Source organism: Equus caballus, chromosome 5 (genome assembly GCF_041296265.1).
Source record: "Equus caballus isolate H_3958 breed thoroughbred chromosome 5, TB-T2T, whole genome shotgun sequence".
Taxonomy (NCBI): Eukaryota; Metazoa; Chordata; class Mammalia; order Perissodactyla; family Equidae; genus Equus; species Equus caballus.
This window is the reverse complement of record NC_091688.1, coordinates 23,406,602-23,694,959: the sequence shown is the minus strand read 5'-3', so window position 1 is coordinate 23,694,959 and position 288,358 is coordinate 23,406,602. Positions and strand designations below refer to the sequence as shown.

Here is a 288,358-nt window from a genome sequence, read left to right as displayed (position 1 = left end):
GGATTGGTGGCAGATGTTAGCTCAGGGCTAATCTTCCTCAAAAAAAAGCAAAAACTTGAAGTTTCAACAGGGCAAGAATAAGTCAATTATGTAATGGTATAATTAAGTAAATAAATTATGCACTCGCATGGCGTTCTTTGTCCCACAAAGGCTTGGCCCCTGACTACCTGCCTGATTTTATCTGGAACCACTTTCCCCACTTGCTCGTTATCCTCTAATCAAACTGGTCTCCCCTCTGTGCCTCCCACACGCCAGGCTTGCCACTTTCCCAGGGCTCTTGCCCTCATGTTCTTTCTGCCCAGAACACTCCTGCACATGGCTGCTCCTAAACTCCTTCAGGACTTAGATCTCATATCTTCCCTCAGAGAGGACTTCCCTAAACACCATCTTCAGTAGCTACCCTTGTCACTCTCCAACATATTGCCGTCTTGTACAGCTCTTATTACTCTGTGTTTTGCTCATTTATTTCTTGTCTTTGGCCTGTCTTCCCTCCCCTTAGAGTAAAAGCACCCAGGGAGTGGCGATCTTACCTGTTTTGTCCACTGCTTTATCCAGAGCCTGGAGCATAGGAGTTACTCAGTTGATGGCTGTTCAATAAGTGAATTAATGGACTCCCAGTTTAAAATGATGTTTACCAAAATCATGAAATAAAATGAAAAAATGACAAAAATCTGCTAAGTGAAGACATCATGATGTAAAATGTCATATATTATATATTTAAATATGCATTAAGAGAACTTCTGTTTCTGGCCATGATGGAGTTAACAAAGACTCCAAGGATTTACTCTCTTACCTTAAACAACTAAAAATCTGGACAAACTATGAGGCAATGGTTTCAGACCTTAGACAATAGTCAGTACAGGCTTGTGGTTCCTGAAAGAAAGGGGGAAAAAAAAAAATAAGGTCAGTCCTATGATTGCTTGAGCTGACTATCTGGAGATGGTTTCTAGGCTGCAGCATTGGGAAGGGGAACTCAAACAGAGCCTGGTGGCCTCACTGGATTGAGAGATAGGAGTTCAGAGAAGCCAAGATGGCTGGAGTTTGAGAGGCAGCATATTAGAGAGGAGGGACCCGCCCAGAGAGCGAGCTCCAAAGATGTGCAGATTGAGCCTTTGGCTGAGTACTGATCTGTGCATGTGAGAGAAAGCTACATAAATCTGGGCAGGGACCAGGGGAGACACACAACACTGGAAAGCAAGAGCCCTCAAAATTCCTGGAGCTCATGGAATTCTGTTCCCATTAGCCAGAGTGGAAAGACTTCATAACACACAGAGCATCAGGTAGAGTCCTCAGAAGGGCATTGTCAGAGTAGTGGGGCTAAATTAGCCCAGAGACTCACTGTTGCTCAGGAACCACCCTAACAAAGCTTAAAGCAAGCCTCACAGGAATCAAACTGCTGTCGGCAACTTAACTGCCTGCCAGAACAAGTAGAGCACCATTTAAAGAACTACAGCAAAATCCAGTGCCCAAGAAGGTAAAATTCACAATATCCTGCAACCAAGCAAAACTTGCCAAGCACGCATCAAGATGGGAAGATACGATCCACAACCAAGAGAAAAATCAATCCATAGAAACAGACCCAGGAATGACAGAGATGATGGATTTAGCAGACAAGAACTTTAAAACACCTATTAGAAAAGTGCCTCACATGCTTAGGGAGACAGAGGAAAACCTTAACACAATGAAGGAAGAAATGGAAGATACGAAAGATCCAAATGAAAGTTCTAGAGGTGAAAAATGCAATATTTGAAATGAAAAATGCTTTGAATGGGATTAAGAGCAAATGAGATAATGCAGAAGAAAGGACCAGTGAATTGAAGACATTGCAGTAGAAACTGTCCAAAGAAAAAAGACTTAAAAAAAAAAAAAGATCTTCAGTTACCTGTGAGACAATATCAAGGGGTGGAACACACCTGTAATTTGAGTCCCAGGAGAGAGAGAAAAAAATTTTGAAAAAATAATGGCTGAAAATTTCCCAAAATTGATGAAAACTATAAACTCACAGATACAAGAAGCTCAATAAAATCCAAACAGAACAAACATAAAGTCCCATCAAGGGACATCATAATCAAATTGCTAAAAACTAGTGACAAAGATGAAAATGGTCAGAGGAAAACGACAATGTACAGAGGAACAAAGACAAGAATGATAGCATTTTTCTTCCCAGAATCTTTGCAAGTTAGAGAGAGTGGAGCAATATCTTTACTGTACTGAAAATGAAAACCGTCAACCTAGAATTCTATACTCTATGAAAATATCTTTCAGAAACAAAAGCAGAATAAATATTGTTTTCCAGACAAAGAAGAGCCAAAAGAATGTGTTGCCAGTAGACCTGCACTAGAAGAAATGTTAAAGGAAATTCTTCAGGCAGAAGGTGATGAAAATTTGGATCTACATAAAAGAACAAAGATATGATAAATAGCAGAAATGGTAAATCGCAGGGTAAAAATAAAAGAAAATTTTCTTGCTTTTAAATCTCTTTAAAATATAATTGGGGGCTGGCCAATTAAGTTAAGCAGTTAAGTGTGCATGTTCCGCTTTGGCGGCCCGGGGTTCACCGGTTCTGATCCTGGGTGCGGACATGGCACCAGTTGGCAATCCATGCTGTGGTAGGTGTCCCACATATAAAGTAGAGGAAGATGGGCATGGATGTTAGCTCAGGGCCAGTCTTCCTCAGCAAAAAGAGGAGGATTGGCAGCAGATGTTAGCTCAGGGCTAATCTTTCTCAAAAAAAAAAAATATATATATATATAAAATTGATTAATGCAAATATATAATTGCTTAATGCAAAAATAATTACAGTGTATCTTGGGGTTTATAGAATATGTTGAAGTAAACTGTATATAGCACAAAAGATAGGAGGGAAGAAATGGAAGTGTAAGTTTCACTATACATGAAGTGATATAAAATTATAAAGTTATTTGAAGGTAAACTGTGATAAGTTAAAGATGTGTGTTGTAAACCATAGAGAGCAACTACCAAAACAAAAAAATTTTTAAGAGATACAGCTGGTAAGCTAATAGTAGAGATAAAATGAAATCATAAAAAAATGCTCAGTAAATCCAAAAGAAGACAAAGAGGAGAAAAGAAAGAAAGCACAGATGGGATACATAGAAAACAAATAGCTTAAACTGTCCAACCAGTACAGGTGAATAATACGTCTCCCAATTTCCTGATTTGGGTGAAGGAAAGCCACCTGCTTCAGCTAGGCTCACACTGCAGGCTCTCATGTGAAAAGGGAGTTACAGTGTGAATCATGGCTACACCAGACACTCCCCCAGGATAAACTTCCTGAACACTATCCTAAAGGACACCGCTATGGAAAACGCCCTTGGACCTTTACCCAGAAAAGTCTGTCAATCAACCAGCCCATCAGGCAAATAACAGCAATGAGCACCACTTGTGTATAGAGAAGAGCCAGTGTGCCGGGATGGAACAAGAGGGTCCCAAGACCACAGCTGTGCAGAAATAGCTCCCCTGCCAAGGTCTCCTCAAGTGTCAGTCTTCTACCCTCACAGGCACTACAGAGGTGGGGTCACCTGAGCCCACCATGAAAATGCACGTTGAATGGAAGGAAGGCCCCACTTCCATTTGCATGTTAGCATGGATGAGTTAATTAGATTAGCTGGACAATACCTTGGAACCACTAACCCTGGGAGAAAGAACTATTGAGCAGTAAGTTTTCCATGTTGAGGTGAAGCCAGCACCAGCAGGCAAGAAGGTTGTAGCAGGAACAGGGAATTATACTCTGAAGACCAATGTTCCTATTTCAGTCTTGCCCTTCAGACTAGTCCTGATGAGTCTTGTATGGTAGTAGCGTGGTGGTTCCTAATCTTTTTGAGCTGGAGGCACACCTTTGACTATTAGAATTTGGAGTGGCAGGTTTGAAAAAAATTATTGTAATAGTAATAATTCAAAATGACACCAAAGTCAGCAGTGATTTCCCCTGCAGTCATTGCTAGGATATAACACACCCTCATAGCATCTACAACAATCATAGAGAGAGCACCAGTTTTCTCTCCTTTTACATCATTGTGTCACTGTTTAGGAAGAGCCTGTTTATTGCCTCCCCAACATCTCTTGCATAATCCTGAGACAAACATCTCTTGTGTTCCAGTCAACACAGAAGATTTTTTTGGTTTTCAGGTTTTGGTGGGTTTGTGTGTGTGTGTGTGTCTGTGTAGGGCATGGGGAAATTTCCAGCTCCGTGTTGTACCATTCCTCTTTCTAAAGAAAGTTTGCATTCTCTCTCTGTTCCCTGTGGTGTGATCTGCTTGACTCAGCATTCTGACATATGCTGAATCCTCAGTTGTAGCAAAAAATTAACTTCATGCATTAACTTTATTTGGCAGTGCCCCGTGAAAGTATCAACAGGAGCAGAGAGTAAATAGGAAATAAGGTTCTAGCCCCAGGAAATTCAACTCGATTCAATGGAGGCCAGCTAAACACCTGCCACATCCAAGGCCCTGAGCCTGACAGGGTCACACAGGGTGGGCCTCTGTCACCAGCAGCAGCTCTTCAGCCTTTAGCATATCACTGGGCTGGGGCAGGACCAGTTAAAAGTGAGGAAACCACCCATGTACGTCAGAGATATGTTTTCTCTTTTTTCCCTTTGGAATGATGTTCTTGGGAGTTCTTTGCCAGGAAGTTGGTCACTTCCTGCCCCAACGATGAGGTTTCCGAAAGGCATAAATATCTTCTCTTGCCACATGGAAGTGGTGGAAACTGCCTCCACACGCCAGAAGGCAGGCTTTGAGGAGGGTGCTTTCCAGCATCAGGAAAGGGGATCGTGTCAAGGAGCTTGGGGACAGGAGGCAGCAGCTGCAGGAGAAGCAGCATGGGCTCGCCAAGTGGGCTTGAGGGCTGAGGGCAAAGGGCAAAAGAACCTGGAAAAGCAGCAAGTCTGCTGGAGAAACTGCCAGAAGAAATGTGCTGAGAGTGTGGAGAAGCACATGGGAGAAAAGAGTGAAGTAAATGATGAGGAAGAATAAGAAAATGTGTTTGAGTCTGCAGAAAGAACAGAAATCCCTAAGAGAAATGTCCATAACTGGTCAGTGAGAGACGCAAAGTTAGCCACATGCAGGAAGGGGTCACAGGGTACAAGAAGGGGAAGAAAATGCCAACTGGTAGGGCTGAAAACTGTAACACTTACCTGATCATGCTAGACTGAAGAACCCCCCAAAGTGTGGGCATTGATGCCACATTCAAGTTTGTATTACACAGACATTATTTTTGTGTGACTTGAATGTGTACTAAGTTCTATTGGTAATTTATTCATGGGAGTGATTAAATTATTCTCAAATATATCTTTTTTGGCTAAAAGTATTAGTCTGCCCAGGCAAGAGGGACCTCTGCCTTGGACCCATGCTTTAGAGCTTTACTATTCAAAGTATGATCCTCGTACAAGCAGCATTGGCATCACCTGGGAGCTTGTTAGAAATGCAAAATCTCAGGCCCCACCCCCAGACCCACCAAATAAGATCCCAGGTGATTCACATGCATATTAAAGGCTGAGAAATGTGTTTCCTCCAGCTGCATCTCTCCTCACTGGATGAAGAATCCTCAGGGCCAAGGAGATTTGGCCACCCAGAGCCCACCTCCCCTTCTAGACCATGCTCCAGGTATTTGGGACACCAGAATCCTCTGCACAAATGGCTCTCCCTGATTCTTCCTCCAGGGCCGGTGTGACATTTCCTGAGGTACATCCTCCCAAGGCCAACCTCACTGCCAGTGTGAGATCTCTGGACCTGAAAGGTGGCCTCAGGGCAGCTGTTTGCAGATGTGGACACAGGTTGGACCACAGGCTGGAATACCCACAGTCTTGCACATGAGGCCCCTCAGAGAGAGCCAAGAGCAGGAAGCGAAGCACAGACGGATGAAGGGGGGAATGGGAGTCATCCTTTCCTGCACCACCCCATTCCAGCACAGAACTCCAAGGAGTTTAAGAATTCTGCATTTGGGGCCAGCCCAGTGGCACAGTGGTTACGTTCACCCATTCCACTTCGGTGGCCTGGGGTTTGCCAGTTTGGATCCCAGGTGTGGACCTGTGCACTGCTTGTCAAGCCATGCTGTGGTAGGCGTCCCACATATAAAGTAGAGGAAGATGGGGATGGATATTAGCTCATGGCCAGTCTTCCTCAGCAAAAAGAGGAGGATTGGCAGCAGTTAGCTCAGGGCTAATCTTCCTCAAAAAAAATAAAGAAAGAATTTTGCATTTGAAATTGTCCTTTCCAGGTCATTATGAAGGTATATTTGTCAAGGTAGGAGAATAAAACATATTTTATTTAACAATTTATTCTCTCAAGGCATAACTTTTAAATTTAGATGTATGTACATGGGACTCCATGTGTGCTTTTGCATGTACCCCACAAATGTTTTTGTTTTACCCAAAATGCACACATCTGCAGAGAGCCAAATGACCATCCTGATATCAACTGGTTCCCAGGCAGGGCAAGACTGTACCTGAATGGATCTGTCTATGGCCCACCTACCCAGTTGGTAATAAAAGGGAAGAAATATGCCTCATAACTTGAAAAGGGGTGTTGTAAAAAAGAAAATACAGATTCTAGAAGGTAGAGGAAAAATAGATCAAGAACCAACTACTATGCAACTTGAAAAATGCTATACCAGAGGTATAAGTAGAATATCCTGTTAGCCCAGAGGAGACAGACATTGCTGCAGCCAGGGAAGTTTCCATTGTGAAAGCTGAACTTCCAGGATGAAGGGTTTTTAGCAGGGGCCATTTTGGTGGAAACAAGGTAGAGCTCAGTCTGATTGGAGGACCGAATGTCTAAAGAAAGTTCTGAGAGCCAAGTCTGCAGAGTTGGGAGAGAGAAGGCTGTGGAGGGTCTTTATTTAGAAGATCAATATTTCTCAAACTGCCCTGCAGCCATCTACATGCCATGAGAGGTTACAGGATGTTATCAATATTTGTCTTCCAAAATTTATTTAAATGTATATATATAAAGATATTATGTGGAACAACCTTGAATCAACACATGAAAAAAAATTAATTTAGACACAGACTTTGTACCCTTTCAAAAATATCATAGACTTAAAAGTTAAACACAGGGGCCAGCCCCATGGTGAAGTGGCTATGTTCGCACACTCCACTTCAGCAACCAGGGGTTCACTGGTTCGGATCCTGGATGCAGACCTATACACCTCCTCATCAGGCCATGCTGTGGAGGCATCCCACATGGAGTGGGTGGAATGACTTACAACTGGAATATACAACTATGTAATGGGGCTTTGGGGAGAAAAAAACGGGGGGAGAAGATTGGCAACAGATGTTAGCTCAGGGCCAATCTTCCTCACACGCACACAAAAAAGTTAAACACAAAACTAACAAACTCCTAGAAGATAACATAAGAGAAAACATAGATGACCTTGGTATGGCAATTACTTTTTAGATACAACACCAAAGGTATGATTTAGGAAAGAAAGAACTGATGAGCTGGAGTTCACCAAAATTAAAAACTTCCATTCTGTGAATAAAATGTCAAGAGAATAAGACAAGCCACAGACTGGGAGAAAATATTTGCAAAAGATACATCTTATGAAGAACTTTTATCCAAAATATGCAATAAACGCTTAAAACTCAACAATAAGAAAAATGTCAAGATAGTGGCATAGGTGGACTCTGAACTCACCTCCTCTCACAGACACAACAAAGTTACAACTACTCTGAGAACAATTACCCCTGAGAGAGAACTGAAAACTGGATAAAAAGAACCTCCACAACAAGAGACAGTCCTGACTAAGATGGAAGACGCAGAAATTCCTTTTTGGAGAGAAAAAAGGCCACTTTCGCAAGCCATGGCACTTCACAGCTGGGCAGGAGAAATCCTAAGGTACACAGCCTACCCTGGAGGAGTGGAGGACCTGAGAAGAGGAGCATTACCACTATAAGCATCCTTTGGACTCAGCACAACCAAGACGAATATCATAATATCTGTCTTTGCTGGCTACTAACAACAACAAGAAATATCCCCAGAAAAGCGATAGGACATGAGGGGGAAAAAGCCAGCCCTTAAAGGGCCCATGCACAAATTCACCTGTTTCAGAAAGCAACCTAAAATCACCAGAAAGAAAGGTGCACAGTCCTTTGATGAAAAGGTACTCACCTAATAGGCTCTGAGTGCATCTCGGAGAAGTGAGACCTCTCCAGGGACTGAGACATTGGCAGCAGCCATTATTGTGACCTAGTACAGGTGTGCTGACACAAACACTGGCAGAAGCCTTTGGAGTTCTTCCCCTGGCTAGTTAGCCCCGAGTCTGCCCCACCCAATAGAGCACAGATTTAATCCAGCTCAGCCAGGCAGGCAGCCTGCCCTTGGGGCTGGCCCCACCCAAGAGTAAGTTCTCAAGAAACTTGTGGGCCTGCATAGGCTGTGAGCCTGGATCCTCTGCAGCCAGGCAAGTAGGCCCACCTCTGTGGGGCAGGGCATGCATGAGGAGCAAGTGGAGTGTGTGGGGTGTTGGTGGAGTGTGTAGGGCCTCTGCAGTGGGGCATCTGGGTCTGCTTCAGGGGGTTGGGGTGCATGCACAGGGCAGGACTGTGTTGACACTGTGTGTGGCCCTCTGGGCAATGGGGCTTGTCAGCTGCAGAAGACCTGTGCTTCTCAAACAGCCACATAGGGGATTGGCCCCACCTTCCAAAGCCTGAAACATTTGGGTGCTCTCATACCTGGGACCAACCCTGCTCAGCTGCAATCCTGAGAGAGCTGACAACAGCCTTGCAGCCTGGAGGCCTACAGAAATTGTAAGCCCCTGAGCCTAGCAACCAGCCACACTGGTGGCCTACTCACTTAGCAGAAAACCTGCAACAGGATTATTCTATTAGACCTTGAAGCAAACTGTGCTGGGGCTACCCACACCCAGTAAAGTGACTGAAGTGTCCACAGCAGCCACACACAGCTGAGCATTACAACCAGCCAGCCAGGAGGACAACCTAGCCTCCCTAGGCATCTGAAGCAAGAGCAATCCTGCCACAACAGAAGGACATATGTAGCCCACAGGGATCACTCCTGGAACATTTGGAACTGATGATGAGAGGGAAGCACATTGCTAGGCCTCATAAGGCATCTCTTACTTAAGGCCACCTCTCCAAGATCAGGAGACATAGCTGACCCACCTAATACACAGATATAAGCACAGAGAAAGAGGCAAAATGAGGCAGCAAAGGAGTATGTTCCAAGTAAGGGAACAAGACAAAACCCCAGAAAAAGAACTAAACGAAACAAAAATAAACAATCTACCTGACAAAGTGTTCAAACAAAAAGTCATAAGGATGCTCAATGATCTTGGGAGAAGAATGGATGAACTTAGTGAGAATGGCAACAAAGAATTTGAAAATATAAAAAAGAACCAATCAGAAATGAAGAATACAATATTGGAAATGAAAAATTCGCTAGAGGGATTCAATAGCAGAGTAGGTGATACAGAAGAATGGATCAGCAAGCTGGACGAAAGACTAGAGGAGATCACCCAAGTTGAACCAATAAAAGAAAAAAGAATTAAAAAGAATGAGAACAGTTTAAGGGACCTCTGCAACAACATCAAGTGCACTAACATTTGTATTATAAGTGTCCCAGAAGGAGAAGAGATAGACAAAGGAGCAGAGAACCTATTTGAGGAAATAACAGCTGAAAACTTTCCTAACCTAAAGAAGGAAACAGACATCTAGGTATAGGAAGCACAGAGAGCACCAAACATGATGAACCCAAAGAGGCCCACACAAAGACGCATTATAATTAAAATGTCAAGAATTAAAGATAAAGAGAGAATCCTAAAAGCCACAAGAGAAAGGCAACAAGTGACATACAAAGGAAACCCCATAAGGCTATCAGCTGACTTCTCAGCAGAAACCTTACTGGCTAGAAGGGAGTGGCATGATATATTTAAAGTGCTTAAAGGAAAAAACCTACAGCCAAGAATACTCTACTGGTGAGGTTATCATTCAGAATGGAAGGAGAGAGAAAAAGTTTCCCAGACAAGCAAAAATTAAAGGAGTTTATCACCAAGAAACCAGTTTTACAAAAAATGCTAAAGGGACTTATTTAAGTGGGAAAGAGTAGCCCACAAATAGGAATAAGAAAATTACAAAAAAAAAAAAAAGGCAATAAAATCACTTGTAAAGGCAAAAATACAATAAAGTAGCAGATCAACCACCTATGAAGATAATACGAAGGTTAAAAGACATAAGTACTAAAGTTACCTATTTCCATGAGAAGAGGATAACAGATAAAAAGAGGTTAGATATGATATCAAAAACATAAAAAGTGGGAAGAGGGGAGTAAAAGAGTAGAGCTTTTAGAAAGAGGTCAAACTAAAGAGACTATCAACTTAATATAGATTGCTATATACATAGGTTATTATATATGAACCTCCTGTTAATCACAAACCAGAAACCCATTATAAATACACAAATAATTAAGAGAAAGGAACCTGACATAATACTAAAGAAAGCCATCAGATCACAAGGGAAGAGAGCAAGAGAAGAAGAAAGGAACAGAGAAGAGGTATTAAAACACCCAGGAAAAAAGTAACAAAATGGCAATAAGTACAAACTTATCAATAGCTACTTTAAATGTCAAAGGACTAAATGCTCCAATCAAAAGGCATAGGATGGGTAACTGGATTAAAAAACAAGACCCATATATGTACTGCATACAAGAGGCACACTTCAGACCTAAAGGCACTAACAAAATGAAAGTAAAGGGGTAGAAAAAGATACTCCAGGCAAATGGCAATGAAAATAAAGCTGAGGTAGCAATACTTATATCAGACAAAATAGACTTTAAAACAATAACTGTAACAAGAGACTAAGAAGGCCATTACATAAGGATAAAGGGAACAATCCAACAAGAGGATATAACACTTGTAAATATCTATGCACCCAACATAGGAGCACCTAAATATATACAGCAACTATTAGCAGACATAAGAGGAGAAATTGACAGTAACACAATAATAGGAGGGGACTTTAACACTCTGCTTACATCAATGGATAGATCACCCAAATAGAAGATCAATAAGGAAACTTTGGCTTTGAACGACACAATAGACCACATGGACTTAGTAGATATATACAGAACATTTGATCCAAAAACTGCAGAATACAAATTCTTTTCAAATGCACATGGAACATTCTCCAGTACTGATCACATATTAGGGCCACAAAACAAGTCTCAATAAATTTAAGAAGATTGAAATAATACCAAGCATCTTTTCTCACCACAAAGGTATGAAACTAGAAATCAACTACAGGAAGAAAATCTGAAAAGCCACAAATATGTGGAGATTAAACAGGCAAGAAAAAAAAAAATAAAAGGGATCCAAATTTGAAAGGAAGAAGTGAAACTGTCACTATTTGCAGATGACATGATTTATATATAGAAAACTCTAAAGAATCCACCAAAAAACTTTTAGAAATAGTAAATGAATACTGTAAAGTTGCAGGATACAAAATCAACATACAAAAATCAGTTTCATTTCTATACAGTAACAACGAAATAGCAGAAAAAGAAATTAAGAATATGATCCCATTTACAATTGCAACAAAAATAATAAAATACCTAGGGGGGCTGGCCTGGTGGTGTAGTGGTCAAGTTTGTGCACTCTGCTTTGGCAGCCCAGGGTTTGAAGGTTCAGATCCCGGGCATGGAACCTACACACCACTCATCAAACCATGTTGTGGTGGCATCTCACATAAAATAGAGGAAGATTGGCACACATGTTATGTCAGTGACAATCTTCCTCAAGCAAAAAGGGGAAGATTGGCAACAAATGTTAGTTCAGGGCCAATCTTCCTCACAAAAAAAATTAAATTAAATTAAATTTTTAAAAAATACCTAGGAATAAACTTATCCAAAGAGGTGAAAGATCTGTACACTGAAAACTATAAAATACTGTTGAAAGAAATTGACGAAGACACAAAGAAATGGAAAGATATTCCGTGCTCTTGGTTTGGAAGAATTAACATAGTTAAAATGCCCACACTTCCTAAAGCAATTTACAGATTCAGTGCAATCCCTATCAAAGTTCCAACAACACTTTTCACAGAAATAGAACAAAGAATCCTAAAATTATATGGAGCAACAAAAAACCTCGAATAACCAAAGGAACGCTAAAAAGAACAAAGCTGGAGGTATCACACTCCCTGATTTCAAAATATGCTACAAATCTATGGTAATCAAAACTGCATTGTACTGGCACAAAAACAGACACACAGATCAATGTAACAGAATCGAGAGCCCAGAAATAAACCCACACATCTGTGGACAGCTAATTTTTGACAAGGGAGCCAAGAACATACAACGGAGAAAGGAAAGTCTCTTCAATAAATGGTGTTGGAAAAAGTGGACAGCCACATGCAAAAGAATGAAAGTAGACCATTATCTTACACCGTAGTACACAAAAATTAACTCAAAATGAATTAAAGACTTGAGTGTAAGACCTGAAACCATGAAACTTCTAGAAAACATAAGCAGTATGCTCTTCAACATCAGTCTTAACAGCATATTTTCAAGTACCACGCCTGACTAGGCATGCGAAACAATAGAAAAAATAAACAAAAGGGACTACATCAAACTAAAAAGATTCTGCACAGCAAAGGAAACTATCAACAAAATGAAAAGAAAACCTAACAATTGGGAGTAGATATTTGCAAACCATGTATCTCATAAGGGGTTAATATCCGAACTATGTAAAGAACTCATACATTTCAACAATAAAAAACTAACAACTCAATTAAAAAATGGGCAAAAGATCTGAACAGATATTTCTCCAAAGAAGATATACAGATGGCCAACAGGCACGTGAAAGGATGTTCAATATCATTAACTATCAGGGAAATGCAAATCAAAACTACAATGAGAAATCACCTCACTCCCATCAGAACGGCTATAATTAACAAGACAGGAAACAACACGCGTTGGAGAAGATGTGGAGAGCAGGGAACTCTTATACACTGCTGGTGGGAGCGCAAACTGGTGCGGCCACTAAGGAAAACAGTATGGCGATTCCTCAAAAAATTAAGAATAGAACTACCATACAATCCAACTATTCTTTTTTCTAAGATTCTATTTTTTTCCTTTTTCTCCCCAAAGCCCCCTGATACGTAGTTGTATATTCTTAGTTGTGGGTCCTTCTAGTTGTGGCATATGGGATGCCACCTCAGCGTGGCTTGATGAGCAGTGCCATGTCTGCACCCAGGATTTGAACTGGCGAAACCCTGGGCTGCCACAGCAGAGCGCGTGAACTTAACCACTCAGCCATGGGGCTGGCCCCTCAATCCAGCTATTCCACTGCTGGGTATTTATCCAAAGAACATAAAAACACGAATGTGTGATGATACATGTACCCCTATGTTCATTGCAGCTTATTCACAATAGCCAAGACTTGGAAGCAAATTAGGTGCCCATCAAGGGACAAGTGGATAAAGCTGATGTGGTATATAGACACAATGGAATACTATTCAGCCATAAGAAACAATGAAATCTGGCCATTCGTGATAATAAGGAGGGAACTTTGGGGTATTATGCTAAGTGAAATAAGTCAGAGGGAGAAAGTCAAATACCGTATGATCTCACTCATGAGTAGAAGACAAAAACAGCAACAAACAAACACATAGAGACAGAGATTGGATTGGTGGTTGTCAAAGGGGAAGGGGGAAGGAGGAGGACGAAAGGGGCGATTAGGCACATGTGTGTGGTAGTGGATGGTAATTAGTCTTTGGGTGGTAAACATGATGTAATCTACACAGGAATCAAAATATAATGATGTACACCTGAAATGTATATAATGCTATAAACCAATGTTACCGCAATTGGGAAAAAAAAAAAAACTCAACAATAAGAAAAGAAAAAACCTGATTAAAAATGGACAAAACACCTGAACAGATATCTCACCAAAGAAGTTATACAGATGGCAAGTAAGCATATGAAAAGATGTTCAACGTCATATGTCATTACGGAATTGAAAATTAAAATAACAATAAGTTAGCACTACACACCTGTTAAAATGGCCAAAATCCAGAACAGTGACAAGAACAACAAATGCTGGCCAGGATGTGGAGCAACAGGAACTCTCATTCCTTGCTGGGTGGGAATGCATAATAATGCAGCCACCTCAGAAGACAGTCTGGCAATTTCTTATAAGACTAAACATACACTTACCATACTACCCAGCCATTTTGCTCCTTGGTATTTATCCAAATGAATTGAAAACTTTGTCCACATAACAAACTGCACACAGATGTTTATAGCAGCTTTATGCATAATTGCCAAAACTTGGAAGCAACCAAGATGTTTTTCAGTAGGTAAATGGACAAACTGTGGTACATCCAGACAATGGAATACTATTCAGTGTTAAAAAGAAATGAGTTATCAAGCCATGGAGGAGACATGGAGGAATCTTAAGTGCATGTGACCAGGTGAAAGAAGCCAATCTGCAAAGGTCACATACTGTATTATACCAACCAAATGACATCCTGGAAAAGGCAGAACTGTAGAGATAATAAAAATATCAGTGTTTCCCAGGGATGTGGTGGTAGGGAGAGATGAATAGGCAGAACAAAGAGAATTTTTTAGGGCAGTGAAACTATTCTGTAGGTACTACAGTGGTGGATACATGTCATTACATGTTTGTCAAAACCCGTAGAAAGCACAACACCAGGAGTGAACCCTAATGTAAACTATAGATTATGATGTTTCATTGTAGGTTCATCAGTTGTAACAAATATACCACTCTGGTGCAGGATGTTGATGACGGGGTGGGTTGGAGAGAGGCAGGGGGTAAATGGGAAATCTCTGTACTTTCTGCTCAATTTTGCTGTGAACCTAAGAATGCTCTAAGAAGTAAAGTTTGGGGATGAAGAACAAAGATATTGTCAATAAATAAGTAAATGGAGGAGAAGAGACAAGTCTCCCATTCAGAATAATTTCAAATAATTTATGTTGATACTTTACCCTAAAGGAGGAGGACCATAACTCCCCACTCCTTAAGTGTGGCCTGCATGTAGTGACTTCCTTCCAAAGAGAACATTGTAGAAAGGGGGAGAAGAGAAACTTGACAAACGTGACCTCAGCCGGGTGATCAAGGTCAACATCGACAGTGATAAGTCATATTGATAGTATGTGCCCGTGATATGATGTAATGAAAATGACAGTTTACCTCTGTGGTCTTCCTCTTAAAAACCAATAATCCCAGTTTAATGATGAGAAAAACATCAGACAAATCCCAAAGGAGAAACCGTCTACAAAATACCTGACGAGGATGTCTCAAAACTGTCAGGTCATCAAAAACCTGGAAAGTCTAGGAAACTGTCATAGCCAAGAGGAACCTAAGCAGACATGACAACTAAATGTAATGTGGCATCCTGGATGAGATCCTGGAACACAAAAAGGACATTAGGTAAGTTAACAATAATGTGTCTATATTGGTTCATTAATTGTAACAAATGTACCATACTATCTTTGCAATTTTTCTATAAATGTAAAAGTATTCTGAAAAACAAAATTTATTTTTGAAAATGATATTGAACACACTAACACACTTACATGGTTTCTACCCTGTAAGTGTCCACTTGCCTTTAGAAATCGTGGGGGCCTATGCTCAGTGGGATCCTAAGGGAGGCAGCAACACTTCCCAATCTACAATCATCTCTCATTAGGCATCCTGTGATTTCAGCATTCATTGCTATGCTATTCCATGTTTCTTGTGGCCTAAACATTTACACACCCATTCCTTAAAATTCCATGCTGGGCAGAAGGAGCTGTGTGGTGTAGTGGTTGTCTTAGTCTGCTCGGGCTGCCATGACAAAATATCATAGACTGAGCAACTTAAACGACAGTTTACTTCTCACAGTTCTGGAGGCTGGCAGTAGATTTCATTCTGAGACCTCTTTTCTTGGTGTAGGCAGCCTCCACCTCATTGTGTGCATGCAGCGAGAGAGAGTTCTCTTGTGTCTCTTCTCACAAGGGCACTAACCCCATCATGGGAGTCCCACCCTCAAGACCTCATCTAACCTAGTTACCTCCCAAAGGCCCCACCTCCAAATACCATCCATCACATTGAAATTAGAACTTCAACATGTACATTTTGAGGGAACACTGCCATTTAGTCCACAACAGTGATTAAGGCCCTGGAGTCAAACGACCTCAATTCACATCCTGACATTATCCCTTACTAGCTCTGTGACCTTGAACAATTTACTCTGTGACTGTCTGTGCCTCTGTTTCCTCATTTGCAGAATGGGAGCTATTAGCAATACCTACCGTGCAGGTTGCTCTGAGTCAACGTATATAAAGTGCTCAGAACAGTTTCGGCATGTAAGTATCAGTGAACACGAGCCATTATCATTATTATGAAGTCGTTCTTGAGCTCCTACTGGCATTTTTCTCAATCTATGATGTATAGGAAGTATTCTGAAGTCAGCTATGTTTGAGAAATGCTGCAACAAACTATGGGGAAGCTTTTGAGGAGGGTTTTAAGCAGGGAGGTCTGCCTCCAGCGTTCTACTTTCTCTGCAGATGCCCGTCAAAGACACCGGCCAAAGTCGCCATTTCCTCCCTTTGTTCCTCACCTCCTTTGTCCAGCTGGAATTCTATGTTCTTGGCACGTTCTGACTTAACTTAGGGGAAAAAGGATGAGGTTACATATTCCACTATATAATATCAGAGTTCTTGGCTTCACGTCATATTCTTTTCCAAAACCAGTGAATTATATAAACAAAAACAGACATCTGATAAATATAGCAATCAGCTATGCAATTCAATTGCATTTGAATTCCAAGTAAAATTTTGATTTCTTAGCAAAAGCCTCCCTTTATTCCATGGTTAACTTTAATGGTCATTTTCTTCCTTACCTAACTTGTGGTATGTCATAGGTATTGACGGCACTTGCCTTTCAATTGGGTTAAAACGGTTTAGCCCATCTCCCGCCATAAATTTGTGCTCTCACATTTTCCATTTTCAACTTGCTACTCTCATTTTAGTGCTTGGTATCACACACAGACAGCATTTTTTAAAATTTTCAATTGTGATAAAATACACGTGACGTAACATTTATCATCTGAACCATTTTCAGTGTACAGTACGGACTGTATTTTTATTGTTAATGCTTGCTTTATGGACCTACCCACATTTAACTTGTGAACTTGTAAACACAATGTATACTTATCTATTTAAAAAAAAAAACAATGAGTCCTCAGATGCCTGGTAACAACATCCAGAAAGAGGCTATGGAAGGTTTTTCATTGTTTCCTTTTTTTTTTTCCTATAGTCCAGCTCTGTTCAACAAGAAAAGGTTTGGTTTTCTAAGAAAACTGTAACAATCTGGATAATGGTAATTGCCATCATAAACCTCCCTGGACAGCTCATAACACTTTCTGATTCCCTGCTACCTTATCTTTTGAATAAAAGATAAATATCTCTTAGGTTCTCTTGTCCTTCTGGTGAGAAAAGAAGCAAGACAAATGTAGTTCCTGTTTGGCCAGAAAGCAATCAGGTAGGGAGTCAGCAAAAGACAGTCTCCCAGGGCACGCTGGGAAGGCTCCACCCAGGCCAGGGCTGATAGAGAGTCTGCTCCCCTGGGCTCCTCTGGAAAGTTCTGTGCTCAGTTCAGCTAGACACTGTCACTGACACAGCTCTGCCTGTGAAGCGTCTACACCCTGGTCAGGAAGGTGAGATGCACATATATAAATATATTAAAAAGCAACTCGAGGCCATATTTAAGTGGCAAATGAATGAAACAGATAGTAAAGGCGGAAACTCTGTGGGTTGGAGGATCAGAGAAAGCTTCTTGGGAGAAGTGGAATTCCTGATTGCACCTCGAAAGATGGATGGATTGTCAGAGAAACAGAGAATTAAGGGCCTGCTGCCAGGGAAAGCATATAAGCAGAGCAGGAAATGAACAGGGCATGTTAAGAAAACCTTTATCTCCTCAAATCATTTTACTATTAATTTTCATCTTCGCCTGAACTTGAGTTGGTTGGATTGGCTTTCGTCATTTGCAAAGGCTGTTTTTTGCTTCCACCTCTCCTCAAATTTCTAAGGCAACCTCCAGCATTTACTTTTTATGTTTCTGTGGATGAGAAACACATGTCTTTTTCCCTTCTTTTTAAAAGATTTTATTTTTACTTTTTTCTCCTCAAAGTCCCCCGGTACATAATTGTGTATTTTTAGTTGTAGGTCCTTCTAGTTGTGGCATGTGGGACGCCTCAGCGTAGCTTGATGAGCGGTGCCATGTCTGTGCCCAGGATCCAAACTGGCAAAACCCTGGGTCACCGAAGCAGAGCGCATGAACTTAACCACTCGGCCACGAGGCCAGCCCCATCTTTTTCGCTTCTTGAACATTGGTTTCCTGAGGGTAGAGGTCATGGCCATGATGAGCGATGTGTCTGGGAAAAATACAGGGAGGTGCTCCCTTCCTGAATCTGGCCATGTACCCAAGGGTAGACTTCTCCGCTGGCAAGAAATGCCTAGGAATAGTGTTGAGGGGTGATCGTATCTTCAGATACATCTGGGGTGCCTGTGACTAGCTAACTTTGGGGAGGATCTCCCCCATCACTGACCTTGAGCTTCTCCAGACAAAGATCACATTTGGAGTTTCCCTGACTGTGTTTATTCAATAGCATCAGGGACCAGTCTGGCCTCAGGGTCAGAACTGGCTCAAGTTTCGACCCTGAAGGCATTGATCAACTTTGTGATCTCTCCTGGTTTGGGATCTCAGTCTGGTTACTCAACTTATTCCAATCACATGGTTCAACCAAGAAGAAAGGACTTCTGGGCAGAATGCCATTAGGAAGATTGTCCCTCAGGAAGCAACACACCCTTTTATTTACGGTCTTTTCCTTTTCCCCCATCAAATCAGATTTTGCTTTCTCACACTACTGAGGTGAACGAGACAAAGCTTCGTGTTTAATATGCAGAAGCAGTAGCTCACATCCAAATTGCTCTTCTCCCTGCAAAAAGACTTCTTTCAAGCCTTAAAATCCTTTAGCTATTTACTTTCATTGCGTGGGTTACACTTACCTATTTTTTGTTGCAAGTTTTATATGGCATAATCACAAGGAAAGGGAAGCAGTTCTATACTACAATTTCTTTTTCTAGCCAGTCAGCTCACTGAATTTTTGTTAAAGAAAAAGAAGACAATTCTACCTGATTTCATGTAAAGGAATTGCAAATAAATGTAAGATTTAAATAAGAAATAATTGTATTTTATCTTATTTTTTTTTATCTTATTTTCCAAGACAGATGATAAAATTGCTGACACGTACAAGTATAAAAGCACTATATGCCCTCAATTTGGGTTGGTTTCCTTGTCTGTAAAATGAAAGGTTTGCCCTGAATAATTTTTGTTTCCTTCTAGTTTAATATTTATGATTCTACAGGAGGATATGGTGCTGTTTTTGTTGGAAATTCAAGATGGTAACATCATTTAAAAAAAAATGGGAGAGACAAAAATTTGGCCCACGGGCCAGCCCAGCAGATAGTGGTTAAGTTCACACACTCCTCTTCCATGGCTTATGGTTCCCTGGTTCGGATGTGGGGCCAGGACCTATATGCCACTCATCAAGCCGTGCTGTGGAGGCATCCCACGCACAAAATAGAGGAAGATTGGCACAGATATTAGCTCAGTGACAATCTTCCTCAAGCAAAAAGAGGAAGATTGGTAACAGGTGTTGTTAGCTCAGGGCCAATCTTCCTCACCAAGAAGAAAAAAAATGTGGCCTGGAGTAGATTGGCAATCACCACTTAGCCTTGCCTGCCTGGGATGGGTTCTAACAGTGGTCAGTATTAGCAGGAACAGAAAGAGGAATTAGCAGTCCCTCCATGGAGTCATTCCACCCAGAGTTTAAAATTTGCAGCCAAAGGTTTTTGGGTTTTTTTGTTTTTGTTTTTGTTTTTGTTTTTGGAAGATTAGCCCTGAGCTAACTACTGCCAGTCCTCCTCTTTTTGCTGAGGAAGACTGGCCCTGAGCTAACATCCATGCCCATCTTCCTCTACTTTATACGTGGGATGCCTACCACAGCATGGCTTTTACCAAGCGGCGCCATGTCTCCACCCGAGATCCGAACCAGTGAACCCCGGGCTGCCGAGAAGCAGAACATGTGAACTTAACTGCTGCACCACTGGGCTGGCCCCGGTTTTTGGGTTTTTAAAAATTATTTTATTGAGGTCATATTGGCTTATAACATTGTGTAAATTTCAGGTGTACGTTATTATATATCAGTTTCTGTATAGACTGCATTGCATTTACCACCAGTAGTCTAGTTTTTATCCGTCACCGTTCATGAGTGCCCCTTTACCCCTTTTGCCCACATCCCCAGGCCCTTCCCCTCTGGTAACCACTAATCTGTTCTCCTTATCTGTGTGTTTATCTTCCACATATGAGCCAAATCAAAGGTTTCGAGGCAGGTGATGAAAGTGTGTGAAGTGTGAGTCTAAGCCGAGCAGTAGGAAGCCCTGTCAAGAGGAGAGTGCCTGACCCCTACCTAAAAGTATGTAAATAAAATAAACTGTAAAACACTGAGTTAGCCAAAACACACAGACAAATCTGTGGCTCTATTCAGCCCACAGGCTGTTAGTTTCTCACTCTTAAATTCTAATCCAGCCAATCCATTTTTTTTTTTTTAAGTAAAAATCTGAGGTCCAGAGAGCAGCAGTACTTGCCCAAGGCCACACAGCTATTTAGTGGGGTAGCAAGGACTAGAAGAAGCCAAGTTTCCTGATTTCCAAGTCAGTGTTCTTCCATCTGATTATCCCCCAGCTTGGATCTGCTCCAGCCAAGCAAGTCTACCGATTGTCCAAACACAGATTGAGTTGTGATCTTGCCGCCCTTACCTGAAAAATTGGTTATAACAATGCGTACTTCATAAAGGTAAAAGGAGATCTATATTAAAGTCACCTTTAAAAAGTGTTGGTATGTTATTAAGACATTAGTAAGTCATGAACACTCTAGAAAAGCCCCAAAGAACAGCCATATAGGAAGTTTTATCTTGTCTAGTAGCCACGTTAACAAAAGTAAAACCAATATATCAAAAATATTATTTCAACTTGTAACAAGTATAAAAAATTATTGAGATATTGACATTCCTTTTTTCATACAAATCTTCAAAATCTGGTGTGTATTTTACACTTACAGCACATCTGAATTTGGACAGTCACATTTCAAGTGCTAAATAGCCAATATGGCTACCGTATTGGACAGTGAAGTTCTGGAAGCTTCCTTGTTGTTCCATTCTCACCCTGCTCACAGCCAACCAAGGAAGAGTGCAAGTCCCCAGGGGTTTGTCTCTTTCAAGCCTCCTATTGCTGGTTAATTAAATCCCTAAGCAACGGCTGAGTCACTTGCACCCAAGGAAGACAATTTAAGAAATCTGTCTCAAATCCAAGAACACATCCAAGGAGGGGAGGCAAGTCCTTTGGGTAGACACCTTGAAGGATAAAGAGTTTGCACTGAATCAGGTGCTCCTGTGTCAGGGGGAGAAAACAAGTCATTGACAAGGAGAGAAGAAAGCAGAGAAGAGAAATGGGACCCATTAGTGTCACTGTTCCCTTCCAGACCACTCTAAAGGAGAGTCTACAGTGCTTTACTCACTTTGTCCTCACCATCTGTCCATGAGGTGGGTACTATATTATTCCCATTCTATAGTGGAGGAAACTGAGGCGTAGAGAGGTCATGTAGCTTGCCTGAGGTCATGTAGCTAGTAATCAGCAGGGCTAGTGGTCAACACCCAGCTCTGATAGACTTCAATACTTAGTTCTTAATCGTTGGGCTATACCTAGGATGTTCTCAGACCATCTCCAAATGTCAAGGAGGGCCACATGGCTATTTGAATAAAATATGCACGAGTGTTTGGTGTTTACATATAATTTATTACCGGCTGCATGACTGAATGGTCTATTTTCAGGCAAATTTAAATCTAAAATAGTATCACTGCTTCCCAGTGACAAATAAAAATGGCAAGCAATAGGATATATTGGAGTATATGAGGAAACCATTTGGTATAAACCTAATTCGGCCTGACTTTGTGTTTTCCAAAAGGGCCTGACTGTGGCTATTGAGCACGTATTGTATACCTGCTTAGACATTTCCTATGGCCAGAACAAAGGCCCTTGAGATAAAGGTGCAACTTCCCTTCTCCTCCCACATTGGCATTTCCTTAGGGAAAAGCATCTTTCCTTAGGCTAGGAACTGATTGCTGCACTCACCTTTGACCACCCAGCTCACCTGTGACCAGTCAGCTGGAGACAACAGACTGCTACCCTGCTGTGTTCACTGAGACAGAAGACCTACCTGCTATTTCCATCAATCACTGTGCCAACAGAGCAGACTCGCGACTTTTGTAAAAGGGACATTTCAATCCTATGTGAAACATCCTCTCTGGGGGTATATAACCACTCTGTGCACCCCACTTCTTTGGTGCCCTTTCTTCCTTCAGGAAGAAAGGCCCCAGGCCATGGTCCTCAGATTTCAGCTCAGAATAAACTCACCCAAATTTTCATTTATAGATTGGTTATGGATTATTTTCATCGACACCAGTAACGTGCTAGTTTCTTAATCTTTCTCTTTGCTGTTCCTTTTCACCCACCCACTATTTCTGGTGGACTCCTAAGAACAAAACTGTATGAGGGGTGACACAGAGCAAAGAAGTAAGAGGTGAATGCCAGGCATCAGTAGGGCCAGCTCTCAGCGTGGAAGTTGGCAGACCTATAGCATCTGAGGTAAGGTGGGAGAGGAGGGAAATAGCAGAAGTTTTGTTTATTAATGTTTCCTCTTCCAATATCTATTGTTAGAATGGACACTGATACTTGAAATCACACAGTGTCCATGATCCATATGCGGCTTCAGCTGTGATTATATTTGGTCATCTCTCAATATTCACAGAGATGGTGGCCAGAACCGGTGCAAGTGGGGGCAGCCCAAAGAAGGGAACCATTCACAGCCTCAGCCTGGGGGTGTCCTGAAGCCAAAAGAGAATGACTTTGGGTGTTATTTACAGCTTCAACCTCTGCTGCTGCTTTAGCAACAGAAACACCCAGGACACCCCCAGGCTGAGTGCGGTCTGTGAATGGCTCCCTTCTTCGGGCTTCCTTCACAGCACTCTTTTCACTTCTCGATCAGCTCCTGTTTGAAACCCCTAGCACAGGGCTGAGCACAGAGTAGGTGCCTAATACCTTTGAACCACAACACTTGGAGCCCACTAGTGAAAGCACTTTACAAAAAACAATAGCCGACATTCATATACTTCTTTACAGAGTATTGTCATAAACCTTATTTCTTTAATTGTCACAACTTCTTTGATTGTGAGGCAGGAAAGGAAAATCTTACATTTTTCCTGGAAATAAATTCACAAACTGAGGTTCAGAGGGTTTAAGTAAATGGCCCAAGGTTCATGCAGTCACTAAGTGGAAGGTCTGCCTCTTGAATTCAGGTTTCACGTTCCAGATCCCAAGTGTTTCCCATCGCCTGCGGGAGGAGCTGGAAAGCTGTTGGGACCTCTCCTCCCAGCCCCCGTCGTTTGCCCTCTGCCCAGTCAAGCCAGAGATGGACAGAGCCACCTTTTAGAGAAGGCATAACAAAGCTTCCCTTCTCTAAGCCGTCTCACTTCCAGAGCAATAACAAGCCGCTCCGCTCGTTTAGCACGCATGACTGAGGACCATCTTGGTGCCAGGTACTCTGCTGATTGCTGGAGATGTAAAGAGGAATAAGACAGGCAAGGAACTCACATTCCTGTAGAGGTTCCTGGATGTTTCTGCTGCACACCTGAGAGAGAGGTGGGGTGCATGTGCTCTTGGAAACAGGGCAGGAGGCAGCAATGGCCAGAATAAAAGCAAAATGTCAATAAGATCCCCAAAGCAAGAAAAGTCATAATGTGAACAACAAAGAGGCAATTGCAAAGAATGCTGGATTTGACTTCTAAGATCTCTGCCCCCATTCCCAGTATCTCCTGTTAAAATGTCTTGTGGCTAGGGGGTCAGCCCCGTGGCATAGTGGTTAGGTTCACCCGCTCTGCTTAGGGATCCAGGGTTTGCAGGCTTGGATTCCAGGTGCAGACCTACTCCACTCATCAGCCATGATCTGTTGGTATCCCACATACAAAAATAGAGGAAGATTGACACAGATGTTAGCTCAGGGCAAATCTTCCTCAAAAAAAATTAAAAAGTCTTGTGGCTAGAAAATCTTGGTAAAGACTAGCCATACCCTGAGCTAGCTGACCCCAAGAGCAGCAGGGAAGATTTCCCTTTGGGGGCTTCCTGGACAGATCGGGGAGCACTGCTGGGGTGTTGGGATGGGACATATGGGAAATAGGGGAGAATTGCTGTGTCTGTCATCTCCACTGATTAGGTCTCGGAACCTCTTCTGGTCTGGCTGTGTGTTATTGCTTTTGCATCACACCATGTATGAATCTGTGCATTTAACGCTGAGAATTAGATCATTCTATCACAAGACTGTAACTCAGAGAATGAATGGAGGGAGACATCAAGGGACTCTTCCCCTGGTTGGGTAGAAGGGAACATCACCACCAATAACCACAGAGCTCCCCTCCCTGTTCAGTAGGGTTCAGCCCAGGTGGGATGTTTTTGTTCCACTGGCAGGGGAATACCCTTTAGTCTAATATGAAGGCTTCTAACTTCTGCAAATGGACAGGAGTTTACTTTTTAATGAGGACGAAGCCAATAGACCTCTCCCCATTCCCTGTCTCTGCCCTACTCAGCTTCCCTCCTCTGACACCTCTGAGCTGGTCCCAATCCTCAGTAACCCACCCACCAGGAACTCTGACCAGTGACCTGGCAGCTGCTTCTCCTGCAGAAAATTCAGTCCCATTTAATGCCTAAAGGCCAGCTGCATGGCTAGGACAGCTCACTTGCTGCCAGGGTTGCTCCCAGAAGCTCCGTTTCCCATCTTCTCAGAGGGCCTTGGTGTTGAATGAAGTGAGGGCTCCATCCTGAAGAGGCAAGTGATGCTCACACTGGCTGACGACCAGGCACTGCTGGGCCTAAGTCAATCCTCACCACAAGCTTAAAGGAAGCCATAGTGATTTCTACTACACAAATGGGGAAACTGAGGCTCAGAGAGATGAAGTGCCTCCCCCAAAGTCACACAGCCATCAAGTGACTGGGCCCAAGGTCCATCACAGTCCTGTCTGACTCCAAAACCTGTGCCTTTCCCACTATATTGCTTGGCCTCGGTATTTTTGGCACCACATGGATAACAACTTAATATTCTGGTGCACTAGTGCCAGCTGAGGCAGGGGACAATTGTGGCTTGTTTGTAACCCCTCCTCCTCTTGGGAAAATAAATCTGCTTAGCCCCCAGGGTTTCCCTTTCAGCGCAAGGCCTGCGCCCTTGTATTTTAATAAACTCCCGGTGGTTGCAATGTGAAATTCTGGTCAAGGACTGCTTAATGAACTAGGCGTTCTCTAAGTCCATGCTATGTGCACCACTAGATTATCGAGTGCTAACTTTCCAGGAACTTTGTGTTCCTCATCTCCTTTAACTCCCCTGAAAACCCTATCAGGTAAAGAAGTTTCAATAAACCGTAGAAGGTGCCCCTGCTGGAAAATGGTAGACCAGGGCATCGAACACAGGACATGTAGCATCAGAGGTTACAGGCTTGGCTACCACTCCACATGGCTCCCCCACTTGCTCTGCTACATTTTAATGGGGTCTTCTGGAGAAAATGCCTTCCTTCCAGTGAAAGGAATTGACTAGCGTGAATAACTCACTAACCACAGGGCTGAGGCTCATAGGATATTTTGAGACAAACAAAATTTTCAACATTTCCTTTCTCTCCTACCTCTAATCAGATTCTATACGTAGGCCAATTCCTCTGCTGACAGCTAGCCCCGTTGATTCCTGGCATTCACCTCCAACTTCTTTGCTCTGTGTCACCCCCTCATACAGTATTACTTTCAGGAGTCCACCAGAAACAGTGGGTAGAAAGGAATAGCAAAGAGAAAGTTTAAGAAACTAGCACTTTTTGGGGAAGTAGTGATACTGTTTTGGATTGAAATTTGCTTGAAAATAGACCACTCGGTGATGCAGAGAGTAATAAGCAGGTCTGGCTGAGACTTGCTTTTACCAATGGGCCAGCACTATTTCAAGTGATTTGCAAATATCAACTCATTTGACCTTGACAAGAACCCCACTGTAGGTTGTATTACTATCCTCATCTTCCACGAGGACCCTGAGGCACAGAAGATTTGAGTAACTTGCTTCAAGTCTCTCACATTTGAGTGGTGGAGCCATGGTTTAAATCCAGGCATTCTTGCACCGAAGAAAATGGGGCAAGCTGCTAACCTTGGGAGCAGCCTCTAGGATAGCAGTGCGCTGTGCCCAGAAGGAAGGGCAGCATGCTCCGATGACCTCTTATTGATCACCACTGCTTCTCCAACTTGCTCTCCATGATTACCAGGTCATTAGTGACTTTCCAAGGCTTGAGGAAGAAGGAGACTTTCCACTTTTTACGCTATTTTGTTATACATCTTGTTATAAGGACAACTTTTTTTGAAAAAGGTAAAAATCGTGACTCCCCTACAGATATAAAATGAACACATTCCAAAGATTGTTTAAACTCATTATTAATGAGAGAACTAGGCAGATGTTACAGCTGGGTCAAAGGAACCCAAAGGACAACACATTTATAGATAGGAACATTGAAAAGAATTTGCGTATGGATGCAAAACTGATTTTTCTAGGGTGAAGGGAGGGGACTTCTCCCTCCGCTGGACAGAATTCACTTGCACATCTATTTGTTATGAGCCATCAAGTCGTCTCTGTCTCCTGGCCACCCTATGAATGAGCGATGTCCACAATGTCCTATCCTCTAGAGCCCTACTTAGCTTCTGTCTAAAAGCAAGAATTATTTTGCACTGCTCTCAGTTCCCTACTATTTACAGAGTTGCAAAATAGATCAAAGGCCATGAAAAGCTAGAATCAGATCATCCTAAAGGATATGCTCTAAATAATGCATAGTTTTCTGTGGGAGACTAATTTTTTTGTGTTGTTTATTTCTAATTTCCTCACATTCTGCATTGCTGGAATCGTTACAACATCCATATATCATTGTATTATTTGAGTAATTAATATATGCTAACTGTATGTTTTAAAAAAGAGTACAAATTCAACACCCCCTTCAGCCTCCCCCTTTTTGCTGCCCCCATGACTTCTTTCTTCTCCTCATTCCGCTGATACTAGGTGGATTTAATTTATATCCTGGTTTAGTAATTCCAGTATCTGAAGTTTGTAATCTTATTCTTCTGTTTTTTGTTTCTGTTGACTCTTAGTCATGGCATTTTGTTTCCTTGTGTGTTTTGTGGTTTGTTTTTAAAAACTGTGGGTGTGTATTTATTGGATCTGCACCTGTTGGAATTCTCTGAGGCCCGGCTGAGGGTGGCGTGTCCTCCAGAGAGGACTTGCATTTGCTTCTTCTAGGCACTCAGAATCTCTATCTACCCAGGATCAATTTAAATGAAATTGTCAATCTGAGGTGTTTCAGAATATGCAAATAGAGGGCCAGACCTGGTGGCCTAGCGGTCAAGTTGGGTGTGCTCTGCTTCCGCAGCCCAGAAGAATATGCAAATAGAGTGAATTTAGAGGCCAAACTTGAGTTGAGGGCTGGCTGATGGTGACACATATCTCAAGACTTTTTTTTCTATCAGATTGAGAGCAAAAGCCAAGACAAGGAATTCCTTGTTACATCGCTTTGTAGGTACCCCACTCCCACCGCTTCATGCTGGGGTCTCTGATCTGATCCTTCAGCTCATGTGGTCCTTGTGGTTACTAGAAATGGACAGATTTCCCCTCTGGGTACCTCTGGCTTTTGTACTCACTTACCTCTCTAGATTTGCTATTACTTTGATTTCTTTGGCCTTTTAGTTTTTCCCTTTCTGTGTGTGTATATGAGTGTGAGGGTATGTGTGTAGGCATGCCAGCTCAGCAATACCTTTTAAAAGTTTTAAAAAATTTTTTGTGTATTTTTAGATATTTTAGGCATTTGGTAGTGACAAGTTTTTAAAGACTATCTAGTCTACCTTATTGTGCAAAGTGGAAGTTATCTGTTATTTCTAAAGTAGTAGCATAGGATAATAAAAGAAGCCTGGGATTTGGGCTAATGCACTAAATGGCTGCTATGTATCAGGCAATGTATTAGACGCTGGTGAACAAAATTCTGCCCTTGCCCTTAGCGCAATGCTTGATCCCCTAGCCTTGCGGAAGTCAGAATTGCATTGAATTTGGGCCAAGCTGCTTATCAGCTGTATTAACTTGAATGCATTGCTTAACCTATAGAAAGGAGATGAATACCTGATGGACAGTGGTGGAGGCTAAGTGGACTAACCCATGGATATCAGTTGGGATGATTTCTGATGCAAATAACAGAACCCCCAATTTAATATGGTTTAACAAATGAGAAAATTATCACACACTAGGAAGTCCAGAGTTATCCCAGGCTCCAGGGGAGAACATCAGGACCCTCGGCTCTGCCGTCCTCCATGTGTTGACATTCATCCTTAGGCTGCGAACAAGATGACTGCAGCAATTTCAGGAATCTCCTCGAGACACAATACCCAGAGACAACAGTCATCACTTTCTGCCTTTCTTTCCCAGAACCTTCCCCCTCTCCCTAAAAAAGACTTCCCTTCATGCTTTATTGGCCAGAATGGTATCACATGACTTTTCTTAAGCCAGTCATTGTCAAGGGAAATGGAAAGATCATGACTGGCTTAGCCTAATTAATACTTACCTTGGGAATTGGGGATAGGGTACTTTCCTCTGAGCCTCAAAAGGAAAGAGTAGATGGACAAAGTTAGGGTTCTGTTAGCAAGGAAAAAAGGAAGAAATGAAAGTCGAATAGGCCGCCAACAGGTTCCACTAAAGTCTGCAAATGCCTAGGACAATGACCATCTCGCAGGTATATGTCCAAGAAATGCTAGTCACTAGTTCGCTCAACTACACACAAATCTAATCTATACAAACTAGTTTGGGGGCAACATCTTAATGTAGCTCTTCACTTAGAAATCAAGTCATGTGACAGGTGCTGATGAAAATTTTTTCCAAAGCTTGAGAGTGACAGTCTCCAGAAACGGACGCTGGCTCTTCCCACCCTGCTCCATGCCGCACAGCACAGCACATTGCCCAGAGGGTGTTCTTGGGTTGACTGGTTGCTCCCTCTGTCCTCCTCTGTGTTGGTGGACCAGTCCAATCTTCACTCCATAATTGGCAAAGCAAGTCTCCACTGGGACACAGCCCCCTGCCACACATACACCCCATGCTTGAGAGCGATGACTCCCAGCCCTGTTTTTCACTTCAAATGAAATATAACAAATACGAAAGTAAAACAAAAGAGAGACAAAAAGCAGACTTCGAGAGACAGAATAAGGAAAACATACATACTTTCACAAAAGCAAGAGAGAATAAAAGGAGGCAAACAGGGAAACATCTATCTGTATCCACTTGAGCTGGGGAATTCGGATTTTTTTTAAATTACTTTCTAGATTTAAAGATTTATTACTTATCCTTCTCTTCTTAATAGCTCTCTTGTCAGTACTTTCTTTATTCATCTGGAGGCAGGGGAATGAACAAAGGATCTTTCCTCCTCAAGAAACACCCCCTCCTTCCTTGTCTCCACACCCCTGTCCTAGGAATCCATGACTCCAGGAAACATTTTCAGATAAAACAATTCCAGTTACTGGAAAATATTAAGGCTTTCCTCTGTGGGTTCACAACGGCCTGGCCTCTGACTCACAAATAAAAGAGATTTTCAAAGAGATAGTAACACCTTTATGTAATCTCAAGTCACTTCATCTTTCCCACATTCAAACTCCTCAGTCATACAACAGTGAAGGTTGGAATGGACTAGTGGTTTTCAAACTGTGTATGTATGTATGTATGTGCGCATGCATGTGTGTGTGTATGTATGTGTGTGTATGTATGTATGTGTGTAAGTGTGTATTATTTACTTAAACAATAGAACATCTTTTTGAATGATGACATCTTATGTGGAACCCTGACATAAAAAAACAGGTAAAAGCACACGTGCTTTGGTTGAAGGGAGGGAGGGCATAGTAAGGGTGGAGTAAAAGAAGGAGGAGGGTCTTTAAGGGCTCCACCCTTGGCCCCAGCAGCCCCTTGAAGTCTACTGAAGTACTGGGCCTTTTGACAACCACCGGCCTAGCTGTACTGTATGGTCCCTTCTGGTCTAAAATGCTAAGGTTATGCTCTTTCCGTCTCAAAAAGCAAGTCTGATTATTCCCTTCTAAATTCATGTAGTAGGATAACACACCTTCCATAGATATGAAGTAAGAGAAAATATATTCCTTTCCTAACACCATTTGTCTTTTTTTATAATTTTGAAAAAGAAAATTTTAATACAGGGAATAATATAACTAACATTGACCATCCATAATGCCAGCCCTGGTGGTCTAGTGGCTAAGATTCAGGGCTCTCACCACCGTGGCCCAGGTTCGTTTCCTGGTCAGGGAATCACACCACACCCATCTGTTGGTTGTTGTACTGTGGTGTCTGCCTGTTGCTGTGATGCTGAAAGTTATGCCACCAGTGTTTCAGATACCAGCAGTGTCACCCATGGTGGACAAATTCCAGCAGAGCTTCCAGACTAAGACAGACTAGGAAGAAGGACCTGGTCACCCACTTCCAAAGTAATTGGCTGTGCAAACCCTACGAATAGCAGCAGAGCATTGTCTGATATAGTGTGAGAAGGTGAGAGGATGGCACAAAAAGACAGGGCAGGGTTATGCCCTGCTGTACAGAGACTCTCTAAGAGTTGGAATCAACTCAACGGCACTAACAACAAAACCATCCGTAATCAGAAAATTACAATTTGACATATTTGTCTCAGGTAAGTTTTTTAAAGCAAAGAAATAAAACCTGGGAGATGAAGTTCTCTTAGTTCATCTCCCTAATCCTATTTTCTTCCTTCTCTCCCCCAATAAACACTATCATGACTGAATAATGGCCCCCCAAAGATGTCCATGTCCTAATCTTGGAAACCTGTGGATATGTTACCTTACACAGCAAAAGGGCATTTGAAGATGAAATTAAATTAAAGACTTTGAGAGGGAGAGATTATCCTGGATTATCCAGGTGGGCCCAATGTAATCACAGGTGTCTTTATTAGAGGGAGGGTCAGCATCAGAGAAGGAGATGTGATGATGGAAGCAAAGGTTAGTGTGATGCAGCCAAGAGCCAAGGAATGTGGGCAGCCTCTAGAAGCTGGGAAAGGCAACAATTCTCTCCTCGAGCCTCCAGGAGGCAATGGCCTGCTGATCCATTATAGACTCCTGAACTCAAGAACTGTAAGATAATAAATGTGTGTTCTTTCAAGTTACGAAGTTTGTGCCAATTTGTTACAGCAGCAGTAGGAAACTAACACAGTGAGTTAGGCGAGTTTCCATCTGGTCCCTGTGTTTATACTTGGACTAGATGGATAAATAGGTAGAAATAGAGAAAATAGTTTTGTTTTATGTATTTTCTATACTCACATGATGTTTTTGAGAATCTATCCATTTGATACATAAATATCTAGTTCATCCAGTTTAACTGCTATATAGTATTTTGTCACATGAATATACCACAGTTTATTTTTGTAGTTCTCTAAAATGGGGATTAGGATATTTAACATTTTTCATAGCAATAAACACCCTCGTACATATTGCCTTGCATACATATCTCCTTGTACATATCTGCAAAAGTTCTGCTGGAATACATAGCTAGAATTTGCAGATTCTGGCTTTACCCCAGCCTCCAGATTACAGAATTGGGTTCAAAATCCTTAGGATATGTACCCAGACCATTGACAGGGGCTCCCTCTGGGGAAGGGAATAAGATTCAGGGAAAAGGTGGGGAGGAAAACTTTTACATTAATTCTTTGATGTTTGAATTTTTTTTTTATGAGATTGGCACCTGAGCTAACATCTGTTGCCAACCTTTTTTTTTTTTCCCCCTTCTTCTTTCCCTGAAGAACCTCCCTCCACCCCCGTACATAGTTGTATATTTTAGTTGTAGGTCCTTTTGGCTCTGCTATGTGGGACACCACCTCCGCGTGGCTTGAGGAGCAGTGCCATGTCCACACCCAGGATCCCAACCAGCAAAACCCTGGGCCTCTGAAGCAGAGCATGCAAACTTAACCACTCGGCCACAGGGCCGGCCCCTGATATTTGAATTTTCACGGGCATTATTACTGCAGCACAAAGAGTTTATCTGTATATTTAGGACTTAAAATGAAGGTTGAAAACAGAGGTCCTCAGACTGAATACAGCTGGTAGATATGTTTTGTTTGGCCCACACAGAGTTTAAAAAATATTGAAATATTCATTTATATTAAATAATTAGGAGATTTTTACATAAAAATCCAAAGTTCCAACTTCTCTTGAAAAACTGGAAGAGTTGGAAACATTGGACCTGCATTTTCACGTGGCAGCAATTGGCAGGAGCAAAGCTGGGTTGCTCCTTAAGTGGAACAAGTTTTCTCTTGTTTTGCCATGGTCCGCACTTCACTCTATTGCCTTACCTCCTTCCCATATCACTCATTTATCTCCTAGCCTTCTGTAGGCATTTGAGTTTGCCAGCCCAGCTAAAAAGTTTCCAGATAAAAAAACAGAACTTCTAGTTAAATTTGAACTTCGGATAAACAACAAACAGTTTTTTAGTATAAGTATGTCCCAAATATTGTTGAGCATCCTGCATTTTTATTTGCTAAATCTATCAACTCTAACCCCAGGCCCCCAGCTCTCAATAGCCTGGCCTCCCCCGATTCCAACTTTATCTCTTATTGATCTCCCCTTAAGGCCCTATGATCTGGTCAAACCAGACTGCTCCCCAGTTTCCTGAACACTTTGTTTGCATTCTTCTCCTGTCTTGGAGATCCTAGCGCTGTTCCTCTCTAGCCATCTAAGATTAAACCAGCACCCTTTAAGACCACATGGAAGTTCCAGGTGCTGCAGAAATTTTCTCAGCCTTGGGAATCACTTCTTCCTCCCGATTCCCATAGCACTATTGGTAGAACACACTTCGCATTCGTCATTTTGAACTGCAATGTTACAGCTGTCCCCCCTTATCCACAGGGATATGTTCCAAGACCTCCAGGGGCTGCCTGAAATCACGGATAGTACTGAACCCTACATATGCTGTGTTTTTCCCCAAAGATACATATTTGAAGTACAACAGCAAAACTAGCACGAATTTCTTTTTCCTTCTTCACAATTTCAGGGATAGAAGATTCGATCTTCTAGATCTTAGCGACCTCAGCATATGATTTTTTGTCTTTCCTTATTAAGTCAACAACTTTCACCTTTTTACTTAAAGGAAATCCTTTATGGCTTCTCTTTGGCATATCGGAATTGCCAGCATCACTACTCTTGCACTTTGGGGCCATGTTTAAATAAGGGTGACTTGAACACAAGCACCGCGATACTGCTACATCAGCCTGATACCCGAGATGGCTGCTAAGTGACTAATGAGAGGGTAGTGTATACAGTGTGAATAAGATGGACAAATGGATGATTCATGTCCGGGGCAGGATAGAGCAGAACAGCACGAGATTTCATTACGCTACTCAGAACGGTGCACAGTTTAAAACTTATGAATTATTTCTGGAATTTTACATTTAATATTTTCAGACCTCAGTTAACCAGGGGTAACTGAAACCTCGGAAAGCAAAACTGTGGATAAGGGGGGACTACTGTACTTATCTTTTTACAGGTAAGACATGTTCCCAACTAGATTATATCCTTTGAGTTTTTACTTTTATTGTACCTCTACCACCTAACAAATGCCTTGAACATATGAAGCAGTTGATAAGAGTGCGTAGGAGGAGATGTAGGGATGATGTATCAGTTAGCTTTTCATAACAAACTACCCCAAAACTTAGTGACTTAAAATAACATTTATTATAGTTCATGATTCTGTGGGTTGGTTGGGTAGTTCTTCTGATCTGGGCTGGTTTAGTTGGGGCTAGCTGATCTGGGATGGCCTCACTTGCATATGTGGGGCCTCGAATGGAATGCTGGAACAAGTGGTATGGCTGGAGCCTTTTTCCATATGGTGCCGCTCATCCTTAAGGAGGCAGGACCAGGCGTGTTCACATGGTGGCGAAGGGTTCCCACCAGCGAGAGCTTCTGCTTCTGTCAAATTTTCTATTGTCCCATTCTCCAAAAAGAGTATTACAGCCAAGCCCAGATTCAACAGAGAGAAATAGACTCTGCTGCTCTTTGGGCAGAGGGACAAAATCACATTGCAAAGGGGCACGCATGCAGGAAGACAAGGACAGCTTGGAAACTATTACTGCAACAATTACCTTGGATGATAATAAGAACCCAGCTTCCAGTGTGCTTAAAAACTCATCTCAGTTAAAGAAGTATGCTTATTTCTATGTTCATTGCAGCATTATTCACAATAGCCAAGACCTGGAAGCAACCCAAGTGCACATCAATGGATGAATGGATAAAGAGGTTGTGGTGTATATGTACAACGGAAAACTACTCAGCCAAAAAAAAAACAAAACAAAATCATGCCATTTGCAAGAACGTAGATGGACTTTGAGGATATTATGCTAAGTGAAATAAGTCAGATGGAGAAAGACAAATGCAGTATGATTTTACTCATATGTGGAAGATAAACACATAGATACAGAGAATAGATTGGTGGTTACCAGAGGAGAAGGGGGTGGGGGTGTGAGTGAAAGGGGTAAAGGGATTTATACGTATGGTGAAGGATAAAAACTGGACTATTGGTGGTGAACACAATGGAGTCTATACAGAAGCTGAAATAGAATAACGTACACCTGAAATTTACACAATGTTATAAGCCAATATGACCTCAACAAAATAATTAAAAAAAGAAGTGTGCTTACTTTCAGTATTGGTCTTTGCATATCAGTAACACTGGACTCTTCTAGTATGCCAAACCCCCTCCCCCAGGGGCCTTTCCCATGAGTTTGCTCTGCCTGGAATGCTCCTCCCCACTTCCTTGCCAGGCTAATTATTACACTTCCTGCAAGTCCCTTCCTAAAGCGACTTCCTTCAAGGAGCCTGTCCTCACTCTTCAGACTAAGCCAAGTCTCCTGTTCTGCACACTCGGAGCACCGCGGGTGCTGCTTTCACAGCGCTCTCCACCATTGTTACTAATTACTTCGTGGTGTAGTTGTTTGTTTAATGTTGTCTCTCCCTCTCAACAGAAAGAGCTGCAGGGCAGCAACTGGGTCTATCTTGTTTAATGCTGAATCCCCAGCATCTAGCACCACACCTAGCATGTAGTAGGTGCTCAGTGTTAGAGGAATAAATGAATGAGCAGATGAATGAATGGCCTACAATGTGCTCAGCATGGAATAGGCCCGTTCAGAGTACTCTGAACTCTGTCAGAGTAGCAGGTATGGGAAACTGCACCCTGTTGGGGAGATAAGAATGGGTTGCGCAAAATTATTCAAGAACAACTCAGGACCAAATAAGAGTGAAATATCAGATGCTGAACTATAATTGCTGTGGGAGATCAGGAAGAAGAGATCAGAATAGGCCAGGTGGTTACAGAAGGCTTCACACAGGAGGTAGCCCTTGAACTAGATCCAGAGAAGAAACAAGGATTTGGACGTGATGGCATTAGAGAAGGAGGCTAATAATTCAAGGTTGTGCGTTTGATCCTCTGTGGCTCCTATTATACTGGTATCCTCATAAACTGTGATCACAAGAGGGAACAGGCAGGAGAGTAAGTGGAGAGGGTTTAGGGAAGCCATGCCCACCATCACTGTGACAGCTCGAGAAGATTATGTTTCCGAGGAGACTGCAAAGTCAAGTGTCGTCCACACTCATAAACAACAGCTCGTTCAGAGACCAGACTCCTCCGTGCCATTAAAAGAGAACTGTAAACATCGGCTTCTGCTCTTCTGGAAACATTGTGGTCTGGATGCTCTCTCTCTTGCTCTTCCTCTCTTCCACTTTTAACTATTTATTATGAAAACTTCCAAACATACACAAAGAAAAGAGTACAGGAAACCCCATCACCAGCTTCAACAAGCATCAATACTGTACCATATTTATTTCGTCTTTCTTCCTCTCCAACCTATCTTTTTCTTTTCTAAAGCATTTTAAAGTAAATCCCAGATGCCATGTCATAACACTCCTAAATACTTCAGTATGCATCTCTAAAAGAAAGAAGGGCATTTTCTTACTTAACCACAATACCTGTTTCCTACCCAACAAAATAAAACATAATTCCTCAACATCATTTAATACTCAGTCCATATTCAACGTTTCCTGATTATCGAAAACATATCTTTTTACAGTCGGTTTATTTGAATCAGGATCTAAACAAGGTCCACACATTAATTTTAGTTGACATGTCTCTTAAATCTCTTTAATCTAGACTACTGTTAGCTTAATTAAACAAGGAAGCCACTGGACTGATGTGGCTCTAATGCCATGGTGGCCTATGTAGCAAACCAAAATCTAAGCCTATAAAGGCCTCGAGGTTATGAAATCAAACTGCTAAGGACAACCAATCACAAACAGCCAACTAGGCTTTAAGCTAGAACCAACCAAGTAATTCCTTTTCTCTGCTTCTGCAATTTCTCTGTCAGTCTCTCCCGGGCTCCCACGGAGGAGCTCTTCTAATCACTTCCAGTTTGGCGCTGCCCAATTCAAACTGATTTTTGCTCAAAAGAACTCTTAAAATTTTTAATGTGTCTCAGTTTATCTTTTAAGACTACGAATATTTTCATTTAATTGGAGCTTCTTTGCTGACAACCTACCTCAGCCTCACCACCTTTATCTCACCCCAAGATGGGCAGGGAGCTGAGAGATTTGGAGATCTCAATGCGGGGAGAGAATGGGAGGGATGGAGTGAGTATCAGAGTCCTCAGATCCTGTGGGGAAAAAAATTCCTAATCAGCTTCAGGGGAAACATTCAAATAAGAGACTCTTAAGAATTAAAGTTGACCTGCACACTCTCCTAACACCTAAGAATGACAAGAATTTACTGAGATTGTAAGAGTCTGATTCTTGTGGGCAAGAGAGGGAGGGTGAGAGAAAAGAAACGAGAGTGAATCTGATGGACAACATACAGACACAGGCAGGACCAGCTACATAATTCCCAGGGCCCAATGCAAGAGGAAAATCCCAGAGTCCTTGTTCAAAAATCATTGGGGGGGGCCGGCCCTGTGGTGCAGCCATTGAGTTGCAGCGTTTGGCTTCGGCAGCCCAAGGTTTGCTGGTTCAGATCTCGGGTGCGGACATGGCACCGCTTGGCATGCCATGCTGTGGTAGGCGTCCCACATATAAAGTAGAGGAAGATGGGCACAGGTGTTGGCTCAGGGCCAGTCTTCCTCAGCAAAAAGAGGATGGCAACAGACGAGTATTTAACCAAATGCAGGGCCCTTCTGGGCACAGGGACCTGTGTGACTGCACAGTCACATGCCCACCCATGAAGCTGGCCTGTGTACAGGTGGGAGAGTCCAGGAGGCCCCAGGAGGTTGTTCTACAAGCCAATGCTTTACCAACCTCTGTCCCACTTGCATTTCAGAGTCAAGCAAAGGCAATGGGAATCGTTTCCATATCTGGTAGCCACTACCAACATCTCAGACTTGTCAGCATGCTCAGGAGTGGCTTCTGGAACGTCACAAAGATCAGTGCTACATAGCTCTCAAATCATGGATAGTGACAGGTCTGGATCGTCTAACCTTTATGCTAGTCTATTTGAGCACAGGCTCTACAGCCAGAATGCCTGGCTTCACGTCCAGGCTCTATCACTTACTGATTACTGTGTAACCTTGGTCAAGTTATTTGACCTGTCCGTGCTTCAGTTTCCTCATCTATAAAATGGAGCTAATAAAAGTATCTACCTCATAGAGTTGTTTGAGGATTAAATTAGTATTTGTTGGCACAAGGCAAGCACTATACGTGTTTGTTAAAACAAAACAAATCCAGATGCTAGAGGTGGAAGAGCCCAGACAGATCTCCGGTAACAGTGGTACCTGCAGGACAGAGACTGACTCTGCTCTTCTAGTGGAAGCAGGCTGTGCCTGGCATCCTCATCCCGCTCCCCAACAACTTATGCAATGGTCATTCACTAAGTAGCACCCAAAACACGCCAGGCACTTATTGAGTGGAGAGTGAGCCAGGCATGGTCCTTGTCCTTATGGTGCTGATCATCTGACATAGGGAGGGCTCCCCCTGCAGTCAGTTGGTCCTAGGTCTGGGACCAGGCCTAACTCCAGGTAGAAGGAAGAGGAGTTGCCCTTGGCCTGCTGCCCATCAGCAAGGGAGTTCTGCAGCTAGTAAGCATGATTTGACTTCAGTATCCTGATTCCCTGTATCAATCTGCTTTGTAACACTCTATTTTGAGCAAGCCCCTGCCTGGTAATTCAACATTCCCCCTCTCAGATCCAACGTTTTGTTTCCTGCCCCAGAAACTAGACAACGCCAACGTGAGTTCTAGTCGCTGCTGTTGAAAGCCTAAGATGCTGTCAGCTGCCTGGCTGATCCCCTTGAAGAGGATCTTGGATTAGGTTGAGCCCACCCTTGGTTAACCATAATTATGTCACAATGGTCTTCCTAAGCTGGCCTGGACCCATTTGTGTCCATCCCTCTAGTAATTAGTCCTAGACCTTGCCCTCCTGTCCTTAACTCCTGGGCACTCCCTTACTCTGAAGAGCTGTATGGATTTGGATTTCCATCTCACCAACACTCAAGCCCGGGATCTAAAGGATATGGGCAGGGGAGGCTGTGGGAACCTTTACCGACGTTACTCTGACATTGAAACCAGACTCCTTCCTCTCAACTAACAAATTCTTGGCCCTGTGCCAAGGTCTTTGAGGCATAGTTTGTGGCAAGATGGCCAAGGGAAAATAAGGCAGGGTCATAGAAATGGAGGCAGAGTGATGGAGAGAGACACCAGCTGCTTCCATGTTGGCCCGCTCCAACTCTGAGGCCATTTTAATGCCGTGCTACCCAGCAGCCCAGAGACACTGTCTGGTACACCACCATGCTGGCCAAAGGCCTCCAGGCAACTGGACTCTTCAGATAGCTGGTGATAAAAAGAGGAGGCAAGTAGAAGCCAAGCGAACATTTCTCTACACATCCTTCTCCTTCCCCAAATCTACATTTTAGAACTTCTGAAATGGGGGTGAGACTGAAAAAGTTTCCCCAAGGTCACTTTGATAGAAGCAATGTATGTGAATTTCTCCCCTTAGGGCCACAGAGCCATGGTAAGTTAGAAAGCTGCAGGTCCTGTTGATAAAGTATTATCAGAACAGCAGGGAACTAGACCCCACAAGGGTTAGCCCAAGAAAACTGGAGAGGACTTCAGTGCATAAATATGGGGTTGCCTCTGAATCCTTTGTCCCTAGGAAGAGAGAAGAGAGCCCAATCTGGAAGGGGCCAAGCAGGAGGACTGGCAATGAGGAAGGTGGCCAAGACTCAGGGCCAGCACCTTTTATCCTATTAGCCCATTGCTTCCCTGCAACTTACAAATATATAGCGTTCATCTTACAGAAACGTTAGGTTTCTGAGTGGTGGACAAATGGAGTGCGTCTTTAGGCTACATTTTCTCTATAAACTAAGACATTTCAAAACAATTGATGTTGATGTTTTAAAGGTTCAGTCGACTAATTAATTAATCAACAATATCTCCTACACAAGAAACTAAAGGCTGATGGGGGAAGGGTGTGATTTCCCTAAAGCATATTACAGTTCAGTAGGATAAATTTTTAAAATCCTAGAAAATACAAAAGAACATTCAGGAAGAGAGAATTAACAGGTTATAGACAATATGGGATACAAAGTTCTGGGGTGGCAGAAACCTTTCCCATCAAGTGTCTGGGAAGACTTGGAAAAGGTAGAATTTGAGCCTGGTCTTCTGGTTGGGGAGGATCTAGATTCCTTCCGTATTCTGAAGCATCCACTGGGTGCATGGCACTGTGCTAAGGACTGGGAACGCAGAGATGAGCACTGAGTGGGCTCTGTCCTCAAGGCAGAGCTCACAGTCTGTGTGGGCAGCAGATGTGTGAACAGAGCAGAGCCCTGGAAAAAGATGTGCTAGTTGTGTGGCTGGAGAAGTAAGCTGGGGGCATGGTGTATGTATGTGTGTCTCTGTGTGTGTCTGTGTGTGTCTGTGTGTGTGTCTGGTGTTGGGAAGAGAGAGAGAAAGTATTTCTGGATGGGATCCATTGAGGCTGTAACATTTGAGCTGTCTTGAAGCCTCCGTTTACTCTTGGACTCAGAGGGATAACATTCTAGTTGGGGAACAGCAAGTGAAAAGGCATGGACAGATGCCACACATTAAAGACAGGGGAGAATTTAGAGAAGTCTGTGTGACCGGAGCAAAGGATGCATGTGGGATGTGGTAGCGGATGAGTCTGGGAAAAGGGGACAGAGACAGATCATGAAGGACTTGTATGCCAAATAAATAGTGTGTATTTTATCATGTAGGGGATCAGGAGCCAGCCACAACTTTCAAGCTGGAGAGGGTGGCATCATGCTTACCTTTAAAAAGATCACTAGAGCTCAGTGAATCCAGAGGAGGGGCCTGTTCTGGAGATGGGTTGGGGGTCAGGGAGGCTTTTAAACAAGGAAATAGCAGCAGCTCATGGGATGCTCACAGCTGTGTGGTGTGCAAGAGTGACGAGAAGCAGAAGTACTATTTGGGTCTAGGGAGACCTTTAGGGAAAAATGCCCTGTAAAAGCTGTTTATTTTAACAACTCTTTTCTCATTGCTCCATTTCTTCCCCCAGGAGCACCTTTCATTTTGGGATTGTTAAAAGAGCTGTCATTTCTGTAGCGTTCTGAAGTTTGGGTAGCGACCTCCTTTTTCTCCTGGTTGAAGTGGATTCTGCTTTGTAGGAATCATCAGAGTTGACTTCAACTTTTTGTCTTCCGAGGGCTGCTTCAGAGTTTGTTGCCCCTGGGCTGGCCGAGGGAAGGTCTGTGACTGCCACAGTGCTCTGAATTTTCTAGAAATATGCACTGAGATCAGCTGGCATAATTGTGTTTGTTTAAAAAAAACACACAACTTCCTAGGGGTTGTCCCCAAATTCTGCACAAGGGGACCCTTGGCCCCACTGCGTAAATGGTTAATCTTGAGTTGCTCAGAACACCTCACAAGATGGAGGTTTTATGAGATAGCTCTGTCCTCACAGGAAATGCTGGACTATAAGAAAACGGCACTGAAGGAAGTGACTTTTGTTCTAATGCCAAATCCCTGGGAGACTGGTGTTCAGAATGTTTACATCCTTCTGACTTTTTACCTGATTTCTCCAGCTCCTGCGTTTCATACACCAAGAGCAAAATGGAACCTGAGCCTGGTTTATTACATGGTGGGTCTGCCAGGCTGGCTGTGGAACCACGGCTTTGCCATGTGCACGGGCTGTTTCGTCAGAAGACTGCAGCAGAGGGCAAGTAAGGTCGAGGTCATGGTTGAAATTCTTATAGAGGCCAGTTGGCTGGGCACACCCTGCCCTCCGCTCTCTCTGGCCTAGGTCATAAGGGGGTAAGAGGGTGGTGATGACTCAACATAGCCCAGCCCCACTCTCTTAAATCTCATTGCATGTCTTAAATGGTCAGTAATGTGAACTTCAGACATAGTGAGACCTTGGTTAAGAAACACTTCGAGAAGAAAACACCACCATATGTTCCAGCTGTGATTTTTTTCCAGCCTCATTAGTGATGTGGAGCAGCGTTGTCTGTAGCAACTTTTCTACTAAACAGAAAACGTTTGGTTTGCTGCTCCGGACAGAAATACCCATCTTCCAGCTTCAGTTTGCCCCCAGACAGTTGTAGGTCCATAGGGTGAGACCACGTTTCTCTTCCCCTCTTTCTCTGCCCTTTCCCCCTCACTGATGGCCTCTTCTCCCCTGGCAGCCCCTGGAGACTTTTCCTCCCCGACCAAGGCAGGAAAGGCTCTTATGTTTGTGTGGACTAACAGGTTGACAGATGGCCCTTCACAGCAAAGATTTCTGTCACCATTACTTCAACCAGACTTTGCAATTCAGGATGTTTCTTGGGAGGATGTAGGTAGAGGATAGCGGTTCAGAGTGGGATATCTAGAACCAGATGGAAACCAGGTTGGGATCTGGCGCTGACAGTTGCCAGTTATGTGATGTGGGATGAGTCCTTCAGTTTCCCCCCTCTGTAAAGGAAAGCCCATAAGGCAGTGTTTCTGTGAGGACCAAAGGAGAAAATGTGTTTACTCTCAAAATTTCCTAGCCCATGTTCAGGTTAGCTGTGACTGCTTGTTGGCTAATTAACGCACAAATTATTCTCCTAAAGTCCGTAGTATAACACCTAGCACGTGGAGAGAATTTTTTCAATTTATTTCATTGTGAAAAGTTTCAAATGTGTAGAAAAGGTGAAAGAATAGTACAAGTGACACTCAACTCCCTCTCCTAGATTCTACAATTGGTTACATTTTGCTGTATATACATTTTTTTCTGAACCATTTCAAAGTAAGAGATAGCCATGACCCCTAAATACTTTAACACACATCTCTTGAAAAATATGGACATTTTCCTACATATTCACAATCATCTTTATTAAACTGAAGAAAACTAATGATACTCACCTAAATCACCTAATTCCCAGTCCATATAACATTTTCTAAAATGCTCCCCAGTAAGTCTTCCTATAGATTTTTCTCAAATAAGATGCAATCAAAATTCTTACATGGAATTTAGTTGCCATGTCTCTTTGTTCTCTTTTAATCTAGATCTGTAGGTGTGGAGAAATTTTGAGAACTACATCATTACTGAAAGTAACTACATGAACTGTTGGCTGCCAGGGAGAGTGGCTACGGCTTCCACGGAGGCCCAGTGGCTCTGGCAGTTACTAACACGGGCCCTGTGGTATGATTGCCTTGTTCAGTTTGTTGAACATGTTGGTTACGAACTTTACTACTTAATAACTTGAGGTTAGGGATTCTTTATCTTCTCAGTCCCACTGCCTACACAGTACCTGACACACAGATGGTCAATAACAGTGGATGAAAGGGAAGGAAGCAGGGAGGGAAGGAGGAATAAAGAGAAGGAGAGTGGGAAGAAGGCAGGCCTGGGCAGGCGCCTGCTTCCATACCTGTAGGTGCCTGCGGTAGGACATTCTGTTCTCCTGGGAAGCACCCACCCTCCTTTGATTTGGGGAGGATGACTCCCTGCTATAACCTGTGACTTCTTCCTTCTTACACTCCCTTTGCTCATTTCCTGCCTTCCTCACCTGAGCACTAGTTGGGTTCCCCTCAGACCCTCTGCTAACTTTAATTTCTTCCTCTCTTCCCAGACAGAAGATTAACATTTGACAGTATTAAAAAAAGTAGCCTATGGTAGATTATCTTTTCCTACAACCACACTCATTTTTCCAATACCTTAGAAGGCAACTCCCACGTGATTTCCACCTGTAGTAATGAAATTCCTGACCACAAAGTGAATCCTGGGGAATGTATACTCCCTGTTAAGAAAGACGTTACAGTATCCATAGGGGGCATGCTCTGCTGAAGGGAGAGGATATATATGGATTAGCCAAAGCCAAGAAGAGATGTTCTCCAAACACAACCAACAAAGTTTGGCTCAGGTTCAGGGTCGAACTATTACTTCTGTTCGGTACAGAGAGAACAATGACTGAATTGGCTGGAGTAGACCAAAGTTTGTAGAGTGAATTTTCTCCATACCTCATATCTAATCCATCTCTAAAATTTTGAGTTAAACAAAGGCAGAGAAGACAGGGAATGAATGCAAGAAACTCCAGATTATCTGCATGGCAGACTGGCTAATTTTCATTCCAGGCTGACCTCATTGATATGCTTCTCTGTCACCTCTCTTTGCTGAGCAGTTGGCTTCTGTTCAAAGTACACAGGCCATTTAATTATTAATCTGAGCAAAACATTATTAGGAAAGAAACTGTTGAGTGTGTGTGTACATATACACACATGGATACTTTCTTGATTATCTAGCTGTTTTGTTTTGCTGGTTACCTTTCTGGGCCCCTGTTCCTTTCCATTTATGGTGATACCTATAAGGAGATTATGACCAACAGTGAATTCCTAAGAGCTTTTTGGTCCTTCTCCCCTTCTCCTTGGATGTGTGTGGAAATGTTTGTCAGCTGTGGAGGGCTCATGTACACAAGAAGAAGTGACTGACATTGACCTTTGACTGGACTGTGTATCTGTGACCAGGAAAAAGTTCAGTGTTTGTGTTTGATGATGGTTTTATGCCCGGCTGTCAGTAGAGAGAACTTTATAGGACTTGCTGATGGCCCAGGGTTCCAGGAACCTTCGTGATTTTTTACCCAATGATTTTAATGAGTCTATATAAACTCATTCTGTTTTTATATTAATAACAGGGAGGGAGGAGTAGGAAGATTAAATATAGAGGAGGACGGGTTTTAGCTTCACTGCTCAGGGCCGTTGGGAATTCTTCTAAAGAATTAGATCCAGCCTATTCTCATTATTTCCTTCTTCTGGTGCCTATCATTCTTTCTTATTCTTCCTTCCTTTCTTCCTTTCTTCTTCTTTTCCTTCTTTCTTCCTTCCTTCTTTCTTTGTCAACATTTATTAAATGCTTACTGTGTATTAGATACAGTGTTAAGTGCTGGGGATACAGAGATGAATAACACATAGCCCCAGCCCTCCTGGAACTTGTTTTAGTGGAGGAGACAGACTGAGACACAGATCATTCCAATATAATGGGTAATGATAGAGGTAAGCTCAGTGGGGGGGCCCTTAACCCAACTTGGCTTAAGAGAGAAGTCAGGAAGCTTTCTGGAAGAGATAACTGGGTGAATGATTAGGAGTGGGGCTGGGGGAGAAGCAGGGCTCAAGGCGTTTACCCAGTAGGCCAAGTTCATTCATGTGGTTTAAGAGCATTGGACAAAGGAATTAGGATGAAGGACTTTGGGGATGTGAGTTTTCCATGAATGGATGACAACAGATTTTGGTGTCACCAGGTACGGTTAGGACCACATGGGCAGGGTGGAAATAATGCCTCCTTCTACTCTGGGAAAGTACAGGTGACTCATCCATAAAGTACTGAGTATGTTCCAAGGTGCCTGCTCAGATGGCTGACTGCAGGGAATCCTGGCAGAAATGAAAGCTGAAATGAAGGAAAGATCACCCATGAAGGCCAGTGCGTGATATGTGCTCAGGGGTGAAAAGTCATGTAAGGGGAAGCAGGCAGGGTAAAACGGTATGGGTGAAGATCGATGCTCACCAGAGTAGGGCAATGAGGGTTGGAGAGGTAGAGGAGGACTCCTGGCTCCTAACAAGGCCTAACTTGTGCTGCAAGTTCTGCCAGGAACTCAGGATTTGGGAGGAGTTCTTCTGGCCAGTACTCAGGTGAGTGCCCACACGTTGGCTGTTCCATGAGACACAGGAAGCAGGAGAGCTTTTGTAATCTCAGGAGGATGAGAGGGAGTCTATTGAGGGAAACTTAATTCCTGCTTCTTGGAGGTCTCAGCCTCAGAGTAGAAAGAGCACATGTGAGTCAGAAAGGCATAAGTATCATGTCCAACAATATCAACTGCAGCAACAGTAATAGCCACTGTGTATCCACTGTCTACACTGGCAGGGCATTTCTAAACCTCATATGACTACGTAATAACATACGATCATAAAAGGTATTATAATTCCCTCCATTTTATAGAGGGGGAAATCAAAGTTTGGAGAGGTCACAGGTAGGAAACCATAGAATCACCTTTGAACCCAGATCATTCTAACTCTGGAGGGCCTGATCTCAACTGCCGTCTCTGTGAGTATTCAGTGTAGCTCATCTTTGACCTGACCGCTGGACCACAGCCCATCAGAAATGGTGGGATGGAGAGATCCTAGAGACTGAAGAATTGCATTCCTGCAGCACTACTAGTTGTTATGAAGATGCATAATTTAAAATTTTCCATTTCTCTAATTAGCATAGTCTTAGTGTACTTTAAAAATATTACCCGAGAACAGATGATTTGAAGTGAAAAAAAATACAGCTTAGAAAACGGGCTCTCTAAAGTCTATAACCTTGGTGGTTGTTATAGATTGAATGTCTGTGTCCCTCCAAAATTTGTATGTTGAAGTCTTAATCCCTAAAGTGATGGTATTTGGAGGTGGAGCCTTTGGGAGGTGATTACCTTCAGATGAGGTCACGATGGTGGGGCCCCCATGATGGGATTAGTGACCTTATAAGAAAAAGAAAGAGATACCAGATCTCTCTCTCTCTCTCTCCATGTACACCCTGAGGAAAGGCCGTGTGAGGACACAGTGAGAAGATGGCTATCTGTAAGCCAGGAAGGGAGACCTCACCAAGAATTGAATATGCCTGCACCTTGATCTTGGATTTTGCAGCCTCCAGAACTGCAAGAAAATAAGTGTCTGATGTTTAAGCCACCCAGTCTGTGGTATTTTGTTATAGCAGCCCAAATGGACCAAATCAGCAGTTAATATCAGCAGTTGGGTGGACATGCTCCCTGTGTGTGTGTCCATGAACTGTATCTCCTTGGTCAGAGGGCTGTTGACCATATCGTGAGACCTCTCACTCTCCACCTGAGATATGAGTGTTCTTCTCATTGATATTTATGAATAATTTATGGAATAACGACTTTTACAAAATCTTCTAGGGAAAATATATGAATCGCCTTATGATTCTTCAACAGAGGAGATGTTGAGCTCTGCCTGCCGTCTGTGGCCCGCAGATGAATACACAGGGAGTTATGTAGGTGGTTCTCACAACTGAGAGGAGAGCTAGGATCTGCACTAACCACTGGTCTGTCGGCCTCGCTCCCAGCTCTGGGCATGCTTGGTGGGCCTGAGGGAGGCACACCTCAAGTGTATTGCAGTTGCAATCCCTCTGAACACACACCAGACCCCCGAGCTGTGTGGTCTCCCAGGAATTTGCCATGGGGAGTCTGGTGTGTGTTCAGAGGGACTGCAGCCGCGGTACCCTTGAGGTTGTGGAGAAACGTGTCCTATAAAAACAGATGAGTGGAGAGCTGTGGCACGGGAGGGGAACGCCAGCGTCTCTCAGACTTGCTTAGCAACCAGGTTACCCTCTGCAGAGGGGCCACACTGCTTCTCAACTGGGGGTGGTACATCAATCCTCAAGTAGGAGGAGCATGCAAAGGTCGTTTACTCCAGCACTTCTCAGTCTGTTAGGTACACAGGTTTCACCCGGGAATTTTGTTCAAGGGGAGATTCTTATTCAGTAGGTCGAGGGTGGGGCTTCAGAGTCTGCAGTTTTAACAAACTCCCAGGGGAGGCCAATGCTGCTGATCTGGGGACTATACTTTGAACAGCAAGGATTCACTCTATCCCTCTGTGTCAAGGCAGGTTGAATTTCAGTGACCATCTCAGTCAAATAGGAATTCATTCTGCTGCAGAGAAGGAAATTCTCCTGTTTAGCAACTTTCTTACTTAGCGAGACCAAATCCCTTTAGCCATGTCCATTGAGGCCACTTTGTCAAGTTCCACTCTCGGTGGAGGTGGATATCCAAAGTGGCCCTCTCTCATATCCTAATCCTTGGTTATTTAAAGCCCACCAAGTCCACTCTATTTTCAAAGGCCCTGCTTCTCTCTCTCAGTTCTTACACCTGCATTATCCAGTTTGGTTACGAGGCATGAAACTATTGGGACACTTTTGGTGGAAGAATTGGTGTTTGGAACATTCATGTGGCTGCTCATTGGACTGGAACATCCCCCAAAACCCCAGTACTATCCACTCTCAGTTCTCTGTAATAAAGGGGATGGCAGAAGTTATGAAAATCAAAATCTGAGAATAGAATGAAAATCTCAATTCACCTTTTAGCATCAACACTCCACTCATCAGAACTTGACCACAGGGCTGTTCACAGGTAACAAGTGACCTAGTTTGGGTGTTCTCTTGTTTCCCTGGCTCTATGTTTCTCCCAGTTGAGAGACTTGGAAGTAAGGATTCAGCCATCTACCGTGGCCAGGAAAACGAGCCTGGATAACCCACAACGTGAAAGAGTCTCAGTAGGTTGTATTTTAAGTACCCAATAATCAGTGATGGTGCCAAGCCACTTCCACCTCTGTTTTAATCCCCCTGAACTCTGCTTTATTTCTGCCCCAGAAAGGTCTGCCATTGCTTTTTTGTGCCTTTGTGAGACTTTCAATCAGTGTGTTTCCTCTCGCAGGGGTACTAGTATTTGTAACCCTTTCTCTCTGAGTAAGGAGTGAGAAGATGTGGGCTTTGTTAGAGAGGCTAACAGTCTCCTGGTGACAGGCTATGTTATGCACCTGCCTGGAATGGCATGGGAGACTGCCGCAGACACTGCCTAAAATAAAGAAGTTATGACCACTTATAGGTTCACACTGATATCCTGGGGGAAGGACAGACTCTTCCAATAAAAGTGAGGCTTCCAGGACAGCCTCTACAATTTGTTTCTAGAGCACAAGAGTATCCAAAACTCTACTGTTACCCTGACCCCACCCTCTGCAGAACATCCTTCGTCATTTCAAGAAGGTAAAATGAGACAACCAGAGCAGGGGACGAAATGGCAATTTCTCCTGGTTTATTCTGACAAGCCACTGTGTAGGGTGCTCTCTATAGGGAATATGACTCACCAGCCTTGGTCATGACTCTGCGTCCAAGATTCACAAGTGTTCCAAAATTAGCAACCAGCCTTGTACACCCACAGAGTAGTAAGACACTTCCCACTGAAAACACTCAATCAGTGGGTAAATAGATGGAGAAAAGGAAGGTTAAAAGAGCTGGAGATTATTATAGCTCTTTTAGTTAGCCTGGAAAATTTTTCTGGAGAATATAGTCCTCTTTACTTCACCATTTATTAGCTCTTCATTCATCCATTCAATAATTTTTTATTGAACATCTTCCCTGTGCTTAGTGCTGTTCTAGGTCTGAGGGAGGCAGCAGTAGCCAGGCAGTCTTTCCTCTTATGAGGTTCACAATTCAGTGGGGGAACCTTGGGCAAGTGACTTAATCTCTTATACTTTCCTCATCTGTAAAATAGGGTAATAATTTACCTGATTCACTGGATTCATTGGATAAGGTGTATATGTAACTCATCAAACTGCCTGACACTTGGCAGTCATTTATTTAGTTAACCGTTAGTTTCTGTTAAGAAACAGCTGGTGTGGGACTAAGATTATCGGTATCCTGGTGTGCCTGTTGGTTCTATAGCCACTCTCCCCTCTGGGAGTTTAGGGCCTCAGCAATGCCATAGCTGGGGATAGAACCAGAGATGCTGAGCTCAGGGTAAGCCTCCACCCTACTGGACAAACCTCATCCTCACTCATTTGATCTAAAAGGAGCTGGGTAATCAATTAGTACTTGATGACGATGATGATGATGATGATGATGATGATAAAGAATCTGTGTAAAGTATAACTCGGTTTTATAGTCATTCGTTTTATGAACTCAATTTTATAGTCATCATTCGTTTCCTCTTTATTGTGGGGAACCACCCAATCAGACAGCTGCACAATGAAAATAAAGTCTGGGAATGCCAAGGTGTGTCACTGGTGCTAGTCCCACAACTAGGAAAAAGAAAGTCAGATTGCAAAACCAGCGTTGCCTGCCTTTACCTGGTAGCCCCTGCTGCCTCCCAGGCCCGCAGTTTCTCTGGGTCTCCTCCTTGGTGAGATTTCTGGACACCTGCAGGCACTAATAGTTTCCAGTTTGAGTGCTCACATAAACTCCTTACGGGTATCTGTTAACACAGTCTCATGGTATTATCATTATGTGTATGTGCGTTTCGTAATAGAGCTATTTATTTCTATATTCCTAGTGACCCTTCCAAGAGCTCCTTCTGGTTTGGAAAAGGTGGGATAGACCATCTGGCCTTCCCTAGTGAGGACCTGGATTGCTGGTGGTGGTGGTATGGGGTTGGCAGGCAAAGCCATCTTGAAGGAGGCAGCTTCAGCATCAGCCTCCATTGTGTGATTCCAGGCAAATAGCTCAGTCCCATTAACAAGGGGCAAATCCTCTTCCTGAGTCAGGGAGAAAGGTTTAAACATACAACGAGAGAAAACTGTTGCTTTAAGTAGCCTTGACAAGGGGCATTAGATCCTCTCCAAGGTTCTGTCCAGCTCAATGATTCTAGAATCTTCATTATCTTGAGCTGAAGATGGTTGGAAGCTGGGCTGAAAAACCTCAGCAGAGAGGAGAAAAGAGGGGAAAATGAGATGGTTTAGAAAATAAGCATGGGAGGTGAGAAAAGATTTGAGATTTTTCCATTTGGAGATTTTGCTGCATTTAGAGCCATTTTTCAGCTCTGCTGGGTTCACCTTTCTAAAAGGCATGCCTCTCTGAGATTTAAATCAACTCACCAATCTGGCTAATGGGTGTGGTTTGAAATAGCAAGGAGCAGATAATCAGAGGTCTGGCTCCTCTGTTGTGCCTGATGCTACCTCCAGCAGACCCGCTTTGCACATCCCCGTCTTTGTGGTCTTGCAGTGGCCTCCTTTACAAGCCCACTAAACATTCTTCTGTCCTTTACCTGATCTTCTCTCTGTGTCAAGGTAACATCGAGCCACAGAGGCCTGGCATGAAATCTATCACTTGTTAGTTATGTGACTTGAACATATTTAACCTCTCTGAGCTTCAGTTTTCTTATCCATTAAATGGGACCACATTAACCTATAAGCTATTATAGATTTACTGTGAGAATTAAATGTGCACATGCATACATGATCATACTTAAACATTAACTGAAAAACTTTTGAGTTGGGATTAGGTGTGTGTCCAGGTGTGCCATTTTGTAGCTACGGGACCTTAAGCAAGTTACTTAACTTCTCTGTGCCTCAATTTCCTTATCTGTAAAATGGAAATAAATATTATCCTCAGCATTGATTTTGGGTAATGATTAAATGAGTTTATATGCGTAAAATGCTTGGAATAGTAATTGGCAGGTGGCATGTGCTCTGTATTAGCTGTTAATATTATTGTTATTATTATTATGTAACACACCCAGCATAATGCCTGGCACAGAGTTATGCTAATAAGATATTAAATCTCTGCTCCCTGACAACTTTAGTACTAAACTCGCTGCTGGTCCTCTGGAAGTCCTTCCTCTCTAGTTGTCCTGCTTAGCTAAATCTGTCTCCAGCTAATATGAAGCTGGGACCTCAGGAGCTGCTCAGCAATTGGCAGTTAAGGCCCCTCTTTGGCGGCCCAGGTAGGTCAGCAGGTAGGTCCAGAGGAGATCACAGGGACGAGAAGGAACAGCAACTTCCATTGCCTTCATTCCACTGTTTGTCCAGGGCTCTAGCCTCAGGGACAGCCCAGAGAGGGAGACCAGAGTATGTGATTTGGGGACCTCTCAGGAGGCAGGCAAATGTCCATCTTCCTGGAGGGAGGAGTCCCCAAAACACACTGTGCCCCTCCATTTTGTCAGCTCTGGCACGTGTCAAAGGAGGCTGCGGGTCCGTTTCAGGAGGACGTTTTTCTAAGCCTGCAAACTGAAGTACGAGCCAACAACTTTCCGTCCCAAGAATTCGGCTCCGCACGCAGCCCTGGGCTTCCACCTGCCGGGGAGGGCTGCTCCGTACTTTGCCTTCCAGGGAGAACCGCTTCAGGAAGGCTGTGGCAGGGGATGGGGCTGGGGGGGCTGGGCTGCTGGCCCTGCTGACCACTACCCTGGTCCAAACTGGCGTGATGGGGCTGCAGGGAAAATACTCTCTCACCTCAGCAGAACCAGTCATGTTTTGGGCACTTACCCTGCACCAGGCACTGCGGAGGCACAATGGAACCTGAGGCGTAGCCCATGCCCTCAAGGAGGTCACAAATCTGGTGGAAGAAGCAGAAGTTACTTAAGGAGTAAACTAATAATAGGAGAATATCTGAAGTCATCCGTTTGTCCTTGCAGGTATCAGTGACCTGTAAGATTCTTTAAATTCCTGAGGTTCTAGGGAGAGCAAACCCTATTAGCAGAGGCATAATAATAATATCTACTGGACACTAGGCACTCTTCTAAAGGCCTTTATATATGTTATTTCGTTTAGTTTTCGCAGCAACCTTTTGTAGTGGTCCTTATTTTCACATGGGGAAACTCAGGAACAGAAAGGCTAAGGGACCAGCCTAAGATCACATAGGTAAGAAGCTACAGAGCCAGGATCCAAACCCAGCCTCTCCGGCTCAAGAGACTACACCTTTACCCTTAGGGTTAAACTACCTGGAGCCAGGGAGGGTGAGCCCTGGGAATCACACAGGAAGGGATTCCTTCCTCTCTCGGGTTGTAGAAAACCCCCTGGTCACTTCAGTGCATGGGGTTTAAGCCAAGGATCCTTCGCTGTGCCTGCCCCTCATATGGAGGCTGCTCATACGTCTTGCCTTCAACACCCTGAGGCAGAATCTGCTCTGCTTGTTCAGTCACCAGCCAGGAAAGGAATCCCTCTCAGGGCAGAGGTCTCCGGCTAGGCCCCTCATAGGCTTTTAGCCAGTGTCCAGATGGCTGCCTTTGGGGAAGAGAGGATGCCAATCCAATCAGTTGTGACCAGGGTGATGGGAGGCCACATAGTGCAGAGGAGTCAAATGGTTCCCTGTAACCTGAAAGAGCTTGACTAAACACAAGGAAGGGATGTGGCTGCTCTGCATCCCTTACCATACTGACTTGCTACTGGTTGCTCACTCAGAAGTCTTAAAATACGTATGTATGGAGGTATGTTTCCACAAAGTATATTTACAAGCTTGTTTATACTCATGAAAAAGAAAACTATCCAGCTATCCAGGCGTAGAGGATTGGTTAAACAAACTAAGGTGCACACAAGCAACAGATTACTATATAGCTATTAAAATCAATGCTATACAAGTATATTAACACAGAAGGATGTTTTCAGTATGTTGCTAAAAGTCAAGATCAACTTAAAAAACAAAATGGATATTCTGATCCTATTTTCATAAGAAAAAACAGGTATATGTATATATAGAAAAACTTTCGTTTATATACACAAAATATTATTAGAGGCTACCTTCCATAGGAAGGGTTACAGATTATTTAAGTTCTTTCCTTTTTATTTGTATTTATACTTTCTATAGTAAATATGTGTTTCTTATGTAATAAACTTGCTATTTTAAAAATCTAATAATGTGTCAGAAATAACACTAATTTTGTGAAAAGAATCATTTCACCTTAAACATAAGAAAACAAAATGTCCGAATTTCTCGTTCTCACTCCTCTTTGTCCCTCCTGCTTTCGGTGCAAAGCAAATGGTATTCATTGTGGAGAATGACTGTAGGCCAGTAACTTGCCTTTGAGTAATGGCATAGGAGAGCCGGAAGGGCTTTTAGGGATCGTCTAGCCCAATTCCTTATTTAGTAGGTGAGAAAACTGGACCCAGAGGCTCAGCTAGTCGTTTAAGTGCTTAGTAGCCAAACCTCGGCTGGAATCCAGGTCCTTGGCCTCCCAGTCTGGGGCATTTCTACACCATCATGCCAGGTCATTACACTTGCCCTGTTGACGCACAGAGGGGATTGGAATCCTATAGTGTGGAGGTGACAACTCAGCATAGGAAAGGCTAGTGTGATGACAATGATCAGTCACTATTCTTTAGCTGTGTCAAGAGGCAGACCTAGGAAGTTGAGTTTAACTTACTGCAGATCCAATAGTGACAGTTAGGACGTTGCGATGGGTGATGGGAAGATAATTCTTGCACTTTCTTCTGGAAAGCTTATAGGTGATTCCACATGAAGGCAGAGGCAAAGCCACAAGTCTGTTCCCCAGATTTCTTCCTCTTCTTCAGTAGTTGGGTCATAAATGCTATTTGGGACATTTTCATTCTTCTTTCCAACACTTATCTTTCTGGAAAGTAGTGTAGTGACATATTCAAAGTCAGCATCTGGGGCTGGCCCCGTGGCTGAGTGGTTAAGTTCGCACGCTCCGCTGCAGGCAGCCCAGTGTTTCGTTGGTTCGAATCCTGGGCGCCGACACGGCACTGCTCATCAAACCACGCTGAGGCAGCGCCCTACATGCCACAACTAGAAGGACCCACAATGAAGAATATACAACTATGTACTGGGGTGCTTTGGGGAGAAAAAGGAAAAAAATTAAATCTTTAAAAAAAAAAAACAAAGTCAGCATCCTATACCTTGCTCTTAACCCTTTGTGAAACCAATTTTGAGAAGCTGTACTGATTATAGTGCTTTATCAACTTCCCTAGAGAATTCTTGGCATTAGCACGATCATATTAGTCAAGACTTTTGACTGCACACATCAGAAAACCCACTTGAACTAGTTTCGGCAAAAGAAGGACTGTATTAGCTCATAGGATTCAAGGAAATGTTGAGTATCCAAATTAAGCAAAGGTTAGGGATACATGGAGCCAGGCCTCAGGAACCCTGAGAACCAAGGAGTTCAACGCCAGGCCTTCACCTCTGCCTCTTGTTGTGGTTGCTTCATTCTCTTTCTCTGTGACAGGCTGACTCCACTTTCCATGACCGTATTTCTGTCTGACAGTCTCTGTCACTATAGATGATCTTTCCTGATATCTCTCACTTGTCCCAAGTTAAGAAATTCCATAGGAGGGCCAGTGGGGGTAAGCTATGACCACGGTGCTGGGTCATATAAGAACTTGACAATTTCAACACAAACACATTGTTTGTCTAAAAGGAAAAGTAGGTCTCAGAAAACGAGGAGGTATCTGCCGAGAGAAGGATATCCTCTACCCCCTCCTTGGAGATAATGAGTCTGAGGAGAAGAGATTGAACAATTAGATGGTGAGTGAGAACCCTTAAGACGTCAAAATAAAAATCCTGAGAGTGCGATGTGCCAGGCCACGGACATCCTTATTTACAATGATGGACATGCTGTGAAAAAAAATTCTGTAGCAAATCTGTCCTTGACTGGGCCCCCAGAGAGGCACACCTGGGTATTTCAAGATGTGAGACAAATTTCAAGAATTGTGCTCCCCCTTTCCCAACCTGCTTTTCAGAGATCTAAACCACGGGGGTAAGAATCCTATAATTTTAACTGTATTTATAAATCCCTGATCCTTTATGTAGTGCTTTTTTCTGCTCTGCGCTTACTTTGAGTGTTGCTATTTTCACAGAGGAAATCAGAGGAAAGAGGCTATAATTATAGGTCAAACACCAGCTCCGGAAGCAGCGAAGGCAGCAGAGAGTTTATGGCTCCCTGCCCTCTTCCGGGTTGCACCCTGGACATCTCCTCGCTCTTTCCTCGGGCCGAGGTCAGCTCTTCGTGTCTTTATCCTCGTATCTTTTCTCCCTTTTGTTTGCCAGTCCAGCATATCACGAGATAAAAAGGGAAAGTTAGAACTAAAAGCCAGTGGATTAAAACTGCAAGATGCTTGGGCAGGCCTGTCTCTTGGAGATAATTCAAACGGAAAAGAAAAGGAAAAAAAAAAAAAACCATTTCAGGTCATTGGCTTTTTTAAACAGACCGCCGGCAATATTTACTCCTCCTGAAATAGCACAGTCACATGAAATAAAACCGTGTTCAGTTAAAGCCTGCAAAACAAAAGGACAATTTACAGGCTGGCATGCTCACTGAGGTTCCTCTGTTTGCTGGCCGGATCAGGGCCTCTGCTTCCTGGTTCTCCTGGCCACCTTCTGCCCAAGGCCTGTAGGAGATCTGTGGGGGTCAAGGTCAGACTGCCTCGCAGAACTTTCTGGAGTTTTTTTCCTTCAAATAATTTGGAAAGGGAGCCATGGAGTTGAGAACAGGGCCGTAACAAGGGTGTGGCAAATGTGGCCTCCACCGTAGAACTCGTGCTTGGGAAGTGCAGGTTGTGGATATGACAGGAGCAGCTGCCAATGGCGCCCATCACCCTCCACCATGGTCATCCATTTCCTCTCTCTCCTTTACTCCTTACTTCTTTATCTGTTGCTGACCCACCCACCCTCTCTCATCTACTTTCCTCCATTTTTCCACTCACCCTTTCTTCCATTGCCCTTTTGCCTTCTTTCCTTACCTCTTAATTCTGCTGGGGCCCCTGAAGGACCTTTATTGATTAGTCCTGCTGTAGCCTGGATGGTCTGAACAGACTTTTAGCGCAGGTTTAACGAATGTGCAGTCACAGGCCAGGTCTGCGGTCATGGTGAATTCCCACTGAGACTCGGACCTCACTGAGGACACAAGGGAACTTTCTCAGCCTTAGTCTTTGAAACTTTTCTCCTCCATTGCTCAAGATTTCTTTCAAAAAGGCAAAAGCTATTTAAAAAAATAATTCATTGTATTTGTGAGCATGTTATGTTTCTCAAAGCCCTTTCATGTCTATTCACTTAATCTTCACAGCAACTTTGGGATGCGGGCAAAGCAATTGAAGAAATGGAAAAATAAAGACGTTTAGTAGCGTGCCCAAGCCAGTCAGAGAAATCTGTTCTATGCTGCCTGGGCTTCTATGTGCCTAGAAAAAGAAGAAAGTGAGACCCATCTGAGACACCAGAGAGGTACTCTCCTAGTATCCAGGGTGAGAAGTACATTAGCCTGAGTCCCTGGTTTGTCAAACATTGGACACTTCGTTGACAACTGACTTTGTCACCTGGAACTTCATGAAGTCGATTTCCCTGAGTGTCTAAGTTTCCTTCTTTTACATCAACAATCTAGCCTTCATTTTCTTTTGCATGTGCCAAAGTACATACAGTAGGTGGGAAAGAGCCAGAGATGTGTATAACGTACTCCATTTTTTCAAGTGTTTTATGGTTGTAAAGAAAATTACTTTTAAGTCTCCAGTGAAGTTTGTCAATGAATCAATACCTTAATCAATCTATCAACAAATATCTACTGAGTCTCATCACTGTGCTGTGTGATATGTGCTAGGTTCTGATATGTTTGTGGGAGAAGGAGACCTCGAGAAAGAGAGTGTAACAGAGCCTGTGTGCTTTCACTTCTAACAGCCAGCACCTGTGTCTCTATGTCAACGGGCTGCTCTCAGGTTACCAGGACGTCCTTTGCCTGGGGTTCCTAAGAGCTGAAGGGCCCGGACTGTACACACCCAGGGAGCAGCCCTCAATGAATGACTGACAGGTGCAGGGTACAAACAGCTCACTCCGAGGTCTGACGTGCTCTGCTGCTCCCCTGTGGGACTGAGCTCAAGTTACCCTCTGTGGGGATTCACTTGATAGCACTCCCTTCCCAGCTTCCACATACTCCCCATGCTACTTTCCCACACCCCTACTGTTTTTTCTGGGGCCACATCCTAAAAAATCACTTTCACCCCAATTCTTATCTTAGGATGTGCTTGTTTTGTCTTGGGCTCCCTCCCACCCTGGTCCACAGGGCCAGAGTGAGTGACAGAGATGGGGCCATGGAAGACCAGGCCTGCCTTCCTTCAGGTACCAGAGAGGGACGTAATTAACAGCTGAAGGTGGGGCCTTCCTAAAGGACCAGGGGGAAGGGCAGCACTCTGGCAGCAAGGGAGATGGTGTCCTCAAGTCTGCACAGGATACAGCTCCAGTGCAGGGAGGGGACGACTGATGGGAACTGAATAACATTTGAAACTTTAGGGGTTTCCAGTTTGAATACTAGAAGATGGAACCAAGCAGGAGAACAACATCCTCAAGGCAGAGGCAGAGGTCACAGCTGTGAGGCACTTCTGGGGAGCAGATGTTCAGAAGCAGACTCGTGCCCGAGGACACGGGAACCACCATCTTGGATGCCCAGAAAAGGAATAAAGTCCTGATACACGCTACAACATAGAGGAACCTTGAAAACCTGCTCAATAAAAGCAGTCAGACACAAAAGGCTACATATCTGATTCCATTTATACGAAATGTCCAGAATAGGCAAATCCACAGAGACAGAAAGTAGATTAGTGGTTGACGGGAACTAGGGGAGAGGGGAATGCAGAGTGACTGCTTAATGGGTACGGGGTTTATTTTTCAGTGATGAAAACATCCTAGAGTTAGATAGTGCTGATGGTTGCAAAGCCTTGTGAACATACTAAAAATCACTGAATTGCATGCTTTAAAATGGTAACTTTTGTGGTGTGTAAATTATCTCTCAATTGAGAAAAAGGAAGCAAGAAAGAACTGGGAAACTTTGGGGTGGTTGAAGGAGGGGCCGAGGCCTAGATTCACCAGGGCTGCAAGCTAGTAAAATTTTCCTTTGTGTCCTCTATTTGTTGCACTAATTGTTCCTCATCTGGCTGGTGATGATTGTGATCATTAGCATCACGTAAGTGTTGAAGGAGGTCCGGTCACGTAGCTTGTACGTGGTACAACCTCTGTGCTGTAGGTGATGGCCCTGGTGGGTTACATAATTTTGTGACCTTCTTCAACATTTAGGATCTCCCCTGCCCAAGAGAGAAGTTTGGAGACCTTCATCTAATTGTTTCATTTCCCTAACTACAAGGTAAACATTTTGAGGGGAGAGACCATGTTTTTTTAGGGAATTAGAGATTCTCTCTTCTTTTCCTTCCCTAAGCTGGACACCGTGAGCCTGTGACCGCCTCAGCCTGACTCTAAACTGAATATAGACCCGGGGCCTGGTGCCAGGGCCCACCCTGTGTGAGTCTTCACCCGTGGACAGGGTTCTGTTCCATTTACTGCTAATCTCCCCCAGACTCTTCTCCAAAGGTCAGGGATGGTTCACGGCTCTAGAGATTTTCCTCATTTCTATCCTGATACTTGGCATCATCGCTCCCTTCAACGGGAATCAGGGTTGATTTCTGGAGGTCATGTGACACCTGCTTTTTCTGGGTCACAATACACTCCGACACGGAGCAGGCTGATTATGAGAATATATTTGATATTAAACTCCAGCAAAATTGAGACCTAAGCACCAAAGCCAGGTCAAAAGTCACTACAAGTTTTCTTTCAGTGGAAGAAAAAGAAGCTTCCAATTAAATGTAGAATTCAGCTCCCTCCATCCAGTTCCTCCTGCCTTTCCCAAACTTTCGGGAATAAAAATAAATCCTTTTCTGACAGCAGTTAGTTAGTTCCCTTCTATTCTGGAAACCACGGTCAGGAAGGTAGTTACCTCCCGACAGTCCTCTGTGTGTTGTGCTGTGGGCCGCAGCCCTCTGCTCTTCACCCCCACTCCTCCATCCTGGGAACAGACTAATGCAGCGAGCCTCTCCTCCCAGGGGCTGCGTTCCGTAAGGGGGTCGTCTCCAGACACCCAGCTAGGGTGTTTACTTGAAGGCCTGGATGAATAGGAATGTCATTTCCTTGTTCCAGAGCTGGCAGAGTGCCTGCCCCTCCCTGCTGGCTGAGAGCCAGAGATGGCCTGAGGTGTACGCGTTCCCTCTGCCGGCACGTTCTCAACATCCCGGAGCCTGGGTCACATCTGGACTCAGAGTTTCTGCCTCCTGAGGGAGTGTGTGTATGTGCATGCTTCACATGTGTGTTTGTGGGGTTTGTATATGCATATTATGGCTTGGAGTGTTGTGTGTTTGTATGGGTGTGTGTATTTGGGGAGTTGAAGTAGCTAAGTATATATAAAAATCAATATTTATTGTAAAACAGTCTAACAATGAAGAAAAATATAAGTAAAAAATCAGTCACTGTCACCTTAGTGGACATTCTTCCATGTATCTCTCTCTCTTTCCACACACACACGTGTAGACGTAATTTTCCATAAGTGGTATCAAACAATGTACTGGAAGGTTGTTTTCTAAATTAATAATAATAATGGACAGTTAGCGAGTGCTTGCTATGTGGTAGGCACCACACTAGTCCCTTGACATGGGCTAATCTCATTTAATCCTCATGGCTGTTCTATGAGGTGGGTTCTATTGACATCCCCATTTTACAGATGAGGAGACTAAGCCATAGAGAGGGTAGATAAGGTTAGCCTCCAATGAGTGGCCACACAGCTAGCAAGGGGGCAGAACCTAGATTTGGACTCATCTGACTCAGTGACTCTGCCCTTGACCATAGACTCCAGCAAGAGTAAGCAGCCCAAGCCAGCAAGGGTCTTGGAGTTCATTCATTCATTCATTCGTTCATTCATTGAACATTTACTGAGTGCCTAACATGGGCTAGGTCATGAGAGTAAAAATAGGAACAAGACACAGATCTTCTTGATACTTCTTGAGACTCAAAGTCTTTGGAAGGAGACAACTATGTAAATAAATCATTGCAACTCAGAGTAATGAGGCCAGTTACTCAGGGAACAAAAGGGAAGCCGTTAATACCACCTGGAGAAGTTTTAGAGGTGACATTTTAACTCTGTCTCAAAAAAAGAAAAAGAAAAGCTGTTTGCCAGGGAGTTAAAGTGGGGGAGAGAGCAGGGGAAGGCCACCTCAGGCTGAGCAAATAGCACGTGCAAACGTACTGGAAGTCTCAGGTGTGTGATGTGGCTGCAGGTGGAGAGTAAGGGAAGAGAGGCTCGTAGATGATAATACAAACTGTGAAGGGGCTGGATGCTCCACTGAGGAGTTTAGCCTTCATTGTCTAGGCACGGGGGAGCGACTGGGGGTATTTGATCATGGTGGTGTTTTAAAAGGACTAGGCAGCAGCCTGGAGGAAGGTTTGGAGTGGAGGGAGACTGCAAGCAGGGAAAGTAGTTATGCGTAGAGACAGTAAAACAGTAGCTCTCAGCCCTGACGGCCCGGGAGCATCACCTGAGGAGGGGGTCTGGAGCTCAAGACAGGTCTGAGCTGGAGATATTTTGAAGAGCCATGAACATACGGGTAGAAAGTTGAAGCTATAGAAGTAGATTATGTTTTGATTCAATTGGTCTGCGGTGAGGCTATGATAATGGCAGGCTTTAAAAGTTCCCCAGGTGATTCTAATATGCCACCAAGATTGGGACCATGTCAGTACAGGCTAGCAATTAAGAACACAGGCTCTTGGTTTCACACTTACCAGCAAGTAGAGGACCTTGGGCAAGTTGCTTAGTATCTTTAAGCCTTTGGTTTTCTCATCTGTAAAATGGAGATGGTACTAGCTACCTCATTGACTTGTAATTACATCAGGTAAATTATATAAGGGTTTGAGCACCATTCCTGGCACATAGTAAGTATTCAATACATAGTAGCTATTATATTGCAGTGATTCAGGAAAGAGAGATGAGGATTGGAACTAATTTGAAGGCAAGGGAGATTGCAAGAAGAATGTGAATTAGACATTTTAGGGGTGAAAAGATGGGGCTTGATAAACAATTAGACAGACAGCAGGTGAGGAAAAGAGAAGAATTGAAGAGAAGTGCTTGAACCACTCAACAGGTGATGATGCCATCACTGAGTTAGGGAATGCAGGAAGAACAAGGATAGGGCCCAAGGCGCAAGGGGAAGCGATAAGAGAAGTGTTGGGATGGAGAAAATAAGTTGGATAAGACATATTGAGTATGGTACCTGTGAGCCATCAGATGGAGACATCTAGCAGGAAGTTGGAGTTATGGTCTAGAGCTCAAAAGAGAGGTTTGGGCTGGAGATAATTTTTGGGAGCCATGAAAGTGGCTCTTCAACTTTCCGAGGGTGGGAATTTGCAGCTATGGAAGTAGATAATGCTTCTTAGGGAGAGTATATTCAGTGAGAAGAGATGTGGGCCAAGCCTAGAATATGGCAAATGCCCACATTTAAGAGGTGAATATTAGATAAGGGAGTCTGTCCCCCAAGAATGAGGTAGGGGATAGGAAAAATACAGTAACAGGAATTATCATAAGGAAAGCACTAAGAAATAGCTGGCTAGTATCTGCAAGGAAAGAAATAAGCCTGGGATAGAAAAAAGTCTAGCTGAGCGTGTTCAGCAAAATAACAAGATTTTTTATTTAGGATGCTCTTAAAAGACTTTCAAGTTTTCTCATTTTGCCCACTCCTTCCAAAGGGCATCTTTTCCTTCTATATCTGGCCGGCAGACGCTGGAGCAGGAGCAATGACAAAAAGCCTCAGCCACATCCTGCCCTGTGGCAGTCCTGTGTGGGGCTGGGATGAATCACTTTACAGGGCTGACCTGCAATCATACACTTTACACACAGAGGCCCTTGCTTGAAGCTCTCAGGATCCGACCTGGGGAAGGGCCCTGCTGCCTGTCACTCCTCTCAAACTTTCTATGGCTCACAGAACCTAGCTGATCCTTTTCTCTGTGTAAGGAAGCCACTCCTCTACCCTAGAGTCAGGCCCCTCATCTCCCCTGTCTCCACCAGGAGGACATGTCTTCCAAGTAGCTCCTTCCCACCAAAAGGTTTAGACGACCAGGTCACTCACTGAGCCCACAGAGAGGCCTCAGAAGTGGGCAGCCTTGGGAATCAGGACTGCACAAATGGCCTGGGCACCAGGGACTGTGGAAGGCTTTCTGAAGCTCATGTCTGACAGTGGTTTTCAAAGGTTGGTTCCTGGACAAGCAGCATCACCTGGGAGCTTGTTCGAAATGCAAATCCTCAAGGCCCATCCCAGACCTGCTGAATCAGAAACTCTGGGAGTGGAGCCCAGCAATCTGTTTTTAACAAGTCCTCCAGATGATTCTGATGCAGGCTCAAGTTTGAGAAGCACTGTCCTACATAATTAACACACTGGAAACACCAAGGTTAGGAATCCATCTCCTTCTTTCTGTATCTCCCTCTGTAGCACACAAGTCTGCAGGTAGTAGAGCTTACTAAATGCTATTCAGCAAGTATTTATTGAGGATCTGGGATGAGAAAAACTCTTCATAATACTGAAGCCAAACACACATACACACACTTTCTCTCTGGGAGCTTATCTTCCACTGGGAAGTAGCAGTACACGCATATGCAAAAGTTAGGACAAAGACAGGGTAAGACAAGGTACAGGGTTGAAATGAGAGGTCTACAATTGATACCACAAGGAAGCAATCAGCCAAATCCAGAACGTGGGGCATTCTACAGGAGGGTGACCCTGATTTGTTTATTTATTTATTTAGTCAATGGCATGGGGGGAAAGTGGAGGGGGAACTGTTCTAGTTAAAAGGAGTTAAAAGAGGGCTGGCCCGGTGGTGCAGTGGTTAAGTTTGCACGTTCCGCTTCTCGGCGGCCTGGGGTTCACCGGTTCGGATCCCGGGTACGGAGATGGCACCACTTGGCAAGCCATGCTGTGGTAGGCATCCCATGTATAAAGTGGAGGAAGATGGGCATGGATGTTGGCTTGGGGCCAGTCTTTCTCAGCAAAAAGAGGAGGGTTGGCAGCAGTTAGCTCAGGGCTAATCTTCCTCAAAAAAAAAGGCGTTAAAAGAGACCTCACAGATGTAACTAAATACGATGAGTAAGGATGACCTTGTTTGGATCCTGATTAAAACACACCCAGCTCTCCAAATGATTTTTTCAGCTAATTCAGGAAAATTGAATATAGACTGAGAAACAGACAATAGGAAGGAATAATTATCGATTTTATTAGGTGTAATAATGGCATTGCGGATATGTAAGAAAATGTCCTTTTTTTGAGATGCATGATGAAGTATCTGGGTGTAAATTGACATAATGTCTAGAATTTGCTTTAAAATGGTCCATCCTGCCCCTCCCCAATAAAAAAAGCTGAAGGGAGGATAGATGAAATAAATATGGCAAAACTTGATGGCTGTTAGAGCTGGCTGATGGGTTCATGAGGGTTTTTTATGTGTTTGGAAATTTTCATAAGACAAGTTTTTGGCTTTGCTTGTTTGTTTTTCAGTGAGTGGTGTAGACACAGATGATGGGACAGTTCAGAGCAGGGTGCTAGTGGTAAGGACTAGAATGATATGCGGAGGGGATGGAGCTCAGCACTTCCTTCCTCCTTCCCTCCCTCTCTGCCTTCCTGGGAGTTGGCATCTCCCACATACCAAGCAGGGTGCAGTATTGAAAGCAGCCTGGCAGGAGCAGTGGGTGTTTTGGGGAGAGTGGAGAGATTGCCTGGGGAAGTCGGTGGCCAGATTGTGGAGGAATGTGGGGAATGCCAGGCTGGATGCCTGGCTGGACTTCATAGTATAGGCAATGAGGAGGCCTCTGTGCAGAAACGGGAGTGATGAAGTCTGTGCTCTGAGTGGATTAATTTTGACACGCTGGGCAGGATGGAGTGAGTTGGGGAAGCCTGGGAGGGGGCTGTTACCGAGGTCCAGGCATGAGGAAGTGATAAGGGCTTGGACTGTACAGGAGTGCTGGTGACGAGGGGCCAGTGGAGCGACATTTCAGATGAATCAAGAAGCAGCCCGATCTGCTGGTGACTATTTATGAAGCTAGCAGGTGTGAGTCAAAGGTCAACTTGAATGACTGGGTAAATGGTGGTACAGTTTGATAGAAACAAGGAAACTGAGCTGATTTTGGAGATGAGTTTGAGGGGTTGATTTCGAATGTGCAAAATCTGAGGTGAGGACAGAACAATGGAGCTGAGATTCTTTCAAACAATAGATTGTTCCAAGCAGTAGGCCATTTCATGGGAGCGTGAAGAGACTCAGGGTCACATAATTTGACTGGATAAATCATTAAGGCCTGATTAAAGTTTGGAGACTAAAGTCCAAAAAAGACTATGAAAAAGTGAGTAATTGAGCAGAGATAAGAGATGAAACTACAGGGAGGGTGGGGAGGCAAGTGGGTGTTTCCAAGACGCTGAGGAAACCTGACTTTTGAAATTCTGCTTTCCTGTGACTTTTGCTTCCTGTTTGTGATAGGAGAACCTTTCCAGGGTTCCAGGGGCTGCAGCTCTGGTGGGTCATTCAGTCTGCACCCAGCTGCATCTTGGTCCAATAACTGATGGCTGAAGAAGGACATGGGGCGCTAGACTCAGCAGGTGCTCCCTGAGGGCAGGGACCAATTCTGTTCCTCCAGTTCAAGGTAACCAGGACACAGCCTGCTCTTTCTGGAAATGCCGTGGTAGCTGCCGATGACCTCCCAGGTCCGCGCCCCACAGAAGTGGGGGCCTGTTCTGTCATGACTATTTAATTACTGGGCTAACAAACAAGAAAAAAAAGTCACACGGGGCAGGATTTCAAGAGCAGAATTACTTCAGCTGCCTGTGGAAATAACACCAGGTTGTGCAACAAGACTTTTGGGGTGAAAAAGGCACATTAGATCTTGGTCTGACAGTCTGACTGTAAACACACAGCCCATTTTTCCTTTTTGGAGCTGCAGATAGGACAGTGGGGAGACCCCCTTCCCCACGTTAAAAAAATCAACGAGAGAAAGGCCTGATATTTTGTGATACCCCAGAAGCCTTGCGTTGGTTTCGCTTTCTGATTCTTCATTTCCAGAAAACGATACCAAGAAGCCAATAGGACACAGGTGAATTTTTTTTCTCAACTGCCTTCCTTCCTGCTAAAAACCTCTCAAGCTCTGCCCGACCCCTCTTCCTCACCCCACCCTCACCCCACCACAAACCCACTTCCTCCCTGCGTCCTGGCCCGCCCACTAACACCCCTTTTTCCTCTGCCCCTTTTCCTCCTCCTCCCACAGCTGCCAGCTCAGGGGTCATGCCCAGGCAGCCTGGTCCTGGCCGAGATTCTTACCTCACTCAGCAGCCCTGCACAGAGCTGGCACCGCCAAGCTGGGTCACCTTGGGAGAAGGTAGGCAAGAGGGACTGGGGTTGAAGCCTGAGAGACCAAGGCCCTGTCTGTAATCATTTTAAATATGACTTCCTATTATTACTATTCTTAATATTATTAATATATGAAGAAGAGCTACCACTGAGTACCTAACCACATGCCAAGCACAGCACTAAGTGCCTTATGTGCCTTTTCTCATTTGATCCCCCGCAGACACATGAAGTAGCTGCTATCACCATCCCCTTTTTAAACATGAGGAAATACGGCTTAGAGAAGTTAAGCAACCTGCCCAAGACCAGAGAGCAACCAAGTGGCCGTGCTGGGATGCAGACTCAGATCTGCCTCATTCTCAATCCCCTGCTTTTAACCATCATGACAAGCTGCTTGAAAGGCCTGTAGCTTGACTTACTCCCACCTGCTAGAGTGGGAAAGACCATTTCAAACCGAAAGCTATTTTTGGGAGGAGGAAGCTGGCCACCAGGGATCTGGGGTCAGCCTGCCCCAGAAGCCATATAGACGTGTATCTGGTCATCTGCAGGGTAGCCTGCTCTTTCTCAAGTTTGTGGTCACCAGGCTCCAGCTTTGCCATGCTCTGGGTCCACATCCTACTTGGGTGAGTGGTAATAGGGCCAAGGTCACAAATCTGATTCCTTTGTGGACCAGTTTACTTCCATCCATCATGTGGTCACAGATGGTACTCCTAACTTAGGCCAACATTTCTCAAGTGCAGACTGTTGGATGAGAACAAACGTCGTTTAACACAATCACATGCTTTAAAAAAATAAATATGCAGGCGCCGGCCCAGTGGCGCAGCAGTTAAGTACACACGTTCTGCTTTGGCAGCCCAGGGTTCACTGGTTCAGATCCCAGGTGTGGACCTACACACCACTTGTCAAGCCTTGCTGTAGCAGACATCCTACATATAAAGCAGAGGAAGATGGGCATGGATGTTAGCTCAGGGCCAGTCTTCCTCAGCAAATAGAGGAGGATTGGCAGGAGATGTTAGCTCAGGGCTAATCTTCCTCAAAAATAAATAAATAAATAAGTAAGTAAACCATAAAAGCATATACCCTACAGATGGATGGTCAAGAGTTACAACTTTATATAAAGATAGTTTTCTATTTGCAATAGAGACCTAGCATCTCATTGAATCCAAATCCCTGAAAGGCAGAGCTCCAAAATTTACTCCTTCTCTTCCAAAAGATGTACTGGGAAATTGTAGAGGTGTTCTAAACCAGCTGAGATGTCACACTTTGTTTAATTGTTCTGAGCTTGTTTAATCATGACACACCACCTCCTCATCAGACATCCCTGAGACAGAAGAGAAATCTCTTAGTGTTCAGTAACTCAGCACAGATCCAGTACAGGGCTCAATGTACAGTGGAAATGAATAGTAACAGGGAAAGCCATACAAGTTGGCCCCTCGAAGTTATGGCTGTGGACTGTAAGGGTTATGAATTGTCTCAAAAAGGCTCTAGACCAGTGAAGGAGGCAACCTCCACTGTGTCCACAGCACTACAGTGGGCTTGGTGGAGAGCCATGGCCATCTGCAGAGCTTTGACCTGAGTGGAGAAAACAGGGAAGACACCCATGTGGGCAAAAACAGATGTTGAAACATGCACCCCAAAATGTAGCACACATAATGATGAAGGGGACAGAGACACAAAGGGAAAAAAATCAAAAGGGTTTAAACAGGGAATAGATTTCCAAAAGAAGGAGAGCATGGAGCTCAGAGATGAAGAGTTCAAGTCTAGATGGAGAGAATAATGTGAGTGTGTGTGTAGACACAGGGCCCAGGTCAGAGAGTGCCTGTGGAGCTCAAGGCTTATGCCCAGGATAGAAGTGGAGATAAAGCCAGCTGTATTCTATGACACCATGCCAATGCCAGCTGGTTGGGATGGTGCTATCCCCAGTGTGTACCTAGTTAATTAGTTCAGCAACATTTATTGAGCTTCTATCAGTGACCGGCATTGTGCAGGGCACCAGAAATATAATTATGGTTAATACATAGTCTTACCTTCAAAGAGCTTATAGTCCAGTCTAGTCAGGAAGACAATAAAGCAAAGAGGTAATTACAGTCTCCTGTAATGAAGACTATAATAGAGATCTTCTTGGGTACTCAGAGACAGGAGAGGAAGGAGATCAAGCTCAGGGGGGTACCAGGGATCATGGCACCTGAGTTAACTCAAAGAACAAATAGAAAATGGAAGGCGATGAAGGTGGGAAAGGGTATTCTGAGAGAGAGTTCAGCATGGGTAAAGATATTGAAAGGAGAGAGCACATGAGAAATTACAAGTATTTAGATGCAGGCAGTGTTGAGAAATGAATCTGAGGATTCAGGCAGAACCAAATGTCAAACCAAGGATCAATGGCGAGCATCCTTGGGATGAAAGATTTTAAGTAGGGAAATAATAGTATTAGAATTTAATTCTTCAGCAGTTGGTAGTCTTGGATCCAGAGGGAGAAGATAGAATAGCTTTACAGAGAATAACTGTAACACCTCTCCTGAATGCCCACCATTTCTCCCAACACCCTCACTCCCCCCAACATTTCTCTTTCCCTTTTCTCCTTGTACTCTTCAGTGCACACACCAAGAATGTTGGGAGGGCAGCCTGATGCTACTTCCACTAAGGAACATGAGCAGGCCTGGTGCAGGGCTAAAAAGACGTCCACATGAATTTCTAGAATTCATCCCATGGTGTCCTCCAAAGGTACCCAGGAGACAGAAGAGATTTGCAGGGAAGATGCCTTCCAAAGTCGTACAGGTATCTCTTACCTGGCACTCCAAAATTCCAGGAAAAAGGTAGGCTCTAGGAGTCAGCATATGCATGATCTTTTTTATATTAGCCCAGAACAATCTGAGAAGAGGTAAGATGAATAGATAGATAGAAGATAGATAGATAGATGATAGATACATACATAGATAGATGATGGATAAATAGATGATAGATAGATAGGTAGATAGATTAAATAGGTAGACCAGTACTAGTTTTGATATCACAATTATATCCTACTACCAACGCTTATCTTTTCAATAGCTACCCCTCTGTGTTGTGAGAACTTTAACCTATTTACATCTAATTATTTTTCCTCTAAAATGATTAAAATGCCCATTTGATTTCTAAGACACAGTAGGTATTGGGGGCCCAGACTAGCTTTTAAATGGGTTCCTCTCTTTCAAAACAGGAAGCAGCATTGACCAAGTTCATTAAATATCAGCATCAGAGAACACTTACTGAGTGCTTAATTATGTGATCAGATTTTGGCTTGCGGGCTAGGAATAAAGTTAGAAAGAAAGAGACTGGCCGTATCTGGGCGGATGAAAAAAGAGCATGAGCAAGTGATCAAGACAGCTCTATCCCTTTCCATGTATGCTGGCCTCTGTTAGTCCCATGTCTTTGAGCCTGGTGGCCAACGTAACCAGACTTTGAGATGTCCTACTTCCCCAAGTCCAGTGATTAGTGGCACTTTTCCCTGGGGAGGGTCAATCCCTTTCCAGGTGTGATTGTCATTGGTGCATCATGCCTAATGACAACAGTCTAACTTTAGAATAACAGAATTTTGAGGTGAGAAGCCACCTCTGTATTTTGCAAACCCAAATGAGTTGGTACCCAGCCCAAACTCATGCTAAAGTTAAGGATAAGGCCTGAATCATGCTTCTCCTGACTCCCACCATGCTGCCTCCTTTCTCCTTGCCAATTCACCATCACCTCGGAGCCACAAATGTGCAAAACAAACTTGAACCTTGGGCTGAGAGTTAAGCCCATGAGTCATGGTTGAACAACACCTTCTTTCTCTCCACATTAGCTGTGTTTTTCCTCCAGTCTGGCCCAAACAAGAATCAGCCACATGACATTAGTTCATTCAAGGGTTATGGAGTGCCTGTTATGGAGCAGGCACTGTATTTGGATTCTGGAATGACCCAGGTAGTAAGGTGTCTTCTCCTGAGAGAGTGCCCAGGGGCATTAGTGAGTGCAGCAGGCAGGAGAGGAGGCACCTGAGCTCATTCACTTTCAGGTGGTCAGCAAAGACTAATGCAGAGGGAAGGATTTCAAAGCATCTTAAATACCTGGGTGTGGGGAAGGCTCCAGGGCAAGAGGAAGGAAGCTCTGGGAGTAAGCTATCCGAGATGGGCAAGAGAATTGATTGGGATGAGACCTTGTGTCACTTTCTACAAATGGATGTGGCTAGAAATAGCTGTTGGAGGGACTATGGGAAAGAAGAGCTTTGCCTCGAGTTCTAAGACTGTCCGGTAGGGTAGGTGTCCTCTTTGCTCCCTGACCTCGGCTCTGTCCTTAGCTACCACCTCTGCCCTTCTCACTTCCCACATCAGCTCTGTTCTGCCCTTTCACGATTATCTCAAACTTTTGCCTAAACCTTCCTCCCTCCAGTGATGTTCTTAGTTCTTTGTAGAGGATACTTGGATCTCCTGGGTCAAAACTCCTTTTTCCCCCTAATTTTATCAAATGTTCCCCCTTATTGACTAAATATTTTCTGAGCAATTGACATGTGGAATTTGGGGAATTCACAAGTTATAAAACCTTCCCCTAATCACACCAAGGAGACATAGACACCATTACTTTAAACAACAATACAAGGTAGTATATGCTTAAATGCCAATATACCCAACGGGTAGGAAATGTTTCAGGAATTTTAGAGGGGAGAGAGGTCATATGGGGCTGGAGTCCACCCTGAGGGCCTCGTGGAAAAGCGGGCCTTCAGTCTAGATGGTTAAGAGAGTGGAACTAGGAGTTTCCAAGTGTATGGCAAGTTTAGGAAACAAATACTCACAGGAGGAGTTTCATGGGAGAGAATAATAAAAATAATATTTAACAACTAAAGAGCTCCTTGTGGTTTGCAACTTCTTTCACACGCACTGTGAGCTGAGCCAGATTACAGAGATTTCTGAATACCAGCTAAGATCTGGAAGATTCAGCAAGCATGTGGCAGGCACCTACCTTCTGTTAAGCAATTTTGCATATTTTACCTCCTTTAAATCAAGAAGCAACCTTGTGAGGTAGATGCTGTTATCACTATTTTACATATTGACTAAATTAATGGTTAAGGAACTTCTCAAGGTCATATAGTTAATAAGAAGAAGAAGAATAGCTATTACACATGGTAATCACTATGTGCCAGACTATTTAAGTATTCTTATAACAACTCTATGAAGTAAAAACTATTGTTATCCCCATTTTTAGATGGGACAAACTGAAGCAGGGAGATGTTAACAACTTGCGAAAGGTACAAAACTAAGAAGCATCAGAGACTGGACTTGAATTCAGGCTGTTTGATGTCAGAGCTCAGCCTCCGAAGCTACTACTCTATAGCAGAGCTGGCAAGAGAAATATAATGCACACCACAAATGCAATCCACATACGTAATTTTAAAGGTTCTAGTAGCCACATTAAAAAGTAAAAAGAAACAGGTAGAATTGATTTTAATAATACATTTTATTTAACCAAATATCTCCAAAATATCATTTCAACATGTAATCCATATAAAAGTCATTAATTACATGTTTTACATTTTCTATGTAAAATCTTCTAAATCCAGCATATATTTTTAAACTTAGAGCACATTTTGATTCAAATGCTAAATTTGCATCAGGAATAGTTGATCTGTATTTATATTTCATACAATATATAGTTGAAAAAGTAGATTTGCATACCCAAGTTATGCCAAACATACTTAAAAGTTTTCCAATAACTGCGTCAAGTTCCAAAAATCATTCTTTTAATATTTGCATTCATATTGTCAAACTTGGTTCCTTTATTTTAGAAGAAATGATCTGATTTTGAAGAAAATCCTATCAGTTTCAAAATTGTCTAAGCAATTTACTAACTCTTGTGTGAACTCAGTATTATTAACACTGAATTCAAAGAAGTATTGCTTAAATTGAAAAGCAACTATAAATTCATGATTATTAATAAAGTGTTCATATTTTTTAGTTTTTGCAACTAATTTACATAATGCTCTTGATTACAATAAAATCGGTATTTTAATACGTTAGAAAAATTGTTATTATGAAAAATTTCAATTTCAACATAAATTCTTATCCCTTCTAGCTAGATCACAAATAAATGTTCCCTTGGAACTTCAAATTTAACTCATTCATATGCAGTGTGATATCAGTGAGAAAACATAAATCACACTGCTGACTTTTTGTCTTTGATTATTAAATATTTGGTAAGTATTCCTCTCGTTTCAAGAAAATCTTAGAGTTAACAGTCAATCTTTGTAAAGGTCCTCCACTACCCAACCAATGAGCATTGGAAAAGAACAAGATAATTTCCTTCTATTTCTTTCTATAGTTCCACAAGCTGATGATTCATAGCATTTGCACATACTTAAAACAATTTTAACAACCATATCCATGACACTGTTCAGAAAACTGAACACAAGTATCTTTAGTATGTATCATATAAGCAAAAAAAAGCAATAGAAGAAAGATCAGTTTCTTTAAATTTTTCATAAATCTAGACTTTTGACTTAACATAGTTAAGAGAACCCTTCATTGTGATAGTAACTGTTTTTCATATCTAATTAAAGTTTTTCTTTGACAGATGTAAAAGACTCCACAATATCTATGCCAATGAGTTTAGATTTTAGGCTGCAAAATAAGAATTTTTTTTGTAAGTTCAAAAGTCTTTTGAGGCAAAACACATTCAAAGTATTAATTGGGCAGTGTCTCATATCTCATGACTCTTTAAAGCCAAAGAAAGCCCTTGCAATTTTTCAAAATTTGAATCAATTGAACTTTGATACGGTTAGAATGTATTCAATGGGCAATTGTTTAGTGGTTTAATAGAAGAACTTTCATTTTTTTATAAAATATCTTTTCTAGTTTTTTTATTATACTTTTCTAAGAAAATTTTCATAATTGAAATAATTTATTTTATTATCTCTCCATATAAAAATGGTTTTCTTTTTTGTGTAAGAATCCAAATCGTCTTATAACTGTCAAAGTTATGAGCTCAGATACTGCTAAAAATTGCCTTAAAAATGTTAGCTGGACATTTAATTCTAATTTCAGGCAACTAACATTGATTCTCTTTTGACTGTTGAGAGGAAACTTTTTATCAAATTCATTGTGTATTTGCTGAAAATATTGTCCAGTTTATTATCTTTAAAATTATTTTCTACGAAACAAACAGCTTTTTCCTTTTGCTTTGCTGCAGCAAATTGCAGTTGCCCTTCATTTCGAAATTTGCCACATGCCTTCTTCTCATCTCTTTTTTTTTTTTATTGTTTTAGTTAGAGTATTTATGAGCTTCTGCATCTCTACTCCATTCTGCATCAGTAGTATGCCATCATTTTAAATATTAAAAATTTTCCATACTTGTTTTTAAACTAGAAACATAATTTCTCATAATTAAAATTAAAATAAGTATTTCAATTTCATTATCAATTATGATTTACATAGGTATCATCACAACTTCCATTGTCCACATAAAATATTCAAATAAGCATATTATAATGTTACATCAGCATGTAAAAAAATCATTCAAACCACTCAATCCATTGACACCAACTAGATCAGAGATGTATTCATGTGTAGAAACTATGCAAGCACCCAACACATGCAATACAATATAACAATATTTTCCAAAATGTGTTTAATGGAAAAATGATTTACCGTGCTTCAGGTTTTAAATTAAAATTAAATAAAATTTAAAATTCAGTTCCTCAGTCACACTAGCCACATTTTAAATGCTCAATAGCCACATGTGGCCTAGTGGCTACCATATTGAATAAGGCAGCTCTAGACTCAGTAGCAGAATCTGAGCTAGGATTCAAACCCTGATTCTAAGTCCCATATGCCATTCTCACCACCTCCTTGCCTCTCCAGCAAGGAGCTCTGGCTGGAAGGAGACATACTTGTGGCCTCCCAGGTTCATAAACTGGGGTTGTTTCTTTTTTTTTTTTTTTTAAAGATTGGCACCTGAGCTAACAACTACTGACAATCTTCTTTTTTTTCCCTGCTTTTTCTCCCCAAATCCCCCCAGTACATAGATGAATATTTATTAGTTGTGGCTCCTTCTAGTTGTGGCATGTGGGACGCCACCTCAGCATGGCCTGATGAGCGGTGCCATGTCCTCTCCCAGGATCTGAACCGGTGAAACCCTGGGCTGCCCAAGCAGAGCATGTGAACTTAACCACTGGCCATGGGGCCAGTCCCAAGAGAGCCAATAAGTGTTGAACAACCAGGACGCCAGGAATGTAAGAGGCTGAGAGGACAAGCATGGGTCTACTTAGAAGCAAAAGGAGGCAAATGAACCATAAACCACTTGTAATATTCATGGTCCAGAGACTCACAGAGACCTGGGCTCAATAAAAGCAAGATAAAGTAGGGAATAACATGAAGCCCTAAAGACAGCAAGCTTTGAGAAGCTAAGGGCCAAACTCATACCTGTTTAATTGTGGGGAGGCATGGTCTGTTCCTGTGGCAGTCTTCCATAAGGGCTTATGTAAGCCCTTACATAAGGGCTGCTAAGGTTACCAATTTCCCTAAAGATGTCTGGCAGTGGAGTGATGTGGTTCTTTGGGTTAAGGAAGGCCACTCTGGCAGCAGTGAACTCCAGGAGAGACTGGATAGGGAAAAGAATGGAGCTTCGAGTCAAGTTCTGAGATGACTATTGTCTAGGTATAGGGTGAAGGCGACTTTAAAAAAAAAAAAAAAAAAAAAGCTGCAGATGCCACTCCACTCTCTTTTATTCTCATGAGTTTCTCTCCTTATTCTGCAATGTATCTGCACCTTCCAGTGTTTGGTTTCTCCAACCTCTTGTCCTTTGTTTTCTTTCTCTGTTTGTGTCTCCTTGGCTGGTTTCTACTTTCCTACATCACAAATTTTACAGTTCCCTCCAATTTTCCTCTCTTCCCTAGACTAGCACCTTTAGGTACTGGCCCATTCAGAAAATCACTCCATTGTTGAAAAAATTCAGAATGAATTTTCTATCTCAGTTGATTTTTATCTTACTTGTGGTTTGTTGGATTTCTTGGATCTCTGACTTTACAGTTTTCATGAAATTTGGAAAATGTTCTGCCATTATTTCTTCAAATATTACTCTGCTCTCCCCACCCTCCTTTGGGATTTTAATTACACTATTCTAGACCAGTTGATATTTTCCCATGGTCACCAAGGGTCTATTCATTTTTTTTTTTCAGCTTTCTTCTTCTCTGTAGTATGGATAAAATTTCTGTTGCTATATTTTCAAGTTCACTGATCTTTTCTTCTATGTTGTTAAAGTTGCTGTTAAGCACATTCAGTGAATTTTTCATTTCAGATATTTACTTTTCAGCTCTAGAAGTTCCATTAGGTTCTTTTTTACAGTTTACATTTCATTCCTCATTATTTCCATGTTTTCCTTTAAATTCTTGAGCATATTTACAATAGTCCTTTTACAGTTCTTATCACCTAATTGTATAATCTCTGTCATTTCTGGGTCTATTTCTCTTGATTGATTTTTTTCTAACTTATGAACCACATTTTCCTACTTATTTGCACATCTAGTAATTTCTAACTGGATGTTGGGCATCTTGTTGCTACGTGGTTGGGTGTTTGGGCAATGAAGTTATTTGGAGATCAGTTTGCTCTTTTTCAGGGCTTGTTTTTAATCTTTGTTAGGGAAGGTCTAGAGTAGCCTTTAATTCAGGGCTAGTTTAGCCCTACTACATAGGCATCATCCCTCTGGAGTCAATTCTGAATGCCACAAGGGGTCAACAATTTCTCTCCATTCTACCTGATTAGAACTTGAATGTCTCCCATCCCAGCTCAGAAACTTGTATAACTTACAGCAACCTTGGAGTTCCCTTTACTGAGTCTCATGGAGTTGCATCCTATTCAGCTTAGTATTCAGCCTAAGACTCAGGGGACTCAAGATTTCAGGAGCTCTTTCTTGGCATACCTCTCTCTTCCCTGGTATTCTGCCTCAAAAATCCCAGTCACCTCAGCCTCCTCAAACTCTGATCTTTTTGTCCTCATTTCAGCAAGATTTTCATGTCTACTTGGAGCCTCCTTCCTTGTGGTTTGGAAAGTGCCTGCAATCAGAAAGACAGGAAGATTGTAGGGATCACTTCATTGTTTCTCTTCTCCCAGGGATCACAATCCTGCACTGTGTGTTGTACAATGAAAACAATTGTTTCATACATTTTGCCCAATTTTCTTGTTTACTGGTGAGGGAGCAAGTCCAGTTTCAGTTAATTTTCGTCTCCGGAAGTGAAAGTTTCTTCATCACAATTACTTTTTGCACCACTAAAATCGTTCTTGCTCAAGTCAATAAAGATATTTTTCTGGACAAATCAGACTATCTTCTTTCTCTAACATTCTTCCCACTGCCACTGAAGGGCTATTACTTCCCTTCTCCCTAGGAATCTAAGGAATTGCATTTCCCTTGTTTTTGTTTTAACAACCCATCTTCTCCTCTAGCATTTTCTCTGCTGGTGTTACTTCTGTGTCACTTTTCCTGTGGGTGGACATCCTTGAGGGTGGTGCTTGAGGCTCTTTCTCTTCCATTATCCAGCTCCTGTTTGGGGATTTCTACTCTTGTACATGAGGGTCAGCAGTCTGTCTGCTAGCTGGATCAAATGCAAGTTGCAAAAGACTCTCTCCATATCTGGGTTTCCCTTTTTGAGGTGCCCAAACATCAGCCCAATCTCACCATTTCTAAAACACAGAGACTCTACTTTCTTCAGTCCAAAAGTTAAAAATACATAAGTATATAAATATATTATTCCTACATACAAACTGTGTAGAGAATAATATAATAAACACCAACATCCAGCTGAAATTACAGATATAGTTAAAGCCCTTAGTGTACTCCTCTCAATTGTATTCCTCTTTCTACTCTCCTTCTAGGAAGTTACAAGACCTCTGAATTTGGTATTTTTAATTCCCATGAATGATATATATAATGCTATTTATTGTTTAGGAATGTGTATATATAAAGTTTTGTGTGCATGTGTGTGTATGCATATATAACTATATACATACTCTCTATATATCACTAAGCAATAAATAGCATTTTACATGTTTTTGAGCTCCATTCATTCATTCATTCATTCATCCAGAGTTATAGCTTTTCTGAGCTGCTGTGTCTGGACACAGCAGATAAAACAAGGAGACACTCAACAGAATTCTATTTAACGGAGACTAAGAGGTCTCCTAGTAGAGTGGTTATTTTAAGGGATAAAGGAACCAGTATAACTGCTTGACCAAATATACAGCCTTGGTCTCTTCGGGGAGGAACAATTCTGGCTGAAGCAAGCGTTTGTCATTGGTTTTATTTCCTGAACTCATGGCAGAATTCTGGGGAGAAAAAAGCATTACAAGGAAAAACTAACTATATAACTACTGCTGATGCTATCACCACCACAACTACCATCACCAGATCTGTCTCACATACCCATTGTGAGTCAGGCACTGTGATCACTGTTTTTTGAACATCTCTCTTATTCCCAAAACAATCTCAAAGTAAGCATACTTGTCTCTGTTTTATAGATGAAGAAACTAAGGCTACATAGACCTTAACCCTACCTTTGTCCTGAACACAGACCCTCATTCCAAGTGTTAGTGAGCATCTTAATTTGACATGTTAAACCCAACATGTCTAGAATTTCCCTCTGCCTGTAGCCTCTCCCTACTTCACTTCTCTGATTTAACAGCTGGGGTGGTTAAACATCTTACATCCAGTTCTGATCACTGTCCTGCTCCAGTCTTCAATAGGGTCTCTCTGCCTAAAGAATTAAGTACAAACTCCTCATCCCGTCATTCAAAGTCCCCTATTTTAGGCTTCCAACCTCTGTTCCAGCTTTATCTCTTACTACTTTTCTATATACCAGCCAAACTAAACTATTTTCTATTCTCCAAATATGCCGTACATTTTCCTATCTCAGCAACCTTGCTCATGCTGTCCCACTACCAGAAGGTTCTTCCCCTTTCTTCTATATATATATATATACCCACTGAAATTCTGTGCATTCTTCAAGGTCAGTTTCTGTCCAGCTTCTCCCTGTCACCTGTTCTCCATTCCCCCATCAGAATATTATTTTTCCTCCTTTAATTATAATTGCCTTTTGTTTGTACATCTCTTATCTTGACTTTTACTGTGATCTTCTGTGTGCTTGACTTTTCTTCCTCCTGAAACTGTAAAGTCCAAGAGAGCAAAGCCTGTGTCCTCCTCTTCTTTGTTTCCCTAGCATCTCCTAGCATTTAGAAGGAAACAGTGCTGTAAATCATTGATGTAGTACTTTCTTTCTTACATTGACTAATACTCAAATAACTCATGTCGAAATATAGACTCCGATATGTGCAAAGGTGGAATTGCATCTTACACAGGGTTATGGTCATCTTCAGTTCCATCCCATAGTCTTACCCTAAGTAAGGGGAGAAATACAGTCCCTATAATACAGTGTGAGGAAGTGGGACCTAGTTACTGAGAGCAGGAAAAGGCCTCAGCCAATCAAGAAGCTGGGAAAGCTGGAAATCTTACATAGGCCTTGCCTGAAACTGGGAGGAGATCCTCAGTTGGTAGACAGATTTTTGCTTCCTCTATAAAGGCATCATGAAGAGATGTTGTCATAGTTTTGTGTGAAAGATGGTTAGGATTAAGGACACAGGTGAGTGTGTGTGTGTGTGTGTGTGTACACACGCACATTTTTGCATATGGTGTGTCCAGAAGGGTCATAAGCCCTGTTTGTGAATAGCAAGGGCTGCCTGTTCCTAATCCCTGGCCCATACAAGACGCTGCCCTGGGCCCTGGTTCTCTCCTGTGCAGTCCTACAGACTATTTGGTGATGGAGACTACCGAGGAACATGACAGGCTGCACATCTTTTGCCCATTTGTTTCTGTCATGAATTTTTTTTCCTGAAAGAGGAAAAAGAGGCTTGTATTGTTTGTATAATTTCCTTCTTTGCTCTAGCCTACTCCAGGTGTCAGCCCAGTCTAGTCTTCATCTTTCCCCAAATTAATATACAACATGTCATCACCTCTTTTTAAAAATAAAGATCCAGCTCTCCAGCCTCAATTACCTTAAAAAACTCTATTAACACAACATGTCTAACCTCAGATTCATCTTTGCTTCCCCCTTCCTTCCTTCCTCTGACACCCCTTTCTTCCCCCTCTCATAAAGAAAACAGGCTCAGCTTTTGGACTTTTTCTTAAAGGCCCCCAGTTCATTTGGTGACCCAATTCAAAACCTTGCCATTATTTGTAATTCTTCCCTTTCACTGCCACCTCCCTTTAATCAAATCTCTCTAGTGTTTCTTTTGTAATCTCTCTCACATCTATTCCCAAGGCTATTTTTAGTTTAAACCAGTGATCATCAAGGAAGAGGGGATGGCGGGGGCGGGGGGGGGGGCGGGGGGGCGGGGAGAATCTAGTATGTTGGATTGTCACTTGGGAATTTTTTCAAAATTCAGTATAGCTTGAAGAAGTTCCACAGGTGATGCTGACACACTGCTTAGCACGACTCAGTCAGGTCCTTATCACCTGGACACCTGGCTTACCTCCAACCGATCTCTTTGGCTTCCACTTCCGCCACCCAGTGTTCTTAAAACACTACTTTCAACATGACATTTTCCACTCAAATGTTCTTCATCCTCTCCACTGACCTCAGGATAAAGTCTAAACTTACTGACATGCCATAATGTGATACCATCTTCTTTCTCTGAAGCTTTCCCAAATATGGGTACTCTAGGGGTTTTTCTCACCCTCTTTCCTTCTCACTCGACACACTCTGCCCAGGAGAACAAGGATATTCTTAGAGCTCCCTCTACTACCAGTATACTAATGACTTTCAAGTCTCTATCTTCAGCCCAGATCTCTTTCCTTCCAGATTGCACTATCCACCTACTTACTGTACATTTCTCAAACTCATTGTCCAACTTATTATGTCCATTATATTCCTCCCCCTCTGTCTCACTAAATGGCATTGCTGTCCACCAGTTACTCATCCAGATATCTGCCAGTCATCCTTTCCTCTTCTCTGTCCCTTACCTCCACCCCCTACCCCCAACAAATCATTATGTCCTTTTCCTTATTTACAACATCTCCTGAGTCTGGTCTCTCCATTCCACCTCAGATGCCTTCTTCAGGCTCTCATTATTCCTCTTCTGGCCCACTGGTCTCCCTATCTCTGCTCTTGCCCTCTGTATATAATCAGTTCATCCTCCACATTGCCAACAATGTGATTTTTCTAGAATGCAAATTTGATCCTGCCACTCTTCTGTTTAAAACCCTTCAGAGCCTCCTTACTGACTTAAGAATAAAATCCCATAACTGCACACAAAGCCCTTCACAACCCGCCCTGCCTTCATCTTCTGCCCACTGCAGAAGGCTCATACCCAATTCCCTTCAGCTTCCTGATGTATCCCCTTCTCTCAGGGCTCTGCGCCTTACACATTCGATTCCCACTTGTAGTGATTTCCCCTTTCTTTCTCTTCTTGACTGACTCCCTATAGTTCTTCAGTTCTCAAACCTACAGTCTCTTCCTCTAGAAAGCCTCTCTTGCTCTCCACTCATAGATTCTGCACTCCTCCTCTGTGCTTACCTCTGTCACAGTATTTATTATATTATCTACGGAGGTTTGTGGGTTTTTTGTTTTTTGTTTTGTTTCCCTTTCCAGACTCTCTGAGGGAAAAACCGGTGTTTTTTTTCTGTTCTATCCCTAAAACTTAGACCAGAAAATAGCCAATAATAAGTGCTGAACATTTGTCGAGTGAGTGAATGAATGTGCCTTTTCCAGCTTTCTCTCCCACTACTCCTCCGGTCAATCAATACACCTTCTAACCTCCCCTCTACGCGCCTGAACTTCCCCGTCTGCACAGCTTCACACCATACCTATCTTCCTGACTGATAGATGGCGACATCAAGTAGTGAGACAGAGAAGGGAAGAGGAGGTGGACATAATAAGTTGGACACTTTGAGTTTGAGGTCGTGCAGTAAGCAGTTGGATAGTGCTCTCCCTCACCTCTTCTTTTTCTTTACTTGTATAATTTTGCCCGCTCTTCCAGGTCCAGCTGAAATCCCATCTCCTCCGCTTCAGTACAAACACTACCCGTGAGCTCCTGGGAATTTATTGTCTGGGTTCTCAGCAAATATTGTCCTGAAAGAGAAGTTATCTTCTCCTGGACCCATGCCTCATCTCTTCCCCTAGAGCTCACGCTCCCTTAGGGTTGAGACCACAACATTTAGCCGTGGGCCATACTCATAATAGACCTAATAAACAGATGCTGTTGCTTGTTTTGTTCATAGGGTGACAAACCGTCCTGGTTTGCCCAGGACTGAGGGCTCTTGGGACACAGGACTTTCAGTACCAGAACCAGGAAAGTCCCTGGCAAACCAGGACGAGTTGGTTACCTTATTGGTTCACCTAAGGCGCTGTGGACTTCTGTGTGTGCAGTTACACGGTGTTTCCTCTGGTGCACATTCCCTGCTTTGTTTCCACAGTTGAACTTTAACCAATGTGAACCTTCCCCACTGATGATGAGCCCCACGCACGCAGGCTTTGTCTCATTCACTACTATATTCCAAGCACCTAACATTAGAAAAGGTTAATGAATATTTTTTGGATGAATGAATAGGAAACATTGAGCACCATTATATCTCTTGATAATCTCATTTTCCTTCTAGGTAACAGGACTTCATAGTTCCACATATGTAAAATTTTTTAAATGCTAGACAAGAACAATCTTATGGTAGTGAAAGTCCAGCCCATTCAATTTAATTTTTTGTGAATGCTTTTGTACAGTGAATAAATAAAGCTTGAATTTCTACTGATTTTTTACAGGAGAATAGAGGACCCCAGAGATGCTAACAAAATATTACTGAAGTTGACAGGAGTCACTGGGACCAAACTCCCAGAGGAGCAGAGAAGAGTGCCACGCAGATAAGAGAGACTTTAAGAGAGGATCTCATTTGATCTCTTTCCGCCAGATTCTTTATAAAAATGGTGCCTAGTACATAGTAGGTGTTAAATTATGGTGGTGATTATATTTATACACACCCACAGACACATATATATTTTTAGAAAGCTATATCCTTTGGTATAGAAGTCAAAGCTTAGGATCTGAGAACATTGAAGACTTTCCAGCTCAATAATTCCTGAAAATTCCACAGTATTACTTGTACTCCTTCTTCAAATCATAGACACCACCTGACATTGAAGATATAAGGTCACTTTACTGGATTTTCAAATTGATTATTTTCTGCAAGTTTGAGCCAAAATAAAAAGCCACAAAGAGGGAATACGTTGCTGGCATGCATCAGCTAGGTATTTTAGACAGGGACTGTCTCAAAACCTATTAGATGCTTCCTCCAGGTATATGAAAGAGGAAGACCTCTTATAGATTTATACAAAATCTGCATACGAGTGGAACATTAAGGAACCATATAGTATTTTTGTAATCACTGCTCCTCATAATATTACACAGAGGGCAGTAATGTGTTGAATTTAATCTCCGCTTTTTCTTTGCCCATCCACCTCAAGGCCAAATTCTGACACAAGATGTGGCATAATATACTCTTCTGTTGTAATGGAATTTTTTTTGGTAGCATATTTTGTGAAATAAGTAAATTCATTGACTGAGATATGGAAATCTTTTTAGTGATGAAGAAATGTGGATAAGATAATTTCTTGAATGGCAAGTATTCTTATTTTTTGGTCTTATCTGTACGAAAACTTTGTTTTGTTTCAAGACTCACTTCAAGCAGTACTTTTTCTGTTAAATTTTCTCTGACTCTCTCTCTTCCCAAGCCAAATTTGATCTTCTTTCCACTGTTTTCACACAACACCGTAAGGAACACTTAGGATATAGTCTTTGATCGTTTGTTTGTGTTGTTCCTCCTCACTAAACTGTAAGGTCCATGCTTTATTTACCTTTTCATTCCTAGTGTACGGCATATTGCCTGGCACAGAGAAGGCACTTGAAAATGCTTGCAGGGTTGAATTAAAGTGTGGAGAGTTTGCCAACATCAGGCTTTTAGTCCTGCTCTGCGAGCACAAGAGTACATGGCATGAGCAGAGCGCCTTCAAACTATATCTTGGTTCCTCAACACAGGTAAAAGACTGTGTTTGTCACAGGTTATCAGACATTTATGATTACAGCCCACTTAGATGGGGCAAAAGACCTCACAGCTATGGAAAAGGGATTCAGTTATAATCACAAAGCTTAGGTAAACAGCACGTTTGGGAGGGATTAATACTCCCTCTGCTGTACCAACAGCCTACATTCAATCCTTTTGCAAGTCCTATGCACTCTTCCTCTAAAATAAATCCCCAATCTAACTAACTATCTCTACTACCATTGACCTAGTCTAAGCTCCTGGTTGACCAACCCAGTAGCCTGTACAATAGCCCAGAACAAACCGACTTATAATGATAAGCGTAACTAAAATCAATCTACAGTTAAAAAGCAAAAATGGCAGCAATTAAAAACCATGACTACCGATCTTGCCCTGTTAACAAAGGACCTTTCCTGAAAATTGCAGGAATTCCCATCATCTCAATGTGCACTTTGCTTGTACAGTGGCCAGAAAGACAACATGGAATTAAGAGTCCTTGAAAAAAGTCTAGAAAAGTGCTGAGTTTAGTTTATGAAAACCAAACTTCAATAAGCTTTGACAACTTGCATAGTAAGTTATTAGTCACAGAAACAAACGTCTCCTGTAAGATATGAAAAAAAAAGGACTTTTCAATTTGGATCAGTTTAAGGCCTATGAGAAGGGTCTTCTTGGTCTACCTGGGGTCAGGTACCAACTTGACCAAACCCGTACTAATCAGCTTCAAGGTTCCTTTAACTTTCTACATTCTGTTGATGCACAGCATGCATATATAAATATGTTAGATGAGTGAATTAATGAACAAAAGAATGAATAAATGAATGAATAGGAATAAACCTGTAAGAACTCTGGAAGGTTCACTGAAGTCTTGAGCATTGCTTTTCAAACTTCTTCAGGTGACAAAATACCTATAAATCATGTAGCTTCTGGTGGAGCTTCTTAAAATGTGAATTTATTAAATCTTAAGGAAGTAAACATATATCTCTGGAAGCGCATATAAGAATCTGATGGAATTGGTTGCCTCTGAGGAAGGGAGTTGGATGTTGGGAGACAGGAGTGGGAGTGAGACTTTTCCTGTTACCCTTTTACTCTTTTTGAATTTTGTTTTTTAAAGATTTTATTTGGGCCGGCCTGGTGGTGCAGGGGTTAAGTTCGCACCTGCTTCAGTGGCCCGGGGTTCACCGGTTCGGATCCCGGGTGTGGACATGGCACTGCTTGGCAAAAGCCATGCTGTGGTACGTGTCCCACATATAAAGTAGAGGAAGATGGGCATGGATGTTAGCTCAGGGCCAGTCTTCCTCAGCAAAAAGAGGAGGATTGGCAGTAGTTAGCTCAGGGCTAATCTTCCTCAAAAAAAAAAAAAAAAGGATTTTTTTTCCTCTTTCTTCCCAAAGCCCCCTGGTACATAGTTGTATATCTTTAGTTGTGGCATATGGGATGCTGCCTCAGCATGGCTTGATGAATGGTGCCATGTCCACGCCCAGGATCCGAACCGGCAAAACCCTGTGCTGCCAATGCAGAGCACGTGAACTCAACCACTGGGCCACGGGGCTGGCCCCTTGAATTTTAAATAATTTGAATGTATTTAAGTAAAAAGGAGTGAAGTATTAAAAATTAACATTTTTTGACAAATCAGATATGATCTTGATTTAGATTCCAGTATAGTAAAGTGGTACTAAGAATCAAACTTTTAATAAACCATAAGGGAGAAATTATATTTTATTTTTATAAATTTGGAAACTACCACTACTATTTGATTCTGCAGATAAAGCAAGTTTGTCTGATGTTCTGTTGGAGCACAGTTTGGGAATCATGGGTCTTAAGGAAAGAGAACATTGACAACCATAACTTTGCTTGGTTATACTTTAGAGAATTTCACAATGATTTGAAAAGAACACTCTCTCTGATGCAGTCTTTGAAACCGTTAAAGGACCATGATTTTGCTATTGTGGATATTGTTGTTTTATGAATCACTTATTTTCCCCAGCAAGCTACACATTGTGAATAAAAAATTGAGATCAGTAAGCATACATGTGTTTATGGATGAGGAATATCAAGTCATGTGAGGACAAACCAATCCAAAGAATTTGCCAGTGATGAAGCCTTGGCCTCTGAATCACTGTTTACCAAGTGTCTTCACACATGGGAAGAGGCAGGAGTTCTAGCGCATGGAATCAGCCACTCTCCCTGCATCAGGGGCACATACAGATTAGTACTGAGATTGCAGTTTCCTCTTAGATGATTCTTTGTAATCAAATCTCTGTTTAGGACCCAGATATGTTATTTACTCAAGACAGTGCATGGAAAATAAATGTTTGATAATTTTCCCTTTCCTAAGTGTTTTCTTTCATGTGTCATATTTAAAACTCATGCCAACCCTGTAAAGAAGGCTGTTCACTTATTTTTTTCTGATGTACAAATGTGAAAACTAAGGCTCTGAGAGGGTGAGTGACATAAGAGGATCACCCTATTGATAAGTAATAAAGTCAGGCCTTTAGATTCTTGGGCTATTGTTCTTTCCATCTCCCCCAAAATGTTTGGTGACTTGAATCTGGAATGCCATCCTTCTCTCTTTTCAGATTTTGACTCAAACTTCTTCCCCAAGAGGCTGTTTCAGAAAGCCCAGACAATTTTGCTGGCTGCCAGCCTCCCAACAACTTGTTTCCAGTATCTATTTTCTATCTATTCTATTCAGTATCTATCTATTATATTCCAGTATGAATTTTGACTTTATGCTAATGCTTTGCTTTCTGCTATTTACTTCCCCTTCTTATCCTCTATAAATTCTCTTTTAATAAATAGTACTACTGCTGACATCTAGACATTTACAATCTATTTTTAATGACATCCAAATGACTAAAGAATAGTTTATAACTGCAAACTTTTGTGTCTATGAGAATGACCTAGAGAGCTTATTAAAAATAGATTTCTCAGTGCTTTTCCATAGGTTCTGATTCTGTGTGTCTGGGGTTAGGTCCAGGAATCTGCATTTTAAATAAGCACCCCAGAGGATTCTGATGCAGGCTATCCAATGACCACATTTTCAGAAACCTTACTCTTGAGAACTAGAATTTAGATTGTTATGTACTGCATATCTATCCTGTGCTCAGTAGGGGATACAGAGATGTACAATAACCGAGCTCTTGCTCTCTTGGTGTTTACAAACTTTCAGGGGAGAAAGAGCATAGTGCCATCTCTGAGGTATGTGATGACAGGTCCTCAGGGTGTCGTTGATAATAAATACTACAGGAATGTGAAGAAGGAAAGCATCACTTCTGGCCAGATATCATGAATGACTTCGTTAAAGACAGGGGTTGACCTGGGGTTTGAGGAAAAGATAGGTTTCAACAAGATGGGGAAAAAACAGATTACTTCAAGACGTTGGAACAGTAAAGACTGAGTCAAGGAAGCGCAACAACTGCTTTTAGGGGATCAGGATGTGGAATGACATGTCTGAACTGAAAAAAGAGTTTGTGTAGGGACATTGTGGGATTTACGCCTGGAAAGATAGCTAGGAATTAGATTGAGGAGAGCCTTGAATTTGGACTCTATTTTGTAGGTATGGGGTGGTTCTTCAAATGTGCAAACAAGATGAAAGTGGAGTTTTTAAAGACTGATCTGGCAGTGAAGCTGAAAGCCCTGAACTATGTTCAGCGGTCAGTTGTGCAGACTGTGAAGAAGGCCAGGTCTGAATGCTTGTGAAGGCAGGTTCAATACGGTCTGGAACGTGACTGGATGAGAAACAGAAAGGTCTCAAAGACACTGCTGAGGTTTGAACCTCTTTGACAGGGCGGATAGTGTGCAATTTCACCATTCAGTGCATCTGAGGAACGAAATGTTTCAACGTAGTAAGTTTGGCTCTAGATACACAATCCAACTTCTTACCCCAAGTTGGAATTTTCTGTACATATACTCAGGTCGCTTTGCTTAAATATACGGCAGCTATTTTTATTATGTCGAAAGGAAAAGGTCTGGAGCTCGAGGGAGAGCAATGGAGATTTGGGTCCACTAGCGCAAAACTGCGCAAAACTGTCAAAGGGAGACAGACTGTTCAGCTCATTTATTTTTTTATTTTTTAGGCTTAGTAATTTTTATACTCCTCCTACTCTGCAAGTGTTTATTTTTACGTAAATGACAACTCAATTTGTGAACTTTGTTTAGTACTTTCCATACTTTGGGTAGTGAGCATTTTATAATAGGTTAGAGAGACAACATTTGGTTCCCTTTGCGTATTCAGCATACACACATCAGCTCACTTATTTTTATTAGGCATCGTTATACGGAAAGCACTGCACAAAGAACTAAGATGACCAGGCCTCGTCCTTAAGAAGTTTAAAATCTAGACAGGATCTGCAAGGAAGGGATCCCAACAAGAGTAAATGGCAAGCTCGCAAATCCACAAACCACTGAATCAGCGAATTTGTACTCATTCTGTTGGAATAGTTGAAGGCCTTCAGCTGAAAACGAGTGAAAATTAGTGGGATACTAGATCGGGCATGAGAAACCTCTTCTTGGAGGGTGTGGATTTGGAGAACGCTTTTAAATTGTTGACGCTAGATTGCCCAAACCGGGGGCGAGAACAATTCTCGGGAACCGCGGTAACTGAACCACTAGAGAGCTACAAATTTATTCTGCAACTACCAATTACGAGGCTCAGGGCCTCCAAGGTCCGCCCAGAAGTCCAGTACCTCGCTCCGATTGGACGAACTCACTTCCTCGCTTTACCCCGGGCTCCTTCGCCCGTCAATCCACTGCTCGTTCCTCCGCCTGACCTTTGCTCCGCCCCTTTCCAGTGACGTAACACCTGGCACTCTTTCCCGCCCCAGTCCTCACTGCCGCTTCAGTGCCTCATTGGCCAGCAGAGAGGGAATGGAAGGGGCATTCTATTTCGCTCTCTAAACTACCCCCGTCCAGTTTTCTGGTCTTCTCATAGGCTGTTCAGAGAGCAATTGTAGCCTGGAGCGGCCGCGCAGCCGTGCAGAGGTGCTCGCTGGTGGAGGGGCTCTTCCTCTCCACCCAAAGAGAATTCATTAGGCTGCTGTGACGCCAGCGGCGGTCCGCTCGCCGTCTTCACTTACGATTGGCTGTGGCCGAAGTCCGTCACACAACCACGCCCCATTCCCCCTGCCTAACCCCCCCCCAGCTTGACAGACCTTCCAGGAGGCCACGCCTCGCTCCGGCCCGCCGCTGAGCCCTGCGATTGGCTGAGGGAGCTGGCATGCTTTCCCACCCCCTACTCCCTGCCGAGCATCGGAGAGGCTGGCGGGACCCCGCGGAAGTTGTCAGTCAATCTCCGCCCTCCCCACCCCCCGCGAGGCCCCTCCCCCGGGCCGCGCGCCCTAGCGCGCGCGCGCCCACGCACACACACTCCCCCTTTGCCTGTACCCATCAGCTTCTCAAGTTGTAGCTGTCGCTCGCCGGGGCTTCTCCGTGGGCGGCGGAAGGGCGCGTGGGGGAGGGGGTCCTGACCGCCCGCCGGTGTGAGAAGCGACGGTGTGAGCGCCCAGGGCCGGGGCGACGGGTTCCCGCCCCGGGAGATGAGGGGCCGGCGCTGACAGGGGAGAGCGGGCACCGCGGCGGTGGCGGCGGCTCGGAGGGGACCCGCGATGGCTGCGCCTCGGAAGGAGGCTCCAGGCAGGGCGGGCTGCACTGGCAGCGCCCACTGAGGTGCTGGCCGGCCGGCCGGCTGGCGACCTGGGCTGAAGAGACGAGAGGCGCGCTCCGCGCCCGCACCCCCGCGCCCTCGCCTCAGTTGTCTAAACTTCGGGCTCCCTTCCACCCGCCCGCCGCGCCCGGAGTCAACAACTTCTTCACCCCCCTCCGCCCCCGCCCTTGCCTCCGTCAGCCCCGGGAGCTCGCCGCGCGGCGGGGACCAGGAACCTGCGGCCCTGAGATGTGGCCGTGAGGCGTCGGCGGGCGGCGAGGAGAAGCTCGGCGGCGCCGGGAGCTCCCGGGAGGGCGGTGTGGCCGGGGGGACAGGGCGGCGGGGCGCGGGCTTTGCGCGCCTCGCCCCCGCCTCCTCCTCCTGCCGCTGCCCGTTCCGCGCAAGCAGCAGCCGGAGCTGCCAAGCGCCAGGGCCGCGGAGATGTCGTCGTCGTCGCCGCCGCCGCCGGCGGGGGCTGCCAGCGCCGCCATCTCGGCCTCGGAGAAAGTGGACGGCTTCACCCGGAAATCGGTGCGCAAGGCGCAGAGGCAGAAGCGCTCGCAGGGCTCGTCGCAGTTCCGCAGCCAGGGCAGCCAGGCGGAGCTGCACCCCTTGCCCCAGCTCAAAGGTAACCTCCGAGGGCGCCGCCGGGAGGGAGCGCGCCGGCAGGGCCCTCGCCTTCTGGGCTTCCTTCTGCCCCGCCGGGGCTCGTCGTGCGAGTCGTGTTCTCCACGCTGCCTTGGCGTCTCCCCCCTCTTTGATTCCAACAGGTCTGGTGTTAAGAGTCCTGCTGCTTCTCTTTCTTCTCCCGGATTCGCCTTAACTCGGCCCGTCTCGGAGGAGGCCAGCACCTCCTCCCCACCTGCGCGCTCGCTTACCTGCCCTTGAGCTTGCAACTCTCCTCCTGCGTCCCGAGCTGGAGTTCTTCCCTCTTCCCGCCGGCTTGCCCTTCCCCATCTTGCTTTAACGAACTGTCTTACCTCCCGACCTTCACTTTCCCGAGACCCTCCTGCTCTTTTCGGACGCTCTTACCTAGTCCTTTACTTTCCGGTTATCAAGCGTCTGCACCCACCCTCTCCTCCACTCCCCTTCCCATTGATTGTTCCCAAGAGTCATCCGACCGGGAATCATTGCGAACAACATTTAAGAGTTACCTGACCTTTAGATTTATTTATAAAGAAAAAGCCTAAAAATCTGACCATTGGAGTGTCTTATTTCCTGGATCGTTAGGTTTAAACGTTATCCTTTAGCTTAAAGAATAGAAAGACTTAAAATACCCTATTGCCTGAGAAGATATCCACGGTAAATGTGCAGAAGTGTAAAGGAGTTGGTGATGTTGCTTTGCAGGGGAATGGGAACTTAGTTCACCAAGCAGTGATGCCAGGGACTTTGTAGGTTTGTACAGTGATTCAGATTGATATCCGTGCCTAATGCCTTGCAGGAGAACTTGGCACTCCTTTTGACTCACTTACTATTTCCCACTAGGTTTAGGGGATTTTTAATACGTTGTTTCCTGGTGTTCTAGTTTGTTCTTTGTTAATTACTACCGTTTGGTTTTGTAATTTTAATGTCAGCGTTTTTTTATGAGAGAGAAATCATCATGAAACAAGATGATAGTGCTCCTAGATTTAAAACAATTTTTCCACAAAAGAAACCTGATAGAAATCTAGATCATCTTCTTTGCAAGGCCAGGAAATGAAAGGTTCATACTAAAATAGATAAGTGTTGAATAGATTTTTCAATCCATTTCAGCCACTTCAAGGCCAATCTGGTTGCAATTTGTCCTCGGGCGTGAATGCAGCCTTAGTTTGGCTAGGAGTCTAAAGAAAACCCCAGATCAAATCACAGTTGACCTACAATAGCTCTGGAACCCCATTCAGACCCTACAGTGCCCTGCCTCTTGGGGTGCTTCTAAATGAAGGACGTCCTACAGCCAGACTCAGACTGGCTTCTGAAAGGTTTAATTAAAATATGTGTATCCTGTGGTATCGCATTTATCTCTGGGTCTTTAACATACAAAAATTGTTACAATTTACATATTGCAGTCAATGGTAAACCGCAATGGTAGACATTGCCAAGACTTCCTTGAGTGAATTCTTGAGGCAGTTAAAGACCTATACCTTGGGTCAGAGGTATAAAAGAATATCATCTTAACTGTTAGGACATTGAATTACTATTCATGGATTTTAAGTTTTAAACTTAAAACATCATAGCTATTTTTATATTATTGATTTTTTCATTAAATTTTCAAATTATTTTTAAAGTTTGAAGTTTTGTTGCTAGTGTTTTTCTTTCATATTTATTTAATTTGCTTTTTAGTAAGGGATTGTGGTTCCTTAGTATTGTCCTTGTTAATATAATATTTACTTTTATTTAATGAACATAATTAAATATTAAATGTGGTTGGTTCAAGCCAGGAGATGCAGCTTTAATACATGTTGTTCTTAAAAGCCTAGGGGAAATATGCAGTCAGTAGTCATTTAAGTTATATGGTGTATAGTTCAACAAGTTGAAGGTGCGATTCAGTGTTTTATTTATAGTATTTGGTCACTAGTAACGAAAAAAATAAAATTGGAACTTTAGATTAATTCTGTGTACTTTGCATGAAAATATAGTATTCTTTCTAAGGAAAGTTATGTATTCAAGATAAATTTATGCAAATTTAATTGAAGAAATAAGACTCTTACATGGATTACTCGCTTACAGGGAAAACTACTTTTACTCCAGATGCCAAAATGCTCGAAAAGTTATTTTGTTTTACAATTCACTTGGTACTTCAGCAGTGTACTTGATACCGTAGGATTGTGTGCTCTTTTTCTGTCAGTAGTAGTTTTTTCCATTTGTGGCCTTAACAAAACCAATGGAAAGCCCTTTAATATGTATATGAAAGAGAATTTTTCTTCCTGCTCTGAAATACAACCTTACTGTGGAGTGATTCACATACCTGTGGGCATCCAAGATCTTTCAAGTGTTTATACCCAACCTGCTTGTGTTACACTTTGTCCACATGGATCTAAACTGGAAAGGTGCCAGCTATTTCCTCAATGCATACTATGGGTAAGGATTAACAAAATAATGCAACTTTTTCATCTATAAGAAGTTTATGTAAAATCACTTAGTAAGTGGGTTGTAGGATTTTAGTGGCAAAATGTTCAGAGTAAATTCTTTGTTTTGTTATAGAAAGTATTTAATAACAAGCCTTGTTAAAAGAATATTTTTAAAATGAGAAACTGTGTGGGTCCTGAAAACTAAACTGCCTTACATTGTATAGCTTGAGAAATTTTTTTTCAAAACTCTTTTAAAATTTCTTACTATGTTAATTCTAGAAGCTCCTCTGAGAACTAGGTACTAGAAAATAAAAGTAGGAGCATCTTCTCAATCATTTTTTCTGTATTTAAATTTGCGTTAGTATAGGACTTAATTTTTCTACCTTAAACTTTTCCTGTGGTAACCAACAGTTAGGAAACCTCACTTCTAAAAAATCTGTTATTCACAATAGGAAGTTTTTTACTCTGTTTAACCTATTTTGTTTAATTCTCTGGAAGGATTGCCTTGGTAAAGTAGTAGATGTCTTACATTTATATAACATTTAACGTTTACAAATTATTTTACACTTTATTGTTTCAGTTATAAAAACAGTATTGCTCATAACAAGTGAAACAGTCCAAAGGTATATAACTCCTAATTCCTGAAGTCTCTTGCTTTTTCACATGTACTAAGATAGTGCTGTTGGGTGACAATCCACAGCTCAGTGTATTTATACAAACGTTATATTTCATTGGGTTATCCCCACAACTCTGTGCAAGACCAGTATTATTTCTGTTTTATTGATGAGAAAGTTCAGGCTTATATGCTTAGTTTCAGGCCTGTGATTATTTATCTTTATGGTGTTGCGACATCAGTACCCAGGTCAGATGATTTCAGTATTTTTGCTTCTAACCTACTTTATGAAAATTGAAGCAGTGCAATAGAAAGAGTTGGGTCATTGAGGTCAATCCTGAGTCAAGGGTAAATTTTTAATCTTTCTGAGTTGTTTTCCTTATCTGTAAAATGGGGATAATACCTTCTATCTCACCAGGATTGTGAGGATTAAGTGAAATAATGTAATTAAAGTGCCTAAAAATAGGAAGTCAAAGAATGTTAGCTCTCATTCTCTTTGATATTTGAAAATACAGATTAAAAATATTTTTTAAATGGGTCACATAAATAGTAAACTTTCCTAGTGTACTTAAAGTATGATTTCATTTATAATCAGTTTTCAGATATGATTTATATGAAGTGAGGTGAAGCTGTAACATTTTTCAGCTTAAGTGTGGTAGTGGAAATAGGGTACAGTCAGACTCTTTAAAATATTAGAAACTGAAGTTTGAAGTTTTTTACCAAGCAAAGAAATCGAATTAATCAGTAGAATTGTATAGATGTGCATTTCTCAAAGGAGACAGCCAGTAGATAGCAAAGAACAGAATGAAACTGGTTTTGAGATTCAAGTCCCCTTCAGATGAGGTAAAGAACTTCCCAAGTAGCTAAGATTCTTTGTTGATATATTCTTAGAAACTGGGTCCCACTGGGATATCAAGGCTAGTAACAGTGTTGCTGATTTGAAGAGGCTTGCTTACTTTTAGGGAAAAAATTTTTTTTGTTTCCTTGAGGTATGTGGTCTTTTAGGGTAACTGGAACAAGAACACTGACATGATCTGGTTTCATAACTATCTTTTTTTGTCGGGGGAAAACACTACTGCTCATTCATGTCTATTGCTGACCTTCACGTGGAGGGAAAACTTTTCTATTTAAGTCTAATTTAATATCTTAAGAATTCCTATTTAGGGGCTGGCCTGGTGGCTCAGCGGTTAAGTTTGCACGTTCTGCTTCTTGGTGGCCCAGGGTTCGCCGGTTCAGATCCCAGGTGCGGACGTGGCACCACTTGGCACACCATGCTGTGGTAGGTGTTCCACATATAAAGTAGAGGAAGATGGGCATGGATGTTAGCTCAGGGCCAGGCTTCCTCAGCAAAAAGAGGAGGACTGTCAGTAGTTAGCTCAGGGCTAATCTTCCCCCCCCCCAAAAAAAAAAAGAAAATTCCTATTTAGAGTCAAGTTTCTTTTCCCCTCAATTTTATTACCTCCTCTGATTCTTGATTGAATTTTGGATTATTTTGTGAAGTGTCTAATTGAATAAAGTGATAATCCAGTAAAATGTATTTAGTAAAATAGTGTGATGTTTGGGATAGAGCTCCATCCTGTGAGTAGTAGACTGGAGTTGTCTTCCTGCATCATTGATGAGTCACAATTGCTTTGGGCTAGCTGTTTAACCCCTTTAAACTTCAGTTTGATCGTTTTTATTTGTAAGAATAACATTTTCCCCTGATAAAAATCACAAAGATGAATTAGTCCTCAATGAGTTATTTTCCCTCTTTGGATGACAAAGACAGGTTTATCAACAAAAATAATATGTTTGAGAAATAGATTTTTGTGCTTTATTTTTTTAAACTTAACTTTTTAAATTGTAAAAAGCTGGGCGTAGAGACTAGCTTTTCTTACTTTTATGTGTTGTAACACTCTGGTTCTCAATCCTGACTGTGCTTGGAGAGCTTCAAAAAATATCACTGTCTGGGTCCCACCCTTAAGAGATTCTAAATTAACTGGTCTAAGGTAGGATCCAGGCATTTGTACTTTTAAAAGCTCCTGGGGTGCTTCTAATGTGCAGCAGGGGTTGGAATCACTAGTTTAGCGTTGTCTATCTATTGATTTAATTCATTAATTGAGACTTTGTCCTTTTGCCTCTGATACTCATGGCTCATTACCCAGCCTATTAACATTTCCTGCCCTCACTTCACCTCCTGCTATTTACTTTTCACTCTCTTAACTTTGCTGCCCCCTATGGCTAATCAGCTGCTTTCCTGAAGGGGATAGTGCTGTTAGATTCTGGAGTTTTAGCTATGATGAGATGATTCTATCTATTGAATTTTGCTGTAGTTATCATAATTAAAACTCAATTATTATTTGATACTAGGTGGTCAGTTTTTATTTTCTTTGTGATTTTTGGAGCTGTGGCTGAGCTGTCAAGTACAAGTGAGAACATACATAAAGGTTTACCTAGTTTTAATCCCATCATTCAGGGTATCGTGATGATTCTAACCACTTTGGAATGTAAAACTGATAAGCTCGGGGCTGGCCCCGTGGCCGAGTGGTTAAGTTCGCGCGCTCCGCTGCAGGTGGCCCAGTGTTTCATCGGTTCGAATCCTGGGCGCGGACATGGCACTGCTCGGTCAGACCACGCTGAGGCAGCGTCCCACATGCCACAACTAGAGGAACCCACAACGAAGAATACACAACTATGTACCGGGGAGCTTTGGGGAGAAAAAGGAAAAAATAAAATCTTTAAAACTGATAAGCTCAAAGCATATAATTTTAGAACTAATATTAATACTGTATATGTTGAATATTAAGTATTAAACAAATGAACTATTTTTTTTTTTTTTTTTGAGGGAGATTAGCCCTGAGCTAACATCTGCCAATCCTCCTCTTTTTGCTGAGGAAGTCTGGCTCTGAGCTAACATCCATGCCCATCTTCCTCTACTGTATGTGTGGGACACCTACCACAGCATGGCTTGCCAAGTGGTGCCATGTCCGCACCCAGGATTCGCCAAAGCGAAACGTGCTAACTTGACCACTGCACCACCAGTTCAGCCCCCAAATGAACTATTCTTGAACTTAACTGTGTTTTTGGTCATTGCTTATATTTATTTAATATCAAGAAGTATTTTTCTCCAGTGTCTTCAGTTCTGTCATCTTAATCTTGACCACAGTTTTTATCAAAGGTAGGGCAGTGACGACCTGGAGCTGCTTATGTTACAAATCCTTGTTTTGTCTTTGGCCTTTCTGCTGACCAGTTTGAATAATACTTATATTTGTTGATTTGTTGTTTCGAGTCAGTGTTCATTTGTTGTGTAGTGGTGTTCTCTCTCCAGAATGAGATGGTAACATTTTTGTGAAAGCAGAAGTCATTTGTGTTTTCAAATCCCATTATGGTACCAAACACTGTATTGTGTGCATAATAAATGTGGTCATGTAGATAGCATCACTGTTTCAATGAGGAAATTACCTATTGGTTGTCTTCTGGACCTCCTCCCTTTATCTCCCCCCACCCCCCCACCTAGTTATTGGTTGTGCTTCTTTCAGTGATGTTGGGTGCTATCTACCAACAGATTGGTTCTCTTCTGTTTTGTTTGTTTTATTATATTTGTGCCTAAATCTGGTTCAGAGTTTTAAAGTAAATAAATTCTGGGTTTTTAATACCGTAATAGTAAATGTAGGTTTAAAACAAAGGCTTCTTTACTCTTCTATTTTGTGTTTTGTAAATGACTGGTATAAGGTGACATGTAACATTATTGATAGATATCTTGCTAGAAGGATGTTGCGTAAGGTTTGTGTGGGCAGGTAATACTGGGTTGACTCCCAGATGTGGACATGTGTATATAAACATTGAATGAACTGAAATAGTTTGCAGTAGTTTCTAAATTTGAGGTACAATCTTTATTTATAAGGATGTCCTTGAAGGAGATGAAAGGAACAGATTTTAAATATAGAATTACTTTTAGTGCATTATTATGTGACAGGGTACCTAAATGCTTTGCTGAAAAAGTTTTACATGAGAGGCTAGGTTTATGCAAAATAAACACTGCTTGTCTGAGCACGATATTGACTAATAAGCAGTTTCAAACCTCCTTTTTGTGTATATCTTTTTGAACTCTTCCCTGAAGGAATTTATTTCTGTGGGCTGTTTGAGTAATAGTGAATTTTAGAGATCCTGCAATTTTGGTCAGATTTCCTAAAGAAACCTATCATGGATGTTTTTTGGAAGGGGGGTTAGTTTGCTGAATATGATGGGCTCACAAGATAAAATTCAGAGAACCTATTTCTAACTTGGATACTGAAGGCAAGGGATTTCTTGGGAACACACTCCTCCTACTGGAATGGTGATGCTAATTGCATCTACTATACCCTTACTGTGATGTTACATCTAGTTGAGCCTTCCATTGCTGAACTGGGACCACACAAGTCATTCTAGTTTAGCTTTCATTGGGAGTCAGTTTCACTCTTGTTCTAAGTAAATAGCCATCTTGTCATTTCATCAGAGAAGCTTTTTTAAGGTAGGGAGGAAAGTAAGAGATTTTTAAGCTCTTAGATACTCTCTTGGATTTTGCTTAGTTACTGAATAAACTGTCTAGACAATAGCTAAAAAGATGTTAAATGTCTGAAACAAGAATTCTTTAATGACTAGACTTAGAATTTGTAGTTCAGGAGTATCAAATCTTAAATACAGCTTAAAAAATTATATATTTTCTCTGTTTAATTGGTTTTGCCTTTATTTCACACTCATTGGTAAAGGATATTCTAGAATTATAGCTCTTATCAGAAGTTGATAATTATTTGAACTCATTGTTAATCTCATGACTAAATTGATAAAGTGAAAAAGATGAGACAGTTTTTGTTGTAAACTCTGAATTCTAATTTAGCAACACTGGGGTTTTTTTTAGCAATTTTTCAGACAGACTTTTCTAAAGATGACTATCTTTTGAAGTCGTAAGTAAAATAACGTATAATGTCTGTAGGAATATGTATCTGCCTTTTTTTTTTAAACTCACACTACCATTCTTCATTAATTGGCTAGAGGAAAAAGATTTTGTTTACCTGCTGTCAAACTGGATACATCCTTTGCTTTCAAAATCTAGTACAGAAATATTTTCCTCTCTTTGATGTCTACAGTGCTTAAAATTTAGGTGTACCATTGTAGAGATTAAAACTTTACTTAGTAAAGTGAATAAAATGATGAATGCCTTTTCTTTTCAAACCAAATGTCTTTAGGAGCATGTAGTTTGGGGGAATATAGACATGTAAGCAAGCAGTTTCAATGAGTGTGATGAGAGTAAGTGCTAAGAGGCTAGTCCCCATGTGAAGGACCCACCCCAGTTTTGGTATGTGAGGAGGGAGATCAGGTAAAGCTTCCTGGAGAAAGTGACAGGTAAACTGAGACCTAAAACACCAGAGGTGTTAGGTCAAGACAGGTGGGGTAAGAGGTCCACATAAAGGACAAAATGTGTGGCCCCAGAGGTGAGTGAGCATAGCATATTTGGGGAACTGCCAGCAGTCTGTGTGGCTGTGATAAAGAATATTGTAATAGAGAACTGGGTAGAGCAGAGACTAGAGCAACAATTAGGGTCTAGGTCATTGTCTTGATGCCCTGTACTGTGTTTATTCCTGACAGTGGTATGAATTGTATTGGGAGATGGGAGAGAGGAACACTAGTTAGGATGCTGGCACAGTAATCCAGACAAGAGATGAAGGTGACCCTCTCTAAGTGGGGATGGGGTGGTATCACAGTCAGGACTTGGTGAGAGGGAGGAATTAATGATGATACATTTCTAACTTGGGCAACAAGAGGTATGATAGCAGTTTACTGAAAGGGAAAGGGAGAGGAAGTTCAGATGTGAGAGAAGATAATGGTTCTTTGGACAGGTTGAAGTCCCTGTGGGAAATCAAAGTGAGGCTGTCTAGTAGGAAGTTAGATATTTGGGTCTAGAGCTAAGTAGAAAGATCTGTGCTAGAGATAACAATTTGGGAGTCTTTAGATTAAAGCTGGCATTTGAAACAATGTAAGTAGAAGCAACTGCCCCACTGGAAGTGTGAAGAATGAGAAGAGGCCAAGGAATACCATCTTTAGATGATTATCAAAGGGAAAGGAGTAACCATGAGGCAAGAGAGGCTGTTTGAGTGGAGGCAAAGGAAGACAGGAGAGAGTAGAGACAGGCAGTCAAGGGAAGATAATCTTTTTAAAAATGGAGGTTGGGGGTAACTGAAAAGAGCTGTTGACAAGTCAAATAAGAAATGAAAAGTTTCCACGGGTTTGGCAGTCTTTAGGTAACATTCGTGACTTGAGAGGAGTTTCAGAGGATTGATAGACTTGAAATTTCGGTAAGGTGAGGAGTGAATGAAAATGTGAAAGCCAAGTCAGTAAGTATGGACATCTCTTTCAGAAAGCTTGACAGTTAAAAAATATGTATCACTTTAGCTGCTGGATGGAGAATGGATTGTAGCATTACTAGGTTTTTAGAAGGATGACCAGTTCGGAGGTTGTTTTAATAGACTAAGTGAGACATGTCTTGGGCTAGGGTAGTAGCAGCAGAGATGGAGCGAAAAAGATGTATTTGAAATATCTTAGATAGGGCTTGTTAATGAATTGTTTGTGCGGAGACGGAGAAGGAAGGGTAGGAGTCCAGGGTGAATCCTAGGTGTTTTAGCTTGGACCACTGAGTCGGTAGGTCTACCACCATTGAGAAGAAATACATGTGAGAAGGAACCAGATAGAGAGGAAAAATCCAGAGTTGCATTTTGGAAATTTTAAGTTTGAGATGTCTTGGAAACTCAGATGTAAATATCAAATAGACTTTTAGATGTGTGAATCACAGGTTGCCCATATGGTAATTTCTATGACTTTTAAATATTAATTACAAGATTTCCAGGTTTGTTTATTAGAAAATGTCCATAGTTTGGGATGCTGGCCACTTGATCTTCTGGTGAAATTGAGATGATCTATTTCCCTATTTAATGGAATGGGTGTGTACACCAGATGGTATATGTATGAGGGAGATCACAAAATATTTTGGGACAAGTGAGTGAATAAGGTCAGAGTTAGTTGGCAGTTTTCTGCATTTAGACTATAAGTTAAGAACTCCAAGACCTGAGATCCATATCTTTGTCCACAGCATTTAGGTAGTCAGTGCTTGGTTTAAATACTTATTAAATGAAATAATGAAGCAAAGCTATTAAATTGATTTAAAGAAAGACACCATTTTATGTCATTCAGTAATTCACAATTTTATGACTTAAAACCGAGTAATGTTTACATACAGCCCCAAACTTAGCATTTTGTTGATAGAGAAACCAAAACAGGTAGGTTATATTTTTGTGCAAGTCATTTATAGCTCAGTATCTTCTCAATTGGTTATTGATTCTTCCTCTATAATATTAAACTGAAGGTGTGTATTACCACTGCTAGAAAATAAGGTGCTAATAAGTGCAAAGTAGAAATATTTGTAATTGAAAGCCTTACCAAGATACTGATTTAGGTCCTGGGCAAGTAGGCCAGTGTTGAACATAGGTTTTTCTAAGAACCTTTAAAGCAGAGGATCTTTATTTCTTAAATTCTTCTGATATAAAAAAGCTTCATTGATCTTCTTTGGGGTCTCCCTTTTAGCACTGGTGCTCTGTTTTTAAGGTAGTTTTTATTGGAGAACATTTGTTTTATGAATGAGTACTGAGAAACATATGAAGTGAACTTCTAATCACTCAATACATTTGTGTCAGAGTTAGGTTTATAATTTGGAGTCATTACTCAAAGTTATAATCTGTAATTAGCATTTTGAGGAATTATGGAATATCAGGAACTGATTAGACTCTGTCTACTCTTTTTTGCCTCTCTGTTGGAAATTCTGGATATATTTCAGTCCCCTACTACACAAGCTATGTACACACATTTTTGAAAACTTTTTTTTTTAACTGTAGCCACATTAGTGTAGCACTGCCTTTCTGATCATTATTTCCCAACTCGAGGGAAGAAAATGGGGCACAATAAGTGAGACTTGGATATAAAATCAACTGGGCAAATTCATCTCTCACTTTAGTGATTTTATTCTCCTGCTAACACCTCCAGAAAAACTGAAATTAGACAATATGTCGTCTTCTTAAGTAGTTTTCTGCATACATTTATGCTTCCAATGAATGAACCAGCCTAACTTTGAATCCAAAGTAGGAATAAAATAGCAAATGTAACAATGAAATGCTTTTAAGGTGCATTTAATTTTCACAGTCATATTTCCTTCATGGGAAATTTCTGTCATTCATGTAGGAAAAGTAAAAGTAACCCAGTTTTTCCCTAGATATCAGAGACCCAGGCGCTGATTTTTGATATTTCCTATATTTTGATATTCTGTTTTTAATTTGGACCACCTGGATGACCTTACATATAACATATTTTAATATTTTGAGAACTGCTTTTTTTTTTTTTTAAGATCTAGAAAAGTAGCTTTTCCTGTGGAATAGGAATGACTATTTTAGGATATAATACTTGCTATGAGTCATGAGTGAGTCTCAGTTTTCATGGTTTTCTAAAATAAACTCATTTAAAGACTATGCAGTGAGAAATGTCATATTCTTAACTACCCTATTTCTTTTATAATGGCCTTATTATTTTTGTAAAAGCTTATAAACTTACTGTTAAAATCAAGACAAAAGAGAATCTTATGAAGACTGAGGAAAGTTCTCTTAAAATTTTGAGCATCTTCCGATATTTTCCCATTAGTGGGACTATGTAACATAGGCTGTTCTCTGTAACCCATTGTTTTTAGTTTAATAGAATATTATAAGTAGCATATTTTCTGAAAGAAGAAAATTAAAATCAATTTAGAATTGTTTCTGAATAAAGTTTTTGTTTCTGGAAATACTGAATCAAATCATCTTAAACCTTGATTATAAAAATTCCTTATATTAAAAGGAGAGGAAATATCTAAGAGTACTAGTATTTAATTTTAGGGAGGTTACACATGTATCTCTTAGAAAATCCAATTAAAAGAATCCATCATCTTCTCAGAAAATATCACATACAATATTTTGTATATAATTTCAGAGTTCTTGGATTCCCCACCACCACCCTGAAACCCATCTGTGGTCTGATGGTGGAGGAAAGTCGGATGTTTGTAGACCTTAGGCCCTGCTCTAGAGACTTGAACAATCTTGTTAAAATAGGTAATTCTTTTTCTTAAGCAAGTGTTTCTTAGAAGTTACAGGTAAGAGTGCTGTTAAATGGAACCTTATAGCAGCTGTCAAAACTGAAAATAGTTATTCCATCTATAAAGATCTGCTTAATACTTCTTGTTCCCCAAAAGTCCCAAATAAGAAACAAAGATGCATCTGAAAAACTGTTTTATTTAGTGAATAGCAGATTTTATATTCAAATTGAATTAAGCAGATGACACAGATATTCCATTTATTCTCCTAGAAGACTTTATTTTTCAGTATTCTGCTTCCTAAAGTCCAAGATTCTGCGTTCCAAGGAATCCATATAACATGTTCCATTAGCTCATCTTCATTCCTTATTGTTCTTTTCTACTTTATCAATAGCGGTTTTTGAATACAAAAGATAACATAGTTAAGTTTTTTGAAATAAAAATTGAACAACGTATTTTGACCCTTCTATAGTGCAATGGTTGTGGATGTATTCACATTTGAATAGTAATTGAGTAAAGCATGGGAATATTTATGCTCCTCAAAGTTTTAGATAGTATTCTAGGGTTTTTCTTAAAATAATATACATTTGTATATTAGAATTCATTATCAAACTGGTAGGGTTCAGGTATTCAAATTTTCTAAAATGTGATGTCTACAGTTTTTCCCACCTTTTCCAATTTTAATGAAGGCATACATCCTTAACTAAGTTATATTTAGTTACAATGCTGTGAATCATTTGCTAATAAATGTTTCTGTTACTTTATAATAGCTTGATCCTCTAAAGTTTCAAATAAAAGCTGATTTTAGACTCTTAGTTATTAATGTTCTAGGGGTATTGCCAAAAAAAGCTACATGTCCTATATTCTGTGCCAGTTTCTTAAATTAGAATCTTGGATTGCATCCTGAGCTTGTCACTGTAGTGGTATTGCTGGGTTGCTATGATACGGTGCTTGTTCTATAATTTGTGGCATGAATCCTATATGAGATCCTACTTTAGATTTCAAATATGTGAGCAGCAGGAATTGGGAATATGATACCTTTTTCCTTTAAGGAAAATTATACCTATAAAACTGTTATTTCTCTTGCAAATTGTGATAACCTGGTACTTCAAACTATTTATTCTTAGGTGTAAAATAGAGGATTAATAATTAACAACTTGAAATAATTTGGTTATCCCTAAGTAGTTTAGTTTATCACGTTGACTTTTATGAAAATGGAGAAAAAGAGGAAGGCTTTATGATAATATATTGAAATGTCAGTGTTCTTCTACTTGGTATTTGAGGTCTTGATGGAAATGAATATAGACTAGAGTTTCTGTTAAGATGGATTTGAGACTGTACCAACAAAACTACATTACAAGAGAAAACTACAGTTATCTTACTCTACTGAACTTATTTTTTTTAATTCAGTGAACTGTTCTTAAAACCAACCCTATATAGCCATTTGATAAAATATTATTATTACCTTTTTCTCATTTTATGTGGTGGTTTTTGGATTTTCATTTACATATTCCACGAACATTTCTATCAATCTGATTTAGTATTATAAATTGATATAGACAGCATAAAAACAAAACAAGGGTATCACAGGCATGTGTTGTGTACACGTTTGTGGTAGAATGAAGTTTATATGATTGTTGATTGGTGGCATTTGACCTTTAAACCACAATTGATCTTTAGAACTTCTACTATCTTTCAATAATGTCATGGGTATTTGATATGAAGTATTTCAGAGACCAGGACTGCATTATTTTTTCAACAGCTTTATTGAGATATAATTCACATATTATACAATTCACCCATTTAAAGTATATAGTTCACTGGCTTTTCATGTATTCAGAGATATGTGCAACCATCACTACAGTCGATTTTTGAACATTTTCATCATCTCAAAAAGAAATGCTGTACTCTTTAACTATTACACTCCCTGCCCCCTCATCTCCTTATCCTATCCTTCCTTTGTCCTAAGCAACCACTAGTCTACTTTCTGTCTCTATAGATTTCCCTATTCTGGACATTTTATATGAGTGGAATCATATATGATCTTTTATAACTGGCTTCTTTTCACTTGGCATAATGTTTTCAAGGTTCTGCTGACTTTACATAAATAGCCAATTATTTCTCCAGCAAAAATGAGTTTATTTAGGATCAGAAAAGTATTGCAATTTGGGGTCTGCAACCATGGCAAGTCATGTGCAAATCCCCAGCAGCAAAGTGAGGAGAAACTGTCATAGAGGGGAAGAGGAAATTGGGAGCACTGTTATAAAGGAAAAGTTCATCGGAGGAGACTGGGAGTTCAAAGTGTAGTGACTTTTCATTGGCTCCGTTGTGGCAGTCTCTCATTGGCTGAGCTTTCCAGTCAGGAAGAGGAAGTCTTTATTCTTTCTGTTGGGCTCTGCTCTGGAGGTAGAGCATGAGAGCTTACCCTTTTGGCCTCCTAACTCCATTTTGATGAGGTTTCTGTTGATTAATTTCCACAGTTTGTCCATGTTGTAGCACGTGTTAGTACTTCAGTTCCTTTTATGGCTGAATAATATTCCATTGTGTGGCCTTGCACCACATTTTATTTGTCTATTCATCAGTTGATGAACATTTGGGTGTCCACCTTTTGGTTACTATGAATGATGTTGCAATAAACATTTGTGTTCAAGTGTTTATATGGACGTATGTTTTCATTTCTCTTGGGTATATGCCTAAGAGTGGAATTGTTGGGTCATATGGTAATTCAGTGTTGAATTGCTTGAGGAACTGCTACACTGTTTTCCACCGTGGCCACATCATTTTACATTCCCACCGCCAGCTGGAGGGTTCTCATCTCTTCACATTCTCACCAATACTTGTTATTCTGACTTTTTGATTAGAGCCATCTTAATGGATGTGAAGTGGTATCTTTTTGTGGTTATGATTTGCTTTTCTAATGACTAATGATATCGAGCATCTTCTAATGTGCTTATTGGCCATTTGGTATATCTTTCTTGGAGAAATGGCTCTTCAGATTCTTTGCTCATTTTTTATCATTGAGTTGTAAGAATTCTTTATACATTCTTGATACAAGTCCCTTTCTCTTTTCACTTTCTTAATGGTGTCCTTTGAATTACAGATGTTTTTAGTTTTGATAAAAAGTCCCAGTTATCTTTTTTTCTCACTGCTCAAACTTTTGGTGTTATATCTAAGAATCCTTTTCCAAATCTAGGTCATGAAGATTTACCCTTATGTTTTCTTCTGAGAATTTTATAGTTTAGCCCTCACATGTAGGTCTTTGACCCATTTTGAGTTAATTTTTGTATGGGATGTGATGTAAGAGTTTAGATTCATTCTTTTGCCTGTGGCTATTCATTTGTCCCAGCACCATTTGCTGAAAAGACTATGCTTTCCCCATTAAATAGTCTTGGTACCCTTAATGGAAATCATGGTTTTATTTCTGGATTCTCAGTCCTATTCAATTGATCTGTGTGTCTGTTCTATTTTTAGTACCACACTGTCTTGATTACTGTTGCTGTGTAGTTTTGAAATGGGGAGATAGGAGTCTTCCTACTTTGTTCTTCTTTTTCAAGATTTTTTTGGCTGTTCTGGGTCACTTGCAGTTGCAAAGGTTAGGTTATTGATTTGATATCTTTGTTCTTTCTTATATAGGCATTTATAGCTATAAATTTCCCTCTAAATACTGCTTTAGCTACATCCCATATGTTTTGGTATGTTGTGTCTTCATTTTCATTTGTCTCAAAGTATTTTCTGATTTTCCTTTTGATTTCTGCTTTGATCCATTACTTAGGAATCTGTTGTTTAATATCACATATTTGTGAGTTTCCTCAATTTTTTTCTGTTATTAATTTATAATTTTATTCCCTTGTGGTCAGAGAACATATTTTGTATTATTTCCATGTTTTTAAATTTTGAAGGGTTTGTTTTATGACCTGGCATATGGTCTGTCCTAGAGAATGTTCCACGTGCACTTGAGAATATATTTTCTCCTGTTGTTGGATGGCATTTTCTATAATAAATATAAATTCTTCTATAGAAGTCTGTTAGGTCTAGTTGGTTTATAATATTCAAGTGTTTTATTTGCTTGTCGATCTTCTGCCTAGTTGTTCTGTCCATTATTGAAAGTGAGAAATGATGTCTCCAACTACTATTGTTGAATTGTTTATTTCTGTCTTCATTTTTGTTAGTTTTTGCTTCATATATTTTGGTACTGTGTTAGTGGGTGCACATATCTTTATAATTGTTACATCTTCCTGATGAAATGACCCTTTTATCATTATAGAATGACCCTCTTTATCTCTAATAAAAAATTTTTTTTTGTTTTAAAATCTGTTTATCTGATATTAGTATAGCCACCCCAGCTCACTTGTTGTTGTTTGCATGATATATCACTTTACATCCTTTTGCTTTCAATCTGTTTGTATCTTTGAATCTAAAGTTTATCTTTTGGAGACAGCATATAGTTAGGTCATTTTTTAAAATCCACTCTGATAATCTCTGCCTTTTTATTGAATTGTTTAGTCCATTCATATTTATCATTGTTGATATAGTTGGATTTATGGCTGCCATTTTACTTTTTTTTCTATGTGTCTCATGTCTTTTTTTTTTTCCACAAGGGAATATTTGCCCTAAGCTAATATCTGTTGCCAATCTTCCTCCTTTTTCCTCCCCCAAAGCCCCAGTACATAGTTGTGTATAGTTGTAAATTCTTCTAGTTCTTGTATGTGAGTTGCCATCACCACATGGCTACTGACAGATGAGCAGTGTGGTCCCGTGCCTGGGAACCGAACCCGGGCTGCCGAAGCAGAGCAATCTGAACTTTAACTGCTAGGCCATCCGAGCTGGCTCTTGGCTCATGTCTTTTTGTTCTGTAGTTTTCTTTTATTGCTTTTTTAGTATTAAGTGAATATTTTCCAGTGCAACATTTAAGTTGTTGAGTGCTTTTTTTCTGCTACATCCTTTTGAGTTTTTTAGTGGTTGCTTTTGGGCTTACCGTATATGTGTTAACTTTTTACAGTCAGCTTCAGATTTATACTAGCTTAGTTCCAATGAGATATAGATGCATTATTTCTGTGTTCCTCTGTTTCCTTTTCCCCCTTTTTGTGGTGTTATTGTTGTACAAATACATTTATTAATGTTACAAACACACCAATACATTCTTATAATTATTGCTTTACTGTCAGTAGTTATTTCTTTAGCTCAGTACAGCTTTGCTCCCACTCACCTCCTTTGTGCTGTTATTGGTAAATATATTACAAATATATTAATTTCTATATGGTAATGTCAACAATACATATATATATTACTTTATATGGTGATTTTTGTTTAAATCAGTTGAGAGAAGAAAGAAAAATATGCCTTTATACTATCTTTTTATCGTTACGTAATTACCTTTACTGGTGCTCTTTGTTTTTTTGTATGGATTTGAGTTACTTTCTGTAGTCACTTGCTTTCAGCCTGAAGGAATTCCTTTAGTGTTTCTTGTAAGGCAGCCTGGTTAGCAATAAATTCTCTCAATTTTTGTTTATCTGGAAATGACTTTATTTTGCCTTTTGAAATTTTGCATTTTTGAAAGATAGTTTTGCTGGATATAGGATTTTTGGTTGACAGTTTTTTTCTTTGAGCAGTTTGGATATGTTATTCTGCTGTTTTCTGGCCTCTATTGTTTCTTCTGAGAAGTCAACTTTTAATCTTATCCCTTGTAAGTGACTAGAAGTTTTTCTCTTGCTGCTTTCAAGATTGTCTCCTTGTTCTTTACTTTCAGCACTTTTACTATGATGCATCTGTTTGTGGATCTCCTTGCATTTTTTCTCGTTAGTATTTGTTGAGCTTCTTGAATGTGTAGGTTAGTGTTATTCAAAAAATTTGGGAAGTTTTCAGTCATTATTTCTGGAAATATTTTTTCTGCTTCATTCTCTCTTCTCCTTTTGGTACTCCCATTGTATGTATTTGGTAAACTTTATGGTGTCCTACAGGTGTCCTAAGCTCTGTTCATTTATCTTCATCTTTTTTTTCTCTCTCTCCTTCAGATTTCATAATCTCTATCGATTTGTCTTCAAAGTTCCCGAATTCTTTCTTCTGCCAGTTCACATCTACTGTTGAGTTCTTCTAGTGAATTTTTCATTTTGTTATCATACTTTTCAATACAGAATTTTCATTTGTTTCTCTCTTTTTTGTTGAAATTCTGTCTTTTTATTGATATCTCCTATTTGATGTGACACTGTCACATCTTTACTTCTTTAGTCATGGTTTTCTTTAGTTTGAATATACTTATAGTGGCTACTTTGAAGTCATTTTCTGTTAAATCCAACATCTGGTTGCTCTCACAGGCAGTTTCTGTTGCCCCTTTTTTTCCCTTAGCGTATGAGTCATATTTTACTCATAATTTTTTGTGTGTGTGTATCTCATAATTTTTTTGTTGTAAACGGGACATTTAGATATTATATTGTAGCAACTCTGGTTACCCCTTGGGGCTTGTTACTGTTATTTGTTTATTTGTTTAATGACTGGATGAAGTTTCCCCCCACCACAGTGTTAGCCTCTGATGTTGCTCCTCAGGGAGGCACAGCTTTGGGTATGCCAGTAGTCACCCTGAGATGATGGTGGTTTTGGCAGAACTCTCTTTGTCTTTTCCTGCCCACACTCCCAACTTTAAATTCCAGTGACTTCCAGCTGATTGCTTAATTGTTTTCAACAATGCCCTGGGGCATAAATTGTCCTACAGACTAATCCCATCAAATTCAAGCTCCTTTGAAGGAATAGTTACTGAGGTCAGTGTGTGATGTTTGTTCTGACACCAGGAGGGCTCCTCCAAGCTGTTTTTTTACCTGGTGTTCTGCAACTAGCTGGCTAGTGCGTATATCCTCATTGAATCTGCTGATTTCCCCATTGTTTCTGAACCACAGCCTGCACTGTTTTTGAAAGCAGTCTTGTTTGAACTTTTCCCTGCTCTGTTGCAAATGAAGTCAGTTCCTTTGGGAGGAGATATAACAGCTGTTTTATGGTTTCTTCCCCCAGGCAACATCTCTGATCCAGGGCTCTGGACCTGGGGGTGGGGACATTGGCATGCTTTTCTCTGAGTAACGCCCCACTTTAGGAGCTGAGCATGCAATGGAGCAGGGGCAGTAGCTTCAGATCTTTTTGGCTTGCCTCTTCCAGTGTGGAACCACTGCCTTACCAGCCAGGACTAAAGTAATTGGGGCCCCAGTATTCTCAGTGGTGCTGCATCAAAGCTAGAACCTCTGTTCCAGGAGTGGAGTTTGGACAGAAAAAGGGAGCCCGTCTTCTTTCTACTGCACTGGCCTGGAAGCTAGCCTCAGTAACAAGTAACTGTGGGCAGGATGAGAAATGCCTACATCTTGTTCCTCACCTGAAGAAAGCTATCTGACCAGGATCTGGAGGAAGAGGGATCCCTGTGTTCTTGGCTGCGTCTCTCTGTCTGGAGTGGAGTTTCTGCCTAGCTGAGCTGGGAGGAAAGAGGGCGGTAGCTGTCTTGGTTCAAATACCACTGACTCTTGTTTTTCTTAGCAAATTTTCATAGGTTTCTTTGGATAGATGTTTCCTCATTTGCTCTTTGCCTTAGGACCATTTCCAGAGGCTTTAAAAAGTTGTTTTAAAAATATTTTTCATCAGTTTTGTTGGGGAGCAGATCTGTGGAGCTTTTTACCCTAGAAATTGATCTTCTTGTGGACTAAAATTTTAGCTTCTTCTGTAGTAATCATTAGTACCTTACTCTTATCTAGGAATTCATAGCTTTTAGATATATAATCATGCTAATAAATTTGAAAACTTAGAAGAATTGGGAAAATCTCTTGAAATAAACAGCTTTCTGAAACTGACACAAGAAGAAACAAAAATTTGAATAAGTCATATCTATTTAATTGAATCCTAATTGAAAACCCTGACAATGACATTACAAGAAATGAAAATTATAGACCAATATGCCTTATGAACATAGACGCAAAAATCTTATACAAAATATTAACAAATTGAATTTAGCAACATATAAATAGATGATACATCATGATCATGTGTGATTTATACCAGAAATCCAAGGCTGCTTTTACATTCAAAAATGATTTGCCACGTAAATAGAATAAAAGAGAATAGTCATATCATCATTTCAACATAAATAGAAAAATAGAAGAATTCTTCTCTCTACAGTTCATTTCTCTTTAGTACTTTTCCATGCAAGTTCTAGCCACCTCAGCAGCCCTGATCTCTCTTCTCTGTTTAGCTCAGTAAGGCTGCTTGCTGTTTTGAGGCTTCTCCCTACGCTACAATCTGAAAAGTGCTAACAGAGAGCTGGTGGAGTTGTGGGGCTCACTGTTTTCCTTCTCTCCAAGATCACAATCTCATATTCCTTGTTTTCCAGCATTTCAAAACAGTTACTTCATGTATTTTGTCCAGTTTTTAGTAGTTTACAGTGGGTGGGCTAGTCTGCTAGAAGCAGAAGTCTTGCCCACATTTTTTGTCATCTTTATCCAGTGGGTATGAAATGATATGTGGCATTTCATACATGAATTTATATATATAGTTTATACATGTTTCCATTTTTCTATTTACTAGTGTGGTGGAATGTGTTTTCATATGTTTTTTGGTCATTTATGTTTCATGTGGCCTTCTATAGATTTATTTGCTTTTTTCTTATTGATTTATAGATGTTCTTTTGTGCATTCTGGATATCAATCAGAGTTGGTTATAAAACTCTAAATGTTTTACAGTTCTATTCACATTTGGTTTTTTAGTTCTCTTGGAATTAAGTTTTCTAAGTGGTGTGAGGGAGAGATCTCATTTCTTTTCATATGAATAGCCAGTGGTCCTAGCATAATATATTGAATTTTAAAAATTCCCTCCTGACTTTTTTTTAAAAAACACCAGCTCTGTTATATATTAACCTTCTGTATAAGTACCATGGTGTGTTTCTACATGCCTTATTTTTCTTCCAATGGTCTTTTTGTCTGTTCCTGTACAAAACCTTGAGTTTTAATTACTATGTATGGTAAGATGACTCTTCTTTTTTTCGTCATCTTAAAAATCATCTTGGCTATTCTTGGCTCTTTATTTTTCCAGATGAATTTTAAGAGCAATTCTTCAAGTTGCAACAAAACACCCTGTGTTGCAATCCGAATTGTATTTTCTGTGTAGATTTACTGGGGAGAACGTTGAGTCTTCTCATCCATAAATATGGTATATATCTGTTATTTATGTCTATCATATATTTAATAGAAAGTTTTATAATTTTCTTTATAAAAGTTTTGCTTGTCTTTTGTTAGACCTCTCAAATTACTTGCCGCTGAAACCCAGTCACCATATTTTGAAGAAGCTCAGGCCACATGGAAAGGTCACATGTGGGGGTTCTGGCACTAGCCACCGGCCCAGCTAATCCTTCAGCCAAAAGCCAGAATCAACTGCCAGACATATGAGTGATTTAGCCTTCACAGGATTCCAGCCTCTAGCTTTCTAGTTTTCTTGCTGAGGCCTTAGACATTATGGAGCAGTGTCCCTGCTGTGTCCTGCCTGAATCTCTGACCCAAAGAAACTCTGATAGATAATAATTAATTGTTGTTTTAAGCCACTAGATTTGGGATAAATTGTTACTAAGCAATAGAAAATTAATACTCCAAACATCATTCTGATTATGATTTGTCTTCTCCTGTAGGTCTGCCCAAGGAACACATATTAGAATGTTCTAATATAACACATATTATACACAGAATAATTTCTCATCCTAAATTAATAAATTGGCATTTGTTACTGTGTCATGAGCTTCTTTATATTTGTATGTGTTTGGAAAATGAAACTATGTATCTGAATGTATAAGGCAGAGGAATAGACTCAGACATTGAAAATTCATCATGAACATAGTGCTTCTTGGGAAACTTAAAGATTTCTTGTTTTAGTGGTAGTCTCCATAAATAGGTTTCATAAACTGACACCAAAGAATACAAATGCTGGTTGTAAAACTTTCCTACAGCATTTTCCTAAAGATTCTAATTTGCTTCAAAAAATTCTTACAAAGTTTGCTACCATCAAATGGATCAATGTAATCAGCCAGACTATATACGCAACTACATAGATATTATTTTTCTCAAATAGTTTATTCTGTGAACCTTGAGAGCTCTTCTGACTCTGGATCTTTTCAGGAAGAATCAATCTTAGGAGTCACATAACCTTACTTTTATGACCTAGATTTGGAAGTCACATAGCATCATTTCTGTAATACTAACTCTGTTCCCTAGAAGCAAGTCATTAAGTCCAGTCCACATTCACAGGAGGAAAAATAAACTCCATCTTTTGATGAGAGGAGCATCAAATAATTGTGGACAAATTTTAAAACTACTGTACTTGAGGGGCTTGCCCCGTGGCCGAGTGGTTAAGATCGTGCACTCCACTTCGGCGGCCCAGGATTTGCTGGTTTGGGTCCTGGGCACAGACCAATACACTGCTCATCAGGCCATTCTGTGGCAGCATTCCACATGGAGGAACTAGAATGACTTACAACTAGGGTATACAACTATGTACTGGGGCTTTGGAAAGGAGAAAAAAACAAAAACAAAACAAAACTACTATACTTGATAAGCATGGAATTAGAACAAGGGAAGTTTTGTGAGTATTTAATGGTATTAGGTTAAAATAATCGTCCCTGGTGGTCTAGTGGTTAAGATTTGGGGCTCTCGCTGTCGTGGCCCAGGTTCATTTCCTGGTCAGGGAACCACACCACCCATCTGTCACTTGTCATACTCCGGCAGCTGCATGTTGCTGAAAGCTATGCTGCTGGTATTTGAAATACCAGCAGGGTCACCCATGGTGGACAGGTTTCAGCAGAGCTTCCAGACTAAGACAGACTAGGATGAAGGACCTGGCCACTCACTTCCAAAAAAATTGGCCATGAAACCCCTATAAATAGCAGTGGAGCATTGTCTGATATACCACTGGAAGGTGAGAGGGTGTTGCAAAAAGACCGGGCAGGGTTCCCCTCTGCTGTACACAGGGTCACTAGGAGTCAGAATCAACTCCACAGTACTAACAACTAAATTAGGCTAAAATATCCTGATCTCACAACAGGCGATATAGTCATGTTCAATGGTCCTGGCAGACTTGAAATCCTTTGGCTAGAGTTTTTTCTCATTGGTTAGTGTTTGGATGGGCACTGTCTTTATCTGCTTCTGAAGAGAGTGAAGAGTAATGATGGGAGAGTGCATTCCAACCAGCATTTATGCAAACGGGCCATTCAGGGAACCTTAAGTGTCAGTATGAATGGAACATGAGGTACAGACGGGAGAGTGATGGGAAATGAAGTGGAAAGGTAGTGCCCCTCCGTTTCTCCTCTTCTCCTTTCACCCTCAACTTTCGTCATCTTTTTGTTACATTTTTAATGTTGGTAACATTTTCTATAGCCATAATTAAGTTTTCTGTAATATGCACATTAATTCTAATAGTTGAAAGTCAGTGAATAAGGTTTATATTGTGTGAGACTGTATAGGCTTCAGAGCCACGTAATATAACATTTCCTTTCTTACATAATGTTTTTAGTATTTCCTGGAGTTTCTAATTGTGTCTCTTTTTCTTTTCTTGTACTCTCATTTTTTTCCTCCAGATCTCCATGCAATGAGATATTCTGTTGATTTCTTCTCTAGAGACCACTCTCATGGGGCCTTTTTCCTCCTACTCTAAATGGCCCAGTTGCTTCTCTAGGCCTTTACTGCTTTCCTAGGTCAATTCCCCTGTTTGTGGATTCCATTCTTTTCTCTTTTTCCCTTATTGCTACTTCATATTCTCAGGTAATTTTCCTAAGAAACATTGTGAGGGTGCTAAGTTTTCCAAGTATTTGCATGTCTGAAAAAGCCCTTATTGAACTCTTATACTTTATTGATAGCTGGCTGGTTACAGAGTTCCAGATTGGCATAAGAATTCTAATGGCATAGCCCCATTATCTTCTGGCATCACTCTTGCTGATAAGAAATCTGATAGATATCTGCCTCTGGTTTTTTTGTGAGTGACCATTTTTTTTTTAATCTGAAAGTTTTTAGTCTTTTCTCCTGGACATCTGAAATTTCACAGTGATATGCTATATTGTCCCTTTCTTTGGGGTCATTTTTTTTTTCTATTTATTTAGTTTTCTTTCATGTTATAGGCTTTGCTTGAATGTCTGGTAATCCTTTATTTTCTGTTAGTATGTATGAGTGAAAAAAAATCACTTCAGAAGTTGGATGGGGTTTATTGACTGTCTGAACTAGTTAAAGACCAGAAAGTATGAATCTTTCTCTGGGACTATTCAGTTTCTTTAGGGAAGAACCTTCCTTTTTTTTTTTTTTGTCTTTTTGCCTAGAGCATGAATGCTTGACTGTCTTTTGGAGTACGCTGGTGGACTGTTCAGCACATACAGATTTATATAATCCCCCTATTTTCAGCTCAAGTCTTAATCCCATCCTTTATTTCACTAGGCATTTCTAATCTGAAGTTCTGTAGGAACCTTATCTGCAATTCCCTCTCTGTTTATTCTCAGATGTGGCTTCCTCTGTTTTGGTTTTGTCACTTAACACTTCTTCATGTACTTTGAGTTTTCCAGAAATTGGTTGAAGTCTCTTGCCTAAGGGCATGTCTCTTTGCTGTTGTGGGTTAATATCTTTTTCTTTTGGTTTACTCTTATTTTTGAGTGAAGGGGAGTAGATTTGCCATTTTTAACTAATTTGCATCGTGAATCTTTAAATGGGTAAGGATTTAGAATATAGCTATTAAAGGAACAGTTGATATTTCAAAGATAGTAGTCTTATACTTGTGCTTGCATTCTAGGTGATTTGAATCCCAGTTTCATTACAGATTTTCTTTGTGATCTTAGGCATGATATGTAGCGTGGGATCTTATAGTACTTTATATATTGTAGAGCAATGGCTTTCAGACTTTTTTGACTGCAAACTGTAGTAAGGAACACATTTTACTTTACAACTCAGTATTCATATACAGTTTTATGAAATACTCACATGCAACTTGCTATATTTTGTATATCTTTTAAAATTCTGGTTGTGACCCACTAAAATGATCTTACTTCTCATCAATGAGTTGCAACCCACACTTTGAAAAACAGTTCTCTAGAGCAATATTTCTTAAAATGTGAGCCAGATACATCTTCAAGTTGGGTACTGAAAACAATATAAGAATTTAGAGATAAGTAGGGAAGACCTGGCAAGGCTTTTGTGAGTTTTAAAAGTTGTGTTAATAATTCTCCAGGGGGCTGGCCCCATGGCCGAGTGGTTAAGTTTGCACTCTCCGCTTTGGTGGCCCAGGGTTTTGCCAGTTCAAATCCTAGGTGAGGACATGGCACTGCTCATCAAGCCATGCTGAGGTGGCGTCCCACATGCCACAACTAGAAGGACCCACAACTAAAAATACACAACTATGTACTGGGGGGCTTTGGGAGAAAAAGGAAAAATAAAAAATCTTTAAAAGTAATAATAATAATAATAATTCTCCAAAGATGAAATGCCTCACTTCCCTAGAGTTGTCTTGATTCTGTCTCTGCTTAAGACCATGCAGGGATTTCTACAGTGGTGAGAGTTTTTTAGTGAGATCAAATATCAGTCATAATAAAATGGAAGACACTTAAGATATACTTAAAAAACTCATCTTCCTGTCAAATTTAAAATAATGATGTATTTTGGAAGGCAAGGCACATCTCTTTTTTGGACAATTCTTTGTGCAATTTTTCTTGTGTCTTTCATAATTTTCATGCAGAACTTTTTATTTTGTGGATTTAGTAATATTTTCTAGAAGAGCACTTTTATTAAATCCTTAGCTCTGATGTTATTGAAGAGATGAAAGTAAATTAGTATTTCAGGTCATTACATAATATTCTGAAGTTGTAATCAAGTTTCCTTGAGACAATATAAAGACTTAAGGCATTTAAAATTGTTGAATATGATACACTATGACAGTAATTAGTGGTCTGAATTGCTCCCAGGTAAATATTTAGGGAGGTCAAAATATACCAATAGGTTTATCTATGGGGCCTAGGTTTTTCTCTTCATTTAAATGGCAATCACTAAGATCTTAAATACTCATCTTTTATTTGCTCCTGATTCATTTACACATTTTAGAAGAAGTTAATATCTGTTTGAATATATAACATGTCATCATTTCAAGACAACCTGGTTTAAACTGCTTTAACAAAAATTTGGGGTCCCTTGTGTGGTAATTAATTTCAAGGTGACTAAACAAATACTGTGTAGTACTTGGAGCATGATGCAAAACAGTTACTCTGTCAGCATCCACCATTCCAGTTGCTGTATGATGTACAGTCGTGTGCTGCATAACGACATTTCGGTCAATGAAAGACTGCGTATACAATGCTGGTCCCATAAGATTAGTACCATATAGGCTAGGTTTGTAGTAGGCTATACCATCTAGGTTTGTGTAAGTGCACTCTATGATGTTCACACAATGATGAAATTGCCAAAGGATGCATTTCTCAGAACATACCCTTGTGGTTAAGTGACGTGCTTGTAATACTATAAGGTGTTCTGAATTTTTCCTGTGAACTTGTGTATTTCCAGAGAGGTTTTTATTTTTAAACCTCTAAGTGAAATTCTAATAGAAAACAGTGGTTATTGTTGCAGGGAGAATCCCAGGGGAAGAAGCTATCACCGTAAGAATCAGAATGAACGTTATTCACATTGAAAATGGCAAATGGATAATCAATATTAGCCCAGTAAAAAAAGCCAAGTAAAAACCATATGTGACATTACTGCCTAAATATAAGACATTGCCAGAATGAAACATCTTTGGTGTATGACAGACTTCGTTTGCAAGCATTCTTGTAATGGGGAAGCTGAAGTATAAGGTGGCCAGTGTATTGTCAGTGCTTTTTACATTTAACTAACAGAATCATTATGCATTCTTTTTCTTACAAATTATTTGTTATTCATAATTATGAAATATAACCTCAATATAGTCTGATCCTTTTTGAGCCTATTGAAGTATATTTTCTACTTTTCCTTTTCTTTTCCTTTTTTTTGAGAAAATTCAGTGTAACTGATGTTTCAGAAAGGTGTCTAAGAGTTGGGACGTATTAAACAGCTACAAGTGCAAAATGCTTCATAATTTTTTCAATGATGAAAACTATGATCATCTTTTCTTACTAAGCTAACCATTATAAAAATTTTTTTGACCTATATAAAACTATTGTGTGTCTTGAACCTAGAAGTAAGCTAACCAATAGTAGATGACAGTAACTTCCTCTCTTCTCTCATTTAATGTTTTACAACCTGGTGTACTCTTCCACTGCTGTTTTACCCTAGTTGCCAAGAACCTCAGCACAAAAAAAGTGCTTAAATATAGCAGTCAGATACCTTGTAATATATATAATGTCCCTGCTTTTAATTAATTCTGATTTTATTTTTAATTGTTTATATTTAATCTTGTAAGCACTCTCAGATTTTTTTTGATTCCAAATTATGTAGAGAATAGGCCATATATATATGGTCAATGGCAATACCTTTTGCATTTGTTTATTCCTGATAGTATTATCGTTATATGTTTTGTATCTTGCCTTCCCACCTCCTTCTAATCTCTTAAAGTCAGGAAATCAAGTCTAACTTTCAGAACTAATCTCGAAGAATTGTTTTGAAAGTTAAATAAATTAGCATATATGAAACACTTAGAATTGTATTTGGTATGAAGGAAGCACTAATGTTAGCAGTATTATATTTTACTATATAGCACAGCAGACTGCTCAGTAGAACATATACTTACAGGAAGGGTTAGGTAGGGAAAGATTTTTCTATTCCCTAATACCTAAAAATAATTGAGGATTGGAAAATTCTGTTTTAACTCAGAGCCAAAGGAGTTGAAATGTTAACTGTTTTCTAGGTATTTCTAGTGTTTGGGAAGATCCAGGTGTGACCTCTCCTACCCAAGCGTTAGGTAATGTTGGGATATAGTTCTGGAGGAGAAAAACTAATTCAAATAAATCTTTAGGCTAACAAATGGGTTACTAAATGGAGAAGCTATGAAAAACATTAACTTCTTTCTGGAGAAGACTCAAGCGTTAGGTGCCCGGAAAAAGAAGCTTCCTTTTTGATATGTAACATGTTCTTGAATCTACTACTTGCCAATCCTAAAAATCGTTTTGTCTCTTCTAATATGTTAGCCATAGGCTATTAGCCTGTGGTGTAAGAGAAAAATGCCTTCCATTTGTATTCAACTTTGAAATATAAGCACTTAACTTCATGATCATTATTTCATTTAATCCATTTAAATCTACCGTTAAGGTAGGTTACTGATAAAAATGGTCATTGTTATGAATTCTTAAGCATAGACATGATGTATTAATTTTCTATTTATGCCACTTTTGCTACCCAGCACCAATTTTGAACTTTTCCTTGTTTTATAGCTTTTTTCAGTGCATAATTTTTATTCTTCAAATTTAGCGTTTTTTATAGCATCAAATACGTAATTGCCCAGTCCTTATATACTCTATGCTAGATGTAAAAGAAATAAAAAAGAAACCCTGCTCAGTGAATGATACTTGTCTTTGAGGAACCTGAAATCTTTTGGTGGGTGATAAAAGCAACATTCGTTAAATGCAAGCCTGAAGGTAATGCATACTCGACTGCATGATTGAGGTTGTGAGTATTACAGGTGTTCAGAGAAGGGAGGGATCACTGTGTCCTGACCTACGTAAGGGAAATTTTCTGGAGAATGTGAGATTGAAGTTCATTCTTAAAGGGGGAGTAGGATTTTGAAACCTAGAGGAGGAAATCTGGTAAGGTGTTCAGGTAGGGAAGAGTTTGAACACAGCCATGGCCTTTGAAGAACAGGAAAAGAGTGATTCCACATTGAGGAAGTGGTAGAGGGAGAAGGAGAGAATAGGACTGTCTATATAAGGGGACCACATATCAAAATGGGATATTATATGAATTTGTATTGCTTTTAAAACTCTCTGAGAACTGAGTTAGCTTCTAAAAGTGTGGCACCTATTTCCCCAAACCATATTATAATATTAGTTATATAGAGAGATATAATGTATATTATAATAAAGATATAAAGCTATATAATAAGGATATATATATCTTTATAAATAGACGAAGGTATTACTGAGCAATGAGAGAACTATGGGGATTTCCTGTATAGTGTGGGTTGAGAAGGATTCTTACAGCTCAAATAATTACCCCATCTCCACTGTATAATACATACCCAGTCTAATAAGTTTAGCATAATTAGGCAGCTTACAAAAAGCAGTGGTGTGCATCTTCTAGTTTTTCAAACTAAATATCTGTATTAAGCAGACATGTATATATTAATTGAAATTAACTAAATACCACTATTAAGTGAGCATCATTTATTAATACAAATTAAATACATATTACCATTTTAACTTGAAAGGAGAAAACCCCTAGACGATTTAAGAGAAAACCCATTCAAGATACAACTAACCTCTCAGAGAACAAGCAGATTCTGCTTAGAATGACTAATGATCATTTTGGGATGAACAAGGATAGTGAATATATGACTGCTAAGGTTATATGCAGTATGTGTGCCAGATGGTACTTCATTCTAACCCCTAATAGAATGAGATTTAATTCTAGGGTAAAGATAACTGTTTAATGTATTACTTAGTATTAAAAATATGGGCAAATTTAATGGTCTTCTTTTTTAAGGATACATAAAAATGTTCTTATTTCAGAACAGATTCATTAAAGGTGATCCTGAATCAAAAACTTTATCTGGGGCCAGCCCAGTGGTGCAGTGGTTAAGTTCACTTGTTCCACTTTGGTGGCCTGGGGTTCGTCGGTTTGGATCCTGGGTGCGGATATGGCACTGCATGGCAAGCCATGCTGTGGCAGGTGTCCCACGTATAAAGTAGAGGAAGATGGGCACAGATGTTAGCTCACGGCAAGTCTTCCTCAAAAAAAAAAAAACTTTATCAAAGTGATCATCAAAAATGTTATGTACTCTGTTAATATTATGTAGTCTCTGATGTCAGTCTTAGGATTGTAGACCTCAGCCTTCATGTAGCACAGAGCCATTACTGATTCTGGAAAAGAGAGTATTATATAACTTCTTTGTAAATGTGGAGCTACTATAGGAGAAGTTTCTACTGGCAGAGCCACAAATGGGCTGCAGCAAATTCAAAATTTTTTTAGAATCTTCATATTTTTGTTTTAAGAGTCATATCATTCTTGGGAGTGGGCGGAGCAAAATGGCGGGGTGAGCTGACCTGAGTCTCCCCTCCAAACTAAACAAAGGATTGGAAAAAACCTGAATTTCAGCTAATAAACCTGCGGTACCAAAAAGACAGAGGGCGGAGACCCTGCAGCAGGCCTCAGAGGAGCTGGAACAGGGTGGGAGAGAACTTCGCTCCCTCCCCTAGAGACTGGGATCACTGCTGCGGGTGTGGGAAGGAGTGGGGGAGGGGCCATGCGACCAGGGGATCATCCAGGAATCCCGCTGCCAGTGCAGTGGGAACCCGCTGATGGGGGAAAGCTTCCGTGCGCGGGGACCCCATAAACCCAGGGCCCTGGGAGACCAGAGAACAGAACTGATCTGAATCCAGATTGGCGTGTGAGAAAAACAGCCCCTCCCCCCGGCAAACCGGCTGGGTGCCACCATCTTGCCCAAAGATGGAGAGCTCAGGATGCGTGGCTCTTGACCCACATATAGTGGCAACGGGCTGTAACTGCAACCGAGTTCTACCATCGTGAAAAAATCGCTCCTCTACCATCCAGCAATTTATAAAAGCTCCAGACTAGAAGGAAAACAGTAAAAACACAGAATTAACTCCTGAGGACTTGGAAATAGGTAAACTAAGTGAAAATGAGTTCAGAGTAGAGTAGCTGTAATAAAAAAACTCAATGAGATAGAGAGAAAGATAGAGAAACAAGCCAATGAGTTCTGGAGTTACTTCACTAAAGAGATTGAAATTATAAAGAAGAATCAAACAGAATTACTAGAGATGAAAAACACAATGGAGCAGATAAAACAGAATACGGATTCCCTGAATGCCCGTGTAGACACCATAGAGGAGCACATTAGCATAATCGAAGATAGACAGGCTGAATGGCTCCAGACAGAGGAAGAAAGAGAACTAAGAATTTAAAAAACTGAGGAAAATCTCTGAGAGATAGCGGATTCAATGAGGAGAATATATGAGAATATATGAAAAGGATCATACATCATGATCAGGTGGGATTCATACCAGGGACACAGGGATGGTTCAACATCCGCAAATCAGTCAACGTGATACACCACATCAACAAACTGAGGAATAAAAACCACATGATCATCTCAATAGATGCAGAGAAAGCATTTGACAAGATCCAACAGCCATTTATGATAAAAACTCTGAACAAAATGGGCATAGAAGGAAACTACCTCAGCATAATAAAGGCCATATATGACAAACCCACAGCCGCCAACATACTCAATGGGCAAAAACTGAGTGCCAGCCCCCTGCAAACAGGAATGAGACAAGGATGCCCTCTATCACCACTCTTATTTAACATAGTACTGGAGGTCCTGGCGAGAGCAGTCAGGCAAGAAAAAGGAATAAACAGAATCCAAACAGGGAGGGAAAAAGTGAAACTCTCGCTGTTTGCAGACGACATGATCTTATATATAGAAAACGCCAAAGAATCCACTGGAAAACTGTTAGAAGTAATCAACAACTACAGCAAAGTTGCAGGGTATAAAATCAATTTACATAAATCAGTAGCATTTCTATATTCTAATAACGAACTAACAGAAAAAGAACTCAAGAACACAATACCATTCACAATCGCAACAAAAAGAATAAAATACCTCAGGGTAAATTTAACTAAGGAAGTGAAGGACCTATATAATGAAAATTACAAGGCCTTTCTGAGAGAACTGGACAACGACATAAGGAGATGGAAAGTTATTCCATGTACATGGATTGGAAGAATAAACATAGTTAAAATGTCCACTCTACCTAAAGCAATCTACAGATTCAATGCTATCCCAATCAGAATCCCAATGACATTCTTTACAGAATTAGAACAAAGAATCCTAAAATTCATATGGGGCAACAAAAGACCCCGAATTGCTAAAGCAGTCCTGAGAAAAAAGAACACAGCTGGAGGCATCACAATCCCTGACTTCAAAACATACTACAAAGCTACAGTAATCAAAACAGCATGGTACTGGTATAAAAACAGGTGCACAGATCAATGGAACAGAATTGAAAGCCCAGAAATAAAACCACACATCTATGGACAGCTTATCTTTGACAAAGGAACTGAGGGCATACAATGGAGAAAAGAAAGTCTTTTCAACAAATGGTGCTGGGAAAACTGGAAAGCCATATGTAAAAGAATGAAAATTGACCATTCTTTTTCACAATTCACCAAAATAAACTCAAAATGGATCAAAGATCTAAAGGTGAGACCTGAAACCATAAGGCTTCTAGAAGAAAACGTAGGCCGTACACTCTTTGACATCAGTATTAAAAGGATCTTTTCAGACACCATGTCTTCTCAGAGAAGGAAAAAATAGAAAGAGTAAACAAATGCAACTTCATCACACTAAAGAGCTTCTTCAAGGCAAATGAAAACAGGATTGAAACAAAAAAACAACCCACTAACTAGGAAAAAATATTTGCAAGTCATAGATCTGACAAAGGCTTAATATCCATAGTATATAAAGAAGTCTCGCAACTCAACAACAAAAAATCAAACAACCCGATCAAAAAATGGGCTGGAGACATGAACAGACATTTCTCCAAAGAAGATATACGGATGGTCAATAGGCACATGAAAAGATGCTCATCATCGCTGATCATCAGGGAAATGCAAATCAAAACTACACTAAGATATCACCTTACACCTATTAGAATGACAAAAATAGCTAAAACTAATAGTAACAAATTTTGGAGAGGTTGTGGAGAAAAAGGAACCCTCATACACTGCTGGTGGGAATGCAAACTGGTGCAGCCACTATGGAAAACAGTATGGAGATTCCTCAAAAAATTAAAAAGAGAACTACCATACAATCCAGCCATTCCACTACTGGGTATCTATCCAAAGAGCTTGAAGTCAGCAATTCCAAAAGTCCTGTGCACCCCAATGTTCATTGCAGCATTATTTACAATAGCCAAGACGTGGAAGCAACCTAAGTGCCCATCAACAGATGAATGGATAAAGAAGATGTGGTATATATATAATGGAATACTACTCAGCTGTAAAACAGAACAAAATCATTCCATTTGCAATAACATGGTTGGACCTTGAGGGGATTATGTTAAGTGAAATGAGCCAGTTAGAGAAGGATAATCTGTGTATGACTCCACTCATATGAGGAATTTAAAAATGTGGACAAAGAGAACAGATTAGTGGCTACCAGCGCACAAAGGGTGAAGTGGCGCACCTACAACACAAATGACAAACATTAATGTACAGCTGAAATTTCACAAGATTGTAACCTATCATTAACTCAATTTAAAAAAAAAAGTCATATCATTCTTCATAATAGATGCACATTTGTTTTATTGTAAAAATTTTGTTTTAGAATATTGAGTAAAATTGACCAATCAAAAGATGTGCTTTGTTTTTTTTCTGACCGTACCTTATCTAAGTCAGTGTTTTAAGGACAGCAGCCTGCATATAGTAGCAAAATAATTTCGTTAGCTTTCTGCCCCAGAGAATTTAAAAAGTATAGGCTTCCTTTTTTTTAGGTTATCATCTTTATGAAGATTTCTGCCTGCATCTTTACATAAAGTTGATACTGGTTTTGAGTGGAAGAATACTTTTGTGTATTAAGAGCTAAATATTAGTATGAAATATGACTTTAAAATATTTAATCTCGGTAGTTCAAGAAACTTAAATACCACAACTAGAAGGACCTACAGCTAGAATATACAACTATGTACTGGGAGAGTTGAGGGAGAAAAAGCAAGGGAAAAAAAAGATTGGCAACAGTTGTTAGCTCAGGTGCCAATCTTTAAAAAAAAAAAAAAAGAAACAAATAATTGAGCTAACTGAAGGTCCTTGTTTATAGATGTGAAAATTCAGAATTGAATTTTTGTTTTTTTGAATATTGGAAACAAAAGGGTTTAATAGTTTGTTAGAATAAAATCAGCATAATGCACCCATATTCTTTTAATAAGTAGAAGATAGAACAATAAACATTTGTTGAATGCCTGTTATGTGCCAGGCTCTGTGCTAGATACAAGAGTGGGTGGGGGGAGAGGGAGAAAGAGAGAGAAGGATAAAGATAACACTTGTTTCCTGCCTTTAGGGCCATCATAGTCTAGGAGTGTTATACATGTAAAATATAATTACCATATAGCACAATAAATACTACAGTATGCACCTAAGATATATTTGGGTAAAAGTGGATTAACCAACCAATTTAGCTTCAGTGCCATAGAGAAAACTTCTGAGCGGGGAATATGCTTATGCTGAAACTTAATACATAGGGAGAATTCCCAAGCTAGGAAATGTGGGAAGAGGGCATTCTAAGCAGAGGAAACAGTGTAAAATCTTCAGGAAGGTGCAGGGAGTGTGGTCTAACCAAAATGAAGGTGCATGCTAGAAAGTGTTGAATGATGACTCTTGACCCTAGGGAGCTGCATTTTGTATACAATCCTGAGGCGTTTGAACTTCATTCTCTAGTTTTTGGAGGATCACTGAAAAGTATTGTGTGTCAGCAGATTGATTCTCATTTTAGCAGTTTTAGTTTTTGAGGTAGTTTAGAGGATACATTAGGAGTTGTAGTGATTATGGGACCGGACAAGAAGAGCGGTTAGAATATCATTGCTGTCATCTAGATGGTGGATGATGGGCGTCATCAAAATGGCAGTGGGAATGACAAGAAAAGGATAGATGCCAGATATGTTTAAGAAACAGAATCAGTAACATTTAATGATTGATTCTGGGTAGTAAGAGAAGAGAAAGAGTCCAGGATAAATCTCAGATTCTAGCTTGAATGATGGGATTAGATGGGTAAATTTCTCACTAGATTTTTGAGAGAAGTTTTATGGATGTGGCTAACTTCTACAAAATTAATAAGCATATAAACATAACTTCTGAGTAGGTTATTTCTAAGTGTGTGTTTATTTTTATTTCTAGATGCCGCTTCAAATGAACAACAAGAGCTTTTCTGTCAGAAGTTGCAGCAGTGTTGTGTACTGTTTGATTTCATGGACTCTGTTTCAGACTTGAAGAGCAAAGAAATTAAAAGAGCAACACTGAATGAACTGGTTGAGTATGTTTCAACTAATCGTGGTGTAATTGTTGAATCAGCGTATTCTGATATAGTAAAAATGGTAAGCCTCTAGACTTATGTTCCTCAGATTTGTATAAATTGAAGTAAGATCTGAGGTATAATTATGAATTAATGAGACTGATTTTTGATAAAAGTACAGTAATAAATGTACTCAAAAGAATGTTTTTTAAAGTAGTCCATTTGAAAGGTTAACCATCCCTTCTGATGATGCTGTCATTGCTTATAATAATTTGGGAATTCAATAGCCACAATGGCTGGTGCAGATCTGGAGTTTAGGAGAAAGATGTAGGCTCGAGATTATATAGGTGAGTATATAATTAATGTCATGGGGCTGGATAGTCACCGAGAGAGACTGTCTAAAGGAGGAAGAGAAGACCAGTGAAAAACTATGGAGCTGTCCATATTTCAGTGGTGGATAAGGGAGTCAGGCCAAAAAAAACTTCTGAATAAGGATTTTAAAGGGCTAAAAGTCTAAAAAAGGACATTTTTATATTTGCAGATTCTGTAGCACTTGAATTTTATTCTAAACTCAGGACCTTTAAGAAGTTATATAAATAAATGTCTGAAATATCTGATGTGAAAAATAAATTACTGCTAACTTTATTTAAGTAAGGTTGTTTAGAATACCGGTTATTAATAATTCAACCTTATTCTCCATCAAACAGTGGAAATTTGTTTAGGAGTTGTGATTTTTGTTATTTGGTGCATATTAACAAAATAGAAAAAATTCAGTTGGAATAATTAAGAGTCACTTAGTGTGTAATTTAAGCTTAAATGTTACCAGGGTATAGAAGGTTAAAGCAGTATAACCTGTAGTTACCTTCATTTCCTTTCCCTTGCCTAATATATGTTCTGAGAGAAGAGCAAAATGTGTAGGAAAGTTAAATTTGTCCCTAATATACTAGTTGCGTTTTCTTTCATCACATTGTATTAGACCTGTTAAAAGAACTTAGGAAATTTTGGTTGTTTTTTTCGAGAAATGAAAATAAAAGGCGTAAAAAGTTTTAAAGATTAGCTATGGAGAGAACATTAATCAAAATGAATTCCAAAATGAAATCAAAAATCAAAATGAAATTCCAAAACTCCCATAGACAATAAAAAGTAAGTTTGAGAATATAAATATTGAATATTAATAGACTTCTTATTTTGTTTTTTGTGTTGTGTTTATTATTAAAAAAGTTTCAAGGGGAAACAGCAGTGTTTTCACTTACTGATTTCAAATGGTTTGTGTTCAGGAATTTTGAAAATCCTGGGAAAATAACCTTATTTTTATCTCCATAAAGTTGTTGATTTAGATATTGAAAGTAGTCCAGTATTTGAGTCAAATTATTCTGTAATTGCTGTATACTAATAAATTCTGGGATTTAATTTCTTTTCCCAAGTAAAAATTACATGTGTTTTGTCTTTTTTCTTTTTTAATTTCTGAGTACATAACTCTTTCTAGATAAGAGTGAAACCAGCTCACCCACTTAGTCCCTTAAAGGTTTTCTGTATATTTGTTATATACAGTTAATTTTATTGATGGCTGCAAGGTTAAGTTTTTCTTTTACTACCAACAATAATAAGTATGATCTCAAAGGCAAGTTATACCCTCTTATGTCATATATTTCCTTTTCAAGTTCTATCTATGACTTTCTGCCACTCTTTTGTGAAATTGATATCCATCAAACTATTTATTGGTTCTGCCCTCATGTATTGGCTTTGAGTTCTAGCAGATCAAATTTTAGGTTATTACTTTCTAAGTCTTATAGTAATTGACTGTGAGCGGTTATTCGGCCTACCCTAGATGCCACTTCATAAGAACAGTTGGAAATTTGCTTGCACCACCAAACACCCCTTGTCTCATTCTCTGTTCCCCAAATAGTTTATCTCAAATGACCAACCCCTCAATAGGATGGCCTTAAATGCTTACTAACCATTTGGTCTGTCAGTTTTTTCATCATTCTTCCAAGAATTGTGAGTTGGGACCACAATCTATCCTTTGCTAGAGAAAAAGAATATATATTTTTTACCTTGGTACTGAGACAGACAGTATGAAAGATGAAATTATAAATACTGTATTTCATTGAATCTAAAATGAAGAATCTCAAAGCACATCTTGATTTCAGAGAGATTAATATTTTTTTAAAAGGCTCAGTGTAGATGAAATATAGTAAATTAAATCATCATGGGGTGTTAGAAACTGTCTATAATAGCAGTGAAGGTATTCTACCCATTCCCTCCTCTTCCTTAGAGTGGTGTGTATGTATAAGAATGGTGATTTTTTACCAAACTCTTTTGGGTTGTAAGGTAAGTAAGTGACTGGGTTGGAATATGGAAGGAGTTGTGGGAAGATGAAAAGAATCAAGTTAGGGTTAGGAAGAGTTAGGAACTTTATGCTTTTCCCCCCAAAATTCCCTCCCCTCCCTCTTTTTTTTTTTTTTTTTTAAAGCAAACTTGGAAAGAACCGCATGTTTTAAGGAACAGGAATCCGGAGGTAATCTATAATCTTCAGTACCTTGGCATCTGAAGAAGTCAGAGTATGAGATAGAGAAAACAGAGAAACAAATGCCTGCCTTCTTCATATCTTGAAGAGGTTTATAGGTTTTGAACCAAGCTTATAGCCACAACATAACTTTTTTCTTAAATAAAATTATCTTTAAAATATTTTGTTTTTCACTGTTGAATTTAATTACACGACAAAGAACATAAATCTAAATTTGTTTTTCCTTACAGATCAGTGCTAACATCTTCCGTACTCTTCCTCCAAGTGATAATCCAGATTTTGATCCAGAAGAGGATGAACCCACACTTGAGGCCTCTTGGCCTCACATACAAGTATGGACCATATTTATGTATTGACGATTTTTATATTTACAATATTCTGCTGAAATCATGGTTCTCGCTTTTAGATCTGAGTGTCTATTTAAAATGTTTGACTTTTAGTATGCTTTATTAATATTATTTTCTTTTCCCAAAATGTTGTTTTTCACTTTTTTTATTGTGATAAAATACACTTAACATTTACCATTTGAAGCGTTTTAAAGTGTAATATTCAGTGGCATTAACATTAACAATGCTATGCAACCATCCCCACTATATCTAGTTCCAGAACTTTTTCATCACCCTAAATGAAACCTCCTTGTCATTAGCAGTCACTTCCCATTCCTCTGTCTCCATAGCCCCTGTAGATAACTGCTGATCTACTTTCTGTCTCTATAGATTTGCCTGTTCTGGATATTTAATATAAATGGAATAATATAATATGTGGCCTTTTGTGTCTGGGTTCTTTAACTTAGCTAGTATTTTCAAGGTTCATCAGTGTTGTAGCAATACTGCATTTTTTTAATGGCTGAATAATATTCCATTGTATGGATATACCACATTTTGTTTATCTGTTAATCAATTGATGAACATTTGGGTAGTTTTCTGCCTTTTGGCTCTTGTGACTAGAGCTGTTATGAATATTCATGTACAAGTTTTTGTTTTAATGTTTCCCATAAGTTTTGATATGTTTTGTTTTTGTTTTCATTCATCTCAAAATATTTTCTAATTTACCTTGTGATTTCTTTTTTGACTCATTAGTTATTTAGGAATGAGTTTAATTTCTGTGTATTTGTGACTTCCACATTTCTTTTGGTTTTTTTTTATTTTTGAGGAAGATTAGCCCTGAGCTAACTACTGCTAGTCCTCCTCTTTTTGCTGAGAAAGCCTGGCCCTGAGCTAACATCCATGCCCATCTTCCTCTGCTTTATATGTGGGACACCTACTACAGCATGGCATGCCAAGCAGTGCCATGTCTGCGCCTGGGATCCGAACCGGTGAACCCCGGGCTGCCAAAGCAAAACGTGCGAACTTAACCACTGCGCCACCGGGCTGGCCCCCCACATTTCTTTCTGTTATTGATTTCTAATTTTATTCCATTGTGATTGGAGAATATACTTGGAATGTTTTCAATCCTTTTAAATTTCTTGAGGCTTGTTTTATGGCCTAGCATCCTGGAGAATGTTTTATGTGTGCTTGACAAGATTGTGTATTCCGTTGTTGGGTGGAGTGTTCTGTAGAAATCTGTTAGGTCTAGTTGGTTTATAATGGTGTTCAGCTGCTTATTTCCTTGTTGATCTTCTGTCTAGTTCCAAACATTATTGAAAGTGAGATATTGAAGTCTTTAACTATTATTGTTGAATTGTCTATTTCTCTCTTCAGTTCTGTCAGTTTTTGCTTCGAATATTTTGGAGCCCTGTTGTTAGCTGCATATGTTTATAATTGTTATATCTTCCTCATGAGTGGCCCTTATTATAACCTTATCGTTGTAAATCTAGTAACACTTTCTGTGTTAAAGTTTATTTTGTCTGTTAGTTACTGTTTGCATGATGTATCTTTTCCATCCTTTTACTTTTAATCTTTCTTTGAATCTAAATTGTCTCTCTTGTAAACAGCATTGGTTGGATCATGGGTTTTTTAATCAGTTTTGACAGTCTCTGCCTTTTGACTGGAGTGTTTAATCCATTTACTTTTAATGTAATTATTGATAAGGCAGGATTTACATCTGCCATTTTGCTGTTTTCTATATATCTTATGTCTTTTTTGTTTCTCTACTTTTCCATTACTACCTTTTGTATTAAATAGGTATTTTCTAGGGTACCATTTTAATTCCCTTGTTTCTTTAACTTTCTTTTTTTGCGTTATTTTCTTAGTAGTTCCCCTGGGGATTACAATTAGCATCTTAAAACAATCTAGTTTAGTTGAATACTAACTTAACTTTAGTAGTATACAAAACTTGGGTCCAATATACCTCCATTCCCTACCCCCTCTTTTGTGGTATTATTGTCATACAAATTAGATCTTTATACATTATACACCCATCAACACAGTTTTGTAATTATTGCTTTATGCAGTTGTCTTGTAAAGCAGTAGAATAAAAGAGTTACAAATAAAAATACATTTATACCTTCTTTTATGTTTACCTAGGTAGTTACCTTTACCCATGCTCTTTATTTCTTCCTGTGGGTTTGAGTTACATAAGTGTCTTTTCATTTCAACCTGAAGGATTCTCTTTAGTATTTCTTCTAGGGTGGGTCTGTTAGTGATGAATTCTCATAGTGTTTATCTGGGAATGTCTTAATTTCCCCTTCATTTTTGAAGGAGAGTTTTGCTGAATGTAGAATTCTTAGCTAGTTGTCTTTTTCCTTCAACATTTTGAAGATGCCATCCTTACTGGTCTTCTGGTATCCATGGTTTTCTGGTGACAAGTCAGTTGTTAATCTTATTTAGTATCTCATGTATACGATAGGTTATTTTTCTCTTGCTGCTTTGAATATTTCTCTTTGTCTTTAACTTTTCTCAATTTGATTATGATGTGTCCAGATGTGGATCTCTTTCACTTTTCCTACTTGGAGTTCATTGAGCTCCAGTTAAGAGATCGTTGTTTAAATTAATATTTTTCATCAGATTTAAGTTGTTTTTAGCCATTATTTCTTCAACTATTTTTTCTGCCTCTTTCTTCTCTCCTTCTAAGACTTCCATTATGTCTGTGTTGATATGATTAATGGTGTCTCACAAGTCTCTGAAGTGCTCTTCTTTTTTTGTGCTTTCTTTTTTCTTTCTGCACCTCAAACTTCATTATCTCTATTGACCTATCTTTATGTTCACTTATTTTTTCTTCTGCCAGCTCAATAGTTTTTCGTTGTTTTTATGGAACAGCAAGTTCACCCAAATCCTCATTCTGCCATTCCAGAAGTCCGTCTCTAGAGCACAGCTTTTTGGTTGAGACTGAGGGAGGGGTTGTCTTCCTGCCCTAAAGGCCATCGTGTCACAACTCACTCTTCAGAATCATTGGAAAATTGGTAATAAAATCTTACCAATTCTTCCATTAAACCTTCCCTAACTAATTCTGTCTAGCTCTAACTGCTTCATTCAAACATCCCCTCAAATATGTGGCTTTAATATATCACCTAGGGTTCACGCAATGGAATCACGCTGGGGGGCCAGCCCCGTGGCTGAGTGGTTAAGTTCACATACTCCACTTTGGCAGCCCAGGGTTTCACCAGTTCAGATCCTGGGCGCGGACATGGCCCCGCTCCTCAGGCCATGCTGAGGTGGCATCCCACATGCCACAGCTAGAAGGACCCACAACTAAAAAATATGCAACTATGTACTGGGGGCATTTGGGGAGAAAAATTGGAAAACAAAAAAAAAGAAGCACATTGGCACTACCTCATTTGATACTGTAGTAACTAGAACTCTTTAGATAGAATTCAGGGTAGATCATCTTAAACCACTTATGCTGTATTATGAAAACTGTCATAAAGGTTCTGTTATAGGAGCTGGCCCCCTGGCCGAGTGGTTAAGTTCACACACTCTGCTTCGGCGACCTAGGGTTTCTCTGGTTCAGATCCTGGGTGTGGATGTGGCACTGCTCGTCAGGCCATGTTGAGATGATGTCCCACATGCCACAACTAGAGGGACCCACAACTAGAATATACAACTATGTACTGGGGGGATTTGGGGAGAAAAAGCAGGGGGAAAAAAAAGATTGGCAACAGTTGTTAGCTCAGGTACCAATCTTTAAAAAATGAATAAATAAATAAAAAGATTCTGTTATAGCTGTAAAATGTTATACTCACATGTTTAGTGTTTCTTTTGTGCATACTCCTATATCTAGTCTTTATGATCATTGATTTTTGACTATATACATTAGGTTTTATTTTTATTCCCCATATGTCTAGCTAAAATGCTCTGAGAATACTCAGATGACACCTTCAGTTTACAGATATTTTCATAGTTTTAAAATAAGGCACTGAGGGAGAAAGTAAAAATCACCACATTCAAAGGATTCTTGCATAATGCTTCAATATAATGACTTTTATATTTTTAAGATAATATTAATGACCTGAAATCTACAGGCAGGCACAACAAAGTGGGGGTTTTTTTGAGAATTTGATGTATCTGCCTCCATGTGACTAATACCGTTCATTTATAAGATTGCTGATCATGTGTAGCCAATTATATTAATAGCAACAATAGCTACCATTTATTGAGCACCTACCATGTTCCAGAGATAGTGGCAACTGCCTTATATACATTATCTCTTTTAATCCTTATAGTAATGCTATAAAGTAGATATTGTTCACCTTTTATACATAAACTTAGATGGAGCTAAAAGAGATTAAGAATCCTGCCCAAGATTATACAAATAGCAAGTGGCGGAATCAGGTTTATAGCTCGTATTACTCCAAAGTCCTTACTCTTAATTATTGAAAGTTTTACTACCTCTCCTAGATATAGTCTTTGGCCTTAAAATAGATATATATAAATTCTTATGAGGTTTAATTCATATCTTTTTAGCTTCATTATAACACCAATAAACTATATTTTCCAAATTATTTAACTAGCCATGATTTTTTTCTTTTTTAGCCCTCATAAGCGAATTTTTACAGGTATATACACAGGTATAGATGTCCCTTAGCTAAATGGAATAAAAGTTTATATATACAAATTCTAACAAGAGAATTATTTTCCTTGCAAAGTATGGTGAAATGGTGATGATTCTGGTGACAGACTTCTCAAATGCCAGTTTTGATACTTTTCTGTCTATATGACCTTGGTTAAGCTGCTGGACTTCTCTGCATTTCCTTTATAAAACTGGGATAAAGCAGGATTGTGTAAGGATTGAATGGGATAATGTATGCATAGAACCTAGCACAGTTTTTTAAGCTATACTGTCTGTTTTCTTTGCTCTCCCTTTTTTTCCTTAAAATATAGTACTTTTGGTATCTGGGAAGAAGTATACTTTTTTTTCTTATGGTTACCTTCATGCTGATACCTTTATATGATACCCTGGGTTCTCTCTTTTGTAGATAGTTTAATAGTTCTCTAGAATGAACAGTACTGAAATTAGCAAGTAGTCTCTTCTCCCACTTCATTCTACCCTGGCATCTAATATAAAGTAATATCCTTTTTTTTTTTTTTTTTTTTTTTGAGGAAGATTAGCCCTGAGCTAACTGCTGCCAGTCCTCCTTTTTTTGCTGAGGAAGACCGGCCCTGAGCTAACATCCATGCCCATCTTCCTCCACTTTATATGTGGGACACCTACCACAGCATGGCTTTTGCTAAGTGGTGCCATGTCCACACCCGGGGTCCAAACCAGCGAACCCCGGGCTGCCGAGAAGCAGAACGTGCGCACTTAACTGCTATGCCACTGGGCCAGCCGCTAAAGTAATATCCTTCTACTGTCACAGTAAATGCCTGTGTGGAAGTTTGAAGCTTTCTACTTTGCATACACTCTTCTCCATTCCCTCATCCTACTTCATAGTTTTGATAGCTGTATAGTACCTACATGGTTAGAACATCTACTGAAAAAAAAAGAACATGTAACTAGTTGTATACTATTCTTTCACCTTTATGCCCATCACTTATTAGTTCTACAGCTAATATATGTAATGTTTACTATCATTCCTTATGTCGAAGCTTCTCTAATCGTTTCTTGGTGATTTGGAACTCGTTCTTTAGAAGGATTTGTGGGAACATTATTCCCTAAGTTCCTACATGTTTAATAGCAGTTTGTAGTTTTTATTTTTAAAGATCATCTTGATTTGGTATAAAATCAACTTCTTCAACTTCTTTCCTTAAGTACCTTAAATATGGTATTCCGTTGTCTTCTAATTTCAGTCTGATTTTCCTTCCCTTATATAAAGACTTGGTCTTTTTGCCTGGATGCCTGAAGGATGTTGTTTCTTTAGTGGCCAATTGCTTTACTAGACTATACATAAGTGTTGATTTTTCTAGGTAAATCTCCCCAGTTGAATAGTGCTCTTTCACTATAAAAGTCCACTTTTATTTCTGAAAAGTTTTCTTCAATAATAGTTTTTAGTAATTTTTTTGTTCCACTGCTTCATTTCTCTTCTTTGGGGATGGCTGCTATTCAAATGTTGGCTCTTTGCCTCTATCTGTATCTCTTACTTTCTCATGAAATCTTTTTTTTTAATCTCTTTCTTCATGCTGTTAAATTGTTTTTATTTTTCTTCTTTCTACCCTCTTTTTCTGTTTTCCATTGCTCTAGTTGTAAGGCAAACTGACAGAGTGAATATTTAATTTTTCCAGCTTCAATAGTAGTGACAGGCATTGGGAAGGGAATGGGTGTTAGGTCAGCCAACCAACAATGCTTGCCACAGGCTAGAACCAGTGGAGGCAAGAGTCTGTCTTGAATACAATGAAAACTGACATATTTTTAATGACAGTAGAATGGATAATCAGCAACATCAGCTATTTTCTACGTAAGCCCCAGGAGGTAGAAAGGAACCCTGCTTTATATGTGGGTGCTAGGTATTACTTCAAATTACATTGTTTATTTTTATTTTTCCAGGACTTATATTTTTAAGTGGTCATTCCATTTTATTTTTATTATAAAAGACAAGAGAAAGAAATATATATTCTAAACTATTTGGGACACTTTAAGCAATAGTCTTCCTCATTATTTGTTTATTCACTCTGTCTAGCATATATACATCTAAATAAAATGGAAGAGTTGTCCTAGGGTTAGTTAAAGCTGATAAAAATTTTAAGACTTAGCAGCACATCAGAGCTTATAGAATTCGAAAATCTGAAGTGGAAAACTATTTTTTAGTAGTGTATACACAAGTTCAACTGAAATTTCAAGCACAGTTGGTGTAAAATAAGTGATATTGTATTTAATAATGCAGAGGTTTTAAAAGCATGAAATTCTCTTTAGCTAGTAAGTTATATATTTTAAATCACACGTAGTTGAATAATCTGAAAAAGTCTCCTCAGTCTTTGAATTTTTAAAAATAGTTTTTCCATTAAGATATTTTTGTATGTCCGTGGAAGTGAACAGTGGAAATTCAGCCAAATATTACACTTCCTATTTTTCACTGGTATGATTTGAAGTTTCCTTTAAATTCCCTGAAACTAGTGGTCCTTAACATTTTAGGAAGTGGTGAGTTGCTTTCAAAATATGATTTTTTAAAAATGGGTTTTCTCCCAAGACAAATACACAGACACACAAAAGAGATTTTTATACATCTGTGACCCCCTGTTTGAAAGGCTGTGCCCTAGATGTGTTTATAGTTTGAAATCTTGTTGGTAACTAAAATGTTTTTAGGTTTGTTTTATTTATTTATTTATTTTTTTGAGGAAGATTAGCCCTGAGCTAACATCTGCTGCGAATCCTCTTCTTTTTGCAGAGGAAGACTGGCCCTGAGCTAACATCCGTGCCCATCTTCCTCTACTTTATATGTGGGATGCCTGCCACAGCATGGCTTGCCAAGCGGTGCCATGTCCGCACCCGGGATCCCAACAGGCAAACGCTGGGCTGCCGAAGCGGAACAAGCGAACTTAACCGCTGCGCTACCAGGCCGGCCCCTGAAATGTTTTAGTTTTAAAATTTCGCAGTTAAATGGTCTAGGGATATCAGAAACTACTGAATAGTGAGTGAGCTGATTTCTAAGATTTGTCACTATATTGTTGCTATGTTGCTACATCATTATTTAATCATTTTATGTTTTTTTTTTTTTTAAAGATTGGCACCTGAACTAACAACTGTTGCCAATCCCTTTTTTTTTCACCCCTGCTTTTTCTCCCCAAAGCCCCCTGGTACATAGTTGTATATTTTAGTTGTGGATCCTTCTAGTTGTGGCATGTGGGATGCCGCCTCAGCATGGCCTGATGAGCAGTCTGTGTCCAGGATCCGAACCAGCGAAACCCTGGGCCGCCGAAGCAGAGCACACCAACTTAACCACTCAGCTGTGGGGCCGGCCCCCTTTTTATGTTTTTTTATTGTGGAATATTAAAGCTGCTCTGATAGATTATAGAGAGTTGTAGCACTGCAGAAATTTGCTCAATAAAAGTTTCTTTCCCTGTTGTGAATGCACTTTGAATCAATTCATCTGGAATTTTTTGTTTTGTATTAAAAGTTTACATTTTACATTAGCTTATTACATACTTGATGCTAAAAACTAATTTGGTAGCATAAAAAATAAACATTAAATTTAGTTAATGAGGGGAATAATCACAGTAATTTCAAAACTTTTCAAATTTTTATTTCCCCAACCCTTTTCATGAATTTTCTAAAAATATGCTAATTTACAGTTTATCTCTTTTTACATTTTTTCACACTCTGATGGAAATACTGATGAGCAATAGAATAATGGAATAAATGGAATTAAAAAACACAGAAGAAAAAAAGAAAGGCCATTTCAGCACTAGGGGATTGGTCATATCTTTTAATTTACTAACTGTAGTATTATATACTAATTATTAATGAACAACAGTTATAAATTACTTTTTATTTTCTTTCCTTCTTCCCAATATTATTGCTTTATATTTATTGAGGATGAACAAGATAGTAATTTTCTGTATACCTACTTTAGATAATTAGGGAGGATTAGCTACTGTGTTAATGTGGAATACAAGGGGATTGTGTAGTATTTCCATTTTCTTTTAGCAGTTGTTTTCTTTAGTGGCACAAATAACTAAGACGTAATTATGTAGGATAGACCTTTTTAAGGGATAACCTGTATTTTAGGGACTGAGGCTCTTTTTGGTTTGTATAATTAGAAATTTAAACTGGGGACATACATATTTCACGATGGACACCTTCACATTCAAATAGCTCTTGGCCAGATACTATATTTTAAATTTTTGCGCATTCTAAGAATAAAGAATGAGAGCCAGCCCTGATGGCCTAATGGTTAAAGCTTGATGTGCTCCGCTTCAGTGGCCCAGGTTCGGTTCCCGGGCATGGAACCACACCACTCATCTATCAGTAGCCATGCCGTGGTAGCAGTCCACACAGAATAACTAGAAGGACTTACAACTAGAATATACAACTATGTAGTGGGGCTTTGGGGAGAAAAAATAAAAAGAGAGGAAGGTTGGCAACAGGTGTTAGCTCAGGGTAAATCTTTCCCAGCAAAAAAAAGAAAAAGATAGGGATCATAGCCTGATAACATTAACATTTATATACAGAAACAGAAAAGGAACAGCTTTTATCCTTGTTTAAGGTTGAGAAACATTTCTATTACTTTGTTTTAATTGTGAATAGTTACTTATTGTTAATTATCCTTTAATTCTTATGGATAAAAGAGCAGAGGAAAAAAACTATAGACAGATCATATTTAAAGAATTAGAAGTTCATGCAGAATCTGTCCTATTTTTAAAATGATTACAGAGAAAGAAACATTCTCAAAGAACTAAGGTTTTGTGTTTTCCATGTACCAGGCAATGTTCTAGGCACTTAATATAAAATATTTCATTTAGTTTTGTATTTGTTAATTCTTACATGAATTCTTCCATATTTTAAATCAATTTTTAAAACTCATTTAGATTAGATTCCTCTTAATAGAGGTTGGAAAACATTCAGTCTCCATACTCCTTGAAAAGAGCCTTTTGTGGACTTGTAGATTATTAAACTTGCTTCTCAGTCTTTACCTGACATTTCCAGTTCCTTTAGCTTTTTGTATAGGTCTTATTTTCAGATACTTTAATCATCTGTGATGTTTTTGTTGTATCTTCTTCTAAAGTCTTTTATTGGTGAAGACCAGAATTTTTGTATATCTTATTTTAACTACCTTAGGAAAGACATGGTCAGTACTGAGTAGAATGGTAAGATTACCTGGTATTCCCTACACTTTTTCATTATCTTTCATCTTTTAGGGTATTCTTTTGGTTTACAGAAGTAGGAGGACCATACATTGAACATATATGAAGTTTGTCATTTTGTTAGAGAAATGAATCCATTGCTGAAAGTACCTGTTGTTCTTTGCAGCACTGTTTCTTAGATTCTTGGAGCAAATTATTTCTTCCTATAGAAGAACATAGAGAAACCTCAATAACTATACAGAAATACAGTCTCTCAACAACTATGATTTTCTTCATTCAGTATTTATTAAGCATCTATTGTGTTCCAGGCATTATTCTAAATATTGGGGGTAAAGTATTGAACTAATAAGCAAAACATTCTAGTGGAAAAGAATAAATAATAAATAAATAATACTATGTCAGGGTGTGATAAACATGAGAAAAAAAATAATGCAGGATAAGGGTGTAGAGAGAGTGACAGTGGGGACAGGGTGCCTTGTTATAGAAGTATCGTCTTAATTGTGCTGTACTGAGGATTTTCAGCTCTAGATCACTAGTGTTTGTACTTCTGTTTGGGATTACTCAGTATGTATTTAGATAACCTTTTGTCATCATCTCTTCAGTGCTGCTAAATTGGCTGCATAAAAGCAGTTTGCTGCTAATCTTGACTGATCACTTAATGGTCACCATGTCAGGTAAATGATGCAGGTGAAAACGATATAAGAAGTAATGCGTGGTATCTGTGATAGGCACAGGTTTCAACTGTGTATGTGATTTAGAGGATTCGGTTTGATGTGGAGCTTGATGTCCTGTAAGTCCTCCAGAAGGCGTGCTGTTACTCTCAAAACTGTTAATCCCTAAGCCCTATATTTCTGATGCAGATCTTAAGAGGTAGAGTATACAGGTTAATGCATGCCATACTTGACTCGTGTTTAACCTGGTCCCACCTGCCCACGAATCTTAAGTTCTGCTGAGCTAGGGATCTGCATGAAGATTCTCAATCTCTGATTCCTGCCCGCCAACCTGTACTCTACACCATCTTCTTCTCAAGACGTGTCCTTTCTTTCTATAAAAGCCCTATTCTTTCTTCTTCTTCTTTTTTTGATGAGGAAGATTGTCCCTGAGATGTCTCCTGCACTTGTAGTCTGTGCCATAATTTTTGTGTATATACCATTTTGTGTCTTTAGTTTTTGTTTTACCTCCCTAACAAGTGAACGAGCTTTTTAGAGCTGTATAGTGCCTAATATCTGTTTACACTATATGTAGCTAAAGGAAAACTTGCTGCCGCTACTCACAACACTTCTGACACCAAATGTGTAGATTTTCCATGCCAAGAAATTCTCCACTTCTCTACAGACAGCAACTGGGTGTCCTACAGTTTATTCATTTCTGACACTAACTACCCAGTGTTAGCACAGCCCCCACAGGTTAAGGGCTCAGTCCCACAAGACTGCCCCCTACTTTGGATGGCAGTTCCAAGTCTGTGCCTCCTGTACTTTTGACCAACTGGCTGTAAACCTGAGGTTCCCAGGACCCACTCCTCAGGTTTGATTATTTGCCATAATAGCTCACAGAACTCAAGGAAACATTTTACTTACTGTTACCAGTTTATTATAAAGGATGCAACTCAAGAACAGCCAAATGGAAGAGATGCCTAGGGTAAGGTATGGAGAAGGGGCTTGGAGCTTCCATGTACCACCCTCACAGCACCTTGATGTGTTCACGGACCCAGAAGTTCTCCAAACCCTTTTGTTTAGGATTTTTATGGTGGTTCCATTAGATAAGCATGATTAATTAAATCATTGACGGTTGAACTCAATCTCCAGCCCCTCTTCCCTCCCTGGAGGATGGCGGGTTGAGGCTGAAAGTTCCAGGCCCCTAATCACATCCCTGTTTCCTCTGATAACCACCCTTTATTCTCCTAGAGTCACCTCATTAGCATATACTCAGATATGGTTGAAAGGGGCTTATGAATAACAAAAGATGCTCCCCTCACCCCTTATCACTCAGGAAATTTCAAGGGTTTTAGGAGCCCTGTGCCAGTACCCAGGGATGAAAACCAAATATATGTTTCTTATTATATCACAATATCACAGTATTGGACATGAAAATAGGCACTGAGCAAGATGTGCCAGTGAAAATGTGTAGAGTCCATGAGACTGTACTAACTCTTCAGAGGACTGTGAGAATTTTTGTATATCTTTTTGCATATGTGTACCTCAAAGCAAAATTATATAGTTGATTAGGAAATTATAAGTGAAAACTTAATTGATATCAACTTTAATTTTTTCTTGCTCTATCTCTTAATTCAGACTTAACATTAAAAATTAGATGATAATTAGACCAGATAAGCATCATTCCTTTTGCATAGTTGGGCAAAAAGGCATCAAACATAACAATATTTACTCAGATCTCCAAACTGTCGTTAGCCTTAGAATATTATTGAACTCGTAGTAACCAAAATGTGTTATTCTATGGTAAATGGTAGGGCCCAGATCTGGTAGTGTTTTTTGTATGTTGGTGAGGTCTATAAGGTTAGTGAGCAATCTTTTTTTTTTCTCCTTTCTGTATGTGGCCTAATTGGCTATCTGAATGTTTATTGAAAGACTCTTTTTACTTTGGGATCTAATCCTCCTTTTTTATTTTTAGGGCACCAGATTGATATATTGTTTAATAGCTAATAAATTAAGGCACAGTTTGGGCTAAACTCTTGCCTTTTATAGCTGTTAGTTTGCAATAAAAAAGAAACTTTAGTGTATTTGCCTTTCTTCTTGAAAGATGTGGTTGTGATGGAAGCAGGTTGAACTAAACATTACTTTAAATTCTGATTTTGTGGTAGCAAGTGAACATTTGCTATTACTTTTAAGATACTTGGCACTTTTTAAGTAGAAGGCCTACTATGACTTCTAGTTTATTCTCTGGTGCACAGACATCCCTTCCTGAGCCCTGTACTTAGATGATTTGGTTCATTAGCTTTTATTTGACTTTTTCTCATAGTTGGTGTATGAATTCTTCTTAAGATTTTTGGAGAGCCCTGATTTCCAGCCTAGCATTGCAAAGCGATACATTGATCAGAAATTTGTACAACAGGTAAGGAATTCTTATGTCTTAAATTTTCTTATGTTCACCTTAACAATGTTTTATTAACTTATGGTTAAAATAGAGTAGTTTTTCAAAACTTTAATGGTTTATTTCAATATAAGAGCACTTAATATTCTTTCCAGGCAATTAGGATAAAAGTGAAATAGCTTTGAGAATAAAAGAGTGTTTTAAATTAAGGGCGAGCTTCTAATGAAGTCAGTCATGTTATCCTATCCAATCTTAAATTCTCATAGTTATTTTATAAAGACCAGAAAAGCAAGCCTTTCTGGAATATCTAGCTGAGAAAGTTTGGTATTGACCATTCAATCTAAGGGCAAACTTTAAAAAAAAAATTTTAAGTCTTTGAACTTGAACTTGACATATGTTTTAAGCATTGTGACTTTGAAGTGACAGAGAGGGAAAAAATAGAAATGGAATCCTTGTTAGGAGTTTGGGCTTTAGGCTCCTTTCCTGTCATCAGGTATCACTTACCTTCCCTTTTCCTTTCTCCTTCCTGCCTTAACATTCTAGCCACCCAACTCCTGAACCACAAATAAAATGGGATCTTTAAGAAGAAAAGGAGATAGAGTTAAACATATGTGATACCTTCTTTCTTTTTTTTTAAGATGATCCTGAGCTAAGATCTGTTGCCAATCTTCCTTTTTTTTTTTCCCTCCCCAAAGTCCCCAAGTACATAGTTGTAAATTCTAGTTGTATGTCCTTCTGGTTCTATGTGGGATGCTGCCTCAGCATGGCTTGAGGAGCCGTGCTAGGTCCATACCCATGATCTGAACCAGCAAACCCTGGGACGCCAAAGTATAGCATGTGAACTAAACCACTCAGCCACAGGGCCAGCCCCTTTTCTTTTTTATAAATTGGTCAGCTCTTTTTGGAACTTGCATACTCAAAATTAATTTCTCAGAATATGTTCATTTTTATTTTTATTTTCAAAATCTTTTCAACAGTTTAAAGGCCTCTTTTTAACTACATGGAATTGGCTGGCCCTAGATGAAACTAGGAAGTAGACTGAACCTTTTTAGGTCCATTTTCTCTTTTGAAATACTTATCAGTATGTAAGGTCTCATAGGAATTTGATGCCCTCCTCTTGTAGAGTTATTTGCATTTTAAAGAAAGGTAGGAGATGAATGAAAGGGTAGTAATGAACCCAGTGCTGAGGCCAGGATTAAAATCATTACAAGAACCTTTCCTACCCTCTTATCATGGCTCTTCATGAACTATGAAGAAATATTAAATGTGTGTTAACAGTAAAATGTACATTTCAGTCACAAGTAAAAATAATCAGATTAAATGGAGCTATGTTATTTACAAATGAATAATTGTAATTACAATTTGTCTTTGTAATTACATTTGTAATTACAAATGAATGCATATTTATTTCCTTCTGTAGTTCTTATGTGCTACAGAAGGAGTACAGTATATTAACGAACTCTAGTAATGCCATATTAAATTGTATTTAAGATAGTAGCAGGTTGAGGGGAACAATTGCCTTAGTGCTTCGTCAGTCTGGAGCTTGAGGTCTTTAGGCTGCTGGATTATTCAGTGAGTTTGAGGGGGAACGGGAAGAAAACTGGTAGGGTGGGGTCCTTTTTCCACCTTCTACTCTGTCTGCATTATCTGAGAAGCCAAAGCCCAATAATTTGTTTTTAGCAGTATGTATCTCTGTGCTTTTACAGATCAGAGGTATTCTTAGTGTGCTGCTTTAATAAATAGTATGTATGAGAATTCTCAGCTTTTGTATTTTGATATTATTTGATTTAGTGATAAGTTTTTTAAGACTTAGAAGTATAGGAGAAAAATCTAAAGTATAAATTTGAACATTCGTTATTTCAAGGGAAGAAAACAATTGCATAATTCCAGGTTATGTTCAAATCATAGGATTTCAGAAGAAAAAAGGAAGCTAAGAATTTTTGAGTGCTTTTTATGTACCAGGCACTGTCCTTGTGTGCTTTTGTATAAAGAGCTAGACCATGTCCAATTTCACACAGTTAGTAGGTGGCACAATCAGGATTTGAACTAGACTCTCTAAGCATGATATTAGCTTCTCTTAAAAAAAGAATTGGTTTCAACCCTCCTCATTTTGTCAGTGCAGAAACAGGCTCAGAGGTTATGAATTACTCTTAAAAAGCACAGTTAGATATAAGTATCAGAGCCAGAATAAGAAACGTAGTCTCCTGGATATTAGTTTTGTGTGTTTTATTATGTGAATATTGTTTTTCTAAGGGCCCCTTTTATTAATTTGAAAGCATATCTTCTAAGTAAACCTAACATCAGAAACTTGAATTTTGAGTGTCTTCAGTGAGTAGTGTAACCATTTTTAATCAGAATAATTTTAACTGAATTTATTAGGTATGTTAACATAAATTTTCATGCTTCATGGATATTTTTTTGCTGGAGCCTCATGCAATACTTTAATAACCTAGTGAACAAAGAAGGTAAACTATAAGCAAAACACTCGTTTAGGGGTATATAAATATGACATAAGTCATCACCACTGTCACAAAATATCCACTCTAGTAGAAGAGATACACATGTAAACAATTACATATAATTCAAGACAGAATGGAAAAAGAACTTCTGATGAGGTGCAGAGCTTGCCATCTTGACTGTAATTGTCAATACCAAAGTACAGAACATAAAATTCCTGGATGACTTCATAGGTAATTATATCCTATAAGAGAGATTATTTTATATTTTTTCCTAAGAAAATCCAATGTTTCATTTAAAATACAGTAATACTTGTTTTTGACAGAAGAGATTCCGTTTCTTTACCATTTTATAATGGAAGTTTGAGCTTTTGACTTCAGATTTTTCAAAGAGGTAATCTTTATCTTCCTTGGCTGAAGAGTTGTGTAGAGGTTTAGGAAAATGCTGATTTGGCCAGTTTGAACTGGTTTAAAATTTTTTAGCCATTTGCTAAGCTGACTTTAAATAAAAATCTGTGGCCTCCTCTTTTTATTTCATGAGTGATTTCCACTCTATTAGCATGTATCTGCCAATATTTTATCCTACTAATTATTAATTTTTGAGCAATTGGCATGGTGACTCTCTTGAAATTTTTTAGTGTAAAATCACAAAAAAAGCTGTGGTTTGTATAAATCTTTCTAATAAACTAGAAATCCATATTTGCACATGTATATTTTTTAAACTTCATTTATTTAATGACTTGTGATCCGCAAGCTTAAAATTCTGTATGTGGGTGGTTTTTTTTTTTTTTTTTTGACGAAGATTAGCCCTGAGTAAACATCTGCTGCCAATCCTCCTCTTTTTGCTGAGGAAGACTGGCCCTGAGCTAACATCCGTGCCCATCTTCCTCTATTTCATGTGGGACGCCTACCACAGCGTGGCCTGACAAGCGGTGCATACATCTGCGCCCAGAATCAGAACCGGCAACCCCCCCCCCCCCCCCCCCCCCCCCCCGCTGCCAAAGCGGAACGTGCGAACTTAACTGCTGCGCCACCGGGCCAGCCCCTGTAGTTTTCATTTTCTATCAAAAAGCATTAAAAATCTCTCAGATTTCAACGCTCCAAAATTATGAGCCATAGTTAGTAGTCAGGAGTAGGATAGAATTTTAAGATGAGTGGCGAGGCAGAAAAAATTCCACTTTTTGAAGTGTTTATACTATGTATTGTGTCATTTTTTGAAATGAAATAAGTGAAGAGAAATACTCTCTAAGCTTTTCTTTAGCCTCATTATTTAGCAAGAATAAATTCAATCTGATAAGGCAGAATCTTTAAAAGTTTTTTTAAGATTTCATGAGTTATCTTAAAATCAAAATTAGAATAGAATGAAGTTTTAGCTCGATTATTTTTAAAAAGTAATTTCTCAGATTTTTTTTAAAGCTCCTGGAGCTTTTTGATAGTGAAGATCCCAGAGAACGTGACTTCCTGAAGACTGTTCTGCATCGAATTTATGGAAAATTTCTGGGATTAAGAGCATTCATCAGAAAACAAATTAACAACATTTTCCTCAGGTAAATTGGTCCTATATTCATATATAGCACTTTTTTTCCCCTCCACATTTTCTTTTTATTCCAGTTCCTTTAGGTTAATTTTTATTTTCTGAAATCTGCAAATTTAAGTGACAGTATTTGAGTCATGTTTAGCCTATTTTATGGGTTTGATTGTGTCTAACTTTTTAGAAACTTGTAACCTACTTCTCATCCAAGTGGATAGTAGTAATGAAGACAGTTTTTAATAGGTAATACCAACATTATTCATATTTAAGATTCATTGAGAGGAAGAGAATTTATCTAATTATCTATTTGAGCTTTTTGTTTAAAAAATTTGTATGTAAATACTATATAAATCAGTAGCTCTTGGAAGCGCTATCATTTGATTTTATGACAAAGCTAATTAAATTTATATGGGGCCTGTCTTTTTGCTACTTTGTAAATGATAATCTGTTAAGTAATTGCTTCAAATTAGGAGATTTCGCTGTAATACCCACATTTCAGATTTGACTTGTTTGTTTTAATTGAAGATCTGGCAAAATTAGGCTAGCATTCCCACATTGTAACAATTAGAGATGAGTAATGCCTCCCCTAGAGAGACCGTCTTTCTCCAGTTCTTTGTCATCCTCTCCTGAGTCCACTTGAGACATTTATGATACCTTCCCTGTCATGTAGTCATTTGAGTTTGACTCCCTGCTTTAAAGGCCATCCTAATCTTGGAAAGCTAGGCAGCCTGTGTTTCTGAATAAAAGTGGCTTTATCACAGATAGGTTCTTTTCTCTTGAATTTTCCTATGAGTAGAGGTTTCCTATTTTGAAAAGTATTTCTTGGAGAAAACTCATCTTCCTTGTAAATTTTTAAGTAAAATATTCTAGGTGAAATTATATTCTATTTTCTTAATATATAGCAGGTTTTAGCAAAAGTATATGTGGTTTAATAGGAAATAGGCCTTTTTTTGTAAGATTGCTAAGGAGTAACTGATTTGGGGCAAAATAGCTTACAAAGAATTCCTAAAGCATGTTTGTACATTTCATATCATTGCCCTTTGGATTGATTTCCTGACCTTCCTGTGTCTCTCTCTCTCAGTTTTCTGTTGTCTGATTTTCATTACATCTGTCTTTGTTTTAAATTCAGGTTTATATATGAAACAGAACATTTCAATGGTGTTGCTGAACTCCTTGAAATATTAGGAAGGTAGGTCTGTCTTTTTTGTTCTTTTTAAGAATTAAGTAACTTTGAATGTTTTATGTATTAAAATCTTAGCTGGGGCTGGAGATATTATTTTGTATTTTAGAGTTTAAATATACAGCGCAAGAGAGTTTCTCAACTGAATTCTTATTATAGCTTTTTAGGGGGTCAGTATATTAAAGTTCTGCCATGCAAGACATCTGTTTCAGAATAGGCTTCCTGCTTTTGAAGCTGTGGCATGTTTTATGCCTGATCTTGCCAGACTGCCTCAGAAATTTATAGGATCTGATTGGGAAGAGATGAAATAAGCTATAGTGAATCTTTGATGAAGTTACAAGAATTCTTGTTCAGATATTGATAGACTATTCTTAATCCATCTGTTCTTTTTAAAAGAATCTGCAGCCTTTGTTTTTCATTTACATGAACACTTTGCCTTCCACGTAGCAGTATTAACTTGAGAGAAGTTTAGACCCCTCTATTTATATTTAGAAAGTGATTTTAGTCTCCTCTATTAATATTTAGAGAATGATTATGGAAAGAACTACTTCTTAATTTCAGATCTTTCAATAAGTAAGAGAAACTACTCATTTACTTCATAAAATATTGAAAATTCTACAATATTATGATATTGACTCAGAGAGGAAAATAAAGGCAACAAAGCATAAATAAAGTGATAGGCCTTATAGAAAACAAAGATAGAAATTGCTTACTGGGACATTAATTGGCAATCCTGGTTTTCTTTTGGGATCATTCATTGACAGAAGAACAGACTTCAAAGTAGTTTGAAGATGAGTAAGTCATTCAACACCAGGATTGAAGCAGAGCACTGTTCCTTATGTACTCATGGGTATAATAACTTTTAGAGATAAAGTAGTAACTACTTACCCCTTCCCCCTGCCTTTTTTTCCCTCCAGTATTATCAATGGCTTTGCATTGCCACTGAAAGCAGAACATAAACAATTTCTAATGAAGGTTCTTATTCCTATGCATACTGCAAAAGGATTAGCTTTGTTCCATGCTCAGGTAAGTTTCAGAAAAATTTCAAATGAAATGAATGCTGTTTCAGACTGATAGAAGGACAGAGAAATTGGGCAATATTGAAGTGGCAATTTTAAGTATAATTAAGCAATTTGCTTTATAAATTGTCCAAAGAAAATTTTTATTATATTATAATTTAAAGGTATGATATGTAGTATTATTAAGTAAACACAATGCACTTTAAGTTTAGATATAGGAAAGATAATATCAGGTTCTCTTTTCTAGTTCAAGTCCTGACCTAATTAACTATGTGACTTTGAATAAATCCCACATAGCTGCAAAATGTTCTGTCTAGCCGTGATAACCTAGTTAGAGAATGATTTTAGTTTTCTCTGTTAATATTTACAGAATATCATATTCGCATAGGCGTACGTGTAGAAACATGCTGAACAACTAAAATGTTAATTCTAGTCTTATTTCAATTAGCTTTATGTTCAGAAGTTAACTACTGAAAAAAGAATATCTTTTCTGAACTAGAAGTTACTTTCAAGGTTAGAAAGTTACACAATTGTGAATATATTCATTTTCATATATTGAGATAAACTAGAGTAAAATTTCTCAAAATGTGGTAATCATTTTTGTTAGCTAAATAAATGTTGTTTCACTCAGTAATATTTATAAACTCTCTCTTACGTTTACGTTTTAGCTAGCCTACTGTGTTGTACAGTTCCTGGAGAAAGATACAACACTAACAGAACCAGTAAGTGTTCTATTTATTTTTAGTTTTGGTCTACATTGTAGCATTTCATTGTAGCTTTCTTTATACCCTTATAGAGTTATTTAACAGAAGTAGTAATGTACTTTAAATTCATGTAGAAGAAGGAATGTGAGGTTAATCTACAATCAGAGAATGAGATTGGGAGGGGGCGTTCTTATGGGCTAAAAGATGTGTCTTGAACAACTTAGGTTAATATTAACATATAGTAGTTGAGATATGTGATGCCAGGATCAAATGACTACTGTGAGATTTTATATACATATTACCTTCACTGATAATCTTTTAAATCTTCATTTGTCTTTTAAAATTAAAACAGGGGCCGGCCCTGTGGCTGAGTGGTTAAGTTTGTGCGCCCCGCTTGGCAGCCCAGGGTTTCTCTGGTTCAGATCCTGGGCGCGGACATGGCACCACTCATCAGGCCACGTTGAGGCAGTGTCCCACGTACTACAACTAGAAGGCCCCACAACTAAAATATGCAACTATGTACTGGGTCAGCTTTGGGGAGAAGAAGGAAAAATTTAAAAATTAAAAACATAAATAGATAAATTCTAAGATTTTTTCTGTATTAGGAACTTTCTGAGGCTATCCCTAGAGGTGCGTGAAAAAATTATTTACTTAGTATTCGCCCTTTAACTTAAGCTTTGTCTGTGTAACAGAACGAAAGATATCTTTCCATTCTCTGATATTTTGAGTTTTTAGACTTTTAGACTTGCCGTTCTTTCTGTAAACAGCTAAAAACAGGTTTTAAAGACAAAGCAGGAGAATTAGAAGCCCAGTATTTACATGAAACCACATAAACCTCTAAAGTGGATTAAAATTTACAACAAACCCGTGATAACTCTCAATAGAATTAAGACAAAGAAAACTCATAACAAGTCATGGTTCATGCTTGGTGAATAGTAAACAGATATAATTTAAATATAATTAAATTAATATGGGGTGATAGGGGAGATAGGTGATTTCTTTAAAAAGAGTAGATTAGGGAGAGGGATGATGGCCAGACATCTGGCCTAGGAGAGTTGGGTTAATGGAAATAGGAGCAGGATGAGGAGATAGGAAAGTAAATCTCCAAGGTGACAAAGGAAAATATTTTTCAATTCATAAAGATCTATAGATGTAGAGATTTTGCAATTTCTACCATAGGTTATTCCAGCACCAAAAAATTACAGCCATATTACTTGGTTTTGAGCCTTAATACTCATTTTCTAGAAACCTGGCATTCATATCAAAGCTTCCTACAAATTATAAATAAGTCAGAGCTTTGGCTAGCTTATTACATTCTTTATGTACCTAAATCTTGTATTGAAATTATTTTCTAGAAGGTAAATGACTTTATTGTTACTTCTGTTTATGAAAGTAATGTGTGTTGATTTGGTTCACACAATACAAAATCATAAAGCACAATGTGGAGAAAATTCCTTGCAGTCTTGTCTCCTAGAGATAACCATATAAGTTGGTGAATGTATTTCTGGAAAGTTTTCTGTACATACATTTATGTGTAGGTTAAACTAACTGTGACAGTGCTGACCGGGTTTTCCACCTCCCAGTATATTGTGGATCTTCCCTTATTAATCTGCTCCATTTTTTCACTGGTAGCATCAATTCCATTATACGGATTATCATAACATATTGAATCAACCCTCAATTAATGGAGACTTGAGTTACTAGAGTTTTCATTGTTATAAACATGTTGTTGGATGTGAGGGGATGTTTTAGTGTGTTGGAATTGTTCTGTGTCTTGTCTCTGGAGTTGGTTACAAAACAATCTGTGTGTATAAAAATCCTCAGAACTGTACACTAGAAAAAGAAAAATATTTTTACTGTATGTTAATTTTTTTAAAAACCAAATTATTAAAATGAAAACCATGTTGCTAGGTCAAAGAGTACATGGAAATTTTAACGTATTCCAAGTTGCCTTCTAAAAAGTTTGAATAATATTCTAATCCCAGTGTGAAGATGCCTGTTTTTCCTCACCCTGGCCAATGCTGAATATTAAGTTTTAAAATTTTTGCTAGTCTAGTAGGTCTAATAGTCTAAATATTAATTTAATTGGCTTGTTTTGTTATTACAGGGATTGAACTATCTTTTTATATGGTTTTTGATCATTTATATTTCTGTGTCCTTTGCCTACTTTTAACTGTTTTCCTATTATATTTTTTATCCATTTGGAGTTTTTCTTTTACCTGTGAATATACTGTTTTTAATCTTTGCCTTAAAGAACTAGAAAAAAATTTTATGCAGTGGAATCTATTCATCATTATGGTTTCTCGCCTTGATGTCATGCTAAGAAAAATCCTTATACCCTTTGAGCTTACAAAAATATTCTCCAGGGGGCTGGCCTGGTTGCATAGTGGTTAAGGTTGCACGTTCTGCTTCAGCAACCCAGGATTCACCGGTTCGGATCCTAGGCGCAGACCTGCACACCACTCATCAAGCCATGCTATAGTGGCATCCCATATGCAAAATAGAGGAAGATTGGCACAGATGTTAGCTCAGTGACAATCCTCCTCAAGCAAAAAGAGCATTGGCAACAGATGTTAGCTCAGGGTCCATCTTCCTCACGAAAACAAAATATATATATACACACATATACTCCAGTATCATATTTGTTTTTTTTTTTAGGAAGATTAGCCCTGAGCTAACTGCTGCCAATCCTCCTCTTTTTGCTGAGGAAGACTGGCCCTGAGCTAACATCCATGCCCATCTTCCTCTACTTTATACGTGGGATGCCTGCCACAGCATGGTCTGTCAAGCGGTGCCATGTCCGCACCCAGGATCCAAACCAGCGAACCCCAGGCCACCAAAGCAGAACGTGCACACTTGACCGCTGTGCCACCAGGCCAGCCTCATATTCTAGTTATTTTATGGATTTAGTTTTTTCTGTAGAAACTTTATTCCATCTATACTAGTTTCCTAGGGCTGCCATGACAAATTACCACAAACTTGGTGGCTTAAAATAACAGACATTTATTCTGTCTGTTCTGAAGGCAGGAATCCAGAATCAAGGTGTGGGCAGGGCTGCACTCCCTCCACATGCCCTTGGGGAGATTCTTTCCTTGCCTCCTCCAGTTTCTGGTGTCTCCAGGTGTTCCTTGACTTGTGTCTGCTTCGCTCCGGTCACACACTGCTGCCTCCTCTTCTGTCTCTCCTCTGTGCGTCTCTTATAAGGACACTTGTTGTTTATTTAGGGCCCACCCAGGTAACCTGGGATGATTTCATCTCGAGATCCTTACTTAATTATATCTGTAAAGACCCATTTTCCAAATAAATCACATTCATAGATTCTAGAGATTAGGACATGGACATATCTTTTGGGGGGCCACCATTCAACCCACTACACCATTTGAAATAGAAATTTGTGTGTGACAGGGGTAAGGAACTGTATTAGTTGTCTACTGCTACATAACAAATTATCACAAAATTTAATGGCTTAAAACACAAACATTTATTATTACATAGTTTCTGTGCATCACGAGTCCAGGCACGAATTAGCTGGATCCTCTGCTTCAGTGTCTCTCACAAGGCTGCAGTTAAGGTGTCGGCCAGGGCTGGGGTCTCATATAAAGGCTCAGATGAGGAAGGATCTGCTTCACGTGGTTGTTGGCAGAATTCCGTTCCTCAAGTGCTGTTGGACTGAGGGCCTCAGTTCCTAGTTGGCTATTGGCCAGAGGCCACTGGCAATTCCTTGCCATGGGGGCCTCTCCAACATAGCAGCTTGCTTTACCAAAGCTTGCAAGATGAGAAGGCTCTAGAGAGAGTCTGCTGATAACATAAAGTCACAATCTTTTGTAACCTACCTATGGAAGTGACATTCTCCCCCTTTTCCACATTCTGCTGGTTAGAAGCAAGTCACTTAGCCCATGCGTAAGAGAAGGAGATTACACAAGAGTAGTGAATTTAGGAAGGATCATAAGAGATCATTTTAGGGATCCACCTACCAAAGGAGCTACATTTTTTTCTTTATAAATAGTGACCCACCAGTCCAAGAACTACCACTTGAATGACTAATCTGTTTCCCATGGAACTGAAATGCCACCTTTGTCATATGTTAAATCCCATATACATGAGCCTGTCTAGTCTTCTATTTCATGTATCTTTTCTCTCAGTTTCCATGCTAATATCATCTTGTTTTAATTGCTGATATCAGTAGTGCAGGTTCTATTCCATTAATTTTCTCCCTGCTACCCACTCCAAAAATTCTTAGCTATTTGCTTACATTTTTGGATTTAGAATAAATGTTTCTAGTTTCAGAAAATAATTCAGTTGGTATTTGATTGAAATTATATTGAATTTAAAAGTATATGAGAAATCTATATAATATTGAATCATCTATTTGTAGTCTTTCATGATATTCAGTGAAGATTTATATTTTTCTTCATATAAATCTTAAACATTTCTTGCAAATTCTATTCATGTACATTAGTTTTTGTTATGAAAGGTATCTTTTTCATTTTCATCTGATTATTATTACTGATACTTTGTTTTATAAAGATATCGATTTTTATATATTTATCTTTTATGTGGCCACATATTGTATTTTCCTACTCCTTTCAGTATTTTTTCAGTTTTTTAAATATTTAGGGGTGTATAATTATTACATACTTAGACAAGTAAGTATAATTCTTCTATTCCTTTCCAATATTATTTATCAAATCCTTATCTTACTGGATTGGCTCCAGAATAATGTTCTTCCCAATCTTGATATAAATGAGTATTCTTCATTATTGGACCACACCAATATCTTAAAAGGCTGTCAAAGATCTATCGCTGCAAAAGCATCAGGCCCAGATGGTTTTACAGCTTATTTTCAAGAAGGCATTATATAAGATGATTGCTGATGGTTTCTGATAAATTTCCTAATTCTAGCTTACTAAATTTTTATCAGAGTATATAGTCAGTCAAAAATATCAAATAACTTCAAAATCTTTTGAGATGATCATATAGGTTTTCCCCCCTTTTAACCTTATAATTTTGATGAGTGAGCCATCCTGGAATTCTGGAATAAGTTATAATAGGCAGGTAGTATTATTCTGTTAATATACAGTTATATTCAGTTGAATACAAATTTTTGCAACTTTTTTCACTAAAATTCGTGATGCCTTGTGTTTTGTTGTATTTTGCTTATCAAGATTGTGCTAGCCATGGGGCCAGCCCCGTGGCCAAGTGGTTAAAGTTCCACATACTCTGCTGCTTCTGTGGCCTGGGTTCACAGGTTCGAATCCCAGCCGTGGACCTACTCCACTCATCAGCCATGCTGTGGAGGTGTCCCACATGCAAAATGGAGGAGAATTGGCATGGATGTTAGCTCAGGGCGAATCTTCCTCACCAAAAAGAAAAAGAGACTGTGCTAGCAATGAAATAAATTGGGGAGCTTTCTGACTTTTTTGGTGCTTCATAATGATTTAAATAATAGAAATTATCTGTTCCTGGGGGCTGGCCCAGTGGTGCAGCAGTTCAGTTCACACATTCCGCTTTGGCAGCCCAGGGTTCACTGGTTCAAATCCTGGGTGCAGACCTACCCACTGCTTGTCAAGCCATGCTGTGGCAGGCGTCCCACATAAAGTAGAGGAAGATGAGCACAGATGTTAGCTCAGGGCCGGTCTTTCTCAGCAAAAAGAGGAGGATTGGCAGCACATGTTAGCTAAGGGCTAATCTTCCTCAAAAATAAAATCTATTCCTTAGTTTCTCTCTAAAATAACCTCCCTTCCTCACCTCCCAAGCCTTTATCATATTTTCCTTTATCTTCTTAGTAAGTAGCACTTGCTGCTATTAAAATTATTTTATTTATATGTTTAATTGATAACTTATGTTAGTCTCCCTGCTTCATGAAAATTAGGGACCTCATCTCTCTCTTTCATCAGTGTGTCCCTAGCATCTAGGACAGTATCTGGTACAAAGGCAGTCAATAAATATGTGTTGAATTAGTAAACGTCTAAGGCTGAGCAGATAGTCTGGGGATACACTTAGATATTAAATAATATTGATTTACTTCAGAATGGATATTAATATAATCACAACTATTAAAAATTTCCTGGGATTAACCAGCTTCATTGCTTATTAATTCATGCTAACCTTTTCCTTTTTTGCAGGTGATCAGAGGATTGCTGAAATTTTGGCCAAAAACATGCAGTCAGAAAGAGGTCAGTTTTGTTCAACAAAAATATTGCATTTTATTAGAGCTTCCAACTCAGGGCTGTAAACTACACTTCTTTGGGCTGGCTGTATTGTCACCGCTACCAAGCAGGAGCTGTTCTATGCAGACTAGAGAGGCTTGGTAGAATGTCTGTACGTTATAGTAAATTGCATATGCCATCAAGACTGTTTTCGTCCACTGTGTAATGTGTAGGTTAACCTTCTCATTTGTATGTTTTCTGTATTAACATCATATAATTTGTCATAATACGTTTCTTAAAAGAAAATTTTTTTAACCTAGGTGATGTTTTTAGGAGAAATTGAAGAAATCTTAGATGTCATTGAACCAACACAGTTCAAAAAAATTGAAGAGCCCCTTTTTAAGCAGATATCCAAGTGTGTATCCAGTTCTCATTTTCAGGTATGATGTTTTCAGTGAAGCCATTTTTATTTTATACTATTACTTCTTTTTTCTTTTAGTTTTGACATTTCTAAATGTCTTTTTTAGGTTGCAGAAAGGGCATTGTACTTCTGGAATAATGAATATATTCTTAGTTTGATCGAGGAGAATATTGATAAAATTCTGCCAATTATGTTTGGTAGTTTGTACAAAATCTCCAAAGAACACTGGAATCAGTAAGTGTCTTTTATGTTGATTGTGTTGTTCTTGTGTTTTTGTTTTTTTAACCTTTTGGTCATTTGATCTCCTAACTCATACATGAAACCTATACTAGAACAACTTCTAAAGTTAGAACTTACTCTAAGATTAACCTCACAGTTTCCTCCGATTCTGCACTTATTTTTATAGCTTTATGACGTTTGTAAATGTATGTGTCCGTATGTTCTTACTTTCAATTTAAAATTGCAAATCTCCCTGATGGTAGGATGATTTGGTGTGACATTCTGCACCACTGTGTGGTCAGACCTGTTGGGGAGACAAACCCAACATCTGCGGAGGATGCACCATGTATGAAGGCCAAGTGGGTTGATCTGCTGCCAGTATGCAGTCCCACCTCTCCAGACAGCACTACCCCAGGGAGAAGCTGATGTGCTTAAGGTCATATCAGTGATGTTTAGATTGCATATATTCTGACTTCTGTAAAATCCTTATCCTGCTTTCTACTTTGCCTCTTACAAATTATGGTAATAGGATCTTTTTCATCTTCTTTTAATGCTGTTACTGAGGGTTTGAGACAATAGACTCTAGAGCAGACATGAAGATAACCATAACGTTTTTAGTTAGTCTAATCTAAGCATGATACAGTGGGAAGGACATGAGTTTTGGGATCAGACAAACCATCTCTACCACGATGGCTGCGTGAGCTTGAGCAGATTCCTAAACCTCTTGCCCCTTAGTTTATCATCTCTACGGTGGATTAAGTGAATCAGCCAGCATTTTAACTCATTTCAGAGATGACCATGTTACATTGCTTATCTGTTAGTAGCATTAATAACCCAGGGCTGGCTTATTTTCCTTTTAGGACCATTGTAGCATTGGTATACAATGTGCTGAAAACCCTAATGGAAATGAATGGCAAGCTTTTCGATGACCTTACTAGCTCATACAAAGCTGAAAGACAAAGGTATTTGATGTTTTTAATTACGAAGTCGTCTATTATACCTTTTAGGTTAATTGAATGTGATTCAGTTCAATAAGTTATCTTCTCTAAGTTAAAATTATAATGTTGAAGAAGTCAATTAAGCATTATAATTTGAAAGTCTCTAAACACTTCTAAGTCATTTCCAGGTAAACTTCCCCTCATGGTTAAATGATGATTTTAATGTGGATCATAAGTCCTCTGTTTTTCTTATTCTGAGCCTTAGATTTCATCAGTCTGGTAGCATCTGCATTGTGAAATACAGTTTATGCTGAATTTTAAATACTATTTTGTACAACTTTCTTATATTTATGAAAATCGTTTTTGTCTACGTGGGCTTTCAGAGTGAGCTTTAACTCTTCAGCTGCTCCTCGCACAATACCTGGATAGTTTTTAAGTGGCACATTTTAACAGGGTGGTATTTTAACGTCAGCACAGTTCTTTTTTGGGAAGAGGGAACTCACATAATGATGTGCCTATGGCTCAGTACTATTAATTCATATTTTGCTCCTTGCAATAATATATATATTTTAGAGAATAAATGATAGGACACATCAGCATTTAGGAACTTGGCTTAATGATTACCTCTTTTTGAGAATTTCATAAATTACTAGAAAATAATCTAAAAATTACTTCCTTTTCAAAAAAATTTTAAAATTAAAAATTACTTCCTTCTCATATATTTATTTCAGACTTAAGGGGGACAGTACAGTAACCACTGTACCTGAGTTCACCCATCATTTGAGGATAACAGTTACCATTTACTTCTAATAAGTATATTACCTGTACCCTTTGGAAAAGCTGATCTATTCTAAGTTCTTAGTCGTGATTTTCTTGTGGCAAGTGGAGAAAGGACAGCTCTCTTTCAAGGCCATCCTAGTCCATCAACAACTAACTCAATGCATTCTTTCTTTTAAATAGTACTTTTCAGGCAGATATAGAAATTAGGTACCGGGGCCGGCCTGGTGGCACAGTGGTTAAGTTCACACATTCCGCTTTGGCAGCCCAGGGTTCGTTGGTTTGGATCCCAAGTGTGGACATGGCACCACTTGTCAAGCCATGCTGTGGCAGGCATCCCACATATAAAGTAGAGGAAGAGGGGCGTGGACGTTAGCTCAGGGCCAGCCTTCCTCAGCAAAAAGAAGAGGATTGGCAGCAGATGTTAACTCAGAGCTAATCTTCCTCAAAAAAAAAAAAGGAAAGAAAGAAAGAAATTAGGTACCTAGTTTGAGCCCCAGGAAGCAATGAGAAGAAAGTAAAGATGAGTAGGGTCATATGAAACTTACATTTGAAAATGTATATTTCACATGACTAATAATCACTGTCTTACTATCAGCATAAGTGAGCACCTTTGTCCCTTTAAATCATATATAACTGCAGAACCATAAGCCCATGTTTTTTTTCACATGTTCATATAGCCCTTCAGAATAGTTTGGTCCAAGTTATTCAGAAGTATTTTCCTTAGAATTGAAACTAAGTAGTTGAAACAACATATAAAACATTTTGACTTTTTTTTAGAGAGAGATTATTCAAACTTTAAAGTTTTCACTTCACATGTAAGAGACAAGAGACAGTAAAATACAGACTGGTTAGTAGCTAGAGATGTGATGCCAGAAGATGAGGATTCTACCTGGAAATGGCTCCAGACTGAGCTTGTAGCCAACCCTTCAGTCCTTCTGTCTGTAAAGGAGTGATCATGACCACTACGGGGACCGCAAGGGGTTTCCAGAGAAAGTTATTAACTACGTGAGAGTACTTGGTCCATGTAAAGCACGGACGATGTGGTGGTCCTTGTGGCGGCCTGATAGCACGCAGGGGCGGGAAAGCAAGTCGCAACTGTCAGTTGGTATGGGAGATGCACGGATGTCGTGTTACACTTAGGAGAGGGACAGGAGTAATGAGGCGCTCCAGGGAATTGCCCCCAAACGCTTCAGTTGAGGGATTCAAGTGAAATGTGGGGGAAAGAGGTCTTCTCCAGCAAACTGCCAAACAGCATGCTTCTTCAGGCTCTGAAATAACAGTTTCTGATTACAAAAATTTTGGTTTATCTACAGAGAGAAAAAGAAGGAATTGGAACGTGAAGAATTATGGAAAAAATTAGAGGAGCTAAAGCTAAAGAAAGCTCTAGAAAAGCAGAACAGTGCTTACAACATGCACAGTATTCTCAGCAATACAAGTGACGAATAAAAAAAGCCTACCACCTCTTTGATAGGCACAGTTTTATACACTTTTTTGAAATATGTAAAAATTACAAAACAAACCTCATCAGTATAATATAATTAAAAGGCCAATTTTTTTTCTGGCAACTGTAAATGAGAAAACATATGGACTAAACATAGCCCTGTGCTATATCATGGCCGCAGTATATTGTAACCTTTGTCTAATCATTGATTTATTGTGTCACTTCTGAAGTTTCACAGAAATGAACTTTCATCTATGATATGAGTGAGATAATTATGGGAGTGGTAAGAATTATGACTTGAATTCTTTTTTTGATTGTGTTGCACATAGATATAGTAGTCTGCGCTGTATATTTTTCCCTTTTATAATGTGCTTTTCACATTGCTGCAGACCTTGGTTATATCCTAGGAAAAAGAATATTTCCTAAAATAAAACTAAGGTATAATTACCCTTCCCTTCATCTCTCCCAGAAACATGATGGGGGAGTTACCTGCCCTAAGCCTGCCTTCATTAGAGATCTTACTGTACTCTGGAATTTGAGCAAAAACTTAAATCTCCAGGCTTTTTAAAGCACAAACTATAAATAAAAGCTGGGAAAGTAAACCAAATTCCTAAGATTGTTCCTCACGAACATCCTCCTCCATCTGTAACTTCCCAGTGTGACGAGCACAGATCACTGGAGGCAGCGCAGGTGAACGCTCAGCCTGCCTCTCAGTTCATTCCTCCTCTTCCTCCCGAAGGCTGAAGGCAGGGCCTTTCCAGTCCTCACAACCTGCCCTTCCTCCAGTCCCCTCCTGACCCAGGGATGGAGGCTCTGAGTCCCACAATGTGGTGACGCAGAGCGCTCACTGTCACTGCCTGGCTTTATTTAAAGGAAATGAAGTAGGCTTCCTCTGTAGAGTTCTGAAAAAGGTGACTATAGAGAGGTCCTGTATGTTCTCACTTGGTCAAGTCTTTCTCACATCTTGTGTTGTCAGAGTACCATTCCAATCTCTTAACTTGCAGTCGTGTGGCAAACTGTTTTGTAATGAAAGACCTTCATTGGGGGACTGAGCAGCATTTAATAAAGTCTATGTTTGTATTTTGCCTCATGTTGTCTTTGCATTTTTCACCTCTCAGTTTAGGCATCCAGAAGCTTGCCCCCTTTTATATATACACATGTATACGTACAGAAAACTTTAAGGCAAATCGTAGGATATGTTCTAACTAAAAAAAGATTATGTGCCAGAGTTGGGTGTCCCAGCCATTTACCAAAGTATATGCTTTATAGAATATCTGCATAAAATTCTAAGTTCTAGGATATCCTTCCATCTTCTCTCACGTCCCTTTATGTTCAGAGGATGGGTTTAATTTACCTTAATGTTAGTTTTAATTAAAGTAGACCCATTAAGATAAATCTCAAAATCTGTAATCGGTAAGAGCACTGGGTTTTCTGTGGGGGCAGGGAGATTGTGGCAGAGTCCTACGTCAGAGGTTATTATAAAGTTGTCAACTACTGATGTCTGATTCCACTCTTTCACATCCATGAAAAACTGTAGCATGGCTTCTGGACACTAATCCTTGGTCACTGTAAAAGCAACTCCTCTCACTCACTGAGGCCCCAGCAGAAACTCTTCCTCTCCGCACATGCCTCCGAGTGCATCGTGTTCTCCAGCAGCCGCCCCATCTCAGCCCTCCAGGTCAACGTGTTCTTGCTAGGTCTCCACACTAACCCACCACCAGCCAGGACTACTGACAGCAGGGCCAGGGCAGGTGCCAGGAAAGGGTGATCTACTACGGAACACAGAAGAAAGGCAAGGCCCTGCCTTTCCAGAAAGTGAAGGTTAGGTCCAAATGTCTATTTTGTGAAAGGTTTAGGCACAGATTTCTTTTACTGACGAGCAGCCAGAGTGGATTTTGGCAGGCTGCAGCTAATAGTTGTTGAAGTTTTTCTTTGGCGAGCTAAAAATGCTCATTTCCTAATTATCTACTTATTCTAAAGAACACTGAAAAGGTCACTCAACTTTCCACAATACGGGAAATGCAGTTTTAGTATGTTACGTTCTTTGGAGCAAATTTTATTAGATATTTAAGTAACATTAAAGTGGTGTGTCATCTTTAGAGATACTTTAAAAGGCACACACACCTGTTTTTCAGTACTGTTAATGTAAGCTTTTATGCCTGGCTTTGCATATGCCTTATACTAAGATTATACAGAGACGAGACCTAGGCTAAAACTTGAATTTGCATGCTTCTGAGGCATAGAAAAGTAGCAGGGAATATTTATTTACACAAGTTCACTTTTAATATTTCAACCAAAAAACACAAGTTTCTTGCTGCTAAGTTAGACATGAGATAAAAATGCCCTACTCATATATTTGAATCTTTCTCTTTGAATTACCTAAAGCCAGGTTATGAAATTCAGAAAATGCTGCCAAGTCCTCTTTGGGTGCAAAGGGCATGTAAATAATTTAAAATTACAGAAACAATTTTCATAACCTTAAATCAGCCGATGGCTGCCATGTGAAAAATACCCAGAGGGCAGTCATCTCTGTCATAGGCCGAGGCCGAGGCCTTTTAGGGCCATACGAGTGCCCCTTTCTCAGATGGGTGGTTTTACAGGACAGTTCACAGGGCTCGATCCGTGACTCTTCCTGATCATCCGCCATCAGTCGCCATGCCCACCCTACCCTTCCCTGGACGCAGTCAGGACATACCTTGGAGTCCAGATCCAGCTGTGTCAGGAGCCCAGGCTCACGCTGCCTTTTATTTGGAGTCAGAGAATGGAAACGTACCGGTGCCTACTGATTTAGCAGATATTCAGACTGGCACACCGATTCCTTTTGTATTAACCTAACTTTTATTTACTAGCTAATGGAATCATCAAAATACACTGAGTAGGCACCTACTATGTACATATGTCCCAGTCCTTTTGTGTGTTAATCACTCTCACCTCTTAGACCTGCGTCAACAAATATTCCAGCCAGACAGGTAGGTGGCCAGTCAGTCCACAAGAAATCTACTTACTAGTTCCTAGTAGCTTTAAAAAAGACTCCTTTAATATTTTACAAATGAGAGAGCTTGTCAGAGGCTGGACAATGTAAACGGCAGATGATGCCAGAGACACGGGGCTTTTGCCTTTGTGTACAGTGCACAGGTTTCCAACACGACCTACACATCCGGAGGATCAGGATTTGGGGGGAAAAAATCACTCTCTTCCGTTGACTTTAAAAACCTCAGGGGAAAAACCTAAGGTAAAAAACAGACCCTTAATTATCCTGTTAGAGCTTCACTATACACCAAACCAAATAAGAGGAAAGGCAGCTTTCACAAAGCTTTGGAAACTTGATATGTATCTAATTCCATCTTCCACAAACCCCATTCATACGTCGTATGTCAAAAATGTTCATTAATAATTTAAATACTTAAATAATTTTTCGGTTATTCGTTGGATCTGTTCCGTTAGGCTCGAAACAGCCTCTTTTGGTGCCAGGTGAGAAGCTGCGGTTTGACAGGCTGTCCCTCCCAGCAGGCAGGTTCCTCGAGTGAGTACAGGATTGCCGGTACTCGGTCCATCAAAGCGGAAGCGATGAAGACTTCCATCGACGGAGGCGGTTCTGTGAACCACACAGGCAACTTCAGCTTATGTGGTTCGTTGCCTGACCTCTTCTTTTAAGGTATCTCTTCCTAATTTTGATCATCCATTTCACACTCAGTTTGGCAAACTCTGCTGCTTTAAATAATGCCAAGAAGGCCCCACAGAGAAGAGCGATTGTGTTCCAAGGATTGGCAGTGATTATCTGTAAAACAGAAACCAGCATGAGTTTATTAGTTTGCTTCAATTTTGATTCTTGGGTGAGACTCGTGTTACTGTCAAGAGCCCCTCGCCCCAAATTACTGGGGTGACAAGAAAAACATTTGGGTTCCAAAACTGCCAAAACTCTGTACTTGGTTCAGACTATTCCTTCAATGGCCACAGTTCAGAGGAGAAAAACACTAATCCTTCCCTATAATAAAGTGATCTTGAAAGAAAAAATTTGTTTTTCAAAAAAGCACTGCACAAATAAGGTATTCAGCACTGAGCTTTAAATTTTTGGCCTAATTCACAAGTGACCTTGCTTTGAGACAAATTTCCCCTAAACTATGTGCTGTCCATGTCAAGGTCGGGTCCTCCTGCACTTCTCCCCTCCAGTCCAATGACTGTCTCTCCTCCCCCGCTCAGCGCACGGACTCCTGCTCCAGGCCGTGCCCTCGGACTGCCCTGCCTGGGACGCTGTCCTCCAGGCTAGATTTACCACTCCTTCAGGGCTCCTCAGAGATGCTGACCACTAAGCCAAAACCCTCTCGACTTCAGCAGAGATTTATCCCACAAACTCCTCTGGCAGTTACTTACTGTCTGGAATTAGTCCCTTTACAGCTGGAGATTGCTCTCTCACTCAAAGTTAAGCCCTTTAAGGCTGAGGCCGTCTCTTGGATTTCTAAGTTTCCCAGCATGATAAATGCACAGCACTTAAGTCCCAGTTTAGCAGGAAGAACAGACAATCTGAGCCTCGGGGTTCACACATGCAAAATGGCTATATGCCACCAGCACTATTTCGGACTATTGTGAAGCTGAGTGACAATGCAAGGGAAGCAGCCTTCAAACATGGGGCTTTGCCTGGCCCAAAATAGGTACCTCATACTGAATACAGTAGGTTAAAAACTGTCTGATCACAGGTTTGACATGAGCAGCTGAAGGTGCTCATTCTTCCTCCCAGTCTTGATTCAGGAAGCCTCTGCCCGTGGCTGCTCGTACGTGGCCTTGAGAGTGGTGCCGGGTGCTAATGGAACCATCCACGTCAAAGAGCCCCTCCCTGTTCGAGTCTCAGCCCTGCGAGAAAGTCTCCCCGGAGCCATAACCATATCAGGGCATTTTGTGATCATCTAAAGGCCAGTCAGGATTAGATTCTGGACTGGCTCTAGTGGTGTCTCACAAATGTTCCTTTGGCAAAGCTGTGCCACTATTCCTTCCCTTCTGAAACCATGAGTCTGAGAATTCAGCATTAATTGAGGCTCTGTTAATTTTTTATTTGTACCTTTCTGCTCTGACTTAGAACAAATAATGAGGATTCTTATCCTACAGAGAACCACTAAAGAATGGCTTCCAACAGCAGTAATCTAGACGTTAGCTTCATGCTTTCTACTCAGTTCATTTGATTAATGTTACTATGAAGCAGCTCCTCTGTACTGAGCACTCTGCTGGGCACCAGATAAGTCACGGTGAACAAAAACAAGGTCCCCACCTTCAGAGGACAACAGTCTAGTGACGAAGACAAGATTAAACAAACAACACAGGGGCTGGCCCCGTGGCCGAGTGGTGAAGTTCGCGCGCTCCACTGCAGGCGGCCCAGTGTATCAGTGGTTCGAATCCTGGGCGCGGATGTGGCACTGCTCATCAAGCCACGCTGAGGCAGCATCCCACATGCCACAACTAGAAGGACCCACAACGAAGAATATACAACTATGTACTGGGGGGCTTTGGGGAGAAAGAGGAAAAAAATAAAATCTTTAAAAAAAAAAAAACAATACAGAGCATGAACATCATAAATATGAAGGACAAACTGATTTGGGCTAGGAGAGAGGAGGGCCTGCAAGGATGAGCCCGAATGCTCAGGCCAGGGAGTCTGCTCTCGTCATCGTAAGTAATACTCACATCTTGGACTTTCTGGATGAAGGGGTCTTTCCACTCGAAGACCACAAAAAACAACTGAGCACTTTTTTCGGCAGCTGGCCTCTGGTCATTGTAGTTAACCACGCTCGTCTAGGTACAGAGGAGAGAGAGCAGTGTTACCGCCTCGGTGCCCTCCCCTGCCCGGCCCATGGGAAGAAGAGGGTAGGGGGCCTCAGACCTTGGCTCTCCTCACACGACGTTTTGGAGGAAGAGAGCCAAAAATCTCATAGACACAACCCTTCTGCAACTGGTACCAGAGACAAGACTTTGTCTTGTCTTGGTTTCCATAGTTCTTTGGGGGAAATGGCTAGGATCTGGGATGTACAAGAAGTGTTTTGGATGGTTACCAAAATCTCATTAGGTATCTGTAGTCGTGATTAAACCATATTAAAAGTACTGCATAAGACTCACAATTAAATGCCATAAAAATCCCAAATTTCAAAATACTTGATCTTAAGAGCTGAGTATTTCAACCCTTCTGGTCTACAGGAACAAAGCACCACCTCACAGGTCCCCACAGCTGAGCGTTTCCTGTAAGTGTGTCGTAGGCATGTTCGCTAAGGTCTGGTTCTCGGTTACTAAAGCGGCTGCGCGGCGTCAGAGAGCAGACAGCTTCCAGAGACAGGAGCCCAGCCCCGGCCCAGAGGGTTGGGTCCATCATCTGATCTGAGCCTGCGCTTTGCCACTCATAAAACGGGACAAAATGCCCACCTCACGGAGGGGCGGTGAGGGTCAAATGAAACAATACGTATGAAAGAATTTTAAGCTTTAAAACAATGTAAAAACATTTAAAATTTTTGTTCAAAAGCGTTCATGTGCCCCACCAAGACTTCCAATTCAGACAACAACGAACGGCACATAAAACAATCTAAAATGCAGAGGTCCGCTGGGGTTGTGGCCCCCTTGGTTTCAGAGCACAGCTGGAACCACCAGGAGAGCCGGGGTCCACTGGGGTGACACCCGACTGTAAGGGGAACACACTGAGTCTCTGTTCTCATCTGTTGTGGAGCCAGATGAGAAGGGACCTGGAGTTCCTGGAGAAAAGTGTGGAGTAAAAATCCAGGAGATGACAGTTATCTTACAAAATAGGAATATTTTAAGGATCTGTTGCCAGGGGGGTTGTCGCCTTTTAAGGCAGGAAAAAAGCGCCAGTCGTGTTGCAGAAAACTGGCTTTTAGCCCTCCCCAAAGGCCTCCAATCCGGAGTCGTCCCAGGAGCCAGGACATGGGAAGGGGCAGAGCTGGAGGAGCGCGTGGCTTCTGGCCCATCATGGCCCTGTCAGTTGGAGGAGCTCCTTCTCCTCCAACCCAGCCCTCTCCAGTGCTGCCCCTGAGTCCAGCCCAAATGCACCACCACCTCTGCGGAGGAGCAGAGGGGGCGAGAAGAGCCCCGTCTCCTCTCTGCCTCTGCAGGTCCCCAGCCACTGACACACGGGACGCTCAGGCTCTGGGTGTGGAGGCCACAGGAGGGCGGAGAGCCACTGCCGAGGCAGAAGGCCCCAAGGTGGGCGTGCAGCCTGGCTTTTGGGGGAGACTGACAAACAGCCCTGTTGAGGCAACCAAAACGTCCCATCCCCCGATCCTCACTTGCTTTTTCCAAGGTCCTCTCCATGCGTCACCAGGATCACGGCTAGAAACTCCCGGCCTATCTCCTGGCTCCAGGCCAGTGGGCTGAAGACTTTTTGATCACACTTCCCATTAATAAAAATTTTGAGCATGTACCCAACATATTTATAACTTTCTTAGAAGTGATGTGACATTACTATCATTGTTCTAATGTTACATGCATTTTTAAACATTCAAAAACAGAAAAAGGATGAGATAAAAAATTAACACAAAAAGCAAGCTACTATTTCCCTCCTGCATCCCAGTGAATCATCACGCGCGTGCAACAGTTCAGGGGCCACTGTAGCAAGTCTCTCTTCCCTGCAAATAACTGATCTTTCTGCAGCTGCCCGTCTCTCAGAGCGCCAGGGGGTGCAGGCTAAGGACACGGGCTCCAGCTTCAGATACAGCTGGGCGAGTTACGCACTCTGCAAAATGCAGAGGTCTCTGCACCCCTGTGTTCTGTGAGGACCAGCAGTGATGGAGGGAAAGGGCCTGGGAAGAACACGTAAACCCCTGCCATGGGGTCCCTGCTCATCATGATGACGGTCTCCCCAACCCTTAAGACCCTGCGGAAGGTCATCTCCTCTGTGAAGCTTCCCTCCACCCCAGACGCAAGGGGAGAGTCACTGGCAGTGCGAAGCAAACCCAGTGCCACCCACCTCCTGCCGGAACTCCACTGCTTCCCGCCCGTCCTCCTCCTTGGTCTTCACCAGGGACATCTTGACCCACGTGCGGAAGCCCCCAGAGAACTTCCAGCTGGAATAGGCGCTCTCACAGGCCTGCATGAAGCCCACCCTGTCTGGGCTTGGAGGACAGAGAAGAAAGGACCAAGTCAGTCAGGCCTCACAGCAGGACTCACACGTGGCCAAACTCCAGCCCCTACTTCGAGCCGGTTTCTTTGCTGGCACCACCAGGATGCTGCCTACTCCCTGCTGCTTCTCCAAGTTCTGCTTCCTGGCTTCTAAATGGTGAGGCTTCTAAATCACTCAGCTCAAGGCAAGAACGCGATCCCTGAAGCTCCCAATGGGAGAATTCCTCCTCCTTCCTGCCCCCTCGTTCCCACCACCTGCTCCCAGGGCCATGGGCACTGAAGGCTGCAGACACGCCCCACAGCACAGTGCTCCTGGCAACTCGGAGACCACTGGACGTCAGCACCTTGAGGACCCCTCCCTGGCCTGTCAGCCTCCCGGTGGAAGGCTCAGAGAGGGGAAGAGAGTTCCTTGGGGAGCTCCCAGCCAGATGGGACACCCACAGCGTCTGCCTGGGGTGGTGGAGGTGCAGCAAGATCATCAAGTGCACACAAGCAAGTGGAAACGGCAGCGCAGTATTAAGGAAGCTCACGCAAAGAGCACACAGAGGGCATGGGGGTAAGGTGACACAGGCCAGCTTCAAGCGGGGAAAGAAGAGGGAATAAGTGGCCAAGAGGGCAGAAGATGCCAAGGCGGAGGCTTCACAAGCTCCAGAACAGGAAGGACGGGGCAGTGGTGGTGTGAACGGCAGAGGAAGCTGCCTCTCCTCTGCTGTGGCTGCCTCCCTACTTCCTCCAAATGAAGCCCCAGGGCTCCACAGGACCCACGGGGACCGAGTCACCCTCGACTCAGGCACATGCAGAAAATGAGCAATGAGCACTCTGGGCCCTAGAGATGGCACCCTGGCGTGTCTCCATGGCAGACAGGAGCTGTCATCCTCATATTAGAAACGTGTGGCTAACACACACCAAGCATTCAGCAAGGGGCAGACACAGTTCCCCAGACCCTCAGGGGAAACCTGGCAGAGGGGAGGACGGCCCTCAAGGGGCCACACGATCAAGGCTGCACCCTCCTGTCTTCAGGAGCCCCAGCACCAGGCTGACCAAACCTCTCTGCAGGATGAGGCCAGCTCTGCGTGCAGAAGTCAGAGCAGCCCCCGCACCAGACTTAACTGTGTGAGGGGTCTCATGGACCAGCTGAGCCCGAGGCCCTTCTCCAGTTGGTCCTTCTTTGGGCCAGTGGCTCATCCGCAGCCCCGCTCCCCTGTCCCCGCCCCCACGCCCTAGCCCAGGGATGTGCAAGGCTGGAATAAGATGGAGTGTACAGCAAACCCACTGTGCACTCTAAAAGGCCACCTTTGCAGGAACTCCTGGAAAGAAGAGAAGAGGAGGTAATCGATGGCGCTGAAGTCCTCGCTACTCTTGTTCAGGCGGAACTGGAGGAAGACCAGCTCCCGCTTCTTCACTTCACGGGGCCCCTGCACGACCAGGGCGGACTTCTGCAGAGACACAAAGGCCAGAATCTCAGCCCTGGGAGAGCTGCGTGGCTGCTCCCGACCCTCGCCTGGGGCACAGAGACTTCAGAGTCTGCCTGGAGGCCTGACTGGAAAGCCCAAACCTCCTCAGCGCCCTGGCAGCCCCCAAAGTGACCCTGGCCACACCCTCCTGCTCAGGGAGCCAGGTCGGCGCCTGCCTCCTGCTCAGCCCTCAGGGCGGCTCTCCGGGTCTAGTGCCCCAACCAGAGCTGCATGCGCCTCGTCCCCTGTCCACTTTTCTCATCGGTTGGCTGGGCCATGGAAGCTCTTTATCTAGAAAGGACATGAACTTCCATCTGTTATATGTACAATGTTTCCTTCTAGTCTGTTGCTTTCCTGTTAACTTTGTTTCTAATGCCATTTGTTATATGAAGCTCTAAATTTGCTGTAGTGAAATTTATAAATCTTTTTCTTTACATCTTCTGGGTTTTGCTTGCTAAGGAAAATTATATCAATATTACATCAAATCACATAAATTATATCAAAATTATATCAATATGCTCCTCTACTTTAAAGCACTTTTTTAAAAACTTTTTTACATTTAGAGGCTCTCTATGCCTGGCTTCCAGTTTTGTATACGGCGTGCACAGGGCTCTAACTCTCCAAACAATGCGGAGATGTGGGCTGGACCCCGGGTGTTCACACCGCGCTAGCACCTGACTGGGTCCCCCCGACGTAACTCCTCCCCTCCACAAGCCCAGCGGGTTATTCTGTACCTGTGCTCCTCCAAATGTACTTTAACACAAGCGTGTGAAGTTCCATGAAAAAAATCAACCAGGACTTTTAACTGTGATGATAAGGACTTCAGATTAATTTGGGAAAAAACATCTTTACATCAACTTTTATAAATGCTCTACAGATAGTTGAAAAGAGTGAGAAGTCTGTCAGGCACAAGCATTACACACACTCGCTCTAAATTTATTAACTGTGCTACTCACTTCTCATCCTTACTACTCTTTGTCTTTGATCTGTGAATTTCTGAGAGGTGTTAGGCCCACTCTAAGGTGATAGTATTTTTTATTTCTAACAGGTTTTTCCTAAAATATACAAACAGTATGCTGTCCTGCACATGAAGATTTATGACTGTTACATCCTCCCGGTGGAGAGAAGTGGAGTTGAGCCTCTAATCCATATGAAACAGTCCTCTTTTAACTCTTTACACCTGGAATTCCATCTTAACTGATATTAATATTGCCACTCCACTTCTTCTGGTTACTGTTGCATTTTCTCAAGAGATCTCTGTCCATCTATTTATTTTCAACCTTGCCATGACACGTTATGTGGCAGCAGAGAATGCTAACCGCCCCCAGTTTCCATCGTCCACTTCCTCCTGCAGAACCAGAACCGCTTCTCCAATCCCAGATTTTAGCAGAACACAGTTGCCCTGCTGGAGCCTCATCTCTGGCCTCAGATGTGGCCACGTGACGGAGTTCCTGGAATATGCCCAAGTGACTCACACAGCTCCGTGTCACGCTCTTAAAAGGGAACTGCTTGCCCTCCATTTCTCACCTTCCTGGGAGCAAGCACGTGTACACACGCTGGCGAGCCAGTGCTGACCACAAGGACCAGGACAATGCTACGGGGATGGCAGAGTGACAGACAGAAGCCATGGCTGACCATCCTGAGGCAATGCAGCCCACGGTGTGGCACAGCCTGCATGCCCAGACCATCCCCACAGAAAGAAACAGACTTCTCTCTCGTCTCAGCCACAGTGTTTGTCCGGGGTGTCTGTTTTTGCACAGTAGCTTACCCTGTTCTCTGACCAATACATAAGTTGTTTTCTGGAACTGGTAACAACAACCTAAAATGAGGCATCAGCTTAACATTTGGACATGGGGAATAAGGCGGGTGGCCAGGAAATAGATACGGGTCCCACAGGCTAGAAAGGTGGTGACCTTCATTGTACCAGACCAAAGCATTCAGTAAAAATTAACTAGATTATATCGAGGGCACAAGAGAGACTAGAAAAATAAATGAGAATCTGAAGATGGACGAGGTAGGACCACATGAGACCCCTGGCTGGGTCACTTTCACATGGACTCCACAGCACGCAAACAGCCAGAAGCCTACACGTTTCTGCGAACAAAGGGGAGGGGTGCAGGAGAAAAATAACAACAAGCCAGCCTCCAAGTCCACCCTCAAGCCGCCCCCCAACTGTGCAGCAGGAAGTGGGTGTCCACAGCTGTGCAGCCCGGGAAGGGCCTATTTCCTAATTCACTCCGGACACGGCCACGGAGGACCACCGCCATGGCAGAGTCTCCAGCGGGCAAGGACAGGGGCCACAGAGGACACAGAGGTCTCCAGCAAGATGCTCCTTCCATGCTGAGGGTGGACATCTCCCAGGTCCCCCCAGCAGGGCTTCATCGCTGCCTTGAGAGTAGCTGCTGTGCGCGTCCCATTCTTCCCTTCGCCATGCGGGAGTTCTGCTCTGCATCTCTATTCCTCCTCCCCTGCTGGGCCCTGGTTTAAGGTGGGGGACCTGGGGCACAGGCAGCAGAGAACTTCGCTCTTAGTTTATGGCTGTGGACTGCGGAGCCACATCTAGAGTTGGTGGAGAACACTAATCATCACCCAGAGCTGGAGGCAGTAACTGCAATCACCTTAGTTTTCACGGAAACAACTCTCCTTCTCTGTCCTTATTTCATGGGTTTTTATAATATTCAGTTAAATTACGTAACTATTATAACAAGTACAACAGGCATAAACGGGTTTGGGAACTAACGCAGCGGACTCCTAGTAAATGTCCTACTCAACTGGGGAGCCAAGAAGGACATCCAGAGCGCCAGCACCAGCTGGGCCATTTAAGCAGGCACAGGCGCCCAGTGAGCAGGTTTACAGACGGAACGGACAGAGCTGGGATTTCTATTGTCTATCTGGCTCTTCATTAAAATTTTTTAAAATTTTGCTTTTCATTTAAATTAGATTCCATTTCCCTATTCTTGACTCCACTCTATTTGTCCCTCCGGGTCCTTCTCTTCTATGCTGTTGGTTACATGTAAATGTCTAATGACCCTTAATTCTCCATCTTTATTTCTGATGGATTAGACTCGTGTAGGTCTGGGGTGTGGGTTTCCTCCTAAGCAGATCTCTCACAGGCTCGCCCCGCCTCGGGCTCTCTGTGAGGACGCTCCGTGGCAGTGGGCAGGGAATGCCAGCAGGCCGGGCTCTCCGAGTACTTCTCTTCCGGGAAGAGACCTCCCCTGGTGGATCTCCTGGCTTCCACTGTGGAGGTCCAGCCTCAAGTGCTGCTTTCTCTCTGTCCCAAATGCCCCAGCGGTGAGCCTTCCCTTACCCTACGTGGAAACAGCTGGGCCTTTTACCCAGAAGCAAACACTGTCCCCAGCGGCCCTGTGTGCCCTCGGAGGGCAAAAGGTGTGGCAGGCCCAGTGAGCAGGTGGTCCCGTAGTTACTATCCTGACCACTGACCCACGGCCAGCCCCGCTCTTTGAAGGAGCTCAAAGTCGGGAGGTGGAAGGAAAGCTTTCACCTCTACAGTCCTCTCCTGCATGTGCTTTAGGGTACAGGTTTCCTCTGATTTGTTTGCTCCATCAATCTAACCGAACTTGCTATTTATATTTTGCACCAGTTCCTCAAGATTTCTGGTCCACTGGTGGATACCCTTTCTTAGTTTGCAGGGCTATTATTGATATTTTATTCTATTTTTTTGCAGGGGTGGGAATCATTTCAGCAGGATTTTACGAGGAAGCCTAGAGTAAACATACTAACAAAAAATCTTAGTGTGATTCTTTCATCTTAAGACCCACTGGCAGCTCGCTATCTATCGCCCAAAGGAGCAAGTGCTCCGCAGCACGACCCACGTGCTTTTCTCATCCGGCCACCGCTTCTGCCCACAGCTTCACCTCCCGCTGCTCTTCTGGGGGCATCTGACCCTCCAGAAACACCCCATTACTGTAATCTTGCACAGAGGCACAAACACCACATGCAGTTTCTTTCCTCGGTGTCTTGGTGCAGAGTTCCTCTGCCTAAGAAACCTTTCCTTCCTCTCTTTGACCTGGGAAACTTTTACTCAGCCCCTTTCTAGCCTTGTTGAAGCAAAGATATGAGATGAAAAGGAGAAGATGTAAATCAATTCCTTCTCTGCCTTCAAAACCCTGTGCAGGCACCGCTCCTCCCTCCCGTCCACGCCCCAGCCCAGCTGAGCTGCAGGTGACGCAGGCCCGCACAGGACCCTGTTCCTTCTTTACATTGGCCTATTTCAAAATATGGATTCCCAGGCCCCGTGCCCATGAAAAATGGTCCAGTCGGCCTCATGTGGAACCCGGGAACCTATATTTTCAAAAAGTAGCCCAGCGACTCTCTCGAGCAGGCAGGTCTAGAACCCACTTCACTGTGTCACCCTGGGCCCACCCTGCAGCCCTTCACCCTTCTATCAAGGACAGGATCTTAAACGTGGTCAGGAATCCCTGACGGTCACTCCGAGAAGGCTGAAGGCCTCGCTGCCCTCCCTGAATGCAGCCAAGCCAGCAATGGCCGCAGCTCCACCTGGCACAGCCTCGTGTCTGCTGGCGTCCAAGGGCCCGCAGCAAAGACTGTGTGAGACCACCCAGCAGAGAGAAGACGGGGCCCTTGGAGGGCGGGGCTGACAGAGCAGCCCACCCAGACCCAGTTCGGGGAGATGGAGTTACCACGGTCTGATTGGAGAAAGGGTCTGTGTAGTTGATCTTCTGGGTGATGCAGTTCATGTCTCCTGGCTGGCCAGGGCTCCTCAGAGGGGGAATGACCTCGTAATGGTGCTTACAGCTGAGCAACTGAGCCTGCCCAGGGTACAGGGCAATACCTGGGGGGGTGCAAACAGGGAAAAGAACGTCACAAGTCACAGTCCCTGACCACACCCCTAAAACCGTGTCATGTACACTTTTTCACACCCACCAACAACCTGAGTTCAGGACTCCCTGGGTGACCGCAGAGGAGGCAGAAGGAAAGGGTTATAGAGGGTGGGGAGGCATATCCCCTCTCATTCTGCCCTCAGAAAGCCCTATTCTAATCGGGACATGACCCCTCCTCAGGCAGGGGGTGCCCTGGGATGCAGCCTCCCCAGCACCTGCGCTGAAACCCCCACTTCAAAACTCTGCTCTGTACACTCCGAGGGGCCTCAGTGACTGAGCCTAGCTCAGTCCAATCCCCCAGCAATGCCACCCACCTGCACAATCACGGGGGGCCCTCGGCTGTGGGATTCCCAAGATCTCAGTTTCTCTCTCACCTCCTGCTCTGACTGGGGGCTCCACCTGTGCAAGTTGCACCCCAACAATCCTCCCTCTGCCCCAGCCAAGGCACCTGGGCCAAGGCTCTCCTGACAGGAGCTGCTCCGACCTCAGTGGCAGAAACACTGAAAGCAGCACATGGCACCAGACCCAGGCGGAGCTCAGAGACACCAAGAGACCAGAGACAGAGAGTAAAACCCACAGATAGAGACCAACGCAGACACACAGAGAAGAGAGACAAACATGAGACAGACAAAGACGGGCGAAGGAGCCGTGACCGGCATGCCTGTCGAGAAGCCCCAGGCAGAGGGGACCCGAGACTGGCCCTGCCCTGGGAGTGGGCCATCTGGAGGGTCACTTGGGCATGCTGTGGGTGGAGCAGATGGCACACACCAGGCGGGCAGAGCCTGGGCCCAGAGAGCCCTTGCCTCCCCGTTCCCTCCCATGCTTCCAGAGCCCAGGGCCAGCCCCACCGCCCTGGAGCCAACAGTGCACTCCACAGCAGAGCTGACTCCCTGCTCTGGGACAAGACTCCCTGCTGAGACAGGGATGGCCGGTGTGGCCTGGGACCCCCCTCTCCAGGCAGGACCCCACCACCTCCGGATGGCCTTGCCTCCCCCTGCCACCTCTAACCCCTACTTCTCCTCTTCACTGGCCTCTGGCTCCAGCCAGGCCAGACTCATCCTCTCCTGAGAAGCCCTCTGCCTCTCCACACTCACCTTTGCTCCTGCTGATCCTCCTCCCAGAAAACTCTCTTCCCACCTGTCAAAGCCCAGCCCAAACACTACCTCTGTGGAAAGCGTGCCTTGCCCACCTCAGTTCTGCAGTGACCACTCCAGGCTCCGCCCACCTCTCTCCCCGGGACATGACACACTGTGCTCGGCACCCACGGCAGCTCTTCAAGTGTGTACTCCACACCTAGACTGTGTCGACCCCTCCGCCCTGCCCGTGGTGCCCAGCACAATGCTGGCAGTGTACTGGCGGCTCAGGGAGTATTTGCAAGCTATGCTCCAGACCTGGGCCCTGATGCCTGTCCAGGGTAGGCTCTACCTGGGGCGTCGTAGCGATCCACCTCCTTGTAAGACACTGACATGACGGGGTGCTTGAGTTTCTCACGGAAGTCCGTGATGGTCTGGTAGACCAGGAAGACGGCCACGGCCATGAGCAGCAGGTAGATGAAGATGAGCAGCACCGAGAAGACGTTCTTCAGGCAGGCCTTGCTGAAGCGGATGCTGCTGGAGGCGGACTCGCTGTCCAGGGCTGAACGACAACAACACACCTGTGACCTGCGGGCGCAGGTGCAACCAGAGGAGGTCGGCAACCTCCAGGCCCTGCACCTGCTCTACCAGGTGTGCAGGCGGCCACCCCCCTCTACAACCCCCCACCTCTGCTCCCTCCTCCAAATAATAACACATGGCCCCTGTCAACACTCACTACACACCTACACTGCCAGGAAGGGGACCCCGAGCTGAAGGAGTCTCGGTTATCATGTTTAAGGAGCCTCCTCTCTAGAGGGACAGACAATCCAACAGGGAGCCGGCCCCAACCTACCTCTCCGGCCTTATCCCTCAGCACCACTCCAAGCCCAGTGCCCCCCTCCAGCTGTACTAAATGTTCCTGTTCCTCTGGGTGCCCTCCTCAACCCGAGCCCCTCCCACTGGCCAGGCCCCACGCCTGGCCTGAAGCACTTTTCTTCCACAGCTGACTCCTATCTCATGCTTCAGATCTCAGTTTAGAAAGGCATTTCCTCGAGAAAGCCTTGCCTGACCCCTAACTTTATTAGGGCACCCCTTCCTCAGTGCTCCTGGGGCACCCTACATGTCCCCTGTCTGTACATGCCGCTGTCTACATGTCTCTTTATCCCCTAGGCTGTGAGCTCCATGAGGGCGGGGACAGGGCCAGACTTGCTCACAGTGAACCCGTAGCACGGTGCCTGGAATAAGCAGGCATTCGGCATTGATGTGGTAAATGATCAAATGTGTCCTGATGCCACTCCTACCACAGCTCTGCCTCTCCTGCCTGCTCCCAAACCATCCCCAGCCTCGATGACTCTCTGCTCTGGACTGAACTGTGTCCCCCCTAAATTCATACACTGAAGCCCTAACCCCCAATGTGACTGTATTTGGAGACAGAGTATTTAAGGTTAAATGAGGTCATGAGGGTGGGGCTCTAATCCAATGGGACTAGTTTCCTGAGAAGAGTAGGAAGAGACACGAGGGATGCACACACACGGAGAAGAGGCCACATGAGGACACGTGGAGAAGGCAGCCATCTGCAAGCTGAGGAGAGGGGCCTCAGGAGAAATCGAACTTGCCAACACTATGATCTTGGACTTCCAGCCTCCAGAACTGAGAAAAAAATTCTGTTAAGCCACCCACCCTGGGGTACTTTGTTGCAGCACCCCAAGCTGACTGACACACTCCCACAGTGCTCCTTGCACCATGCCATCTCTACTCTTCAGCTGAAACTGTGGCTCCCTGAGGAAAAGCCCTATTTCCTCCACAGCAGCTGAGCACAAGGCTGAGGATGAGAAGCTCGAATGTAAACCCAAAAAGGTATGTGCTTGGCTTCATACCACCTTTCTATAAATAACAATTATAAAATTTGTACAAAATATTTAAAAATTATTTGAAGGCACTGGAGAATGATCAAAAGCTGGCAGAAACTGGAAGAGAGTCTCAAAAGAAAAGAACTGCACCTGGTGAGATCTGTAAATTTGCAGCTTTTTGCTTGGGGGCCCTCACATCTCTACAAGGCATGGTTCAGGGTGACAGTGGACAGAGTTCAGGGCTGGCAGAGCAGTCAGAAAGGTAGGGGGGACCCAGAAAGGGAGGGAGCCATAAAGGGGAGTGGACTTCCAAATCTGCAAATAAAATCTCCAATTCTTGGCTGGAGACTGCTGAGGGCCTGCAAAAAAGCAGCAGCTGGAAACTGGAAGAACTGAATGGAGATTTCAGCTGCTACTAATGCACGGGACACAGGAGTTTGGAACTTAAAGTTTGCCACATTAATTACCCGCTAAGAAAAAAATTCTTCAAAGGATCATAACAAATCCTCTGTAATGTATCCTTTATAATGTCTAGTGTTCAATCAAAAATCACTAGGCAAAGAAACAAGAAAATGGGCCCCGTACTCAAGAAAAAGAAAAGCAGTCTCTAGAAACCAATTCCAAGGTGAATCAGATGTTGCAATTAGCAGACAGGAACTTACAGAACTTAAAGGACCTAAAGGAAAATATATAGACAAGGAATGCACAGAGGGGAAACAGAAACTATAAGAAAGAACTAGATCGTAATTCATGATTGAATTTTTCTGAAACGAAAAACTGTATAGTTCTTAACAGCAAAAGATGGCAGGAAAAAAAGGAGTCAGTGTAGTTAAAGTTAAATTATCCAATCTGGAAAAAAATATTGAAGAAAAAAATGAACAGAGCCTACACGACTATGGAACAATATCTAGTAGTCTAACAACATGCAAGTGGAGAGAGAAAATGGGTCAAAAAATAAGGTTTTAAAAAATAATAGCCCAAACCTCCCAAAACTGTAGAAAAAACATTAATTTGAAGATCCAAGAAGCTCAATACATGCCAAGCAGGATAAATAAGAAAACCACTCATACGCAAATGATAGTCAAACTGCCAAAGCAAACATTAAAAAAGAAAATCTTGAAAGAAGCCAGAGGGGGAAAAAAAGATATACTATGTACAGGATATTTTATCTAACGATAGGCAACTTTTGATCAGGAATATTTGTGGCCAAAAAATAATGGAACATCTTTAAAGCGTTAAAAGAAAAAAATTTTGTCAACCCAGATTTAAAGTATTCCAGCAAAACTAACCTTCAAAGATGAAGGTGAAATAAAGATATTTTCAAGCATAAAAGGTGAGAGTTCATCGCCAACAGACCTGCACTACAATGCATGCTAAAGAAAATTCTGAAAGCTAAAGGAAGATGACACTAGATGATAACTCTCATCACTGGAAATGTTAAGTAAGTGGGTAAATATAAAAAGCTATTTATACATTTTTAAAATTTAGACGGTCTAAAGCAAAAGTTATACAACAATCTTGTAAGGTTTATAACTTGCAGGAAAGAAGAACAGAGAAACAAACATACAGAAAACAGCAGAATGGCAGAACCAAATCCAACAATATCAATAATTACATTAAATGTAACTGGACTCAACACTGCAATTAAAAAGGCAGAGACTGTCAACCTGGATTAAAAACGAGACTCAACTAAATGCTGTCTATAAAAGATGGACTTGAGGGCCAGCCCTGATAGCCTACTGGTTAAAATTCAGTGTGCTCTGCTTTGGCAGCCTGGATTTGATTCCTGGTCGTGGAACCACACCACTTGTCTGTCAATGGCCATGATGTGGCGGTGGCTCACACAGAACTAGAAGGGCTTACAACTGGAACATACAACTATGTACTGGGGTTTGGGGGAGGAAAAAAAACATAGAGAGAGGAAGACTGGTAATAGATGTTAGCTCAGGGTGAATCTTTCCCAGCAAAAAAAAAAAAAGGACTTTAAATAGAAAGATATAAGACTATTTGCTCATAATTATTGCTTTCATTTAAAAGCACAAAAGCAGGGTCCGGCCCAGTGGCGCAGTGGTTAAGTGCACACGTTCCACTTCAGTGGCCCGGGGTTTGACGGTTCAGATCCCGGGTGCGGACATGGCACCACTTAGCATGCCATGCTGTGGTAGGTGTCCCACATAGAAAGTAGAGGAAGATGGGCACAGAGGTTAGCTCAGGGCCAGTCTTCCTCAGCAAAAAGAGGAGATTTGGCAGCAGTTAGCTCAGGGATAATCTTCCTCAACAACTACAAAAAAATAAAAGCACAAAAGCAGGATCAGCACAGAACTATCCAAGTGTCCTATGTTGGCAGAGATAAGAAAATCATGCATTTAATACTTCTACAAACATGCATCAAGCATCAACTCCAGATGCAAGAGGTGTGCTAGGTGCTTCAAGGAGATGCCAAGAGGGAAGGATTGGTGGTCTGCACTACAAGTCCTAGAGAATTCAGAAGGATGGGAGGACGTAAAATGTGAGATTTCCTTTGCTCAAAGGGAAGAATGGGGAGTATGGGGAGAAGGGCAGAGATCGGCAAAGGCTTTGCAGAGGAGGCTGCACAGCCCTGTGCCTCAAGCACCAGGAGGATTTTGCGTAAGAAAGAATTTGATGTTCATTATTCACTTATTTTCTGAACTGAAAAACAGACCAGATATCCAGCCCTGTGGTTAAGAGCATGAGCTTTAGAGTCAAAGAGATTTGGGCTTCAGCTCCAGCTCTGCTGCTAACTACTCTGTGACCCAGGACACGTTACTTAAGGTTCCTAAGCCTCACTTTCCTTATGTGAAAAGGAAATAATCAAGTCAATTTTATAGGATGTCCAACAGAAGTAAATGTGAGAATGTTGCAAAATGCATTACAGAATGCCTGCTCAATTAATTACTGTCACTGGAGAAACAAAATGTACCCTCTAACCCCCAAAAATGAAGCCCTAAATGATGAAGACAGCAAAAATGAAGACCATGGCACTATAATCTCCTAATAATAATGAATTACAAAAGGTATATGCCGAAAACAAAAGAGAGGCGGGCAGAATACAGTGTCTTTCACATAGGAGACAGGTAATGTTGCCACGTCTATTAAATGAATAACTCAAACAATAGATGAGCTAAGTCTTGCAAAGCTAAATAGCTACATTTAATTAGTCAGAGAATACTCGTCCATCTCAGGCAAGTAAACTATAAACCAATTGGTGTGCCTTGCTATTTTTGGCAAAATACTTCAGAAAGTTTCTCCTTTATGAGGAAGAGTAAATTCCCAGAAGTGTCTGTGAGGTTCCTTCAGGCCATAAAGAACAGGTTATTGAAGGCAATGAACGTTTCCTCTGCAGCTACAAAGAGAAGTGAGGAACCAGGAAGCCCCAAGGAAACCGCCTGGGCAGCTGAGAGCAAAGCCACCACAGCACCCAGCAGGTCCAGTTCTCCTAAAGGAATTTAGGTAATTCTCTTTTTCAGCTTCTTTTGTCTCTGATTCTACTTTTGCTTTTTTTTTTTTTTTTTTTTTTGAGGAAGATTAGCTCTGAGCTAACTGCTGCCAATCCTCCTCTTTTTGCTGAGGAAGACTGGCCCTGAGCTAACATCTGTGCCCATCTTCCTCTGCTTTCTATGTGGGATGCCTCTACAGCATGGCTCTCATGACCTTGGTCCACTTTACTCAGTCCGTCTCCATGAGTCCTACGTTCAGAGCCTCTCCCAGAGAGCACCCTGCATAGGGGGCCCTGTCAGACATATCACCAGACACCACCCTCCTGCATACCCAGCCTCAGATGGTTTTGCTCAGCTCAGGTGCTGATTCTTGATCAGTCACGTGTAGCTGGGCTGCAGGGCCACAGGATCCGCAGTATGGTGGTCTGTCCACAGGGACACACCCAGGCCTGCTTTGCTTGGAAGGCACTCTCAGCTCCCACGGTCCATGTGGGACCACAAGCCCACTTCCAGACGTGGCAGGTAAAAACATCCACTGTCACGAGCTGCTCAAAACTGCAGTGGCAACAGGTATCAGGCTGCTACATTCTAATGGGGTTTGAAAAGATCACAAGACAAAACTGAAGGCACTCTCAAGTGACTGATTTGATGCATAACCTCGGAATAGGATTTTTAAGAGCTGGTGGGAACTAAAAGGCCATCTGATCCAACCCATTTCTTGTGCAGTGACCCAGGTCCCACAGTCACTAACCGAGCACAGAATGACAGTCCTGGAGCCCCAACTCCTGGACAATGCTCTTCCTCTACAAGACAGTGAACATTAGTACTTAAGATTCCAGCCACTAATGATGATAAAAGAAGGTCTGATCGAGGGGCTGGCCCCGTGGCCGAGTGGTGAAGTTCGCGCGCTCCGCTGCAGGCGGCCCAGTGTTTTGTTGGTTCAAATCCTGGGCGCGGACATGGCACTGCTCATCAAACCACGCTGAGGCAGCGTCCCACAAACCACAACTAGAAGGACCCACAACGAAGAATATACAACTATGTACTGGAGGGGCTTTGGGGAGAAAAAGGAAATAATAAAATCTTTAAAAAAAAAAAAAAAAGAAGGTCTGATCGAAAGAATATAACTTCACAACAAGTATAAATCTGGGACATCTTTAAGGTAAACTGCTTATTACATCCAGTCTGAACCATATAATGAAGACGAACAAGGAAAAGCCTTTGGGGGCGGGTATCCACTCCATCGTAAGCCAGATAAACAGGATTTGAAATGTTCTGCCTCCATGAAGCCTTCGATTAGGGAAAGAGATGAATCTCTCCCTACATGTTCTTGAAAATTCTAAAAGCACTAATTTCAGGCACAGAGAGGTCACATGACAATCGCATCACTGGCTTTGTCTGGCGGAGGTACTTGGACAAATTACTCTTGTGGGAACACTGGCCAAGACGGTCTCCTTTGTCTCACTCACAGAAGTCAAGTTTAGCTTGTTTTTGTTTTTTTTCTCTGAGGAAGATTCACCCCGAGCTAACAGCGCTGCCAACCTTCCTCTTTTGGTATGTGGGCTGCCACAGCATGACCACTAACAGATGAGTGGTGTAGTCGACACCTGGGAACCAAACCCAGGCCAACAAAGCAAAGCGTGCCAAACTTAACCACCAGCCCACTGGGGCTGGCCCAACTTTAGCTTCTTTACAGGTCTGTTGATCCACAAATCGGCGTGTAATGTGAATTAAAACTGTAAAACTACGTATCATCCACACATGCTATAAGTGACACTCCAATTCTGAAACTAGATGCTGCTACATCTTACAACTTAAAAAAAAAAAAAAGGTGATAGATATTTGACAAAATGTCCCATGCACCCTGCAGTCAGAAAAACCAAACACTGGCTTTTTCTGTAGCAAGCTGGATGAATGTGTTTTAAAAGTATACATTCTTTATAAAACTGCAAATTTACATTGGTAGAAAGAGAAAAATAATGCACAAGATTTCCTCGGGAAAGGTAATTCATGAGTTTTGTAAAAATCCATGACAAAATTGCTTCAAAACCCCAAATTTGCCCCAGAACGTAAGTCAAGCCATTAAAGGGATGTGTGATGAGCAATTCAATTTCTGAAAACACTGTGGGACCTTTATTCACAGGAAGGGGAAGTGGTTCTCTACTATAACCCTGCAAAACTCTAACCTTGCAGAGAGCAGTGGGCTAAGATGCATTCTGAATGTGAAGATGGAATGAATCCTTTGTCTAGCCTTTTTTTTTTTTTCTTTTTAGTGATGGGGCAGATTTGTTGTTTTTGTTTGTTTTGTTTTTTGAGATGTAATTTACACACCATAACGCTTACCCTTTTCAAGTGACTATACTTAGTTTTTAGTATATTCACAAAGTGTGCAACCATCACCATTATCCAATTACAGACATTTTCATTACCCAAAAAGAAACTCCATACCAATTAACAGTCACTCCTCCTCCCTCCTAGTTCCTGGCAACCAAGATACCACTTTCTGTCCCTACAGATTTGCCTATTCTGGACATTTCACATAAATGGAATCACACAACATGCGGCCTTCTGTGTCTGAGTTTCCCACTTAACATGTTTTCAAGATTCATCCATGTTGTAGCATGTACCAGTTCTTCATTCCCTTTTATTGCCAAATAATATTCCATTGTTCACACAATACATCATTTTATTTATCCATTCATCAGCTGAGGGACATTTGGCTTGTTTCTACTTTTTGGCTATTATGAGTAATGCTGCGATGAACATTCACGTATAGTCATGCACTGCATAACGACAGGAATACGGTCTGAGAAATGCGTCGTTAGGTGATGTCGTCATTGCGCGAACATCACAGAGTGTACTCACACAAACCTAGCTGGCATAGCTTACTACAAATCTAGGCTATATGGTACTAATCTTACGGGACCACCATCATACATGCAGTCCATCACTAACCAAAATGGCAACACAAGACTGTACAAGTTTTTGTGTGGACACAAGTTTTCATTTCTCTTAGGTATATACCTAGAAGCAGAATTGCTAGGTCATACGGTAACTCTGCATTTAACCTTTTTGAGGAACTACCAGACTGTTTTCCATAGCAGCTGCATGATTTTACCTTCCCACCCGCAGTGTATGGGGGTTCTAATTTCTCTACATCCTCACCAAAACTTATCACCCATCTTCTTGTAGCCATCCTCACAGGTGGGAAGTAGTATCTCACTTTGGTTTAGATTTGCATCCCCTGATGACTAATGATGTTGAGCATCTTTTCATGTTCTTATCAGTCACTTGTATATCTTCTTTGGAGAAACATTATTCCGATTCTTTGCCCATTTTTTTAAATGGGTTATTTGGTTTTGTTATCGAGTTGTAATAGTTCTTTATATAATCTAAATACAAGGCCCTTACCAGATATGTGATTTGAAAATTTCTCTCCTCTTGTGGGCTATCTTTTCACTTTCTTGATAGTATCCTTTGCTGAAAAAATGTTTCATTTTGATGGGGTCCAATTTACCTATTTTTTTCTTTGGTTGCTTATCTTTATCTATTCTATTAACATACAGTTGTTTCCATGGAGAACTAATTGTAATGACTAATTAACCAAGTGTATTCCTCAATTTGGTTACATCTCTGACGTAATAAAGTGCTTATTCAATTAGCACGTCTGGTGTTATTTCTCCCTTTGAAAAGAATAATAAGTAGTTGTGATTCCTTTGACAGATTGAGCCTTTTACCACATTACGGTATGAGACTATTTATCTTGAGAATAAAATGGGGAATTTGATCCTGAATGTTTGGGTGCTTAACCTGAACCTCTGTTGCTGAATGCTCAGCACGCCCAGCACCCTACTGCTGTCCTCCTGTCTGGCTACTCCTCCCTCCAGGCCGTCCATTCAAATCCAGCTCCAACTCCTCTTCTGGCCCCGAAATGGACAAGGGACATTCCCCGAGGTTCAGTCTTCATGGCCCTCCCCTGCTCATTCTACATTCAGGCCCTGGCTTTCCTTAAGGCTCCTAACCCTCCCGCTGCAGGACCTCTTCCACTTTCACAACTCCAGTCCTCACCTCTCTCCAGTCAATCCTACACCTCCCATTGCCTCCGGGCCATCTCCACCCAGACACATCATATCAACTGAAGCTTGGGATGTTTACAGCAGATAAGCATCTTTTCTGAGCCACTTGGCCCTCTGGACTCTAGAGGTCATCATTCTCCCATTCACGTGGCTTCAAACCTCAGAATCTTCTTTGTGTCTTCCTTTTCTCCTCTCCCACATCAAAGCAGCCTATCATGGTAGCCTGTGTCCCTCTGCACCTAAAGCCAGCTCCGCACCACTGCCACACTCATCTTCCTTAAATGCCCACTTTACTCCTCTTACTGCTCTGCTCCAAGCCCTTTAAATACTCTCTGCTCCCCAGATAAAGTCCAAATGTGACACTCAAAATCCTCCATAACCTGACCCAGTCTATGTTTCCTTCTCTCACCAACCATCCACTCCAACCACACAGCGCTACCTACCGTTTCTAAAATGTCCTATTTTCACCCCTACCTCCACATGGTTGCGCGTGCCATCTCTCCTCCCTGGCCAGCCTCTTCTTTCTCACCTACACATCACCCTTCCTTCAGATTAATCCCCCTTCCTGCACCAAGCAGCCCTCCTTCATTCATTTCAGAGGCACCTGTCTCTACCATTTCTTTGGCTTTCATTCATTCAAGTGGACTCCAATGAGACACTTTCCTGCTCCAAACCCCTGCCTCCCTATGGTCCCAGAATGCAAATATATACCAAGCACCTAAAGGGATTGGGGCCGGGCACTCTACTAGGCGTTGGAGTTACAATGAAGAGGTGGAAAAAGACAAAACCTAGCGCCTCACAGAACTCAGGGGCAGGACCAAGAGGTTGATAACAATTAAAGAATTACATTCAATAAACATGACCTCTCAACTAGGCTAAATGCTACAATGGAAAAGCACTGAGTGCTAGGAAAGCAGATAGAGAGAAAAGGACCTCGTTAGACTGTTCAGGGCAGGCTCTGTAGAAGTAGGGACAAAAGCTCTTCTTTGGGTAACCTGCCTTCTCTCTCTGCGTGTCCTGAGTTCCCAGAGGCAGGCCATGTCTCACTCACCTTCTGTGTGGCTTTAGCACTTGGCATAACAAGTGAAGGAGTCCATGAGTGACTCTGGTGGAAGAAGGGGAGGATTTAGGAGGAAGAAAGCATCTCATCTAGGAAAAACTGAGCCAGAGTCAGAATACCTTAGAGACAGCCCTGGGTTCAATCTGAGCCCTGACACTCATTAACTTTGAGCACGTTACTCAACCTCTCTGTGCCTCATGTTCCTCATCTATAAACTAGGACTAGCCATCTCCCTTACAGAATGGCCATGAAGATTACGTGATAAAGTACATATAAAAAACCCTACACAGGCGTAGTACATGAAAGCACCTAATAAATGGCTGCTGTCATCATTACCATTATATTTATTATTGTTAGAGGACTCAGAGGCAGGAGATGAGCTCTGAGAGTTGTATATCAGGTCACCAAATTCGGGCCAAGTCACCACTGAGACCAGCCAAATGGACTTCTGAGAAGTGGATCTTCTATGCTCTAGAAGGGAGATGCACCCAGCAGAGTTTCCCCCAAAGCAGGGAAGGCTCATGCGAGTCAATGGAACTACTCCAAATCTGCTTTGCCTAAGGTCTGGCTTCCTGCTCCAACCAACTTCAGGCTTTGAGGCAAAAGAGAAGCTGCTAAGGTCAAAGGTCATCATGGCCACTTCCTAATCTATCTACAAAAGGAAACTTCATTTTTCCATGTCTGGCCTCCTTTCCCTTCCTCCTGCTGCCTCCATCTATCCTTTTCTGATTGGAGGCAAGAGGGCAGTGCAGGGTGCAGTAGACAGAATAACGGCCCACCAAGGATGCCCAAGTCCTTATTCTGGGAATCTGTAAATATGCCAAATTACATGGTAAAGAGAAATTAAGGCAGTAGATGGGATTTAAGTTGCCAATCAGCTGACCTTAAAACAAAGAAATTATTCTAGATTATCTGCGTGGCCCCAATGCAGTCACAAGGGCTCTTCAAACGTGGAAGAGGGAGGCAGAAGTCAGGGTGAGAATGATGAGATGGGAGAAAGACTCAACCGGCCGGTTTGAGACGGAAAAGGAGCCGTGAGCTAAGGAATGAAGGCAGCCTCCAGAAGCTGGAAAAGGCACTAAAATGGACTTTCCCCTGGAGCTTCGAGAAAGGAATTCAGGCCTGCCAACACCTTATTTTTGTCCCACTAAGACCTGTTTTGGACTTCCACATCCAGACTATCAGATAATAAATTTGTGTTGTTTTAAGCCACTAGGTTTGTGGTAATTTGTTACAGGAACAATGGAAATTAATATACAGGGCCTTTAAACTGTTCTCCCTGGGGCCTTAGGACTTTGGGGCAGTGCCTGGAGTCAGTGGGGGCTGTCACGCTACTAGCATTTACACGTTGGGCTTCAATAAAAGCAGGCTTAAGACATTTTTTAAAAACCAATACAGCAGGAGAGACTTTGGGGTCTTGATCCAGTCTGTCTGTTTACCAGCTACGTGATCTTCCCACTCTTTACTTAACCTCCTGAGCCTCAAGTCCTCCTCTGTAAAAATGACCAGCTCCCAGGGTTGTTATGAGAATTAAATGGGGCGATGGGTATGACAGAGCCTGGCCCAGAGGAAGCAGTCAGCGAACACGAGCTGCCTTCCAGCCTCCTTCTGTCTACAAAGTCTTCTCGAAGGATTAGACTCAGTCACAGAATTTCCTACACAGTTCCGCTCCCCTACAAATACAGGAATCAAGAGGAGCAGAATCCCACCTGCCTCAGTCCACCTAAGACGCTGGAGTCAGGCGGGGGCTCCATCCACTCATTCATTCAGTCAGCAAAATGTTTATTGCATGGCCAGGGCTAAGGCGGTGAGCAAAATGGACTGGTCTCCACCCTCATGAAGCTTACATTCCAGTAGAACAGACCGACATTAATCAAACGGTCAGGCAATCAAATATATCACTCCATCAGCGACAGCTGTGAGGGAAAGGTGCGCAGGCTAGGAGCCCAAGTCGTAGAGTTGGGGGGAAGGGATCTAGCCAGGAGGTCAGAGAGGGCTTTGTAGAAAAACATGAGCTGAGAGCTGAAGAAGGATTAGGCATTAACTAGATGACAGAGGGAAGAGAATTCCAGGCAGAAGAGGAAAACAACAAAAAGGCCCAATGGTGGGAAGCAGTGAGGCCCAAAGTAAGAAGCCAGCAGGGCTGAGGGGGGGCAGAAAAAAAGGGGAAGAAGAGAAAGAAGGAAAAAAGAATGACTCCCAGGTTCAACTGATGGGTGGTGGTACCATTCCTGGAAACAGAAAACAGTGGAAGAGGGCCAAGCTGGGTGGGGGGAGATCATGAGGCGATTTTGGACACGTGGAGTTTAGGGTACCTTGGGTAATCCAAGCAGAGCTATCACCGGGCATCTGCATATACAGGATCCATAAGTCTGGAGTTTCTAGGTAACCTCTGGGCTACAGACATAAATATGGCAGTCACGTGTAAGCAAGGGGTGACTGAAGTGGAGGAGGGGGCCTGGGTGAGATCGCCCTCTAGAGTGAGGCAACGGGGCCTTTGACAAACGTTTAACACCCAAGAGCTGGATAGTAACTGCGAAGGAGTCTGGAAGGAGTGGTCTGAGAAGGGTTATATTACAGAAGCTAAGGGAGCAGAGTGTATCCAGGGGGAAGAGTGGTCGACTTAATGCAAGGCTCCATATGAATGGGACCCTCATCACCTAGCTGGGCAAGGATACTGAAGAGGCCCCATGTCCAAGAGGTGGGGCCTATTAGATTAGCTCCCAGAGGGCCCTGGGAACGGACCCAGATATTAGAGGCTCAACTGCTAACAGCTTCCTAGGGAAAAAGGAACAGAAGAGCAGAGACCCAAAGCCCTTGCTATTGTATCCAATGGCCTGACTTCAGGAACTGGCTCAAACTGGAGCAAGGGAAAGAGCAGATACTGGACACATCCTCTGTCCCATGGCTGGTTAAATATGTATAGCTTTAAAACTAGGGCAACACTTGAGATCCCACACCAGGGTGCAGGGCAGGGAGGCTCCTCCCCTCCCTCGGGTACCCAGCTGGTGAGGCACCTGGACTGAGGCCTCCAGCTGCAGCAACAGCACAGCACCGTTTTCCAGCACTTCCAGCCCCAGCACCGAACCCACTTACCTGGTAAGATTCCTGCACCTTGGACTCTGGCTGTCTCCTTTTCCTGCTCGTCCGCCTGCTCTGAGTTCTCAACCACCTGATCCAACTCCTCACTCAGCTAAAGGGAGAAAAAAGGTCAGCTCCATCAGCCTTGCATTTCTGGGCTTGAGTAAGAAAGCAGAAGCTGCTTCTCACTCAACTGTTACCAAAAAAATCACATGATGTAGGGTGTGTTATGCCAGTTCTACAGATGAGGACACTGCAGCTCAGAAAACTCAAGTAACTTGCTATATATTAGTTTCCCACAGCTGAGTTAACCAAGCACCACAAACTGGCCGGCTTAAAACAACAGAAATTCATCCGCTCACAGTTCTGGAGGCTGGAAGTCTAAGACCAAGGTGTCAGCAGGGTTGGTTCCCTCTGAGGGCTGTGAAAGAGAATCGTGCCCATGCTCTCTCCTAGCTTCTGATAATGGCTAGCAATCCTTGGCATCCCTTGGCTTGCAGATGCATCCAATCTCTGCCTCCGTCTTCACACGAAGTCTGTGTGTCTGCACATGGTCATCTTCTTGTAAGGCCACCAAATTGGCTTAGGGCCCACCCTATTCCAGCATGACCTCATCTTAACTAATTACATCTGCAATGACCCTATTTCCAAATAAGGTCATTTTCTGAGGTACTGGGGTTAGGACTTCAACACGGTTTTTTGGCGAGATACAATTCAACCCACAACACTTTCCATGGCCATAGAGCCAGGAGTCAAATCCAAGTTGGTCTAGCTCCAAAGCCCATGATCTTAACTACTTCCCAAGGGAGGAGGAAATGTGGCTAAGACTCCGCTGAGAAAGAGGAGGGAACAGAGAAACTGGTGTGAGAGCTCTCCAGAACTTGGACCAAAGTCCACCACCTCAGGCTGCAACCGGCAGGACAAAGTGGGGAGGGCAATCCATCCTAGAGACAGATGCTAATTAGCAGCCTGGTAGCAGGTAACCTCAACCTCATTGCGTCAGTGTTCCCACCTGTCAAATGGGGAAAATGATGCCACTGAGGAGGCAGGGGGGCAAAAAAGGATAAACAGTGATAACCAACAAGTCTCTGTAGCATTAAGGAAGGCGGCCGCAGAGATCAAGACCAGAGTTGAGAGGAGGACCAATCACTGAACGGGGAGGGCGGAGAAGGCGATAGGTTTCCCAAGCATTTTCTTAGGCACACAGTGTCAGTGATGAAGGTCTCAAGACACTTTTATTAAAAATTCATCTCCAAGGGGCTGGCCCCGTGGCCGAGTGGTTAAGTTTGCGTGCTCCGCTGCAGGCGGCCCAGTGTTTTATCGGTTCGAATCCTGGGCACGGACATGGCACTGCTCATCAAGCCACGCTGAGGCAGCGTGCCACATGCCACAACTAGAAGGACCCACAACGAAGAATGTGCAACTATGTACTGGGGGGCTTTGGGGAGAAAAAGGAAAAAAATAAAATCTTAAAAAAAACCTTTTTTAATTAAAAAAAAATTCATCTCCAAGAGACTTGAGTTAAAATAAAGCTCTTTGCGTATCTATTATTCTTCCATTTGCCTCTCCACGTTTCCACTCCTGCCCCTTAGAATCAGGTAAAACCTCCAGTTTCAAGCTGTCCAAGCTCCAAAGAAAAGAAAACCAACAAGTGGGAGAGGGCTGGAAGGCTGGAGGAGGCACCATGAGACACAGGCCCTCAGCGGGAGCACAGATCAAAACGTCCCCAGAGTGCCTGCTGGCCAAAGGGAAAGGAGGATGTCAGTCCTGGGAAGGCCCAAAGTTCTCTGATCCAAGCCTCACCCAGGCTCAGGCTAACCCAGGTGGCAATGCGCTCCCAACCCAGTTCTCTTCCTGACTACTTGCAGCCATAATGAGCCCACCTCCTTGCCTGCACCTCGCCAAATTCTCAGCATGCCCCCAACCCCTAAAGCCAAAATCTCCCCTCAGAAAAGAAACCAAACTTGGAGCTAAGTCCACTCTCAGAATGCCCAGGCAAGAAAAATGCAGGCCACTCACCGGAGGCCTCCTTCTTCTGAAGAAGGGGAGAGACAGGGACTGCAGAATGGGCCACTGAAGAAGGCAAGGGAAGGGTTCCTCCCACTGTCTTCCACTGTGGGGGTGCCCCGAAATAGAAACTGACTCCACCCTCAGCCTTGCCCCTGCCACCAGGATAACTGCCTATATTTTAATAAAGATTTTAGGAGCCCTGCTAGGTAAGGAGATACTGCAGGTTATATGTGGATGGTGAGGGACATGGTCCTGTAAACCAGGACCCCAAACCTCCCTAGAAGCAGGAGCTGCCCAGGTCCTGTTAACAAGAGCTATCATCTACTGAGAGGTCACTACCACCAGGCACTGAGCAAAGCACGTTCCAAATACCAACCCATCCAATTCTCACAACCTATGAGACGGGACTATCATTACCTTTGTTTTGCAGATGAAGAAATTTGAGGCTCAAAGAAGTGAAGTGACTTGACAAAAGTCACAGAAATGGCAAGGGGCAGAGCCAGGATAGGAATATGGGCTTTTCGACTTCGAAGTCCTCATATTTACCCACTAGGCTTTACTCCCTCTAAACCTGAAAACTTTCAGAGTCAGGGAAAGACACAAGCCATTCCCCAGGCTTCCCTCACTGTCTAGGGAATGGAATCTAGGGGCCACAGAATCCACAGCACTGGTTAAAATCCATCAGGCTCCTTTTGGATAAAGGAGATGGTAGGAGAAATATAGAAATCTGTTGCAAAGTCAGATTCCAGTCCAGGTCCTACACTAAAAAAAGGCAAGTCAGGTAAATCTCATTTGTCTTCAACTCAGTTACCTCTTCTACTGTGGGACTAAGCCATCTGCTTTATATACTCCACACAGTATTATTTACAAAGGGAGAATGTACATCAATATTGACCACTATTGATCAAAACAGCAGCAGGTTCATGTGAGAAGGAGAGGCAGAATGCTAGACAGGTCTGGGCAGTCATCTCCATAGAGCATGAATAACAACCCCCCCCCACCCCCCCGCGACTTGAATAATGGGGGCATTTTAACCAATGGAGTTTGAGAGGGAGTTGAAGAAATGGTGCGAGCACAGGCATAAATGCAGCTAAACAGGAGCACATTTTTAAGCAGGAGCTTCCAGTGTGGCCAGAAGCTAGATGGGTGAGGAGATGATGAAGGTAATAGAAGATACAGCTGCTGAGCTGTATAAAGCTTTGAAAGCTTGCTAAGAAGTTTAGACTGTTCTGGGTAGACCAAGGGCAGCACCAGGTGTATGTAAAAAAGGAATGCTCTGGGATCAAGGCAGGGCCTCAAAAGGAATCTGCACAGCATGGGGGACACCAAAGGGAGAGGTGGTAACACACTATCACACTCAGGTGGTTGGAGCACAGGGACCTGAGGATTGAGGATGTGAAACTGCCTGAACTTGCCAAGTAAGGGGGAAAAAGTGAAGGGCACAGGGGAGGAAGACTACCAGCGATGACCAAGGCGTGGGACCCGAGAGGAGGAGAGCAGGTCACTAGTCTCAGTAAGAGGCAGGAGGAAGAGCTGGTCTGAGGGAAAAGCTGGATCCGCAGCCTGTAGCTCAGGACAGATAAGAAAGAGACAAAGAACAGGAAAGTGATAGTTAAAGTCGTGGGAGGAGGTGAGGCTGCAGAGAAAAACCGAGCGGAGCAAGCAGCAGCTGTGTTGGTGAAAGCACATTTTCAAAGTCAGGCGGCCACCACAACAAGACGTTAATTATCCCTGTCATTAACAGCTGCGGGGCCACGAGGCCTTGGGCTTGGAGGAGGGCTGACGCCCACCGCGCATCTGCTCCAGCTGGGAGGAGGGCGAAAGCGCTTCCACTTGTGGTAGAAAACACCGGGGTCCTCGGGGCCACTCGGGTCCCGCCGGCGGGCGGCGCCGCTGCCCGGGCCCGACGGGGCTTTAATCATTCACCTGCTGGTTTCGGGGCGCGGCTCGGGGGCCCCGGCTCCATCCCTCAGCCAAGGGACGGCAGCATCTGGAGGAGGCTCGGCGCCCCGTTTCCTCCCCGGTCCGCCGCTCCTCTGCACGCGGGGACCCCTCCCCCGAGCACGCACCGCTCCTCGGCTGCGCACGGCCCGCCCGGACGCCCCTTCGACGCCACCCGCCCTAGACCCCGGGACCCCGCTCCTCCGCCTCGCTGGAAACTTTGCTTCCGCCCCCCCACTGCCTTGTACCTCCTGGTAGGATGTGGAGAGCTCCTGCCGGATCATGGCACTGACCGGAGCTAAGGCAAACCTGAGCCCGCTACGGCCCGGGAAGAGCAGGGAGGCGAGCACCGCGGCCGCGGCACCGGGACCTGCCGGCTCTGCTGGGCGAAATGGTTCGGAGTGGGCGGCCCCGACACCAGGCGGGGCGGTACTCGGCGCATGCGCCTCGCTCCCCGCGCCGCTGGAGCCTCTAAAGGGTTGCTGGGAAATGTAGTTCTGGGCGGGGAGCACCTCTCAGCACCCCGGGGGGGCGGCGAAGCCTGCGTGTTGCCAGGAGCCAGGCTTCGTTTGGGTGTTTGACGCACGTGCGCTCTTTGTCTCTCACTTCCTCTCTTTGCTGAAGGGGGAGGGACGGAGAAAATGAGTGGAAAGTGGAACCAGGGGGCCAGGTCAGATGGGTCGGAGAGACTAACCTGTAATCGCAAGAGGAAGCTTGGCCTGGTGGTTATAATCGAAATAATTGTCTGGAGACACTTTGTATGTTACAAAGCACTTTCAGCACATTATGCCCTTGATCCTGCAATGAACCCTATAAGGGTGACATTTTTCTTCCTACCATGAGGAAGATGAGGAAAGTGAGGTACCCTGTTTCAGAAAGGATGGAGGGTGGGGAGGTGGGCAGTGATCAAGTGAAGATTATTTAATCCAGGACGGTACTACAGAATCCGTGTTCTTTCCATTCTTCCTAGGACAGACACTTGGAGTCAAGGCCTCTAGGTTATTGTCCTGGCTCTACCCGGCCCCGGCAGATCTTACAATGCTCAGAGCTCTCCTCTCTTCGCCTTAGAATGTAACTACTAAACCCTGACCTATTCCACAGGCCTCATAGAGCCAAAATGGACCATGCAGCAAAAACCTAATGGCTCTGTTCATCACAACACAAGCCTGTGCCCTGAATGTGGCGGAGAATTGGGTGTTTGCCCTGTAGCTGAATGAACCTGAGGACCAGCTCTTCCCCTCCTCCCAGTGCCTGAACAGCTGTTCTGTGTGGCCACCCTGGGCTGCTCAGTGGTGAAGCAGATAGAGGTTGCTTATGGCTTGGTAAATGCTGCTCTGTGTCCCTGGCAGCTGCAGCTGTGCAACCTCCTGCACTCAGGCCATACAGGGCCTCTTCCCTCCTCAGTGGCAACCACAGTAATATGAATCACATCAGAGCACCCTGACCTCTGGGCATGTTAGCAGTGGGAAGCCTCCATTACCTCTCCTGACCATCCTTCCCCACCTGAGGCCCTCTGCTCTTACATCTATTAAATGAGACAATATATATAGCACCTAACATTGTGGGCACTCAACAAATGTTTGTTAAATTTATGAGTGGAACACTTATTCCAGCCATTTCATTTAACAGTAGTTTACCAAAACAAATAAATGACTCAAATTCCTTACTGTATTAATACAAGGGAGGCTGACAGAATGAGTTACACAATCAGAATTTCAGAGCTGGAAGGAACCAGAGAAATCAGTCCAACCATATCATTCCTCTCTACTCTTTGTTGGTATCACCAAACTGGAAAGTTATGGGCTCCCACGTTTGAGGGAGATACAAATACAATGTGCTGAGTGCTCTCATGGTTCTTCCATGCTAGAGTGGAGAGATAGACCATAAACACATAGAGTTTTCTGTACTTGCTGTCCCCAAGCCCTCTCCTCCCATTCCCTTATGAGCACATGCCAACCAGGCTTTCATCCTCTCCGCTCCACTGAAACAGTGCTTGCCAAGGTCACAAATGACCTCCAAGTTGTCCAATCAGATAGCCATTTCCCCACCCTCCTAGAGCCATCGGCTGCACTGGACTCTGCTGATCTCCCCTCCACCTTGTACACTTTCGTCCCTTGTCTTCCAAGACACCACACACTCCCACTTTGCCTCCCACCTTGCTGGTTGCTCCTTCTCAATCTCCTTTGCTGGTTTCTCCTCATCCCCTCAACTCTCCAGTGTGGCGTTCCCCAAACTAGGTCTTTGGTCTCCTTTCTACTCACTCTCTAGGAGCTTGTGAAGTGGTCTCCTCTAGTCTCATGGCTTGAATTACCACCTGTATCCTAAAGATTCCTGTTATGGGTTGAATTGTGTCCCCCAAAAATATACGTTGAAGTAATAACCCCGGCTACCTCAGAATGAGACCTCATTTGGAAATAGAATGGTTGTAAATGTCACTAGTTAAGATGAGGTCATACTAAGTAAGGTGATTCCTTAATCCATTATGACTATGTAAAGATAGAAACACAGGGAGAACGCCCTGTGATGGCAGCAGCATGATGCAGCTGCAAGCCAAAGTGGCCTTAATCATTCACCTGCTGATTACAGGTCATGGCTCAGGAGGCCAGGCTCCATCCTTGGCCAAGCAACAGGCAGCATCCCAAGGCTCACCAGCCACTACTAGAAGCTAGAAAGAGGCAAGAAATGCTTCTATCCAAAGTCTTGGAGGGAGCATGACCCTGCCAGCACCTTGATTTTGGACTTCTAGCCGCTGGAACTGTGAGACAATAAATTTCTGTTGTTTTAAGCCCCGCAGTTTGTAGTATTTTGGTATGGAAGCCCTAAGAAATGAAAACAATTCCCAAATATATACAAATGAGTATCTCCAGCCTCCAGCTCTCCCCTGAACCCAGGCTTACATGTCCAGGTGCCAAGGCAACTTCTCCACTGGATGTCCACCCAGTAGCTGCAGAGGGTAGCTACTGAAAGCACGGAGCCTGCCACCAGGCTGCCTGGTTCTGAGTGTTGGCTCTGCCACTTACTGACTTTGTGATCTCAGGACTTTATTTATCTCTCTGTGCCTCAGTTATGTCATATATAAAATGGGAATATTACTGCCTATTCATAGAGTTCTGAGAGGATTAACTGAGTCATCAAATGTTAAGGACTGAACACTGTCTGGCACATTGTAAGTGTATGTTAGTGCTAGTGGTTATTGCAAGGTTCAGATCGGAACTATTAATCTCCTATCCCAAATCCGCTCCCCTCCCAGTCTTTCTCCCTATGATAAACTCCATCCTCCCATTTCTACGGTCAAAACTCTGGAGTTGTCCTCAGTTCCTCCCTTTCTCCTACACCCCCCCATCTAAATCAGCAGATCCTGTTGGCTCTACTATAAAAATTCATTCAGCATCTGATCACATTTCACCACCTCCCCCACTACTCCCTGGTACAAGCCACCGGCATTTCTTGTGGCTTATTTTCAGTAGGCTCCTAGCTGGTCTCTCTACTTCCACCCTTGCCGCCCTATGGTCTATTCCCAACATAGCAGCTGGGGAGAGCCTGTTAAAGTCAGATCAGCTCACTCCTCTACTCTAACCCTTTCACAGCCAAAGTCCTCACAGGGACCTACAAGGTCCTAAAGGATCTGTCCCGCAGCCCCCACCTGTCCTCTTACTCCTCCCCTCACTCTCTCAGCTTCAATATGCTGAGCCTAAGAGCCTTTGCACTGGCTGTTCCCCATCCCCAGAGTGCTCTTATCCTGGGTATCTATATGACTCATTTCCTCACCTCCTTCGGGTCTTTCTCTAAATCTCACTTATCAGTGATGCCTCCTCTGAGCACCCTGTTAAAACAGCAAACCCCCTTGCCAGCACATCCCCACCCTGCTTTATTTTTCTCCCTCACATCTACCACCTTCTGACTTTCCTTTACTTTCAGTCTCATGCCCTAGAATGTAAGTTCCATGAAGGGTTCTTATGGGTTTTGTTCATTGCTGTATCCCAGTGCCTCCGGCAGTGCCTGGCATTTATTGGTACTCAACTAGTTGTTGAATAAAGAAATGAACAAAAAACTTCACATAGTGAAAAGAGTGCTATGTGATAGACAGAGAGAGAGAGAGAGATGTAATAGAGAGTGAGAGGGCAGCTGTGGGGGAGATGCTGATTTATCTTGGGGAAGTCAAGAGGGGCCTCGTGATGGTGGTTACTTGTGAGTTGAGATCTGAAAGATAAGAAGACGCCAGCATGTGATGACCCGCACCCCAGGCAGAGGGCCCCAGAACAGTACAAAGGCCCAGGCTGGAACATAAGCAGAAGGCAGTGTGGCTGGGGGGTACTAAAGGGGGCTTGTAAGAGACAGAGTCAGAGAGGCAGGCAGAGGCCAGACGGTGGAGGCTGGGTTGTGTTGATCCTGGACTTGTTGCCTCTCAGATCCAGTCCTTGCCTCCCCTGTTCAGCAGTGGGTTGCAGGGACTGGCCCTGTGGGCTGGGTTTCCACTGGGTTCAGTCAAGAGGAAGCACTGCTGGGAGATGGGAGGGGATCTGAGCAAAGGAGAAGGCAGGATTTTTCTTTCCCTTTTCCTCTGCCTCCAGCAGCTTCCCTTCCATGGCTCCAGCTCCTGATGCAAAGGCCTTTTGTGGGTCTAGCTTCAGCCAGGAGAGCCAGGCCCCTAGTCTCTAATGACACCATCTCCTCCTTTCCACTGGCAGGATGTTGCTAATGTTCCTGCTGTTGCTAATCTCTGGGTTGCCTCAGGGTTACGTCTTGGCCTCTTCTATCACCTGTGTAACCAGCTCCCTGCATTAGAGCCATGCTGATTTAGAATAGTTTCTGTTTTCCTTGCAGATGACTGACTGATTCTGTTTGGAAAACCAAATCTGGGTTCAAAGAGAAGGGCAATCGGGGGAGATGCCTGGAGAAACCCAAGGGCATATGAGCATGCTGTTAAATTATAGACTTGTACTCGGTGTCTCAGTGAGGGAGAAGCTTGATCTGATCGGTAGAAATTATAGGCAGTATCTTTTACTTCAAAGAAGTTTCTAACAAATAGAACTGCAGAGAGAGAAAGGGCTCAAGCGGAGAAGCAGCACACTGTACACCAGGGATGTGATGAAGTTATGTGATGCATTGGGAAGGGACGGTATTCTCTTCAAGGGTGGAGAAAGGCCTCTTCTAACCCAGAGATGCTGTGACACGGTGTAACATGGACACTGCATGCTGCCGTTCACACAGCCTTTCATGTCCATTATCATTTTTAGTTTCAACAAATCCCATCAAGGATGCAGGCTGGTATGTTACTTGTGTGAAAATTGAGATGCAGAGGGTTTGTGGACCGATCCTGTATAGGTCCCTCTGCACTAGCAGCCCTTTCTGTTGAATAAGTAAATGTATGAAAACTTGGTGCATCACTGAGGAGAGGTGTCACCTGGTGGTTGACGGCAGACTGTGGGACTCAGGGCCCATGCTGGAATCTTGGTTCTGCCAGCTACTGTATGACCTTGGGCAAGGTACTTAAGGGTCTCTGCCCTACGGTTTCATCATCTGTAAAACAGGCGATAATAATAGTTCTTACTTCATAGAGTTACAGTGAGGATTAAATGAGTTAATACACATGAAAGTGCTGAAGCTGACTTGGCACGCTTGGCACCCTGAGCCGTGCTTTGGTGTCCTTTGCATAGTAGTGTGTTAGGTGGTGATAAATACTAGGGAGAAAAATAAAGTGGGACAGAGGCATAGGGAGCGTTGGGGGTGCCACTTTAAAAAGGCCGACCAGGGAAGGCCCCACTGGCAAGGAGGTATTGGTATAAAAATCTTAGTGGCCTGTAAAGGGGGGCAATCCCTGCACAGGGAAAGCCCTGAGAATAAATGCAGAGGACGGAGAGTGCCCTGCTTCTTGGAGGAACAGCAAGGAGGGAAGAGGGGTAGGAGATGAGGTCAGGGAGGTAAGGGGTAAAGGGAGAGGAAGTGGAGGGCAGATCTGTGCTTATTTTTAAAAGACTTTGGCTTTTACGCTGAGTGAATGGAACAGAAGGAGGGGTTAAAATGTTAATGGAATGACTCTGGCTGTTGTATTGAGAAGAGACTGAAATATAGGAGCTACTGCGATAATCCAGGTGAGAGACGTTGGCGACTTGGTCCAGGGTGGGAGGTGGTGAGAAGGGGGTGGATCCTGGATATGTTTTGAGGATGTGGCTGATAGGATTTGCTGACAGATGAGACCCCGGGTCTGAGAGAAAGAGAGGAGTCAAGGATGACCCCGATTGTTTTGGCCTGGGCAACTGGAAGGATGGAGTTGCCACTTCCTGAGATAAGAAGAGATGGTAGGAGAGCAGGTTCTGGGGGGAGAAGATTAAGATCAGTTTGAGGCTTGTTCCGTTTGAGAACACTGATATCTAAGTGGAAGTCTCAAACTGGCAGTTGGGTATATGAGTCAGGAATTGCGGGAAGAGTTCTAGGCTGGAGATGTAAACTTTGAAATCATTGGCATATAGGTTGTATGTAAAGCCACAGAGTGGATGAGATCGCCAAGGAAGGGCATGTGGATAGGGAGGAGGAGAGGATCAAAGACTGAGTTCTTGGGGCTCGCTAACCTTTTGTGGTTGGGAGAACTGGCAAAGGAGACCAAAGCACGGCTCAGGGTGCCAAGTGTGCCAAGTCAGCTTCAGCACTTTCATGTGTATTAACTCATTTAATCCTCCCTGTAACTCTATGAAGTAAGAACTGTTATTATCGCCTGTTTCACAGATGATGAAACCGCATGGCAGAGACCCTTAAATACCTTCCTTGCCCAAGGTGACACAGTAGCTGGCAGAGCCAAGATTCCAGTAAGGGCCCTGAGTCCCACAGTCTGCCTCAACCACCAGGCGAAGCCTCTCCTCAGTGATGCACCAAGTTTTCATACATTTACTTATTCAACAGAAAGGGCTGCTAGTGCAGAGAGACCTACACAGGATCGGTCCACAAACCCTCTGCATCTCAGTTTACTCCTTGTCTCTCTCTCCCCTAGAACGGAAACTCCAAGTGGGCGTGGATCTGTCTTGTTCAGCGATGCATCCCCAGTGACCTCGTACACGGACGCCCTCAAAAAGCATCTGCTGAATAAATTCATGAAGGAATCCTTGCACAAGTGTTAGCTATTATTATTTTAGTGCATATCTGTGCCGTGCCCTACCCTTTGTAAAAATCCTCTTGGGGACCTGAAATTTAAACACAACTGGGAAAGAAAACAAATCAGCCCAAAGTAAAAGTGAATGAATAAAGTTGGGGTCCTAGTTTATAAAAATACCTGGGCTGTTGGGCTGTGTCATCTATGCACCTAATCAAGGAACTACGTGCTGGAACGTACGTGGCTCTTTGGCTCAACTTTCCGTCTGCCGTTTCGAGTCAGTGCCTTGGGTTGTAATCTTAGCTCCATGCGCTCAGCGGCGCGGTCCCGGGGCCGTGAGAGCCGCGCAGTGCGCGGAGGGCGCGGAGTCCTGCTCCCGGCTCGCGGCCCTCGAAGCCCCGGCGGGCGGCTCCCGGCTCGCGGCCTGCGGGTGCGCGCGGGGCGGGCCGGCAGCGGGCGCGCGCCGGGCGGGCTTCCGGGCCGCGGGACGGGAGCGCGCGGGCTCCACTGCCCAGTCCGTCCCCGGCCGTGCTCCGCGCGCTCACCATGGCGGGCCCCGCGCCGGGGCGGCGGCTGCGGCCGCTGGCAGCGCTCACCCTGGTCCTGGCGCTGGCCCCGGGCCTGCCCGCGGTCCGGGCCGGGCAGGCGCCGCGCCCCGCCGAGCGGGGGCCCCCGGTGCGGCTCTTCACAGAGGAGGAGCTGGCGCGCTACAGCGGGGAGGAGGTAAGCGGGCGAGCGCGGCGGAGGGGCCCGGGACCCCGGCCGGGTGGTGGGGAAGGAGGCGGGGAGGCCGCGACGGCGCCCCCTCCCGGAGCCCGGGCTCGGAGCTGGGCGGGGGCCCGAGGCCTGCCAGGCTCCTCTCTCCAGGCCCCGACGGCCGCCCAGGGGTCAGGGGCAGTCGTCGGCGGTCGGGCGCCCTGCTGTCCCCTCTCCACCAAGCCGGACACCCACCCCGCGCTTCCCCGCTCTTCCAGCGAGCTGCCCGCCTGCGATGCGTTTTGGCTGGTGGTCCGTACAGAAACCTCAGAACTTTCCTGTGTTCAGTGTTGGCATCAGCTGGGGACAGACACTTCTGCCTACTCATTGGGGGGAGTGGCGGGGCAGGGAGGGAGGGGGGCAAAGCCTGCTGCCTGGGTTGGGTGGGAGTTGGGGCAGGCCCAGGGACGAGCCAGGCTTTCCCTGCGCCTTGTTTTCCCGCCCCTATAGCCCAGGCCTCCTCTGTGGGGCCGACTCTCCAAACATGCTTAGTGCCTGTGCCCTCGGGGCTGAGCAGGGGCCGGGGGAGAGGGCAGAAGGAGATCGGAGCTTAGGGACAAAGACCCCCACCCCAAACACACCCACATCTGTCAGTAGAGTGCAGGTGTCCAAGAAGCTTGTCACAGTCACCTGTCCATTTAGGCTGGTGGGGCCCAGTGTGATGGCTGCGGAGTGTGGGAACAAGAGGCAGCTCATGAGAAGGGCCATAGCGAGAGACATTAGATCGGGGAGGGGCGAGGGACAGTGTGGCCGCGAAATCATTGAGTTCAGAGTTGATATGAACCAGCCTCCTGCTTTTACACATGAGGAAACTGAAGCATGTCACCAGTTAGTGGTGGAACAAGGAAAACACCCAATGTTCACTTGTTAAAACCCTCTGGCCTGGACTCCCTAACCCCTAAGTTAACTAACCTTAGACAGATCAGCTTCGCAAGGGGGACCTGAAGCCTGGCTGTTAGGCAGTGATGCGAATTGGGCATTGTTGTAAAGTGGGGTTGGTTAGAACCCTGAGTCGATGAGAACACAGAGGGAGGGCGGCAGGGACGTGACTAGATGCTAAGGGACACCATCTTTTGGGGCAGCGGGGAACCAGAGGGTACAGTCAGGGCATCTGTGCAGGAAGGAGTTAACATAGCAGGCCTGCTCTCCTTAGAAAGGCCTGCTCGAAAGAAAGAGTGGCTCTTGGCTGCTGTCTGGATTTCCAAGGTGTTTCACACCTCCCTCATGAATAAGGGTGGCTCCATGCGGGCTCTTTGTACGAGTGTGTTTGTGTTGAACACTGCTAGGCAGAGAGGGCCTACATGGCCAGCCCCCAGTGAAAAATCTTAGGCTCCGAGTCTCTAATGGGCTTCCCCAGGCAGAAACATCGCACACGTGTTGCTGCATTTTGTTTCTGGGGGAAGAGTGTGCTCTGTGTGACCCCTCAGGGGAGGGAGAAAACATAAGGAAGTCCGCACTTGGATTCCCCTAGCCTCCGCCTGCGTCGCTTTTCCTTATGATCCAGCTGTGCATCCTTACTACGTTGCTGTGATAAATCCTAGCTCTGAGTACAACTGGTTGCTGAGTCCTGTGAGTCCTTCTAGTAAATCGCCAAATGTGGGGGTGATCTTGGGGACCCCCAGCACAGAACCCAAGGGAAGAGAGAAGTGGAGGTGTGTGCAGCAACAGTGCCAGGGGCTGCAGAACGGGGAGCTGAGAAAGGACCTTGGGTTTTCTCTGCTGATGTGATTGATAGTTAACTGAAGGAAGGAGGGAGAGAAGCTTGGAGATGGAAACAGGGTAAGGAAAGAACCGTTTTGGGTATGGAGCCCAGAGGATGTCTGTAGGCAGAGAGAGGAAGAGAGTAAGGGAGGAGGGGGCAGTGGAGTGTAGCTGGGTGGAGCTGTGCTCTAATGTGGTTTGTCCTAGATGGTTCTGGTTCATGGGTGTTGTCTTGGGATAATTATTAATAGCCCCCTTTCACTCTCAGAAGTGTCACTGTTTGTATAATGCATTCTATGGTCACCCTCGATAGAGCATTAGATGAGGTATTTGGATCATACCTGGGTTTGAGTGCCTGTTCTGCTCTGTGACTTTGGGCAATTACTAAACTGATGTGATGGGGCCCACCCAGATTTTCCAGGGTAATCTCCTTTACATAAGGTCAGCTGATTGTGGATGTTAATCACGTCTATAAAATACCTCCATAGCAACATCTAGATATGTTTTTGGTTGAGTAACTGGATACTATAGCTTATCCAAAGTGACACATAAAAGTGACCATCATAATGGCTATAAGAAGAGTTCCTACCTCTGTGTACGGGTTTTGTAAGGATTAAATGAGATGGTGATATGCAAAGTGCTTAGCATAGGGCTGGTGTAGTCCTACCACAGTAAGCCTTAATAAATCTTAGCTGCTATTATTTTTATTAGCTTATTATGAAAGATACAAGCAAGAGGCAGTATAACAGGAACATAATCCTCTTATGCGATTCAGAAATCAAATAAGCGCTGCAAACCGGAAGGTTTTTTTTAATAAGTCAATTGACAGCAAAACCTGATCTGATCTGAACTCTTGGTGATGGACCCTTGTTGAAGCGGACACGAACCTATTTATAGTCTTTATTTATCCTACTTAGTGTGAACATTCATGTTCATGCTTTACTGTGAAAATATTAATATAGTTGATAATGGGGTGCTGCCTTGGACCCCCATAGATATTATGGTATGTGCCCCATAAAACCTTTCTAAAATCTGACAAATTCTGAATTCCAGAACACATCTGACCCCTAAGAGTTTCCACTGTGGGACTGTGGATCTGTATAGCAAGTCCTTCAGAAACATCTAGCAATGAGTGTCTTATTTCTGCTGTTAGCTTTTTGGATGAGAGCCGAGGCAGACCCACCTGTCCCAGCCCCACATCTGTCCTGTGGTTTGTGGCGGGAGCTCGGGCACCCGTGCAGGGAGCTGCGTAGTGTCGCCAGTGGAAGGTTCAGATTGGAAATCGTGGAAGACGGGGGTCCTGGCTGCTGGTGGCCTTCTCAGAAGCATGCTGTGTTCTGGAACTACTGTGCAAGGCCCTGCACCGGTTTCATCCTTTGGGGCATTTTGGGTTCTCAGAGTCATCCACAGTGTGGCTCCCTGAATCATTCACACCTGGGAGTATGAAATAGCTGTAGTTGGGCTTGTGGCATCAATTAGTCCTCTTGGAATACCTGCTGAAAATCTGGCCGACTCGACGCCTCTTCACAGCTCATTCTCCCCATAGTTCTGGTAAGGCCGGATAGAGAAGGTCATCTGGAGGACCAGTCTTGTAGCTAACACAGAGATCACAGAGAAAGCGTGTCGAACAGAAATGAAAGTAGGACGAGAAAGGTCAAATGTGTTCCAGAGGGCCGTCCTGTGGTCCTCGATTTCTTCAGCTCTGGTCAAAATTGCCCTTGGAAGTAAAGATATTGGTCACACACTTCCGTGGACAGCTTTTGCCTTGTCACGTCAGCTGTCCTCATAGCAGGGTTTCACTCTTTACAAATTACAGGTCCAAGATTGGCGTTCCGATTTTCAATAAGGAAGAATGTCGTGGGGAGGGCATAGGCTTTAGAATCAAACGGGTATGAGTCTGAATTCTGGCTTCTTATCTACCAGCAGAGAAACTGTCAGCAAGTTATTTAAACTCTAAGCCTCAGTTTCTTCGTCTACAAAATAGGTATAGTAATACTTTCCTCGCAAGGTCGTTATAAAAGTTGTCATAAGTGACATACATGAGTATAAGCAAACATGTATAACGTATGGAGAGCACCTAGCATGGTACTCAGTAAATGCAAATTTCTCTGCTTTCCCTTTGATTACCCCTGAAATATATATTAATTGTCCTGAATTACAGCCCCTCATAGCCAGCATGTGTGACTGAGGGCCCAGCCCAGGCAATATGATCAAAGTAATATTCTTGTATGACTTACCCTCACATTGAGCTTTTAGAATCGAGAAACAGCATAAATCACAAGCCATTCATGAATTTGGTCATTGCTCGTCCTCGGAAAATCAATGCACGCCACATAAATGTGGGGTGAGAGACGTGCACCTGCTTCTTTGCTGCTGGTGTTCTAACCTGTATGTCGGACTTTGGCGTCTTCAGAATTTTCCCTGATGGAGACGAGTCAGTGGCATGTGCACAGTATTTTCCGCTGCCTTAGCGATGGAGGAAACAGACGGGGGAAGGATTGGTTTATCAAGGAAAGCAGATGTCGTGACACAGTTAGCTTTGGGGGAGGGAGGATGGGGTGACTTCGAGGACTCTCCTTGGTCCAGAGGGAATGCCATTCTCCACTCTCCAAGTGCATCCTCAGAAAATGTTTCCTGCCTTAATTGCACCGTAGGGCCAAGTGCAGGAGAGCCACCCTGCCCTCCCCAGCCTGTCCCCACACCCCCATCATGACGTCTGGGCCTGGGACCAGATGTATGCGTTTAACAAACACTTATATAGAGCTGACTCCACCAGGCACTGTCCTAGCCGCGTTAAAGCACCAGCTGACTTAATGATGACCACAGCTCCGTGAGGTCGGTGCTATTATTATCAGTTGAGGAAAGAGGCACAGGGAGGTTAAGTAACTTGCCCAAGGTGACACAGCCAGTGAGAAAGACAGGCGGACCAGGCTGTGCTCCCTCTGGCATGCACAAAGGAAATCAACCACCAAGAGTCTCCCTATCCATCACTCTGGGTGGTGTGACCTGTTCCAGGGCATATTGGTTCAGTCTAAGAAGGTATCAGAATGCGAGTATGACAGGAAGTGTAGTTTAGTTTCTGGAGTTTATTCAGGGCAACCCTGGACCCTGGGTTTGCCCAAGGCCCTCTAGGCTTCAGGGCTGTTCTTTGTAAATGGAATTTGTCTGTGCTCCGTCACCAGCTCTCCTTGGAATCTGTGCTATGGGGGCACGGGGTCACACTTATCTTCTGCTTTTCTAAAACTTAGTGATAGTGAAGAGTAGGACTGCACTTCCTCCCAAAGGATCATCCTGGACACACATGAAGAATAGACAGTCTGAAGGCTGTTGGATGGAGGCGGGTGAACAAAGAGGTGAAACCACCCTCTCTAATTATGCAGTAGAATGATGGCTTGTAGATGTTTTGGCTGGGTTAAGGAATATGTTTTGCATCCTAACCTGGTATACACAAAGACACAGCTGAAACAAAAGTTCCATGAAACAATGCTTATTCTTACTATGTGTGATACACTCTGATGTTTTCTATTTTAAACTTTTTTTTCTATTTTTCTTTCTCTCTCTCTCTCTCTTTTTTTTTTTTGCTGAGGAAGAGTCGCCCTGAGCTAACATCTGTTGCCAATCTTCCTCTTTTTGTATGCTAGCCGCGGCAACAGCATGGTGACTGACAGACGAGTGGTGTAGGGCCACACCCAGAAACTGAACCTGGGCTGCTGAAGCGGAGCATGCCACGCTTAACCACTAGGCCACTGGTGCTGGTCCTCTATTTCATTTTTTTTAAAAAACCTGTTGAGAAATCACTAATAGATTACCAATGCTAATTACAGTTAGAAAAACCTGGCCTTAGATCCTTGGAGGACCCAGTTATTTCTGCAGAAGAAAACATTCGCAGCCATTTCCCTCTTTTCTAAGGAGGAGAGTCACTGTGGAGGGGCTTCTGCTCTGTCCCGGCCCCTGGTGCAGGGTCTGAAAGTGCTGGGGGGTCAGGAGCCGTTGGCCCTGCCTTCCTGCTGCACCCAGGCTCTAGGTCTCTCTCCCGCAGCTGTGGACGGGACCCTCCTTCCTCTGCCCGCTGCTTCTGTATCCTCTTGTCGTGGTAGCTCACGTGGCACCCCCTGCTGGCCCTGCTTGACCACGGGGAGGACAGCCAGCTGGTAAGGGAAGCCCAAGACCCAGAGGAAAGATAAAGGCCCGGTCTCGTTTATGCAGGCCGGTGCCCTGAGTCCCTTCCGTCTGGGTACCTCTGACCCACTCCCTGTGTCTTTCCTCTGGGTCCTCGGTTGTCTGGATGACTTCCCAGGACACTCTCACCCTCTCCGGGTCCCAGGCAAGTGCGATGTCCTCGTGCTGTGTGCCCTCTGGTGGGGCAGGCCAGAGAGTGGACTGAGCCTTGGGTCCCAGGCTCCAGGTTCCAGAACGTGCTCTTCTTTTAATCTGCTCTGTGACTCTGGGCAAGTCTCGTGATCTCCCCGGGCCTGGCTAGCTGCCTCTGTAAAGTGAAGGTGTTAGATAGACTATCTTCAGGGCCCCTTCCAGTTTTAATTTAAAATTCCTCCAGAGTCCTTATCTGTCACTTGGGGATTACATTTTTTCCCTATCTTTCCTTTAGGAAAATCTCCAATCTCCTTCCTCTTGGTTATCTGATTCCTCTTTGAACTGATAACTTTTAAAACCTAGAGGAAGATAAGGGAAACTAACATTTTTTCCCCTAAACTGCTAAGTGCTTTATGTCTCTAGCCTTGGTTAATCCTTTTAACAGCCCGATAAATGGATACTTGTGTTGTCTTCCTAGTACAGAGGAGAAAACTGAGGCACAGAGAGGTTAAGTAATTTACCCAAGGCAACACAGCTCATAAGTGGTGGCTCAAACCCAGGCTTGACTTGAAAACTTATGCCAGGACTCATGACACCATGGTGAGTCCTCCTTTGGTCCCATGGAAAAAAACCCAGCCCTCCTGCTGTTATTTCAGACCTGCTCTGGGGACAAAAAGCAATGTATCCTTCCAGGTGGATGAGGGGGTGGTGGGACCATGGTGTGAAGCCGGTGCTGAGCATGTGGGTCTTATCATGTCTCTATGGACGTTTCCTTTCCTGTGTCTGCATTTATACTCCCTAAGCTTCCATCCACCTTCCTCAGTTGCCATCTCCTGGCCTGAACACCCGTGCCTGCTGGCTCTGCTATCAGGGGTCATCCATCTCACATGAAAAAAACTCGCTCCCAGGGCACACTGACAGTTAACTGGTCTGGCCAGTCCTCTCTAGGCAATGTCTGTGTAACAGGATTGCCTTGAAAGGCGCTCAGCGTGCCTTCCGCCCCTTTGTGACCATTTCCTTTGAGCACTTACACCTTCGATGTATAGTTTCGTGAGGGGTGCATATTTAATTGCCGCAGAAGTGGAGAGTGTTAGTGATCAGATGCATGTTTTTATGTTATGTGTGTGAATGTCATGTGTATATGCCTGTTTCCACAGAGAAAAGTAACATCAAAGAAAAAGCCACAGAATGGAAAAGATGAGAAAATGCTGTGGGTAAAATTGCAACTGTAATATATTTTAAAACTTGATAGAAATACATTAAGGCCACTAGATAAGCTATCGAAGTTGAGGAACAAGTAATCACCATGAAGGACCAGCAGGAAATCATGACAAAAATGCAGTCTGCTGGCTGGTTAAGCCATGTCATTTGAATAACCCTTATTAGATGAGGTGGCACCAGCATCCACCAAGTCAGCGGGACTTCTGGGGACTGTCTGTAGGAGCTGATTCAGGAATAAGAGTAACCAACCCTGTACTGTGCCCCTATGCTGTGCCTGCGACGTGCTCACTTACACCATTTCCCTCAGCATTCCCGCAGGGCCGGTAGGTGTCATCCCCATCTAACGCTTAGGGAAACTGAGGCCTGAGAGGTTAGGTGACACTGAGATATGTTTCCTTGGCCAAGTTGCTTGACTTCTCTGAGCCCCATTCCTCTATCTGTCAAATGTGGTAATGAAAACACTTGACCTTCAGCTCCAGGAGGGCAAGAACCCTAAGGGCACTCCCCGCCCCCAGAGAAGGCCAAGTAGCGTGTTCTTGGAGAACCTGAGATTTCTGTGCACGCTGGCCTGTGAGCTGCCGGGCTGGTGTCAAAGGAAAGACCTTCCAGACAGAGGGTGTCCTGGAACTGAGCTAGTCACCCCAGCCTGAGCCCGACGTGATGGAAATTAGAAAATCCATGCTGTTTGCTTTTATATTATTCTCTTTTGGGGGAGAAATTCTAAGGTAACATTGTATACCCACAAACATAGCAAAAAATAAAGTATAAAACCCATTGTTAGAACCACGGGGAAGGAAACTGCGTTGCTTGTGTATTTCTGGCACCGTAAGTGGTTTTTCAAAGGATAAACTGGGAAAATATAAAAAGTGATTACGTTGTTCACATCCTTTGGCCTAGGACTTTCATATGTTGAAGTAGGCCTCAAGGAAATAACTCATCAAATTAGAAAGTAACGTAGAAAGATATTCCTAATGCTGCCATTTATAGTTCTAAGGAATTGGAAACAAGCCAGACACCCAAAATAGAAGAATAGCTGAGGAGACAGGTACACAGTATCACTAATATAAATACGATACAGCTGTTTAAATGACAGCCATTTGGTTATTTCAATACATGAAAATGTTTATACAAAGTAATGTTACCTGTAAGAAACAAAATGTAAAATAGATCATTTACACTGATTACATCCATGTTTGTACACTGATGAAGATGGAAGGAAATTTGGACCGATTTAAACAGTTTATCATTTAACATTGTTTTGAATTTTTATCTGTGTAGAGTTGCTTCTGTTCCTGATTTTTTTTTTTCAAGAAAGGTATCGCCCTGGGCTTGTCATGATACTCTGTAACTTTTCTGTACCTTGTGAGTGGGCCTGTTATGCAGGGAGGGGCGAGCCCGCTGAGGACTGGCTCTTTTTAACTTCACCCACAGCTCTCTCCACAGCCCATGGTGGGAATAGATTTTACTGACTTGAGCTGAAAGAGCTGGGCTCTTCGCCTGCTCCTCACAGCTTCTCTCCTGCTTTCTAGGAAGATCAGCCCATCTACATGGCAGTGAAGGGAGTGGTGTTTGATGTCACTTCTGGAAAGGGTAAGTGGCTTGGCTTTGTGAATCCTTATTTCTGGGGAGCTAGGCAGCCAGAGTGGGCATTGGAGGTGTGAGGAAAGGGAAGGACTGAGTTAACAATCTTTATCAGGGTTGTACTTCAGCAGTGTTTTCCCTAATAATGTCATGCTCCTGCTCAAACACCTTCCATGGCTCTCCATTGCCTATAGAATCAAATTTAAACTTGATCGTTTACTGTGGTTGAAGCAGTGAGAGGAAAAGTGTTACTTAGCAAAGAGTTGAGATCATAGAATGTCATAGAACATTTTAATGCCATTTCATGGTTTCGCTAATGGTAACTACAAATGATATCGCGGAAGTAATTTTGTAATGGCTCATTGTTTCCTTGATGCCAAACAAAAGAGGTTAAACGGAAATAGACTTGGCTTCCACTGACATTTACAAAGACTGAGCATTTTTCTTGCTTGCATTTTAAATACTTTTTAAGAGATTATTTTTATTCTGTATTTTTTAAAAAATCACCTCTCAACCCAGCATGTGCGACTTACTCCATATTCTGAATTAGTGGAATGCAAACTGATGGCTGGGGTGGCTTATTGGACTTCACATCTTCACTGCGCTCTGTCTCCTTGGGCCTGGAGCGTTTTTCACAATTGGGTGGTCTTGGAAGCCCTCTGCCCCCGCTGCTCTGCATGCACATCCACTCTCACACCCTCCTTCTTCCTCCCCACTGCAGAGTTTTATGGACGAGGAGCCCCCTACAATGCCTTGACAGGGAAGGACTCCACCAGAGGGGTGGCCAAGATGTCCCTGGATCCTGCAGACCTCACCCATGACACTGTGAGCCAGCTTAAGAGCCTTTGTCAAAATGTCGTGCCCCCCACCCCCCGGCCATGGCCTTTTTTACCTCTGGGCAGTAGCGAGGCTTCCTAACTAGCCTCTTTACATCTCAGTCCACTGGGTGTGGTGGCCAGCTGTCTTCCTGAAATAGACATCTTACCGTGCCACTCCTACTCAGAAACCTTCCATGGCTCCCCGTTGCCTACAGAGTCAAGTCTAGACTCCAGTGAACTTATGATCAAATGCAGTGATCTTCACAGTTTGGCTCCAGCCTGCCTTGGCAGCCGCGACCCCCATCTCCCTTACCATCTACACTCACAGCCCCCAGCCTCTTACAGATTTGCTGTTAGTCTCTGAGACCCACTCCCCAGGCCACTCTTGGTCGCTCAGGAGATGAATCCTGAGCCCCCATGCTCATGTTTCCATGAAGGAGAAAATGGCATTAACAAAACCCAATTCAGAGTCTAAGTGATCCCAACAGAAAGGCTGGCATTCCCCCGAGTTGTGCTCAGATGAGTCAGACTCTTACGCTGCAACATTACAGAAACAATGAAAACATTAAGGAGGGGGAAGGGTGTATAAATCTCTAATGGGAGGAGTGTAGAGAACGGTGGGATCAATCAGGCAGGAGGAGGGGCATGCAGATGGCAGGGTGCGCCCCCATCCGGCCCCAGGCCGCCGGTGCTCCGGAGGCTTTAATTCCTACATCAGTCAAACAGCAAAACATGATGAAGCCATTGCTCCCCTCCCATCACCACCTCCCCAACACACACGCACGCAGGATTGTCTCTTCAAAAGCCAATTGTCCATTATTTGGTTTGTTGAGATATTTTTTCTCTTGCATCGGGGGTGTGGGGCGAGTAAGGGGGGACGGCCAGAAACCAGTGCCGGGCATGCTTCGCTCATCCCCACCCTCTGTGTGTCCTGGGCTTTTCTCCCCAAGACGGGCCTCACAGCCAAGGAGCTGGAATCCCTGGATGATGTCTTCACTAGAGTGTACAAAGCCAAGTATCCCATCGTTGGCTACACGGCCCGAAGAATCCTCAACGAGGACGGCAGCCCCAACCTGGACTTCAAGCCTGAAGACCAACCCCATTTTGACCTAAAGGATGAGTTCTGATGTTCGCTGTGCAGGAGCACATTCTTAAAGGGGGACGCGGGGGGACACCCAGGGGTGACATCTCCTGCAAGATCGGCTGCCTGGGCCTCTGGTCACCCGATCTGAATAAAGCAGACGTTTAACCTGGAACACTGGATGCCCTTTATTGTCCCTGGACAAGTGTCCTGTCCACCTGGTGTCCTGCCCGCACACCAGCCAGGGTAGTTCAGAATAGCCGAACAGGGAAGCTCCCCGAGTGTCAACATTGGCTGTCCCGGTGGTGGAATTAGGAGTGACCTTTATTTCTTCTTTATATTTTCCTGTACTTGCCAACTTTTCTACTGTGACCGTGTTTACTTTAGAATAAGCACAAAAATAAACTTCCTGTTTTCACAAAAGGAGAATTCTTCCTTGGAGCCTCGTTGGCACCCTTTGTAAGGGACAGCCTCATGCCGCCTTTCCCTTCCGTGGTCCTGCCCTGTCTGCCTGCCTGGGAGGGGGCCGGGCAGCAGGAGGCATCCACGAGATGTGGCAGAAATGGGGAGGATTGGGGGAGGGGTGGAGAAGGGGAACAGGAGGTGCTAAAGGGGCTGGCTTTACACTACACCCCGGAGAGATGCCGGTGTGAACTGGCTTCAGCCCCACCTGCAGCTGGGAAATAGGGAGGAGGGCTGGGGTCCAGTGTGGGCAGAGCCTGCTCTGGAGGTCATTCCAGGGGTGGTGAAGCACACGCAACACGCTGGACTCAGGTCAGATTTGATAAAGAAATCCCCTTTGAGGGGAGATTTTTCCCTCTAAGGGACGTTTGGCATCGTCTGGAGATATTTTTAAATTTTCAGTTGGTACAACTGTAGGATGCTACTGGTATCTAGTGTCCAGGGATGTTGTTAAACATCCTACAATGCACAGGACAGCCCCCCACAACAAAGAATTATCTGCTCCAAAATGTCAATTGTGCCAAGGTTGAGAAACTCTGCACTAAGACTCATCTTGGAAACTTTACTGTAGAGATGAATTTTTTTGACATAAAACTGTCTTTTATTAAAATAAATAGAAACTACCCTCAAGAGAGAATTTTTACGTTAAGCAGAAGAATCTCCCAGGGTGACTGTTCCAAATGCTGATTCCTGGGTCCCACCCCAGGGCTCATGATTTGGTTTTTCCAGAACAAGGCCTGGGAACTGCATTTTTAATGAGCTCCCCAGAGGATCCTGATGCAGAGGGGCCCAGACGCACTTTGAGAAACATCACCTTGTGCCTTACCTGTCATCTCAGGGAGAACTCGTCCAGCTCCTTTCTGAGGACCAGGGTGACATTTGCTTTATTCTTTAGTGGGTCCAGACTAGAGAGTCTGATGGTGAACTCCTGGGTCCCACGCAAGAGTAATGGACCTGGAACTTATCAGACAGGACTCCTGGGCCTGGAATTCAGGAAGTTGTTCACGTGGCTGAGGTGGTCTGTTCTGGGATATTTTGCCCCCAAACAAATGATGTATGAATGAATACAAATGGTTGTTAAGTCCTTGGGAATACCTGAGAGGTGACATTTTTTAACTTAGGCGCTACCCACTTCTCGCATCACCAAGCGATGGGTGGGCTAGGATTCCATTCCTTAGAGTCCCGTCTCTGTAGGGTGGGCGAGGTCTCCAAATTCAGGGCCCTGGGACCTTTCCTGGACCACTGTTTTCCCTACTCCCTTCTCCTCCTGTTGTCCCCATCAAAGCACAGTTTCCCTCAGGGCCTCAGGCTTACCACCCCTCGGGGCACTTCTGCCCAGTTCCCTGCCCTGCACGTCAAAGGCCACCTCTAACACCCCAGCAGGGGTCTTCTCTGAATAAGAATGTCTCTCATTTAGAATTCCAGGTCAGCCTTTGCCAGGACAGAGTGCACAAAAACCTGGGCATCCTGAACAGGCTCCACACATCATGGGTGCAGCTTGGGGGAGGGGGATGCAGGCTGGCCCGGGGATTTCCATCGTTAGGTGTCTGCAGGGACCAAAGAAGGAAACACACAGATCCCAGGAGCCCAAGGCCTGTGTCCCATTTATCCCTCCTCCCACCTTTGCTTGTCATGTTTTCTTTGCTTTAAAGGCTTACATCCTCTTTATAAGACAGCCTAGACACGCCTCTGCCAGGAAGCCTTCCCCTCCTCTGGGGTCCCCTATGGCTTAGTGCTCACCTGCTTTGCTGTAATTGCCTATTTATGAGCCTGTCTCCCTCAGACAGGAGAGCCTTGATGGCCCAGCACAGACACTCATCTAGGGTGGCCAACCTTTCTGGACTTTCCGGCTTTTGCTCTGAAAGTCCTGCATCCCAGGAAACCCCTCGATCCTAAGCAAGCCTGAGGGACCGAACTGCCCCAGCGGCCGAGGCAAGGCCTCCTCCCAGCAGAGGGGCTCTGGACATGGTGAGGAGGCCGGGCACCACCTTGGGATGAAGAAGGAAGGAAGGAGTCATGATTCTCTACCCAGGAGAAGAGAAGGCTGAAGGAAAGGCTCTGGGAGGGTGGAAGGGGCTCGGGGTCTTAACCAGTCCCCACAGGAGGGCAAGTTCAGCCTCTCAGAGGGGAAGCTCAGGGCCTGGTCTGTAGCAGGTGCCTCGTGCATTGGAGCGTTGTTGATATTGGTGTAATTCTCAAAGTCCTTCCCCAAATCTAAGTTCCTCCTGTGAGGTGCAGCCCCTCTTAGTCTCTCTTAGGGGAAGCAGATCTCCTGCTGCTTCATATTCTCTGCACCCCGGGGTGCTGAGCAGCTCCCTCCCTCTCTGTGCTCCCCGGGCCTGCAGCTCAGGGCCTTCCCCCTGCAGATGGCATGGACCCAGCTCCTTTGCCATAAACAGGGAAGAAGAGGCTTAAAGGCAGGAAACAAGGTCCTGGAGCATGGAGCCCGGTTCTCTATTTGGAAAATAAGACCAAATGCCCCAGAGGAGTGAGTGATGGAACTGATCAGCCCGCAGAAGAGCAGAGCAGAGGGGCCTGGCCAGCAGCCCAGGTCCTGGAGGTGCGGTCATGCAGAGGCATCTGGCCCAGGCCCAGCCTGATCCTGGACAGCAGAGCTCCAGACTCAGACACTTCACCTCTTTCTTCCGGCACCTGCTCCAGGGGTCTTCTCACCCCGTCATTAGCTTCCAGGAGAAAAACAAAGGGTCTGAATAAAGCAACCTCACCCTCTTCATCGCTCCCTTCAAAGCTTCTCAAAGTCCCTGTCTCCAAAAAGCATGGCCGGCTGGGGCGCTGTCAGCTCCTGGAAATCCATGCTCAGAGCCCAGTTCCCGTGAGGCAGTTCATGCCCTGGCCCCAGGCCCTCCCCAGGGATCACCTGCAGGGCCCAGAGAATGCAGCTGGCCCTGCTCTGAAGGATGCTGGCTTTGAGGGCACAAAGGCCTTGCTCACGCAGGTCTGAAACTGCACAGGCTTTTCCAGAGAGGTGGGGCAGGCTGCCCAACGGCCCGCGGGGGAGTTGACTGACCAGGCAGAGGTTGGCCCTGCAGCTCTCTGTCCAGGACGTCAAATGTAATCATCGCCTGGAGAATTATTTCATACCACGATGTGTTGCTCATGTTTTATGCTCTATTTCACAGCCTGTGGGCCCAGCACATGTGGTGTAATCTCTCCATGCCAGAGTCAGCTTTGTCCCCTGGGCTTCTCTGCCCAGAGAGCTGCTTGAGCCATTCTGAGGCCTTCCCAACCAGCAAGTGCAAGGAGTTAACATGCCCCGGGGCAACCTTCCACCAACAGGGGCTGGAGCCAGCCGATCAGTCCCTCACCCCGAGGCTCGTTCCACAGGTGCCTGAGAGGGTCTGGTCCATCTCAGGTGATGCTGAGACCCAGCTGCACACAACCGGAATCAGCTCTTTAACACAGCTTTAAGTTGGCTGAGCCTCCTTCCCGGTGTCCTTCCAAGTCCCCTATGCCTGATCCCGTGGGTCGCTTCCCAAATGCGTGTCCCTGCACACAAGCCCCTACCCCAGTCTCTGCGTTTGGGGAGAACCCAAGTTTTAAGATGCAACTTTACTTCTTCAGACACCGACAATCCCCTTAGGCCAAACTCAGCTTTACTAGTAACATCTCACACACGCATGGCACTTTGTAGTTTGCGAAGTGCTGGTTCCACTGACGATGGCTGTGAAACAAATTACCCCCAGAATTTAGTGGCGTGAACCAGCTGTTCTTGGTGCTCAGAGATGCTGTGTGTCAGTAACCGAGAAGGCGCAGCAGGAACGTTCGCCCGTCCCTGATGTCCGGGGACCCCGCCCGAATGATGCAGGCTTGCTCACTGGCCGTTCCAGTGGCGGTGCTGGCTGTGGGCAAGGAGCTCCAATCCTCTCACAGCACGGTGGCCGAGCTGTGCCTCCTGTTATAACCCAGCCTCTGGCATCAGCAGCAGCACTTCTCGCCAAGGCAGCCACAGAGTTCCACCCAGAGTCAAGGGGCACGGGGCCATTTTGGGAAAATACACTCTGCCACAGTCCCCTCCCGTCTATCTTATCCAATTCCCGTGAAAGAGACTGCCTCTCGCCTTTGAGTCTGAGGGCTTAGCTCCATGCCCGGCCCGTGGCAGGCGTGCAGCAAGTCACATTCGTCTGATGGAGGGAGATGGGTCTTAGAGTCAGACTGACCTGGGTTTGAATCCTGGTTTCGTTACTTACTACCTGTACCATCCTGGAGAAGTTAGTTAGCTTCTCTGAGCCTCAGTTTCCTAACCTTTAAAATGAGGCCCAAAATACCCATTTCACAAGGCGGGTGCGGTTACGCATGTAATGTGCCAAGTGGACACCTGACACCTAGCGGTGATCACTTTCACTTCGTTTCCTCCCCTTCCCCTCTACTCCACCCCCACCTCAAAGACCGATGGCTTCTTGGGCTTCCCAGCAGGTTCCTGGACCGAGGTGAGAAGAACCCTTTCGTTATACATCCAGGATCTTGGCATCAGGCTGCGGTTAATAGAAGCCAGGGCGACCAGCTATGGTGCTCTCTCTTCCCCATCCCTGGGTGCTTGCTGCTCAGCCCAGAACTTGGAGCAGCAACCCAGCTCCCCTGATGGAATCTCCCTCCAACAGCTCAGACTTTGGTTTCCCAAATGCCCTGGAGATTCTCCCAGAGTCCCAAGGGCATTGCCTGGACTGCAGTCCTGCTGCAAGAGCCTAACACGGGGTGCCTGGGTGTCCCCACTGTGGTGCAGCTTGTCCCACCCCCAACTCCACCTGATGGATTGGATCCCTCCCCAGCTTTCACTTCCCCTGGGGTTGGGCCCTACCCCATACTCCAGAAGTTAAGTGACCTGAGTTCCAGAAGGTGCCTTACTCACAGTCTCCCCTGGGCCCTTGCACATGCTCTATCAGGAACGCTCTTCCGCTTTGCCCACATCACCTGCAAAACCTTGTCTTTGCTTAGATAGCACCTCATCAAGGAAGCTTTCGTGGACCCCTCCCTGCCAAAATGGTACCCAGCATCCTCTGTGGTGGCATCAACCTCACTGCTCTGTAGTTGTGTTTTAATTTGTCTCTCCACCAGGCTGAGATGCACTACCCTGTTCTTACTTGTCTTTCCACAACTTAGCATGATGCCCAGCACCTTCTGTGTTTGATAAAATGAAGGAATGAGTGAATGGATTGGTGCTCCCATGACTAGGGCACCCGTTTCCTTGGCGGCCCCCTCCCACCCTACACCCATGAAGTAGGTCTGAAACCAGGGCCCCATCCTGGGGCATCACCACAGCTCCTACCCTCCAGCTGAGGTCTCCAGTGGAGCCCATTGGGCATCGCTTTCAGGACCACTCCTGGACCGGCCACACCTGAGCCTGTCTGCAGCCTTGTCATGTGGGGAACAGATAAAAATAGTAAGTGGTTTCCCTGGCAACCACCACAGCAGATGGTAACCAGCATGGACAGTCTTGAAAAGCCTTGAGGCTGGGAGGAAAAGAAACCCTGCCCCAGCTGGCAGCTATCCTATCTGGGCCGGGCAGGGGGCCATCTGAGCTGCCTCTCCTCTTGTGGCTTCCTGGGGACCACCTGCTCTGAAGCCCAAAGGGGAAAAGTGGGCCAGAGGTGCTGCCCATCTGCCCAGACTATTCATCCCTGTCAGTCCCTTCACTGCTGCCCCTGTCCCCTCCCTGTGGGGTCACTGAGGTCCTCCACTGGCTGCCTCACTTCAGAGGCCACCAGCAGGAGACTCAGTCTTGCTGCCAGAGACCTAGTGTCCGGGGTGCGCATTGTGCTGAGCTTGTCCCAGGCCTCACCTGGACTGTTTGGGTCTCTGCCTGGGTCTTCAGTCCTCCTGGCTCTGGGCCCTCTCCCACCCTCCAGCCAGGCCCACGGCCTTGTCCTTGCCCCCCTCCCCCATAGCTCAGTCCAGGCCCTGCCTGAGACCCTGCTCTTGTCACCACCCCAGCTCCCCTCTAGGATAAGTAGAGGGCTTGGGGCTCCCGTGGGCTGAGGTTCTGGAGGCCCTTGAGGTGCAGGAGTCAGGGGGCATGAGCTACGGCGGGGGCTAGAAGAGAACTGAAAAGCATTGCCCAAAGGTGAAGCTAGAGTGAGCTGCAGACTGTCTGAGGGAGGCCAGGCTCTGGCAGAACCCACAAGAGGGGGAAAGCCAGCGGCTGAACTGGGAAGGGTGGAGGCAGAGCCTGGAGGGTGACCCTGAGGGGTCGGTAAGTGGAAGCCCAGGGACTCCAGGGCGTACTTGGTGGGCGTGGCCCTGTTTTGGAGCTATCCCTGTCAATCACGCTGCGGCTGTCTTCTCCCTGTTTGTGAGCGAGACTTCTGCTCCCCTCTCATCCCCCACCTCCTGGGATATCGAGTTTGCTGCATCCTCTTGGCTGTGGTCCCCTGCACACAGATAAGCCCACCCCTGTACTCGGCCCTCCTAGCTGAACTCTGCTTCCTGCCTCCTCTACTCACTTACCCCGTTAGTGTCGCTGCAGGCCCAGCGGGCATCTTGTCTCTGTCCACTGCTGTCTCGATGACGACTACAATCGTGGCACCTCACTGAGCCAGGCATGAGCCATGTGCCAGCACAGGTATTCACTACTTCATTTGATCCTCAGCAAGGAGCTACTGATATTTTACATGTGACAAACTGGGTCTCAGGAAGGACTAGGAACTGGCCAGGGAAACCACGCCTCTGACAACTAATAGGTCCCAGAGCTGGAGTCCAACACAAGTCTGACTTTGGTCCTGTGTGCCTCCCACTCTGCCTCATTATACCCGAAGGTCGAGTCTTCTAGGGAGGCCCACCCCAGGGCTGGTGGCAGAGACTCTAAAACCCTTGAGGTTCTCTTGAAAAAGACTCTTCAGGACTAAGAGCAAGTGATACAGGTTCAGGGAGGTGAGCCCCATGGCATCCCCCAGAGGGAGGCAGTGGGATCCAGGCCCACCTGTGGGAGCTTACAGCTAGATGGTGGCAGCTGCAAGTCACTCCAAAGACAAGAGAGGCTGACAAGGGCTGCAGGGCCCATGGTGCCCACCTGGAGGCCAGGTCCGTGGCAGCTGGGGGATGCTTGGCCTCATCTCCCCGGTGTTCCTGCTGCTGCCGCCCATGGTCCTGAGGTAAGGATTTGACCCTAGCCGTGAGCAGTCTCTCACTACCCGGATCCCTGAAATGCATCTGTTGCCTTCCTGCCTGAGCCCCCTCACCTCGCTTCCCATGTAGCCATGACCCTGCCCTTAACCCTCAGCCATAACCCTCTCGGATCCGCCTCACCCCACACTCTCACAGTTCCCTCAAAGCTCAGGAGGTTTCCCTTCCACACTTTATTAATTACACTGGATTTCACGTGTCCATCCACCGACCAACCAGATGCGTAGTGCATGCCTCCCACGTGTCCAGCACTGAGCTAGGTCCTAGGGGTGGGGGGTGGGGTAGGGTTGCAGGGAATGAAGCCGGGAAAATAAATACAGCAACTGCCCCTGTTCCTAAAGGTCCCCAAGAAGGAGAGCAGTGGGCCGAGCTGCAAAGAGGTATCCCTAGGACCAGGAGCTGGTGATCTGAGGGGACCCCAGCCACAGGGTCCTGAGCAGGACAAGGCTGGGGCGTGAGGTTGCCGAAGGGTGTTGGGATTTTCACGGAAACTTCTGGCCAGTTCTGTCCCACCAGCAACCCCTTGCATGGGGTGATAGTGCCCCCTGGTGTTTGATTCCTGGAACTCTCCCCCAGCTGTTTTGTAAAGCCCAGAGGATTAAGCACTCCTGAAGAACTTCTATTTTTGGTTCCCAATATTTCCACAGTGAAATGCTGACAGGAGCACCAGAGGGCTTCCCAAAGGCACCAGAGGCTGCTGCACTGCTGCACTCCCGCGTGCTCCAGCTCTTTGTTCCCCAGGGGTCGGAGCTGCTCTTGGTTCTCAGCGGCAGTTTACTGTCCCGTGCAGTCTGGTTGAACGGCCCCAGGGCAGCCACCCTGTGTTCTGTTTGCCGAGCGCGGAGCCTGGCCTCAGCCGAAAGGCTGTGTGCGCATTCAGAGTGACGTGTTGGAAAGAACACTGGATCCAGGATTAGGAAGCTTGGATGCTTGCCCCACGTCAGCCGCTAACTACCGGTGAGATAATAATTACAATAATAGTTACATTTATTCAGTATTTACCCCGAGGCAGGCATTGCACCAAGAACTTTACATACATTGTTGACTTTGATCCTCAAAACAAACGTCTGAGATTGGGATTATTATTATTTCCATTTTACAGGTGAAGAAATCAAGGCACAGAGAGGTTGAGTAACTTCCCCAAGCTCACACAGTGTGTGGCAGAGTCAGGACTTAAGCTTGAGTTTCTGGATACCGGCTATGCTACACTGAATTATGGAACCTAAAAGAATGAGAAACTAGTGGTAGGGTCCACAAGCTGGTGTTTTTAAATGTTCCCCAGGTGATTGTGATGTGGAACCGTCTTTGGAATCTCTGGGCTCCCACATTTAATGAGCCCAGGGCCTTGCGAGGGTCAGGAGGTAAAGTTGTGACGAGGGAGAAGCCTGGGTTTGGCTGTAATCCCCATGGGTGTACAGGACACAAGCGCAGCAGAAACGCCACGGAGGGCAGACAGTCCTGCCCGCCGTCCTCTCAATCTGGAAATGGTTTGTAGGAGAAGAGACCAGTTGCCTTCCACCACATCTTCTCAGAGTTTGTTATGCCACGTCTATGCCGCTAAGTCATAGATCCATGATCCATCAATTTATCACAGCTCATCTAGAACCATTTTATATATATATATATATATATATATTTTTTTTTTTTTTTGAGGAGGATTAGCCCTGAACTAACATCTGCTGACAATCCTCCTCTTTTTGCTGAGAAAGCCTGGCCCTGAGCTAACATCCGTGCCCATCTTCCTCTACTTTATATGTTGGACGCCTACCACAGCATGGCTTGCCAAGCGGTGCCATGTCTGCACCCAGGTTCCGAACCGGTGAACCCCGGGCCGCGGAAGCAGAACGTGCTCACTTAACCACTGCACCAACTGGCTGGCCCCTAGGACCATTTTATATTTTTAAGTTGATTCATTTGACAAACCCTGCTAGAGACCTACGATGTGCCCGGCCCTGGGCCAGGTCCTGAGTGTGCCCTGGTGAAGGCAGCGGGCATGGCCCTGCCCTTCCAAGTCTGCTATCTAGAGGAGGAGGAGGCGGGCGTAAACAAACCATGAGAAGATAGACTTGCACACCACAAGACATGCTCCACAGGGAAGGACAACACAGAGTGATGGCGATCAGTAAGGTGGCAGAGGGACCTAACTAGACAGAGTGGGCTGTGAAGGTCTCTCTGAGGAGGTGACATTTAAATGGAGACCAGAATAATGTTTTTAGCTCATACCTCCTATTGGTAAAGGAGTTGCGTTGTGTTTTCTGGTGCCGAGCAATTTAGTGCAGAGCTTGCTTTTCTCTGAGCTCCTGGGGCAGGTGCTCTTAATGTTTCCTCCCCACATGCCCAGGTGTCCCTCTGGAGATGGAGAATTTTGAGCTTCCTTTTGACAGAAGGGTCTCAAGCCAGGGGCTGTTTGGGGGTGAGGTGGTCTTGGGGCCCAAGGGCTGGCAGTTCAGAATCAGAGGAGTCCCTGCCAGGCAGGGCCCGGAGGTTTAGCTCTGACACCCCAGAGACAGGATTCACGCTCCCATCTGCAGGGAGGGTGCTGTGGTCCGGGTGTATGTGTGTATTTGCGTGTGTGCACACATGTGCACGAGAGCAGGCTCCAGCTCCCGCTCATGGGTGCGCTAGTCTTCTCGTGTCCCTTCTGTGCGGCCGGCTGCTCCCTGCTGGAGTCTGCCAGTAGGAGGTGCTAGAAGAGGACAAGAAAGTTGGAGGGGAGAGACCCGCTCCTTCCTGCTTCCCTTGTGCTCTTGGGAGCGGCTCCGTAGGGCGTCCTCACCCCAGCAGCAGCGCTTCCTTCCCAGGGCAGCAGCTAAATCCAATTTACAGGTTCCCAACACGTAGAACCAACTTGATCACCCCCCACCAACCCCTGAGATGTCAGTGCCAGCTGGGAGGTGCCCCACCTCAGATATCTGGGTCCCAGCCCATGCGGGGCGCTCTCCTATTTCTAACTTTTAGTAATTCCAAACGCTTCCCTTTGTTGCCTCGCTTCCTGCACTTGCCACCTCCATGGCGCATTTTTGGCGTTCTCTGACATTAGTGTCAGGAGGCCCAAACCATTTCCTGGCCTCTGGGGACCTTTCGTGCCATGACGGGCCCAGGGAAAATCAGAAGCAGTTTTTCTAACCCCACAAGTGGTCAATAACTACTCTCCCCTGAGAAAGAAAGGCCAGTCTGACCTTGGAGAGGCCAGTGAGGCCGTTCTCAGCTCCTCACTCTGCGTCTCAGGGAGAAGGGACAGTGAGGAGAAAGGGGACAAGTGCCAGCTCAGTGCCAGTGTCTCTGGCACTCCCCCACCCAGCCTCCCTGCTGAACTGCACCTAACCTCTGGCCTGGCCTGTCCACGGATGCTCCCAGCAGCTGGGGCCACGGGCTTCTCTGAGGCTCACAATGCCCCTGAGAAGGTTCTGGATAAGGGGCGCTGGTTCCGATGTCACTGTGAATGTGGTGGGGCCACGTCTCATCCACAGGGCCAGAGCAGAGGAGTCAGTGCACTACTGAGGCACAGGGTGGTCGCCCTGCTCTGTCCCACATGGCCACCCACCTCTGCAGCTGACCCACAGGGCTGCCCCGCCAGCAGCCGTGCCCTGAAAAGGTGGACTCATCAGTTCCTGCCTTGGAAAATTCCAGTTGGGGATCACAGAAACCGAGCGAGCAGAGGACCAAAGTGAAAGCTCATGAGGTGGGTGGCCAAGTGTGAGCAGAACTGAGGAGGAGGCTGGACAGATGGAGGAGAGAGGGACGGGAGACTCTGGGGCCTTTGGGAGAGGGGACACAGATGTGGTGACCCCAGACCCTCGGAGTTTCTGTTTCCTTTCCTATTCACGTCTTGCTTGCCAATAAAACCCCTTTTTCCTGAGGTGACTTGACTGCATCTTTGTTCTTTGCTACCAGTAAAGCCCAGGAGGCGAAACCCAAGGGGGAGGTCGGTAGCAAGGGGAACCAAAGAAAAAAGGAAAAAAAAGGAAAAGGAACCCAACATTTCCTGAGGACCTGCTCCGTGGCAGGCACCGCGCGGGGACACACGTGTGACGCTTGAGGTCCGGTTGATCTGGGTGGGAGGACAGTCTCCGAAGAAAGGGTGACGAAGAGCTGGAACTTGCACAAAGCAGGGGGGCCGAGAGGCAGGAGGCTGGGCCCCCAGGCGGGATCAGCTCTCGGTCCTTTTGTCCGGCTCTTCCGGCTTCAAAGTGGCCGGGAGGAATACAGTTTCTCAACCAAAAGCGAACAAAGAATCACTGTGCACAATATAACTCTGTTGCCAGAAAGAGCAGGCTGAGCGGGTCAACACTGGCTGGCATGCATGTCAGGCTTCCGAGAGGATGGGACAGCTGGCACACCTCTTCCACAGGCCCCACCTGCCAGGGAGTTTCTGATGGCGCTGATAGAAAATGCCCTGTGCTCGGCGGGCCCCTTTTGCCCCTTTTCACAATCTTTCAGAGCTACCAGCCCAGGTGATTTTCAAGCATCTGGGACCCCCATCTCCCCAGTCATGCAGGTCTGGGCTGAAAAACAGTCATGTGAACAGGAACTAACATCTTTCTCGGGCTTTGTGCCTGCCTCAGCCCCTGGGCAGGGCTCCTGGGTTTTCCTTTTGGGGCTGTTCCAGAAAATGTCCTGCCTGAGCTCAGAAGCTGAGTCCTTGTCTCTCAGCTCCAGCTCTTTGAGGTGACGTCTGCAGCAGCTGCCCTGGTGCCTCCAAAGCTCGAGAACGTGCCCTGTCAAGGGGCCGAGGGAGGGACGGGCTGGGTGGGATGTTGGCCATGTGGGTACCGACTCCCACAGATGGTGTGTGGCGCCCTCCCCTGAGGGGACACGTCTGCCTCTGTCCAGGGCCATGTGTCAGTTCCAACGCCGCTGGCCTTGAGCTCCTCAGGTCTCACCGGGACTGTTGGGCAAGTAGCCGTCTCTGAGTCTCCTGAGGTACAAGCCCTCAGGGGCCAGGCTAGAGGCTGACCTGAGTGGTCAACGCCAGGTGTTCCCCTAGCTGTCCTTACTCTTTCCCTCCCCAGGATTGTGCTCATCACTCTCGGCAAAGACCATCTAGCTTTTGTCTTGGGATGAGTCTCTCTCAAAAGATGCCAGTGTACTCCTGGTGTCCCAGCCCTCCAGACGTGTCTGAAACTCACAGCAAAACCCTACCAGGCGTAGGTTTTATTATCTTCACCTTGTGGGCGGGGAAGCTGAGGCCCTCAGTGTTAGATGACTTGCCTGAGGCCGCACAGAATCATCAGTGCCGATTACCTAGTCAGTCCTTTGTTCTTTTCACCACATCGTGCTACTCATCACCTCCCAGTTGTGCCTGAAGGTTGTTCAACACCACCACCTTGACTGTCCTGGCCTGGCAGGTCTGACGTGGGTGCCTCGAGGGATCACTGTGGTGGCTCCCACACAGGCCTGCATCGGAATCGCCTGTGGAGCTTTGAAAACCACAGATGCCAGGGCCCAAGCCCAGGAGATCCTGATAAGCTAAATCCAGGTGAGCCCAGGCATAGCACCTGGACGGTGGGTTCTCATTATTCGTGGTAGTTCTGTTCTGTAAGGTCGCCAGGAATGCTGAATTAGCAAACACTGAAACTTTGCCCCTAAGGGAGAGACAGGGTTAGGTTCCTGTCAGCCTCTGAATGTAAGCTTTTCACCAACGGATCAGACCATAACCTTGTTTTATGTGTGTTTCTGTTTGAAGACACCTTATTTATGTGTCTTGTTGATTCATTAACGTTGAACTCATGGCCGAAAGCACCATAACTCAGGCCTGGACTCATCTTGTCCAACACTCATCTTTTCTTCCTAATGCGCATCACAGGCTTCTTGTGCTTCAGAGCACCAAACAGCACTTCAGGTCTGCCCTTTTGAAAGCATCAACAGAAGCCACAAAAATCGGGGGGCGGGCCCCGTGGCTGAGTGGTTAAGTTTGTGCACTCCACTTCGGTGGCCTGGGGTTCACAGGTTCAGATCCTGGGTGTGGACCTATACACTGCTCATCAAGCCATGCTGTGCTGGCATCCCACATAGAAGAACTAGAATGACTTACAACTGGGATATACAACTATGCACTGGCGCTTTGGGGGAGAAAAACAAAAAGAAGAAAATTGGCAACAGATGCTAGCTCGGGGCCAGTCTGCCTCACCAAAAAGCATATTTAAAAAAAATAAATAAAGCTCAAAAATTTGAAAAATATGGCACTATCTGGACCATGAAAAGGACACTTGTTTCCAGTATGGGAGCTGAAATGAGAAGGCACAGTGGCACCTTGTGACGTCAGCTGGGAACGTCCCCTCGGGCAACTCAAATTTTCACCACTCTGCATGTGTCTGCAAATGAGTATTGATTTTGGGGGTAACAAATTTTAGTGAGTGGTGAATTTGTAAATATGAAGTCCATGAAGAGTGAGGATCAATGGTGTTTTCAAAGCTGTGTTTGCCCAGCGATGCGCTGGGTCTCCTGGAAACTGGCAGCAGAAGTTGGAAGGTGTTATGGGAGGGTCAGAGGCCAGACTGAGGGCGAGGCTGCTGCTCTGGGCAGCTGGGGCTGGTGCCCATGGAGGGCCTCGAGGCCAGCAGAGCAGCCACTATGGGTTCTGGGCTATGACTTCTGCCCTGCCCTCAGCACCCAAATCACCACAAATCCTGGCCTTCCATGCCTCTTCAAGCTGGTGGCTCAGGAGTCAGAATTTGGTTTCCCCAGAGAAATTGTGTTCAGTGGGTTAGTCCTTGGCCTGGATCACCAAGGCCCACTTCACACCTAGTGAGACAAAGTGGTGGCATTGTGGGACCCAGGACAAGCCCTCTCCGCGGCTCCCCACCCCTACCCCAGCAAACCTCCCCACAGGACTCAGGGCTTCGGGCTGTGAGAACAGGGGTCCCCTCTGCTCCTCGGGACCCTGAAAAGGAGGCAGGGTCCTCAAGGGTAGTGCCAGGTGGAGGGTGAGGACAGGTGTGCCGGGCAGGCTGTGGGAGAGGTCTGTCTTTTGTAAGATGGGGTGACAGCCAGAGGCAGTGTTTTCACTGGGGAAGGGGTGCTGGCACCTAGGGGTGAGGACAGAAGAGGGGAGTGGATAGGAAGTCTGTGAAGACAGGCTGGGGAAGGGACATTCTGCAGCCACAATCCTCCCTCCACTTGCTGCCTGCTCTGTCTTGGACATCCTCAGAGGTCATGAGCATGGGCTGCGGGAGCCCCAGCAGCTCTGCAGAAGTTTCAGTTTTCAAAGAGATGGGCTGAACAGCTGGCCCATTTTAGACCTGAAGCTGAGGCCAAACCGTACAGCCTCATTAGCTCTCACCTCTGGAACAGGACCCTGGGCAGGCTGGGACCCCTCTCTCCCACCTGGGGCTGGCACATGGCTGAACACCCCACCCCTGCCTCAGGCGCTCTTGTTGCCCGGTCCCGCAAGTCGAGCTGAAGTGGGGGCGGGTGTGGGCAGAAGGAGCAGCAGAGAGGCCGACGGGGCAGGGCCCAAAAGATCAGGGTGCCTGCTGATGAGTACATAACCTTGTTGTGTGTGAGATGGATGCTTATCTGACACACGTTTTTTCTCATGAGGCACATACATCACAGGCTCCTTGCACCAGGGAACACCCCTGGTTTGAGCTGGCCCCTCCTTCACCACCTGACAGAAAAGTGAGGTAACCTTCTCATTCCAGAAAGCTCTGAGCCCAGGGCTCAGAGGAGGACGTGGGGCCAGCCAGGCAGCGCTGGGGAGTGGCCTCAAGTGGCTGATGGCGGACGCCGGCTCCCCGAGGGACGAGGGCTTTGGGGGCACCAGGAGGAATGAGGTGTGAGGGTAAGAAGGCCCCAGAACTGAGCTGGGGAGGGGGACTCTGAGAGGGAGCTTTGCATTCCAGGGCGACACCTGGGCCTGGCCTCGGCCTGGCAGGAGGCTCAGGATCCTGCCCATCTTTCTAGTTCACTCGGCTCCAGCTGCGTGTGTGGGAGGGGAGCCGGCCCTTCTGGGAAGCCCTGGTCACCCTGTTACTGCAGCTCCGGGGAGGGTGAGGGGGCTCAGGGGGTAAGGTTCCCACTTAGAACCTGTTGGGAACCTGACACGGGGTCTCCTTGAACTCATCCCTCTGCGACTCATCTCACTGTCTCTTTTTAAGGGGTTAACGTTCACAAGCTCGAAACAGTATATTCAGTAAAATTATTCTGTCAAAAAAAATTCCTCATTGATGATTGTCTTATTTCTTCTTCTCCCTCAGTGACGAGATTATACAGCTAAATGAACCCATTCCTTCGCTCTCCTCTTTCCTTCTTTCCTTCCTTCATTCAAACATCACTTATGTAGCATTTGCTACACACCAGGGGCAGGGGACAAGCTGGTCCCTCCCCTACATTGATCCTTTGCTTGTGCGTCCCATCTGGCTGGCTGCCCTGCACCCCTCACCCACCCCAATGGAAACCATCACCTCAGGGGACACCTTGGGGGAAGTGCCCCCACCCACCCTGGGCACCAAAGCACAGCCTGCCCCACATTCCCCTTGTTCCTGGCCAGCATTCTCCTGTTCCTGGCGGCCCTTGCTGAGGTGTAGGACCTGACTTCCTGGTGGCAGGGGCAGCCTCAGGCAGCTTCCTTTCTTACCCCAGCCTCTCCCTTGAGGACGTTCAGACGGTCTCACCTGGGCTCCCCTTTGCCTTCATCCCAGCGGCTCACTCACCAAGCGGTTGCTCGAAAGAGAAATACAGGATTTCTCTTTTGGACCCGCTCACGCCTGTGTGTGTGTGTGTTTGCACCCCCACACTCTCCCCATCAGACTGGGAGCTCCCCAAGGGCAGGAATCATTTCTCCTCTTTTTTTCTCTAGATACTTGATCTGTGTGTCCTGGAGTCCCAGGGACGCGACGCTGGGGCCCCAGGCAGGATTTCTAGGAGACAAGAATCAGAAAGCCGTACGTCTCTTGCCCCTTCCTCCCTGTCATCCTCCCACCAGAACCTGGCATGCCCCGGAAGGCCATCCCAAATGGGGTTTCTGGGACTCTGGCTGGCAGAGAGGGCATGCTGAACCAGAACAGGCAAGGCTCCCCCAAGGCAGGGAGAGCCCAACCAGGTGAACTCTGGGATGGTGTTTAAAAATGGTGCAAATGGGGCTGGCCCAATGGCACAGCAGTTAAGTTCGCATGTTCCACTTTGGCGGCCTGGGGTTCACTAGTTCGAATCCCGGGTACGGACATGGCACCGCTTGGCAAGCCATGCTGTGGCAGGCGTCCCACATATAAAGTGGAGGAAGATGGGCACGGATGTTAGCTCAGGTCCAGTCTTCCTCAGCAAAATGAGGAAGATTGGCGGCAGATGTTAGCTCAGGGCTAATCTTCCTTAAAAAAAAAAAAAAATGGTGCAAAGACATGACCCAGGGGCTCGTTGCAGGTGGCCCGGGGCCTGGGGACTGAGGGGTTGTCTTGGTGGCCTGGAGGAGGGAGGGCCCAGGCCAGCCCTTGCGTCAGTCAGTGTAGCCCCTTTGGGCCACTGTGTCTGCTTGCAGGTGAAGAACGTGCGTCTGCAGCTCTAAGATTATCAAACCTTCAGCCTATCCTAAGCCTACACCTTTCCTCTGTTCAAATGATCCTCTAGGTCCTCCATCAGGGGCTGTGGACTGGAGGGAGGCGCCCACAGCAGCCATGTCGCTGCGGGACTCCAGCCCCGATCCCTCTTCCTGTTGTTAATTGGAGGAGGCAGTGCTCAGGGCCGGCTCGGGACTGCCGGGTCGGCTGTGTATGCAGGAAGTGCTCAGGAGAGCCAAATTGGGAGGGTCTGGGGAGACAGAGACCCTGCGCTTCCTTGGGTCTCAGACATGGGGTGCAGGGGGTCCCAGATGTGACATTCACTGGGGGGTCCTGCTTTCTGAAGGAAAGAGCCCTTGCCTAGGAGTCCAAAGACGCGTGCTCGGCTCTAGCTCCCACTCACCAGCATGTCAGTTCTGGCTCCCACTCACCAGCATGGGACCCTAGGTAAGTGACTCCTTTTCCTTATCTGTGTGAACAGAGGCAACACCATCTGCCCCTCCTTCGTTGTGGGGTTATACTGTGGAGCTCAGTGTGCTTTGAAAACTGTCACGCGTTGCTCACATGCAAGATGCTGCTGTGGCTCTGGGCCCTGTCCCCGGGTGAGCATGAGGGCCAGGCTGTCCTGGGGTGTTTGGTGCTTCTGAGCCAAGATTGACAGGAACTGGAGAGTCACCAGCTCAGTCATGACCACGGGTTCATTTGGGAGGTCATGGCCAGACCCACCACCATTGGCACTGTGTGGGCTTTTGGGAGTTTTGTCAAGAATGGAGTGGGTGTCCCTGGCCACCCTGAGACGGCTCCCCGGCCTTGGGGGACAGTAGAGCTTTTCTATTGGGTGTAACATTGTGCCTCTCAGCTGTAGGCCCAGGAGACGAATCTCTATTTCCGCTCTTCAACCGGCTGAGCTAACCCGCCTGCCCCAATCCATGGCTAGTAAGAGACTCAGCCTTCATCTCAGGGGGAGCCAGGCAAGATGTGGTCTGCCTGGCTGGGGATGTTAGCTAAGTGGGAGCCCCAAAGAGAGGAAGCTTGGACCCCGGAGAAGCTTGTGTTAGTGGTGGGGTGGTAAACGCCCCCTGAGAGATGGGAAAGAAGCATCTCTGGGCAGACCAGGAGCTGCACAGGGCAGCTGGAGTGACTTGCCAAAAGAATGTGAAATAACAGGTTTGCAGGTCCCAGGAGGGGAGCTGTGGACGTGCAGGCCCTCTGTAGGCTGTTTCTCTCCCCATCACACCCCATGTCCTCACCTGTCCACCCACAGAAAGCCTGTCAAGATTACAAAGACCCGGGGAGGGGTCAGGAGAGTGGTGAGTCCCAGGCCGCACGTTCTCCCAGGGCTGCCCTGACCCGCAGGCGTCTAGGAGATGTCTCAGTGTTACAGATGTGCTCGCAGGAAGAAACAATGTGAGCAAGAAATATCTAAAGAAAAGGGGGATTCTCCTCCCTCCTTGCCAGTGGCCTCTGGCCCCATTTGAAGCCAGGACCCAAAAAACAAAATAAAATAAAAACTCAGCAGGGCCAGTGGGTGGCATAGTGGTTAAATTTGCACGCTTCACTTCAGCGGCAGCTGGGAGTTCACAAGTTTGGATCCAGGGCGCAGACCCAGCACCGCTCATCAAGCCATGCTGTGGCAGCATCCCACATATAGAATGGAGGAAGATGGGCACTTATACTAGCCCAGGGCCAGTCTTCCTCAGCAAAAAAGAGGAGGATTGGAGGTGGATGTTAGCTCAGGGATAATCTTCCTCACCAATAAATAAATAATTAAAAAATAAAAATTAAAAACTCGGGAAAGCCACGTACATGTCCCTCCACCTGTGGCCCTGTGGGTATGTCTGTTGATTTGCATTTCTGTGTGACAGTCCTCAACTCTAACTCCAAGGATGTAAAATAGCAAACTCAGGGCTTGATTGTCCACAAGTGTGGGCATCAGTGACTGAGATGACCCAAAGCCAGTCCTGTCCGATGTGGCTGCACTATTTGACTTTGTGAGTTACTGTTGGCTGCAGTCAGCTTTCTAGGTGTGCCTGGCTCCGGCTGAAATGGAGCTCCGTCTGAATTATCTGAGCTCAAACGAATCCGTGGAGTTGGGTGGGCAACCTGAAGCCAGAGGTGTTTTTTTGTGGGGGTGTGCATTGGTGGGAAAGCTGGAGTGGGGACTGAAATGATTTGAAAGGCAAAAGGCCAAACTGTCCCCAGGTGCCTCTCCCCTGCTGGAAATCTGTTCCTTTGATTAATCAGGACCAGTGTGCAGGCAGCTCTGCACTGGCTGTGTGACCTTGAGGAAGATGCTGGTGATGCTCTCCATTTGCCCTCCCAGCTCATCCCACCCTTCCCAGCCTTGCTCTGTGTCCCGGGAAGCTGGCCTGAAGCTGCAACCATGAGCTCCCTCCTCCTCTGGCTTCAGCTGGATGAGAGGAGAGTGAGGTCCCAGGGTCTATAGCCCTGACTCCCTACCCGCTGGGCTGGGGTATGGCCGTGGCTGATTTCTCTCCAGAAGCGCCCCCTGCCCCCCAGAACCATCCCTTTCCTTGTCCCATCAGGCCTGGGGTGGCAGCAGCTTTTCTGTCTCTGGGGCCCCAGCAGCCTTTGTTGGTCCCCTGACCCTGCTCATGCTTCTATAGATGGTCTTGTCATCAAACCCTTCAGCTCCATTTTGCATGTGCTTTCTGTTCCTGCCAGAACTGCCTGAAATGACGCTGAATTTCATGGTCCTTATACTGGGGATGATAATGACAACTGTGTTACCCACCTCCGTGACACTGGGCTGGTCTTCTAGGATGCGCTCCTCTTTGAGGCAGGATGGCTCTGGGTCACCTCTGTGTCAGGCTCAGGAGGTGTAACAGGGATGATGCACAGGAGGGCTCCTTTCAATGTTTTCCAGGGCAGCTCATGCTGCCAGGGACAGAGACTGGGGTGCAAAGCTCGTAGGTAAGCTGCCTGGACCTCTGCTTGGATGACCAGCTGGGTGGGGCTGCTGTGCTCAGGATTAGGATAGGTGGGTCCAGGCTGTGGTCCAGCCAGGCTGGGAGGGCCCAGAATGACCATCTTGCTGGAGCCCTGGTCTTGCTGCCCTCTGATCATGATTCCCAGTCCTCCTTTATTAGGGCGTGGTAGATAGAATAATGGCTCCCCCAAAGATGTCCCCATCTGGATCCCTGGAACCTATGAATATGGCAAAAAGGACTTTGCGGATATGATTGAATTAGGATCTTAAAATGGGAGTCTACGCCGGATTATCTGTGTGGGTCCTAAATGTAATCACAGGTGGCCTTGTAAAGGGAGGTAGGAGGCTCGGAGAGGGGTAGAAGTGATGACGAAGCTGAGGCTGGAGTGATGTGAGGAAGGGGCCATGAGTCAGGGAATGCAGGCGGCTGCTAGAAGCCGAAGAGGTGAGGAAACGGATTCTGCCCTAGAGCTTGCAGAAGGAATGCGGTCCTGTAGACCCGCTGAGTCTAGCCCAGTGAGACTGATTTTGGAGCTCTGGCCTCCAGAACTGTAAGATAATCAATTGGTATTGTTTCAAGCCACTAAGTTTGTAGTAATTTGTTACAGCAGCCACAGGAAACTAATACACAGGACAAGGTCCAGGTCCCAGAGAAATGGAGACTATAATAAATCCTGGGGTCTGCTCCAGCTACAAATGACTCTGTTCCAGGAGCAGCTGCCCACCGGGGACCTGACTGTAACTTCCCAGGGCCTCAGTGTCCTCAGTTTGATTTCGGAGGTACATGTATTTTTTTCCCAGGTGAAATGCTGTCACCAAATTACTTTATATCTCAAGGGTCTCAAACTCCAGTGTTATCAGGAGCCAAGGTAACTTGACTGAGTGAGTGAGAGGGTGTAAGGCAATGGGGGGTGGTGGGATCTGTGGCAAACTGAAGAATAAACATTTTGCTTAAAGACATCAACTTTAAGTGACAACAAGAGGAATAAATCCAGTTAAACAAAATCTATATCTAATCTATCTATGTGGCTTGTGGACTGGGAGTTTGAGATCCCATATTTACCTGTTAGTTTCTGGCTGACCCCAAAGGGAGGTGGTCCATGGGGTAGAGAATGGCGCTGGATGTGATGAGGGCTTCTCAGCCCTGGCTGCCTCTTGGAGTCGCCCTGCACATCCTCCACCCAGACCTTGACCATGCCTAGCCTTGGAGTTTTCTAAAAGGGGATTTTGATACAGAGTCGAGTGAGACCCACTGGACCTACTGGCCAGCCAGCTCTGCCTCATCTCCCTCATCCTTCCCCAGCTGCACCAAACCTTCAAAGTCTACTGTGGGGACATCATCCCCTTAGCCCTGGGGCACAACCTGTCTCTTCCCTCTCCAATAAGGAAGGCCCTGGTGTGGAACAACCAAGAGGCTACTACTATTGAGTCAAGCTCTAACCAATCCAAACCATGGGTGGGGGAGCGGGGGTCTCAGAAAAGAGGGATGGTGTCCCAGAAAATGACAAGAACACAGATGTCATGGAAAAGATCCCGGGCTTTGGAACCAGACAGCTCTGGCTATCCCACTTCACTTACCAGCTGTGTGGCTTTGGGCAACATACTTAACCTCTTTGAGCCTCAGTTTTTGCATCTTTAAAATGGGGACAATAATACTTTCTTTGCGTTGTCGCTGTGAGGATTAAATCAGATCATGTATGTGAAAGGCAGTGCCTGGCCTATGGTGGGGGTGCTCTGCACACAGACTCTGGAATCGGAAGACTGGGTTAGAATTCTCTTTGGTGGTTGCATGACCTTGGGTAAGTTACTTCAAGTTTCTGTGCAGAATTTTCTCATCTGCAAAGTGGGTTCACTGACGTTCTCATAGTGCTGTTGGGAGGCTGAAGAGGGATAGCCCATGTCAAGGACTCAGACCATGCCTGGACTTTGTAAGGACTCCGCGAACATGTGAATTATTTATAAGGTCCATTCTGACATTGGTGAGCGTGTGTCTTCTGTACGTGGTGGGCCCTGGGGTGCATTTCTGGGATGCGGAGTGGAGAAGTCAGAGACTGTTTCCTGGCTTTCAGGGGAGGCTGACCATATTCTCCCCACACCTGTCTGCCTACTTCCTTCCCCCTGTTCTCCAGCCTGGATCTCCCTTCCTTTTTACCTTCTGTCTGCGGCCTCCCCAGACACCTCTCTGGCAGTCCTAGGCCCTGGGGAGCAGGGCTACTGGGCTCCGTGGTGTGCCTGGGAGGGGCCTGGGGCTGCCCTCTGTCTGAGAAGCCTCATTAGTCACCAGAAAAGATGAGCATTGTGCTGCCCTCGCTCCGTGGGCAACACGCATATGCCAGGCTGTCTCAGATGAATCACTTCCCATGCCATGTTATGCGCCAGGCTCACAACAGAGGCCCTGTGTGCTGCTTTTGTGTGTAGTGTTTCTTTCCATTCCATGATTCAGAAAACACCAGTCACTCAGCCATGTGATCCCCTAATCTTCCGCCAAGGAACTGAGTGCAAAGCTTTGCTGGAAAACCCTCGAAGGATGAGAGGGCAGCTGTGACGTCCAGAACGGCGACCGAGCTGAGCGCACTGGAAATCGGTACTCGTGAAACCACCATCAGGAAAACAGCACTGGCGGGCTCAGGTATTACGAGACCAGAGACTCGCCCACGAGAGCAGCTGCTGGTGGATGAAGGGCCGTAATGTGGCTGCGCACAGATTTCCACCCCCAGAAAAATAATGTGCAGCCACCAGACACTGTTTTCATCCATTGAAACATTTTCCATGTGACTGCAGACTTGGGTCTGCAAGGTTCTGGTCCACTGAGCTACTGGCCGAAGCCGGGGTCTGATCCTGGCTCCTGCCCCAGTCCTGGGACGCTGTGCCTCCAAACACCTTGGGGAGATGGGCAGATCTGGGCTCCACATCTGGGTTCTAGTCCCAACTTGGCTATTAGTTTGCTATGTGCCTTTGGGCAAATCACTCCAAGTCCTATTCTAGCCGGTTAAACATGGGATAATAAATGGCCTGGTTTGATGAAAGGCGTGAGGGGATATGAAAACTACAAACCTGCAAAATCTCTTCAAATATGACAGGGAAGTGCTGGCTTGATGGCTGCTCCCTTGCCTTGGCTCACTTAACCCCAAGGGTCTTGACTCAGCCCCCCTGCTCCACGACTGAACTTGGTCTGCCCACATCAACCAAGTGCCTTCCACAAACACCCCCAGGATCAGCTCAGAGAGGGAGATCCCAGGCTGGGGCCCCCAATCATGGCAGCAGCACCCCTGAACATTGGCTGAGCACCACGGGGCAGGCACCTACAGCAGAAAAATGCAAAGCCTCGTTGTGTCACCAGTGTTAAGCCAAGATAACTCCCTTCCCTCATCTCCTAGGCAGATACGATGCCTACCAAGGCCAGGCTGGGTCTTAGGGCCTTCCTGCTCAGAAGGCTTGTCTGATTTCAGGAAGCTTGTGAATTCCCCAATTCGTTGTCCTTGTTTTACGTTGTAGTGAATTTTAGTAAAATCCTTAACGTGAAAAGCATTTGTGTATTTACGCCAGGGACAGTAATAACGATGGAAGAACATTAGCTCAGCTGTTTCCAAACTACTTCTTATGTTCATCTCCATAATACACCTAGGAACTTACACCTAGGAACTTACACACTGGGGATCATCACCGTTCTTATGGTATGGAAGAAATAAAGGAGCTCGGGGACACATACCGCTAAGGAGCGCAGTATTTCCTCGCGACCCCATTTCCCCTAGAGCTGAGCCAGCTCTGACTTTGTTCCAACTGGCCCACACCCATCTAGTCCGGAGGCAGGAAGCCCCCAGGGGCCTTCGCAGCCCCTCCCCACACAGCTCCCTGGGGAGGGAGTGAATCCAGGTTGACTCACGGCCGGGCCCAGTGTGGACCACTTCAGCCAGTGGATCCCTGTGTCGTCGATTGTGTCTGTCGGCAGTGGGCTCACGGACTGGCCCCACGGGGATTCTGGAGGTGGTGGTCCTTCAGTCTTCTGGGTGTGTTTTTTCCACAAAAACAGGACCTGCCCAGTTCATATGTCTGGGCGTTGACCTCAGTTCCCCCGATCTGAGGCCCTGCTCCCACTGTGTGTCCCCTGACCCCTCCAGGGTCCCTTGAGCCCCAATGGGGAAGGGCCTAGGAGCTGACTGCCTGCCTCCGGTTCCACCGTGCCCTCCCCGAGTCGGTGTTTCCTTTGCCTGCTGGATGCCCAGCTGCTGCTCCATCTGCATCAAGGAGCCACTGTCACACACCTTGGGCCCAGGGCCTTGACTGACTAGCAAGACCCTCCGTGTGGGTGGGGTCTCAGTCTCCAGCCCGCCCTGATTTACTTCAGGTAAACAGCCATGCCTCCTGACAGGAAGCAGCAGAGTAAGGACTCGAACCCTGGTCCTGTCGCCACACTCCCACGTTATCTTGTTCAGACCAAGACAGGGACTGAGGAGCCAGCGTCCCTCAATGGAGCCTTGGAATGGATGGAAGTGAGGCTGAGAGGTGAGGGGCGGGCCATGAAGAGGTGAGAAAGCGGGCAGACAGGAGGTTCTGGGGGGAAGCGAGAGGCCTAGTGGTGGGGAAAGTCAGTGGGGTGATGGAGAAACGGGCGTTGGGAGTTAACCAGGAAGGATTCCGTGTGGCACTCAGACCTGATGCCACTCTGAGGCTGCAGGAAGACTGTCGTCGTAATCACAGTCACAGGTCATCCTCAGTGAGCACTTAGTGTATGCTAAGTATGGGGCTAAAACGCCTTACCTATAATACCTCATTTTATCCTCACAGCCACCTGCCGACATCGGGGCTGCTATCATCCTCCATTTACAGACTTACAGACCAGGCGGCTGAAGCCTGCAGTGGTTAAACCACCTGCCCAAAGGCATCGTTATCCCGTAAGCAGAAGGTCTGAGATGAGAACCCAGGGTGTCTGATTTCACACCCACTCTCTCTAACTTCTACAATATCTGCTTCTTGAAGAAAACAAAAGCAAAGAGATAATCCACCTGCCCAGATGGGGTCAGGGTCGGGGGTGAGGCAGGACCATCAGGTTTGTTGAGGAACGATGACTGTGTTACAGTCTGTGGGCATTTATCTGGCTTCAGCACGAGCGACCCCGTGATCCTAGGCTGTGGGCGGCCCCGTGGGGGAAGGTGGTCTTCCTGGAATAAAGACGAGGTTTCAGGGCCCCCTGAGTGGAGCAGGGCGGTGGGAGGGGCTGCCGATCCTCCCGTCCACACCCGCGTGGGTCCGTGCTGGGACACGAGGAGCAAGTGCAATAAATCTTCCAGGACTGGTTGGTTAGAAGCAGGGAAGAATAAATGACAAGAATAAACTGGATTCTTAAAATATGTATTTTGTAGCAGGATTTTAATGACAAATATCCACTAGGAAAATACAGCTTAAGTTTGGTTCCAGACAAGTTGTGTTAATTCAAACAATTTAATTTGCTCACAGGTCTCAGGGTGTTCATGAAGAACAGGTGACCTAAGCAGGTGAGGAGCGGGGTCGGTGGAGTGGGAGCCAGGTCATCGTCTGTGTGGCACTTCTGGGGGTCAAGGGTACAACGCTGGCCTGTGGGCAACTGCTTCCCTCCGCGTGGGGCTCAGCCTCAGTTCCTCTGCTCTATCACAGGCGGTGTAGACTGGCTGATCAAAAGTCACTTTCATATAACCTCGTGCAAAACATGGGTTGTAAAACTGGTGCAAACAAGTGTTGTGAAACCAGAGGGGAAAAACGTTTAGACAGGTGGCTCTTTAACTTTTCTGACTGGTCTCACAATAAGAAACATATTTTATATCATAGCCAAGTGTGCGCACATACACACACACACGCATACATACAATGAAAACACATTTTCCTGAAACAGTTCATAACTGTACTATATGAAATGCAGCTGATACTTTTCATTGTATTCAATTTCATTGAAATAAAATGTGACTTGAGAAGCACTAAATTGTTTTCCTGACCCACTGATGTGTGGAAAATCACAGTTAAAAAAATGCTAGCTGACCACGCTGATAGCTCGAAAAGGAGCAGACTGAATGGTTCACCATCTCCACCCCTCTTCGGACACAAATGTCCCCAAATCAGAGGCCAGGCCCTCCCATTAGTCCGAATGGGGAGTTTGCACCCATGAACCTTCTGAACACAGATGCTGTGGCAAACACCGGGACCCTCCTCAGAGTTAGTATTTAGTTGGGATTCATTTAGCCATAAAATGACCTCAGGGAGTGGGAAGCAGGTGGAAGGAGGGTGGTCAACAAGATAGAGGCCAGCTAAAGGCAAAATGCTCCCCAAAGCGGTTTTTGGCATCGTTGTGTGACCAGCACAAAGAGGGGGGAAGAGCAAGTGGTTAAGAGTGTAGACTTGGGAGCTAGCCTCCCGATCCTGGCTCTGTCACCTCAGCTGGGTGACTGTGAGTCCAACTGCCTCTCTGTGCCTCAGTGGCCTCACCTGTAAAATGGGGACACAACAGTATTTAGTTCTTAGGGTTGGGACCTAATCAATATGCCAGTTGTTGATACTAAACATGAGGGTGGCTGACCAGCCTACACAAATTAGGCTCCAACTCTTGCCCGGACGTCCATCTAAAGAACAGAGCAGCTCCTGTTCAGTGGTGTATAAGGGGTGGCAAGTATTAAAACCCCAGAGCTGCTATAGGGCAACGAGGACCCCTGCACCATGCAATATCAAAGGTAGCATTTAAAACCCTCCCAGCCAGAGTCAAGCGGTAGTCCTCAGGCTCAACAGGACTCAGTAAATTAATATTCAGACCTAGCGTTATCTATATCACATGTCTGCTGGTCACCCGTTTCGTGTGTCTTTCTTCACAACATGTTAACCCTTTCAGCCCTGACCAACATTCTCCGCTGGCGAGGGCCCCTTTACCGTGTCTCCAGCTGTGCAAGATCCCACTGGAGCGAGCACAGGGGTTGAATCAGATGGCAAAGACCTTCAGCTGTAGAGTTCTCAACTCTCAGCCTGCGTTCTTTCTTCTCACGGAATTTCTGCGAAGCCGAGAGTTAAATACCCCTCAAGTGTTGCTGTAGATCTCTCGGAATTGCTGTCAAGATTTTAGGGCTCAAAATGTGGGGCAGGGCAGTGGCTTCCTTCCATTTTGTGCATAAGCGGGGAGTGTGGGTGCCTGGAGGCCCGGGGGCAGCTTTGTGACTCCAGCATCACACAGTGTCCCCGGCACATGTCTTGAATGAATGAATAAAGGAAAGATGGATGAGTTATCTTCTCTGCATCCCCACTGACGCTGCTTCCCTCAGGACCTTGGCTTCTCTTGCCTGGACTAGCTGGTCTCCCCCCCACCAGCCCTACCCATATTCCATATTCCACACTTTTGGTATAATGATCTTTTTAAAGTGTGAATTTGATAATGTTACCTTCCTTCTTTCCTGTATTACAACCCTGCTGAAGCCCTTGGAAAGCTTCCTACCGCCTACGATGCATTTCAAACTCGCTTCGAGGCATCATCTCAGCTCACCTGGTCAGCCTCACCTTTCGCTGGCCCCTACAAACCCTACTCTCCGTCCGGTCTTACCAAATACCTCGCCTTCCCTGATGATGCAACGTACCAGCCTGGCCCTGCCGTAAAGAACTGCCATGCTCCGTAGGAGCATCGTGTCCTCTGGTAAGCTTTCCCTGACTCTCTGGAGCAAGGAGCTCCTACAACGCTGGGAGGATGACTGTCCTGGGAAGCCCCTGAGAAGGCTTGACTGGCTTCCAGGCTCTGACCACTAGAGGGCAGTGGAGTGTAGACGAGCGCCTGGCCTGGCAGCCACCTGCCAGAGGCTGCTGGGAGCTGGGGAGTCACCGGGCTGCGGACTCTGCTCCCACCCTGTCTTTAGACGCATGGCTGTTTGGGCCTTTCACACCTCCCTCCTGGCACACTGCGCAGCCGGGTGGCGGGTCTCCCGGCCTCTGCTGTTCTCCCTCTGCTCCTGTACGCACAGCGCTGCCCCAACTACTTTCCTTAACCATTATTTCCATCCCCTTTCCTCTTCCCCACCTCACCCCACCCTTCCTCCAGAACATTCAGTAGATCTTCATTGTTTCCCTATTAACTCCAAACATCTCCCTTTGGGTTTCTTTTCTTTGTTAAAGTGTTGCAACTTCAATAACAATAAAAAATGAAAGAAAAAATAATTCATAAGTCCATCCCTGAAGTGTGCTGGTCCCAGATTGTCAGTAATCAATCACTCTTGTGGCTGGACCAGCCCTTGTAGTTCTTATGACTGCAAGACGGCCTTCAGCAATAACCATCACGAAACTTTGAAAAAATAAAAGTTTATGACTTATGGGACCTGGAAATTACACAGCACACATGGGACCACACAGCAAGGTCGAGAAGAGAGAGAGAGTTCATGGGCCCAGGGTTCTGCTTATACTGGGGTCGAGCGTGGGGACCTAAGGTTTCACGGGCTCACTTTTTATTGGTGAATTTAAAACACAAGAGTGGGAATTTAGAGCGTGGGAAGAGAAAAAACAAGTGGTCCAAATGGTCAGTTATCAAAATCAAGCAAGCTGGGGGAGGTGGCCTGGCTCTTTATCTAGTCATGTGGCCTGCAATGTGTTTATTTGAGATAGCCCTCTTTGAAGTGGATGCCTCGGCAATCAAGGCTTAAGTCAGGCACTTGCATTCCAAAAGAGAAAAACCAACTGTCGAGGCTTACACTGTAATCCCGTAATTCTCGTAGGTTTTGCTCTCTGTCTCTATGTGTATACTGCATATAGACAGATATAAATTTTTGCATGTGATGGTGGTCAGGGCATAGATACAATTTTGAATTTGTTTTCACTTATTTTGAAATCATAGGTGATTTTTCTTTTTTCTTTTCTATTCTTTTATTTATTTATTTTAAGCCAATGTGATTTTTGTGTGTGTGTGTGTGTGTGAGAAAGATTGGCCCCAAGCTAACATCTGTTGCCAATCTTCCTCTTTTTTTTCTTCCTCCCCAAAGCCCTGGTACATAGTTGTATATCCCAGTTGTATGTCCTTCTAGTCCTTCTATGTGGGACGTCGCCTCAGCGTGGCTTGATGAGTGGTGCTATATCTGTGCCCTGGATCCAAACTGGCGAACCCTGGACCACCAAAGCAGAGAGTACAAACTTAACCATTATGCCACTGGACCGGCCCCTCTTTTTTATTTCTATTTTTATTTTGGTGAGGAAGATTGGCCCCGAGCTAACATCTGTTACCAATCTTCCTCGTTTTGCTTGAGGAAGATTGCCTCTGAGCTAACATCTGTGCCAATCTTCCTCTATTTTGCATGTGGGACGCCTCCACAGCATGGCTTAATAAGTGGTGTGTAAGTCCACATCCAGGATGCAAACCCGCAAACCCACAAACCCTGGGCCGCCAAAGTGGAGCACACAAACTTAACCACTACACCACGGTGCCGGCCCCACATAAGCAATTTTTAAAATTAGCGTTAGGCTTTATAAATATGAATATGAAGGAATGTCAGCTTAGGTCTCAAGACTATGCCCGCCAGCCCTGCCATCCCGTTCAACCATTCGCAGCACAGATCCTGCTGCTCCCCGGAGGCTAGAATACCTGCCAGTGCCCATCCTGGTGTCCACACCTACCAGTCCCTTTCTGAAACACCCTCCCCTTCCTTCTCTACTAAGCCGCAGTGCTAATCCCTCCAGACGTCTGCTCAGACTCCTCCCTGCCAGAGCGTGTTTCCCGAGCAGTCAGCCCAGCTCCGGCTGCCTGCCCCTGCTGCCCACCCTCTCTGATGCAGCTCTGATTTCCCTCGTGAGACTGGGAGCTCCCTGAGGCTAGACCCTGGTTGGAGGTGCCTCCTCCCACCGAGGCTGTTAGTGTCCCGTGATGGCTGTAACAAATCACCACAGACTGGGTGACTTCAAACAACAGAAATTGATTTTCTCACAGCTCTGGAAGCCAGAAGTCTGAAATCGAGGTGTCAGCAGGGCCACACTCTCTACGGAGGTTCTAGGGGAGAATTTGTTCCTTGCCTCTTCCAGCTTCTGGTGGAGGTCAGTATCCCATGGCTTGTGGCTGCATCACTCCAGTCTCTTCACACGACCTTCTCCTCTGTGTCTCTTTGTCTCAAATCTCCCTCTGCCTCACTCTTTTATTTTTTTTTTTGAGGAAGATTAGCCCTGAGCTAACTACTGCCAATCCTCCTCTTTTTTGCTGAGGAAGACTGGCCCTAAGCTAACATCCGTGCCCATCTTCCTCTACTTTATATGTGGGACGCCTACCACAGCATGGCTTTTTGCCAAGCGGTGCCATGTCCGCACCCAGGATCCGAACTGGCAAACACCAGGCCACCGAGAAGCAGAATGTGCAAACTTAACCGCTGTGCCACCAGGCCAGCCCCTCTGCCTCACTCTCATAAGGACACTTGTCACTGTATTTATTGGATAATCCAGGGTGATCTCTTTCGAGATTCTTAATTACATCAGCAAAAATGCTTCTCCCAAATAATTTCCCATTCACAGGTTCCAGGCATTAGGATGTGGGCATATCTTTTGGGAGGACACCATTCAGTCCGCCACAGTCTGGACTGGGAGGCTGTTCAGAGCCAGCCCTCAGGATCAGTGTGGAACAGAGTGGGGGCTCCCAAACCTGCCTGGTCACCCAAATCACAGGTGTGTGAGTGGAACTTGGGAAAATGCCTCGCTCGGGCTCCCTCACTATTCGGATCCCGAAGGTCTGGGACAGTGCCTGGGTATCCATCAGCATCAGCAACAAACAACCCCAGCCTCTCAGTGGCTTGACACAACAAAAGTTTCTTGCTTGCTTGCTCACTCCAAATGATCACTTTGGGGTGGTTTGGGACTCTCCTATGACTTGTCCTTGTTCCAGTTCCCAGGCTGATGGAATGGCCACCATCTCGAGTGTTGCTGGCCTCTCTGACAGAGGGGGAAAACATATGGTGAATTATGAACTGGCTTTTAACGTCTGCTCCATCCAGAAGTGACACTCATCACTTCTGCTCACGTTTCTTCGGCCACTGCACACACCCCGGTGGGGAGTGTAATTCTCTACCTCGTACCTGGAAGGAGAACTGGTGCCCAGGACCTATGTTTTTCAGAAAGTACCTCAGTTTTGGGAAGCAGGGGACCAGATAGCTCCAGAGGAAGATCCCAGTGACGTCCTTTGGCACGGAGTCAGGACGTCTCTGACTGGGGTCTCCTCACTGACCGGGGCACCATGGAGAGGGGGCGGTGGGTGCGAGGGTGAGGCTTGACGACCTGTGGGTTTTACCGTGAGTGCTCTCGTGCAAACAGCAGAACTCACCCTGGTTAATGAACTGATGGCAAAGGATATTGGATGCTTCACAGAACTGACTAGAAGCCTGGCAAACAAGGTTCAGGAAAATGAGCAGGGCACACCCAAGGGAGGCCAGGCAGGGAGAGCCCAGTCACAGCCATTTGGTCTGCTTAGGATGCTGGGGTGGGTGCTGCTACCAGTGCCACTGCTTGCCGACTCTTGACCCCACTGCCCCAGCTATGAGTCATCTCCAAGGCCTGTCTCTCCCTTGAGAGTCAAAGCCCCGAGCACAAGCATCCCAAGGGCTGAGCCTGCGTCACATGGGGCAGAACAACCTTCACAGAGCAGGCAGCAGTCTATCAGGGATCCAGGCTGAGCTGCTGGTGAGGGACACCTTCACCCTGCTCACTCCTTGTGAGCAGCTCCAGAGATGGGAGAAGGAAAGCAATATGGGAGAGTCACAATTTTTCCTAAAACGGTGGTTTGTAAGCTGGACTGCACAGCCACAGGGCACTCCTGGGGTCCCACATGTGCACAGGCCCAGGGGGTGGGCCACCAGTTAACATATAGGACACCCAGTTAAATTTGAATATCAGACAGACAATAAATGGTTTTTTAGTAAAAGTACATCTCATGCCATTTTGGGATATAGTTATTCTTTTAAAATTTTTTTTTTTTTAAAGATTGACACTAACGACTGTTGCCAATCTTTTTCTTTTTTTCTGCTTTATCTCCCCAAACCTCCCCGCCCCCATACATAGCTGTATATCTTAGTTGCAGATCCTTCTAGTTGTGGCATGTAAAATTCTTTATTTTTCTGAAATTCCAACTTAACTGGATTTCTTGTATTTTTATTTTCCAAACCTGGCAACTTGGGTGTGCTCTTTTCTTTTATTTTGGGGTTTAGGTTAGATTTTCTGAGAATCAAGTTTTCCACTGCCAAAAAATTAAAAGTTCTGAAAGTCATGGCTAGCTCTTCTTTTTTTTCCCACGTTGAAACACTTTGCTGTGGTGGATGCTCAGTTCCTTCTTTCAGCCCGTACATATTCTACGGAGCCCCTACGATGGCCCAGGCACTGTTGCAGACGATGGGGCTAAAATGAGGTGAGTAAGGCAGAGCTGCTGCCGTCCGAGAGCTCTCTCAAGGCCTCGGGGAGCTAGACAGTCAACCACCCATCACGTGTGGTCGGACGTGCAAGGGAGTTAATGCCGCGCAGATCTGGGCAGAGCAGTGAAGGATAGAGGGAAGCAGTATCGTGATGCAGCCGGGCACTGCCACCAGCACCCTGGTCTCCACAGGTCCTTGGGCAAAGTTAATGAGCACAGCATTTTGGAAGACACTGATCCTGTTGGACTTTCTCTCTTCTTTTCCTCTACCTTATTCTAATAATGACTCCAGTAAGACATCAAGTAGTAAAGCAACCAATTTCTGTTTGGTTGACTTAAAAAATATGACATCAGCAAGACATTTCCTTGGGGCATCTTAGGATCTAACACCAGGGTCCAGCCCTAGGCCGGCTGGTTGGGGCTGAACAGAGGACATGGTCTGGAGCCACTTTCAACCGTGTCCTCAAGACTGTCCCAGCCCTTACCAGTAACAGGAACATGGCCAAGAGAAATTCAGAGATTCCAAAGAAGAAGAAACGCTCAAAGGGTAAAATGCTGTCTGCCTTATTAACTCCCAAGTAAACACCTCAGCCCTAAGTGTGGATGAGTAAGCGAGGAGGAGCCCAAGTCTGAGAAGGGCAGGTTCCCTCTCTGTCACCCAAGGAGATGGCAAGGGCAAAGGAGAGTGCTCTCCTATCGTGAACATTGGTTAGTGTTCTTTTTGTTTTCGTTTTTTTTTTAAATCTTTAGAAGAAATTATTTCCTTTCTGGAGAGTCCCTCTTCTGGGAAGTGGGCCTAGCGTTCCATGATGGTCCTTCCACACCCAGTCTGGACTGGGCACCTGAAGGTGGGTGTCAGATGGGCTCGTGGTGGATGGTCTGAGGTTCAGGATACTTGACCTTGGATCCTGGTCACACTCGGCTGCGGAGGCGTGTGGTCTCCAGCATGTGACCAAGCCGCGATGGACTCAGCGGCAGTGTGGGCCATGGAAGCGGGGCGCAGAGGCGGTTGTGTGTAAGTCCAGAGCAACCACGTGTAGTCCAGGGATCAGTGAGCCGACCGCAAGCGTGTGGAAAGCAAGGGGGATGTTTTCTCCTGCTCCCATGGGAGCTAGAAATAGAACTCTGCCCTTTGTCCTTGAGGAGCTGAGGCCTGGCGTGGGTGTCGCCAACCACAGGCCCCTTTGTTCCTCTCTCCACTCGTACTGGCTCTCCTTCCCTTCCTCCCCTGACCTTAGCCCCAGCCTGTGGACACTGGGCTGCTCTTCAGCCGGCCCCAGGCTGGCATCTGGGCGAAGGCGCTGTCTCCATCTCCACCCTGGAACAAAGGGCACGTCTGGAGAATGTGGAGCTCTCCTGCTCCTAGCTGCTGATGAAAGCAGCACAACTGTTTCCTCGGGGCATTAGCCTCGCCACAAAAGCCTTCCTCGGGGGGCTGACCCTGACCTGGGGCCATTGAGAAATGTTTGGTTTCTTCCTGACAATAACTTCAGCATCAGACACATGCTTCTAGGGTTTTTCAAACCTCATCAACCGAGGCCCACAGTAAGAAATACTGTGCATTTTACCTTGCATCCTGCGTGCACATCATATACCAGAGGTTTTCAACGCATGGCCCTGTCCATGACTCCCTGCCCTCAGGCTTCTCCGGGGTTCAGCTATCAGGTTTCCAGGCTGGAGATGGGAGGGAGGGAGGGGAAGGAGATAAGTATTCGTTCCCCATGGAGGTGGCCACAGGCTGGCTGGTCCCCTCCCTTGGCTGATGATCACAGCTCCTGTCTGAGTCCTCTCCACATCACTCTCTCTGTCTCCAAGATCTGGAAACTCTTTCCTCCTGCAAGCCTTCAAGCCTGAGGGTGATAACTAAGCCCCATGGTTTCTAGATCCGTCCCTGCGCTATCTCTTGTGATTTCCCTACACCTCACCGACGTCTTCGTAAATAGTCCCTTTATTAAATGCCCCTCAAATGACCCAATCAGAATGTGCCGTCTTTCTATTGCTATATCCATGTAGTGTGTGTGTGTACATACATACACAGAACACACACACACACACACGCGCGTATATATACACACAAAAGACTCAGGAAATAACCTTCCTTCTTACTCCCCATGAGGCACTCTGATATATGTGATTTTATTCTAGTTGTTAAGAATGCTCATCCCATCCACAAAACTGAGTTTGTGACCCACTTATGGGTCTTGAGCCACACTTGAAAAACATTGCTTTAGGGCCAGCCCAGTGGAGGCAGCTTTTAACTGGCCTGGCTACAGCATCTGGCAGAGGTCAGCATAGAACATGTCAGATGACTCTGCAGAGGGGGTGTATTACGGGGCTCCCCTTGGGAAGGCTGGACTCCTCTCTGGGGCTAGTTCCTTCTGGGGCCGTCACATTCCAGGGGCTAGTTTTCCACTTTGTTGGCTAGAAACCTGAGTTGCTTAGAAGCGTCTGGGATGGCTGGGCTCGGGGGCGACTCACACTACACCGCAAGCATAGATACCACAGGGCTGATTCAGCCACTCATGGTGAGGATACAACCATCAAGTGGGCTGGAGAGCCATGTTCCCCCATCAGCACCCTTTCTCTGGTGGAGAATTCTATCCAGAAAGCCAGGCTGTCATCAGAAGGTGCTTGGTCAGCATGGCTGTAGAGCAGCAGTGTTCTTAGAAGCCCGGAGCACATCTGTGTGGCCTGAGCATCTTCTCTCCAAATGTCAGCCTCACTGCCTCTCCTTTGTCCCCACGCCCTTGCTGACCCATACCCTCTGGCTGACCCATTGACTCTCTTGTTCTGTCCCTTCTATGTCTGAGCTGATGAAGCTTATTTCAGTTCTTGGCGGTGGTGGATGCGGTGGCTGTGTCCATCATGGCCTTCATGGCCACCCCGCAGGTGGCTAGCACGTGTGTTTGGGGAGTAGCAGAGCTCCCTCTACTTCCTCTACTTCACCTTCCAGGTGGTCCAGAGATGGACAGCCAGCGTCGAGCCAATCAGCAATAACCCTAAGGGCATATTTATTGAGCGCTTGGTAGAAAGCCAGGCGTGGTGCACTTTATTAACACAATCCCATTTCTCTCCCATGACAAGCTGATGAGAAAGTACCAGTTTCCCCGTTTTGTACAGAAGGAGACTGAGGCTCAGAGAGGTCAAGTGACTTGGTCGAGGTCATAGCATAAGCCAATTGCCAGGTGGCCCTAGAAACTCTGTGAATGTACATGTGAGCTCTGAAAGGACAGGGGATGTGCCCCCCATAAGCTCTCATTCCCTGAGGCAGGACTGTGCCCCTTCGGGAACTTGCCTTCTCACCCTGCCAGCTGCCTGCAGTGCCCAGGGGTGCCATGTTACCGTGCTTGCTGACAGACATGGATGGGGGACCAGCCTCTTGCCCAAGAGGCAAGGCCAGTGGGAGCCTCAGACCACAGGGAAGTAGCTCCATGGACTTGCCAGACCATGGCAATGACTCAGCTGCCTGGCTGATGGACGGTGGACGGACGTCAGTCCTCACACTGTGGCCCTTCCCTTTTTCCCCGGAACAATAACAAACCCTGGCTCTGTGATTTGGTCACCATAGGAACTAGAAAACATTTGATAACACGAGGCCTCTGGGACAGGAAGACTGAGCAGGTCTGGATAAAAACAACCCTTTTCTGCCCTTTCACCTTGAATCCTGGGCGTCTCACCTGTTTGGAGACGATCAGGTAAATAGCCAAGGGGAGCCACACAGCCACCTGGATTGCATGACCTGTTCCACACCAGGAAGTCTGGGACAGACATAAGTCTGTGCCTGTGGGATCTGGCCCAATTCCTGTCGGGAAGAAATGGGATCTCCAGCACCCCTGTCTGCCTGGGAGGCTGAGTTCACATGGTCTGCTTGCACCTGGCACACAAAGGCCGTGTCTTGGACAGTGTGGCGAACAGGTCCTCACGCTCAGAGAGCTCCTGATCTACTGGGGGCCGGACACACACCTGGACAGTCCTGTTAGGTCCCAGCACACAGCACAAATCACTGGGAAATAGTGAGGGAGGTGGAAGCAGGGGCGGGTTTGGGGAGGGGATGGGTTTGGTGGAATGAACCAGAATTCTCCATTCCCAGCAAGCGCAAACTGAGTGTGACACTGTGCTTGCTCACTTGCACTCGAGGGGTCATGAGTGACAGGTGGGCCCAGGGGACAGGATTCTCTTACAGGCTCGGCCGTCTCTGCCTTCTCTGTCTGCTGCTCTGCGCTTCTCCAGCCCTCTCTGTCGCTTTTTCAGTGCATATGAGGCACCCTCTGTGTCGGGCTCTCCACTTGGACATCCTGGCGTGGAGGTCCCACCCTCCCCTAAGATCAAATAGGCTCACATCCAAACTCATCTTCTTCCTCCAGGCACCAAGAGTCCCCTCTTCCCTAAAGCGCCAACGTTATTCTGGGTTTAAAACCATTCTCCATATCCACACTGTTGCTGACATCCAAACAACCTCCTTCCACGAGAGTCCCTCACATGAGGCCCTCCTCCACAGCCACCACCCCAGGCCATCTTGCACGCCACCACTGTAGCCACCTCCTAGATGTTCTCTTAGTTTCACTCATGCTTCTTCCCAAGTTTTTAAACCTACACCTCAAGCATCAGTCCTCCTCGGGGTCTTGACCTCTGCCCTAATTTCTGGCATTTTAAACTTCTTGTTGGGCATCGCCCCAAGCATTTCAGACTCAAAATGTCTGAGACAGGACTCACCTCCTGCCCCCACAGACCTACTTATCTTCTTAAATTTCCTCTCTTGGTTCATGGCCCACCCAGTCATAAAGCCGGGAAACCTGGTTGCCGCTCTCAGTTCCTCCCTGGTATCCGTCCCATCCCACAGGTGAGCAAGGCCTGTTGACGGTGGCCCAGGAATGGCTTCTGCCGGCGTCCCCATCCTTGCCTGTCAACAGGCCTGGTGCTCTTGTGGACGATTGCACCAATCTCCTAACTTGTCCCTGCCTCCTGGCTCTGTTCCCTCGTCGTCCTCCATGCAGGGGTCAGAATTCACGTTCCAACACTCAGCTCTGGGCACGGTGCTCCTGCTCAGAGCCCCTGATGCTCCTCACTGCAGAAGAGGGACATCATCCCAGCACACTCTCTCTCTCTCTCTCTCTGACACACACACACACATAGCCCGCAGCTCTGGCCACATCACTCTGCTGTCTCTGTGTCTTGCCCTTTTCTTGCATCACCACCTTCTTCATGCTGACTTCTCTCCCTGAAACCTCCTCTGCCCACAACCCAGGGAATTCCCACCCTCCCCAAGCTGGGCTCAAATGTCTTCTCAGCCCCACCCCGTCCCCCAGGTCCAGGGCAGAGTTCATCACTCCCACCTCTGTGCTCCCACAGGACTTCAGCGTCTTCCACACTGAGCAGAAGTTCCTGTTTCCAGCGTCCTCCACCGGCCTGCGAACCACTAGTGCACGTCCTGTTGGATTCCTCTTTGTGCCCCAACATCTAGATCAAGCAAGGTGACTTGTGAATGCTGAGTAAATCCCTGCATCCACCTTCTCAGCCCTTCTTTCTCCCGACATCTTCCCAACTTGCGCTCAGCATCTGCCTGGACCTCCCACCTCTGTCCTCAGCCTCCTTCACATGCCGGGACCACCCCGGCTTCTCGACCTTGCACCCTCGTGAAGATCCTTGTGAGCACATCACAAGCTGGGCAGCCTCTGTGCCTAAGCTCCCGTTGCTCTCCCAGGAATCTTCTTCCTCCCTAGTCTAGCCTCTTGCCCATCTTTTCTGCTTGGCAGACTTACTCATTCTCTGAGGTGGTGCAAACTCCACGGGCTCCTCAGAGGTGCCTTCTCCAGTCCTCTCAGTCAGGGTTAAACCGCCCCCCCCACCCCTTCCTCCCCAGCCTGGAACGTGCATAGCACTCGCCTTCCATCAGTGCCGTGAACCATGTCTGTTTTCTTCCCCTAAACTGTGGGTCTCCGGGGTGCAGGAAGGCTGCCTCCCTCATTTCTGTTTCCCTGTGGTTTTTCGCACCTACTAGCTACGCCTAAAAGGTTTGTTGAAGTGCTGAATCCTGTCATTCCCCGTGCAAAGCCCTGCAGTGGCTCCCTAGGGCCTGTGACAGTTTGGCTACCCCTGGGACATAGAGGAATGGGTGACCTGTCTCTGTCTGTCCCTTTGATCAGCAGGGCCGATGGAGTCCCTTCTGCCGCCCCAGGATACAGGACCAGGAGGGACGAGTGGCTCCCTTAGCTCTCAAGTCAGCCACCCCACAGGAAGACTCAGCCTGCCACGCCTGCTGGTGATCAGCAATTGCTGGAAATTTCCTCAGCTCCCTCCGCAGCAGCCCTCCGATGCCTCCCCGTCCCTCACCATGCCTTCCTTCCATCATTCCCTTCATCCCAAATTCCTGGAGCTGGGTGTGCAGCGACTTCATAGCTGCCCCCACCCCCACCTCCCCTCACACCCTCTCCTTCTCTCCAATCTGATCTTCCTGCATTTAACATACAATCTCTGGTTAGTCCAGTCCCTCCTGTCCTGCATACTCTACAGACAATTACTCATGCAATTCCCCTTGCCTGGAACCCCTCCCTTCTTTTCTCCACTGATCCAAATCCTCCCACGCAGCGGACCCAGCTCTGGGCCGCCCCCTCTCCTTCTCAGTGAATTCTCTGACGCAGAACTGACTCTCTGAGCCACATTACAGTCCTGTTGCAATCAGCAAGCATCACATCGTTTAATATTTAATTATTCTTTGCACTTGTTTTTTTTTTAAATGCACATTTATTTTCTTTCCCCACCTAGATTATAAGCTTCTTAGGGGTAAAACTATTTCTCATGTTGCTAGGGAAGGCAGGTGAATGTAGGCTTCCTCTAAATTCTCTTAGCTTCTTGTTTATTTTAGTAGGATCATCTATTAAAGTCCTAAAGTCTAACTGATGAAATCTTTCTTGGGCAGCTCTGAAAATACATCACAGATTACAAGGAAAGCTCAGACCATCGACTTCCTGGGCTGGGGATTTGACAGACCAGAAGCCCAGCTTCCGCATTTAGCCCAGCTGGTTGGGAGGATTCCCTGGAGGTTAGAAAAATTAGGATTTGCACACTGTGGGAGAAATTGTAGCCCTACTATGCGGCAATGGAGGAATGATGTCCATGAGCTGGAGCAGTGCTGTGATGGTTTCATGACCCTGGGACCTGTGCCCAAGGGAGGTGGATCTACCTGTTCCTCAGGCTGGCCTCACAGAGGAGCCTGCCTGGAGCCTACTGTGTGTGTGTGTGTGTGTATGTTTGTGAGTGAATCCAACAGCCTCGTGATGTCTCATCTGGCACTGGGCACCGTGACCACTCCCTCTCCACAGCCTCTTCTGAGCAGGGCTGGCTTTGAAGAGGGGCTTTAGCGAATTGACTAAGGCAGGGAAACACCTGGAGAATTTTATTTGACATCACTTTGCCCAACAGCTTTCTTTAGGTCAGGCCACACAGGACGTCCTTCAGGTTAGGCACATGTGTCCATCGCATGGCCTAGCCACAGGCAAGTCCATGAGCCCCTGGGGCTCAGTGCCTCCTGGGAACATGGATGGCATGAGTACAGGGTTTAGAAGAGGGTCCCCTCAGCCCTGCTCAATGCCCAGGGCTCATTTTCCTCCTCTCTTCCCCTCCAGATCCTGCACTTTCGTCCACTGCACCTCACGTGACCTCGTTCCTGAGAGCTCTGTATCTAATTGCCCAGCTGCAAACTCATCAATAGCCTCTACCTGACCCATCTGGAGGCTGTCGTCCCCCCTTCCCCTGCCTTTCCTCCCTCTGGAAAACTGGATTCCCCAGCGGTCACCGTGGATAGTGGTGATGGCCCCTGGAGTCGGTGAATGTGGGGGTCTTCTGGAGCCCACCTTCCTCAGGCCACAGCATTGTTTTAACCGTTCACTGAGCACTTTCAGTGTGGGCTCTGGGGAGACAAGGGGGCCGGCACACAGTGCCTGCTCTGGGGAACTTGTGGTGCAGCAGAGGACGTGGGTACAAGTGGGCCATTAGAAGTGCTGTGAGGATAGAGAGATGTACAGGCTGCAATGCACAGAGTGGGCAATGAGGGCCGTGTCAGGGAAAGTGGCCCAGGGGAAGCCCCGGCCCAGGAGAGGGCTGAAGAACGGTTGGTAGTTGGCTGTGGCCTTAGGGAAATTGTATGCTGCGCAGAGAGAAGCCAGAGAGAACACAGGGTCCAGGGAAGTGCCAGGCAGTCTGTATGGCTGAGTGGTGTGTCAGTGGGAAGAGGAGGGAGTGGAGGCTGGACAGGGGCAAAGGGAGACCATGCAGTGCCTCCAGTCCATGAAAGAGACTGGACTCAATCCAAGAGCAACAGGAGCTGCTGAAGCGTGTTAAGCAAGGGATGACGACATTGAGTAGCCAATGTTGGAAATATTTATTTCTATTCATATAATGGGGAAAATTCAGAAGGAGGCTTGCTCCCACCCAAGTTCGCAGTCAATGAGTAGACTGAAGAAGAGCGGCCTAGAGACCTGCCCAAGGCCCACAGCAAGCAGGGCGGAGCTGGCACTGGAACCCTTGCCTGTGCTTGGGGAGGCGGGGATCTACAAAGAGGGGAGTAAGTGGATAAGCTGGGACTCTAAGCCACCTTGGTCTGACTTAAGCCAAAGGGGACATTACTTATGAGGATGCAGGCCCATGGCAGGACAGTGGAACTTTCAGAGGAGCCCTGATTCAGAGGCAGGATGTTCTCAAGACTCCTTCTCTGTCTCCTTCCCATGCCTGCCTCTGCCCATCTGCTCCATCCCTTCTCTTTGCAGCCCTTCCTCGGGCTCTCTGGCTGCTGCCAGAGCCTGCTTGCCCCACTGACTTTGAGGTGGTGAGTCACAGGCCAGCTCTGGTTTCCAGGTCCAAGTTCCCAGGAGAGAGACTCTGAGAGCCCCAGAGCATCTAGCATAAGCTGCTATGGCCAGCGTGTCACATGTACAAACCCAGGGGCTGAGGCATCCCCAGAGAAGGAGAACTGTGTACTAGCAGATATCCCAAAGCTGTCAAGCTCAGTATGGCATGGTCTCCACCCCTCCTGGGCGTACAGCTATATAGAACTTTATAATCCAGCAGGAAGAAAACACACAGATCCCTACAATCCAAAGGATTTTAAAGAGAATAGCTAATATTTTTGAGCACTTACTCTATGCTGGGTATTTTGCTAAGTGATTCACATGTATTTTCTTACTCAATTCTTGTGGCCCAGTGAGGTAGATGCTATTATTATCTTCAACTTACAGACAAGGAAACGGAGGCACAGAGAATTCTGATTGAGCTTTCCTGTCCAGTTTCTGAGACACAACACTCCAGTCTTAGGACACAGAGGAAGACAGGCTGCCTTCCTAGGCAGTGGTGTGCTGGTAAATGTTTAACAACCAGCTCTCTGGGGAAAAAAGCTCTGGTTTATAGTGTTTGCTGATTTCTGGGGTGTGAATACTCCCATCGTGGCTGATTTCAACCTACCAACTTCCCAGAGCCAGTCTGAGCTACCTTCCACACATATGGTATCTCACTCCTTTTGGGTGACTCTGGAGCTGTGTCCAGGAGCTGTGTGATTTAGAGCAGTGGTTCTCCAAGTGTGGTCCCTGAACCGGCCGGCCGCATCAGCCTCACCTGAAAACTTGTTAGACATGCAAATTCTCTGACCCCCCCCGCCCCCCCCAGACCTGCCGAATCAGGAACCCTGGTCATGGAGGGGAAGAGCAGCTCCTTGTGTTATCCCAGCCCCCCAGTGAATTCTGATGCACGTTCCAGTTAGAGAACTTCTGGAGCAATGGGGTAATGTGCCCTTTCGCAAACCCAGCTGGTCCTAGTATTCATCCTGCAGTCGGGAGAATGGGCCTCATGCTCCCAGGTGGGAGAACTCCTTGGCAGATGGGCAAACTGAGGCCAGAGAGGGGAAGGTGTGCTGGGAAGTGGTGGGTGACTGGAGTGGGTTGAGAAGTCAGCCTTGGTCTCCTCTCCCACAAGGTGATGGAAAGGGGTGAGGGATGTCTGCAGAGTCCCAAGGTGCATGGTAGGGTGGGAAGAGTGAGCTCTGACTCCAGACAAGTGGCCAGAGCAGAGGGAAGGAGGAGAATCCACAGTCTTCCAGCGCGGGCTCCTCTGAAGAGGGGAAATGAGGAAAGAGGCACATAAAATCACAAGGCTCAGTAGTGCCTGGCCCTGGGCCTTCGAGGCTGGTCCAAAGAGGTTCGGAATCTGAAGTAAGTCCTGGGAGCGATGCAAGAGGGGCTGGATGAGCAATCTCTCTGCCTCAGGTCTGAGCCCAGAAGACCTGAGATGGCTCCTGCAGTGGGAGATGGGCCAGGAGCCCCAGGTCCAAGTCCTGCCAAGCTCTCTGTGGGATGTGTTTGCTGTCTGGTTGTCTCAACAACTTCCCTCAACCCCAATCCAGATTTACTGTTAACCAAAGACAAACAAATCAAGAGCCAAGTAGCGGAAATGATGCAAATTCCATGTCAGCCCTAGGAGGCCGTGAAACACCTGGGCAATCAGCAAGGGTGTGATGTCACCCAGAGAAATACTCGGCTCTCAAGCAACTGTGTTACGTGACGCGGCCTGTGTGCCCTGGTCACATGCGGGAGAGGGAGGTTCCCCGCTGAGCTCAGTGTTTCTGATAGAGAACCAAAACACAAACAGAAACTGTCTTGTCACGATGAAATCTGTAAGTCATGTGATGGCACAGATCTGCCCAAAGTTTTGGTCAGAGAGTGAAGATTCAGAGCAAGCATTATTTAGCAGAATCAGGCCCTGCTGGGATGATGGCCTGCTTTTTTACTTTGGCCGGAAAGTCGGGTCCACTGGAATCTCAGCCACTCTCCTTTCAGGAAAGCAGCTCTGTATGAAAGAGTTTCCTCAGAGGCACCTGCTTGAGAATTTCTCTAGCAAAAATCCTGGAACCAACACCAGCCTTCCCCTTCTGGGCTGCTATGTCCCTGTGGTGTCTCCTCCGGGCTTGGACTCCATGTTGGTCCCCAGGGAGAGGCAGAGTGCCTGAGCTGGCCGTTCCTGCATCCCAACCCAGAGTGGCCCACGTTGGGGTGCTTCGGCAGATGCTGGTTTAAACTAAGGGAAGGTCTGGGCGTTGTGCAGACAAAGCATTCTGCTCAGTAAATGCTGAGCAAAGGCCTGGTGGCAAGTTGGAGGTTTCAGGTAGCAGGGAGGTAGGAGGTGTTGGGGTAGAGGGACAATGACCCACTCCGTTCTCTTGCCCCCATTCTTCCAGGCTCTCACTCTTTGAAAAGCAACTGTGGGCCACCTGGAGTGCTGGCACTGGGTAATGGTGTGGACAATACAGAAATGGGCAGCCAGGTCACCGCCCTCAAGGGGCTTACGTTCTATTTAGGTAGATAAAACTATTACAGCCCAATGCAGTAACAAGCAATGGGGAACAGCATGCAATTTACCACAAACCCAGAGCAGTGAAGCATAGAAGGAAAAGCATCAGTGGTCCCTGTGCTAGACACACTGCACCTGAATTCTAGCCCTGCCACTCACTAGCAGCTGTGTGACCTTGGGCGAGTTGCTTAAATACTCTGAGCACCATTTTATACATCTATACAATGGAAATAAAAATTCCCAACTCACAGAGTTTTTCTGAAAAATGAAATATTGGTTGCAAAACAGCTGGTAAAATGCCCAGCACATAGTAGGTACTTGATAAATTAAAAAAAAATTTTTTTATTGAGGTTATGATAGTTTACACCATTAGCATAATACCCTCAAGGTCCATGCATGTTGTTGTGAATGGGACGATCTTGTCATTTTTTATGGCTGAGTAGTATTTGATAAATTTTAATAATCCTATTAATTCCTTTTGGGGTTAAGATGGGCTATAAAAGATGAACCTTTTATGTCTGGTCTCCAAACTTAGAGCAGATCAGAAGCAATAAAGTGAAGGATGGCTTTAAAAGAGCAGGGAAAATCAACACAGGAAAGCCTGCCAGCGAGGGGATACCTAGCAAACGGACAAAGCAGATGTCAAAACAAAATAGCCCCTGGGGATCATTTAACGTGAAGCAAACAGCCATCCCACCCCACAGACTCCAGGGTCATCCTCACATCACAAGACAGCAGAATGACCATGTTCACAATGAACACAACAGCCTCTAAGAAGCCAGGGATGAGTGTAGCGCGCGTTTAAAAACTATTCGTGGGCTGGCCGGGTGGGGTAGTGGTTAAGTTCACGTGCTTTGCTTTGGCGGTCTGGGTTCAGATCGGGGTGTGGACCTAGCACTGCTCCTCAAGCCATGCTGTGGTGGCATCCCACATAAAATAGAGGAAGATTGGCACAGATGTTAGCTCACTAACAATTTTCCTCAAGCAAAAAGAGGAGGATTGGCAGATGTTAGCTCACAGCCAATTTTCCTCTCTTTCTCTCTCACTCACACACACACAATATTTTCATGCAAAATATTTAACATTTTGTAAAAACATGCTTAAAGTGTGTGGGGCTGGCAAATTTTCAGATATCCAGAAAATTCACCTGCCACAATTTCCCAATGGTTGGATTAGCTGGGTTTTTACTCTACTTCTCATATATTTGTCAGAGAGTTTAGAATCCTGCTATGTCATGGGGGCTTAGACCCCCGTTTACTGGTAAATCCATACATGGTTGGAATATGGTTTGTTCTATTTCCCGTTTTCAATCATTCTATGCGTTAACTGATTGAGGTCAGGGACGCACTCCATCTTCTCTTTGAAACAGCAATAACTGACTATCTCCAGCCGCTCTCACCAAACTGCCCCTCCTTCTATATTCCAGATTTTAGGTAATGGCGCCTTCATCTACCAGGCAGCAATGACGATAGCAATAATAACTGTTCGTGAAATTAGCAGGGAACGGCAATCCCAGGTTCTGCCTAGAGAGGGCGCTCAGCCACAGCCGCTGTCCCGGCGCCCTGGGAACGCTCTGACCCTTGAGCTGCCAAACCTGGGGTGAAACCCGAGGCCCTAGGATTTCCCTGGTCTAGGGACACCCCTGTGAGAGAGGGGGAGTCAAGTTCCCTTTCCATTTGTTGAGCCACGCAGGGGACCCGAGGGCAGGAATGTGACCCCAGGCAGAGGGTACCGGAGCTTGGCTGCTGGTCACACGGCCCAAGGCGAGAATGTTCCCAGGACTCTGAGCAGCCCAGCCACGCTCCTCACACGTCCCGCCTCCGCCCAGCTCCTGACAGGTGGCAGACTGCTGGCTGCTGCCCAGAGCAGGAGGGACTTGGTCGGGAGCAGACAGACCCACCTGCTCCCCTGCCCGCCTCGTCCTCCCAGCCTGGCGTCAGCCTGCCACCCTCTCCCTTGCCCTGTCCGGGGGTCCCCAGCAAAAGGTGCTTTCAACCCCCAAACATATCTCCTCAGTTTTCTATTTGGTTTTTGACTTTTGTTTCATGTTAACGCTTTTTTAAAAAGTATAAAACAGATTAAGTCCTTCTGGGAATTAACCCGTAAGTAACTAAGATATCTCTGTTCAAAAATTCCCACTTGGAGCAATCTGGGAATCTGCATTCCCTTCTCCTTCTGAGCCCGTCAGGGTTCTGTTCTGGAAACACCCGGGGAGCGTCCCCATCTCTGAACCTTTGGTCTTTCCCCCCTCTCTACATCCGCACACCGAGACAGGGGAGGGGAGCCTGGTAGGGAGAAGCGAGCCTGCTGGATTCCGGAGTTTGACTCTATACTGTCGTTTACTATCTGTGTGACCCTGAGCGAGTTATCGAATGGCTTTAGGTTTCGTTTTCCTTATCTCCAAAATGGAAACTGGAACTGCTGCCTCCCGTGTGAGGACAGCAGGAGAAGCCTCCCCTCCCCCACCGGTACTTAATAAAGTGCCCGCCTGTGGTAAGTCCTCATCTGATCCTACTGTGGCCCATTTCTTCCATGAAGGCTTCCTTGATTATCCCAATTGTGGCAGAGACAGCTAACTACCCAGCCCATCCTTACTTCCCTCTTTTTCTTTCCTAGCAAATTCCCAATTTTATTTTGGGACAGCAATGTGCCCAGTTAAGAAACTACATTTCCCAAATCCCTTTGCAGTTAGGGTGGTCAGGGGTCACAGGTATGGCCAATGAGATGTAAATGTCAGTTGGTGGGAGGGGCTTCTGAGAAAGCTCTTTAAAGGAGGCTGACTCAACTGTGCCCTTTCCGCCCTTACCCTCTTTCCCCTTTTTCTTGTCTGGAATGTGAATGTGATATCTGGAGCCACAGTGGCCACGTCATAATCATATGGCAACCTTGAACATGGAAGTCACATCCTAAGTATGGCAGAGCAAAAGAGTAGAAGGAGCCTGAGACACTGAAGTCATGATCCATCAGACTTCAGCATTTATGTTACGTGAAGGAAGAAGAAACCAGTTATTTAAGATTTTTATGACATGTAACCCAACGTAGTCCCTATGGATATGTGGGTTGATGGCCTGCCCTCTTCTCTGAGCTCTAGTCACACATGTAGTCGCAACTGTATTCAGGGAGATTTTGGTCATAAGCCAAGTAGCCTAACAATATAGACTTTTTGGAACCCCATATATGAGGACCAGAAAGTTTCTGATTCACATAGTGTGTCCCCGCCCGCACTTAAGTTGGTTCTCCATCACCTGGTGCTTGTCTTATAGAAGGAATGAAAGACAAATGAATGCTGATTATGAAGCAGAAACTGTTCGCAGGACTTGTGGTGATTTGTTAACTCAAAGGCAGTGTGGTAGGGAGTGGATGAGCAGAGGCCAGCAGACATCCAACCCACCTCTGAGGTTTGGGGAAAACTTAGTCCATCCTCTTTATAAGTGTATGAGTTCTAGACGATGTAGAAGTAATGATTCCTACCTTGGGCAGCATAATTACTTCTTCACATGTCTGCATTCTGCATCCCCAACAAGCCCAAGTCTGCAGCTAAACTTAAAGGCGTTACTGTGCACTTTCCATATGGAAGTGTCTGTGCTAAGTGCTGGGCGGAGCTCAGAGATGGGGAGACCCAGACCTGGTCCTCCAGGGAGTTGACAGTCCCCTTGGGGGACGGCACAAGCGTGTATGATTCCCATATGAGTGTAGGAGATTGTGGAAAGGCAAGCACAGAAGTAGGGAGGGATGGAGAAACAGAAGGAGGAGGAGACTGAGGCTTCGAAGGGAAGCTGCTTCTGAGCTGAGCTCTGGAGGATAAGTGGTATTTCAACAGCGGGCTTGCCCAGCCTGAAGGAGCAGCGGGAAAAGGACCCAGCACAGTCACCGGGCATGGAGTGATTCCAAAATGGTCACAATCTAGTAGGGCTGTAGTGTTGGGAGCCTGAGGGAGTGAAACTTGCGTGCTGAGTGTGGGAGATAAAGCTATGATTGAGTTTAAAAAGAAAAATAATGATGGCCATCATGCACTGGGCCTGTAATACGTGCCAGCTACTGTTGTAAGTGTTTTCTTTGAATTAATTCACAACAACCCTATAAGGTGAGGACTTATTCTGCCCATTTTACAGGTCAGGAAACTAAGCTTTCACCAAGGAAATGTTTCTTTGCCCAATATCAAGCCTCTGAGCAGAGCTAAGATTCAGTCCAATTAGGCTCCAGGGTCCACTCTCTTAGTCACTAGGCCATGGTAGGAAGAGATCAGACTATGGCAGAGTGGGGGTCTTAAACACCACTCTAAGGGGTGTGGTTTTCCTTGTACAGATCTGTGAAATGAGCAGGGGGGCCATCAGAATTAGACTTGTGACTCTGATGCATTCCTCTGGGGCCTCCCTGAGGAAGAGCTGGAGCAGGGACAGAGTAAAGGCAGAGGACCCATTAGGAGACTGGAGTCCAAGAAATATTTGAGGGCCTGGCCTGGGGCAGGGCTGCGGGAACAGACAGGTGGGGTTCGAGGATCTCTTCTGAGACAGGCCAGGGCTGGTGCTAGGGAGCTCTCAGTACCTGGGATGTTAACTGATTGGTACTGAGGGAGCAAGATGAAGATTGTAAAGAGATGAGAAAGGAGGTGGAGGAGCCTGGGAGGAGAAGAAAAGCTGTTCAGATTTGATCACACTCATCCCCAAATTTATCCTATGGATATATCACCTGCATGTGACGTACGGGCAAGCTTATTCACTGCAGTATCATGTGTGATGGCAAAGGACTGGAACCAGGCTAAAAGTCCATCAGCAGGACATTGTTTAAATACACTGTGGTTTATCCGTACATCAAGATACTATGTTTCTGTGCAGCCTGTGAGGTAAGCATGGTTTTCACATTTTTAAATGTTTGGGAAAAAATGAAGAATAGTATTTTGGGATGTGTGAAAATTATGTGACATTCAAATTTCAGTGTCCATAAATAAAATTGTATTGGATCACAGCCACGTTTATTCATTCATGTATCATCTATGTCTGCTTTCCCACTACAATGGCGGAGATGAGCAGTGGGAAAGAGGCCTTGTGGCCTGCAAAGCCGAAAATATTTACTCTTTGGCCCTTTACAGAAACGTGACGTAGACTATCTCTGGAAAGCTATGCAAGATCGAACCATGAAAATTGCCTCTGGGGAGGGGATGTCCAGAGGACAGAGTCGGAAAGCAGACTTCTTCCAGCGCAACATCTGTAATTCTTGAATTTTGAATCATGTGAATGTTTAACCTATCTTTAAGCCTAATTTGAAATTAAAAAAAAGAAAAAAATGGGCCCTGTTTCCAATCCTGAATTGAAAGAAGAGGGAGGCGCCAAGGAAAAAAGGGTGGCCGGATTCTCTCCCTTTAGCTCTGGGTCTGGGTGAAGTCATGGGCCTTCAGCAAGGAGAGGTCAAAAAGTGAGCCTGGACCTGACCTCAGCCTTGCACTTGCTAACTGACCTAGGATAGCTTCCCTTCCCTGTGTGCCCAGAGGCTCTGCCCCAGAAAGGGGCCAGAAGACTCGCCTCGGTCTCTCTGCCGTCATGGGGAACAAGGGAAATGGATGACCGAACCCAGACTGTGGCCTCCTCAGGAGCTGATGAAAAGCAGAGTGGATTGGGAATGTGCCATGGTGAGGAGAACATGAGGATTCCTGACCCCGGATCCTAGTCCTGCCCAACCACCCACCATCCCTGTGACCTCAGATAAGTTATTTTCCCTTTGGGGCCCAGCTCCATCCCTGTCAACAAGGGCATGGACCAGACTGGTGGTCATCCAGCTGCCGCTCTCCTGCCCCCTTTGCCCACTCCTACCTGCTTTACCTATTGGGCATTCCCTCAAGCCTTCACAGAGACCTTGGATTGAAAAAATAACGACAAACCACTCAAAACAATAGCCAGTCTCAACTAGATGGTCTCTAGGACCTGTAGTTCTGTCACTCTATAGCTCCAAGAGCCTCACCACCTTCTCTGATACAAGCCCTTCAGCAGGGAAGTCAAGGGAATACTTCCAGTCACTGGTCGAGTGGTGGGGACACAATGGCCCTGGGTGATGGCCAATCTGGCAGAGCAGTGGCAGGCAGGAAGTGGCCGGAGGGGTCAGTGGGTATGGTAGAAGGCCCCTCTTGAGCAAATCCTGGCAGATACGTTAAGGGCACAAGTGCTGGAAGTAGCTGTGGCAGTTGTAGCCCCAGAGCGTTGGTCCCTGAGGAAGTCTTGCTGGGGGTGGGGCACCTTCAGTGGAGGTCTCTCCATCTGAGCAAGGCATGTGGCTGCATCCTCCTGGCCTTCATGGTCAGGAACAGCCAGCCCAGAGGCCAGTGAGCATCCTCAGAGAGTGCTAGGTGTACAGGCCATGGTGCCCTCAGGCCTGGAAGCCTCTTTATTCTTTCCTCCCTACAAGTCCCTATGCCTCATTTATGACTCAGCTCAAAACTTTCCTCTTAAACACAGGAGCCAACTTGAAGGGGCTCCCAGTGGGCCAAATTTGAGGTAATTTGAGCAACAAAATAAGTAATGATCACAATAGATTATAACTTATAGAAGAAGGGTAAAATAAGAAATAATCAATCTATATTGATATAGATAAATATTTGAATAAATAAACAAGGGAGAAAGGACAGCTCTTTCTTACAGCAAAATTCCAATTAATAAATGTTAGAAGGCACAATGGAAACAGAAAACCACCATTTGGCAAACATCCACAGTAATAATTATTTTAAGAATCATCGATGGAAACAAACATTCGTGGGTGAAAATGTGATGAGAAACAGATGTTTACGTAATCTCAAAGTATTTCCCCATGAGATGCTTATTAATTGCAAGGGGGGAAATAGTAATTTTACAGTGGAAAAACCTGGCAGACGCCACTTTACCCAGGTGATCCGAATCAACATAACAATAATACAACATAGTGGCTTCACGTCATGCCTGATATGACACACTGAGACGGGTACAACATCACTTCTATGGTGTTCTTGCCAAAATGCACAACCTGGGGAAACACCAGCCAAACCCAAATCGAGGGACAGTCTACAAAATAACTGGCTAGTACTCTTCAAAAGTATGAAGGTCATGAGCAAGTAAGATTAAGGAACTATCCTAGACTAGGGGAGACCAAGGAAACATGACAACTAAGTGCTATGTGTGATGCTGGATTGGTTCCTGGACCAGATTGGTTCCAGGACATCAGTGGGGCAATGGATGAAATTTGAGGTTTGCAGTTAATGTTAATTTCCTGGTTTTGATGACTGTGTTGTAAATTTATAGGATGTTGACATTTGAGGAAACTAGGTGAAGGGTATTCGGCAGTTCCTCGTACTATTTTCGCAACATTTATGTAAGTCTGAAATTATTTTGAAAAAACAAAACAAAAACCTTTCTGCTTTTGTCCAGCTTCCCCAGTCACTCCTGGAGCTGTGTGTAGCCAGCTACTTCACACATCTTCTTGCTCTTATTTGTTCCCATGTTTGTCTCCCTCAGGCTCTGAGTTCTAGGACAGGGACTATGCCTCTTTAGTCTTTGTTTGACCTCATCTTATAAATCTCATTTGGATGGAAGCTGGCTCTCTGGCTTCCTCTTCAAGAAACTCCCTACTCTACTCCCTTCATTCTCCCACTGTGAAAAGCACCACTGTTCTTTCGGTTGCTCAGACCAAAATCCTAGGGGTTATCTTCAAAGCCTCTCTTTTTCTCTCATCCCACGACTAGCAAGTCCTGTTGGGATTCTGCAACAGTTGGGGCTCTTCAGAATTTACGGTCAACCCGACCATCTCAACCCCCTCTCCTGCCAGCGCTCTCAGCCGAGCCACCATCATTTCTCAGCTGAACATGGGCCTCACTTTCTAACTGGTCTCCACCTACCCGACCCTCAGTCCCTTTGCCACGGAGCAGCCAGAGGGATCTTTTAAAGGGGAAAGTCAGGTCTCACATCATCCTTCCAGTGGTTTCCCGTTGCAATTAGCGTAAAATCCAAATTCCCAGCATGTCCCACCTGCCCTGGCTTCTGTCTTCCCTCTGACCTCGCCTTGAACCACTCTCCCTGCTCCAACCACACACGCCTTCCATCGCTCCTGCAGAAATGCTAAGTTGTTTCCATCTCTGGGGCATGGATCTTCTGCAGCTGTTCAGATGACCGTCTTCTTCTCAACATTCAGGTCTCAGCCCAGACATCCCTCTGCAGCTGGACCTTACCCGAGCTGTTAGCTAACATAATCCTGGTCTTCCCCAGACACTCCTTGTTCCTGTTAATTTGTTAGGGCTTCTATAACAAAGCACCCCACGCTGGGTGGCGTAAACAACAGGGATTTATTGTCTCACGGTTCTGGAGGTGTTGGCAGGGTTGGCTCCTTCTGAGGGCTGTGAGGCAACTCTTTTCCATGCCTCTTTCCCAGCTCCTAGTGGTTTGTGGCAATGTTTGGTGTCCCTTGTTTGTAGATGCATCACTCTGATCTCTTTCTTCATCTGCACACGGCGTTCTCCCTGAACACATTTGTCTCCAAATTTCCCCTTTGTATAAGGACACCAGTCATATTAGATTAGAGCCCACCCTAATGATCTCATTTTAACTTGATTACCTCAGTAAAGACCCTATGGCCAAGTAAGCTCCCATTCTGACGGAGTTAGGACTTCAACATTTAAATCTGGGGGGAACACAGTTCAACCCACAACAGTTCCATGACCCTGTTTTATTTTATTTAGAGCCTTTATAACCATCTTAATTTATCTCATTTGTTTGTTTGTGCTCGTTGTCTGTGTCCCCCAACTACAACACAAGCTACACGAGGGCACATTTCTGCCCCAGCTGCAGTGCGTGGTCCTTCTCCTGCCCTGCAGAGGGGGACTAGCCCCTATTTCTACAGCATGAATCAGGATACTTCCCTCAGGTTGCCCCAGATGAGAGGAACAAGACGCCCTCGTTCACTGTCCACAAGCAAAGTATGAACTTGCTCCATGTTCATCCCTTGGTTCAACGTCCAGCCAAAGGTTTGCAGCATCCGACCCTGGATCCCGAATCTCAGAGCCCCAGAAATGCCCTACATAGTCAGTGTTCAGTAAGGACTTGTTGAATGAATGAAGGCCACACATAGTTTGGACTGTGACCCAGGTTTCCTGCCCTCCAGCCCATGCAGCGTAGCCCAATGACTAAGGGCATGGGCTGTGGAGCTGGACTGCTTGGGTCTGCCACTTAAGCTGAGACCTGGGTACATTGCTTACCCACTCTTGGCCTCAGTTTCTCCCACTGTAAAATGGATACAGTTATAAAAGTACCTCCCTAGTAAGTGCTTATATGAAATGAGATCATATATGTTGAACAGAATGGCCAATAGGAAGTGCTTCAGGCTGACCCAGGCTTTATCTTCTAGGCGTGGTCTGAGATCTTGGAAAGTTGCTGGTGGACAAAGGAACCAGAGCCCAGGGAGATGTCTGGTCAACTGGGGACGCAGATGCTCCCGGCTTCTGCTCAGGCTCCCCCTTCAGAATTCCCATCTGCCCCCAAAGACAGCAATGTGGCACTGGGGAGATTTTGACCATAAAAGCCATAGTTGGTTACTGGGCTCGTGGGCCTTGGAGTTTTACTGGTACTTCTGGCTGATTGAGGAGGAGAAAAAAAAGGAGGATCTAACTCCTCAGACTCTTTCTGAGCCCCCAGTGTGAGGTGTGTGGCTTCCAGATGACTCAGCAGGGCCAGTTTCCTTGGAATCAGCCACTCTGGCTCAAAATTGCCCATGTTGCAACAGGCTCACTCAGCCACCCCCAGAAATGCTGACCCTCCTTTCAACTTGCTTCCTGATTTGATACTTATATATAGTCCTACTTATAGAGCTTTCTATGTCTGTATGCACTTAGAAACCAGCGAGGCTAAAAATACCCACTCCCCATACCTCATTTCTTTGTTTTCTGTAGGTTCCTTGTTCTAACTTTAAGCTCAAGAGACTGGAAATTGCTGTCAGAATGGAGTGACCTCTGGCTGTGGGTGGCAGGGGGCCCAGAGGACAGGCTCTGTTTCAGAGACAGGGGTATCCAGCCCCAGCCCCAGCTCTGAAGACAGTGTCTCGTGATGTTTTGGGATATCCTCCTCCTTGCCAGGCCTCAGTGTCCCTCAACTAAAGGAGGAATTGCACTTGGTGATCTGAGGTGCTTTCTTGCTCTTCCATTCATTGCCTAAGAGCAGTGGTGCTCATGGGAAAAGTTGACGCAGTCATACCAGAAGCATCGACTCCTGCTCATTCATTCATTTAACAAACATTTATTGAGCACTTACTATGTGTCAGATAAAAATCTCTACCCTTAGGGAATTTACGTTCCAGTTAGGAGAGACAAATAACAAACTAAATAAATAAATAAAAGATGGAGTATGTTTGATGGTAATAAGTGTTATGGAGAAAAAACAAAGAGGGAGGACAGAAAACGGAGGGAGGTGTAATTTTAATGCAGGAGGTTAGGGAAGACCTCACTGAAAGATGCCATTTGCATAAAGGCATAGAATGAAGCCGTACCGGGGAGGAGAGGGACGAGCAGGCAGACACTTAGGGGGAAGTGCCCCCAGCAGAAGAGATGCAGATGCCTAGGTCTCAAGGTGGGCAAGCGCCTTGTGTGTCTAAGGCCACTGTGGCTGGAGTGGAGTGGGCAGGGAGGGAGTGCTAGGAGCTCAGATGGAGAGGTGACATGGGCTACTGCCCTGGGCAGGGTGGGGCACCATTGGAGGGCTTTGAGCTGAGGAGGGACCCCAGCTGACTTTTATCTTCCTAGGGTAGTCTGGCTGCTGAGTCAGTTCCTAACAGACTGCAGGGCACAACGGTGGAAGCCGGGAGACTGTTAAGGAGACTATTGCAAACCAGGCAAGGGCTGGTGGTGTTGTGGAGCAGGGAGGGGGTGTGGGGGTGATGGAGAGAAGTAGTCAGAATCCCTATGTACATTGAAGCGTTTGCTGATGGACTGGGTGTGAGCACGAGAGAAACAGAAGCCAAGAGTGACCCCAAGGATTTTGGCTTGAGCAATGGTGGAATTGCCATGAACTCAAATGGAGAACGCTGTGAGAGGAGGAAAGATCAGGAACTCAGTTTTGGACCCATGAGGAGAGAGATGCCTATTAGACATCCCAGTGGAGGAGATGAGTGGGCAGCTAGATGCATGAATCTGGAGTTCAAGAGAGAGCCTGGGCTGGAGATCCACATTTGAGAGTTGTCAGCAGGTACATATATATGGTACATAAAGCCACAGGCCTGGGTGAGGCCCCAAGGTGGTGCAGGAAGGTCCAAGGCACGCCAACATTTAGAGATCAGGAGGTGAGAAGGAACCAGCAAAGTGGGCAGAGAAGAATCAGACAGGGAGGCATGGCCAACCCCTCTCTGGGCTTCAGTTCTTCATCTGTAAAAGGGAGGGCTCTGCAGGGTCCCCTCCCACTCTGATACCTGTGCTTATAAGATACAGAATGGAGCTACGCCCAGATGGCAGCAGAAAACCTTTCCCAGCTCTTCTCCAGGATGCATGTGGGACCCAGGCTCCCACTTGAGCTGTCCCCTGGTGGGGGGCATCTGCAGATGGCTGAAGCAGCTGTCACAGTGAGAGGTGGGGAGTGGGGGAGGCTGGCAGCCCTGTCCTAGCAAATCTTCTGCAGGCCCTGCCTGGGGAGGGGAGAGGGCCAGGCCGGGGTTCTCACCTGGGTGGGAGAGGTAGGAGCTGCTTTATTTGGATACCCTTTTCCCCCGTGGGCAAAGAGAAGCTTAACTTTTCCCTTGTGATAGAAGCCAAAAGGGGTATAAGTGCTTGGGATATTAGTCAGGCAGGATTCTGAGCATTTTTAACAAAAGAAGGAGAGTGGTCTCTAACTGACATTTCTATCCTCTTCCTGTTATCTCTCGGGAACTTGAAAAACATTTTTTTTGCTCGCTCAGAGGTAATGCCCGAGTCAGGGTTTTTTTTCCAGGCTCTCCAACCTTGGGCAGATCAGAACTGGCCCTGGAACAGCTGGGGTGCCAGGTTCGCAGGATTCCAGGCCTCAGGGAGCATGGGCTGGGCACTGCCAGCGCCTGACCCTACGTGCTCCCAGCCGGCCCAGGAATTGTCCTCGGTGAGCCCACACTTCAGCCCAGCCGGGAGCTCTTGTTTCACTGCTACTAATTAGTCACTTTCATGGGACACGTACTGTGTTAAGCATTTCATATATATGTTAACACGTTTTTATATATTGTGTGTATCTATATATGAACACATTTAATCCACAAGAATCCTACTGTAACTCATAATAATTGAATTCAAACAAAACACGATTGGTTCCAAGCTCCCCATCTTTTCTTTATCCCCACCATAATGAGACTCCAAGTTTTATGCGATTGAATTCTTAGGATCCTCCTGATGGTGTTCTGATCAGGTTTTGCAGTATTATTGTTTCTCTTTACAGAGGAGGAAACTGAGGCTGAGGGAGATTAATTGTTTTCCCAAAGTCGCTCAGGAAGCTGGAGGTTTGTACCCAGGCACCCCGCCTCCACAGCAGATGGGCTTCATCCCCTTGCCGTAGGGCTCCCTTATGCCTTCGAGGTCTCCTCATTCGACAGTTGGGGAAACTGTGGCCCAGAGAGGAGAAGCACCTTGCTGACAGAGTTGAGACCCAGGAGTCCTTTCATGGGCTGCCTACCACTCGTTTAAGAAATATGCTCTGAGTATACACCACGGGCATTACCTGTGGAGACGCTGGGAGGCCCTCCCCAGGGCAGAGCACCAGCCTGGTGCCTCTGATGTTCAGTGGCCCTGTGAAACTCACCACAGGCCAGGGTGGACACTCACTATGCTAGTGTCCTGAGGCTGGTACCTGCCCTGAGAAGGCAAAGATGAACCAGCGGGAGTCCTGCCCTTGAGGTGTATACCAGTTCACCCTTCCTGAACCAGGGCGCATCATCGTGCCTCCTGCCTCCAGGCTGGAGCCCTCCCTCTGCCTCTCCACCTGCTAGAACCCCAGGCACCTTTCAAGGTCTGCTTCCCTTGACCTCCTCTGGGAACCCTCCCTGCACAGCTCAGTCCTGCTTCCTTTCCATTTTAGCACTTAGTCTGCAGGCCTTTCTCTGTTGCCAGGTACTTTGCTGTACAGTATTTATGTCTGTCTCCCTAGGCAGTGAGAAAGCTCCTCAAGGGCTGGGACCATGACTTGCCCTGCTCTGTGTGCCTCTCCTGAGCACACAGGCTGATGTGCTGGAATTTAACTTGCAGCCTTAATAATTATGTTACCACGTGAGAATTTTAAGAATTCAGAAGGGGTGGAGGTTACTTGATGAAAGAGCTGGTATCCTGCTATGCTTTGAAACACAGGGAGAGATTATAAATGTGAAAATAAGAGAGAAGGCATTTAGGAAGAGGAAAGAGCATGGAGACAAAATTCCAAGGAAGTGGAAACTAAGGGTCATGTCTGAGAGGCAGGAAGTCATTCTGTCTGGCTGGATCCATGAAGGGGAAAAGTAGAAACTAAGGTTAGATCCAGATTGTGGGAGGTCTGGACTGCCAGGGTGAGGACCGAAGTTCCCTGTGGGCAAGGGGAGGCCTGAGGATTTGGACAGGCGACCTCGCCAGATGGGGAGCCGTAGGAGCAGGGGGTCATTGTATGGTGCTTTGCAGTTTCCAAAGGGCTTGCTCCCTCAATTTTTGGCTCACACAGTTCTCACCATGCGTCTTTTGGATAACATTGTCATCATTTTATGGATAGAAAGACAGGCTTGAAGTCACTTGCTCAAACTCACAATGATGATAATGAGCAACACCGCTGGGCTTGACTCCAAGGCTGGGGGGGAAGATGGAGTGGAACTGGCAATGGGGTGACTGGGGAGAGCGGTGATGGGACTGGGGGAGGGGGAACGGGGTGGGGGGTGTATTGAAGAGTTGAAGTGGGTAGAACTTAACACCAGATCTAAAGGGTGAGAGGGAAGGGGGAGGGACCAAGACAGCGCTGGCACCTTGAGCCTGAGCAGGGGAGGAGTGGGTCCTGGACTGCCCCGCGCTGCCTTTTCCAGCCAACCACACTCCCCGAAGCCAACCCAAGTCTCGACTCAGGGTACAGAAAGAAGCTGAGGTGAGCATACCAGAGACCAGGTCACAGAAATAAAGGAATCCTACAGGGTCTGTCAATACATATATATTTTTTTTCATAAGGTGAAATGGCAAAAGAAAACTCTGGCCCTGGCTTTTGGACTCAGTCACAGGTGAGCTCCTGTTCCTACTGTTTCCACACACAGAGGCCCAGCTCGGAGCACAAAGGAACATCCCTTCCCTCCAGGGACCTTGTGGGGACATCATGAGGAAGTGTGTTTTTGTGGTAGAAGAGACTCTTGAGTTCCCTAAGCCTGTTTCCCTTTCCTCCTGGGCTCACAGCTGCCTTCATTTCCAGCCCGCGTCCCTCCCCATGTCCACCGAGATCTGGTCCATGGAATGTGGGAGAGGGAGGCAGCCACTCCCAGGCCTGGCCCACAAATAACTTCCACGTGATTCTTTCTTCACCCTTTTCCCTCAACTGCCAGTAGGATGTCATTGCCCAAGTGACCTGGAAGCTCTGGATGACGAGGGGAACATCTCCTTAGCCTGGGTTCCTGAATGACAGGGTCCCCTCCAAACCAGGAACTCCTGCACTGGACAGTGAGCTAAATAAAATTTTATTATGGTAAGCCACTAAAATTTGGGGGTCTGATCATTATCTTACCTGATAGAGCATGGAGAAGCTTTTTGAGAACTCATAAGATGTTGTAGGACTGTATGATATTTTATCCTGTTCCTATTTTAAAATCTCAGATTTCCTAGTCTGAGAGGGACTATTTGGAAGAGCCAGTGAGGCCAGTAGATGCCGGATGGGTTGTGCCAGGACCAAGGAGAGTTCCCCACACACCAGGGCCCAACGCTCCCTTGAAGTGACACCCCCGTCCGTGTGAAATCAGCCGTCTCTCTTAGCATGTCTGAGCCGCTGAGCTGCTGAGCCTAGGGACCACTCAGAATAAGCCCCTCCATCATTGTGCAGATGAGGGCACGGAGAGAAAGAGACCTGCCCGAGGTCACATGCCCCTCCGCTGGTGCTGTGTGCACACTGGTGATACTCATCGTTATGGTGGACGAATTACTGTTACGGTGACGGTTCCCAATCAATATACTCCCCTGTTTGCAAATCCTTGTGGAGCCCCTGCCCACATTGGCTCTGGGCATGACCAGGCCATCTGCTTTGCCAACAGGACATGAGCAAATGTGATGCAGGCAGAGGCTTGAAGAGCACTTGTGCACTGGGGCTTGCTCTCTCTTGCTGCTGGGCTCCCCCCTGCTCTCAGGAAGTCTGGGCTAGTCTACTGGAAGAAGAGACTATGGAAGCAAAGACGAGTCTTTGTGCTGAGTTCTCCTGGACCAGTGGTTCTCAACCAGAGGTCAATTTTGCCCTCCAGGGAACATTTATCAATGTCTGGAGATATTTTTAGTTGTCCTAATTGTGGGGCCAGGGGAGGGTTCTACTCGAATCTAGTGGGAAGAAGCCAGGGATGCTGCTAAACATCTTACAAGGCACAGGACAGCCCACCACAACAAAGAATTATCTGGTCCCAAATGTCAACAGTGCTGAGGTTTGGAAAGCCTTCTCTCGACCAACCAGCCCCCAGCTAATCTCCCAACTAGCCGCAGCTCCATGAATCACCCCCGGTGAGGCCAACAGAAAAACAGCCCTGCCAATCCCAGCCTAGATTGCTGACCCACAGAATTGTGAGAGATAAGACAGTGGTTGTTTAAAGCCATTAAATTTTGGGGCAGATTTTTATGTAGCAAAGGCTGATATAGGACACCCGGCTAATGTAGTCCGTGGCTGTGTATTGGCACTTATTCTCTATGTAACAGGGAATGCAGAGGTGGCTGAATTCTTGTGCATGGACGCTCCATCCTGTGGATATTTACCCAGCTTGGTGCTGTTTATTACACACACATACACCCTACACACACCTTTCTTATGGGCCAGTTGCTGTTCTAAGTATTCTATCAGTATTAAATCACTTAATCCTTACAACAACCCCATGAAGTATTGCCCCCATTTTACGAAAAAGAAGCTGAGGCTCAGAGTGATTAACTTGTCCAGCATCACTTGCTTACTAAGCGGGGCCAGAATTTGGACATTTGGCCCTGAGTCCATGCCCTTGACCACTTCTCCACGCTGGCTCCTATCAGTTACTCGGCTTCCTCGCTTCTGTGCTCGGTCCTCTCATGGCCCAGCTGCCCCCTCCCTGCCATGACTGCTGCCCACTGGGATGGTTGGCCATTGCTGCTCTCAGGTGGCCACAGGTGTGCCTCTCTTGTGACACACTGTGCCCTGAAACAGGACCCTCCAGGAGGGCGAGTGTGATCCACGGATCCTGAGGTCTGAATCCATCCCCAAAGCCCAGCTCCAATACTTATTCGCTGTGGAATCTTGAGCATGTCCCTTAACTTCTCTGAGCCTTGGTTTCCTTCCTGGCAAAATGGGGCTAACTCATCAGCATACAACCAAGAGCAAAGCGCAGGACACAGGTCTAGAGGCTGGTGATACGAGATAAACTAGGTGCTTGAGGTCTCTCCCTCTGGGAACTCACCGTGGATGGGGAAGGGAAACACTGCACAAACACAGTGAGAAGGGGGATCCCCGTGGACCTCACCCGGTGTTTGTAAGGATTAAGTAGACAATGACAGTGAGAGCCCTTAGCACGTGTCTGGTGGAGCAGGTGCTCAGTAGATACTGTGGAGGCTAACTGCCAGTCTCAGTGGTGGATTTCTAAGTCCATGGCTGCCACCTTGCTCTCTCTGGGGGCCTCAGGCAGTGGAGTAAGAGGAGAGGAGCCAGTAAGGTAACGGTGACTTTGAAGACCTCTGGGAAATAAATAGCTTTCCTTCTGGAAAAGAGTGATAACCCCTAGAGTTGCAGCATTTCTCCCTGGGTACACTTGCACTCCTGCCATTGTCCTGTAGAGGTTACCAGCCCAGTCCCTAGGGCTGGATGCTTGGGTTCAGTTTCCTTGGGCACCTTGGCAAGTGCTTAACTTCTGTGGGTCCGAGTTTCTCATCTGTCAAATGGGGATCCTTACTGACCCTCTCCCATGAGGCCATCGTGAAGATTAAGTGAGTTCAAGCATAGAGCAGCACACGGCATGCATTCAGTGCTATGGAAGCTTCAGCTGTTTTTTTTATCCTTCTGCCCTGGCTCCTCCCTCTGCACCCTTCCCAAAGGGGGTTCTCTGAATCCTAGGAGTTCTGGCTGGCAGGGAACTGAGAGATTCCCTGCTGTTACCAAAGGTCTCAGGCTGAAGGTCATTCGTAACTTTTAGGGGCCATGGAACCTTCCCCCTACCGTATTCACTCTCCTTTAATGGGTTCCTCACTATGTTCTTCAATATTGCTATTATTAATTGAAAGTACCAAGGGAATGTGTGATCATTGTACAAAACGGAAACGTACAGATGATCAAGCAGTTGAAATCCCTTTAATCCCACCATTCAGAGAGAACCGTGGTTAATAGTTGAGGGTGTCTCTTCAGACTTTTCCTCATTCAATCTATTTGTTTAAATAAATACGTGGGTATACTTAGGTCAGAGGGCCAGCCTGCTGAGCCTCAGGCCCTCCTTGGAGGCCCCCTTAGTTGGGTGGGCACCAGCCCACTGTTGGTGGCTCTGAGCCCAGGGCCCTGCAGGTCGGGGGCACGACCTTTCTGCCTGACGCCAGTGTGCTCCCCGCCCCCCGCTGAGCCTGTAGCTGCCTTCTCCCAGCTCTGCACGGAATGCCCCACCTTGGAGCTGCTTTCGGTCTCTTCCATGGAGGCGACATTGTGTGGGACGACTGTGTCAGAAGGAAAACCGTAAGCAGGCCCCTGGGAATGAATCGGGCCTTTATGTGAGGAGCCGCCCTCTGCTGCACTCCCAACTCCCGGTAACCCTCTGAAAGCCGACCATGGCCATGACATTGCTAATAACCAAGACACTGAGGGGACAGGGTGGGAGCCTGCAGAATGGCTGCAGTTTAATGACAGCTGGAGAACTTACTGGCAAATGCAAGAGTGATGTTTATCCAGGCTTTCTCGACTCCCCCCAAACCTGGGGCAGCCAGCAGAGGAGTCTGTTCTCACTCTCTACCATGGGATTTCTCCGAAATCTTAAAAATCACCATGGCTATAATTTATTGAGCATACGTTCTGTGCCAAGCCCTTTACAGAAATTATGTTTAATCCTCACCTCAATTCTACAAGGTAGATAAGGAAACTGAGGCTCAGGAGGGCCAGTGGCTTGACCCAGACCCTGCCACCTTGTAAGGACCCAGACCCTTGCCACCTTGTAAGGACCCAGGCCCTGCCACCAGTAAGAGGCAAGACAGATTTGAACCCAGGTAATAGGACTCTAAAGCCCATGGTTTTTATTTCACACAAAAATTAATGTTTATTTTATTAAAGTGACCTATGCCCATAGCTAAAAATCAAATAGAGCTAGAAGACATAGGGAAAACCAGCAGCCCACAGCCCCAACCCTCTCACCATACACCGCTGCCCTCCTCCCCAGAAGCAAGTCGCACTGCCAACTCAGAAATGGAATTTTTCTGCTCTTTACTCTAGATTTCATTCTTTATACATTTTATAATAGATGCTATTTCCTATAAATGTCATTTCTGATACCTTTTTTTTCTGGAATAAATAATCTCCTCACCCTCTTTCCCATTTCTTTGTTTCTTCTATTTATTGCAATTTCCCCCAATTCCTTTAATGTATCCATCAAAAGCCTAGCAATAGTTTTCCCACGACTCACCCCTGCCATGTCGTCTGTCAGTCCTCGCCCTCTCTCCTTGTCCCTGAGCCTTCCGTTCCCCGACCCCATCCTGCTGCTTCAGGCTGGGCTGGCTCCTGTTTCCTTGGCCCCACAGTCTTCCCTGGGCCTTTTCCTTTGCTGGAGCGCTGTTCCTGGCTACCATGGTTTCCTCTTTCATGATGAGTGCAGTTTTCGAGTCCTGTATGTCTAAAATGTTTTTATTTTCCCTCCACATTTGATTGATCATTTGGCTGAGCATAAAATTCTGGGTTAAAAATCATTTTCCTTCAGAATTCTGAAGGCATTTCTCCGTTACATTCTATTCAGTGTTTCTGGAGAGAAGTCTGATGCTTCTGATTCCCACTCTTTCGTCGATGAGATGTGTTTCTCTTCCTAGGCTTTCATCCTCTGTGTTCTTGAATTTGATACTGATGTGATCTGGGGTGAATCATTTTTTGCTCACTGTACTCGGCACCTCCTATTGAAATTTTTTTTATCCATTTTTTGCTTTAGTTATCATATAGTTTTAGTTTATTTTTTATTGCAGTAACATTGGATTATAACATTGTATAACTTTCACACGTACATTGTAATATATTTCAAATTCTGTGTAGATTACATCATGTTCACCACCCAAAGACTAATCATAATCCATCACCACACACATGTGCCTAATCACCCCTTTCGTCCTCCTCCCTCCCCCTAGTTATCATATTTTAAATTTCCAAGAACTCTTTCTTTTCTGATTGTTCCTTTTTCATGGAATTCTATTTTTACGTCATATTGTCTTGAAGTTACTCATTTATAAGTTGTTTTTGTTTTTGTTTTAATTTTAGGTTTTTCTGCTGTATCATGTCTGTTTCCTCTGAGTTTCTTTTTTCTGTTTGTTTTGACCTTTCTCTTTCATTTCAAATGTCTGGCGATCCTTCGTATTTAAGAGAAAGACAGGCTTACAGACTAGTAGACTTCACAATAGGGTGACCAGATGGCTGGAAGGCTGTTTTTACTGGGAATCCTTAAATAGCATTTTATGGGGATCTTTTCCTAGAAGCAGAGGATGTGGGTGAGGAAGAATCTCAGTGTATCCAGAGAAGAATCTTCCGTTGCCTGCCTGGATGGAAGTGACACCGAGCTGCTCGTCTTCTCACAGCAGGCAGGCAATCTGAGGGTCCATAATTTATCTATAGTTTTTAATTAACCTTCTACTTTTCAAACTTCTACTTCACTGTCACCCTCTAATGCAACTAGTATCCTGGAGTCCTGAGCCTCTCTTTAGCTTCTCCAGATAATAACTCTGGTCTCTCCCGTGGAAAAAGAGAGGAGGGGTGACCTCCTGTTTCTTAGCCCCAGGCCTCACTCTTCCCTTCTGTGGTCCCTGGTACCTTGAAGCACCCAATCCTTGGAGATTCTGCAGAACTCCTTGGTCCCCTTCTCATTATTTCCCTCTCTTATATGCATGTGGACTGTGCCTTCCTCAGCTCTACTCGGTCAGATACTGCTGCTCTTCTATGCACCTGCCCATCTATAAAAATGTTTGGAAGTGTTCTCTCTTCTTCTCTTCATTCTTTTGGCTTAATGCGTTTCTAGTTCCTATTAGTGGTTATTTGTGGAAAGGGGTGAGTATGGGACTTGGGAGCCTGTATCTGTTATCCATTGTTGCATAACAAATCACCCCAAAACTTAATGGCTTAAAACAACAATAATTTACTATTATTTCTGATGCTGTGGGTAGATTGGGTGGTTCCTCTGCTGGTTTCACCTGGGCTCACTCATGCAGCTGCATTCAGTTAGCAGTTGGCTTTGCTGGAAAATACAAATTGGCCTTGTTCATATGCCTGGTGGCTGGGGCTGGCTGTCGGCTGGTATCTTGGTTCTCGTCCATTGGGCCCCTCATCTTCCAGTAAGCTAGACTAGCTTCCCAAAGGGGTGGTCTCAGGGCAATGTTCCAAAAGGTTAAAGGCAAAAGCCGCAAGGTCTCCTATGGCCTAGTTTTAGAAGTCACACAGCATCACTTCCACTGAATTCTATGGGTCAAAGCAAATCAGCTCAGATTTAAGAGGTTTTCTCTTGAGGGGAGGAGTGGCAAAGTCATGTTGTAAAGGGGCATGTGTATAGAGATAGGAGAAATTGTTGCAGCTATCTTTGTAAAGAAAACCTACAGTGGAGGGGGAAGAAATAAATGCAGGAGATCAGTCCACCATGTTTAAATGGAAGACTTCCCATGCTCTTCATATTACCTCACACCACCTGGGTCTGTGTCCTGGACATTAATAAAAGATCTTTTTAGAATTTTGCTGATCAAACCCCCAAGGTCCTAGGTAGTTGTAAGTATATATATCGTAAACCCCACACTGGGAGGAAGAGGAGGAGAGCAGAGTAATTCGTATCATAGGGTTTAAATTGGAGAAACTTGGGATCAAATGCCAGTTCCACTACTTATCAGATGTTACTTTAGGTATGTTATCTAGTCTCTCTGAGCCTCAATTTCCTTATCTATAAAATGTGGTTTTGCGTGTAGTAAATGAATTAACACACGTAAAACCCATACTTAGCACAATGTTTGACACAGAGAGGTGTTCGGTAGCACCAGTAAGTGATTTTTCTGGGAAAATATCACATCTCTAATAATTTAACCATTGGAGATGGAATTTGAGGAAGAGTCTAATTTAAGTCCAGGCTCTTTACATAAATAGCTTCTAGAGCTGTTGCGAGGATCCAGCGAATTCAGACAGATAAAGCTCTAGAAGAGTGCCTGGCACATCAAACATGCTCCATAAATGTTTTACGCACAACCCTGCTTTCTTAGGTGGAGGCACCAAGCATAGATAGGCTCTGACAGGGCCATTGTGATGAACACCACTGCTTGTCAGGTATGGGGGGGGGACTTGCTCCATTCAGCGGGGACCAGGCAGCAGCATTACAGTCACTGTGTCTACTTTCTAGAATTCTCTTAACCCCTCTCTTGCTCTTGGAGAGTCAGCTCCCAGGTGCGCCTATGTCTACAGCTGTGGTTCTTAACCTGGGTTCCATGGGTGAGCCTCAGGGCGCTAAGAAGCCCCTGATAGTGCACGGGACATTCTGGATGTGTGCATTTTTCTGGAGCTAGAGTTCACAGTTTTTGTTAGATCCTCAGAGAGGTCACTAACTCCCCAAAATATTGATCGTCTCAGCTCCAGAGACTCTTCCATCCTTCCAGTGTGTATGCTTCTAATGCGGTTTGGGTTGAGAAATAAAATTGTTTATCATGTTAAAAATATGATTAAAGTAGGAGTCAATGGGACCTGAGAAAGAGTCAGATGGGCTTTCCTGTTGGGGAGGGGTGCGCTTCACAGCGAGTGACACCATGGGCTCCCTTTTTGCTGCCCAGAGGCCTGCTTTTGCATCCTGGCTGGCCTTAGCTGTTTGCAAGATGTGGATGACTGGATAGGTGACCCCCAGGGAACTAGTTTCCCTAGGCCATGCCGTGGGCCTTTTCAGTGTCTGTCAGGCAGTCTGTGTGTCCTGAGCCCTGTGCGTATGCTCCATCCTAACCTCTGGTTGGGTTACATCAAAGAAATCCCTCACACTGCACTCAGGGGCAGCCAGGGAAGGTCGGCCTTGTCTGGCTACTTGCAGTGACATTTGTCTAAGGAGATCATCTGCTATTCCTTGACACGTGTTTTCTCGTACTGGTTCTTCTAATACAGTCACATTTATGACCAAAAGATTCAACTTTTAAGGCTGGAGCTTTCTCATGAATATGCTGTTGTATAATTTTTAAGGGAAAAAAACAATCCCAGCAGAGCTGCAACAGCTAAGTCTTTCTCTCAAGTTTAATTCTTTATCATCCTCCTCTTTTGTGACTCAAAGGAAGAGAGAATAGGGCTCACGCAAACTCTGTGAAACATTTCTTGGCCGACCCAGTCCTGGGGAGGCGTGTGGAAATCCCTTGGAGAGAAGTTGGGGAGTGACCTGGAGCCTGACTCAAAAGCATCCTGGGAGATTCAGTGGCAAGCAGAAAGAGAGTTCCGGAACCTGTCATGGCCATTTGAGATCTAAGCAAACCCACTACAGAGCACCACCCTTCTCCAACTGGAGGCTGCCTCCCTTCCCCCCTTCCCTCATCCCCCGTCATCACTGGTCAGCCCAAGCCTCTAGGGGGATCTGGAGAGGTGGCCAGGCCCAGGGCAGCTGGGTGCCAGCGTTCCCAAGTTAGCCTGTCTCTGCAGAAGGCCCCTTCGCCTGTGCCTCTCACCCCAGGGATTCAGTGACTCACTCTGAATAAGGCATCATAAATTTCTTCCTAATAACACACTTGTCACTGAACCATTCCAGCAATTTGGCACGGCCAGCTGTTTGGCTCAGGGCAGCAGGGCCAAGAGTTAATCCTCTATTTACAAAGTGCTTCCCATCGAGGGCTGGCAAGGGGCAAGGACCACCAAGTCAATGTCGCACATTCTGTAAGGAGCTGGAATGACTATGGCCCCCTTACGGATGAGGAATGTAGTGACGCAGCCCCTCTGGCCCAGCTGGGACAGACCCCCGCGCCTCCACCCCAGCAGGCAGCACTGCGAGGGCCTTGGTGGTAGGCAGCTGGGGTTTGAGTCCAGGCTCTGCCACTGCCAAGTTGTGCCACCTTAGGCAGTTTCCTTAATCTCTTGAGCATCTCCTTTCCTTATCTGTGACATGGGGATCACACGAACTCACGAGGCCTTTGTCAAGATTCAGTGAGGTACGTTAGGCAAAGAGCTTTCGACACGGGGCCAGCGTGCAGCGAGGGCTCCTAAGTGCGGCTGTTTGTATAACTAACTCGGGACAAGTATTACTGTGTCGCTGACTCCTTCCAAGGCAGGCCGGGAGCCCACAGGGTTCTCCCTCTCTCCCCTGCTCTGAACTTGCGCTGAACTTTGACTCATGACTCACAACCACCTCCACTTGGCTTCCTGTCGCCCTGTTCTTTGACATCCCATCCTCTCATTCTTTCTTTTGAATAAAGAAAGGTGGCCACTCCTACATTATGTTACTTAATGCCCTCAACTAGCATTTGAGGGAGGGATAATAGTTGACGGGGTAGGAACTGAGGCTGGCTGAGTTGGGGTGACTTCCCAAAGGCTACCACTAGAGGTGTGACAGGCCAGGATTTGAGCCTGAGTCTGACTCCCAGTTTTCTCCAACACAGCAGCTGCCAGGGGCAGCCCACGATCAAGGACCAGCTGCCACCAGGGAAGTTCCGGATGTGGCCGAGTATTTCAGTCACTGCATTCTTCCCAGGCAGTTCACTCTCGGGACAGTTGCCAAGGAGGTGTGAAGGAGAAGGCAGAAAGAAGACTTCCTTTGGGGGGTGCAGTGGGACAACTGAGCTGCCGTTGACTGAGCCCTTGCTGTGTGCTCTCCGTGCTAACGTCCCACAGCTCCTTGAATCCAGGTACACTCCTGTGAGCCTGGACTAGTGCAGTCTCCACTCACAGAGAAAAATGAGGCACAGAGAGGTCGGGTCACTCGCCCCAGCCTGCACGTGGGTGTCTAACTGTGTCGTTAATCTCTCCCCTTACTGCCTCCCATCAGTGTGGCATAACGCTCGGCCAGAGCAGTCAGTTTTGGAAATCACATCCAGGCTAAATGACCTCAACCCACCACCATGGGCAGAACTGGCCGACCCTGTGTTCCTTCAGGAGCCTCCCAGGCCTCTCACTAAGCATCCTTGGGCACCTCTGAGTTCCTGTGGGTGCAGTGGGGAGGCGGTCAGCGAGGGGCATCTCCTGCTATTTCCATGCATCGGTGGGGTGCAGGGGGTGGTGGGGGAGAGGCGGCATCAGCCCAGGCAGCAGGATTCCCCTGTGTGCGTCTGCAGTGGAGCTAGCCTTCATTAGAGAGCAAGGCAGGTCCTGGAGCCCACAGGGTCCTCTTTCTCTCCCCTGCACCAAACTTGCCCCCACCCCAACCTCACAAGGATGGGGCAATCTGCCTGAGAGCAGGCGCTCTGCCTCATTCTCCTCTGTGTCTCCATCACCCAGAAGAGCGCCTGGCCCTCAACAGACATTTGTTGACAGACTGACAGATGATGGACTGACTGACAAAAACCAGCCAGCCCCAATGACAAACAGAAGCCAACGTGGCAGGAACTTGCTGGGCTGTTGAAAGTGAGGGGGTCCAGACCACTCCCCAGGTAGCTGCTGTGCCGCGGACTGAGGCGGGGCAGCACAGGCAGGCTGGAGGCAAGGAAGGTGTAAAGGACTCAGGAAGCACAGGTTCAAACCGGTGGGGGGCCGCTGCCAATCAGAGAAGCCAACAGGCTGGCTGGGGGTGCTAGTCGGGTAGCCCAGGGCTGCCGGGCCGTGTCCTGGGCCTGCGTCATACGATGTCGGGGCTGCTAAAGGACTTCTGCCCCCAGCATTGCCTCCTCTGCCATCACTGATGCTGAGAGTCCACACGAGACGGGGCCATGGGGTAGAGGAAATTGTCTGGTCTGGGAGCTACACGATCTAGGTTGGAAGGAGACCGTCTTTGCCGTGTTTTCCCTCCATCTGTGGGTTGTTTCCTCACTCTTCACTGTCTGTAAAATGGAGAGGACGTCTCCCTCATGGACTGCTGTGGATGAAAGAACCTAGAACTTGTGTGAGCCCTGTGTGCCCACGCTGGCCCATCACAGCTGAAGATGCTAACGCTGCCAGGATGCCGCATCCCTCAGACGACGTCTCCCTGAGTGCGGACTTTCCGCACCCCAGCTCAGAGCACCTGGTTCCCTGGGCTTCTCCTTCCAAATTCCACGTCTCCTCCCCTCCCTCGCTCTCAGCGCCAGAAGCCCGGCTTCCCTGTGGGGCAGTCCCTGACTGGGAAAAGGAAATAATTAGCATAATCACCAATTCAATCCTCTCCACTCACTTCTCTGTGAAAATAATTTCCCAGTGCCCAGAGGCAGGCCTCCGGGCCAGGGGGATGGTGAGGCTCAGGGAATTGTGGAATCTCCAGCTAATTAAGTGGAAGCTCTGAGTTCCTGCTGCCCTGAACACATCACATTAGACACAAAAGCGACCTCTGGAAAATGTGGGAAGGTGCGGGAGGGATGGGAATGACAGAGATGATTAGAGGGCTCGAAAATGAGATGCATGTGAGATGAAAGGTTCAGGCAAGTGAAGTATTTAGCCCAAAGGAGAAAGGAATGAGCGAGCGGCAGGCAACTCAATCATGCCTTGCTGTGTTGTAAAGAGAAGACACCCCCTTGGGTTTTCCCTCCTCTAAGCCTGCATTCCCTTGTCCTCCTCCCTCTATCTCACCCATCTTTGTGTTCTATTCATTTACTTGTCAATTCGTTTTGATTATTATTGAGCACCTATGCTGTGCCAGACACTTTGCAAAGTTCTGGAGATGAAAAGACGGTCTCTGCCTTGCAGGTCAAGTGGAAGAAATGGGCCCATAACACAAACTACATACACCATAGGACTGTCCCCTATCAAGGTAGGAAGGACCCAGGCTTCAGGGGCTACGGGAGCTCAGTGGCAAAGTGGGCTGCTCAGCCCTGTCTGGGCTTAGGGGAGGTTTCCGGCAGGAGGTGGTGCCCAAGTGGGAATGAATCAGTGAGCCAGCTGAGAACAGGTGGGAGCAGCATTCCAGACAGGGCAAGCTGTCCAAGCAAAGGCCCAGAATATAAAGTGCAGAGCGAATACAGGCAACTATAAAACTGCTGGGCTTTACTGGAGCAAAAAGTAGAGACTGATGCGGTGTCAAGTATGGACAGAAGGCCAGGCAGGGCCCAGGTCCCAAGGCCCTGGAGCCTGTGGTAGGGAACATGGTAGGGAACAAGGGCTTTATCTGGAAGCAGCACTTCCCAGAATAACACAGATTACACGCAGTGTTAATAGATGTCCCCCTCAAATAAAAGGTGTTTCTTGGTCAAATGAGTTGAGTGACATTGGTTCTCAGCTGAAGGGCAATTTGCAAAAGGGGACATTGGCAATGTCTGGAGATATTTTTGGTTGTCCTAGTTCGGGGGTGGGGTGCTATTGGCACCAAGCAGGTCGAGGCCTGGGATGCGGGTCATCCTCCTACAACGCATAGGACAGGCCCCTACAAAAACCTCTGCATAGGCCCCAGGGGACCATTCATCTCTCTGTACTGTCATGGTCTGTTTGCCATGACATGGTCCCCCCACTGCACTGGGCAGGTCTGAATGGCTGGGTTCGGGTGGTCAGCATTTGGGGGAGGGATGAGGAAAAAATATGAGAGAAGAGGACTCCTGGCAGGGTGGGGTGGAGGGTGTTGCATTGGATGGAATCTGGCTCATGGGGGATACTCCTGCCAGCAGGATTGGTGGGTGATTCTAGGGGATCTTTCCATCCTAGCAGTCCCTACCAGCTGTGACTAGGAGACGGAATCAGACCCGGCCCTCAGGAGCCGGCCAGATCAGAGTCAGGGATCTACTCTGTGCTAGGCACTGTGTGGGCGCTGGGAAGAGCATCTGTTATGGCCAGGTTCTTCTGCCCTGTTTTATTTCTCTCCATAGCATCTGTCAACATGCCTATTTTTTAGTTTACTCACTTGTCTCTTCTCCTCACACCTCTTCCTGCCCCGGAATGTCAGCCTCATAAAGCTGGACTTTTAATCGGTATTTTTACTGCTTTATTTCTAGGGCCTGGAACATAGTGTGTGCTCAATTAAAACGTGTTGAAGGGGGCCAGCCCGGTGGCGCACCGGTTAAATTTGCACCTTCCACTTCGGCGGCCCAGGGTTCGCTGGTTTGGATCCCGGGTGCGGACATGGCACGGCTTGGCAAGCCATGCTGTGGTAGGCGTCCCACATATAAAGTAGAGGAAGATGGACACGGATGTGAGCTCAGGGCCAGGCTTCCTCAGCAAAAAGAGGAGGATTGGCAGCAGATGTTAGCTCAGGGCTAATCTTCCTCAAAAAAAAAAAAAAAAAAGTGTTGAAGCAATGAATGTCTGAATGTCACCCTCACTATGCAGCTCAGAGTGCCTGGGTGCTGGGGCCAAAGTCCACCACACGTGGTCCCTCCTCCTCTGCATCAGCAGGAACCCAGAAGTCTCAGGAAGTTCCCCTTCTAAACTATGCAGCAGTTTTTCACTGTCTAGAATGATCATTACAAAGTGACTTTAAGGGGAAGACGTAGGAACTTCACATACACACCCCGGATCTTCCCTGAAAAATCTGGGATGATGGACTAACCAGTGGCTGACGGAGGAGGGAACAGACCAGGATGATGCAAAAGGCCAAGCAAGCTGGAAGCCAAATGAAATTGTAGCCAGTTGACAGAACAATGGCATGAACAAAGGCCTCGCTGCCTCCTGGAACCGTTGCCAAGCCTTGTGACACATGGGCTAATCATGTCTGAGTGAGGTGCTGCAGAGCGGCCCACACGGCTGGCAGGGCTTTAGTCGCTGCCTGCTCGCCTGAGGAAGCCCATTCATTACAGCGCGGGGCCAACGGGGCCCCCCAATTACACATGGGGAGCAGGACCACAGAGGGGAGAGCAAGTGCCTGCTGGTCCCTTTGGAAACAAATGCAAGAAAACAAAACCCGTGGGCAGAAGCAGATGCCCGCGTCTAGCAGGCTGCCAGGGAATTCTGTGTTAACAGGGGGCTGTTGCTCCCCACGGCTGTGGCCCATGGGACTTCTGTTAAGCTTGGGCTCATGGCCTGGCCTATGGGCTGAGCAAGCCTGTTAGAAACTTGGGTTCAAATCTCAGCTGACCTCTAAGCTGGGGGCTCCAGGCTGCAGAGGCTAAAGACCTGACCCCGTCCCTTTGAGCTTTGTGGCCTCAGGCAAGTCACAGGTAAAAAGCTATGTGGGCCAAGGGAGGGTTTGTGATCTGCTCTGCTAACTTAACAGGCTTTTGGGGAGAATCAAAAAGATAGGCCAAGTGGAAGAGCCTTGAGAACTGTCAATCACGGAGCACAGGTAGGCACGGGGGATGCAGCTGTGTCCCCGCCCTCCCCCCAGCAGGGTGCTGTGCATCAGGAACAATGGCACCTGGGGGGGCCTTTGGTGACCTGTGGAGACCAATGGGCACACCCTTCACCTGCAGGAGATACCTTTTCAGACCTTGGAGTGCTTCTCAGAATCCCATTTAAGTTTCCTTAATGGACAGCTTCATGGAGGCCCAGAGACACACAGTTCATTTGGGTTGTCTAAATCATTACTTTAAGCAGATAAACTTATAGTCAGCTCATAATCAACAGCATTTTTCATTTTGTAAAACTCATACAAATTTAATCCTTAAATGACACCAAAAGAGAGGCATTATTATGCATATCGTACAAAGCATAATCTTAGAGGCTCAGAGAGGTTGAGTGAGTTTCCCAAAGTCACACAGCCAGTTTGTATCAGAGACAGGCTTTGAATCCAGGCCTCTGATTGCAGGTTAGATTGGTGCCTGTGGTGTAGACATGACCATCTCTCCTTCCAGAGAGCCCTCCTCCCCTTCTTTTTTAGGGTCTTTGGTTTGGGACCCACCTTTGTCATTTGTGTTGTTTAACCACTTTCCCTGACAGATCGAAGCAGAATTCTCTTTCTGAAGAGGACAGCCTGGAATGCAGAATTCGCCCTGGGAAAAGCTAACGTTTTAAGAGCCGAGCCTGGGCAACTTTCTCAGTGGGTGCTATTCCACTGGGGTACTGAGCGTGCAGGGCACCTTACCCGGTCTGTGCCACGCCCACGCCGAGGACCTGCCATCCCGAGTGAGGCAGATACGGCGGCTCCAACCTCTACAGTTGCTGAGAAGGTGGTCGCGGCACATCTAACTGTGAGCTGACGGACGCCCTCTCCTTCAGATAAGGACAGTCCTCTCACTTCCCTGTGGAGAACTTGTGTCTGGATTTTGAATGCCAAGAATAAAACAGAGGGAAGAGAACTTTAGTTTATAATAAAGAATAAAGGGCTCTCCGATTTTTACATGCTACTTCATGACATGGATCGAGGCTGCCCCAGGGAGAGAAGCCCAAGGCGTCCTGGCCTACATGCCGATCTATATGACCCAATTCATATCTAAAGTTACACAACCACACAATAACCAGACCCCACCTGCACTGACGCCATTTTAATGACTTTTTGCATCATCTTTCCTTTGACTATAAAAATAAGTCATGTACGCACACCTTACAAATTTAGCCCTAACCCTTAACACACTGCAGCTCTTCACTGCCCGTGGGCCCTGTCCCCATGCTATTCTCTGAATAAGGGAGCACCACTACCAGACCTTGAGAGTCCAAGAAATCTTTCTTTCGACTCCTCAGCTTGTGAGCCTGCATCACTTTACACATGACGGATCAGATTCACATCCATTACCACCTTTAATCCTTACAATAGCCCTGTGAGAGTTGTTATAAACTTGTCGGTATTATTATTATTCCCGTTTTAAAGATGGGGGAAAGTGAGGCCTAAAAGTACATAGAGGACCTGTCCAAGGTCAGAAGGTTGATACATAGCAGAGATGGAACAAAGACCTATTTCTTCCATCTACAAGTTCAGGGCCTCACACATGGCAACATTTTTGACTTTCCATGGGTGAGAAGTTAATTAAAAGTAAATTCAAAGATTGATTAGAGTCGGGGACTTCTAATGGGAATCTCTTCAAATTCCTTGTAATACTATTACTAATCTCTTCTCCAAGAATCATAAAAGCAGGTTAGTGGCAGCTAATCCACCCTCACCACAAACCTATGCTCCAATAGCACAGCGGGTGTGGGATGAAGATGGAAGGGACATATTAGAGACCCGCCAGTCACCGCTTGAGGTTAGGTGCACGGGCACCGCCTGGCACCCTGTCTTTAGAGAGTCCAGGCCCGGCCAGGGCTGCACGGGCGAGCATTCACAGAGCTGCGCTAGGCTTGCTGCCTGGATGCCCAGAGGAACTTAAGAATAAGTGTAAATCACAGTCTCTTCTTCCAGGAGTTTATAGTTTGGTAGGAAGGTGAGATTTGTTATGAAATCTTTGGGTGGCAACGTACAAAGCAGAATGGAAGTAAGAGCCCATCTGTTTGGTACATGGTCCAAGAAGGCCTCATGAAGGAAGTAGGCCTGGAGAGGGTCTTGACAATGGGTAGGACCTGAAGGGGGAGGAAGGAAAAAGATTCCATTTTGGCGGAGGATGAAGTGTCAAGCAGCAGGCAGGGTGTGGGGGATGCGTGGTTCCAAGCCTCTTCTGTACCCGGCACTCCCAGCACCCTGGTCATTCTGCCCACACTACCTGGGTCCTGGTACAGCCAGGTTTCAATACATCTCTGAGCCTTTGTACCCACCATTTCCTCTTCTAGAAAGAACCTCTCTCCTTTGCTTCCTTGTGCCCCTATCTCTCAGGCCCATCTCCCTGTTAACGCCTGTCTGTGCAACCTCACTTCTGCTGTGAGACTGTCTCTGATCTCCTGCTGTGCTTTGCCTTCCTGTTCATGGCACTGACCCTGTGGTCTAACGATGTGTTTGTAAGCCTGTGTCCACCACGTCGTGCCCATTGAGAACAGGGACTCTCCTCTGTTAATTTTTGCATAGCCATTTGTTGAATAAATATAAATGAAAGATGGAAATACTGATTGACTGAATGAACGAATCTGCATAAAGAGAGTCTTGCTACAGGAACAGATGGGCTGACACCTAGAACCAGTGGTGCCCCGGGCCATTAGATGTATTATGCTTAATAAATCTGAGCAGAATTAACGATTCTTCAATGAATGAATGATTGATGGATTGATTGAGTTATATACACCTTACGTTGAAATCCATCATTGCTATTCTGCTAATCTGGTGGACATTTTTGCTTTAAGCTTATTTCCCTAAAGTCGGTGAGGCTGAGACCTGAAAGATGGAGGGAGTTAACCCAGGGAATGGCTCAAAAGGTGAGAGGGAATGAGGGCTTGAGGTGAAGGGTTCAGCAGCAGCTGGACGGCGACGGGCACTATGGAAAAGCAAGAGAGGGGGCCAGAGAATTGAGCAGGAGCCAGGCTGTGACCGGAATTAAACTGTTTCCTGAAGACAATGGGACACAATTAGACCTTCAGGCAGGGTGCGTTGCAAGTTATTATTCTTTCTTTCTTCTTTTAAAGAAAGAGGACTCTAAGTGAAAAGTGGAGAATGGATCAAGGCAGAGCAAGACTTAGAAGCCAGGAGACTGATTCGAAGGATGTTGCAGAAACTTGGGTAAGAGTTGGTGAATAAGGGAGGTGGCTGCAGGGATGGAGAAAAGTGGAGAGATCTGAGAACTAAGGAGGTAGAAGGGACAGGATTTAGCGACAGCTGGGATTGGCAGGTGGCCAGCAGTGCCGGTGATGATAATGATGAGAATGCTAAGGAATCTGGCCTGGCTGAGAGGAGGAAATCTGGGGGAAGACGTATAGTTGGCCTGAGAGGGAGGAAACAGCAAGCTATTTCCAGACATTTTTCTATACGTACACTTTGTTCTGAGTCTTAATTATATGATATGTGAAGATGTAGGTAGACATAGATATAGATATGTTATGCTTTTTCAATTAATGTAACAATATCTTCCCATCTTATTACAGACTCTTCATAAACATTATTTTTAATAAGGGGCAAGCTGTAAATAAATATGCAAACTGTCAGAGAAAATGAGTCAGATACTCTGATTGAAGAGGGTTTCCCAAGCTGCCTGCGTGCAAGAGCAGGTCAGCTGCCCATCAACAGCATCTTCTGGGAGAGGCCTGCTCTCAGTGTGGTGAGTAATACAAAGAACTCATTAAAAGCCTAAGGTGGGGGGCTGGCCCCGTGGCCGAGTGGTTAAGTTCGCGCGCTCCGCTGCAGGCGGCCCAGTGTTTCGTTGGTTCGAATCCTGGGCGCGGACATGGCACTGCTCATCAGACCACGCTGAGGCAGCGTCCCACATGCCACAACTAGAAGAACCCACAACGAAGAATACACAACTATGTACCGGGGGGCTTTGGGGAGAAAAAGGAAAAAATAAAATCTTAAAAAAAAAAAAAAAAAAAAAGCCTAAGGTGGTACCCCGCAGGCCCCAGGGACTCAGCATCAGCCAGGGTGTGGCCTTGTCACAGGCAGACAACCTACAAAAGGGGCAAGGGACTCAGAGGGAAGTCTTGGCCTCAGGGGATGGGGCGTGGGGAGAGATCTGTGACTATGAAGGAAGGGGTCTGAAGAAAACTTCCCCAACCAGCTGGGAAGAGAAAATGAGACTGCGTCTTTGAAAGTATTTTGTAATCTCAAAAGCTGAATACAAATTTGAGGGACTATTCATCATTATCCACATTCAAAACCATGAACTTAAAACAGGTGGAAGTTTCTTAATATTCATCTATAGAGCAGCAGAGGTGGGAAGACTTTTTACTACATTCCCCTTTGTACCTTTTGAGTCATTCAACAATAATTTTTAAAAATTCTTTAAATCTGTGCAAACCAATTCTCTCTTATTTATTAACACTAATGATGGAGAAACAAGTTAGATCACCAGGATTTTTTTGACTTGTCTAGAAAGAAACCATAGAAAGAAAGGTAATGACTGCATCTCACAGCGCCTTCGTTCATTTGAAAAGCATGATGCCCATTCCTAGAATAACATTAAATGATCATATATTGAGTTAAAAGAAAATGAGCCAGAGTGGCTTTTGAGGGGAAAGGGCATGGCATTAATGTACAGGACTTAGATTCCAGTTGGGCCAAGCCTCTTGGTACCACAGTTTTTTCACCAGTGAGATGGGTATAACAAAACCTACCATGAGGAATCATGGTGAGACACAACGGAGAGAACCTGCGTGGAGGCGCTTAGCACCAAGACCTGCAACTCTGTACGCCTGTCTGTTGAACCTTACAAATACCAACTTGCATGTACATCCACAGGAATGCTTTTGACTACAAATAAAAAAACCTAACTACAATGTCTGAGATAAATAGGGGCTTATTTTTCTCTCTATATAATAAGAAGTCTCTGGAAATAAGCAGTCCAGGGCTAGGATAGGGTGACCAATGTCCAGGTTTGCCCAGGCCTGTTCCTGTTTTAGCATCAAAAGTCTGGCATCTTGGGAAACCCCTTGGTCCCAAGCAAAGCAAGAGGTTGGCCAGCCTAGCAATAATGGCCATTAATAATGCAGTCAAGCAAGGTACTTTGTTTTTGTTTCACTTGGTCATTCTGACTGTTGCTTGTTGCCTCATGGTTGCAAGATGGTTACTGCACTTCCAGGCCTCATGTCTGCATTGCAGGTAGAAAGAAAAGGGGAAGACAAAGGATCAAAGGCTTTCGCTTAGGGAGGTTTGCCTCTAATTCTGCGAAGATTTCCTCGAAGACTTGCACTTATGTCTCATTGGCCCAAACTGTTTCACATGGCCACCCCAGGTGGGGTCAATCCACAGTGTCTGCTACACGGCCTCCCTATGTATTACACTCAGGCAATGTTGAGCACCTGCTCTGCGACAGGCACCGTGCTAGGATCTGCAAAGGGCAGAAAGATGAATAAGACACAACCCCCATGCCAAGTAAGCTCACGGTGTGGTACAGGCTGACATAAGATAGAGGTGACTATGTCAGAAGGCAGCCATGAGAGAGTGGGAAGTCCTGTGCCGGCAACATTGCCCAAGGTGCAGGTGGGAATGACAAGGCTGCTGGATTAGCCAGGTAACAACGAACACGACACATTTTCCGAGTTAGGATAAACCCAAAGTTGTGAGGGCAGGACTTGGCAGCAAGCAAGCTCCAGGGAGAAGAGTCTGTGGGTGTGAGAAGAAGGAATGTGTGTGTAGGGGTAAGTACCTCTTGTCTCTGAAAATGACCTGGCTTTGGGGACCTCAGATCATTGCTATGGCATTAGGGAGCCCTTTGGAAAACAATGTGTACATAGGAGGTGTGAGCGACCTTGGAGCACAGCCAGCAAAGGGCTCTAAGAACTCCTCATGGAGACAAGTCATCTCAAGGAAATGAGATTCCAAACCTGCCCCTGAGAAAGAGAAGATCAAACCTATGTCCTGTGTCTGAGGGTCCTCTGGGTGCTCAAGCCCTCGCTTTGCCCTTGTTTCCTATCCTCTTGGCCTCTGAAGCCAGCCCCCTCTTTGCTTCCCAGCTTCCCGCTTCTCTGTTTCCCCAGTTCCATGGCTGGACCCACCTCCAGGCCTGAACCTGGCCAGTCTCTCAGCCAGGCAGTGCAGAGGCTGCTGCATGTTGCCAACCAGTGCCAGTGCCAGCGACCTGCCTGGGTTCCTGGGCGAGTGGCAGCATGCCCTGCCTTGCCCCACAGGTGCTGGCCTGGGCCACAGTACAGCTCCTGCCTTAACCTGCTCTCAGGCTACTGCTGAACCACTGGAGCAGACCTGTAACTGTCCTTCATGTGCCTTACCTTATCTCACAGCAGCATCAGAAGACAACCCCGCAAGGTGAGGGAGTTATCCCCTGTTTAGCCAGGGAGCAAATTAGGCCCAGAGAGGTTAGGTAAACTGCCCTGGATTATCCAGCTGCTTAGTAGTAGAGGTGAGATTCAAACCTGGGTTGGATTCTAAGGCAGCTGCTTTCCCCACTGTTTGCCACCATTTTTCTCTACACACCTGAGTCTCTTGCCCTAGTCCCCTTGCCCTGCAAGCTTGTCTCTGTCCAGACCCCTGACCCTAATGGCACCCTTTGGTGGAGGGTCTTGATTACTAGGGACCATGATGAAGCTTCATTTATTTCTCCATTCAACAAATATTGAATATCCCCTACATGACAAGCACTGAGCTGGGCCGTTGTGCTATTTTCTGGCTGCCAGAATTTGCCCACAGCTGGGCCTGCTGACCTCCAGGGATCATCGGCTGCCAGAGCTTGTGCTGTCCTCAGGGCACCATGGGAGAGCTGCCTGTGGCCAGCTCAGGCCAGCCCCAGTAGCACAGCTGGGCCCCCCTCCATCTCCCCTGTGCATTAGTGGCCCTCTCTGGCCTTGCTTCTTGCCCTTTCCTGCCAGACCTGTTTGCAGTCTGGGCCTGGCATGGTCACATCTGAGCCTGTTCCAGTAATGACAACTCAACTAGTCACTGTTGTTATCAAAGTAAGGTGGTCAGGGGATGGGGAAGAAGTGAAACAGCCGCCAGATCCATCTGATTCTTGAGAAACAATCTGATGAAAGTGGAGGTTAAGGGGAACATATTTTGGGGAACAGGAGTTGCCAATAATAATACTCTCCCCACTGGGTGGGGGGGGCCCTAGAGGGGTGCCATGAAGGTATAAGAAACTGAGACTCGGAGGGGTAAAATGACTAACCCAAGTTCACACAATGTTATTGTGTTTTTTCTATTTGTAAAGGTAACACATGTTCATTGTGGAAAATTGGAAAGTACCAAAAAGTATAAAGAAAAAATAAAAAAAGAAAAAGAAAGTAAAAAGAAGAAAATTGGAAAATACCAAAGGCATAAAGAAAAAAATAAAAATGTTCTTTGATGTTCAGAGATGTTAACATTTTGTGTGCTTACCTCTAGTTTTTTTCTACGCATATGTGTGCACACTGTGCACACTGTTTTTTATCCATCTTTTATCACTTAACATTATATTGAGACCATTCCCCCCTGACACCAAGTATTTTATGCTAACATCGTATTCAGTGGCTGCATAGCATTCCATTATACAAGTTTGCCATAATTTATCTGACCTATACTCTTAGCTATTTGGCTTGTCCTCCTCCTCATTTTGTCCTGTGTAATAATACTGAGATGAACATCTTTGTACATAAATATTCATGCATATATCCGATTTTTTTCTTGGCTCAATTCTGAGGGACAAACCATTTTAGCATGCTCTGTCTCTTTGCCCAGAAAGGAGGGACCAGGGGCACTAGTCACCACCAGGCTTTCTGAGCAGAGGCTTTGTGGGTACTCAAAGGGGGCGATGCTGAAGCAGGGACCATGGGAACCCC

The 288,358-nt window shown here is 44.7% G+C and overlaps 3 protein-coding genes and 2 long non-coding RNA genes across 9 annotated transcripts in view; 3 read left to right on the top strand and 2 right to left on the bottom strand.

Moving 5' to 3' along the window:
- Nucleotides 1-8,279, bottom strand: part of LOC138924030 (uncharacterized) — a 10,924-nt gene extending 2,645 nt beyond the window's left edge. Inside the window, exons 1-2 of the long non-coding RNA XR_011438515.1 lie at nucleotides 8,127-8,279; nucleotides 531-873 (exon numbers count right to left, since the gene is read on the bottom strand). This is a non-coding gene — a long non-coding RNA (uncharacterized lncRNA). The remainder of the gene's footprint in view (nucleotides 1-530; nucleotides 874-8,126) is intronic.
- Nucleotides 8,280-86,467: 78,188 nt separating this feature from the next.
- Nucleotides 86,468-157,600, top strand: PPP2R5A (protein phosphatase 2 regulatory subunit B'alpha). Its single transcript, XM_005609815.4, has 13 exons — nucleotides 86,468-88,656; nucleotides 123,876-124,072; nucleotides 126,748-126,849; nucleotides 139,606-139,698; nucleotides 143,550-143,680; nucleotides 144,794-144,853; nucleotides 145,762-145,870; nucleotides 146,532-146,585; nucleotides 152,693-152,743; nucleotides 153,037-153,156; nucleotides 153,244-153,371; nucleotides 154,217-154,318; nucleotides 156,388-157,600. The coding sequence occupies exons 1-13, from the start codon at nucleotides 88,470-88,472 to the stop codon at nucleotides 156,518-156,520; spliced, it is 1,467 nt and encodes a 488-aa protein (XP_005609872.2). The 5' UTR covers nucleotides 86,468-88,469; the 3' UTR covers nucleotides 156,521-157,600.
- A 1,734-nt stretch (nucleotides 157,601-159,334) lies between these two features.
- Nucleotides 159,335-189,947, bottom strand: PACC1 (proton activated chloride channel 1). Of its 4 annotated transcripts, XM_070266722.1 has the most exons (9): nucleotides 189,738-189,892; nucleotides 189,008-189,111; nucleotides 185,554-185,650; nucleotides 172,366-172,575; nucleotides 170,740-170,891; nucleotides 165,915-166,057; nucleotides 164,470-164,614; nucleotides 162,186-162,293; nucleotides 159,335-160,293 (listed from the first exon to the last, which is right to left on the bottom strand). In XM_070266722.1, exons 4-9 carry the CDS (start codon nucleotides 172,475-172,477, stop codon nucleotides 160,132-160,134), a joined length of 822 nt encoding a protein of 273 aa, XP_070122823.1. In that variant the 5' UTR covers nucleotides 172,478-172,575; nucleotides 185,554-185,650; nucleotides 189,008-189,111; nucleotides 189,738-189,892; the 3' UTR covers nucleotides 159,335-160,131. The 4 variants fall into 4 exon arrangements, with proteins under 4 accessions (XP_070122823.1, XP_001915555.3, XP_070122824.1 ...); XM_001915520.6 differs by lacking the exon at nucleotides 189,008-189,111 and having other exon boundaries at nucleotides 189,738-189,947; XM_070266723.1 differs by lacking the exons at nucleotides 185,554-185,650; nucleotides 189,008-189,111 and having other exon boundaries at nucleotides 189,738-189,922.
- Nucleotides 189,948-197,032: 7,085 nt separating this feature from the next.
- NENF (neudesin neurotrophic factor) lies at nucleotides 197,033-208,217 on the top strand. Its single transcript, XM_023640752.2, has 4 exons — nucleotides 197,033-197,296; nucleotides 206,092-206,152; nucleotides 206,865-206,968; nucleotides 207,912-208,217. The coding sequence occupies exons 1-4, from the start codon at nucleotides 197,120-197,122 to the stop codon at nucleotides 208,086-208,088; spliced, it is 519 nt and encodes a 172-aa protein (XP_023496520.1). The 5' UTR covers nucleotides 197,033-197,119; the 3' UTR covers nucleotides 208,089-208,217.
- A 35,566-nt stretch (nucleotides 208,218-243,783) lies between these two features.
- On the top strand, nucleotides 243,784-247,336 carry LOC111773476 (uncharacterized). 2 transcript variants are annotated; one of them, XR_002807933.2, is made up of 3 exons: nucleotides 243,784-244,141; nucleotides 245,796-245,917; nucleotides 246,590-247,328. It is a non-coding gene; the product is annotated as an uncharacterized lncRNA (long non-coding RNA). The 2 variants fall into 2 exon arrangements; XR_002807932.2 differs by having other exon boundaries at nucleotides 243,786-244,141; nucleotides 246,593-247,336.
- Nucleotides 247,337-288,358: the final 41,022 nt, after the last annotated feature.

Excerpts from the sequence above, each read along its gene's own strand:
- PACC1 (XM_001915520.6), bottom strand. The coding sequence starts at position 189,773 with ATGATCCGGCAGGAGCTCTCCACATCCTACCAGGAG. Across the intron at positions 170,892-172,365 it reads GGATCGCTACGACGCCCCAG|GTATTGCCCTGTACCCTGGG; the intron begins GTAGAGCCTACC and ends GCACCCCCCCAG. Across the intron at positions 160,294-162,185 it reads TCATCCAGAAAGTCCAAGAT|ATAATCACTGCCAATCCTTG; the intron begins GTGAGTATTACT and ends TCTGTTTTACAG.
- NENF (XM_023640752.2), top strand. The coding sequence starts at position 197,120 with ATGGCGGGCCCCGCGCCGGGGCGGCGGCTGCGGCCGCTGGCAGCGCTC. Across the intron at positions 197,297-206,091 it reads CGCGCTACAGCGGGGAGGAG|GAAGATCAGCCCATCTACAT; the intron begins GTAAGCGGGCGA and ends CCTGCTTTCTAG. Across the intron at positions 206,969-207,911 it reads CAGACCTCACCCATGACACT|ACGGGCCTCACAGCCAAGGA; the intron begins GTGAGCCAGCTT and ends TTTCTCCCCAAG.
- PPP2R5A (XM_005609815.4), top strand. The coding sequence starts at position 88,470 with ATGTCGTCGTCGTCGCCGCCGCCGCCGGCGGGGGCTGCCAGCGCCGCC. Across the intron at positions 139,699-143,549 it reads ATCAGAAATTTGTACAACAG|CTCCTGGAGCTTTTTGATAG; the intron begins GTAAGGAATTCT and ends TTTTTTTTAAAG. Across the intron at positions 153,372-154,216 it reads TCCAAAGAACACTGGAATCA|GACCATTGTAGCATTGGTAT; the intron begins GTAAGTGTCTTT and ends TTTTCCTTTTAG.